The following is a 288,358-nucleotide window of genomic DNA, read 5'->3' as shown; positions in this document are numbered from 1 at the left end:
CTTTAGCCGCGCTTATACCTGGGATAATAGCAGGTGTAAAAGCATTGGGATTGGGTGCACTTGGTGGGGCGGGTTCCGCAGTAGCAGGAGCAGCCGTTAAAAAGATTATAGGAAAAGGATATCGCAAAAAAAAGGGAGGGATATTCCCGTTTCTTCCTCTTCTCACAAGATTGTTGCAGCCGCAACAAGGATCCGGCCTTTACCTAAGACGACCCCCGTACGGATCCGGTCTAAGTCGAGCCTACCAGCCTCAAATTTAGATTTAATAAGTGAAGCAAAAAAAAAGAAAATAAAATTTTTCAGAGGCGTATTTATGCGAGATCAACTACCTAACAAACCAAATCGTACCGAGACAGGAATAATAAATCTCGATGAAAATTCCGGTCCTGGCACTCACTGGGTTGCGTATGCGATTAATCCTCGCGAAATCATTTACTTCGACTCATACGGATTAGCACCACCAAACGAATTTATCAAATATGTGTCAAAACTAAAACTTCCGGTTTGGTATTCAACGCTTCCAACACAAACATTAGCGGATCCACCAATATGTGGCCCGGAGTCAATTAACGTCCTTGATGCAATTTCAAAATCATCCAACCCTTATCGCAAAATTTTATTTGAATATACCGTAGATAAATATCATGGTTGACATTTACGGTAGATCTCTCTTCAGAAAAGAAAAAAGAGAAGTAGTAGGCGACATCGATACATCAAAGTTTGCAACCAAGAGCGATATTAACAATCTTCTATCACTATCAGAAGTTGATCCTGGTGAAGTTGCTGTTTTTCAAAATACCGAAGGGCGATTACAAACTAGCAACATCAAAATAACTGATATAATTAAGCGAGAGGAATATACTCGTCAATCGGATACGGTATTAAAATCTATCGCTGATATTACCGATATCATTGCAGCGTTTCCACCCAAGGACGATCTCGTGAATATAAAACAAAAAAATAATGAATTATCAGCGGCGTTAGTATTACACACCGACGCCCAAGACAAAATAAATAAGCGACTCAACAAACTATTTAGCGATATTAAAAAATTCGACGATGCATCAAGTAAACTTGGAAAAAAACTCGACGAGGATATAAAAAAATTCATCGATATCTCCTCAAATACACACAGCGATCTCATCGATAAAGTAAAATCCATCAACGAGGAAATTACCAAGATAAATATCTCGATGGGTGAGAAACCATCAATCGACGATCTCAGCAAAAAAATCAACGAGGAAATTATTAAACTCGGCGATGTTGTTGTTCCTGAATTTACCAAGGGGATTAACGTGATGCAAGGACAAATAGATGAGAAAATAAAATCCATCAACGATAAAATTAACACAGTACATGAATTGACGCGTCAAAAGTTAGATATATCAACGTACGACGGAGAAATTCGAGATTTAAACACGAAACTTCTTGCTGCAACAGCAAAGATTGACCAATCCGTCGATAAAACTGGTCACGCCACTGACGTAAAGCAATTAGGTAGGGAAATTATCGAAACAACCACAAAAATTAACAATATCAACACAAAAATATCGTCATTGAATATCCCAAGATTGGCGAAATTTTATGTGCCAGATCATTTGATAGACAGAATTATACGATGCAATCTAACATTTGTGTTAACCATAAATAATCTTACCTGGACACCCCAGAATGACACATTTAGCTTTACCGCGCCAATTGCTGGCGTATATCGAGCACATATTATCTCCGATATAAAATTTAAGGTACAACCGGATCAGAATAATAAAATTTATGAATTCTGCCCTGGATTTTTTATTATTTCGTTAAGTGAATATGGCAATCCAACATTCACGCTAGAACCGCCAGATAGAACCACCATGGGACCGGTGAAGTATTTTGCAATTTTCGAATTTTTATCCGAATATAGGCAGTAATTCCGCAATTGTTATCGTAGATTAATAAATGACCGCATCGGATTATCGCTACAATCAGGCGCGATCATGGCAGGATTCGCTAAAAAGTCTTCTCGATAATTATCAGACAAAAATAAAGAAGTATCAACGTAGATTAGTTATTATTGATGTTGCCGTGTATGCAGTATCAGCTGTGGTCGCTGGTGCAGGAATAATTCTATCCGCGGTAACAATGATAGCGCCAATCGTAGCAACAATAATAATCTCGTCAACAACAACAATTGCCGGTGTTTTAAATATCATCGCGAAAAAAATCTCATCGTGCACAAGTGAAAAATTATCTTCGTACAAGAACAAACTTACTAAAATCAATGACGCATACTCGAAGTTATCATCGCTACTTTCTGAGAGTCTCAACGATGGTATTATATCCGATCTAGAATTTTCTTCGATTATCAGTATCTACTCGGAGATTGAACAAATGAATATTAATAATGTCCGAGCTAACCCAGATCGTGACAAACACGACGCCGCCGACAACAACGTTAATATCGTTAAGTTCAACGAAACCAGAGTTTAGCATTAATTTCTCAACACCAATTAACGTTAGCGAAATTGCATTAACACAGTTGCGTGTCTACAACAGCTGGCCTAATGTTAGATCAAAATTATTCGGTAATTTGATGCCAAATAATTCACTTGTTTTTGCAAATAAAAATAAACCCGATGGAACTCCCGATTGGATCGTCGTTGGTATACCAACGGGCAGTTATGAAATTGATCAGCTGAATAATGAGTTTACTACCAGAATATCAAATTTAACCGGCGATGCTACTCCGGGAATAAAAATATCTGCGCATGAACCGACGTTGTCATCGATGATAGAAGTGAAATCACCGTATATTGTTGATATTTACCAATCATCGATTAGAAATATATTAGGTTGGCCCGAGGTTGCACCTCTAGCAGAACCAAAGAAATCGGATGTTATTATTCCAGGTTGGTATGAGGAGGCAATTCCAGAAATACCGGAACCAAAGAAATCGGATTTTACAACCGACGAAGGATGGTATGGAGATATCAAACACAAGCCTTTGATCCACAGCGCCATCAATCTTATGAATAACCACAAATTTAACCTAGTAATGTTCGCTTTCACTTTTATTAACGAAAGAATTCTCTCATGGCTGCCTCTTCCTAAAATCCCCCCAGATGTGAAAATCTTCGACGCTACCAACATTAACAGGATAATAGCCCCCATAGACGGTATCTTGGTAAGAAGAACTCTAGACGAGTTTATTCAAGAACACGAATTACAATTAAATTTATTGCGAGGATCATTTCATGAATGCATCCTAAATAAATCTGGTTCATGTAGCGAAATTATAAAGCACGTGAAAATTTTAAATCAACTTGCGAATGATATTGAATATTATCATGATATGTTTATTCAGGCGATAGTCGACGATATATCAATTGCCGACTATGTTCTCCCTATTAGCAAATTCGAGTTGATCAAGAACTCGGGTGAGAAACAAAAATTCATGAGAATATTTGAATTAACCGAGGAAACGCTACCAAATTTCAAATTTCCTAATTCTGATTTTGATGCGATGAGAAAATCCGTCACTGATACCATTGATGATTTATTTCCGAAATTACATGCCGCATGGACCAAAAAAATACATTCAGAATTGATTCTTAAACACAATAACGATCCTGACAAAGGTGGACGGCACATATCGCCGGGTATCGTTAATATAACGGAAGTTATCGCGATTTATCTTCACGCGGATGTTGTCGAGGGTAGCTATAATGTTGATTCGTCAGTGTCGAATCAAGCGAATCAGGGATTTGTATTGTATTCATTTTCACCTAGCGCATCCCCCGGTTATTTGATAATCAAGGAACCAATGAATCCGTTTTACCTGCGATGTCATAATCGATTATTGACAAGAATAAATTTCAAACTAACGGATCAAAAAGGAAATTTACTTGATATACGAGGAGAAACTGTAAGTATCAATCTTTTGGTGAAATCATAGATTTTTAAATCGCAAGTGAGATTTTCCAAATCTGTCTACGTGGGAAAAATGGGCGAAAAAAATAAATAAAATCCAGGGAAATTTTCAAAATTAATCTTTTTTTTTTGTTTTGTGGAGATATTCAATTATTCTTCATCATTTTCCGAATCAAATATTATTGGTACATAGGAGAATTTAATCCACGAATCAGCATCATAAGAAAACGTTGCGTTGTATTTTCCTTCTGCTACTCGTTTTACTGAATGCGAGTCAATAACGAAATATTTTGCAGCTGCGGACATCGATGTAAACGCGATTTCCTCACCTGTTGTTTGATTCACTGATTTAACAGTCCTCGAATAATTAGGAAATCCACGGTTATTACCAACCCTACAATTTTCACTCTGGGTTACCGCGCGCAGATTGGAAAGTTTATTGTTAAGTTTATTACCGTCAATGTGGTCAATAACAAGTCCGATATCTATTGGTCCGTAATAACACTCGAATATAAATCTATGATTCGAATAACATTCTGTTCTTTCATTTCTTTTATGGACTGTAAATTTGAGATATCCCGAATTACAAATACTACCAACACGTTTCTTTGTTTTGATGTTTCTGACATTACCATCCTCAGATGCTTCGTAACCTTCGATGGTTGGATGCAATCTATACTTGTGTGAGATTTTCATTGTGGGAATCGCTGATTTCATTTCCATATATGATATTCTCTTTGTTTAAATCGTAATTTGCTTTGAAACGATTAATATAATCTTCTTCACAAGATATCACTGACGAGGATCTTTTTTCATAATATCTCCGTAACTCACGATATTTTTTTCCTCCACAGGAGAAACATAATCGAGTCCTTCCTCGAATGCCAACTTGACAAACTAAACATCTCTGTGGTCCTTTGTTACCTCGTCGAATTTCGTATATGTGAGCGCCACAATATTCACCTCTGCAGGATTTATCGCATGATTTTATTGATCCAACTGTTATCCATTTGCATTGCATATTATAATTTAGATATTTGTCTAAAATATAATAATGGATTTATTTGATCTCGATGAGGCAGAATATATCATTCCTGAAGTTGATAGTGCGAAGAAGGAATTTTTTGATGATGGAGCGATTCATGTTTGGTCGACATGGAAAACTAACTTTGTTGATGCTACGATGAATTTGGAGCGAGCGAAAAAGATAATCGAACATATAAAAAACTCACACAAAGAAGAGAGATTTATTTTCGGAATAAAATTTATTGCACAAATGCCCGATGACATTTGGATTATTCGTGATAAACGAGATCCGGTACGCGGCGGTAAGAAAAATGTTGTTCTTGATAAAAATTCGAAACCAGGATTGTTATTAGGGATTGATGGTCCTTATTATGCTAGGGCGTATCCTTCTAGTGCTGTTGTCTATGGAATTTATCGGCTGAATAATAATCCTGATGTGAAAAATCTACCTACGATGAGGGAATCGCCGATAATAAACTGCGTGGCTGAGCGAGTTATCGAGCATATGAAAAACGCTCGTCGTGGATCTGGTCTGACTCAATTGAGATTGAATAAAATTAATTCATGGGCAAAGACAGTTGCTGATGGCGCATCAATCGATGATGTTGCTGCGTTAAGTAAGAAACTTAAATTTCCTATTACGGTTAAAACACTATCGGGAGAAATATTATATTCATCGCCGTATAATTCTCGAGGAACACCAATCGAAATTGTTGATCATAATTCACATGCGTGGAGTCAGTCGGTAATGATATTCCCGCGAGATCGTGTTGTTAAGTTTTATCCCGTGGAATCTGGGAAAGATAGTTCCGATGCAATGTTTAGATATATCAAACTATTAGCCAAGTCCGATCCAATATCGATTTGGTTATTTTCTAGCGAAGAAAGATACGATCAATTTATCTTACCACGCGGAGATATTTACCGAGATGAAATATTACACGAAACAATGAGAAATATCGCGGAGAAGTATTCATCAAATCCAGATCGATTACTGACAAATTGCTTTACTGTTCCGTCTGTTGCTGCTCACGCTGCTAGAGAAAGAAATTCGTGGAAACCTACGAGGAATGAATTTCTTAATGATATTCAACTTAGTTGTATCGAATACGGCCATGGAGGATTATGGAATACCAAGTATTATTTCGAAGATATGATTTCTGTTGATATGAGCGCATGCTATCCTGGAAGTTTCCTTGGATATGGTGATTGTGCAAATTACTTTGCTAAATTTGGCCATCCTACCAACGAAATGACGAGAGTGGCAATTAACGGACCATTACCTGATTTTGTCATGACAGGATTCGCTCATGTTACTTCATTCGAGTTTGCTGAAAATCTGCATAAAATTTGTTATATTTGGTTTGGTCGGCATTTATCTCAGCGAAGATGGGTCCCTACGGTATTGTTGAGATTTATGTTGGATTCGTCGATGTTAATATCGTTGACGGTAAGTGAAGCGATTATATCCTATAGGAAGCAAACCGAGGTGTGGTTGCCGACAGATTGTGAGAACGCGAAAGATATTGGAAGAAAAATAATTGGTAAATTTACTCAAGGAGGATCAGTTGATCATAAACATCGCCACGCTAGGTTATTTATCAATGATGCTGAGATGGATTTTATTATTGCCGATACAGTATCGAGTGGAATATTTTGCAACAGAGAAAATATTATTATTGATGGAACGAAGTTAGGTACAGTGATCACTTATCTCGATGGAGAATCCGCGCAGTATACTCATTTAAGATCATCGATGCTCGCTTATGTGAGTATTAATTTGCTGTCGATGATAAATAAATTTTCTGATATCGCGGTAAGGGTTGCAACGGATTCATTTTATATCGATAAGAAATATCAGTGTAGGTTGGAGAATTTAATCACCAATGGTTCATGGGGAACCTGGAGAATAAAAAACGAAGATATTCTAGATTACTGTGAGGACGCGGATGTGGAAGATTGCGATAAATTTCATAAAGATAAATGCGATGAAGTATCAACAGCAGTATCAGTGTTCGATCCAATTTCACGAAACAAATTCGTTTACCTAAATGGTCCTGGTGGTAGTGGTAAAACAACACGAGCGATAAACTTATTTTCAAAATCTGATATGATCGTGTTGACTCCAACTCACAGACTAGCGCGAGAAATAAAACAGCGTGGCGTTAATTCTTGTACTTATCATAGTTATTTCAAGTACAGCGGTGGATTGTGGGATTCAGCTCGAATGGGAAATAAATATATCAACAAGATTATAATATTTGATGAAATTTGCACGGTAAATTTAGTTGTGTTAAAATTATTCCTGGGTTGGCTAGAAGAAAAAAATACCGCTGTAATAATGTGCGGAGATCACGGCCAACCTGATCCTATTGATGGTGAATCTCCTCACAGGTGGCTTAGAAATTTTGTAGATTATTATGAAGAAATTAACGCTGATTATAGATCTAATGATATTTTACTGACCGAGTTTAAAAAAATGATTCGATTGCAACCTAATAAATTTCAATGTGATGTGATGAGAAAAATAATCGACGAAACTTCGATGGATAATTTTCTAACTTTGTGGCGTCCAGATCATTTGATCGTTGCTAGCAGAAAAATTGTTCGCGATGTTATTCAGGAAATATTATTCAAACTTCATTGTGATAAATTTCCAACATTGCAGGTGCCGTTGTGTTATAGGCCAACTGATACTAGGAAACAAAATATCAATGTTATTTTGCCATGTGGAGAAGAAAAAATATTAATTTTGAATGATATTATTTTCGTTGATATTAATCTTGTCAATGATGCAATAAACGCAGAAAGATCGCCATGGAAACTCGGATACGCAGCAACGATACATTCATCACAGGGATTAACAGTAGATGGCCAGGTCTGGATCGTCGATGATAGAATTTCCTGGTCAAATTTAGTTTATCTAGCAGTTTCTCGAGTAAGAAAATTATCTCAGTTAGGTAGAATTAAATTTCACATAAGTGACGACGGCGGTAATTGAGTATCTCTCGGTATTATTTGTAATTCTTCTTTGGTAAATCCGCGTTGTGGTGCTAGTGAATCTAGAAAATAAATTGCTGGCCTTCCTGATGATCTTGTTACAGCTGATATTTTATGTGTCGTAACGCTCCAAGTTGGATCAGTTGCTCTTTTTCTGCCACCCTCGGCTTCCCCCTCCTTATATAAATATCTTACAATAACACTACCTAGCACAGGCGGAATTGTGGAACTTCGCTTTAGTGGTATATTTGGTTTTGTAATTGCAGTTGCGGGCTTCATTGATATTGTTCGTGTTACTTCGTTATTTAGTGCGTTAATCACGTGAGGTAATCTTGTTACCCAATCGTGAGATCGTTTATCTTGGATAAATTCTCTCGCGTACTGATATCCGAATAATCGTTCTGCAAGAGTTTTATTGAATCTTTCAACGATAGCTTGATTGTGATGAACACCTACAATACCACGACGGATTTTAACATTATTCTTTTTCATCAGTGAAGTAACCGCGCCAAGAAATTCTCGACCTGGATCAACCTGAAGAAGCTTCGGCCATGTTAATGGAGATCGTGAATAAATTTCGCTAAACGCCTTAGCAATCTCTGTTGCTGTTTTATTCGATAACGGTTCCGCTTCCTTGTATCTGCTAGCGATATCAACAACCGTCAACACGTATTTATATGTGACTCCGTCGACGGTATCGTAAGGAAGAAACATAAGATCAGCCTGATGGACTTCATTAGGGACGCTGACAGAGAAACTCGCATATGATATTTTCTTAGGCGGAGGAAGATAAATTTGCCAGACTGCTTGTCTCGATAGCCACGATTCAGCGACAGATTGCTTTACTTTTGCTGCCTTAGCAAGTTTGGCAATTGCTGATTTTCCTCGCCAAAATCCTCGCGGAGAATAATATATTTGCTCCATTATAAATTACCAGCACCTAGTACTAATTTACCTTTCATCGCGCCTTTTATTAACCAAGTTGCCAATTTCTCTTTGAAATTTTTATCAGGAATAGCATCTATTGCGTGAATTAATTTAATATCAGCGAGATGTCTTTGTTGTAAATCTCCGCTGCGATATGCAAGATCGTGATAGTAGCATGCATTATCGATGGCGTTTACTGGATCCTCGCCAGGATTTGGTTGATTATTATCGTTAAGTCTTATATCTAGCCTTGTACCAGGTCCGCAGTAATTATATCCTGGCAGATGCTTTTCTCCGGGATATTTTGCCCAGGGTAATCCTGGAAGACTTTTCATGGAAGCGGCAATGTCTCCACCGGTTCTTCTATTTTTTTTTTAATAAACCTAAATTTGCTTGTCCCACAAACTGAGCATTCACCTCTGATAGCATTTCTGTTGTTGCGCGTAACGACTTCGATTGGATTTAGCGTAGTAGTTCGAGTACGACACTTAACACAATATGAATCCATGTTATTATAATAATATGAATGTAATTGATTTTTCAGCCACGAAAAAACGCGAGCAAGTAAAACATATTGCATCATTACCAAATTCGATTAGAATGATAATCATTGGACCATCTGGTTCTGGAAAAACGCAATTGTTGCTAAATTTGATAATGCGATGGTTAAAATGGGATAAGTTGTATTTGGTTGCGCCATCCGTTGATGATCAGAGATGTTATCAAGTACTTAAGGAATTTAGTGATAATACTGAGGATGGCACGATAGAATTTATAACGGATATCAATGAAGCTCCATCAGTGGAAAATTTAAACGGTGATGTTAATAATCTTGTCGTATTCGATGATGTGATGCTTGATAAGCAAACTAACCCAGCTAGGATATTCTCGCGTGGCCGACATAAGAACACCGATGTGATTTACGTGACACAGCGATATACGCAAATTCCAAAGGTGATTAGAGATAATTGTAATATCTTATCGGTTTTTAATGGAGTCGATACTCACACGCTAAGGAATATTCATCAAACCTGGTGCAACGGCGATATGGATATAAATAAGTTTAAAAATTTCTTCAGTCACGCTCAGGCAACACCGCACGGATTTGTCACGATTAATCTTCATGATCCACGTAGTAGGTATCGTGTTGGTCTTGATCAGATTTACTCATAAAATTGCAACCAGAAATTTGCAATAACAAACAATTTTTACCACCCCCCCCCCAAATTTGTTGGATTTTTTTTATGCCTGAAAATGCAATTTGGGGGGAAATTTTAATGATTATTTTGCGCAGGAGGCGTTATTTCTGCAATCTGAGGCTTCTACGGAGAAATGTTTGGTAGGAGGCTTATAATTATCTGAGCCACCTGGTCTGTAGAACTTCCCTGCTGCTCCCTGTGACTAAGCCTATCGTACCACCCTTAGTGATTTCAACCCAATCATCAGAAGTAGGCCTCGGCCGTGGCAAAGGCTTAAGGCAGTTAAAGTTGATTGGTTAAACTCACCCCTACACCAAAAAAGGCCCTTTTCAGGGCCACCCACTTCTCTCGAAAAGAGATAGCTTTTCAATTTGACAATAACTCAAAAATCAACAAAAAAAAAACAAACCATTTTACCCTTATAGTACATGTCTGTGTATGAGTGCGTGAGTGTAGCTTCTTATTTTAAAATCAAAACTCAAAGACACTTACCTTATATCATTCATGTATTCTTTTATCCATTTTTTACAATCCAATTCACAATTCACCACAGAACACTTTAATTAAAAGTTCATTGATTTCTTCTTTCTCCTTGTTTAGTCTCTCTGTTTTTTGAATTTCTTCACCGTTTTTTTTCCTCATTTTCTTCCCTTCTTCTTTTCTTCTCCTGTTTTTTTTTTTGCCTCTTTTAAATAGAATTGTCTTCTTTCTTCCCCTTCTTCCTCTGAAGAATCCCTCTCTTCTTTCGAAGAATCCCTCTCTTCTTCCGAAGAATCCCTCTCTTCTTCTGAAGAATCCTTCTTTTCTTCTGACTCCTCTTGTTTCTTTTTTGGGCAATCTGGAGACCAATGTCCTTTTTCTTTACAATAATAACAGGTATCTTGACTTTTGTCTTTTTTAGCCCCTGTTGTTTTTCTTTTTTGACGGTCTGGACACTCTGAAGACCAATGCCATTTCTTCTGACAGATATAGCAAGTATCCTGACTCTTATCTCGAAAGGAAGGAGAGTAGTCCGTCGGCTGGTCTGAAGAGAATTTTCTAATGACCCCTCGCAAAGCTCTGACGAAACGTTCCATCTGGGTAGTCTCTTCCATCGTTCTCCTCGGTTTGAGAGTGAAATGAATAGTGAAAGGACAAGACACACACCCTTTTATATACGCTGGTTTGTCATGACTATAAATTAGTCTATGGTGTTTGAACTTGAGTCATTTGACGTTTTGCACTCAAGATGAAACGATCCTATTCATTCGAGAAGAAAGAAGAAGAAGAAAGTAAGAGGCAGAAACGTGATCTATCGCCTCGTACCAGGGCTGAAATCTTAGCACAAATTCATGCCAGTGATTTTGAAGACGACATGAGTGAACCAGAATCCGAACCCTCTAAACCAAGTTCACAACCCTTAGTCAACCCTGAAAAGTACTATTCCATTCGAGAGACGGAAAAGCGCTCCTCTAGAAAATTTAGAACCACGGCTTACACCTACACGGTGAAGTTTAAAGATTTCAAGGCCGACGTACCCTTGGAGAAAGCAGAAGGGTTTATCACCGAGATGTGGGATTCTTTGCTCACCTCACTCAAGCGACAATGTCAAGCCAAAGAAGACGATCGCTTGACACTATCCATAGATCACGACGGTTTGAAATCCCCTGTTTGGATCGAGTTTAGCAGACCCGCAGAACTAACCCCTTCCAAAGTCATGGACAAGATTCAACACGTACAACAATCTAATGACCAGTTTGACATCACCGATGGTAAAGCCACACTGAAAATGGCTCACGTTTCTCCTCCTCAAGGGACTGGACGCAAAAAGATGTTATTGGTGGACGACCTTCGCAACACCAAAACAAGTCTCGTCCGAATTAACAACCCTCAAGACCAGATGTGTTTAGCCCGTGCCATTGTGGTGGGACGAACCTATGCCAACAAGAACGACACGGTAGAATGGAAAAGAACCTGGAAAACTATTCAACAATCCGACCGAGCCAAACAACGAAATGAAGCAGAACTCCTGTTACGACAAGCCGGACTGTCCAAAGACACACCCTGTGGCATTCCTGAGATGCAAAAATTGCAAGATGCCCTAGCTCCACGCTACACCTTGAAAGTGCACCCTCAAGAAATGCGTGGAACTCTGTTGTTTCGAGGCCAAGATTTTAAGGACGGAAAATACATTCATGTCTATTATCACGATGAACATTTCGATACCATTACCAGTATCACTGGATTCCTGGGATACGGTTATTATTGTGAGAAATGTGACTATGGTTATAACAATCGAGAGCAACACAAACATTGTGGATGGAAATGCTCAGGATGTTTGGCCTCTCCACCCTGTCTGAGCGAAGAACCAGTGCCTTGTTCAACTTGTCTGCGCACGTTTGTCAGCCCTACCTGTTACCAACAACACTTGAAAACACAAGGTTCACAGAAGAAATGCGCTTGTCAACTGCTGAGATTGTGCCCTGCGTGTAGACAAGGCATACGTACCAATAGTACCAAGGCACACGTATGTTCAGGAAAGAAAAAATGTCACATTTGTCACCACATCGTGGACTTGGAACACCAATGCTACGTGCAAAAATACCAACCCCCACCAGAGAAAGAGGACGCTCACAAGAAGAAAGGAAATTTCATCTTTTTCGATTTCGAATGCATGCAAGAGACCGGCATTCACATTCCTAATTTCTGCGTGGCTCATCGAGCGTGCGAGAAGTGCATTCAAGAACCTATCTTCAGTCATTGCCCTCACTGCAGCAAGATTCCTGGAGGGCGTGAAAAAATCTTTCGGGGACCGAACACGTTAGCCGATTTTGCCCGATGGGTCTTAGACCCCATCGACAAGACGTGGAGCCAAGAGGACATCGAACGTTACGGAGATTGTCATCGTCATGCCACGGTGATGGCTCACAATTTCTCCGGATACGATGGACAGTTTCTTTTGAGATACTATACGGAACAAGGCACCGAGCGTCCTAAAGTGACTTTGAACGGAGCCAAAATCATTTTCATGCAAGTGGGACAAGTACAGTTTAAAGATTCGATGAGCTATTTGGCCATGCCTTTGAGTCGAATGCCTAAAACGTTTGGAATGACAGAAATGGCTAAAGGGTACTTTCCTCACTTTTTCAATACGGAAGCCAATCAACATGCCGTTCTACCCCATTTACCTGAGGCTCACTATTACGACCCCGACAACATGCGTACCGAAGAATGAGAAGCTTTCTACGCTTGGTACCAAGCTCACGCCTCGGACCCTTTCGACTTTCAGGAAGAAATGCTAAAGTATTGTCGTTCCGACGTGGACATTTTACGGCGTTGCTGTGGAAAATTTCGAGAACTGTTCATGGAACACGGAGGGGTCGATCCTTTGAAAGAAGCTTGCACCATTGCCAAAACGTGTTCCTTAGTGTATCGACAACGATTCATGCCTGAAAACACCGTGGCTGTCATCAGTCCTCAAACGACCCACTTTGTCAAACGTCAATACTCGGTCAAAGCCCTACGCTGGTTACATTACTTGTGCGACAAGGAAGACAAATGGATTCAGCATGCCCGCAACGGAGGAGGCGAAAAGACCATCGGAACGTATTCGGTCGATGGCTGGGACTTAGAAAACCCCAAGATCGTGTACGAGTTTAACGGTTGCTTATTTCATGGATGTCCCGTCTGTTACCCTGACCGTGACACTAAAAATCAGTTTTTACAACGAACCATGGAAGACTTGTACCAGGACACTTGTCAGCGGCGCCTAAAGTTAGAACAGGAAGGATACCAAGTGGTGGAAATGTGGGAACACGAGTACGATCACCGTATGAAAACCGATCCCGAGTTTAAACGCCTCGTGGAAAGTTACCAGTTCATGGACCCGTTGAACCCGAGGGATAGTTTGTACGGAGGAAGGACCAATGCCACCTGTTTGCTGTACCAAGCCGACGAAGAGAAAGGAGAAGAAATCAAATACTTGGACGTGTGTTCGCTGTATCCCTACGTGTGCAAATATTGTCGCTTTCCCGTAGGGCACCCGCAATTGCTGACGGAACACATCGACCTGAAAAACATTCGACAATACGAAGGCTTGATCAAGTGCAAAGTTTTGCCTCCCACGAACCTATACCATCCCGTCTTACCTCACCATTGTCAAGGCAAACTGATGTTTCCCTTGTGCCGTACTTGTGCCGAAACGTGCAACCAGGACCAACCTTGCCATCACAGCCAGGAAGAACGTGCCTTGACGGGAACCTGGGTCAGCATGGAATTGTTCAAAGCTCTGGACATGGGATACCAACTGTTAGAAGTGTACGAAATTTGCCACTTTCCCAAGACACAACAGTACCACAAGGGTGACCCTACTCAGAAAGGCATTTTCGCCGACTACGTGGATGCCTTTTTGAAACTGAAACAAGAAGCCAGCGGCTATCCTTCCTGGTGTCACACTCCCGAAGACCAAATACAATTCAAAGAGAAATACTACGAACAAGAAGGCATCTCTTTAGACCACATCGAAAAAAACGCAGGCAGGCGATCGTTTGCCAAAGTGATGTTAAATTGCTTGTGGGGTAAAATGGCACAACAACCGTGTTTACCCAAGACGGAATATTTGACAGAACCTTCCCGCTACTTCCAGATGATTCACGACAAAACCAAATACATGAAACACGTGGACGTCGTTCGAGAGGATTTGATCTTGGTCAATTACGAAGAAGATCTGGACTTTGTACAAGACGACCCTTTTGGAAATGTCATCATTGCGGCTTACGTGACAGCTCATGCTCGCTTAAAATTGTACGAAGCTTTAGAACTGTTAGAAGAACGCGTCCTGTACTTTGACACGGACAGTTGCATTTACATCCATCACCCGAGTCAACATCACCCTGACATCGAAGGAGACCGTTTAGGAGCCTGGACACACGAGCATCCCGACGACAAGATTCTAAGTTTCGTCAGTGGCGGCCCCAAAAATTACGGCTACGAATACCGGGACAAACAAGGAAAAGTGCACACGACGTGCAAAGTGAAAGGACTGACTCTGAATCATCGTACCAGTCGAGTGGTCAACTTTGGGGTATTGAAAGAAGCCTTGCAATCGGGAGAGGATGGAAACTTTAAAGTGACCACCTATCAACCGAACAAGATTGTACGTTTACCCACTCACCACATCGTCAGTCGACCCTTGGAAAAAGTCTATCAAATTGTATACCAGAAGTGAGTGCGACTTCCCAATCAATTTACGTTGCCGTACGGTCACGTCGGTATTGGTCTGTATATAAAAAGGAACCCTAGGCAAGATCGATAGTTCATTGTTCATTGAAGTAACTTACCATGTCGTTGACGAAGAAGAAACCAGATTGGTTAGGAGTCAAATGTTGGACATCACCGAGACCAGGGTTTTGAGGCTTGGACACAAGAGAGTTATTCAAGGAAAAAAGTTACTTTTCAACCCGTGTTAGTGACGGTGCCAGAAGAACCCGTCACCCAGGACGGGACTGTCGTGGACAGGCCTGAAAGACCCTTTCGGGAGGACACTTGTGTGACCTTACCCCCTACTATAGAACTGGTTAGAACTTTACCCAAAACATGTGGTTGATGTACAGACACTTGTTTTTATTCCACGTTCATGGTTATCATGTGCCTTTTGTTCTTGTACTTAAGCCTTTGGCTTTTATGTATTTTTGTCTTTCGTATTCATGTTTGAAAAAAAAAACATTCAATAAACGTGTTCTGAAAAAGTATATAAACTCTTGTCTTGTTTGTTTTTCGTGTCACAAGTGACATTTCTCACACTATGGCTACCTCTGCTGTCTCTGCTCCCTCTTCCTCTACTGTCAAAGTCATCGACGAACACTTAGATCGTGCCAGTTGGGAGGCTTTGTATCTTCGCCATCCCTTTAACATGCTCATTGCTGGACCTAGCGGTTCAGGCAAAACCGAATTCGTCGAACGTTTGATCGAACATAAACATCATTTGATCGATCGGCCACCTCAACGGATCGTGTGGTGTTACAAAGAATGGCAATCGGCGTACAACCTCTTGCGAGAAAGTCAAGGCGATTCCATCGTGTTTGTGGAAGGCATTCCTAAAGAAGACGACGGCATCGTCTCTGATTCCCGTCAAACCCATTTGGTCATTTTCGACGACATGTTAGGAGAAGACGAAGAAGAAATTAAACTGTGGTTCACGCGCAAAGGGCATCACCGTAATGCCAGTGTCGTTTACATCACCCAAAATTTGTTTCAACAAAGAAAAGCCCATCGCACCATCAGTCTCAATGCGCATTACGTGGTCTTGTTTAAAAGCCCTCGAGATAAATCGCAAGTGCAAGTCTTAGCCAAACAGTTAGGAACGCCTTGGCTGACTCAGGCGTACGACGATGCCACTCAAACGCCACACGCCTATTTACTCGTCGATTTGAAACCTACGACTCCCGAGGATTTGCGATTTCGTACCCACTTGTTTCACCACTGGTGCCAAGACGGAGGGCCTGTCCTGTACACGTCTCCGTCCTCGACTTCATTTCACTCCCCATAAAAAAATCTATAAAAACCTCAGACCCTTTTTCGTCTGTCTCACACAGTGTGAACATGACGTCCCTTCAGTCGCATCTTCCCGTCAAATTGATTCGTGCCTTGTATGGCATCAGTCGAGAAAAAGATCCACAAACACGAGCTCGTGTCTTAGAAGCTAGTCTCAAAGAAGTCTTACGATGGTTCACGGTGACGGCACGTCAATTACTCCAAGGAATCATTCAGATTCCTCATCAAACCAAACGCTTTTTTGATCGAAACAAAGTCGCTTTGGTCCAACTGGCCGATCCCCGCATCGACACTCAAACCAAAAAACAAATCATTTTGAAACCTGGAGGGAGCGGTACTCTAGGAGGGGTCATCATTCGCTCACTCTTAAGATGGGATCCTAATGCCCCCAAAGTTATACCCAAGACAAAAGTCCAACGAAGCCCCAAGAAGAAAAAGAACAGGTCCCCAAGGAGTACTTCTACAGTGGCAGGACCCTCCTCTGACCAGACACCACCACCCCGGAAAAAGAAAAGAAGCCCCCAGAGAAAGAAACAGAGAAAAAGTCCCCAGAAAAAGAAAAGTCCACAGAAAACTAGTCGCAAGAGAGGCACTTCGGCCAGGACGCAACCTTACACTCGCAAACCACGATCTGCCACGGCAGTGACTGCGTCTCCGGCATCCTCACGTTTGTCCACTTCTCCGTTGATGACACCAGGAACTGAAGAGTACTTGGAGACATTGATTACACCAAGAACTTCTCCGTTGATGACCCCCAAAAGAATTTCCCCAGTGGCAGGACCCTCCAATTAAGTGGCAGTGGCTGCTGCTCACAAAGTACCTTCTCCCAAAATCAAAGTCCATGAAAGATCGGGCATGTTACAAAGTTTACTGGATTTGTCCAAGCAAGAACTGGCTCGATTTAGTCCGTTGCGTACCCATGCACGACGTGTCATGCCTGTCCTCAAACTGATACGACGTCAAGACAACCAGTGGCGACGCGTTCCAGTATAAAAAAGGCCTGTGACCAAGTCGGGTATCAGTGGGTTTTTTTTGGTGCTCCTGAAGACTCAAAGATGTCACCCTCCAGAAAACCCCAAGGAAAGAAAAGGAAAGGACTGCCACCACGTTTAGCCAAACATGGGGACATGTTATCTGTCCTGTCCAAAGCTTCTCCACCCCTACGAAAAAAACTCATTCAAACAGCCTCCAAAGAGGTCATCGATACCGTGTGCGAATGTTGTTTGAACGTTTCGAAAGGCACGATCCCTTTGTCCAAACACCAGAAACAATGCTTAAGCAAGCATCGTCACGTTCTTCGCCAAATGGTTCGAAAGAAAATTCCCATTCGTCAAAAAAAGAAGATGTTGGTCCAACGTGGAGGCATTTTGCCTCTCTTGTTAGGTCCCATACTGAAAGGAGTCTTGGGAACCATGTTGGGAGGACTGGTGGGAGCAAGATAAAAAGGCCCTCGGAAGTCCCAAGATCTCAGAATCGACCCCTGACAACCCCATGGAAGGACGAAAACTAGCTTTAGTACCTTACAAACGATGGATGGAATACCATCGGTGGCAAGAACAACGCACCCCGCATTTACCTCCCAATCCCAATTTGAGCGAGATGTCCCAGTTACAACACGAATTGCAGTCCTTGATGGATCGCCAAGATTTGTCCGAAACAGAAAAATCGCAAAAGTACGGTCAACTCTTGCAACGACTGCAACTCTTTCACCAGAAAGCTTTAGACGAAACAGCTCTACCCACTCTGAAAGATTTTAAGACCTTGATGAAAAGTCCAGCACCATCACCAGTACCAGTACCAGTACCAGTACCACCAGTACCAGTGACCAAGACAGAAAAAGGAGAAGAAGAAGGGGAAGGTTTCAAACTCCACCCGAAAAAGTACGCAAGTTAACAACACCACCTACCTCAAGAATTGGATGGATTAAAAAGATGATGGCCACCCCTTCTTCATCACAAGAGAAAAAGAAAGTGAAGACAGAAGTGAAGACAGAAGTGAAACAAGAACCGATATCCCCCGCTCAGACATCCTCCTCTTCGACACCTATTGCCGGTCGCACAAGCAAAGCATTGCAATCCAAGAAAGTACCCCAAGAGAAAAAGAGTAGCATCCTCCAAGAGTGGGTGTCTTATTAACACAAAAAATAAAAATGGAAAAAGTCTTAGCCAGCATTTACTACGATCCCTCCCATCCTGCAGGTTACGCAGGAGTTCAAAAATTGTATCGTGCTGCCAAAACTCGACTGAAAAGTCTCCGTTTACCTCAAGTACAACGATGGTTACAAGAACAAGCTACCTACACTTTACACAAACCCATTCGACGCAAGTTTGCCAGAAGTCGCACCCGAGTGGAAGGCATCGATCATCAATGGCAAGCCGATTTAGCCGATGTCTCTCATTTGGCCAGCTACAATCGTGGCTACAAATATTTGTTTTGTGTCATCGACGTCTTTTCCAAATTTGCCTGGGTCGTACCCTTGACTTCCAAATCGAGCAGCGAGTTAGTGCGAGCCCTGCAACGGGTGTTGAAACAAAGCGGTCGTCACCCTCTTCGATGGCAAACGGACAAAGGCACCGAATTTCTGAACCAAGCTTTCCAAAAAGAATTAAAGAAACGTGACATTCATTTTTTTACCACCGAGAATCCCGAAACCAAAGCCAGCATCGTGGAACGTTTTCAACGCACTTTGAAAGAACGCATGTGGAAATATTTTACGCATCACCACACTCTGAAGTACATCGACATCTTACCGCACCTGGTACAAGCGTACAACCAATCTTACCATCGAAGCATCGGACGTGCCCAGCAAGACGTGACTCCCGACAACGAAGTGCTGGTGTTTGAGCGTCTGTTTGGTACGTCCCCGACGAGGGCTGTCCCCGAGAAAAGTGGAATGTTGGCCGTAGAAGATTGGGTGCGCATTGGCAAAACCAAACGCACTTTCGACAAAGGTTACTTACCTAACTGGACGACCGAACTGTTTCGCGTCAGTAGACGAGTGCATGGCCGTCATCCTGCCGTCTATAAATTGGAAGACATGAACGGAGAAGTGCTCAAAGGAACGTTTTATTTGCCCGAGTTACAACGTGTCACCAAAAAAGAAGACGACGTGTACGGCATCGAAAGCATTCTCGAACGCAGAACCCGTAAAGTGGGCAAACGACGTGTCAAAGAAGTCAAAGTACGTTGGAAAGGATATCCACCCAGTTTTGATTCTTGGATCGACGCTTCGCACGTCATCGACTATAAAAAGAAGTGACCATCATGCCTTTCACACAGCAGACGCAGCTACGTCGACCACTCCTTCTTCCCCTAGTTCTTCTGTGCAAGATTTACAAAAACAACCCTTGTGGGTGTGGTGTGGAGAACGTGTGCCTAAAACGCAAATCGTCTTTTTCTGCCAAATCTTCGTGGTGTATTGTGTCATCGGGGCAGCCATCGCCAATTTGAGTTTGCAACAAGGAGACCAACAATTGTGGACCATTTTATTGAGCAGTTGCATCGGTTACCTGCTTCCTAATCCCTCCCTGAAATTCACCTCGAACGGGAACCACGGGAACCTTGTGTCCAGTGCCAGTGCCAGTCACCACTTCAACCACAATCAGAACCCCATTTTAGACGGAGACACGCCTCTGACGTCCAGTAACCCCTCGGACAGCCACAGAACTCTGGAATTATGAGTCACCAAAACCAATTTTACTTAACCTTACCCAGTGACAGTTCCATGGAGGTATTTCCCCACAACACGTTTTGCTGTTACACGGCCAAATTACCTCAGGCCATCCCCTTAGATCACGAAGCCCATTGGGAAGTGGCTTTGGTAGAAATGATTCACCCTACACAAATCCAAAACATCACCGAAAAACAAAACACTTTTGAGGTCGAAATCCTGAACCAACAATTACAAGAAGCCATGAATGACATCGGGTTTTCAGGGGACACAAGACCATCCAACAATTCACCCTTCAATATCTACACCTTGAAAATTCCGGCAGGGTTTTATTTTAGTGGCCAACATTTGGTGGACACCATTGCTTCCAGGTTCGAGTTAACTTTTGGCAAAGCCCTGAACAGAATCAAAAAAAGTATCACCCTGGAGTACCATAAAGTGGCTCGTCGCTTACTGATGAAATTTCAGGATACCCAAACGATGTCCATCAGTTTTAATCGTGACTTGTTTGATATTTTAGGTGGAGACACAAAAATGGCTCCAAATTTTAAACCAAAGATCAACAGCAATACGGAATTTTACAAGTTTTTTCGATTCCCTGTAGAACTGAACCAAGGACTGAATTTGATGTTTGTGTACTCCGATGTGGTGGAGTACAACGTGGTGGGACACACCTCCGTACCGTTACTGCGTGTCATTCCTTTCAAAGTGGATAGTACCACGACCAGTGACCAGGAAGGTGGAAACACTTACCACGTTCACCGCGAATTTGTACATCCTCACTATTTGCCTGTCAGCAAGTCGTATTTGGACACGATCAACATTGCTATAAAAGGAGATCTGGGACAAAATATTCCATTCACCAAAGGAAAAGTCACGGTGAAACTCCATTTTCTAAAACGGTTCTCTCACGACTCGTAAGTAAGTCATGTATCCAGTGTACCGAGGGGTTGCTCGACAGCGAGGACACGGCTTAGGAGATATGTTAAAATCGGCCTTTTGTTCGGTGGCTCCAGTATTGAAACCGATGGTGACACGCGGATTGTACGCCTTGAAAGATGCGGCACTGACGCAAGGCAAAGAATTTCTCCAAAATGTCATCATCGACAAACAAAACCCTAAAGAAGCCTTCATGAGGGCAGGCAAAAATGTCTTGCTGCAAATGGGCAAAGACATTTTGGGCCGACAAGACACACCTATAAATGCCCTGCACGCTACCGAGTCAGGCATTCAGCAAGGACAAGGCAGAAAGAGACGACGAAGAAAACACCCTTTCACCAGACTTCAAGCGAGAAAGGCCAAGAAAAGAAGAACCGTTCGAGACTTAGACGTTTTCGATTATTGAGAAAGAACAAAAAAATGATGCACCGAGAGTCTTGCGCTTGTTCCAAGTCGGAACTGGATCTGTTTGCCATGCCCCCCACCATGATGACCATGCAAGAATCCCAATGGGTGGAATTTCATCCCGTCTCCTCATTGGCTGATTTCGCTCCCATCGAGTTTGAAATCAAAGGACAGCCCGAAGATTACATCGATCTGAATAGCAGTTACTTGTACCTGAAAGTCAAAATTCTAGATAAGACTGGAGGTCCTATAGACGATGAAGCAGTAGCTCCCGTCAACAATTTCATGCATTCCTTGTTCAGTGGAGTGGACTTGTACTTGAATAACAAACTGGTCAGTAGCAGCATGGATACTTAGCCTTATCGTGCCTACCTGGAAAATCTCTTGACGTACGGAATAGATGCCAAGAACACTCATCTCAATGCCTGTGTGCTATGGGAAGCTGACGAACCTACCAAGTTTGAAAATTTGGAAACTGATGAAAAGAAAGACAACAATGACGGATTTGTAGAACGAAGAAAGAGAATCACGTGAGTCAACACAAGTTTAGAACTGATGGATCGTTTGCATTTGGACATGTGGTTGCAAGAAAAGTATTTGCTGAACGGGGTGGATATCCGTCTGAGACTGAGTCGTAGCAGTGCCGCTTTCCATTTGATGGCTGATAGTGACGGTTACAAAACCAAATTCCTAGAAGCCAGACTCTACGTACGCCGTGTGGAAGTGTTACCTAAAGTGGGAAACGACATCAGTCAGACGTTGAGCAGAACGACCGCTAAGTATCCCATACGACGCGTGGAAGTGAAAACCTTCACCATTCCCAAGGGACAGCGATCCATGATCGAAGATCATCTGTTCCAAGGACAGTTACCCAAACGTTTGATCGTTGGTATCGTCGAGAATACAGCCTTCAACGGAGCTGCCGAAAAAAATCCTTTCTACTTTCAACACTTTGGCGTGTCCAAAATCGAAGTCAGTCGCGATGGCAAGACCTTGTGTATCCGACCTTTCGAACCTGACTTTACCAAGAAGAATTACTTGAGATCGTACTTGTCCCTGTACGAAGCCACCGGACAGTTAGGAACCAATACCAGTCACGGTATTACGTACGAGGATTATGCAGGAGGCTACGCTTTGTGGGCTTTCGATTTCACTCCAGACCAAGGCAGCGACGAGGGACATTTCCACCCTATAAAATCCGGCCAGATTCGTGTGGAAATTCAGTTTAAAGACCGAGACCCTGATGAAACGGTGAACGTCATCCTGTATGCAGAATTCGATAATACCATAGAAATCAACAGTTTGAGAGAAGTCATCCTAGATTACTAGAAACCATGGAAGACTGTTATCCCTCTTTACCTAGTGGAGAAACTTTTAGTGTTGGATTATTGTTAAAAAATGTTAGAGTTGTTGTTGTTTAGTGTTAAGTGATTTTTGAATAAGAAATGGTGTGTTTTGAAAAAATTGTTTGATGTTATATTGTTGGATTATTGTTAAAAATGTTAGAGTTGTTGTTTAGTGTTAAGTGATTTTTGAATAAAAAATGTTGTGTTTTGAAAAAAATGCCTTTGTCTTTTGTTTAGCTATAAGAATGTTGGATTGATGCTCTTTCATTTCATACTATCCCTCTCATGACACTCACTAAACGTTGCGACTCAAAAACCGTGTGGGGGATGTTTTCCTTCACGTCCGCGCTTTGACTTTAAGAACCGGGTTGTTTCCAGTCTAACCATCCATTGTCGACTCATCCTCCTAAGAAGATGTGCTCCAAACTAGCTAAACTCAACGAAGCCTACGTGAATTTGCATAGGGTCAGACACAGTCTGATACCGAAGCCAGAAGAAATAGAGAATGTGAGAATGTTAAAAATCACTGAAGACCTGATAGAAGAGCTCTTCAGAGAAGAAATGAACAGGGAAAAAGAAGAATGGACAGAGAAGTACAGACTTCAGAGACAGCAGCAACAACAACAACAAGAGCAGCAGCAGCAACCTGAAGCTGACAGAGGCTTTGTCGATTGTCGTATCGACACCAAAGAGTTCTTCTTCTCTTTCCGAAGAAGCAGACCTATCGCCAGAAAGTCTATCCTCAGAGGACATCGCATTCTTAGAAACTAAAAAGAATGCCATAGCAAACAAAAAAACAGCCCTTTTCAGGGCTACCCAATACTCTAGAAAAGAAATAACAATCGATTTGCCAATGTGTGTAGGTAGAGTAGTGTGAAAATAAACACTCTTTTTTAAAAAAATGTGATGGTATGTGTTTGTGTGTTTGTGTTTGTAAGTGGTTAAGTAAGTTGGTATGGATAGTAGATTAAAATGATGTCTTTTTTGGTGTTTGAGGTGTATATTTGGAGTTAGATTGGATTGCTTTGCGTATGTGGATAGTCTATTGAAGTGATTTATAAAAAATTTTAAAATAGTGATGGGTAGCATAAAAAAGTGAGTGAGTGTTTGTTTTAGGTCGGCGCGTTGTTTTATGGTCATGATCTAGGTAAGATCAATTTTATGTTTTTAGGGGATGTTTTCGTTCACGTCCGCGCTTTCACTATAAATTGAAACTCGTTCGGCAGTCCAGCTACCCTTGTTGATTGATCAACACCAAAAATGAACACGAGACTGGAGAAACTGTTGGAACTTCATGTGCATCTGGAATATGCCAGGCGCATATTAAATGAACTGACCGCGGAAGCCATTGTGGAGGAGGGAAGGATAAGAGCGGAGGAGGAAAGAAGAAACAAAGAAGAGGGGGAGAGAAGATATAAAGAAGAAGAGGAAAGAAGATACAAAGAGGAGGAGAGAAGATACAAAGAAGAGGAGGAGGAGGAAAAGGAGAGAAGAAGAAGAAATTTCAGAATCCCAGAGAGCGAAAATTGGGATTCTGAAGCGACATATCCTGCCTCTGCTCTCTCCCCCCAAAAGGTAAAAAGTAACTGGGGGATAAGATGTGTATGCGGCGCCAGGCCTGGAAGGTGCCACCATTAACCAGGTGTCCATGAAGTTCCAAACAAAAAAACAGCCCTTTTCAGGGCTACCCAATACTCTAGAAAAGAAATAACCATCAATTTGCCAATGTGTAGGTAGAGTAGTGTGAATATAAACACTAACTCTTTTTTAAGATAGTGTGAGGGTATGTGTTTGTGTGTTGGTGCTTGTAAGAGCTAAGGTATGTTTGTGTGAACAGTAGATTATGGGTTTCTTTATTGTTTCTTAGCGTAGGTGAAGAGTATAGTTAGGGTTCAGTAAGCGCTCACGTACGATTGTGTGGATAGTAGATTATGGATTTTGTTTATTGTTTCTTAGCGTATGTGGAGAGTATAGTTAGGGTTTTGTAAGCGCTCACGTACGATTGTGTGGATAGTAGATTTTGGATTTTGTTTATTGTTTCTTAGCGTATGTGGAGAGTATAGTTTGGGTTTTATTATATGAAATGAAAAAGTAGGGGGATGTTTTCCTTCACGTCCGCGCTTTTCGTATAAGAACCCACAGTATTCGTCGTTCAAACCATTCTGCAAAGAATAAAAAAAGAAGATGGCTTCTAACCAAATGGACAAAATGGAAAAATTGCAAAACGTCCTCGACAATTTAGGAATGATAGAGCAAATGTTGGTTAACCTAAACGAGGATCACTATTCTTATAGTCCCCATCGAGTGAAGATGGAGATAAACAATTTACGAAAAATGAAGGTAATCATCAGTGATCTGTTGAAAGAAATAAAGGAGGAGAAGGAGGATGAAGAGGAAAGGATAAGGATGAGAGCATGGAATGAAAAAATTGAAAAAGAAGAAGAAAATGAAAAGAGGAAGAAAGAAGAGGGGGAAGAGAAGAAGAAAGAAGAGCAGGAGAAAAAAAAGAAAGAAAAGAAGAGAAAGAGTGTTGGAGATAAAATAAGAACTTGCTGGAGAAAAAGAAGAAACTAGAAGCAGAAGAAGAAGAAAACCCAAAGGCCCTTTTCAGGGCCAGCCATATTTCTCGAAAAGAGATAGCCTTTCAATTGCCTACCCCTTTTTTAAAAAAATTTAAAAAAAAAATCCCATGTTCAATTTCCCTTGACGCTATAAAATCCCACCCTGTTTAAATTCCTTTGACGCTAAACCGTCCCACGATTTTTCTCCATGTTAATTTCCCTTGACGCTAGATTGTCCCACGATTTTTCTCCATGTTAATTTTCCATTGACGCTAGAGTGTCCCAGGGGGTTTTGTAATGCTAATTCCCATTGACGCTAGGGTATCCACATTCAATACTTATATTGCCCACCTCAACCCATCGTGTTGTGTAACAGAGTAGCAGTCGAATTACAGCTTCCTTCAAAATCAAGGAGTATCCATCGCCTTTGTGGAAGGCATTCCTCACGACGACGACTGGATCGTGACTGTCACGAGTCAAACATATATGTCATCTTCGACGACATTTTAGAACAAGACCAAGAAGAAGTTAAACATTGTTTTATAAGCAAAGGACATCTTCATAATGCCAGTATCATTAACATTACCCGAAATTTGTTTCGACAAAGTAAAGTCGTGGTCTTGTTTAAAAGCCCTAGAGACAAATCGCAAGTGCCAGTGTTAACTAAGCAGTAAGGAACTCATTGGCTAACTTATGCGTATGACGATGCCACTCCAATACCTCGTGCGAATTGAATCGTCTATTTAAAACTTAGCACACCGATTATTTGCGATTTCGTGCTCATCTCTTTCACGAAGGATGCCAAGAAAATAGGCCTGTCGTTTAATAAAAAGCTCTAACACTTCTTGTCTGTCTTGCAATGTCAACATGACTTTCGTTCATTCTCATCTTCCAGCCAAATTGATTCGTGCCCAGTACGGAATCATTTGCGAGAAAAACCCACAAATGCGTGCCCGTGTCATAGAAGCCAGGTCTCTAAGAAATATTACGTTGGTTTAAGGTGACAGCCCGTCAATTTCTTCAAGGCATTATACACATACCTCATCAAACCAAATGCTTTTTTGACAAATATGAAGTAGACTCGTCGTAACGGGCAGATCCCAGAATCGACACGAAAACCAAAAAAGCAAACAATTCTGAAACTTGGAGCCAGCGATTCTCTTGGAGGTGTCATCATTCGTCCCCTATTAAAACGGAATCCTAATGCCAAGGCAGCCACCAATAAAGACTCTCCCCAAAGAAGTCCAATGAAGAAAATTAAAGCCACGACGAGGTCACATCTTCAGAAAAAAGTCCCAATAAAAAGAAAAGACCCAAGAAAACAGCTTCTACCGGAAGGGAGGCATTGCTGCCCGAAAGCAACTCTACTTCCCCAAAACCACAACCCTCGGTGACGGCGTCTCAGCAGATTCTTCCACGCTGCGGTTGCTCGTGATGCCAGCCAAACCCGATTTGACACGCGTCTTTCCTTATATGATGAAACAATGGAAACCCGTTTTTAAAGGAACGACATCGACCTCTTCTTCTTTAGTGGCGAGTCCTAAAGAGATCGGGAGTGGTACAGAGTTTTCTCTATTTATCTAAACAAGAACTGTCACGACTGAGTCCACTGCAATCCCTCAACGCTGAGTTATGCATATTATGAAGATGATACGGCGTACTGACAATCAGTGACGCCGCATTCCAGTATAAAGATGATCTGTGTCAGACGATTCGCATTAGGTTTTCTTTTGCTCCTGAGAGATAAAAGATGTCACCCAAAAAAATTGCACACCATCGTCAATCTCCTTCCAAAAAAATAACGGAAAAGACAAGGACTGCCTTCTCGTATAGCCAAAGATTGGGACGTGTTGTCGGTACAGTCGAAAGCCCATCCACCCATGAGCAAACAACTAATTCAAACAGCTTCTAAAGTAATCATCAATGTTGTGAGTGAATGTTGTTCAATGTCTTAAAAGGAACGGTACATTTTTCCAAATACCAGAAAGAACAGCTTAGGAAAACATCGAAACTTTCTTCGTCAAATATCTAAAAGAAAATATCCATCAGCAATAGAAACAAATATTGGTGCATCAAGGAAGAATTCTGCCCACTCTGATAGGACCCTTACTTAAAGGAATGGCTGCTCCTCTGTTTGGAGGACTTATTGGACAATTTTTAGGAAGCACCAAGAAACAAGCAGGAGAAAGAAGATTAAAATGACCCCTTTTTCTGGAAAGATCTCCTACGTGTACTGTGGAATCATACGGAAGGGCGAAATCTTACTAGTGGAATTCCATTGCTGGCAAGAACAACGGACCCCACTTTTGCCTTCCAATCCTAATCTGACCGATATGGTACAACACAAATTACGACCGTTGATGAATCGCACCGATTTGTCAAAAACGGAAAAATCGTAACGGTACGTTCAAGTTTTTCAGCTTCTTCAACTCTTTCACCAGAAAGCTTTAGACCAAACAGCTAAACCGACCTTGAAAGGGTTCAAGGCCATAATGAAAAGCCAGTCGCCACTACCACTACCCCGTGACCAAGACAGACTCGGCAATACGGATGCCAGAGGAAGAAAACGCACGAGAAGTCTTTCAAACACCGTCGATTCCAATTCGTGGTAAGAGTACAGCGTCCTTTTTTACCCCTTCCCCCACTCCACACAGAGAAGAATTTCAAGCTCGGGTTAAACATATGATGTTGACCCCTTCTTTGGCAAAACCAAAATAGCAATAAAGGACACTAGAAGCCAAAAAAGAAACCAAGAAAAGAGTGATTCCTCTGCTACCAAAACAGATACTAACCTCGGGTCCTACTCCTATGTTTTGTGTCTTTTACGTCATTTCCAAATTCGCCTGAGTCGTGCCTTTGTCATCGAAAACGAGGTCTGGGTTAGTGCGAGCCTTAAAACTGGTGTTGAAACAAAGCGGTCGTCACCCTCTAGGTTGGCAAACAGACAAAGGCACACACTTTCTGAAACAAGCTTTCCAAAAGGAATTGAAGAAAGAAGATACCCATTTCTTAATGTCAGCATCATTGAACATTTTCAGTGCATTTTACAAGAGCGCATGTGGAAATATGTTACGCATCAACACTTCCTCAAGTACATATACATCATACCAAGCTTAGCCAAAGCTTACAATCAATCTTGCCATCAATGCATCGGATGCGCTCCCGAAGAAGTGATTCCCGACAACGACGTGGCCATGTTTAAGCGACTGTTTTGTACGTCCCGTACTGCCTCCAAGAAAAGGCGAATGATGACGCTGCGGACGAGAGATAGGGTGCTCACTTAAAAACCCAAACGCACCTTCGACAAAGATGATTTACAGAACCGGAAAACTGAATTGTTTTGTGTCACTGGACAGGTGCGTGGAAGCCATCCTCTTGTCCATAAATTAAAACACATGAACGGTGAAGTAAAAAAGGGAACTTTATACATGCCCGAGTTAGAATGAGTGACCAAACGAGAGGACGACATGTACTACACTGAAAGTATTCACGATCGAAGAACCCGTAAAGTAGGCAAACACCGAGTCTAGGAAGTGAAAGTGCGCTGGAAAGGACATCCCCCGAGTTTTAATTATTGTATCGACGCTTCGCAAGTCATCGGCTATTAAATGAAGTGACCATCATGCATTTCAACTCATCAGCAACAGCGACCGCTCCTTCTCAGAGTTCTTCTCTTCGAGATCTACAAAAGCAACCGTGTGTGTGGTGTGGAGAACGTGTGCCTAAAAAGCAAATCGTCTTTTTCTGCCAAATCTCTGTTGTGTATTGTGTCATCGGTGAAGCTATAGCCAAAATGAGATTTCAACAAGGAGACAAACAGTTGTGAACCATTTTACCCAGCTGTTTAATCGGTTATCTTCTACCCAATCCTTCCCTGAATAATTTATGTCATAACAGATGCCTTGCCGACAACGCTAGTAACCCCCAAAACAGAAGAAACAGCAACCTTCCTTTGAAAACTCATTTGACCTCGATTGACTCATCGGAAAGCAGAGCCCTCAAATTATGAATAACACTTTACTTTACCCAATGACAGTTCAATGGCTGCGTTTTTCAACAACACCCTGTACTGTTTCACGGCCGAATTACCTCAGGAAATCCTGTGTGATCATGCAGCGCATTGAGAAGTCGCTTTAGTGGAAATAATTCATCCTACACAAATCATAAACGTCACCGAAAATCAACTCACTCTCGTGGTCTACATCCTGAAAGAACAAGTGTAAGAGCACATGTAAAATTGGTGCGATGGTGTACCAGTTCAAAAGACATTATGCAACCAGTCTTCAATTGTCACCTAAACCATCAGATTTCCTGTGGATTATTGTTTTAACGCTCAACAGTTGGTCTAAGCGGTTGTTTCATTGTTCGAAGAACAGTTGAGCAAAGCCTTGACCAAACATACCAAACATGTCAAGATAGAGTACCATAAGCTTTCTCTCCAACTGGACATGTATTTCGTGGATGACAAAACTGTATCCGTTAAATTTTGTCTGGAATGGTATGGTATTTTGGGTGGAGTCAACACTAAGGGTCCCAAGACAATCATCAAAAGCAACAAGTAATTTTTCAAGTACTTTAAACAACCTTTCTAATTAAACGAAGGAATTAATTTGATATTTGTCTACTCCAATGTGATGTAGTATAACGTGGTGGGAAACAGCCACGCCATTATTGATAATCATTCCTTTCAAAAATGGATTCTGTCACTGCTGCTTGCAAGGAAGATGGAAACACGTAATTCGTTATCCGTGAATTTTTACGTCCTCACTATCTTCATGTTTGTAAGTCTTATGTCGAAAGTGTCAACATTGATATTAAAAAGATCTGGGATAAAATAGTCCATTCTCGAAAGGAAAGGTCACAGTGAAACTTCGTTTTCGAAAACGATATTCGAGCGACTTGTATGTCATGTACCCTGTCTACGATGAGTTTCTCGACAAGGAGGACATGGTTTAAGGAGATATGCTGAAATGCCTTTCAAGTTAAGTGTCCCTATCTTAAAATCGATGGTGACAAGAGGATTGCACGCTTTGAAAGATGTCTCTAAATAATAACTATAAGTCGATCCTAACCCAAAACCGACATGCCCGGCTGCAAAACGTGACAAATTAAACTTGTATCAGATAGTTCATATAAGTCCCCAAATTACAAATTATGAGGTGGTAAAGCCCAAATCATCAGCAACCCCCTACCACCACCACGACCACCACGAGGACAAACTATAATAATTATAGGAACATATTACATGACAAGATTGGTAGAAACATATGTCTATATATATACATGGCAAAACTGGTAAAACTTTGAGAAGCTAGGTCCCCAAAACTACGTCATATAAGGTAGTCACGGCCCAAAAATCATCAGGTCTGGACACACAGTGTCACACAATTTGGAAATTTGGTCAAATTGAACCTCTAAATAGATAGTCATGTCAATAGTAAAACAGTTTTAACTTATCCATTATCAGATCCCTTTCTTGTTTGCGTACCGGACTTAATATAGTGCACAGAGCATCAATATTCTAAATTCTGGCAAGACAACTCATTTTGTTTTCTGGAAAAGGGGTCAAAATTAAATACCTACGGATAAGGAGCACCAGCCGTGGCTTTGTGGTGGTTCCCTAACCCACTTTTCCATTCCTTTCTACGCTAGACATGGCAAATAATTATCGAGTGGTGCTCGCATTAAAGCGCATGAAGGTGTATCTCTTATCTAAATAAACATCCAGCGATGATGGAATAAACCCATCGCGCAAGCCTTATTTAGGCGAAAGCGATGTTATTTCAAAGACGGAAGGCAGTCCGGATAACATGCAGTTCCGGCTTAGATAGCAGCAGACAGGTATCTCAGCAGATAAGACAACCAGAGATTGTACGTTAATTCCGCTCCAAGCCTTGAATTTAATTAAAGGAAAAGATCTCCAAGCAGCAACAGGATGGAACTTGAAGGTCAAAATTAAACGCACCACACTTTTGTTGATCTGGGAAGAAAACGCAAAAAGAAATACCTGGAGAAACGCACACCAAAGAAGACCGGCTTTAAGAAGATCAATGGAGGCACAACAGAGGGGGATATTACAAACCAACGTGATCAACCGAACTCAAACATCGGTCTTAATTCCCTCTCGCCTAAGAGTACTTTACCACGAACGACATTACCTTCAAATAACATAACAACGGAGGTTTGCCTCGGCTCACCAAAATCATTACTTACAACAACAACTACCACAGTGAGCAACCTCACCATATTTGAAAGAGACACCCCAAGGGGGAAAGGTGGAGTCAAAGAGTAAGCAGAAAAAAGAGACGTGAGTTGAGGCAATTAAGGTCACCCAGATACAAAGAGTAACAGCAATGCCAGGGAAAAGAACATTACCAAACATTACACGGGGGTGGGGGGGTTGGGGGTTGGGGGAACTAGTCTCACCCACAACAGCATCAACAACAGCGACAGAATCAGAAATGAATCCATAGCTAATACCACATAACTCTCTACTAGAGACAAAATAGAAGCATACTTTCCTTCAACTACTAAGGTAATTTCATCGACAGCATCAACACCAGCGGCATTCTGTGTATACCACCAAAATGCACATACAATCATTGCCACATAAATTAATCTTTTACATGCCACGACAACAACTTCTTAATAACCACCAGAGTAAAAAAAACTACTGACTGAACTAATGACTGCCTCTATCAAACAACGACTACTCGACAATCTGGGGAAAGAGGAGAAGCCAAGAACAAGAGAGATCAGCCAAAGCTAAAGCCAGACGTGTATTAACGAGCAGATATTGTTAATTACAAATTTGATCAAATTGAAACTTGGATCCTAACTTATCTACACAACGGCCAAGCGGCGACTATCACAAATAATGAAGCCCTAAGAACAATATTAGAAATTCACAGAAAATAATAATAGAAGAGAAGCCTATGTAAAATATTTATGAAGAAATTTGAGGACCGCGACCCCCACCCCAACAACAACAACAAAAAATGAATAAGGACAACAGTTTTACGACTACCCATTCCGAATTGTGTCACTGATGAACAACGAGTTATTCAAATGTCATGGAGAAAAGACTTAAATGATCTAACCTCACCAAACATTGGGATTGTTTGGTGCTGAGAGACTTCATAGCACCGAGAGACTACAAGAACCGTCCAAGAGAACGAATCGTCATTCCAGAAGAAATTCAACAGTTACTTCTACCTGAGGTATAACCTCAGCTCTTTTAGGGCTAATGACCAATGGCCTCTTACTAAGGGATCCCAATTTGGCTTGAAATTCCGACTCGATTACACATTTCAACAAATATTTTCCTTTATCAATCGCTCCATATTTACATCAAACAAACTAAACTATACTGTAAAAAACCAGGTCTCTCATACCTAACCAGATTAAATTTATTCTGTATGCACCCATTTTGCAATTGGCAATAGGGCTATCCCATATACACAACTGGGTGGAATTTGACTTAAGTACACCCTAGGCGTTTCGAAACCGGCCTGTTGATGCTACATCTCTATGCCGATTTCCATTCCTCATTTCCCAGCTCGGAATACAAAAGTGTGCCGATTACCAATCGTGTAGTTCCAAAATCACATGAACAGCGTGTATGCACGGAACTAACATTGCGATTTGAGTGGGGTATTAATCCCACCAGCCGTCTTCATGTGATCCAGACTGTATCATGATGACTATGCAACTGTTATAATTCCCACTCATCTTACGTTCCGTGGGGCTTAATTGTAACGGAATCTGACGCAATTAAAATGCATCATCATCATCATTGGCGACTCGGTCTCGAAAGACCATGCGAATAGCGCCCTTGGGGTGTTGCTTGTCTCTGTTGGCAACGTCTGCTGTGGCTGTGCAGGCCTATACGTGAGTGACAGTCCGTACTGCAGTTGGTGCAGACATACTGGGAAGTCTGCATTACTGTGGTTGCTGTTGCGTTCTTCTTTCTCCTATGTTTCTCTGCCACCAACTGGCCTCTCCTCGCATCAGCGACTGATATGCCATTGTTTACCATCAGTCTCCAGGTGCCTCGGTCCTCAGCCAGCTCTTCCCAGCCATCGGGTGAAATGTTGCATGCCTTCATGTCCCTCTTGCACACATCTTTGAAACGGAGTGAGGGGCGTCCGACTCTTCTCATGCCAGTGGCCAGCTGTCCATATAAGATGTCCTTTGGCAGCCTTCCATCCTCCATGCGTCGGACGTGACCCAGCCATCGAAGGCGGCGTTTAATTAGCAGGGAGTACATGCTGGGGGTTCTTGCACGCTGCAGGATCTCGCTGTGTGGAACACGGTCTTGCCAGCTGATTTTCAGGATGCGTTTTAGGCACCGTATATGGAAGGAGTTGAGCCGGCGTTCATGCCTCATGTAGGTACTCTACGTCTCACTTCCATATAGAAGGGTGCTGAGAACGCAGGCCTGGTAGACTCGGACCTTGGTGTGCTCTGTCAGCGCGTTGTTTTCCCAAACCCTCTTTGTTAATCGAGCCATGATGGTGTTTGCCTTTCCAAGCCTTCTGTCCAGCTCCATATCAATCGAGAGAGTGTTGCTGATGGTTGACCCTAGGAAGGTAAAGTTGTTGACTGCTTCCAGGGTGACACCGTTGATTTTGATTGAAGGGGCAATGGTGGTATCTTGCACGCTGACATTTGTTTTTTCCAAGCTGATTGTGAGACCAAAGTGCGTGCAGGCAACAGCAAAACGGTCTCCCAGTCTCTGGAGGGCTTCCTCGGTGTGGGCCACAAGAGCTGCGTCATCTGCAAAAAGCATCTCCCTGATGAGCACAGCTCTCACTTTGGTCTTTGAGCGCAGTCGTGCCAGGTTGAACAGACTCCCATCAGACCTGGTGTGTAGATATATGCCATCCGTGGACGTGTCGAAGGCGTAGGACAGGAGCAGGGAGAAGAAGATCCCAAAAAGTGTTGGTGCCAGCACGCAGCCCTGCTTCACACCACTGTTAATTGGGAAGGAAGTTGAGGATGATCCATCATACATGACTGTTCCCTTCATATCTGCATGGAAAGAGATTATCATGCTGAGGAGTTTTGGGGGGCAACCGATCTTACTCAGAAGTTCAAAAAGGCCCTTCCTGCTGACCAAGTCAAAGGCCTTGGTGAGGTCGATGAACATCATGTAGAGTGGTTGACCTTGCTCTCTGCTCTTCTCTTGGAGTTGTCGTAGGGAGAAGATCATGTCTGTCGTCGACCTGCCTGCTCTGAAGCCGCACTGTGATTCCGGGTACACACGGTCTGCCAGCAACTGCAGCCTGTTGAGTATGATGCGGGCGTACACTTTACCAACAATACTCAAGAGCGAGATCCCTCTGTAATTATTACAGTCACTGCGGTCGCCCTTGTTTTTGCAAAGGGTCACAATTGTGGCATCACGCATGTCTTGGGGGACTACTCCTTCCTCCCAGCAGCGGCAAAGTAGCTCGTGCAGTGGTTTAATCAATGCTGGTTTTCCACGTTTGATAGCTTCGGGTGGGATGCTGTCACTACCTGGTGCTTTGTTGTTTGGAAGGCAGTCGATTGCTTTGCTGAGCTCCTCTAAGGTTGGCACTTTGTCGAGCTCTTCCATGGTGGGCAGATTCTTTATGCTGCTGAAGGCTGCATCAGTGACTGACGTTTCTCGGGAGTATAGTTCTGAGTAGTGCTCCACCCATCTGGCCATCTGTTGCCCACGGTCTGTGATCTTCTCTCCCGTCAGGGATTTCAGGGGAGCGACCCCTTTCACTGTAGGGCCTAGAGCCTTCTTGATGCCACTGTACATGCCTTGGATGTGTCCGGACTCGGCACTTCGCTGGATCCCTTCACACAGTTGTTGCCAGTACTCGTTTGCACACTGTCTAGCAATGCGTTCGGTGTTACTTCGGGCACTTCTGAGAGCAGCAAGCGTCCGTTCATTAGGGCATTTTTTGTAAGCTATGAAGGCTTTTCGTTTCTCCTCGATTTGTGGTTCCATCCTTGATAGGTGTGCATTGAACCAGTCCTGGCTGGGTCTTTCCTTCTTGCCAAACGTTGACATAGCTGTACTGTAGATGGCACCCTTCATGGCGTTCCACTTGGCTGTAGCGTCATACTCAGGCAGGTCCTGGAGAGCCTTGTTCAGGGCAGACACATACTCCTCCACCTTGGCAGGGACTGACATCTGTGCAGTGTTTATGCGAAGACATCCTTTTGGTTTTGTGCGGTGTAGCACATGTGGCTGTAGTCGCACTCTGCTGCTCACAAGGGCATGGTCGGAGTCACAGTCTGCACTGTGGTAGGTTCTGGTGGAGAGGACGCTGTTAAGGGCAGAGCGCCTGGTGATGACCAAGTCGAGTTGGTGCCAGTGATGAGATCTGGGGTGTTTCCATGACACTTTGTGTTGTGGCTTACACTTGAAGAAGGTGTTTGTGATGCACAGGCCATGGTAGGTGCATAGCTCCAGCAGTCTCTGGCCGTTTTCGTTGGTCTTTCCAGTGCCATGATATCCGAGGCAGGTAGGCCAGGACTCGTGGTCCGCACCTACTCTGGCATTAAAGTCGCCGAGGAGGAATAGTGGTTCATTTTTGGGGCATCCTTTGATCTGTTCGTCCAGCTGCCCATAGAACTGATCCTTCACGTCTTCTGATGACGTGAGGGTTGGGGCGTAGACACTGATGATGTTGACAGGACCTGAAGTAGTGGTGAGGCGGATGGACAAGAGACGCTCAGTGCCCCCTGTTGGAGGTTCAACCGAGGCCAGGAGATTGTTTTTGATGGCAAAGCCCACTCCGTGCTGACGGGGCTCCTCAGGTTCTAGACCCTTCCAGAAGAAGGTGTAGTTTTCCTCTCTGAGGGAGCCACTAGAGGCGAGCCTGGTTTCCTGGAGGGCAGCTATGCTGATATTTAGTCTGGTGAGTTCTCTATCGATGATGGCCGTCTTTCTGGTGTCGTCCACTTCTCTGAGGTCGTCGGAGATGCCTGTACACATGGTGCGCACATTCCAGCTTGCAAATCGAAGAGCTGAAGTCTTCTTTATTGGTTTCTTGTTTCTTTTGTCTGGTGTGGAATTACCGTCTGCTTGTCATGCTGAACAACACACTGAGCTCCAGACACCCACTGGAGCAGGCAGACGATGGCGGGTCAACACCTTATTGACCGGGGGCTGCCCGGCTTGAGGCGGGCGATAGTTGGCCAGTGGGACACGATGATCCCTCCCACCGTCAAAGCTGACCCGTGGCGCCCCTTCCCTACGCCAATCGGGTGGGACTTATAACCCGTAAACTGTCAGCTTCCGTGTTGTTTCCTCACTCAGTAGCGAGACTGGAGTGTCCTCTCCAGGGCGCAAGCCTGGGCGTGGAATATGGAGATCCTGGGCTGCCCAGACGTCAGGATCCCCCTCTCGTCCTTGCTGGTGGGGTCCAAAGGAATGCTGAGCATGACATTTGGCACCAGTTTGGATGCAGGAGCTGCCGGAAGGAGGTCGTAGTCGACCCCCAGCCGCCTTAGGGGCTCCACTCCTGATTTTCTGTCTGGGTTTACTCCCGTAGCCTTTCCTTCTCCCGAAGATATCCACAAGGCAGTGGAGCCATAATCCAATGGATGGGACTTGGTTGGTTTTGAATCAGAGTTTCCTTCTCCTAGATGAACTGCCTGACAAGGCTAACGAGCTTCATCTGCCCGGGTTTGGGGTCAGAGTTTCCCTTCTCTTAGACTGGTTGCCTGCCAAGGCTAATGAGCCCAGTCTGCCCACCCAGTTATACCGCCGGGTACTCGGTCGCGCCACACAGCAGGCTCTGTTAAAAACAGGGGGCACCGCGTGAAGGTGCTGCTGTGGACACAATAGTGTAGGAGAGGCCATATGCAAGTAACCTCCTGCCCCGCAGAGCGAGACAATGGTCCTGCGGCGATCACTACACCTGGGAAGGAGAGGCTATGAGAGACGCTTCACTTTCCTTTGGCAAGCGGGACGTCAGGCCCAGGCCACGCACCCCCCTAAAATGCATACTCTGCATACATTAACGAGTCTGAGGTGTGGCTTTAATACCCTCTTCACACACACACACACACACACACACACACACACATTCGATCAGTTAAGAGGTTCACACTGCGGACATAAACCATAAACTAGTCACTCATGACTCTCCGGCGAAAGCTACTATAATTAAAGCGAAGCAAGAAAGACCGTCTGGCTGAGTCGCGGTGAATCGAGTAACAGGTAACAAGTAACACCGCCATCAATGCAGAGAAGTACAGTAACACGTGGCGACAAACCGAGTAGAATTCCAGCCAACGCTGTAATACCAACACCCAATTTACAGGCACTCCGGGCGTTAAGATAGGCTCTAGCCTCGAGTTGGAGCTGGATTTAGGAGAACAACTCTTTTATTGGTGTGAACAATTAGGAAGACACCACAAATGTAGCTACGGGGACGCGGAAGAACAGAACGAGGAGAAACAGGACAACCAGTACAACAAGCTCCAACATAATCACAAGCTAAAATCACATAAAAGCTTTGAGAAATGAAACATGATATCAAAATCAATTATTTATTTACTGAATATATTGATTTTTCCTATACATATAGATTTTTTTGTTCCAAATTAAATTTTTCAATTCCGTAATTTATTACGAACTGTTGAAAGTAATATAAATGAATGGCAACTAGCCCTGTTATTTTTCTCATTCCGAATAAAAACGAGTTAATAAACAGAGGAACAGTTCTTAGTTCTAGATACTTTTATTGTAATATTGTGGTAATTTTAACTTCAAAATAGTGCTAATCAGATATTAAATATAAAGCTTAAATACATATTTGAATCATGGTATCTATTTGTTAAAATGCTTGTCAACAGGATGCTGAATGCCACATATTTTCACGAAATGTACCCACCGTGTCAGGTAATTCTGCGCGTCGGGTAATATTGCCCAACATAACGTCAGTTCTGTAAACAATGGATCAAGTGTTGTTTTTGGTCGAAAATTCAGTTTGTATCAAGAAAGAACGGCTGTACTTAAATTAAGGTAAGTGACATTCCTAAAGTGTGCAAAAATATCCCAGGATATGTTAGTTAGCTTAATAACTGTTGCCATTTAGTGATTTAGAGGCATTGTTACGTTTAATTTTATAAAATATGCAACAAATTTGACATAGTTCCTAGGTTGAAGTGCTGACAGAGTGAGTACAACGGAAATTGTTTCATTTTCAAAGCCCGACGTATTAACGTTACATCTTTTCAAAGCCATGCGCTGAATAGGCCCACGTATATCGAGTCATGAAAACACAGGGGCAGTATCCCGCTCGTCAAAACTTAGTATTCTTTTGAACAGAATGTTCTGGTGACAATTGCCGCTTTTCCAATGGTAAGTATTGCAGTATTTTATTTTGGCCAATCTGCCAAATTGAGTTTACGTTTTGCGCCAATATTGATGAAAGATACCTTAGATGCGCAGACAAGCCCGACAGCATTGTACTTAAATTTAGAACACATACTTAGTTTCCACTTGTGGATAATATTTTATTTGTTTATTTCGTTATTTCCATATATCGGACTAAAACCAAAATGCTAAATGTAAAATCATTCAGTTTCGTGTCTTATAAACATTATCTCTATATCCATTTAATGTTTTCTTTTATTTTTATTCAGTTTATCTGATCACAGGAGTCTGACGTTTTATCAATAAAGTACGGCGAAATCTCTGACAACATGAAATTACCTTAGCGGTAATATAAATGAACACTTATATTACCGATAAGGTGATGTCATGTTGTCAGAGATTTCGCCGTACTTTATTGATAAAACGTCAGAATCCCTTGATGTGATCTCCGGGCCTAATGTTAAATTTCAAAAGCATATTAGAGTTATCTCCGCCTTTCATGTGCATAGCTACTGACAAGTGACAATAAAACGCAGAGTAAGTGTCGATTTAACGTATCAATTCTGAAGTACGTGTTAATTTAAATAATATTTTGGACTTTCTTTTGTTTACATTATGTGTTATCAGCTAACATAATCAATTTCGTTTGGGAATAATGTTTGTAATTTGGGACTATGGCTTTGACTTTAAATTGTTGAGAAATGGCGACGACGGTTGTTCTAGTTTATGTAATAAGAGGCGAACTAACTACTATTAGAAAGAACAACAAAAAGAAATTGAATAACATTCACAGTTACATTAATAGCCAAGTTCGTCCGCATACACCATCTATTAGATAAAGATGTACTTATTTATGTATTAGTCAAAGCAACTTCCGTTTCATCAGAAAGTTGTTTAATTTTCCTTTTGCATAGTCCTCTTACACGGTTTTACGAAACAACCAAATCCACACCAAATCGCATTTTGTCTGTCGTCTCATCTCTAAATTGCAACGGTACCTCCCCTCCCCCCATTTTTAAAAAGAAAAAATTTAAAACAAATCTTTTTCCACAAATCGAATTATTTTTTTATTGTGCAGTTTTACACAGTTCTGTTGGGTTAAGTCTATTTAGACTGACGAGAAACCTATAAATTGGTATCATATTTGTCAAATTCGGTGGTTGTTTAAGATTGATATGACTTATTTGCCAGTATGGAAGACGTTCGTACAGGCAGGCATGAAGACGTACTTAATAAGATACATATACATATTATATACTGTTGTATAGTTTTAATTATATGCTTTAATTCTTCACTGTTCTATTTCTATACAAAATCAGAGCCACATGTTCAACAAAATATCTATTCTAAGGTAACGCTCAACCTTTCAACAACACGGATTGATATTTTGAGATTAAAGTCGAAAGATTGCACTAGGGTGTGGATTTGGGTGTTTCGTAACACCCCTCTTACATGTAGGACCTCGACACTGATATTTATGTTTTGGGCGTCATAAATAGCATGTGACAGGACTTACATGTAGGACTACCTTTTGCCATGCCTTATCTGTTAAGTACTGTTCTAGAATGTGTAACGTCTGCCAAGATATTTATTATAGGCACGAGTCGAAGCCTTACTGTTTGACTTAGTGGTCCATGTTTTTTCATAGACCATAATGTTAACTTTTGATGAAATGGTGGTCATTCAATGTTTCCATTTTCTGATCACTTTAGCCCAAACTACATTGTTCCAAATGTTCTAGAGTTCAAAGAATGTAGGGACCATAGTTCAAAGGTTCATTGATCAGAGGGTCCATAACTTGGATGGCAGTGGTGCACAAATTTGAAAGCTTGTCAGTTTAAAATTTTGACATTACGGGATCCACTGATTCCAGTAGTCATTGATATGAAAATATATTAAAAAAGAGTTAAGAAGTCAGAAGTTTCTTTGGTGAACCTTTGGAACATTAAATCCATCATTTGGACCAATAAACCTTACCATGAAAACACTTTAAAACATCTGAACTTTGAAGCCACTACACCCCTCATTTGGATTGATGAGCCTTTGAATCATTGAACTTTTAAAACAGTGAACCATTCTTGCAGACCATAGTATCTTCAGACCAATTAATCTTTCGACTATCAGATGTAACCTGGCAAAATAAGCACAAAACAGTCTTCACTCCTACTTTAGCATGCATGTCACACACCACCATAGATAACAATATTAGACGGTCAGTTTGACAAAGATGGAATCAGTCACACAGGTCATGCAGGAGCATTTACTCATTTACTCAAATAAAATATTTATTGCTGTTTCAAACTTTAATACTAAAATATAAACAAAGTCTGTTCAGTCCGGAATGTTGAATGCTCTGCACCTAAAATATCAGAAAAAGTCAAGATGAAAATTATTTATAGTTATGAACTTCCATGGTTGCCAGGTATTAAACTGGGTCAAGAAAATTGGATATCAGGTCTGTAATAACAAATATCAACGTAAGGTAGTAAGAATTTGTTTTCAGCACATGCAGTTTTCATCGTGACATTACAGCACATGACTTTCAATCTGGTTTGTGGTGGATCACACCTTTAAATTGACCTCATTTACAAATATCCACATAGTTTACCATCAATTTTTCCATATTTTTTGTGGAGTTTGAACAATGACCTTAGAAAGGAATATGTATGTATGACAATACAAATAAAGTAAATAATTGACATTTAAAGTTACAGTGTGACCCCACTATAGCGTGCTCATAGGGGTCAAACTAGACTTGAATTTTTGGGAGAAGTGGCTTTTCCATTTGGACATAACAGGGAGAAGTGAGAGCTTAACAAGAGAAGTGGAACTACAGGTGTAAGGTTTGGTTCATAGTTGTATATTCTGACCTAGCTATACATTTATGGTCCAGTTAATTTATGCTTTGACAACCAAGTGTTGAGTTTATTTCTGAGATAAAGCTTCCAAAAAATAGCAGGAAAATAATGGAAGAAAGGTTCTGAGATAATAACCTGCCTTGTCCATAGCTTAAATGACATATTATACATACCTTGTCCCAGTCTGTTATTCTTTGTTCCACCATCTTCAAAATTATGATAAAGATGTAAAATATATGACAATTATAACATAAAAGAAATAATGGCAATTAAGTGTTGAGCAGTTATATGTGTCAGTGATATAGTTTTCGTTAGTGCCTACAAATGTTTCCAAAAGTGGTAACCATCAGTAATTTTTCGTCCATTTTCAAAATGGGAAATTAGGAATTTGAGGGCAGACAAAAGTAAAATTGGTGAGTTATTATTGTTTAACATGCTATTAATTACAAAATATTTACAAAGATATGATTTTTGCCATTGGTGTACTTCAATAGTCAAGGTTACTTTTACATTTTAGATCCTTTGCCTCATTCATGGAAATGCTTTACCTTCAGAAATTATGGAAAATGGATGAAAAACAAGATCATAGCAAACAGCAAATGGTTAGCCTATCATGTGACATGTACCTTACCATAGTTTGACTTTTGAATTAGAACCTGACTAGATACAATGCTGACATGCTGTCTGCTAGGTAACTATTTTCACACTTCAGCAAACAGCTGAACCCTGTGTGCATCAGCCTGTCCACCCTTCCACCAGTCTTTCTGTGACTGACATTGTCATCACTTCTTCCTACACACTGCTTGGAGAATTTATTGAAACTGTGTTATCGTTCCCATGTTGTTTTTTTTACCTGTCTAGCCAAGTTTTGACTGCTGACCTGCTGTGCACCCCTAATCAGGAAAAAAAATCCTTGTTTGTGCACAGCGGCTAAAGGCAATAAAAACTAAGCTCGGAGGCTTACAGTTCATATTGGTTTAAAATATATTACGCAAATTAAACAGTCATGGTTTGTGATCTACTGACTTGAATTGTAAATTCTTTGACAGCAGTTAGTGCAATATAATTTTGAGGTTGAATGCACATCTACAGTGACAAGGATTTAATCTATTTCAGGATGAAATTAATGACAAATGGGACTTAAAATGTATGCAAATACATAATTTTATTTTAATTGGTTAACTTCAAATTTAAATGAAAAGTAATTTAGATAAATAGGAAATTGTATGTCCAAATAAAAATGATGTGGTTCTGTTTACCCAACCAAACATTTATTTTTCCTGATGGCCCTACCTTCTTGTGGGGAAGGGGGGTGGGAGAAGCAAATGAGAGAAGAAAATAAGAAAGGGATGTATCTATGATTGAAGTTAAATTCAGGATGTGAACAATACTTATTTTCTAGCTTATGCTTCATTTAGATCTCTCGGGACCCAAACATTCAAAAGGAAAATTTTATTATGACCTACCTTCTGTAATTCTTTTTTATTATTGACCAGAATCACACTTATATTTTTATTTGGCTTAATAATAGCTGGTAAATAATTAGTGAAAACTGAAGTTACATAAGCGGTAGATCCAAAGTGGAAAATTCTGTATTTCAGCTCAATCCAGGTGAATCCATTGTTAAAAAATGTTGATATTTTCACATGTTCCTTAAGTACTTTATAAAACATTTATTGAAAGGATGTAACTTAACAAGTAAAAGATGATAGTACAATGGGGATGACAAGTTTAAGATGACAAAACTATCATTGCAAATACAATTATATCATTGTCTTTTAGCATTACCAGTGCATTAAAGACTAAGTATTCATTTCTTTGCTCTTTTAAACTGTGTCCATTAGATTTGGAAGGAGTGTTCTCTCTCCATGACTTTCTATCTGTTACACTTGTTGAGTAATCAAGTTTTTACATTGTTGTATGGACCATTATTCGGGTAAACTTCTTAAAAGTTGTTAAGAAAGTGAGTGTTTTGGGAATAGAGTTTTGTAATCGCTTTTCTTTCCACACTGCTTGTAGGATTTTTGAAACCTTGTTGTTTGTATATGGTATATGGCTGACACAGATGTGCAGTAACATTCAGGAAATATACTTGGCTGAGCATTTGTGCCACTGACACTTACTTTCATCTTTGTTGCATAAATGTTCCTTCTATGGCACAAATAGGGTACATAAAAGAGACCCACAAAAATGAAGATTCAAGATTCTTTCATTTGACTTTAGACTGATTAGAGTGTATCCAAAGCTTACTGAATAGAGTACATTCTTCACCAAAGAATCATAAAACAATCACGTCCACTTTCTTGCTGACAGTGACAAATGTATTACTGATTTTGATTAGTCTGGGTACCAGTCTAAAGCGCATGGTTTAGTCTGTGGACCCTTGATTGTGTAAAGAAGAGAAGATTAAAATTTTCAATGAAAACAATGCTGCATTTATTTCCAGAGTAATATACAAAGTTGTAAAAGTGTAGACTCCAATATCCCAAAAAAATATTCTAGAGGGGAATGGTTATTTCTGCATGATGAATAAAAGGTATAAAACTTGCAGAATGTTGTTGTTGTTGTTCTAGGGTTTAACACCATTTTTCAGCACAAGATAGGCTATACATGGCAGCCAGTATAACTGGTGGAGGAAGAACCCTGGGAAACCCAGGGAAGAACCACTGACCCACAAGAAGCTACTGACAGGCTTTCCCACATACCCACGCTAGCCGAGCCATGGACTCGAACCCATGCAGACAGAGGTGAGATGGCAGTGATCCGGAACGGTGAGCGCTTTAGGCCACTCGGCCATGCGGGGTCCCCCTTGCAGAATGTAAAGCATTGTGAACTAAACATGATCTCTCTCTTGTTCTCCAAATTCTGGGGATTTTCCCATGGACAGTTACCTTGCAAACTTTAGCTTGCTTGAGACAAAATTTGAGCTTATCCTGGTATTAGGTAAGTAGACTTGTCATGCCTTGGTTTTATGGACAAAAGGTGATACCTGAGAGTGAGAAACAGATGTTCAGTTTCAGAACTAAATTTTGTATGGACAAAATCACATACCATATTTCAAATACTTGTTTTTAAATGAAGAATTTATTTTATAGATTATAGGGCTATAAACTTTTTCTTGTTAAAATGGTGAGTATGGCAAAAATGAAAAGTTTGGTAATCAGGCTGGTTAGACAGTATCTTGAAGATTTGTCAGTTGTTTACTATAATTCTCTGTGGCACTGTTCATCTATGACCATTTACATATACTGTATATTTCGCAGGAACTTCACATTTTCCCAGTTTTGTAATTAGCCTGATGCTTTGATATAAAGCAGCTTGAATCTGACAAAATTTTCACTGTTAAAACAGAAATCAGAAAACTGAAAAATCATTTAAATGTTTATTGGTATTGAATGGGCAAATTTACTTTTCAGTGGCAGACATTGATGAAGGAGAAAGAACAGAAAGTCTTCCCTCCCACATACTAAAACTTCCAACTGAGGACTGGGAATTGAATGTTTTTCTGGATGATTTAGCTTCCAATATTAAAGATGAGGAACTGGAGAGATTGAAAAATTTTGTGTCCGGTACAAGTTCTAATTCTTCTTGTTTCTTTTTTTTAATTGATGACAAAAACACAATCACAGACTAAGATAGATAGCTACATTGATAAATGAATTAATATGTGGATGGATAATAGAATAAATGCAATGGTTCTCTTCTTGTAAGGCCACTCCATCTGCTGCAGGGAAGTGGCCTTATGAGAGAAGTAGCCTATCTAGAGGGGCATTACATACGTGTGATTAATAACTATATAATAAGTACAAAGGTACAACTGATTTTTATATTATTTAAAATTTCATTTCAAGATCACAGGAGTGCTGTGGAATCATTGTGATAAAATTTGTATCTTTGTTTATAAAAATTATGAATATTCATCAGTTGTGATGCAAAATCACCTTGTCAGTAAAATCTGGGCATAAGAACATATAGCAAGAGGTATAATCTAATTACTTACCCAATTGTATGCATTAATGTTACTTTATCGGCATGTTGGGACAGATGTCATTGTGTTGAATTTAGTAAGCAACAAATGTTTGTGATATTTCTATCTGTAAACATTATGAAACCACTTTAGTTGGTATATTTGATAGTTTTTGCACTAAAATATTGGACACTGGTTGCATTAGAGGGATGTACATCCTAAAGAAGTACTTTTCAACACAAACTCGTTGGATGCCATGGAACTCTGACTGCATAATATAAGTGATTGCTGGTCATAGTGTCCATTCAAGAGGGGGACCACTGTAAAGATATATGAGATAGAAGTATTACTGGATGGATGCTTGAATGAATAGATTGAAAGTAGATATGTTTAACCCCCAACATATAAGCAAACATTGTTTGTTTTCTTTCTTTCTGTTTTTATATAAAATCATAATTTTGGTTTGGAAACACATTGTACAGACCTTGAATTTGAGTATTTTCCAATTAATGCTACAAGAGATTGTCATTGTAAAGAAACTAAATTTGTCCACATGCTCTATTGTTGATAGAGTACAGCACACATGCTATTTCAATTCATCATGCTTTGCAGTGAGGAACTAAATCCCCTCTAAGCTTGCTTCTCAATAATGCTTAGCTGTAGAGTGATAAATACCTACAAATCACTACTGTGCCTTGGTAGGAATGCCACTGGCAAAACCACTGTGGAGGGTCTGATTGACATTTGAACAGTCAATAAGTGACCATTACCCATGGAAAAACTGAGATATCAAGAGTGATTTACAACTGGATAACATTTGAAAAATAAGATGTCTTTGTTTCAACTATATCTTTGGACAAAAGAAATAAATTCACAAGCCTTGTATATTTAATGCTTTTATATTTAGAAAAGGTTCTTTGACTTATATTACAGTAATTGTTGAGCTTCTCTTGAACTACATACCTTTATCTTATTGTTAGAAAGGAAAAGTAATTTTCAGAGATATTGATGCTAAATTCCAAATGTCAACTCCTTTTCTTTGTTTTTTTTTATATTAAAAAATGTATTGTTTTAATTTTAAAGAACATCAACAACAGAAAAATCTGGAATGTGAACCATGTGCTTAGTCCTTGTCTAGTAATGGCAGTCATAAGGCTGAATATGCACAACTTTAATTCATTTCAGACTGCATGTGTACTGTACTGACCATTTAATTTTTGTGATGATAATGTTTTTTCCAGCCAGGATATATTTTTATTTGTTTCGTCATTCAATGAGTTGGTTACAGGTAAAATAAGGAAATGGAATGAGGTATTTGTTACATTACTGACAGCACAAACCATAGGAAGACAATTTGTTTAAATCACCTCTCCTTAAGAAAATTAAAGATGCTTTCCTCTCCCTAATGAAGACTTGACTTCAGCAGATCCTCTATAGAATCAAGGCAGTGACCATTGTCAGCACTGTTATAAGATATTTTCAAGCTTTAACATCCACAATGATGTAAATTTCAGCATGGGAAATGTGTTTCTACCACACCATGCCATCTGACTTGAAGTGTTACATTTATCAGCCCCAGTGAGCAATGGACATTTTGGATAATTTCCATAAATCATCTTGACTCAGCATAATGCTGAAATGAATAATGCAAAAAGTTGAAAAATCATTTATGTTCAGAGGTGTTAATTTCCAACAAATTTAGGGCTGTCTCCATGGATGTATTGTCTCCTATTATTTTCTCATATTTGTAAGGAGGAAATACAAAAATTAAATTTTGTATCAATATCCGTTCCCAACAAGCTAAGCACTCTAAGACAGAAGGCACTTTGCCAATCCAATCAAATTTTTTAGTCCAAGCACAGCCACATATCAATGAAATAAGCACTTTGAACAGAAAAATGTTTAAATGGGCAGAATGGAATCACTGATTGACCAGGAGAGAATTATTGGTGTTATTTTATTATATCAGTGAGGTTCTATAACACTGGTGTGAGACAGATGATACAAAAGTTTGTGAACTGATTATGTTGCTCAAGAAATTTTGAATGACTGCCTTCTGTCATCTGCAGGATCACATGACAAAAATCCAGTACATATTTCTGGTACTGCATATGACAAAATGTCACTCACTGGTGCAAAGGTTGTGATAATTTTGTTCAAGAAATATAGCTCTTCAAGTGCACATCTTGAACTGTGGTGTCACGGCACTGTATGAGAGACCACTGCATTGAATACAGAGTAAAAATAAGGTTCATTTATGGGGGACTACTTTCTACACCTGTGTTGCACACTCATTATATTGAGCTCAGCTTACATCACCGTCACACTGTCATAACATCAGTACATATAATAGTTATCTGGATTGACTGACTGCACTTTCATGCATCTTTAGGTCCCTGCACCTTCAGTCACAATATATGTTGTACAGTTGTGAGAATTTTCACTGTGCCTTCACTTGTGTATCTAATGTTTGAACCTTTAGCCACTGTGACAGTCCTTGTACCTTCTATAATACTTATTGTGGAGTCATAAGTTTAATGATTAGCCTATTCTCTGGAGATAATGTTTTCTATTAAACAGTCATTGCATTTAATGTCATCAACATTAGCCTCAGAATTCTTACATTACAATCTCACTGCTTAACATAATCCTTTGTGCATTTTTTATTTTCAAACTTTTATTTATTGATTCATGCTTTGAATAACCTATTTTTAGAATCTAATCAGATCTGTACATATTATTTGTCAGCTGCCAAATAAAGCTACCCACAAACACATTTGCCATTTTTGTGTCTGTGTAAAGTGGATCCCAAGCCGAATAGATATATTCATGATTAGAATAAGTCTATTCTGTGAAATGATTAGAGTATATAAAATGTTAACATTGATTCTGGCACAATAATGTGCAGCCATTTAAGTGAGTTTTTGCTCTGGATGCCCCAGTTGTTGACAGACCACATTGTAGCATATGCATTCTGGAATACCATTTGCAGTCAAATGTAGATGCAATGTTATCACTGATTTTCTAGATGAGTATAACAAAACATGGTGTAGTCCTTCCAAGTCATTGATTTGTGAATGAACTGAATAGCTGATATAATGCAGGTATGTTTTGTTTATTGCTGAACATACTGAAAAATAGCTCATAAAATTCAACTGGAAGATAATCGCCCATTTAAAAACTGTTTGAATAAGCACATCGCTAATTATATGCATATGTTGATTTTAGTAAAGAAATTCAAATTTTCTCATTGCATATGATAAAGATGCATTTTCTTCTTGTTTAGAGGTATGTATCCACATTTTAAGTCATTTATTAACATTATTATGTAGGTGTATACTTTTTTTTATTAATCAGGAGATGGAGGACTTGGGTTTGGAATTCTTGAAAAAATTGATACTCCACTTGAACTGTTTACCATCTTGAAGAAAAGAATGATTGTTAGCAGGGACAACTTGACCACTCTACAGAGCATGCTTTGGCATCTAAAAAATAAGGAACTTCACAGAAAGGCAGTGGAGTATGCAAGGAATATTGGCAGTGCACTCTACTTCTATGCGCCATCTGAAGAGCCAGGTACAAAATTATTTTACCAGTATTTCTTCCAGTGGAAGAGGAAAAGAAATAATGGTCTTTTAAGCTTGCCTGTACAAAGCATGTATATATGTATAGCCATAATTCATCTCAACAATGCTTTCTTCCAGGTACAGTACAGCTTACGTGTATTTTCGGAACTCCATGCATTGCATTCAGGAGGACTTAATCACTCTATTTTCACTAGACGATAATGCTTCATGACGGAGCAATAAAATACTTACAAATCTCCACCGCGCCTTGGCTGTCACACCAATGGCATCTCCACCGTGGAATGGCTGATCAGCATTATTGATCGACATTTGAACAGCCTTTCAGTGAAGACCCCCCATGGAAAGACTGAGATGTCATGAGTGATTAACAATCAAATGCCATTTCAGCAATCAGTGATCTTTATTTTGATCATGTATATGGGCAACAGAAATTAATTATAAAAGTCTTAAATATTTTGTAAATTTAGAAAACATATGTGCTAATTTGATGAGAGGCCCACATTGTTGTGCATCTTTTGAACAGTGTAAATTTATCCTACTGTTTAAACATGTAAAGTAATCCTCTGAGGTGTGGACAATTACATTCCAGATGGCAGCATCTTCTGTTTAAAAACACAACAAAAAACAAAACACTGAAGTTACCCTTAAATGCAAACCACGTGTTTATTCATTAAGCAGTAATAACCCAGTTACAAGATTGAATGTATGTGTACACAACTGGACTAGTTCAGTTCTAAATGCACATGTAATGTAAGGGACTGGCCATTTAATTTTATGAAGCTAAATTATTTATTTCTGACTGTGGTACTTTTTATTTCATTCATCACAAAACAAGTTTGTTTCAAGTAAAGCAAGGAATGTCATAATGTCCTTTTTAAACCACAAATCAGAATAAGACAGTAGTTTTCAAGCATTTAACCTCCGCACCCCTTTAGAAACCTAAATGATGTCTCCCTGATACAGACTTAGCTTCAGCAGCTGTTCAGCAGAAATCAGGGCAGTGACCATTGCAAGCACTTATAAAATGTTCCCATGAGATGTCAATTTCAGCTTGTGAAAGGTGTGTTTATATCACACGTATGACTTGGGGCATTGCACTTAATAATGTAGCTTTAACTATGGTCCAGTAATTAGCAACAGAAGCTTTACTGATTGACATTTGAATAATGAATGATGACCATCCATGGAAAGACAAAGACATCATGTGTGATGTTCTATCAAATACCATTTCAAGAATCAAGTGATTTTAATTTCATCAAATATATTGGGACAATAAAAGAATAAAAGAAACAAATCTTGTTTGTTATGTATATTCAAGAAGGTTGATCAAATTCTTTTGAAATATGTTTACATTTTTACTTGATTCAAAGAAATCTGAACAACCTTATGCACTGACTTGACGAGAGGCACACCATATTAATCTTATCTTGAACAATGTAAAGTTATCTTACTGTTTAAACATGAAAGGTAATCCTGTAAGGTTTAGATAATTAAATTCCAGTTGACAGCAACTTTTGTTACAGAAACCCCAACAAAAATGAAAGGAAATTCAGATTTTACAAAACCCAGTCATAAGGCTAAATATATGTACTTTTAAATGAAATGGTCAATGGAACATAACCTCATATTACTGTCCATCACACTCATTGCTGTTTTCCGCAATTTGGAGGACATGTCTTGAATTTTTTTTCTTCTCAGAATTGTTTGTTCTGGGTAGGTCTGTTTTATATCCCATATAAGATACACATGTTCAAAATAATATGCTTGAGGTGTGGAGATTTGCATGTCTATAACTGCAGGTGCATCTAGTTAATATTAGGCTGCTTGTACGTAAAATCATGTAACCTTTTGGGGGGAATAAATCTCAATCGCCATAACCAAGATTTCATTCCTCACTGAATTTGTTTCCATTTCTCATTTTCTGTTTTAATCTCATGGTAGCTGAGTGGTCTAAAGCGCTTGCCCTTACCAATTACTTACTCTGATTAAGTTATTGCATTCAGCTCATTAATGCATAGGCTTTTTGCATCAATCTAACTTGAATCATAAAACATCTTCAGTAATACATGCTACCGTATTTGCCAGCCTATAAGTTGATGTGGAGTAAGTCAGATGAGTAAATTTGCAAATTTTGCATCCTTCATCCATATATAAGATGATGCTGAGTATAAGACGAGGCCAGATCAATACCTCGGCTTGGTCTTTTTCACTTTGTTTCTCACAGCATCACGAATTATATCCTATCTGTAGCTCAGTAACCTTTCCAGTCTGGATTAATAAATGTAACTGAAAGCACCTAATTTATTTCACAGGAAGTATTTTAATTGTATTATGTACTTTTAGCTACCTATAATGACACTGACCTGAAAATTTATTGAATTACAGATAGGATAAAATTCACAATGGTGTGTGGAATTAAACTATAATAACTTCTGGTTTCATAAATATTAAAAGTATCAGTGTATGCTATTTCAGGTTTGCCAGAAATAAGGAAATTGCATCATTGTTTCTAAAATGCTTTTTCCACATTTTCATATTTTATGATGGTGGGTTAAGAGATATACGCAGAGAGATGCATATTTATTCCCTCAAATTTTTCTTCTTGCACTCTTGATAGAAATAAAATATGGCCTGATATATATGAGAGAGAGAAAGAGATAGATTCCAGGTCTTTGTGGGTGTTTTTTCATCACCTTATTGCCCCTGTTTAGCTGAAGTTTTTGTCAGAGAGAAACACTTAATACATGAAATAGTAAATATAAACTATGGAAATACATATCATACACCTTCAGGGTTTGAATATTCACAATTGTTATATCCATATAGATTCTATTTACAAGGTTAAATGCCAAGAATGACCATTTCACATGATGTCTAATTTTCTTTGCAAGTATAATGACCTTTCCATTCTAAACAAATAAGATTTGTGTGTTTCCTTCAGGGTTTGAATATTCACAATAGTTATATCCATTTAGACTCCATATACAAGCTTAAATCCCAAGAATGACCATTTCACTTGATGTCTAATTTTCTTTGCAAGTATAACGACCTTTCTATTCCAAACAAATACAGTTATTTTTTTCAAGTGCATGTACTCTTCTGTACTTAGGTGGCAATTGTTTTTTATCTTCGCTTATGTTATCTGTTACTTTAAATTACTGTCAGTCTTATTGGCAAGTTCAAAAGATGTCACCGGTTGAGAAATTTACACGAGTAACACCTGGCTTTTCCTTTCTTTATATGGTACCATATCCATAATACCTATGGTATGCCTTGTTTCCCTATTGGTAGCCTCACTAATCTGATATGGTCTGCCAAATCTTGACCTCAAACGTGTTAATTCTGGAAAACCTGACTACAGCTGTTGCATATTTAGTTAGCATGTACATACCACTACAAAGCTACGTGATTCATTAACAATGGACGTGATAACTAAAACTAGAAGGAATTGCTAATCTAGTGGTATTAATTGATAATGGAGTATGGTACTGCATTTTTGTACATGAGTATAATCATAGTGATCAAGTAAGTGAACGATAAAAGATTATGATACAATTGTAAACACATACATCTCTGTCTCTCTGGCCCTCTTTATCTCTGTCTCTCTCTCTCTCTCATAATGGGGCATAATTTTTATTTGATCATGAGGTGCAGAAGAAAATTGTGATGCACTATCTGTCTCTGTCATGCTTATTCATCTTCTAACTTCTCAGTTCTAACGCACCTGTATAAAATTTAAACAATGTATATTACTAATGCATGCTGCTTTAGCACAATTACACCTGATATAAGTTAATTTTAATACTGACGTTGATGTAATTGTTTAAAATCCTCAGTGTAGAGTCGTATACTTTTTCGTACACGATCTCTTCCCCAAAATGAAATATGCTTTTTCACATATTTTTTTTCATACTTTTGGAGAGATTTTTCCTATATGAAAAATTATGTAACATACAATAAAACGATTTGGATGACAAAATTCATATACAAGTGAATTTGGAGTATAAGATGAAGCTAAGATTTTCTGGTCAAAAAGTATCGTCTTATAGGCCAGCAAATATGGTCAATATCAAAAGAGGTAAAAATAAAAAATATTTCCGTCTCAACTGGCATTATGAAAATTTTGTCTGTTAATCTCATTTCTGAGGAATTTTTTCCTAGAGACATAACACTTGATGATTTAATGTTTTGTTAATACCATACCCTAAAACTATATAGGTCACTTTGATCTACATGTCATGCTCTACTGGCTTTGGTTAGCTTTTCTTAAATTTAGTTTATGACCAAAGTGTTTTATTCTGACACACTATCCTTCCTTGATTCAGGAAGAATGTTAAATGTTACATGTTGACAGGTTCTGTAATCTTCAAAATCAGTTCTCTATGTTGTTTCATGCTTGAGTTACTTTTGATAAATTGCGTTTTAAGTTCATTTCATGAGTACTGTTGAAGTAACTTAGCATCTCTGGATGCATTTCTGTTAGTGCTACACGGCACTCATTCCTGCAACAAAAGAAAGTCACTGACCACGTTTTGCATTTTACTGATGTTTGTGAACTATTTGTTTAGGTCATAGCTACATAATTGTTTCTTATCCTACCTAATAGATCCATGAATGTTGCTGAAAGTGCAAATGTTCCTATTGTTTACACTTTGATTGAAAAGAAAAGAATTTTATGCATTAATTAATTGAGCAATTTATGGTTTTATCAATTGTATACCCAATGCATCAAGTGCCAGTGTAATCAGAAGTGAAGGTCACTTCAATTAGAATTTGTATTTGGCACAAAATTGTATTTATAACAGGCTGCTTGGGACTGCTGAAACTTTGTGGATACAAGCTATATAAACTGACTGCATTCTCTTTCAAACTACTGGTAAATTATCTATTACATTGCACAAAAATGTAGAGACTTCTCTTTGTCATTGAATGAACTTGTGTCCTAATCTTTGGTTGCCTTACGACAGGCTTAAAATTTAACAAAATTTAATTACATCAATAAGACTAGTAGATTGAGAAAGTTATTTGTTCTGCCAAATCTTCACATGGTGTAGCAATAAAACAGTGTTAGACACTTACTGAAGTCAACTAGCTATTTAGCTATTCAGTTCAGTTTTGCCCATCACCCCTGCTGGGGTATAGGTCACCCACAAAAGATTGCCAGAGGCTTCTGTCCTATGCCATCCCCTTTAGCTGACTCCAGGTTTGACCCATCTTAGTGATTTCCACCTCAATGTCACATTGCCAGGTGTTTCTTGGTCATTTCCTTCTCCGCTTACCTTGAGGGTTCCACCTCAATGTCTGTCTGGTAATGTTGGTTAGCTATTGGAATGTTAAAATTATGAAAACTTTTAGTTCAGCAAGAAATTTACCTGCCATGGGTTAGTAGACTACAATTAATTTTAGCCCTGATGCAATACAGAAAATGAAGAAAAATATAATGACTTATGCATAATATGTCTTTTGATATTTTTTTCAGCAAATGGTTACAAGTATGTTAAAGTCCATGTTGAAGGAAGGGATTTCAGCAAGACTCGACGGAGTGATTTAGAAAAATTTAGATTCAATTTGTCAAAACTCCTCATGATCCCAGCACAGTTTGTTATAGTCAGTGGCTTGGAACCAAGTTCTAGCTTTACAATTACCTTAATGATGCCAGAGTACTGTGTCTCATTGTTGGTTGAGATTTTGAGTGGGACTGATATTCCTGAACTTGGAGAGCTTGGAATAGATATGGTCTATATCGATAACAAGAAGTATTCTCTTTCCCGTAAGTAAACTTAAAAATTTGAGAAAGTTATATGCATGGTTCAGTATTAGTTATTGCATGTTCATAGAAATAAGAAATAAATGCAATGCATGCAACTGCATTTGTTTAGTGAACAGTAACAATTAGTTGTAAATATTAAAATAAATAAAGTAGAAATTACTATTAAATGAACACCACACAAAGATGATAACACTGCCATCATCTTTGCGATCCACTGTGGGGCATAATGTATGTCTTGCAGTATTTGTATAAGAAAGAGTCAAAGGTATGGCAGCTATATACAGATTAAACAGGGACAGAGAGTAAGATATTCGTTTATTAATCTTTACAAAATTTGTTTCTTCCTCGGTATTTGAAAGAAAATAAGCAAAGCATACTAGTACATTGCCTTAAGAACCAGGTTTATTTACTTTAGTTGCTTTTTCATTTAATGGATATCATTATAGGTCACCTCATCTTCACTGGCAAGTTGGTCAATCCACTCTGTTCCTTATCAAATTTAGGTAGCAGAAATGTTATCTAGTGCTTCAATATCTGAAAGGATGCAGCTGAAAAGACTGACTCAGTCAGATCCCTTGTTACCTTTAAATGTTGCATACAGATTTTAATTTCAAGTCAGCACCTGTGGACACTGTAGACATTGGTTGATTGAATACCTAACAGTTCATATAATAAATTCTGTCATTGGTTAATTGATTTTGTTTACTTATAATGGGGTACAGACTTTTTCTATCAGTAAGAGGGCAGTTATTCAAAACACTGCTTCTTCTAACCAGAGATGCCAAGGGTTGTTGTGGAACAAAGTGGATATACAACCAATGGCTGGTGAAACATCACACAGGGCATGATATCTCTGATACTTTGTATTGAGACATGCAGATTTAGGGCATTGTAGGCCTTGATGATGTTTTATCTTTTACATCCAAAAACACTGTGAGGTTGCTTAACAGGATTGAGAATCAATTCTAAAAAAAGCAATCAAGATTTTAAATTTGATAAAAGAATTAATTTATGGACAACAGACTTAAAACCAACTCCTATACCTACAGGTACTGAGAGAATCGAAGTTGTCCAATCCCAGGATGAGCACATACAGGCAAAAACATATGAAAGGTTACAATTTGCAGAACAACAGTTAGAGCAGAGGGATATAGAATGCCTCGATTATATTAGAAAGTTAGAAGCAATGAGAACAGAATTGAAGGAGGCACATTTAAATAGACAGAATATACAAGAGTTGATGACTGCCCTATATCAACTGCATGTCTTTCAGAAGTCTACTTTAGAACATACAAATGGCAGTGTGTCATCACTGAAGATTCAGAGTGCTTTGGCTAACTTCAGATTTTCTCTGAAAAAAGTTAAAGACTTTAATTATGACAGAGATGTCATAACGAATCTTATTGAGGCCAATTCTTTCCTTGTTGAAAACCGGGTGCGTGAAGGATTCATAAGTATGGTGAAACACATGATGACAGACATTCAGAAGCTGAAGACCAATATTGCACACCAGCAATACATTATTCAACTGCTACAGTTTGTTTCGAAGAGCACACCAGAAGAAGCACTAATGCTTTTCATGTCACAGCTATGGAATGCTTTTCAGCAGTTAGTTCCTCAAGCAGGTAGAAGTAATCTTTGTATTTAATATTTTGAAAAATAGTATACCGTTTTCATTCATCTAGCTTTTCTTCTTCGTCATTAGTTTACAATTGTCATGATGATGACTATGAAAAATGCTATTGCTGTGGAAATATCAGAAGTTGTTAGTGTATTTTTGCTGTTGTGTATAATAATCTCTTCTCAAAAGTGCTTGTTCCTGTCTTTTACTCAGTACATACCAAACTTTTACAGATTTGGACGTAATTATGTTTGTTTTATCTCCCTTTTATAATGAAAGCCATTGCAGGATATTACTGATTTTAAAAAATATGATTTGTGAATGCTAAGAAAAATATAGTTATCATTAATTGATTGCCAAGTTCCCCCAGTTTACTTTATCAAACATTGACCATGTTTAATTGATAATGCATCAAAATCATGCTGCATTTAAAAAAGAATGGAAATTAAAGGAATTTAAGTAATTAGCAATGCAATATGGTTATTTTGATGAAAGAAAGTAGCAAAGTTTAATTTTCCAATCTTTTATGCATAGCAGCATGTTATTTGTAATCAAAGCTGTAGACATGTATTTTGTTCAGGTTTCAGTATTCCTTTAAGATAATAAAAACACATATTTGCTTATGTTTGGTTTAAATCTGATATTTCTCGTTCACAAAGCCGTCACAGAAGTGACTATGCAAGGAGTGACGTATGTTCCTACACCTGCTACTCTCCAACTTCTTAGAAAATACAGTCATCTTCTGACCAAAAGAGACAAGCAAAAACTGAAGAAATTACATAACTGGACCCGTCAAGAAAACACTGTTGTGGAGAAGAATCCTGCCATATTTTTAGAGATATTGGGATTGAAAGAGTGTCACCGTCTTGGAATGCCAGTAAATTTGTGTATGTATTGATATTTTAGATAGAAACAGAATGTCTCTTCAAAATAAATCTATCAGAGAGAATTTAAAATACTTTGTTACCTGAATATAAACAATATATCAGATATTATTTAAGAAAAGGAATTATTCTAAAAATACTGCCATTAATTATTGTCTATGGTAAATGATTATGCAGGGTGTAGTCACTTACTCAATATTTTTATTTCATTTCTCTTGACCAGTCCATTGAAAGATGAGATCTTTCATTATTTATGATTTGCATGATGTTTCAATTGAATATTGAACCTAATCATTCAGTTTACATTAACATACTTTTAGTACGGATGTTATGTTAGGGGCAGGGTTTGGGGACCAAAGGGGGCCTCAAAATCCAAAGAGTACAAGAAGCATTTTGTGCTCATATACAGCACCCTGGAACCTTGAAAGTAACAAACAACTACATTGATAAACTAGATTTTATATTGTCAATATGTTCTAAAGCTAGATAATCTGATTAAAGCCTGAAAATCAAAATGTCAAAATATGACCACCTGTAAAACACCTAACAAAGATGTATTGGACAAATATGAGTACGTCATCTCGACTGAAAAGATAGGAAAAAGGGCTCAGCAGGAATGGATGAAACGTAAGTGACCATTTCTCTTTCGAATACATTCCCCAATCACATTATGTTGGGAATATTAGCCGTCTACCTTGTGAATCCAACCCTACTAAAAGAAGAAAATTCGTCTTTCCGTGTCTTTATAATAGACAAAGGGCTATAACTCTTGGCCATTAGCTCCCCTTGAAACCATCAGGTGTCGCCAGTTTACCTCTTGGTCATTAGCTTCCCTTGATTAGGTGTCAACAGGTTTTAGCTGTCAGCTGTTGTACAGATCAAACGTTGTACAATTCATCCAACAACAATCCAGCTGTTTTTGTGTTCCTCTGTGCCCATCCAATGTTCATTTTGGGTGTATTATGACGATTTATCAATTATGCCAATTTATCAATCTGCTACAGGTTGTATGCATTATTTTATAATTTCTGCCAATTTTTGAGTGATATGTTACTTTTGGGGATTTTGTCTTATAGGACCACCATCCCACCACACTATTGTTGACCTTGTACAAGGTCATTATGAGTTAGCTTACCTGTGACTTTATTCGCTTATATTATCCATTACGGAGTTATTATTAGCAAAATTCGGAAATGCTGCTTGATAATTAAATTTAGTTTATTCATAGTTCACAGTGCTTTGATATAATTATGCTTTAATTATTACCTAAGCATTATGCATAAGTTTATAACAAGGCTATAGGTTTCTGATCTGACAATTTCACTGCTCTGTTAGCTACAACAGTATTATAGTGACTTAGTAATTTCTGCTTTAGTTTGTGGGTTTTCTTTGTGTCCTTGCAAGCAGAATGTAAATTTAAATGATTTATATGAAACTTCAGAGCATGGAAGTCTACTCTTGTTTCTGTTATGCAGTGTCTATAATATCTAGTTTGTGGAAGTCTTGGCTTTCATTTTAGGTAATCAGTCATATACTGATTTGACAGTTTATGCTAGTAGTTAGTTAGTTACATACTTATTTCCTAATCTACGCTTTGTTTTCTTGTGTTGTTTCAGGAGGAATGTTTACTATATGCATGAAATGCACATTCACAGCAATCCTCATTTTGGCATTAAAGGGAAGGAAAGACAGAATAAATCAAGGAAGACAACCTACGGTTTGTAGTTAGCAATACCGACTCATTGGGGAGTATTCCCTAATTTTAGGTGGCACAGAATGCATTCGGAGCAAGGTCTTTAGGCCTGTAAGTCCAAGTGCATGGAGTTTATGCCGGATCCATTGGATCCAACTCTTAATACTGCTGTATTGTTACTTGCAGTCCAACTTTCACCGACATTACCAACCATCCAGCTGACACTGACTGTCCCAGCATGGGGACCTTTTCGTTGAAATGGTCAAACCAGTTATTTCATACACGGATCTTAGTGATAGATCCATCCATTAACCATGCTGCCGGCATCTTATCTTTCCTATACCGGAGATTTCAGTGAGACATCGGTCTGTTCAGCCAGGCTGGTACCAGTGATTGCCGGACCACCTTACACATCACCAGTATCCAGGATGACCACATGCCATTCACACTGGATCCATTGGTTCTAATGCAGATTGAAACCACACCTAGCTGGCCGTCCTGCTGTTCCAACATGATGACCTTTCCTTCGAATCTAACTATAATTTACAGGGATCTTGGTGACAGATCCACCTGTCCAACCATACCATCAGTGATATGCCCTTTCTATGATGGAGACTTCAGTGAGAGATCTGTCTGTCGAACCAGGCCATTGGAGCAGCTGGTACCGGTGATAACAGGACCGTCTTCTATACCATCAGCTTCCATGCCGACCATTCCACTGCTTGTCCGAAAGGGAGAGCTAACGATGTTTTACTGGTGATGGAATTTAGTCTTTATACCACCTGCTGTATCTTTAGTGCCTCGATGTACAGTGAGTGTGACAGAACTCCTTCAAATCCACCATCCTTCACATGTTACTCAGATCTGAACATGGAACAGACTGATGTTAGCTTTCAACAGCCAGGATTGCTAGGGTCAATAACCAGGGCTGCTGAGGATGTTCTAAGGCAAACAGCTTAGGAACTGCCCCTCCACCTTGCCACTCAACACACACAAGCATTGGGAAGCACTCACTCCCCGTCAGTGTGAAGGGATGTTAAGTAGCTTCAAAACAGTATTTCCTGTCATACATACACCGACATTGATCCCTAAGATGCTATTATACAGTGGTGGTAAGAAACTGATTTTTGAGCTCACTACATCTCTTTTTTCCCTCAGAAGGGGGTAGGCTGACCCAGGTCATTCAGATGGGCATTGGGTTTTGTCCAAGAACAATCCCCTCTCCACTCTTGACGAGTACACTGTCAGATAAGGAGACAGAGGTCTTTCTACAACAGGAGATACAGTCGCACATTGAAAAAGAAACAAAAAAAAAACAACACAAAAAACAGGCAGTGGACCTTGTGCAAAGGCCACAGTCCCCATGGTTCTACTCAAGACTGTTTCTTTTTGGGATAACAAACAGCAGGTTGAGACCCACCATCGACTGGGGTTGCCTCAACCAATAGAATATGGCTGAGAATCAATCCAGAGGTGGTCACATACTTCACACAGAATTGTCTTTCTATGAGTTGGTCTTCACTCAGATTTGTGAACTTTGTGAGTCCGATGATCGACCTCATGGTGAAGAGTTGGAATCACAAGCTACCCACCTTCTTCTCTCCTGTCCCAGACTCAAAAGCTCCCAATCACTTGGTAAGGATCGTGGGCATTTGCTGATACTGAAAAAAATCCAGAATTTACGGGGTCAGAATGGCAAGATGATTCTGATAGCCCCTCTCTGATGGGACAAGTCCTGGGTCACTGATATACTCCTAGCGATAGATATGCCCAAGAAGATTCTGACCAACCTAAATTGTTTCCATCATCCACTGTCATGGGTGGTCCATACATGCCAACCATTACACTTCTTTTCACAAAATTACATCTTATGTGTAAACGTATTCGGATAATGTGTGTTTGGTATATCCCCCCTCCAAAAAAATTAATATTTTGTTTTCATATTTTAATTGACATCCCATTAATCCCACAGACCATATTCTAGACAAGATGGCTTCTGCATAACTACAACATAAGAGTACGCTTGTCTGTAGATTTGCATGCACTTTCCTAACTGTATTATGTTCTATTTACAGCAGCTGCCCTATTTCCAAGAAACATTTTGGTTTCTACTTTCAAACTTTTGACCTCAGTTTTTATTTATAACAGCTATATGGCTTAGTTAGGAGAGAACAGACTGGTTTTCTTATTTTTAATCTTTGCTTGCAGATTCTTTGTTCTAATTCATATCTGGTACAGAACCAGTCTGTAGGTATTTGGTACTAAAAATCAAGTCAGATTTATTCTAATCGATGCATGTGATAGAGCAAAAATATTTTAAAAATAATTTCACAAATGTATTTGAAAAAGACGAAACACTTTTTCAGAGATGAATACATGAATTACATAATACAGCATTCCATTCTAGGGCAGCTACTTGCCCACTGCAGGCTGTGTGGAAAGGATTTTAATATTGGTCATGGTGGTAAAACAAATAAACCTTGAATTAACTCATTATACTACTTCCAGTATTAAGGTAACTTTTTTACAGCAGAACTCAATTGTGGACACAAATTTTATAAATCTAGATTCGTTATTTACTGTGTTCTTAACAGAAACAGACTACCTGTAGCGGTAGAAGACTACGTTGGTCCTTTGTTCAAAAGGCTGTTTCCTGATTCCAAAATTGGAGAAAATACGCATGTGGAAGAACAAATTCGTTGTTTGGTGTTTATCTGAAAATACTTCATTTAAAATTGTTGAAGGCATGAAAATTGGGCTGTTTTGTATTGCCACAGACAGGAGTAGTGATTATGATGAATAAAAGTTATAACCAATCTGTGTAAGAGACTTTGGCAGTGAAAAGAGAAAAGTCAGAGTACTCTTCTTTCATTACCAGATTTAACAGTAGATTCCACTGGATAAAACATTTTTGATTTGCTTGATAATGCATTGAATAAACATAAATTGTCAGAACTGTATTTGGTTTTCAGCTAATAATGCATCAGTGATGACTGTAATTCATAAAGGAGTTGCATTCTATGTTTTGAAAAGTTTCTCCATCAGTGTATGTATCAGGTTGTCCCTGTCATTTGATGCACCTTGTTGCAGGATAGGCTGCCAATAAATTAGAAGGAGAACTCCTGAAGTATCAAGTTGGCATTCTACCAGACAACATACTTTTTGTGGCAAGAGTTGATGTGCAATGGCACCTTATTTCCCAGCTAATAGACCCAATAACTGGAAGACATTAATTTCCTCTTTTTTGTCAGGTTATGAAAGGAATATTGGTTCTTTACCATTCTAATTCTGTGAGAGATTGTTCAGTATTGTTAACAAAAATAAAACAATTCAGATCCAGGCTCAGTAACCTGGCACTGAATGCTCTACTGGTGTGCAAAACATGCATAGCCTCAGCTGGTATAAAGTGTTTTGAAACGCAATATGAGAGTCTGTTGCTTTTTAATGCTAAAAGTGCTACATTTGAAAACTTGAAGCAGTAATTGATGTTAAAAGACCAGAGGGGTAAATAAATCATTTTGTACATATATGCTCCTTGAATTTTATCAAGTTATATGTGGATTACTCTTTTTCTGCTCGGATTACTCTTTTTGTCCACTTGGATTACACTTGTCCTTCCCTGCCTGGTCCGTCCTCTTCTACACGCTTGGCTCTTACCAGGACAGTCTTCTGAGACAATCAATAGAAACATTCAGTTGCAGAGAGAATCTTGAGAAAGAAGACACTCCACTCTGAAGGTTCATTTGGGAAGGTGGCTTGTTTTCAGGGACTGGTGTCATGCTTACAACATCGTCCCTCTGAGTGCCTCAGTCCCTCAATAGCCAACTGTTCTCTGGCACTTGAGGGGAAACATTTGGGAACCAATCGCTACCACCCCATGATATTGGAGACATTCTTAATGGCAAAAGTGTTGGGCAGGATAGAGACCAATTGGATCTTATAGACAATATTGGTCTCAATCAAACAATATCCTCATTTTGTCTCCAAATGTAACTAATTCTGGGTTTTAACATGGCTCAGTTCGAATCCATTTATACCTCTAACCTACACTTCGCTAAAGTCACTATGATGCAGGTCAATTTTCCTGGAGTCAAAAGAGATCATTTTAGAGGGCTTGTGATTCCTTTAGCTTGAAGAAGCTACTCACCAAATAAAGATCATTTCTAGCTAAATAAGTAGAGATACCTGTCGATCCTAAAATTTGGTTACCCTGGTACCTGCTCAAAGGGAAATTGTATTAAATGTGAATCTGAACTGCTTTGTTGTACTGGTTCACACATGCCAACCCCCAACAGAGGTATAAGTGTAATTATTACTAATATAAGTGGAAAAAAAGCATAATCTGAGCATAAAAAGAGTAATGCCTTAATAACAGAAAACTGTATGAAAAACTTATATTTATTTTGTTGCTTGCTTCGATCTGCGGTTTAAATTTTTTTGTCAGAAATCAGCTAAATCCATGTGGAATAATAGTTAGTACAAGAGTATAAACACAAAAGAAATTGATAAATTTTGTATGCATAACATTCATTTAACTAGTCTGCAGTACGTTTCATGAATAGTTATAAAGTCCACATATGATTAATGTCGTATCATCCTCGACCTGTCATGGTTCATGCCCTTAATGATGGTCTGATGCAACATGTTTTTAATTATAAAAAATCCCTCTCCTCAAATATTTTTCAGTCATATAACATCCATGAGTCACATTGATAAAGCCTGTTTATTACAATATCTGGTACCATTTGCTTTTAGTTGACATGCAGCTCTATTCACTTTTCATTATTATTTTTTAAAAAAGGGATATTGATCTTATATCTTAATCATTTTTCTATTGTAATAAATGATCTTTAAATTTAGTAGTATTTTATAACTAGTTCAGATGAAGCAGTCTTAAAATAGTTCTATCTTTCCTAACATTGTACAGTAGGATGTTTTTACTGCCACAACCATTAAATCTGGTTTTACAAGGTGCAATAGTTGCATAAGATATTACCAAGCAAACCAAATATTTACATTTAACTTTTAAAATAGATTTGTATAGCTATTTCTGCAGGTTCTTTTCCAAGGATTCAGTTGTGACTGATTTATTATTATTAGACATGTTGCAGAAGTGGCAGTTTGAATTTCGCAAGCCAAAATAATTCTTAATAAGATGAGTTTTAACATTGTGATGTAGGACCTCAAATTTTTTTTATTGGAAGTAAATCTTTAGAGAAACAAATACTTTTTTTTACGACATTCTTTTGTATATTTTTAGCAATCTATCTGCCACCTGTGTTGGCAGATATTGGCAGAAAAGATCTTGCCAGGAAGTTTCAAGAGGAAAGCAAGACACTAGAAAGTGAACAAGCAAAGTTAAATAGGGAAGCCTCTGCCCAGAAGGTTCCAACACAGGCAGTTCCGACTAACGAGCAGCAGCAAAATCAGCAGCTGAATGAAATGCATACCAAGCTTATGAATATTGAAAAGATGGTTACGGAGCTTAAAGCGCTAAAAGATGAAAGAATCAATCTTTTGCAGGACCCTATGAATGCGTTCAACATGCCAATTTTTGGATCAAAGTTATGGACCACTCTAAAAGAGCAAAGAAAGTCAGAACATGCACAACCATTCACAGATGGTTTATAATCCTTATTAGACTCACCATCCTAGGTCACAAACATGCAGAATCTTTAAGTTTTTTACAATAGTTTATATGTGAGAGTGGCAATAACTGGTTATGGTATATTAAAAAATCAGAGCCACTAAATCCAACGAAATATCAACTATTTCATTGTCTGTGGTGCACTGCATCAATTGCTTGTGGTAAAGTTACAGGAAAGGTTTGTTTCAAATCCAGTGCTGCCATCTTGCAAAACAAAAAAACTATGGTAAGATTTTGCCTTGGGTTCTATAATAATCAGTGTTTTGTTAAAATATATAGAGTATCAAAGACATTTAAAGTAGTTTGTTACATGCTTAATCTGATTTTCTGGCCAGAGTGGCTCATATTTTTTTCAAACATTTAGACCAATTTGTATAATCTGAGTGGACAGAGATTCAGTTCTAATGCAGAAAAACCTAAAGTAATAGAAATGCTTGTGATGTAGGATGGTTGGATAATGTCCCAAGCTTAGGTAATTGTAAATATAGCTTTGTGGATAACAAAGGAAATATGCATGGTTTGTGAGGAGTACTTAATTAATGATTCTCCTTTTAAGACAGAAGTATTTGGTTTTTGTTTTGATATCAGAGCAGTAGTTAGAACTGCTTGCATCACATACTGCTACATGTACTAGAATACTTTTTCAGTTGATCACATTTCGTCAGCATGAAGATGGATATTGTCATCATGCACAAGATCCATTTAAGACTTTCTATACAAAGAATTTTTTAATGTTTATCAGGTGTTGTCTTCAGGATGCTATACCAGTTCTTAAGTATCTCTTTAAAAAAAATGTAATCCATTATCAGAGTTCTCACAGGTCATACAAATGTGCAGTTTTCAAAAACATTGCTACAAGTTAGTGACAGAAACTTGAAATTTTAGTCAAAAGTCAGGAAATGTACTGTCAGTAATGGAAATGTATAAACCACACAAGGAAAAGTATGATGTCAAATTTGATTCAGAGCAAAATATTGTAGGACCATATTTCATATTTGTTTTGGACACTTTGTTTTCATACACCTGAAATTTATTGCCAAAACAGTTTTTCCATACTTAGTAAATGCGGATGGTTTTGAAAAAGTTTTTAACTTAAATTATTTGCAAAATTATGCATTTGTGTCCACACAGTTAGCATCCTATATCTCAATAGTCTTCAAACTTGTTCTTTAGGATTTAGATAGTTTCTCAATACAGTCTATCAGTCACAATGGTGGCCATATTAAAATGCTTGTTATTGCTATTTCTCCTATATGGATGGTTATATTGACATGGAGTTGTCACCAAAAGGCTAATTATGATGTCTAATTGGTCCTAAATGACAATGGTGCCAATCTGATATCCATTATATCTATCACTGCAGCCATGTTGTTAGCCTTGATATCACCACTCCTTCTAAATGGAAAGTCGTTTTGACATGGGTTTTCACCATAAGACTTCATATTTAGTTAGTCCTAAATGAAAATGACTTTCAGTGTGGCAACTTCTTATAACATCAGATTAGTTCTGAATGGAAATGGTACTGGTCTTAACATGGCCACCATGATGGTCTTGTTGAACATTTTGTTACTACTACTCCATGATTAAATCAACTTGTGGTTTTCACATAAAGACCTTACATGATATATGGGACCCCGAGTGGCAGAGTGGTCTAAAGTGCTCACTGTTATGGATCACTGCCATCTCACCTCTGTCTGCATGGGTTGAGTTTCAGGCTCAGCGAATGTGGGTATGTGAGTAAGCTTGCCAGTAGCTTCTCGTGGGTCAGTGTTTCTTCCCAGTGTTTTCCATTGTTCTTCCTCCACCAGTTATACTGGCCACCATGCATAGCCTATCTTTTTGTGCTGAAAACTGGCGTTAAATCCTATATCAACAACAACAACAACATGATATCTAGTGGATGTTAGATGGAAATGGTGCCAATATTACATCCCGTATAACCATCATGACGGCTATCTTAACTATTTTGTTATCACTACTCCATGAATGGGTGGTCATTTTGGTATAGGGTTTTCACTGAAAGACTTTGTTTGATGTTGAGTTGGGTCTCCGTGAAAATGAGATTAATATTTGATCCAATATTGCAACCAGATGGTTTCAAGATTTGGCAGTTGTAAATTAAGAAACATTCTTGTCTTGGATTCATGGATGTTCTTTTCAGCCAGTAGAGCATCAGTTCTTTTCGAAGGACACTTTGTAAGCATGATCATAAGAAAAAGTGAGCTTTTGGAGTGGCACTTTGTCGGTTCTTGCGACATCCATTCACAGATACTATTTGCAGCTTGTCAAAAACAGTTAAACAGAATCTAACCAAATTTGAATTATAGCATCCTGATATTAAGTTCTTTAATATATTAATAAATGATACTGGTCTACTTTCAATATGGCCATATTACTACAAACAGAGAAGGCATTACATTTATTCTCAAAATCCACTTGACTGAGTTGGATTAATTCGACACAAATCTTCATTGCGTGAAATTCTTGCTGATTGTTCAGATGATGCAAATTTGCCATCAAATATTGCAACAGTTTCTAAAGCAAGAAAGCCTTGAAGTGACTTCATAGAAACTGGCCGCCATGTGTAACCTATCATGTGCTGAAAAATGGCATTAAACCCAGCAACAAATCATGCTTGACACTTGCCCACAGCAATGCAGTTGTAAAATGAACATTGACTATGCTGAGAAAAATTCAGCAAGATCTTGAGGAAAAATTGAACATTTTATAGTAACATCTAGTCTCTGGTAAATGCAGAAATGAACTCAAATGACATTTGCATCACCTTCAGATGCTATGCTGAACTAGTCAGAGTGGTAAAGACTGCATTTAGTTAAGGTTATATTTCACTGTCTAATTTTCTTTAAAGACTGAAACGTGTATTTGTTTGTAAATGATGCCCGCATGCTTGTAATTTTGTGAGAGTTTGTTCATAGGCCTTGTTTTCTTTTCTTTTTTTTTCTTCAAATTATATTTTTGGCACCCAGATAGCTTGATAAAATTATTTTGGTTCTGATTTTTTAGAAAAAATGAGCCATAATATTAGTTGAAGAAACGGTATCTTGAGATAAAATTCAAACAAAATATCCAGGTTTGAAAAAAAATCCCAGCCTACCAGCTCCACCCAAATTTAAATGGTAGATCCTTAAGCTGAGCATCCATTTTCTATTTTAAAGTATATTAAGTACTTAAAAGATAGCTAACATTTTATTTTATTTTATTCAGAGTTGAAATTCCACTCATTTTCTAAATGGTTGTTGGAGTAGATACTGATTCACAACAGTACAATGCTACTTTTTGCAAGTGCACACTTAACCCCACCACACGATCCACCTCACCAACAACCCACATGGTACCTCAGAACACACTTCCGAGACTGTCCAAGAAGTTGGCAGGTATGAAGCAGACATTTATTGAAGTTTATGTTTGACAAATTTTGCTTTGTCCATAAAGCATTGATAGTGATGAAAATACATGAAATAGTTCTTGGATCAATTATTTTCATAGCATATACAATCGAAAGCAGTGAAAGAAATTTCAACAGAAAGCATCATTCTGAACAAGTTTACTTTTGAGAATTAAACAAGGAAAAATAACCTCTGATAAGGACTATTTTAGAATTACATGTTTGAGGTTATGCAGAGTTCTTTTCCTTGCAGAAAAAAAGATTAAAACATTTTTTTCTATAATTATTACCTGGGTGTATATATACATTTCAATAAAACAAGTTACAAAATATTATATTTGGGATTAAAATTAATGATATATAATATAAACTGGAGAAAAGTATAATTGCAATTTAATAAGTAACATATTTAAGTTAATACTAATTTGCTAATCTAATTATATTCCTAAGACTAGTTTTTAAACACATGTAGTTATTATTCTCGACGTCTGTGCAGAAGTACCAGGCTTGAATCCAAGACCAAACCAGGTAAGCTACCTTGCTACCTTGTGTCCTTGTGCCACAACAGTTTACTCTGATTGCCCAACAAGAACCATCACCTACTCAGGTGAGCAATATCAAGCACACCTGGACCTCTTAAATGTACACACACATTGCATATTTCATATAAAGGAGTTAATGATAAAGGTGGATTATGGTTGACTCTAGGAGAAGTCTAGCCAAAAAGTTACATTGACAATATTTCTTCCGCAATATACCCACAAGGATCACTTTAAAGATTAATTGAAACATTGGGGAAGGTGCATAATAGGACTTTGCTTTCCTAACATAAAAATTAAGAGAACTCTGTTGACTATGGCTTCTTTATCAACAAGCATGGTTTTATCTTTGGATAAATTTCCTTTGTGTTAAATCGTGTCTAAAAGTGCAATGTGTGTATGTCTGTAATTGACATTATTGTTTCATCAAGGAAACTATGTAATTGGGGAAAATTCCAGGAATTTGGTTTTAATAACCTGTGGGAAACATAATTATTTATCATAAATTATGTTCCAATAACCTGTGAGCACCAAAAGTATAGTAAAGGTACATTCTTTTAGATGCATGCCTGTGGCTATGATCAGAACACAAGCATGTTCTTACAACCTGGTTGGTTTTTATTCTGGAGATCCTTAAGCATATAGCCTATAACAATTTGCATAGTAATATTTTTCCTCAAATTATGCATATTTATATATTTTGGAAATTATAAACTACATAAGTACATCAACAATTGAGATTTCTTGTCCTCCACCTTTTTAATTTTATCTTTTGGTTGATATTTATGAATCTTCTGCTGTTAAAAACAGTCATTGTTACATTCCTTCTTTGTGAGATGCATTTACATTAGACATTGTTATAATTCAGATTGTTTATTTTTATCAGTGTTATAAATGTGTCCCTTTAAAAACTTAATAGTTATAAAAACAGTTTTTAATCTGGTTTGAGGCTAAACATTTTCTACACTACAACTTAAATCAGAAAACAATTTTTTTGTTTTTAAATTGTGTAAAGAAATGTACATATTTCTAAAATTTACAATATTCGTTAGTTATAAAACCTAGGTCAGATAACTAAAGATAGTATTTTACCGATAATTTGGTAGCATGTTAAATATTTAATCCAAAATGAGAGCATCACATTGATGTTCTTAGTAATACAGCATGATGTGTTCTCTTTGACCAACTACACAATGTCCATTATGAAATGTAGCACTAAATGGTGTCAACAAATTTAAGTCATTGTGATCTTTTTTGGAAGACGCCAGTCCTATGTTTTTCATCTGTCAGCCAACATCCATTTTTCTGTAAGCACAAGTTTGCTATCGCTAACATCCCAAACTACTTGGAGGATTGCCTTAAAACTTCGCACACTTTCATCCATAGTCTCGTTGGTCCTAAATGGAAATGGTGCTGCTCAGACATCTTGAACATCCTGTCACTACTTCACAAGATTTTATTATTATATTAACAAGAGATTTTCATCAAATGATTTTTATGATGTCTCATTGGTCATTTATGAAAACAGTGCCAACTGACATACAGTATGTCCATCATAGCAGCCATCTTGAAAATATTCTTATTGCTCCTCCTCCTGATTGGATGGTTCTATCAACATAAGGTTTTCACTAGAAAACTAGAAGACGTTTCATGTTGTCTAGTTGAGCACAAATTGAAATGGGGCCAATCTGACATCCTCTAAGGCCACCATGGCATTCATCTTGAAATTATAGTTATCACTACTTTTGAATTTATTATCATATTATGGTTGGGTTTTCACGAAAAGACATTTTTGATGTCAAGCTGAATCTTGTTATTGCTACAGAATATCAGAGATGGTACTCAGTGCAATTTACAATTTTCTTATCATTGTAATATCAACTCTGTGAAATCAAAGTACCCTGGCATATATTTTTTTTAAAACTCCCATCCCCGGGTACCTTGTACATTTAAATTGAACAGCCCTTAACAGGAAGAAATGATCTTAAATTCCTGGAAATGTCTTATAGCCCAGTAATGCAACAGTCCCTTCAAGATTAATATAATATCATCAAGAATGGCTTAAATGTCTTATGCAGTGTCTTGTTTTGTAACAAACACATGGCAATTAATTATTGTATTGTTGAGATATTACACAGTTGTATGCAGACAAAGCCTAAATGTGCAGAATTACTTTTCGGTATGATTTTCACCTTTTCCTTTCATGTGTGTCGTGCATGATTTCAGATGTACATAAAACTGGAATCTTGCAAAGAGATCAGATTTTCAGTGACTGGTGAAAAGGAGACAAAAATTCCATTTCATATTGAGATTTGATAACCATTATATGCGTTAACATCAATCCAACTATGTTGTAAATATTTACTACTATCATGATATTAGTGAGCTTTGTATACTGATAAGTTTTCTAGAGCTAGTCATGGTTAACATTGTGCAATTGTCTGACATTCTCTCTCTGTCTGTCTCTCTCTCTGTCTCTCCTATCTCTCTTTCTCTCTCTCTCTCATTAGCCACTTTCTGTTAGAAAGGGAGCCTTGGTAAATTGTCATTCTTGTAATCCAAGAGTTGCAGGTTCAGTACCTGACCTGGCTAGGCTTTGTTGGCTGCCTCTGTATTCTTGAGAAAGGCAGTTGGCTCCATTTATTAAGTATGATATACCATTATGTCAGTGTCCTGGGGAAAAGAAAAAAATAATTATCAATTTCCTGTCCCAAGACTTTTTGCACGTAACCTTTTCTGTGTCCCAACACTGATAGACACAAGAATGTCAAGATAAAATCTGCAAAATCATCTGCCTCGGATGCAGGAAGTCCCATGTTCAAACCCCATCCAAGTCATATAAAAGACATACAAATGATACTAGCACCTGCCTCGGTTGGTGCTTAGCATTAAGGGATTAGTGTTAGGACTGGTATGCCTGGTACCAGGATAATGTCACTAGGTGGGACATAATGCTACATGTCTGTGGCATGTTGCCTTAGTGCTAGACATCACTATAAACTGCCACACAGCAGACATCGTAGCAATTTTACTAAAATTGTTTAGGCTACATTAAAAATCTAAATCACGTGCACACATATATTTATTAAAGAATGACAATAATCTAGAATAAAATTCTGGATATAGATCAAAATTCATCCATTTGAGTTTTGTTTTTCAGGTTAACAAAAATGATAGTTTTCCACATATCTATCCACTTTTGAATTTATCAAGCTGGTTGTTGTAGTCTCTCATTTTTATTATTATTGTTTGATTTGCCATTTAGCTGAACATATTTTTGCAAATTGGTAATTCTTTTATATACATGAAACCTAGTGTCATACATGCTGTAATATGACATCCTCAGAAGGTTGTTAAAGGAGAATATGTTCTTTCAAATGGGTCAGCCGTTATCAGTTTCATTTTATTATTCCTTTAATGTGCATATCTTTTAATAAGTTTCTGTGTATGTCTGTATGTCAGTGTCTGTTATGTATGTACCAGCAAATATGTATGTTTTGTTTTAATCAAATCAAGTTTTTCCTGCCCAGTTATCTTGGGAGCAACTTTAATTTATTAATGACAGAATTATGTAGTTGTATTTTCTTGTCACTAAAGATTAGAGAATTTCCTCCATATGGAAGCTGTTAATTAAGGATTATTATATATATATATATATATATATATATATATATATATATATATATATATATATATATATATATATATATATGGTAATATCATAGTAACACAATATCAGTTTCTAGATCACTTTGAGTTGTCAGCATTAGAAAATCTGGATTATTATGAGAGTCATGATCCGAATTTCTGATCTAGCAATCAAAATTAAATTACTTGGATAATATTTTTTTTACATACCTATCAGTTTTCAGAAAATTTAATTTAGTCACTAAACTTGACTCAAATTCAAAAGAAATTGCTTGAAATGTCAACCTTTTTATTATGAACTTCATCCTAAATCTTTAACCAAATTACATTTTGTTGAGCTGAAAATAAGCATCATTTTAGTCTATGAATGAAGCATAAAACAAATCTCATTTCCACTGCAATCACTGTAAATAATATGAATTCAATTTCTTAGACATGGGGATATCAGACTTGTATATATGATTTACACTTATTTATGCAGTTGTCACATTTTGAAAACGGAAGATTTTAACAGCTGAATAATTGTAAAGTTTCTATTCGAAGCCATGCTAAAATCAATGCGAGAACCTCTGATGTGTATTAGGCAGGGGAATGATAGCATTATTTGGACAGTTCTTTTACAATGGGATTGGAGACATTGCTGAACTTGATGGTAAAGATTTGTTACAGAAAATGTTACTTATTTCTTTTTGTATGTCTAGTGAGGCTATAGCATAATTGTTCATGTTTGGTGGGTTGTAACTGGGAAACATCGAGGAAAAAGTTCCAGCTTTTGTTTGAGAGGATGGTGATTAGGAATCAAGAAATGGGATCGTTCTCCTAATTCTAGAAAAGGTTGGCAAATATCTGGCTCATTCTGGAGTAAAAAATTGATAGATATATAATAAATTGCTTTATCATACTTGCATAGAATGCGAAAAGAAATATGAATTGTGTTTTTGAAAAAAGGTGAGGATTGGATTCAGAATGACCTTATTAAAAGTTTGTATGACAAACACAGGCTTTTATAAGATTATTAACATCTGATCAAAATTTAAATGAAGAATAAAAAATTCAGGACTTTGATGTTGACAGAGTAATCAGTGATTTGGAGGCAATGAAAAATGGAGTTCTAAATGACAACAGTTCTCATAAGCTGCAAAGACAAGCAAAACAATAAAAAATTAATTTTCAAAGGATGAATAGGGACAACTGGCTGAAATATTTATGGAAATTGAAAATATCTTTACTCTCGGAATTGTGTTATGCCTTAACTTACTTGATGAGAATGACCATAATTATATGCATGTAATGTACAAATGTTGGATCAGCATTCACAAATTAGTAAATTTTATTTATCAATTTAAAGCATTCTGATTCTTATGACTAATTTTAACATTGAACCATTTTGATTTTTTGTAAGCTCTGATGGGATTTTTGTGTCAGCAAAATTATTTTTGACAATTTTCCTGACACATTATTGCTATACAGAAGTTATCATCATGTCAAGGTGACACTGAATAATTTGAAAATCCGGCACAAAAAAAAACCACTTGTTGTGTCAGCCATGTATAATTTACCATTATACTGGTTCTGACTGGTTTCTGTACTATGGGTTTTCTTTCCTTTTTTTCTTCTTTCTTTTTTTTAAAAATCGGTTACACAATCGTCATAAGGGTAAAGGTTATGCATGGTGATGTATATTAATATTTTACTAGCCATTCAACAACTTGAAAATGCAATGCCGGATTTCATCTGCACAATCAAAGTTTACTCAGGCAAATTAGATGCTTTTTTTCTTCGACACACATTACTGGCTCTTCACTTGGAATACAAGAGGAGCCCGATCAGAAATTTTAAGGGACCCTAGGCATCAGGCTATCGGATCCTTTTAACACTGACTGTCAGTGTGTATGTGACTTCATCGCGTCAGGTGATAAAATGTTATGATTGAGTAGCGGACAGCACAAATCTAATTCTATAACCAAATAAACGTAACAAGAGAATGTTATAACAAAACATTTAGAATACATATTAGTTAGAAATTTTACAAAGGAATTTAAACTCTGAGGTCGTAACAGAAGAAACATTGCATCTAGGAACATAATAAGCCATCTTTACTGTTTTATATATATATATATATATATATATATATATATATATATATATATATATATATATATATATATATATATATATATATATTTGTGACTTAAAACAACCATTGATTTGCATGAGTGTGTTTCATCTTAACTTATTGATCGTGTTATATATCGGTATTTTTTTAAACTGGGGATTTAGAGCACATAATTTAGGTAAACAAAATAACCAGGAGAAAATGGTGAACACAAAATGGATTCATTTATCAAACCAAATGTTCAAACATAATGTTAAAATAGTGGTACCATTAATGAAACTTTCTAAATTGTGACCAAATAACATTTCAATAACCAAAGCACAATTAATCTGTAAATTTTATTGAATTTGGCAGTCTGCCTTTATGAGCTTCAAAAGTTTCATTTTTGTATGTATTTGTTTTTAAAAATGGCAGAAAGCAGCCTGTAACTATCAAATTCATAGAAACTTTTCTTTAACTGTTTCAGGTCCATTTGTTTTGTTATAGATAAAAACCTTTTATAGTCTGACAAAAATTTCTCTCCTAAAAGCATGTGGCTCAAATTTATGATAATATTTGTTTGTGTAGTTTTAATGTATTTTTAATATGTGTTTTATTGTAGGGATAAATGATCATTTTGGGTTATTTATCGAATTGTACACTTTTACCTAATCACTCACAAACTTTCAAAACCATAACCGAGTTCATTGTTAGTAAGTTTCCCACTCTCACATCATAAGGTAATGACCTACAATAACAGCTAGTGAAATGCAATGTCCAAGCAAAAGTGCACTAATTTATGAATCTAGATGGGCTTGCAAAATCTGTATGCATTATTTGGTGGGAAGTGGTGAAGGAGGGGACTTCTGAAGCTAACGAGTAAAGACTGAATTACATTGTTTGAACATCAAATTGGTGATTTTATCTGGGGTTAATATGAAGTCACAGGTTATTTATTATGATTGGAAAACGAATGAGCTGTAGTCCCCTTAATGTATCGATGTGAACAAAATTCCAGATTATTATCACATGGTCATTTACATCCAGTCGCATAGCAGAAAATTTAGTCAAGTCATAACAATTGGAATTATTTCAATCTGGCCAAACTGGCAAGAAGATCCATTGTGACTTTTAGAAATAAGTGAACCTTTCAAGGCATATTGTAAACGAAAAGAATCGTACATACTGGAACATAACCGAAGTAATTATTTATAAAGGTCTTGTTAAGATTTAAATCTTGAACCCGTGGCTAAGGGCTAGAACTAACATATTAATTTATCATTAACGATACTACTCTAGAAAATATACCCAGTTTGTTAAAACAAGATAATGGTAGTGGCATGTTCATTATTATTATTATTATTATTATTATTATTAAATCTAATTGTCATTAGTAGATCAAAAATATTGATATGGAATCTATGTGTGGCTTCACGTATATGTGTATGTTTGGGGAGGGGGATGAGAGGCAGAAATAAAGAGGGTGACAAAGGAATAAAGCTACGTGCATCTTTTCTTCGTGTGCGCGCACACATACGTGTGTGAAGATGAAATGAGGCAGATAGAACATCATGTTGAGACTGTAATGAAGTTTAAAATAAGTGGATATTTTATCTTTGTATTCACATGTTTGTGTTTGTGTGTGTGTATGTGTGTGTAAAGAGAGGAAGATAGAACAATATATTACTCAAGTGTGCCTGAGAAACAAAAAATCAATGCTGTGCACTCAAATTGACTTAAGGTCAAAATAAAACCGGAACAAAAAGGTTTTCATATGTTAAAAGTAAACTTGGTCTGTTTACCAATGTACAAAATCAGTAAATTCTGCTTTTTACTCACAGTATAAATTGAAATTGATTCTTTTTCCTCTTGCAGTTACATAACTTTGAAGGAATCTGATACTAAATTGTGAATAACTGATACATTACTGTATGACACAGAATGATGATAAAGATGTTTAATTGAAGAACCAGGTGTATTTGCTGGGTAAACCGATACTTCAGCCTGGCTCTTCAATGGGTAACCATTATTTTAAACAACGTTTCCATGTATGGATGGATAAATGGGTCTCTCTCTCTCTCTCTCTCTCTCCATTATGTATGTATATGTGTATGTACATTATCATGTGCATTAATTTGCGAACTGTCTTATTTTCTTTTAATTTTCTACTTTCCTATGTACTTTAAATGAATTGAAATGAAAAGAACATCTTCGTAAAACAATGTAATACAAGGATTTTTGTTAATTAATAGATTGGAATGTTAAGTGACTCTTTATTCGTCTTACACACGTTTGTAAATCAGAAAATATACTTTATTTGAAAGCAATCACTCACAATGCCCCACTTTTAAATACAAATATATTTCACCTGAATCTAACATTTAACCAGCTATCTTGCGTGAACAATTACAAAGACGAAGAAACAGATTCTATTGAATGTCGTACTGCATGTCTTTTTGCATTAAAGTTAGACACGATATGTGATTGCAGTATTACCTGCATGAAAGAAGAATGGAAAGATAAACAATCATATGTGCCGAATCAGTTATCTCATTCGCATAAACTCTGATGATACGAATTAGAACAAAGGACGGGGACCTATTTGTTTCACGGTAAGCAGAAAACTACTCATGAGCCTGATATTAAAATACTCACAATAAATTGTATGCATATCTAATGTTGATCTCCTATTATGGTATAGGTAAATCTATGGTATATGACATTGTTTGCGGGTGTATGTGTGTGTGAGATAAACGGATCCTGGAGATTACCAATACTGGACCTATATGTAAAAATAACCTTATTTCATTCAGTAATCACAAACATGCCCATACTCACCCTCCTTGATTTGTCAGCAGCATTTGACACAATAGATCATGATATATTACTTCACTGTCTCCAGCATGTATTTGGCATTCATGATAACAGTGTTACAGTGGTTCAATTCCTACTTGGTCAACAGGACACAATTTGTATCTGGAAATGGAATACACTCCAGCCTAGTTGATATATGTTGTGGTGTTCCACAGGGGTCTGTTCTTGGACCTGTTCTCTTCATTCTATACACTCAGTCACTCTCGACCAAATATACAAATCTGCGTTGGATACCAGAAAGATTACAGTCCTCACCCTCCTTGATTTGTCTGCAGCATTTGACACCATAGACCATGATATATTACTTCACCATCTCCAGCATGTATTTGGCATTCATGATACAGCCTTACTGTGGTTCAAGTCCTACATGGTCAACAGGACACAAATTGTGTCTGCAAATGGAATACACTCCAGCCCAGTTGATCTATGTTGTGGTGTTCCACAGGGGTCTGTTCTTGGACCTGTTCTCTTCATTCTGTACACTCATTCGCTCTCAAGTGTCATAGATCATCATCCAGTGTCTCACCAATTGTATGCTGATGACACCCAAATATACAAATCTGGCCACCCAACTGAAGTTGATGCTACCATCCAAGGTGTCGAGAGGTGCATTTCTGATGTGAAATCATGGATGACATGTAACAAGCTGCAAATGAATGATGATACAACTGAGGCCATTCTGATCACAACACAAAGACTTTCTTATTCACATCCTTTACCTCAAACAATAAATATCAGCAACATCAACATTAAATTCACACAATCAGTACGAAACCTAGGTGTTACTCTGGACAGTACTCTTACATTGCACCAACATGTCATGAACATATGCAAGGCTGCATATCTTGAGCTGAGACGTATCAGCTCAATTCGCAAATATCTTTCAGTTGATGCCACTAAACCACTTGTGTGTTTATTAGTACTTTCAAGACTGGACTATTGTAACTCAATTCTGTCTGGTTCATCCCAGTATCTGCTCCAGAAACTTCAAAAAGTTCAAAACACAGCTGCTCGGATCATACTTAGAGTATCATGATCAGAGCACACCTCCCCGCTGATCTGTACCCTACACTGGCTATCCATTCGATCCAGAATCAAACAAAATTTGTTCTCTGTGCTACGTTTCACTGTCGGACTCTAGTCCAACATACCTATCCGACCTCACCCATGTGTACACACCAGCAAGATACTTACACTCCTCTTCTGACAATCGTATACTCATTAATCCCACTATGAAAACAAAGTCATATGTACAGCGTTCTTTTGCATACCAGGGCCCAGCAACGTGGAATGAATTCCCCACTGAACTCGGACACAACGACACAGTGATCACATTCAAGAGTGCTCTCAAAACTCGCTTATTTCGACTGCAAGAACAAACTTAAGGACCTAATAATGTTTCCTACCTGAAATATTCTTAGCTAGTTTTTTATTTTGTTAATGATTTTCTAATTTCATGTTTGTTTTTGTAATAATATTATTGTTTCTTATCTTATAGGTGTTGTCTAATGTTGTAAAGCACTTAGAGCTTCTAACAATTAGGCGCTGTACAAAGTCCTCATTATTATTATTATTCAGGACAAAAATATATATTTTCGCACTATATCCAGCAATTCTTCTTCTTCTTCTTCTTCTTCTTATTATTATTATTATTATTATTATTATTTGAATTTATTAAATATCAACCGAGTTTTAAGTTCATTCCACTGATCAAACTGATGATAATTCTGACAAATGATACTACAGTGAGTTAATTTTTGGACCTGTTGTATATCAGTCGCTAAAATTTGAGTCCTAAAAGTACTAACACAAGACCACATGAATACCGTACCTATTGAATTCTATTGGTATTCCAAACGAGACGCGATATTGAATATGTTGGAGTGCCTCTAGTTTCGAATATGCTAATGTGCCATTGGCATAGACTGTAATGGTGAGCTAAAGTCTTTTGATATATGACAACAATATAATCGAAAATGTCCTTGTCTGAATTCCCTATAAATCCAAAAAAAATGATCCAGTCCTATAATATTACTAAGCACTCTGCAATTCCAGTGAATAATACTTTGAATAAATAAATCCACCCGAATCAAAAACTGAACACAACAATAGAAATGGTTATGCATCAGATGTTAAGGAAAGAATGAGCAATTCCTTGGTAAACAAGATTATATACCCATCTACTTGACCTAGGTCACAATTGCCATTTTCTGAAAATACTCTGTCACTTAAAGGAATTTTCCATTCTAGTAGTTTGTAAAGTCAGAATCAAGACTATAAATATGTTTACCATTACGAATGATCTGAATATTTAATCCACAATGACAGAGACAAGTTTAGCCATGTATTGTGTTGTTTACAAAATAAATGTCATTGGTTTGGTAAACTATGAAGTAGACTGTGGACAGGATCAAGTACAAACTACAGATATACATAACAGTCATTACAAAAAGCAAACAAACAATAAAATTAAATATGGATAACACACATAACATAGCGTTAACTAACACTAGTTTGTTATGATATATTAATAATTTTGTGCTTTATATTTAGACAACAGTCGGACAGCTTTGGGGTAATTTTTTGTTTGTCTTTCCTATGAACAAAGTAAAGGCAAAACTAATATTAAACAGCCATTACCGTTCTGTCTAAATACAGTATTTTAAAAAAAGTTATATGTATAGGAGTTTGTTTCTACTAACTAAGAGCCATTTATAATGCTTCAGCATTAAACAGAAATCTTTTTCCGAGATAGCGTATCAAATCCTAAGACAAATCCGCTTTCGGATACATGTTTAGCGTGTTGAGATCGATCTTTTGCCCAAGTTTCAATCCCAAGGTAAAAGGTCTGATTAAAGTAATATAGTTTTCTTACCCATCCATCAAACGAGACCGAACACAACCAATTTAATGAAAACTTAACGCATAAAGCTTCAATAATATCAAACATCAAGTATTTGAATGAACATCAGTTAAGTATTGCATTACCTGCACTTGAAGTTAAATTGGTAGGTTTATTGGAATGGTTCTTTTAATATACACTGAAACTTATTTTTCCATCTTTAGTCATAAGCACTACAGTTAGACACAAGATAAATAAATTATTATATGTTCCACCTGTTTTCATACAATTTTATTCATCGTATGTGTTGGCTGTCCTCGTAGCACATATATAAAACACGACAATAATCTCATTTAGATGGTTACGATGCGCGCGCAGTAGGAATATGTTTGAAATTTAAACTTTTGAAAACATTAGCCTAAATCTGAGAACATAAGATAAACTTGTAAAGAATCTGTTTCAAGATCGAGAGAGATTGTAGTGGATATAATGTTGTATTGAGTTATTTTATTCCACCACTCAACGAAATGGACTTGAAAGTTATACCAATCTTTAATTGACATAACCTCTATCCTTTCTAGATGATATATTTTCATGTTACAATTAAATTAAGAGATGCATGTACTGTTTTCAGATTTGCTGACCTATATTTTTGTTGCATTGGCAACACGTGAGCTGAACCGTCGGTATATCTGAAAACAAAAAGATACCGACACATCTTTGAACCATTCCAGAAGTTTCGACTAAGATGACATACAGAAACACACCCAAATTTGTTGCCCAGAACTACTGCGCTAACATTGCACACACTATCATATGTACAATACTCTTGATATCATTCTTAAGCGTGACTGAAATTACACACACACACACACACACACACACACATATATATATATATATATATATATATATATATATATATATATATATATATATATATAGTGCATACGCATAAGAGCAGTCCCATTTGTATTGCAGACCCATACACAATTAGCGTATCCAAATGTAATCGCTCCCCGTGAACCTAGCATACACTTCATGATGTTCGTGCTGGATGACAACTAGGCAAATGTTTTGTATACACTGGTTATGTTTTCCTCTATCTCGACTCCGTTATTGAGTTATGGTTCATGGATTCGTTTGACATCAGTGAAATGAGGTTCTAAGAACGTCTACTTTCGATATTCGTATAGGTCAATTATACAGCAAATTCTAAGTATACCTTGTACAGGTTCTGCATACTTTGAATACCACATTAGTCATGTATATTTGCGTACCAGCATGCAAAAGATTTAATATTATAAAGCACTTCTAAATTGCATAATCAAAGTTCCAAATCAGGTCATGTCACTTATTCGTAGGAAAGATACACAGTTAGCATAAGCTCTGGCTTGGTTTGGTTTGGTTTCGTGTGATGCAACGAAATCAACATGACCGCACATGGAGGCCCCTAACACACCTAATTGGATGTACGTATAATAAGGAACATTACCACAAAGTTTGATAAAATTTTATACCTATGATTTTTTAGATATCTACAAATGGACTTGATCTGGTTGCTATGATGGACAACTGTTTGTTATAGACGAAACAACACAAACTGGTAGAACTTGTCAGAAATGATAATCCCGAAATATTTTGGTCATTGTTTTCAACTTTATCTGATTTGTATCATTTTAGTACATACGTAGCAGTGAGTTGGGGAAACCCCACTGACTGCCTCAGAATTCATGATGTGTGTGAGTTATGGTATAGGGAATAATATTTAACACTGGTACATATTATTATAAAGCACTCAAATAATCTACTGCTTTAGCGCATTTCATATACGTAACATACGAATTAACAACTGAGGCCGTATACACATCAACGCACACATGTTGAATATCATATGTGGACACACACACACACACACATTTATTTATTTATTTAATGTTTATACCAAGTTTCTTAACAAAAAGGGATTCGATGATTCTGAACGTGCATTGAAGCTCTAGAATATTCCCAAATTATCATAAAAATTATCTTTATCATTCCATGAGCTCTTTTCATTTCCTAAATCGTTTGCATATAAAATTTCCATTCAACAAATGCAAGCACATAACGATTGGAATTCAAATTTCAGTATGAGGATTTATCCACAGTGTTGTTTTACGAAAATCTTGCCTGCTCTGCAGCTAACATACACATATTAACCGGTCATGCAAATATGATTGTTTGTTGTTCATTTCGTCTTTCTTTTCGTCTCATGTCAGACCTTCCGTCTCATTAAAGAAAAGAAACTCCCTCTCTCTGAAATGCGTGGTCTTCTATCACCAAATGTCACATTCAGTACAGTCAGTGTCTTGTTTTGTAACTGATCACGTATCATAGCTGGCTGTATGCTGGAGAAACATATTTGTCTTTAAAAGCTGGGCTTTGTATGATTGCTTTTAAATAAAGTATTGTTTCTGATTTATAATTAGCTTGATAATTCATTGAAGAAATGTCACAGCAACATGCACATCCATAACCAGGCTATCCAGTGTTTGAGACAACTAGAGGTGCACTTGTGTTCTGAATCTTTAAAATAACCTGAATTTCTGTAATGCATACGTTATTGGGGATTTTATTGGTTACAAATCATTTAAATAAATAAGGAGGTAGAAACAAATACAGATATATCGATAGCTTAATGCATTAATGAGATACGTAAACATACACATTTAAAAGTCATACAGATTACACGTCAATAGATTGGGTCTACTAAAGACAACTCTTTGCGAAACGGTTTGAAACACCACCACAACTACAAACAACAACAACATCTACTACTAATACTGCTACTAATAATAATAAGTTTATAAATGATAATAATGGTTATAATGCTAAATGTGTTCTGAAAATACCATTGTCGTCTTTTTCACAAACTGGGTGTATTTTTTTAGTACTATTTGCAGACCAAAACGTTTAGGTTTTGATATTTATACGGAATTTTTCTTTCTTTTGGACTTTATGAGGATTATTTGGATTCATTTCATAATAATGTACGTCCCTCTCACATGTTTATCTAAAACATTGGTTAATAAGTTATTTGTTAAGTTTCACGAACTGTGTTTGATCTTTCTGTTACTTAGTTTATGACTATAAAGTCGTAACAGTATGCAACTGCAACTTGTGGATTGGAGCACTACACTCTCATTGGGCTACCAAATATATGGTTATCAGGCTTGACAGTACTTTATTTCTTTCAGACAAGGAAAGACAGTACTCCACTAAACCATTCACTGTGTTATCCATGTCATGCCATGATGTCAATTTTTCTTAAATAGTTCTTAAATAATCTCCTGCGTGCTTGCTGAAGTAGAATCTACCAGATGCACCATCTCGAATGTCCCAATGGATACAGGATATTAGGTAGCTCAGTGGTTACCATGGTGGATTCTTGATATCTAGGTTCGGTTTTGAATACTTACATTGGATCAAACCGGGTCGACGATTGTAGTGCATACATTGGAATAGCCCCTTACTCACGTTGACCTGCCACGATATAACAAAATTGTTTTTCTTTGCTATGAAACATCAAGCGAAACCAAAAGTATTTCAGTTAGATTAGAAAAGGAACTGTCTAATTTTTTGGAGACAATACATTCTTTATATCACGTGGTGATTTTCTATATCTGAGAATATATTCTGTTTAGCACATTGTAATTTTCTTCATCAGAGAATGCATTTTATTTTCAGCAAATGGTAATTTTCTTTATCTGAGAGTACTTTATATTCTGCACATAATAATTTTCCTTATCTGAGGATAATGTTTACGAGCCAATGACATTTTTTGTGTATCTAATAATACACGCTATTCACCAAATGCTATTGTTTTAAAGTAAAACACCGTTGTGCGTTGAAACATAGATTGTATTGTTTCAAAATTAGGCATTCACCGAATAATGAAAGATACGAAAATAAAACCAAATAGATTGTCATGATGCTTCTTCACTCATAAAGTCATATTTTAATTTGATATGTTTATTATTATATGTTTTGTTATCTAAATACCAAATAACCATAAGCACACTGACTGACTTAAAAGATAATAAAATGTTATTGATACGAATTTCTTATTAATTTTCTTTCTTCATCCTCTTGCATATCATTTCACTCGTATAGCTCTATTGTCCTACTTCAAAATAATAAATAGTTATAGGCTGTTTAACTGCTTACTACTTTCTATCTATCTATCTATCTATCTATCTATCTATCTATATATATATATATATATATATATATATATATATATATATATATATATATATATATATATTCCAAATTTGTGCTGCTGTTTTTGAGTACAAAATAACAATTATTAGGATAAAAACTTAGCAGATATAAATATATCTTGAACTATGCTAAATGAAATTGTCAAATTGCATAAAGTTCCTAATTTTTCATTTACAATTAATTTGTTACTTGACGGGTAGAATCAGTTTAACTTAACCAACAAAAGGGATACGTATTGTTACAGATTTGGCACTAAATATCAGATGAGTCAAATGATATTAGAATATTCATCCAGGAATATGATAATGTTTCAGACATACAGTATAGTTATTAGTCACAAATTCTTAATATATTAACGTAAAGAACATATGACGCCTCAGTTTTATAACATCACATCCTGCATCTCGCGTCAAGAAAAGGGATTGTCTACATCGTACTTAAATACTTCATGTGTATTGGTCATATGATAAACTGGTTGTCCCTGCCTTTGCTCAATATAATGAAATCATTCATCATTCATTCAAAAAAAGATGAAACAAAATTGCAATGTTTTGAGTACGTGTTCCATTCATATATATATATATATATATATATATATATATATATATATATATATATATATATATATATATATATATAATTCAACAATTTAAAAGAAAATTATTCCTTCGAGGAAGCGGAGTTCTCGTAGAAGTACGAACTATTTTGTTTGTGCGCTGAGTCGTTTGATCTTTTCCCATTTCTGACAGGTCTGTATCGAACTCGGCCATAGCAATCCTTTAATATTCAATGGCCACCGTGTATAGCTTCGCAATTGTGCTGAGACTAATATCGATATATACGTCTGAGAACAAATCCGAAGACCGGTGTAGTTTAAAGGTCCATTGCAATTCTTATATTATTGTACCGCGAAGTATAACTGCTCGATATGCAAACCTTATTCAGACGCATCGTGCCAGGATGAAACAACCTGGTTACCACACGCATTTCTAACCAATTACCTTTCTTCATTGGTAGAACTGCCATGCAATCATTGAAATATGTTTCTTCGGAATATGTATGTCTCCGGTGAATATTTGTACGCTTCCAGCACGCCTTTCTTGGATATCAGTCTGGTTTCTTATTTCGCCGGTCAGGCTATTGATTGTTCGGTATAACTAAAATAAAATTTTATCACAGTGGATTTGTGGTTGGTTATTAGTTCATCGTTTTAGAAGAATTTCGTGATGTTTTATAACATAGTAGGGCTATTGAATTGCTCGTAATTATCGTTGTATGCGGTGAATCCAAATATTGCTGAGGGCAAAGCCGACGTTGTCAAAAAATGTTTTGATTTCCTTTTCGTCGATGAGATAACGCTGATAACGTACGCTGTTGACCCACGCCATGATGCCAAATACAACCTTGATCAATACTGTTACCGTCATCACGTACAAGTTTTTCCTCGATTTGCATGAAGGGCTCAGATGGAAACAATGTCTTAAAGCGTCGCGCACTTGCAATTCATGTTCATCAAGAACAGAAATTCAGCATGAATAATGCTGATAATCTCAGACGTTTCGATCTCGTAATTTCCATGTACAACGTGAGATCGGCTATATTCTTGAACCAGGTCATGGCAAAACTGTAGTTTTCGCTTCTACATTATCGATTTCTCTCTAAAATATTGTCCGCTTCCAGTTGTCAGATTTGCAATCACTGAATCTTGAATAGTTTGAGACAATTCGACTAAATGTCGTTGAGTAGTTTAATTTACAATTTTATAAACCGGATCAGCACTGTTGCTGGCTATGGGTGTGAAACTGGAGCTTTTGGTGGCACCCGAGTCGCCAATCGCCGTAGACAATCTCAACCAGATTGAACAGCCTGCGGTCCCATATTTTTTGACCGATCCACAACAGCAGTTTTGGTGCTGTGAACGTCGCTCATTGCAACGCTACAACCTTTGGTAATTCCTGGACGATATCGCCTAGTCATAGATGTAATATGTCGGGATAATATGTACGGGTGCGGGAAGTACGCGTACAAACGTCAGTGTGTATATTATATGTCATGTCAATCGCTAGTGAGCATGTGATGTTGGAGTAAATAACTTCAGATCACCCAGAGGCGCATTCGTAGATAATCCGAACAATACTTAAACCTAGCGGCTCGTAGACCCTATACACAGGATGAACCTGAACGAGCAAAGAATTGTATATTTTGAAGCCTTCCAGGTCCATTGGGTACAGTTCTAAGATAATCATTGGCTTCGGTCTTGAGTATAACACATCAAGCAATATCCGGTTGCGTCAAAGAGCTGACAAGGCTCACATAAATGATTTAAATGCGATTACATGAACGGTTATAAAAACAAATAGCGCCATATAGACTGTTCAAGGAAGCGTGAAGGCCAAGATAACTGGTGAGAGCAGTATTACCGCCAATGTATTCGTGCGTGCCCGTAAGAATAAGTGGTGATGATTCGGTGTGGTTTCTAGTGGGGACACACTTACCTTGGTGCAACGATACAAGCCCATATAATGTTACCTCGACCGAACAGATTTGTTTCGCACATGAATTCGCGGCGTTGCCGAAGACATTCAACATACATGTTGTGCTAGAGATCCGTTGACGTCCTTGATTCTTTTTATACCATCTTGTACGCAAATCGAGTACATTGTAGGGCTTAGTCTCACAATTTCTCTATGGGCTTATTAGCGCAATTGTCTTTGAATGTCCCCATGAATAGCGGTTTGTTGTTCTGTTAATTGCCGTTGCACAAAGCTGTAAAATGCGGATGGTCTGGAGGAAGTCCTAATAGAGAATGTATCTGGGCTTTTCTTTAACCACCTGGTAACAGCATTACATGGCATCGTCAAAATTGCTTAAGTTGGTTATCAGTCAAGATGCCCGTTTATAATTTGAAAACATCTACATGCTTATCCAGCAATTATTTTTTGTTGTATAATTTTCACCTCCCAGTAAAGTAAATGACAATTACTTCTATCCTAGATATTATTTCATTGGGATCGTTGTTTTTTCCCTTCATGTAGTGGTTGTCTTTTTCCACATTTGCGTAGGCAAGTCTTCGCCCGCAAACGCATGGCTGGCGAAGCTAAGTATGCGACTTGACACGGATGCTGTATTTAAGGCTTGATCGAGCGCCTGTGCCGCCACAAAATTGCACAATTTGTTCATACTATGTGCACTTTTATCCAATCATATCATTGCTTGTATAATTCAGCTATGGTTTCTCATTTGAATTACGTCACACCCGTCTTTTAAATATTTCCCATTTACTATCATCTTTGTCGTCGTTCATTGCTGCTTACATCAGTTTAATTTTAATGAGTGTAGATTCCATTTATAATCTATATTCTGGATGCATTTTTTAATTCATTTGCCCATTGTAGAAGAAAGGAAATATCTTCACTCTCTTCGCTGTAGGTATCCATGTCCTCGCTAATCAACGACCCAGTCAACGTCGCACACTTCAGTTTTTCTGCACAACATAAATGCAGTGACTTTTCTGGCTTTTGATTGAATTCTTCTCCAAGTTTGTTTTCGCAATCGCTTAAACACGATTCCGCTCTCAATTAATTGTTCCGATCCTCCAGATACGTGTAAAAAGCATTGTAAATTGATCGGGTCTCTTTAATGAATGGACGTAAATCATTCAAGCTAAATAGCTATTGAATAATTTCTATGTGGTAACACATGCGCCATTGGTCTTTCACGCCAATTCCCTTATCAGCTTTCCTTTAAAATAATGTGTTATTAAAACGGTAAAACAATGTATCTTTCGAGGACATTATGTACTCTTTTCCAGTTCTTTAATAGAATATTCTCATACAAAATGAAATGTTTTCAAACTGAGGTTTACTTATCGGTAATATGTCCTTTATAATTAAAGGCATAATGCTATTTTAAGCTGTATGTTACAGCCAGCATTCGTATTTTCATGTATTAATACCGTCCTTCGAGTTTTACGAAGACCATGTCATCACTATCTACATTGCTTATTGAGAGTACTGAGTGGCCACTGAGGCCAATTTGTGCACTGAACTGTCTGTGGCAAACTTAACAGGAGATACCACATTGGTTTTCTTGATAAACAGAGGACACAATGCAGCTGTTATATTTACGTTGCTCAAACTTCTGCACTGCCTCTGCAAGTCTGCTCTGTTCAAGTTATGTAGCTCCAATGTGGATGAAGCTGTACTAGATGGAGCTATCATGTGCGATGTCGCTGTGGGAAGACTCGGGGTCAATGTTGAAGGGTTACAAGTACGACTAAAGGGAAACTTTGAAGCGTTTCTTCAGACCACCCTAATTTCATCAGAATATTGTGGATGCTTGAAATTCCTGCCCGTATGACAATCTCAATGTCTGGGGCCATGACCTGTCGTTTTATCTTCATTAATTTTCTCAGGCAGCTTAAGTGATACATGTTTAGATATCCTGCAAAGCCTGTGCACATCGTCCAGGTTTGGTATGCATTGGGCAAGGTCGGCAACGTGATTACACTTTGGACCTATTGTTTTGTTTGTAGTATAGTTCGATTCGTTTTTTCATCGGTAACCACGTTCAGCTGTTGGTGATCTTAAACTAAGAAGTTTGGATTGCACTTTGAGATTTAAAGGTACGAATAATCTCCATTTCTTAGACTAAACTGCCCTGTACAACATACAAACTTAAGAACCGGTATAATATTATCGATGTTGAAGGCCGACACGTGATCAGTATAGCAGCACTAGGTTCATCAAGGAGGCAATCATGGGGCTTAGCGGCTAGGGGCGATAGTGGGTTTTTATAATTCTTTTTGTTAATTGTTTTTTTTTGTTAAAGACATTTAGTATTTACCTGACGCGGTCAGAAACCCCTCTGTATTGCCACGCTGTTTCACACTCGTGGCATCCGAGTCTGACGATGGGGACGTCATTGGGAATAGATGGAGTAAACTCTAACCAGTAACCAAATTCTAATCCTCCTGTTTTTGCTCCTACGCTCGAAAACATGTTTTTGAGCTCAAAAGTAAAACTCAGTTTCTTTCATGCATAATTACAATCGGCAAAAAAATAGTTTGTCTTACAAATTATTATGTTGCAAACTAGTTCCAAATTTTTCAGTCTATATATATATATATATATATATATATATATATATATATATATATAAAGTTACGCAATTAAAGAACTTCCATTGACTTCGCCACCTGAGCCCTCGTTCTAGGTTCCGTCCCACAGACCCCTCATGTAAGTGCTTGCATAATCCCCTTCCCCATACTGAAGGACATATCTGCCCCTGTATTTAAGTTGATTGTAAATCAATAATCCTTCTCCTTCTTTTTAATTCACCCCTAGCCCTTGATACTTGTAAAACAAACTTTAACGTTCACCACACGGCCAGAATGGCGCATGCGTGCAATTAAACCCCATACATAAATATAGCTATGTAGTATTTACATAATTAAATCCCGTTATAAATTGTGTTGAAAATGTCGTGGGTGTATTACATAAAAAGGAATAAAGATATACTTCTCATAAACTGTATCATTTTAGAAAAAGGAAGGCAGCTGGATGGAATGCAATGGCAATGGCTTATTACTGTTTGTTCCACGCATCACTGAGAATGAAACGTAGCAGGTCATTCCGTACCCAAGTCATTTCGTACCCAAATAATTTGTTTCGTACCTAAAGCGATGCTCGTTTCGTACCCAGTGATATGGTGGTTCCGTACTTAATGGTACGATCGTTTGGTACCCAAAGCTATAGTCGTTTATTGCACAGACATAAGGACAGATATACACACCAATAATTAAATAAAAACGTACATACTTCCAACTGCTATATTTCTCAAACTGACACATGTTTGATTACAGGTATTGACTTGGTGACAATTATTATCTTTGGATAATTTGCACGGAACACGTGTTTGGTTTTTGTACCTGAAACTACACATCGAACTAAAAGATAAAACTAAAATTGTATAAGTAAATATTTCGTACATATTTCAAGCTGATACATATTTCGTTTTAGGTATTGCCTTGGTGACAGTGATTATCTTTGGATACTTCTACGAGAACACATGCTGGAGTATATTAGTTCACACATCTGCGCAAAAAGTATAGCGTTTTTGTTCAAAGCATTTGTTTATCCACGGAAACAAAATATGACATTAAATAAAATGACGAAGCGTTGTAATATAATAAAATTTACAATTTTCATTTCATCAGAATAATAAATATCAAAATTTAAGATTTGACGTTGTTGATTAATCTGTTTCTATGTTTGTTCATTTGTGTTCAACTGATTTCTGTATATTTGTCAACTGATACGGATATCATGAACATGAAAACAGCTACTGCACATTAATGCAAACTGTTTTTCCTAGAAAAGAATACTGTTGAAACGTTGAAGACAAATTCTGTCCAGATTCAAATACAATCGAAAACTGCAAACAATGTTAAATGTGGCAAAGTATATGCTACGCATTACATGCTGAAACAGGGTGGTCTGTTTACGTCAAATTCTTCGATGACGCCATAACTTGTAGACGAGTCGATTGGTTATTAAGGAGTGATCTGCTTTACTATTCGGAAAAAACTCAGTGTAATTGCCTCCTTATGATTTTTTTTTTTTTGCAGTATGAAAACTAATTCTTCCAGAACTAGGACGAACAAGGAAGATTATATGTACACAGTCTAGTCTCTTTCATTAGGTATCAAATGAATGGTTACACTGTATTCCAATATGAATAATGTTTAATCATTCATGCGCGAAACGAATTCGGTATTTGTTCCTACATTTCAAAACTGTTGTGAAAATTAAATAAGAAACAGACGCAGTTGTCATTCATTATGCTTTCTTGAAATAAACTATTATATTACCCGAGTAATGCGCGAATAGGATATATCCAGGGATGGTTGAAAGAGAGGTGTTGGTGGCCTCAACATAGATCATTTAAATAAGAGAAAAACATAGTAAAAGAAAGATTATGTTGAAACACGTACTTTTGCTTCATGGCAGCCACACATATACGGTGACTAATTGAAACTCTTAAATTTTTTTATAACTTTGTTCAGCATTGCAATGGTTGCCAGTATGCTTTATAGAAAGTCGATAATTATTACAAGGATCTATTTATGGAATGAGGGATGTTACTAAATATATATTGCAGGCATTGTGCTACAGTAGTCACAATGGATAATATATTGCAGGAGTGAATAAGCTTGGTTTCGTGAGATAGGTGTACACAGAGATGGCCGTTCGACCCATTGATTATAACCAAGACCAGTCCAATTCTGAAGAAGACGGGCAGGATCATGGATGTTTCGGAGGTATTTTCAAAAGAACGTCTAGAAAGAGAAACGAAGTAGCAAATACAAGACAAGGATGCTCGGTATGAAGTATATGGATTATGTTTTATTTTGATTTGTATCATATGGAGATGTTTATGTTGCTCGGAGCTTACGTTCATTCATTTATAAAGTAAACACAGTGTAGGCTTAGTTTATCGTGTCTATATACAAATCAGCGTCTTTGTGTCAGATGGTTATCGATACTACTTTAGCATTGTCCACTGCAGCATTATAGTCTGCTAAATTTGTATTATTATACCTTAGATTCATGAACAAGTACGTGACAGGAGTAGTTTCATTTTGTCACCAAAAGTACCCAGTATTATAATATCATGTTATAGGTATTTTGGCATATTACCTGGTCTCTAGTTATTAATGTTCATCAAAAATCAATAACGTGTTCATGGTATAGTCGTAGAGTCAGTGACATTTTAACCACGTTTACGCGAGATAGCTACTAAAAGCAAGAGGATGTAAATTTGTGGACGAGTGTTAATATGGGCTGCCAAGTGAGTGAGATATTCCTGAACATGTTATCTCTGGTTCACCTGTTAAACGACATGGGAATAAGCTACACAAGTCGTTAATTTTGCAGTAAGAAGTAGCACCAACACAAAAATATCATGCGATACATCTTACTCTGTAGGACTGCATGCCTTCTTTGAGCATGATATAGGTTTTCATGGGTCGATGGTTCTTCCTGGGTTTTTCCCGAGTAGTTCCTCCACCAGTGTTACTGGCCGCCATGTATAGTCTGTATCTGTAAAATGGAATTAAACCCATAAGAAGAACATGGCATAGAGTCATTTAATCGACTGCAAAATGGTAACATTCAAATATCGCACCTTAGATTGTTGTTGAGAACAAATGACGATCCTTTTCATTCCACGTCGAAAAGTCCATTACCACCAGCATTAATATATAAGGTAAATTACAAATATTTATCCTGTTACGGGTACAATTTCATCGTTCATCTTCAAAAAACCTTCAAGATAACAAGATGAGAAAGACAAAAACAAAAAGCAGAGTAGCTGTTGTAACGTTTTAATTTGTCAGTTTCAATGCAAAAGACAGTGCTGTCCATGTCACGTTTAAGTATTCTCCTACTAGCACTTATACGAATTCTCTTTTTTTTTGTACGTGAAGAGTAGAAAATCCGGTACAAGGGGAATAACTGGCACAATCTTACTGTTTTAACTGGACTAATGCATGTTACAACTCCTTAAAAATAATGTTATTTATTGAGGTTTCTTACACAAAAAGTTAACATACAAGTCTTTAGACATCATTTGATCACATTTCTGTTAAGAGTCCTAAACTTACTTCAAATAAATCTGAATAGAATTTTCAGCCTTATGTGTCTAGAATCAATAATGAGACCAACGAAACTATTCTTTAAAATAGAACATTAAGTTTGGCTAGGACCATAGGCAAAACGATTCACTCAAATTGAATTATTGAACGTTCTTTCTGTCACAAATCAACTTTACCTGGGGCTCCAAGTGGCCGAATGGTCTAAAGCGCTCACCGTTACGGATCACTGCCATCTCACCTCTGTCTTCGTGGGTTCGAGTCTCGTGTTCGGTCAACGTGGGTATGCCAGTAGCTTCTCGTAAGTCGGTGGTTCTTTCCGGGTTTTTTCGGGTTCTTCCTCCACCATTAATACTGCCCGCCATGTATAGCCTATCTTGTACTGAAATAAATGGCGTTAAACTCTACATCAACAACAACACCACCTTTACCTACTCTAATTTAACTCAGCATCACTGTCAGAATTAACATAAATTCACATTTTATGTAATATAGTCTTTCAAATACACAGGTTTCTTTAAAGATGTTCCTCTAGATGTGTGATAGTTCTCTGGAGATCACCATTATTATCTATTGTTGACACCTCATCTTTGGTTCTGATGCATGACTTTCAGTAATGCTCTTAGATGTAATCTTGTTTCCACTATTAGCGTTCTTAGATTGTTGAGATACATGAATTTCTGTTCTCTTGGTCATGTTTCAGACTGCAAATGTCTATCTTGAGTTCGCAATTCCTCGGATGTTTACCTGTCTGTCCTGATTATCAGGGTCTATGAAATGAAATGGTCATTTGTAGCTCCCTTCAATACACGGCTTGCACTATTTACTATGTTTGTCACTGGTTTTTACCTTAAGATCTCCAGTTAGCAATGGTTTTTGTTCCTTTGCATCCTATTGTAGTATTTTCATTCCTGCATTTTGTGACCAACAACGTAGATCTGGTGCCATCTGCGACTGTGACCTTGGCATTTAGATTTTTGTTACATTAGCAGTAAAGTTCTTGTACGCGTGTATAACATGGGTTATGCATGTAACGAATGCAATCCATCTGTTGGTTATTGCCGAATCCAGTAGCTAGAGGTATAGATCTGATCTGGACTTCACTTCCATGTCTTTAATCTCTTCACTCTTTCACTGCGTTCTTCACTCTTCCGTTTAATTGAGGGAGAGCTAGTTTTGTGTTTGATCTCATAAGTTTTTGAAAACTCTGAAAACTCTTTTCCTCCGAATGGTGGTTCTTTATTGGCTACAGGTTCCTCAGGTATTCCATACCAGGACATGTGAGATTTTATTTTTAGGATGACCTCTTTGGCTACCTTATTATACATTTTGTCTACCTAAAATATATTTAAATAATAAACCACTGTGACGAGATGTGCTTTGTTGTCAAAATCACATAGACCTACACTTATCTTTCTCCATGGCGTTTGAGGCATATAGTGAATTGTGAATATGCATTTCATGTTTCGCATTTTGCAATATAGTTTTCTATTTCACGATATATTTTTGGCCAATATATAGCTTCTCTGACCTTTTTTCGACAATTTTGTATTCCTTTTGGGACTAGAGTGCAGTCTTTCCAATATCGAACATTTTAGTCTAGCTATGATAAGTACACGGTAACGTTTGAAAATCAAGTGTTACGTTTAGGCTCTTAATAAACGCAACAAAAAAAGAGTGAAGCCAAAATTGCAAAATTTAACAAACAATTTTTTTCCCAGAAAGACAAAGGTAAAAATGGAAAACAGAACTTCCGGTTTTAAGAATAAAATCCATTAATAATCCAAGAATTAAAAATTAGAAGTCCTCGTAAAAATATGTTCTAATCAATTTGAGTTCGAGTCCCGACGGAAAATCCAAAATAGAAGACTATGATGTATGCTATAGACAGTGTAGTACTGATGTGTCTACAGTTCTTTGTCGTACCACTGAAAATAATATTCCGGTAATTGACTTCCAAAAAAAATTTCAATAAATGTCTTTGTCCAAGATTTATGTAAGAGCACTCAAATATTCTCCAGGGAAAAGAATTACTCTATTAGAATCCAAATAATTTTAAGAAAAATTAAAATGTAACTCCAACTGGTCACAACAGAAGAAAAGAACCACCATATTGACATCGAAGTGTTTAAAAGCCCAACTGAGATTATTTCTCAAAACCTCGGTATTAAACCTGACTACTGCGCAATTCTGGTAAAACCAGAATTTTAAAACAGAGACTATTACAAGCAAAAAAGGCACGTGCATCTAGTACAGCATCAACTCCACTCTGCAAATCACACATTGAGTCAGCTTTTACATACAAAGTTATAATTTTAGATGTTTACAGAAAAACAGTCAGGTCAAACTAATGTCTGATAAATGTCAAATTCCAGTAAACAAAATTACATTACTATAATATCTAATGGAATAAAAATAAATTAAAACTGCCAATGAAACAATTAAATTAAATCAATATAAATTAAATCAAATATACATAACACAGGTAATTATGTAATGCCTGTTCCACGGAGGGACGCACAGACTTTATCACAATATCCATCCATTTCTTGACTGCGTCATAACCCGTGCTGAGATAATTAAAAAAGAACGATTGAAAAAGTAATATATTGTTAATTTTGTACCTTACAAATGAAGTTTTAATCCTGCTCCTTGACATCGATAATAGATTTGTTTCTTTTTATTTGAAGGAAGACACAGTATGCTTGAAACAGAACTGTAACATCAATTTGATCATAATATTATTGTAACATTTTTTTCTGCATCTACTGTCATTGAATACAAATAATTGGTTTATTGTACTTCCCATCAAAAATGCATTCTAAAAATGTCACGAGTGCACACTGCAAACATTCCGGTTTTCTTAGACAAAATTAATATCATTTGTCTAATTCTTTAGCCCATTCATTTAACAATCTATTCACATGTAAATATTTAGGTTACCTAATTTGTTACATGTATCAAATGAATAATAATCACGCTGGTTAACGGTGATCTAGTTAAAATGTAATGTACCTGTGATGCAGAGAACAAGTTGGATGCCATAGTATTTATTCTTTTCACACCTTGTTTGTAGGTTTTAATGACACTAATATCACATTACTGGCTCTTTCATGCCGAACAAATGGAAGCTATATTACTTTCTTACGAACACACCGAGGAACTTATCCTTGACAAGACTGGGTGTGTATGGATTACGAGTCCAACTTTCCACCAAGTGAGCTGCCGCGACTCCCCTTCTTTAAATGTAAAAGCCTTATTGCCATATTGATTGTTGGTGATAGATGGGACAAATCATTCTACACTCATAGTTCATAGTCGCTTGTTGTAAACTTTCACTTGAAACATCTCTCTTTCGTGTTGAAAAAATGATTACGAATTTGCAGGAAAATCGATAATTATTGCTTCATTGCGAGCATATTATGCCTCATATAGATATAAACTTTATAGTTTATATAAAGTAAGTATTTCTGTATCAGAGATGTTGCTAATGATAGTCTCAAGATTTCATCATGCTTCATTTTGAATGAAAACGGAACAGTGTTAAGAAGCATGCAAAAAGCAGAAAGACATTACAATACACATGCATATACGCATATACAATATGTTTTGGCATAACTGAATGAATAAATCCTCAGGATTCTTGTTGCAGAATATGCATGCAGCTTTTCCGTGTCATTTTTTGCAATCTCTTATGCAAACATGCTGAGATAAAGCTTGGACAAGTTTCTAAATATGTTAGATACTATACCGGCAATTGAAAAAATTAAAACCTTTGAGCGCGTAGGCGGAAGTACACTGACAGTATTAGATACTTCCAGGTCCAAGTAATTTCAACGATGGATAGACTTGATATAAAATGGTCTTTCATATATATGGCGGCGGGATGAACAGAAAGAGACGGAGATGAATTTTTGGTGAGATGTTATTGATGTGGGGTTATCGCCATTTTTAAGCCCATATACTACATGTATAGCGGCCATAATATATGGTGGATAACTAAGCCTCGGTGTTCATTTTACATCCTGGTAAGACACAAATGTTCGTAAAGAAGGTAGGAACATAAATTTGGCAACAAATTTATCATCATACTCATTTTGCACCAAGAGCTAGAAGGAGTTTTCGCGAAAGCATTTACCAGCGATGATAACAAATCCTGACACATACTTTAGAAAAATCCTGCATAATTTAACCACAAATTAGAGAAAAATTTGTTTAAGAAAGTCTTTTATTCGAATGCTTACAAGTACCTCGCGTCACAAAAATAAAATTGGTGTATACTGTCAGCGGAAATTTTATTTTATCGTAAATACCATTTTATCAGTATGGATATGCGTTATCGATGATGAAGTTCGTTCTAATTATGACATTTGATGGACAGACAATGAGTAGAAAACAACCTGTTTTCTGTAATCATTTCAGTTACTTATGAATCTTCATCGCCTCCGTTTCTACCTTCAACAAAGCATTCCCACTCAAGAAAGCAGACCTCAAGAACAGTTGAAGCAACTGGAAGATGATTGTCAAGACACTTTTAAGGATGACAGCTTTCCAATGGATAAAATATATTCTTGTTATTATTTTTCTAAGTAAAAGTAACATCGCTTCTCTTTTGACATTCGAATCAGTCTTTAATCCTGCAGATCAATACCTTATGCATTAAAGCTAAATAAACTAAGAACAAATTACTGGCGCCAGCAGCTTTTTCAAATGTCTTAACGTTCTGCATAGTGTATCTGATAATAGTTTCTAAATGAAATGAACTTACAAATATTTCTTGCGATCTTATTTACGAAACAGAATATAACAGTACAATTATTAGCGGTCAAACGATTTATTTTACTGCTAGTGCCAAACATATAAATAATGAACTTTCATTCAAGGCAACGTTTAATACGTTGTGAATATTTAAATAAACTGTAATTTATTAACTCAGATCAGATGTTATCGGGATTTAATATTTTGAGAAACCATTGTTAATCATTTGCAAAACAAATGCATGCAATTAATCAAAATTTGGTCAATGAAGTACCAATTAACGTCCTGTGTAGAATAAAAGAGTCTAAATATAATACTAATTTTCCAACAGTCGTGGTATACATGTTAGATAATATCTTCATATCATCTAATTTACTCTTATTAAGAATGGCCACGGCAAAAAGATCTGGAGGAACCTGTGAAAGTGAGATGTGCGGTCGTGATTCCTTTGTTTATAAGATGTACTGGGATTGCAAAATGGTAATCTCTCTCTCTCTCTCTCTCTCATATATATATATATATATATATATATATATATATATATATATATATATATATATATATATATATATATATATATATATTTGTCAACCATAGCCCTTTGTATGTTATCTATTCGAACTGAGAATATGTCTTCCTCTTCTCACACAAGTACTAGCAGATGTTTTATTCAAGAAGTGGTAATTAGTATTCAGTGCTTTTATAAGATAAACGTTACTGTCTGCTTTGCTGTCAATCAGGGTCGAATAAACAATACATTCACGAATTACAATAAAATCTGCAGCATAAGCTCGACAACGTAAGATCTGCGAAATGTTGTTTTTTAAAGTGAAGACATGAGAAGTTAATAGTTAAAGAATTTTCAAAGATCTAACTGCTTGAAGTCAGTATTAGATTACACACATCCTCCTAATAAAACCCAAAGTAAATATTCATATTTTCCTCTCTGAAAATGTATATTAAAAATAATTCCAAATACTTGTAATTTGTTATATAAAATGCCTTATCTTTTTTGAAAATATAGCCATTTTGTAAAGTTGTTTCTTTATTTGCGAATGAAAAGTATATGCATCATAAATAAAGCTTTGACGTTCGCAGCTATGTAAAACATACTGGAGGTAATTAAAACTATTCATATACAGTCATTGCAGTTTATACTCTCATTTCCAAACTATTTTAAATACGAAAAACAAGGATATATAAAAGTACACAAAACTTAGTCATTTCATTGATCAATTTATAATTTCAAACGTGATCGTCTCCAAAGGTCCACTAGCGTTCTCATCTTATTTGTGTTACAAAAGATATTGAATCTGTCGATGCAGAAATCTAGACTAATTACTGTCCGTTTCCGGTTCCTAAAGCGGTCTCTTGTCAGTCAAAACAGTGTTATTTGCATCCAATATGTGCAATATCTGGTTTTAATATTTCTATTTAAGACGTTTTGAATAAAATAAAACAGTGTAACTCTTACAAACATTTCTTCAAGCAGAAGTAATTCCCAAAGCTGCGTCAATTTATGGAATTTGTTTGGAGTTTATAGTACATCTGTTGTCGTATTGGAATTATAATCACCTCGCAAATATGGCAACAGTGTTATCAACTAAAGTCAGATATGGTTTGAAACTTGCTAAAAGCTGGCAACGTTGTAGACCAATGGCAATGATCTGGTTATAAATTAAAAATTGATGAACGAAATGACTAAGGTTTGTGTTTCTTTTATCCTTAATGTCTTTAGTTTTTACAATTAATAGGAGTTACATTCTGTCAAGGGTTGGTGGGTAGATGAATATTATAACTGTTCTTAGTATAAGTGAATTTATATTTATAATGTCCGAACTTCGGAAAACAATCGGGCAACCCAACGATGATATTCATGCTAGTGTAAAGAAATAATACAATAAATATTTGCTTATCTGGTTTGTGAACGTTAAAACAATTATCTTTCAATTTATTTTTGTTTTTCTTGCATTTCCATTTTATGTTTAACCAATGTTTTGTATTGCATTCATGACAAATAATAAGCATCTGAGCAATAATCGCCTTGAAATTAAAATATATAGGAAATCCTATAATTACACAAAATTTGTCAAACATTATTAACATCTACTTACTTTTTCAGACCTATGCAATGAAACAACGAACAAGAGGGAAAGCTCTTATCATCAACAACCAGCATTTCTCTGCAAGAAGATTATCGGGGCATGAGAATTGTGTTTATTTACCAGATAGAATGGGTTCTGAAAAAGACAGAGACAGACTTTCCGAATTATTTGAACAACTCCATTTCTTGGTAGAGATTCACAACGATTTAACAGCAGAGGTATGATAAAACTTCAATTTATTTATACAAGGTTGATTTTAAAATAACCTTTCAAACTTTGTTTACCAGAACACGAGTATTGACACATTGAACACGCACAATGCTTATCTCACGTGTGCATATTTATAACTTAATGTTTAAAACAATGTGCGTCTCACTTTTTAGTCACAGAAGCATTGCTATCGGATATTGTCTTTTTTTTGTGATAGATGTATTGTTATTGGTAGCTTTGTATCCTCATTTAAAGACGTGTGTCATAAATTCGTTATATGAATTCCTTTCTCTTGTAGGTTTTTCTAAGCCAAGCTATTCTTAAGATCTATTATTGTATTATTTTCAAGTGATTTTAGGTAGTAATTGAACAAATACTCTCTGCACGGATAATACATAATCTAAATGAGTATAGTTTCCTTTTTCTTTTAAGCTAATAATTTTGTATTTATATTTAAGAATAATTCATAGCTTATGTTGATATCTTAGGGATACAAATATAATATTTACATTTTCGTAGCTTTAGGTCCCCATGAAGTTCAACATAAATGGAATTTAGAATTTTGTAGCTTTGTATCCTTTTATTTTCAAATGCATTAATCTACTATGTATTATACTGGTATGGATTTCTTTTTATTTTAAGGAGATGTTACATGTCCTGGCAACCGAGTCAAAAAACAGGAATCATGACAAGGCCGATTGCTTCATCCTCACTATTCTAAGCCATGGCTCGGAGCATGGAATATACGGAGTTGATGGCAATTGTCTATCCCTTGAGGAAAACATTAAGCCTTTCTTCAAAGCAGACCAATGTCCATTCCTTGCAGGCAAGCCTAAGCTCTTTTTCATCCAAGCATGCCAAGGAGGTACCTAATACAACCTTAATTTTATTTTATCTGTGTTTATTCTTGTCAAGTCAAATCATAGATTATTGAAACAAATTAACTTCTGTAGAATGAGGTCTCACATCGTCGAGCATTTTGTTTAATAAAAATGTCTTCTTGGTTCTAAGTTGATCTAAAACTATATCTTTGTTTCCAAAGGCATCAACATGCTATGGCATGTCTTGGCTGGTGCGTTGCTGTATATAATGTCGGTTAGGAACACAACTTTCAAAGCACAAAACTAGAAAAGCCCTAGCGTCTAAACGGCCTGTTCAGGAGTAATGCGTGTGGATGAACTAACCATAGGTAGTTATTAATAGTGATTATTCACATATTTCTCAGTTCGTGTATAATCTAGAAACACACTCATTCCAGAACACACGCAGTCATAGTCATTTTTGCTAACCTTTCACACTCGGCTGTCAGTGACCTCTACCTTCATTACTTACATGTTTTTATTCATAGTTGTGATTCTTTGAGCTTTTCATTTCACTTTCGTAGATGTAGAATTATAGTACGTTAGGTTTGTATTATAATTGAATCACCTACTTTTATTTTCTTTACTTGCTGTGTAGAAAAGCTCACTTATATCCCATCATATTACTGTGTATGAATTTTTCAGGCCTTGTAGTTAAACGTGTTTTGTCATGTAATTGTTCCATTCTGATCGCCCAAGGAAGGCTTGCCTAACCTGAAACAACAGGAAGCCTATACATACATACATACATACATACACACACACACACACACACACACACACACACACACACACATACATACATACATACATACAATCATACATATGCAGTGACCAGGCCAACGACCTGGACTTTAATCTAAACCAGATTTCCCAGCAGCTGCTGAGCACAGAAAGGCAAACCAACATATGTATATGAAAAGAGAGAAAACCAATAAGTTCTGCCAACAAACTGTTTATTTTCGTATAAAACAAAAGTGAAAATATGGAAAAGAACTTACTGTGTTTTAAATTAAAACCCGAGTAGTCCTAAAAGTACTAATAAAAGTTGAACGCTAAATAGTATTCCAAATGAATTACAGCGTTGAATGTGATTATGTTCCAGTAGTCTCAAATGTGATAATGTGTCAACAGTCTTGATGTGAAACAATATATAATAAAAAAATCATTGAATGAATCTACATTAATCCCGGGATATCAATTTAGTCCAAGAAGTATGTGAGGACCTTGTAATGCCTGTGAATAATTTGAATAAATAAATCCTGTAACAGAACAATAAGACAGATTCCCTTTCGGGTGGTAAGGTGAAAATGAGTAATTATGAAGAAAACAACTTGTATATCCCTCTACCAGATCAAGGCTGTAATTACCATTTTCTGAAAATAGTCTGTCATCTTAACTGAAAAGTTGTTTCTTGAATCTTGTAAGGCCAGAATCAAGGCTATATATATATCTCAAACTGAAATAAACATGTGCACATTTATAATTATCTTAATATATATAATGATCCCCATATATTAGTTACGTTTTATGTTGTTCGCAGTATAACTGTCTCTACTCTGGTAGGCTCATAGAATTGTTCATCATAAATATAAAAAGTAAGCACATACTACAAATTATATATATATATATATATATATATATATATATATATATATATATATATAGATACACACATATCGGTAATGCAAGCAATACCGAAATCTTTAAATGATATTCTGTAGTCAGTCCTGTTCGAAATTATATTCTTCCATTTCTGTTTCTTTTTCAGGTACATATGACATTGGAGTGAGCATTCCTTATGAAGAAGACAGTTCCATCAATGAATCACGAACTACAGAATCAATTACTGCTACACATCTGCCTTTAACTGACGCGACTGTTTGTGATCCTGCAGGAAAAATTCGAAAGGTGCCCACTTTGGCGGATATGTTTGTTGCATCATCCTCTACAAAAGGTATAAATGTAATACTGAAATATTAAAATAATTTTAAAGATGTAACTGAAACACACAAACATATATATATATATATATATATATATATATATATATATATATATATATATATATATATATATATATATATATATATAGATAGATAGATATGTAGATAGATGGCCTTCATATGAGCGAGCTTTGCTAGGTTTTGATCAGTTAACCAATAAGTAGTACATTGATATTATGATGGTTGATCTATAGGCTGAGTGATGTTTTAATGATTAATTTTGTTGAATTAGTTTTTTACCTAGCTCATGTATGGTATTTACTTACGTGCTATGCATACTGTTACCTTGTATTTATTCTTATCTTCAAACAGCTTAGCAAAATAGGCGGTTACTTTTTTTCAGGCTTTGTATCCTTTCGACATGAAAACTTGGGGTCTTGGTTTATTCAAACAATCGTTTATGTATTCCAACGGTACGCTCATGAAAAAGATATAGGCCAGTTGCTTGTCATGGTAAGTAATGCTTATTATTTACATGTGGTCATCTAGTTTATGTTGCACATTCATATCAATATACAGCTACCACGGCAAATACAGCTTTATCCTGACTCAGATCACAATGGTGATGATCTGACTCAGTGATATTCAATGAAATAATAGTTTCATATGTTCCGTTTGGATTATTTGAAAATTAATCAAAATCTTGTTCTTGTTCTTAACGATTTTATATAAACATCAGATCTCAGCTTATCAAATGCTTCTACAGCATTTTCAAAATCAACATTCATCGTTGAAGAAAATTGAAATGTCTTAAATATATGTTCACTTCATTTCAAAATTTGGTTTTATATATTTCATAGTAATTGTTTTATATTAACCTTTCTTGGTTGCTTGTTGAACATACTCAATGGAATTGCAACTGACTTTACCTCCTTTTTACTCGCCCTACATAGAAGTGCTTCAGTTGAAAATATATACTCTACCTATGTTTCCTCTTCTATTATTTATTTCTTTCCGAACTTATAATGATGCATCATTATTTGCAAAGACTTTGATAAGCTTGTTTCATTAAAACCTTGGTACATGCCATTCTCTTGCATTTATTAAGACCAAACCCTTTGGTAAAATTGCTATTCATTTGTTTTAAAGGCTTGAATCTATAAATAGATTTGTTTCATTTATTAAAATAGGGTCTTTCTTAAAGGTACTGATTGAAATTGTGTCTTTATTAATTACTGTAAATTGTTCTTTACTTTTTTCTTTACTTGCTAATGCACATTTCACTTAAGCACCTCATGCATTAAGTTAACTGATAACATACTCATTTAGCAATGTATCTATGGATCTATAAGTTCGTTTTTCATGTACCAGCAGTGTTCAGCATACTGATTTTGCAGCCACAAGGGTACGTGTTCAGATGCCGGTCAGTCTTTTTATCAATTGTATTGCAGTGAAAACAAAACTCTAGAGCCAACTAAAAACATTTATTTTGAGAGTTTTTGGGCTCATTGAGTATATTGTAATGATTAAGGAGAAAATGAATGTTCAAATCCTAATTCAGTGTCAAGAAGATTTATGTGTACGTGCTTTTAAGGCTTCGTTGTATAGTATGATTTATTTTTCTATCCTGTAAATAAACATTTGTGTCTTCTGCTTTAGGTCCAAAATTTAGTTGCAAAGGCAAGAGGATTGAACGAATCAACACAAACTGAATTCATGCAAGCAGCGAGTACCTCATCCACGCTGACTAAGAATTTCTTTTTTTTTCCAGGGGTATTTGAAAGTAATATATCATGACATCAGAAACATATCTTTGCATGTATTGAGCCACGCAATAAAAATATTTTTCCTCATCCATATCTCTGAGTTTATATTCACATGATAGGAAATAGTCCCATTCCAGATGCTTGACCATTAAAAAAAATCAAGACTAATCAGAGAAGAATTCGGTTAAAAGAAACATTACAATAGCAAAGTACATCTCGGTCAATGTATGATGCTTACGTAGTACCAGTTTATGCCAAAAGTAATGAAATATTTTAGCAGCAGTTCCGGACCGAGATCCCTATATATTTACCATACATGTGAATACATGGTGCAGACATATGAACATTTAATTGTACAAGTATCGAGATAAACTAATGATAGGTGTTTACTCCTTAATATGATTTAAGACACGCACACTCACAAAATATTAAAAAATTGCATGCCTTTTGTTTATATTTGTATTTGTTTATTTTTTCCTGCAGTATGTCCAAGTTCGGCGTCTGTTTTTGTGTGCTGTGTTATCTCTTTTTATATCTTTATTGATGTCATCTTCATTCTGCCATGTTTAGGTACTTATAACTTTCCATCTTAAATGCATTCAGTACCAGATTTCATGTCATTGGCTTAATTGTATGATATTGTTCTTTTCCTTGTTCTTTTCATAATATAACCCCATGCTATTATATAGCCTATTGGGCTGTTATCAAGTCAGCCATTTTATAACCTTACACACTAATTGAATTCTCTCATGCTTTGCGTGTAGACATAGGTTACTGCATTTATATGGGAAAATATGAATGAGTTTTCCTGACGGAAATACTACACGACCTTGGGAGTGAAGCATATCAATCCGACAAAACGAGTTCGTATTTTCCCATACAAATGCGGTAACCTTTTTTATGATATGCTCATTTTTGTTTAACTACCTAAGGCTTAATAATAAACGACTTTACAAGAAACAGTGCATTTGATTTATGCTTTATTCCAAAATAAATTCACAACCGTAGAACAGGGACAATTGCAAAGCAGCTGGCGTGTGAGAGCCCTTTTCATCGGCTGAAATAAAGCTTCTTTGTCATTGTGGCTTATCATCTCTGATGCTCTTGCTTTTCTTCCAAAAACCAGCTTTCTTCGGTTGCATTTTTTAGAATTTAGTGTTCCGATTGATTTCTGAACTGGACGTTCTCTAAGAGGGACGGGGTACCCTTTACCTTTAAGACGCCTTTCTATACTGTTTCTTATAGAAACTAAAGAACATGGTTCATATTCAGAACCATTGGCTCTGTGAATCGTTATAAACATCTCGACTAAATACGTGTTTAAATGATACGGTATGATATTTTCAATGCAGCGTGTCTCACGCTTGTGATCATACAGCCACATTTCTGATATCACGTTCAGTTGCCTGCTTTACTGAAGGTCTTTTGTGATTCTATGAATTCATCCACATTGTCAATTTTTGCATCTCTACTTTCAAATGGCTCAGACAGTTGGTTTACTTTATCCACAGACAAAAACAATAAATCAAACGTTCTGGCGTCTGCAACCATTGTTTGTTTATAATAGAAAGTAATTCCTTTATCCACGTGAATGCAATATGTGTATTTTCACGCGAGTTCAGTATCGGGTAATATTGCACGACAATGCAACGTTAATGGAGAAGAAAATGAGTATATAATAATAAATGATTAGAAAACCTTGTAATTAAGTGCGATTAATCTTGTTGGATACAGACTGGTGTACAAACCTAGTTATAATTGTAAAAGTCTCATACATAAGTTCTGATGAGATGATTTAACATGTGACAAGCAGCTTCACTTGTGCACATCACTGCATTATTACTTGATATAATTCTTGTACACCATGGCTCTAGTCATTATATTTTCAGCTGATCTGTTGGATGGGGAATCGTAGGACACAGTGCAGTTTTGTATATCCTGTTTTCTGTTGTCGGTGGTGACCTTGGCTCATAGGATGATAGTGCTTTTATTGTGGTATCGGCTCATAGTTTGGAGATCAACTTGTTTGCAGCGAATAAAGAAGTTCTTGGGGGATCCTTCCGCAGACTGAAGAGGGCAGGCCATAAATGATGGCTCATTGACCACCTTACCTTTCTTAAATAATGATTCAATATGACTAAACATCAAATCAATATATTCAGTATATCATAATTGTGAAAGAAACTTTATTCTTTTCTTTCTAACAAATTACATGTTTTGATCACGCTTGGAGACAGAACCATACGCTATTCACGTTATGTAAATGCCATACTTTGATGTTCTTGGCAGTAGCTGCAACATTACCCAAATGTTTGTTTGAATTCTAAACAATAAGCAAAGATCGTTACAAATCCATATAACAATCATATTTGTTTATCGGTTCCATGCGTTGATTCCTGTTGATTACTATTTTAAGTTACATGTTCTGATTTGTTCCAGTTAGGAAAGGTATCATTTCCTTATATCATTTGTTTAACTTGGTGCACATCATTTTGTTAAACCCATTGTTGGATTTCATACACATGAGATTGGTGAGAGATTCATTCATTTTTAAAGCACTTTTTAAATAAACATCCGTTTCACAAAACTGTTTTCAGTGTCTTCGCTATAATCTGTTACCAACCTGGATAAGCATTACTTTCAATCTTCTTTAAAGCTGCTAAGTAGGATCGAATTAAATTATTATTAACTTACTTGTAAGCCGCCATTAGCCGCATCAACCCTGTTTAGAACATTATATAAACAAAGACGGCACAAATGGATGTGTGTGTGTATTATCCCAATGTGATGCGTTCTTGAAATAAGATCAAAATAATTATATAAAATTAAAGAGCAAATAATTATCTCTCTTTGTCTATGAAAATCTATGTTATTGAGGGTGAAATATTCTACTATCCTTGGACCCACGTGTCTTCTGTTTTGGGAGGCTACAACCTGTGTCCTAGACAGATATTAGTATTTCACTGACTATATGATGTATTATTATTCGTGTCTTTTTTATAATGTAATACACGCTATCTCACAGTGAAACGAAAGACATTTATGCAAAGGATCTCTCGTTCGAATAGAGTGTGTGCACATGTATTACCTCTCATTATCCTGCACGTGTTTCTTCGTTGGACTAAAATACACGTGTTGACATTTTTCAGCAAGTAAATATATAAATAAAGGAGAATATATTTACCACATTTATCCTGAAAAAAAAGATTTTTAAATCCCTAGATTAAGTGTTTAGCTATTCAAGACAAGTCTTAAATTTTACAAGATTCTTTCTCCCCCAATAGTCATTATCTATTCACTTTGTTACTGTTTCATTCTACCTGGTCATTTTTAATACAATACAGATGACAACAAAGACTGATGTCTATATAATATAAATAGGGATGGGAAAATATGATAAATGGAGCGTAATAATGGCAACTTAATGTTGGATCTTTAGAGAACACCATTGAGTTGAGTAGTGGTGTATGTGTGGAAAGTAGACTGTCTGTTATATTTGAGATATAATTAGCTTTTTTAAAATGGAACACATGTTGAAATGCTGTCTTAAATAGGGTCAAAAGTTTGAATTTAGGTCATCTTCAAAAACTCCAATATTTTCTAACCTCGTACATTAAGACATGTAACTGAAAATAAATTATTACTGGGAAAAATAATGACACATTTTACTCGTGCATGTTTTAGCATTTACTGTCCAGTGATTTGCATGTCAGAAGCATAGCATAATTATGTGGTTGAGATTCTCTCTACATAATGAAATAGCTCCCAAGATTATTTTTGTATTTTCTATTATTTTCTAATATTTGCTATATAAGGGGCAAAACTACTTAGTTTTATATGATGCATTATATATATGTACGAAGCCTCATAAGTTCAAAATATCTCACCATGTTTGACATATTCATTTCTTGGAAGGTCAAATAACACTACACTGGCTATTTGAACAAGAAATGGTTCCAGAAGTACAATCGAAGATAAACGGTGCATGCACATTCATTTCCAAAATAAGTTCTACATATCGTCATTCTGGGCTTCATCAAAAAAGAATATGAAAAAAGTAACAATATCAGTGCCCAGTATTGAATCGGAGAATTTCAAATCATAGAGAAGGTGGCATACATATTTCATTGTCTGGATCTTATTTATCTTCAAATGCGATGCACTGGCATCGAACTGCTTCTATATTTAATAGCGGAAATCTAATTTTCTATATCCGTTATTCAAGTGGTTCGAGCATCGCCAACTTCAGTGCTTCAATAAATTATTTACATGTTTTTGTGCACATAATTGTGTAGTATTTTAGTTAGGTTCGCTATTTACATTTAAGGATATAATCAACGTAAAGTCAGTTCTACCTTTTCTATCCCTTTTTAATATTTGCTGAGATGCAATACATATCCATATGTAGACTTCCGTTTTATTGAATTAATGAACGTAATTTACTTATTGTGGTGAAATCTTATTTAAAAAGACAATAAACGATTTTTATTATTTTCGTCTCTGCTGAGAATATAATTTTGATGTTTTAGTTGTTTGCCAAATACTGAACCTGTTTAAAATGAAACAGTCCGGTTGAGTGAGCAAACAGATGCTGGTCAGTAGACTAAGATTAGACTTAGATATTTAAAGTTAAGCCATGATTGTCAGCAAACCTGTGATGACTTTCATGGGACTGTGGTTCTAATCCAAGTAATTCTACCAATACACCTATACTCAGCATGTTGTTAGAGTAACCCTTGCTGTTCCAAGTGAATGATGCGTGTAAACAACCAGCCGTAATAAATACATATAAAAATGATTATAACAAAGAACTTTTAACTTTTCAATTTTACAACTACAATAGGCCAGGGTTCTTACTTATGTAATTCCATTTGTGGTTATGATCCAGTTCATTATGCCAATTCACCTATACTCTGCATATGGTTAATATAAGGGTAGCCCTGGTCGTTCCAAACGTATAGTGTAACATATAGTATAAAAGTAATAATAAAAATAAGTTTTTTTATCTTTCCTTAATTTAGCAAATATGCTGCTTATTTAATTCCTATTTATTGAAATATTTTACATATGTCGCACAATTCTCATGCTATTTCAATATTTTTGGCAGGTCGAGGTTCATATAATAACATTTTTCTCCATATGACTCCATTGCATATATTTACGCACCCTCTTATAGTTCTCTGAATCGTCTTCAATCTGGTTCGTGTATATTACAATAAATCATTAAACATTTAATACTGTATGTTGTTGGAATACTTATTTAGAGGAGAATTAGCATTTATGGGCCACCAGATGAGTGTGTCCGTTATGCATGAATGCCTATATCTACAACTAAGTTCCAGCAATTTGGAGGAATGTGCACAAAGTAAAGAGATTATGGAGGTAGGTGCGTGCATACAGATTCATATGTGCCGAAACTCTTGGACTGGTTCTATTCGTCTCATTCGGTACAGTTATCATCAAAGATAATACTCTTTCTTCTGTCCGACTCACTCATTATATATATATATATATATATATATATATATATATATATATATATATATATATCTGTGTGTGTGTGTGTGTGACTGTGTGTGAGTGTGTGTTATTTTAGGTTACTGGATGAATAGATTCAGATTTATAAAGTATGACTAATTTAAAATCATGTATTCAATTTTTAAAAGTAAAATATATCTGCCATGAATCCTCACATACTTCATGTCACGCACGTCAGCTTGGCCTAACGTGCTACAATGAATTCGAAGGAGATACAATGTGCTTTAGTAAATTACTTTAAACTTTTTGTAGGCTCTTAACTGCAATTAATCACATGGTGCATGTTTTTCAAATGAGCAATTTAAATATGCAGTGGCGTGAATGCTATCATACTATATTATAAGAAACATGGGCTATTTGTTTCAAAGAAAGTAGTTCATGAGTAGCCTTTAAAACTAAGATCATTTGTTTTAATAACATCGCTCTGATGTTTGAATATAACAAGACGTCCATGTTCTCCAAGTATTGCTCATTTGCCATACATTGACCTGAACGGAAAAACGTTATTCTATTACAATAAGCAATAAGGCAGGTGCCTTGGGTCAGACTCATATCAGACAAATTCGCTCCTATTTTGCTGCCATAGAAGCCAAATCGTTGCTAGGAGAGACATCCTGGACACCATAATGGTACAGTACATCGCAAGCAACATTTGCATTACGTGTGGTCATACTTTGCTCAGTAATTATTTGCCTTTTTGCTGTGGAAGCGACACCACTGCTAAACGTTTGGTAAATTAAATCTTAATAGGAATACTACAAAGGGTACATGATAATCATGTATCATGACCATTTTCCATTTTCCTCGTAATGACCTTGACCTTACATGAATTAGCCTGACGTTTGCACGAGAAGGCGTGGACTTTAATAAATTTTCCTCAACATATATATAGGGGTTAAAAAGTGACAATCTTATTAAGGAAAATAGCTGCTGACCTGCATTATCTTTTGTTGCAATCTTGAGCTTGTAGCCAGAAATATGGACACGAATACCCGAGAAAATCTCAAGACAAGATATATAATTTTCCTTGCCATTAAGTTAAACATAGGGGATCGTATCTTTGGTACGTGACACAACATCTAGTCATGACATACGAATTGTAGATAATGTATAAAAATATATAAATAGTGGTTTCCAGTAAGAGTGAATGTGTCCTTTACTGTAATCTTCAACTTGAATCCTGGGAGGTGGATATGGTATTTAACACATCGTACAGGAAAGCTATATATGTGGTCAAAGTTACTTTAAAATGTCTTCATTGTTTCAAATGTTCCATTCTGGACAATGATACAATTAACAAACTAATTCTTTCCCTGAAGGGGTTTTGACTAGGATACATAACATAGCAAGTATACATGATACATATGTGGCGCGACCATTATACTATGAGCAATTATACAAACCATACAATTACATTGGTGGTGACCTTAGCGTTGAGACTGGGGATGTGGTTCAAACATTTGTTAGCAGATTATCATGGAGGGTTTGCTTTTCATAAAACATTTAGTCATCAGGCTAAATATTACACTCGTGATACCAGGACGAGACACTAAAATAAACAGATCTGAAAATGATGAATCTGTGTTCTTTCAAGTCAAGTATCAAGGCCAGTTCTGAAAAGTTTAAACATTTCTGACTTGTCATTACCTTGAGTTATGTGTGTAGTCCAGGTCCAAACTTGCAAATCACGTACCAGCTAATGTCGTTAATATACATGATACGACCATAGGCTAATACAGGTCAGCATACTGCTCACCAGCAGTGACTAACACCATGATCTGGCTTTAATATCCACAGGGGTGCTAGAAACATGATTAATTTACTTTCATAATTATTCTTTGCTGTGTAGTGCAGAATGGAAGGACAGGTTAGTCCTTGGAAATATAAAACAACTTTCTGATCTAATTGCGAAACGTCAACTGCAGCTCAAATATATGTATATATGAGACAATTTCAATGAATGAATATTTTACCATTTCAGAACACACATTTCTCACAAAATTAGCGTTCGAGAGCTTAATTTCCCTGCCTGAATTTGCATTGAAAAGAAAATAACACATTTTTGGAAAACTGCATAATTCTAGAAAAATCTCCATGTCTATTGATTCTGATCAAACTGCGAACACGTCAACTGCAGCTTAAATATGTGTATATATGATACCATTTCAGTGAATGAATATTTTAACATTTCACACAAAATTAGCGTTCGAGAGCACAATTTCCCAAGCTGAATTTACAATGAAAGAAAAAAAAAACACATGTATGGAAAACTGCATAAATCTATTTTATGATTATTGTCAATAACATAACTGACAGTGAATTTATTGTTTTAATTCCTGTAAGCATTGTCTGTCTGAAGTAGATTCACGTAAGCACAAAAGAAGTGATAAAAAACAAGGTTTTACATGCATATGTGATTTTTAAAATAAATATTAGCATTATTAGTCATCATTTTTATACTGACCTATTTATAAGTCCAAGGTCAGCTAACCAAGGACTTATATATAGGCCAATGAGAAGACATATGATTAATAAGAATTATATTCATTAACAATACAAAAATCACAACATTGATTCAATCTGATCAACCCATAGCATACTGTATGGAAAAAGCCATAGTATGGACGTGCAATTACCAACAGTAATACAGGTGTGCAATCAGTTAATCAAAGACACCGTCTATTCACCATATAAATGAATCACTATCTACAACATCAAATGCATTCAAACGATGTGCTAAAAATAGATTCCTCTGTTACCAATGTCTTGAACTAAACCGCTGAGTTTAAAGGATTTAATTAATGAGAATTTGCATATCGAATCACACTAAAAATAATATAATGATGACAATCTTTCAAATAAAAGCCACTGAAAGATGGAACGACATACCTTAACTGAATGTTATACAATATTTTTCTCTTCAAAAATTAACAAAGGTCGTACAGCACAGTTATCCTGATTCTTGTATCAGTTCAGTTAGAGTCCTATACAAGTCGGATAAATTGAATTATTAGTGTTATGCTAACATTGGTTATTTAAGAACCAGCGATACAAAATGAATCACCTTCTATACTAGTTGCGCTGTCCTTGGTAAAATTGTACACTTAGATACGAAACAGTATGGAACTGAATGCGTATAAAACTGCTTATTATTATGATCTACGAAGCATAACTATTGATGATCTATAATATTAAAGGGGAAATTGGCTAATGTATATTATTAAGAACAAGAGACAAAATCATGACAAATAGATAATAGTTTGTGTGCAATGGTTTGTTGATCATTCTGAATTTTTTATCGGCACTTTCAAGACATTATTGGACACATAATGCCAGGAAGTAGTCGACCCTGGCTGGAATGGCCGGATTCCAAACTGCAAACGTTAGGACTACCCGTCTAGCACTCTAACATGGTACCTTGTCTCTAACGTCGTAATTAAATATTAATTAGTGTTGCTTGCTTGCAATGCTCAAACTGCACACTGACCTTATTTAATTACTATTTTTAAACAAATGACTATGTATTGTCTAGCTCATGTTCAGAGTCCTGGATATGTGTTATCTATCTCAGAGGATAATTGTGAAGGATATAAGATATTATTATATAGTGATCCATTTTTTAAGAATTGTACAATAACTAATATAACGACATGGCGCACACTCTGAATGTTCACGTATGTGAAAATGTATAGCAGTATACATGTCTTCACTTGATTTAACCTTATGAAAGGGTAAGAAATGTAGTTATGAGGATTCTAATAATTAGGAAACGTGTTCTCGACCGTCTTGTTCATTATTCAAGAGAGCATGTTAATGTTCTAGGATCTAAGTATGCACTGTCAATTTCATATTGTTTGTTGTACACATTCTCATGGACTTAACACAAATCACGAGTCTAAAAGTCAAATGAAAATGAACATTTATATGATGACAATAGATCACTCTTATCCGAAGTACAGATAAAGCCATTTCTTTCAGAACCATGAATATTGATACTCACTAATTTTAAATAAATTAATTCAGAGTAATATGCTTTATTTTCTATGTGCAGGCGTCATCATGATAAAAAAGGTTCAAGTAATGAATGGGAATGCCCTCCCTCTGTTTGTCCCTTCAAGAAGGACGAAGCCTTAGAGCCCCAAACTGGCATATTCATGGGGTTAATGAGATCTTTTAAGAGATCGGGACATTCAACTCTCCTATCTTCGAGTTCCTTGATCATCTTTTCCACGTTTTGCAGCCTGGTATTCATTTCATCTAGCTGATGACTTTGTTGCTGTTCATTAAATGTCCTACTCTGTGGTTGAGCACCATGGGCTGTGGCTTCATTACTTTGTCTTCTTTTTTCATTCTCCAGTCTTCTAATGTCCTCCATATATTTCTTAGCAAGGTCTTTTTGGTGGATCTCCTCCAACAATGGTGGTAGGTACTTTGCTAAAGAACAAAACAAATATATATATATATATATATATATATATATATATATATATATATATATATATATATAGATAGATAGATAGATAGATATATATATAATATAATTTTACTTTGGTGCACGACTAGTTTTAAAAGCAGACTTAATAATAAACCTGTTTGCAAGTTTGCAAGTTGGGGTACTTAATGAGCACATTCGAGGACCCGGAATTCATTCGGAACGCTATTCTGGACTCTTTAAATAATATATTTAGGATTATTGTGCATATAATTCACAATGATGTAAGGTCCTCTTAAGTTCTTCATTTTTTAACTTAGAGAATTATGTTATTTGTTAGGTTTTATGCAAATTGTTTCTTTAGCTTCTTTCTGTTATTTAGTGTAAGACCATTGAGGCGTAACAGGATTGCAACATCATTAAAGTTTTTCGTTGAAGATAAAAGTAAAAACTAGATCACATGATTTTTCTTTATCCACCTTATTGTTTCCATGATGACTGAATAAATTCAAGTTCATGCACAATCTTGAAAACATGATGTCAGTTTATTTTAAGTTTAGACACGCGTTTATCGGTCCCCAAGAAGAATATCCGGGAATTCCAAATATAAACATTTCTTTTTTTAGCTGATTAGTGTTGAAACATCTAATATTCTTGGGCGGCATGAAAGATTGTCAAATTAGCCGCCATATTGAATGTAAAAGCAGTACAATTTTCTTTAATGACCAGCTAGACATCAGTATAAGTTGTAGTGGCAGCTATACTGAATGCACGATTAGCACCATTTTTGTTCAGTAATAAATATTTCAATATTGTCATATTGTGGTCATGATAGATGTCAGATCGGAATTATTTTATTTTGGAGCAATTTTACACCATAAGAAGTATTCTGTTGACATTGCAAGAATTCAGCATGGCTGCGATAGTCGAGATACTAGATCTCAGATAGGTATCCTTTTTATTTAAAAGTAAGTAGACATCACAAAATGTATTTTCGAAGAAATAAACAATGTCAAAGTATGCGTAAAGATAAAAAGCATATATGTTGGCTGCCCAAAAGTCATGTTTGATGTGTGGATGGCATTATTTTCATTCTGAACCAACCTGATCTCGTAAGATGTATTTTAGTGTAAAAATGTTGACATGCTATCCATTTAGGATGAATGAATAACACGATTTTCAAAATGGCTGTTATGTCTGAGCCGCAGAATTTAAATGTAAGGCTAAATATTCATCATTATAAACCTTTCTGTTCAATCCCGGTGTTGATATTACCATCTTTTCAGGAGAAGAAGCGATAATACAATTTCAAGAAAGCGGCTCCCGCAACCATAATGTATGAATAAACGGTAACACTGGGTAAGATCTATTTGTAGATAGAACCCTTTGAGAATAATTGCAAACCAGAGTATATCTCTGCATAATCCTTTGTCAATCACTGGAGTGTGACAACGTTTATATCTCCTATCAAAGTAATATTGTGCTGCTTCTAGCAATTCATTTATGGTATTCACGGAATAAGTACTGCATTTGTTGCAAGAAAGGCATGGTTGGCATGTTTGCCATTTCGAACTTGTGTCGAGGACAATTTACTTCACAACGTTACCAAATATTTTGTATGCAGATAATGGCCACACATAAAAAATTGTTCCAAAATTCGTTTTTTAAGCCTCTAAACCAAATTGACCAAGATTCTTAAAGAAAGATCTTTATTCAAAATATTCACATTAATGACAGAACTTGCGTATCACTCAGAAATATGGTTTTGTCTCACATACATAGATGATATACAAATGATAGCGTTATCAAATGTTAAGTATATAGAGCTTAGAGCCAAACTATAATTTATCTATATCTGCGGAAAATACCTGAATTATCTGGATATGATATGAAAATATATTATATCTTTAATATCACCCTCAGAATACCAGAATTTTGAATATCAATACGTCGATACGTCACATTTTACAAGACAATGATGTTTTAACGGTAAGTCTAAATAGATAAACATTCCATACAGTGTATATGCCATCTATTATTCCTTATTAAAGCCATGCTGCGGAAAGCAAAATTAGGAGCAAGGGCATCAAGGGCCATAACCACCTAAAATTATAAGAACACTCTAAACCAAACGCATTAAATATACTCCTTAAAATGATAACGTAATTTAAATGCATTCAATGTACTCCTTAAAATGATAACGTAAATCAAACGCATTCAATGTACTACTTAAATGATAACGTAAATTAAACGCATTTAATGTACTCCTTAAAATGGTAACGTAAATTAAACACATTCAATGTACTCCTTAAAATGATAGCGTAAATTAAATGCATTCAATGTACTCCCTAATATGATAAGGTAAATTAAATGCATTAAATGTATCCTTAAAAAGATAACGTAAATTAAATGCATTCAATGTACTCCTAAAAATGATAACGTAAATTAAATACATTCAATGTACTCATTAAAATGATAACGTAAATTAAACGCATTCAATGTACTCCATAAAATGATAAAGTAAATTAAACGCATTCAATGTACTCCTTAAAATGATACGTAAATCAAACGCATTCAATGTACTCCTTAAAATGATAACGTAAATTAAATGCATTCAATGTACTCCTTAAAATGATAACGTGAATTAAACACATTCAATGTACTCCTAAAAATGATAATGTAAATTAAATACATTCAATGTACTCCTTAAAATGATAACGTAAATTAAACGCATTCAATGTACTCCATAAAATGATAACGTGAATTAAACGCATTCAATGTACTCCTAAAAATGATAACGTAAATTAAATACATTCAATGTACTCCTTAAAATGATAACGTAAATTAAACGCATTCAGTGTACTCCATAAAATGATAACGTGAATTAAACGCATTCAATGTACTCCTTAAAATGATAACGTAAATCAAACGCATTCAATGTACTCCTAAAAATGATAACGTAGATCACTTGAAATTCAACGCATTCAATGTCTCATCGATGTAATTCTGCAAGCCCAATTTGGGTGAAAACCAACGAAGTTCATTAAAGTTATGCCGTGGAAGTCACAAGGATGGGAAAGCAGTTCAAAGTTCCACTAAAGTATGGAATACTTGAAAGCAAACTCAAGGACTGTACCGTCATATGCCACAATTTGGTTGCAATTCATCAAGTGGTTGTGAAGTTATCTTGCAGAATCCAAGTAACCAAGATGCGCAACTGAAGAAACCATAACTCTTTTCAATGAAACTAAATTCATATAGGAAACATGTGCGTGGTTCAGACAATGTTACCTTAATATCATCTCAGAATATGTTGACTGGTTCTTGAGCTATGTGAACATATAAAATGTATTGTCAAGGAGCATAATTCTATCCAAAGTGGTGCTGATATTTCACCATCTAACAAAGAAAAGGCGCATCTAATTATTCAGATAGTGTACAAAAAAGATTATACCAGAACATCATGAACTGTTTCTGAGCAATTTTGTTTACAATGATCAGCTGTAGAAGAGATTTAATATGATGGAGAGGAAAAACAAAATATCAATAACTTTGTCAAAGATGGATCTGAAAATATAAAGCCTTGTAAAGGCATCTTAATGTAATTCCATATGTCATTCCTGAGTATTTGAGGGTCACAAAACTATCCTATTTGCAATCAATATCCCATGCGAAGATATAAAGTTAATGTTCAAATGTCATAACTTTATCAAAAACTGGAATTAACGAAACAAGATTAATAAAAAGCACATCTATTCCACTAAGAGACACGTTTCACGCAAATTTCACCAATATATGTTAAATGTTTAATGATCAATGCTTGGTATACTGATATGTTATAATGGAAAGGTAATGTTCACGGAACAAAGGCAATAACTCCATCTAAATTTGCAAATATCAGGCAATTCACTTATCACAATGGCGTCCAGTTATGTGTGCAAATTACAGAGCTATGATGTCTATTTAAAGCGTAAAAAGGAATGACAGATGTAGCGATGAACTGACGGAAGTGTGAATACTATAGTGCTCCGCATTTTCATGATGAATCCTAATATTATCAGACGACTGCTCAGGCATCTGAACATCACAGAAGTTTAGAAATAACTATCGGCATATTTGAGAAAAAGTTAAATCATTTAATGAAACGTAGTGTTACACGCAAGGGGTCTCACTACCTTGCGAATAAAATACTACTTGCGTACGTCTGAATTGAAAGTCCATATTTCCTCTATTTCCCCTCAGGAAACAGTCGTTGCTACTTGCAAGGTTCTTAAACGCACGAATACTACAAATAAGTTTCCGTCAATTGCCTTATGGCCACACATCACAAAACTCTAGTTTCTCGTTTCATTTTGTTTTTTCTTATTAGCTAGTCTTCAGAACATGAATATTAGTACTTCACGCTATGCAAGACGAAACACGACCCAAACTAATCGATACTTCGTCGAAGTAAACTGCCGGAAATGCTTCGGTTCAAATAGATGTCTAACAGGCAAAAATGCAGGCTGAACTGTTTGCGACAACGAAAACGTGGGTAGAGAGATTGCAGTTCCTTCTGGTGAACGAATCTCTACTAGCACCCAAAATGAGCTCAGAACCACGGCGCTCTTAATAGACGCTGCAACATCTATCATCGCCACCAGACCGTGCTAGCTGATGGTGCATCCTCACATATGCATCACCACTAGTATACATTTCCTACACTGACAGAAAACCGTTCACGAGCATAAGGCAGAGTATGTTCTCCACACAAAACATTTTTCATACATAGATAAGGGACATATTAAGCTCAGAAACAGACTGGAAGGATACAGTCTGAGGGTGGGTTAGAGTATGATTTCGATAATAGATGGTTGTTCTACTTCCTACAAGCGAGTGAGAATTTATTTTGTCAGCTGAAATGCATTTTCAGTTATAAAGGAGGTCACTAAAAGCTCATAATATCTCACACGGTGAATAACAATGATAAAAATGACTTTGTGACGATATCTTTTGCATTCTGGAGTCATGAATATACACTTTTCTGTATTGGATTGATAAATAACTGTATGACGGACTGCGCTAACTTACTCCCATATACAAACTTTCTCTCGCCTGTTCAAACAAAGCACAATCGGAGCAACCTTTGTGTCTTCGTGCTGTTGAATCGTTGGGTTACGAACATTGTTTTCTAATGGGTGATATTGAGAAAGTTGCAGGGATAACTCATTTAGTTCCGTGCACTGCAGCTGGTATACATGATATAATTATGTTATTGGATTATAATATTAGCATGTGAAGGCAGATGTCTTTCATTAGTAAGCTGACTGGTCTCCATCATGTGCAGTATTAACTTCCAGAAGCATCGGTCAGAAGCCATTGTTTGGCTTTGAACAAGACTTATTTAAATTACAATTGGTTTATGAAGTTCCAAAGTGCCGACCTTAAGTTGGGATTGTTTAATCTTTTATTTATGGTTGTTTGGTAGAAATTTCCGCAGTTAACAGGTATTGTCACGTGGATATCTCTGCTCCAAAATAGATGTTATATTGTCTCCTGGCTTGTCATGTGAGAACTGACGTCCTAAAATTCAAATTAAGACGTCAAAGGTTTATTTTCCCCAGAATGTTTGCAAATATTACACAAAATACCATCCGTCTTAGTGTCCCTTTGTAACCATTTGTAATGTAAGAGACAAGGTTTTGAAACTTTGCAGCCAAGATTGATTTCTTCTTTAGCGGTTCGTATGACATCGTTTAATAACAATTTTTCCTACTTTTGCAAGAAACTCAAGTGTCCTTCACCTTTTTCATTCTATCATTTACTTTGCACATTCGCTCGTGCACTGACTTGAACATGACAATAATCAGTAATTTTCCGCTAAGTCATGCTGAACTATAATCTCACCTTCTTGAAATGTATACAAATTAGCGCATGCGCAAATATTGGCAAAACATTATTTTCAGAACCTCTCTAGTATACGCTTTTCTCCGTTATAAATAATTAGTGGGATTTCCGAGCACCCTTACTAACAAACACCTAAGAAACTTTGGAATGGACAGAGGCATTTTGATAAAATAAGTACCTCTGTTTCTTAATTCGCGTTTATATTCATATGTATTCATTTTATCATAACAGTTAAATAAAAATTGAAACTGTTCAGAGTGCATATACGTGCAACTTTGTTCTCAGATTCCTAAAATATCTGCATCATTTGCGCACTCATACCCTAGCAGCGTCTCAGTTTGTGATTTCAGGTTTGGTCCTTAAAATTATAAAAACAGGTCAAAACAGAAATAAGACGGAATTCGAGTTATAGTACGACTCGTCTAACATTTAAGTTTGACAAATGAAATGCTTACCTAGATTGATCGAACCTCCAACGCGCTGGCACTCTTTTAATACCAACATTTCTAAAAAGATGTCAGGATTTTTTTCCACGTGACCAATTTCTTCACGGGACCAGTTATGGAACTTGCGCAGAATTTGCTTCTCCTTCTTGTTCAAAAGATGGCTGTATTTTCGGAGTATTTGAACTGCTTCACCTGGGATATTCACTGGGATATTCACGCTGATTACTTTGAAAAAGAAAATTAAGTTGATGCATTTCTTTCATGGTAGCACACACATTTAATTGACGACGCAATAAAATTGCGATAACAAAACCAGATACGGAATTGATACTACAAATGAAGGTAAAGATAAACAACTGATTGAAATTAGATGGATTGGAAATAAAACATTGGTACACACCTTTCGTGTTTATCTACCTCTCACAATTAGAGATTAATGTTGTAGTGCCTTTTCCAGGCAAAATCGATACACATGTGTACGTTTTTAAAAAATCACGTCTTTGCATACATGTTAAATCCATAATGTAAATGCACAGTCGTTAGAGACTGATTTTTAGTTGATAACACAGTAGACGTCTGTTTAAATTTGATAGTTTCCACTCAATATAATTTGTAATGTTATTCTTCCAAAAACAATCCATCCGCCTCTAGATATCACATTCACTTTTCAGACTATGAAAATGCTTATACTATGGTTTATATATTATTTTCTTAGGTTGTAATTTTTGTTTACATTTTAGTATATAAACCAATCTTGTCCACGGAAATTTTGTTCAGGACACTGACGTTCATACACCCATCATAGTAAATGGTTAATAATAACAAAGATGATAATGATGATTTTGATGATGATGATGATGACGATGACTCTAGTGCTACTAATATCAATACTACTACGACTACTGCTGCTGCTACTACTACTACTACTACTACTAATGATGATACTTATATTACCTGCTTGAAATGAAAATTGTTGAAATATTTTCCATAGGTGTGACAATAAAATCATGACTGAGTCCTGGGGATTACTCCTCGAAACAAACTGGAGAAGTTGAATAGTGTGTTGCTGGGACGTTAGGACAGCCTTCTGCTGTTCGATGTCTGTCATCATATGTTTTATGAGACTAATAAATGCCGCACGCACCCGGATGTCAACAAGGTAGGAATTGGCCTGCAGTAGATTCATTATGACATCTGTGTCATAGTTCAAATCTTTTACTTTTCTCAAAGAAAATCTCAAGTTCGCCAAAGCACTCTGAATCTTCAGTGATGCCACTTCCCCATTTATAGGATCCAGAGTATCTTTTTGAAATACGTGTTGTTGACATAAGACATCCATCCAGTCATTGTTCTGTTTATTAGAACCTGCCTGCTTTAGTTTCTGTCTGCTCGCTTCTAACTCCCTACTCAGCTTGAGACATTCTATGTCTCTCTGCTCAAGTTGTTGTTCCGCGAATTGTAATCTTGCGAATGTTTTTGCTAATTTCTGCTCCTCTGGAGACTGCAGAACTTCAAATTCTTCAGCTCCTAAAGTATATGTTTTAAAACAATATAATGAACGAGTATGTAAATATATTAAAAATCACTAACGCTGCTGTTTTCAGTAGCCATATTGGCTCAGTTGGTAGAGCGTCACATTCTTAATACAAGTATCGTTGTTTCGATACCCACCAAGGTCATCTTGGTTGGATGACTCAACTGTGTCCTTGAGAGAAGCACTTGGCTCCCATTTCCTCATAATGTTACATTAAAAAATGTGTTGAAAGTGTCATTTATCAATCGACTAACTACCAAGTAACCAATCAGGCAACGATAATTTTACACGCAAGCTTCTGTCATATTTATTTAGTCATTAATATGAATAAACGCTTAAATAAAAACTCAGTCCCAATCAGTGCTAGTCTGTAAACGTCAAATCAGGATTATGTCATCTAGTGTTCTCTTTCTCTGTGTGTGAATGTGGATGACATCACGACAATAACATTTACTTAAAGGATTGGATTATATTTGCAAAGTGTAAACAGTTTCAACATAAAAAGGAAATTTTACTGCGACACAAGTAAAATGATGCAGTGCCACATTTTGAACGATTTTTTCTATGTTCAAGAAATGAATCAGTAAATACCATTTTTATTTAAGTTTCCTTGCTTCTTGATATACATATTTCCCATTCTAATTTTCTTTCTTGCTTCGCTAGCAACACTCCTAAAAAGGTGATGCAATAGATAATGGAACTTGTAATAAATCACGTAAATGCTTTGGTTTTCTACTCAAGTTATATGCAGAACTTCAATCGTCTTCTTTGTTTTCTTCTTATTCGTTTCCACCTCTAAATGAATAATAAACTGATAATGCTGCATGATTTAATTACTTTATCTAGAACATAGACACGCCTGATATCTTGTATTGCCTTCCTTACGAGAAGCTACTAAATTAAGTTCATATCATGAACATCTCTTGTACTCACCAGAAAGGGAAATCTTCTTGTCGTCGATATAGACAGTATCTATTCCAAGCTCTGTAAGGTCATGAATATTTGTCTTGCTTAACAGTTCAACAAGCAGAGAGACGTAATACTCTGGCATCATAAAGGTAATGATAAAACTCGAGCTCGGTTCCAAGCCACTAATCAAGACAAACTGTGGTGGAATCATGATGACTTGGGACACGGTGGTTCTAAGTTGTTCTAAATCCCTCCGTTTAATCTTGCTGAAGTCCCTTCCTTGAACGTGGAATTTGACATACTTGTAACCATTTTCTTAAAGGTAAAGGAAATGTGATAAGAAAACATACACATATTTAATTTGTTTATTTTCTACAATTTAAGGAAACCATGTTCAAGTTAATCATGCAACTGTGTAATTTGGGGATCGTTTTTTTTATTATACGGATTCATTGTACGTGACCGCTATGAAAGTCAGGCATGGTATGATCTCCTATCTTGCCTAGAAAATTTTAATATGCGACAAAATACAGGCTGATTCCATAGATCACAATAAATAGTTATACTTTGCACAATATAAATTCCCATTTTCTTAACAAGTCCTTGTAAAATCATGTTTGTCTCAAAAGTATTATGTGTACGAGATCGCGAAATGTATTCATATTTGGCGGTCCGCTGTAATTGTCTATTAATGCCCTTTTCACAAAACTATCATTTACTGCCCATATGAGTCGGATAAACGTAAAAGACATTTAAGATTCAGTTTGTGTAAATGGTTTTATTCTAAACTAAATGAATTAGCAGTCTACCTGCTGATCCTGATAAACGGCCTAGGAGCCAGCAACCATACAAAAAGTGATCTTTGAGGTATGACAAACATCGTACAGGTGCGTTTCGAATCATTTTTTTTTACTTAAGATCATTAAATGTTTAAGATTAAGTAAGCTCTATTTCCAACTCCAATGCATCTGTAAAAAAAAGGTTACCTCAAAGGTGCAAAAATTTACTAATTTAATTAAATGTGTTTAAAATACACCCAATTACATCCCAGAAAAACAAACATCATTATTTATTTGGTTACAAAAGGAGATGAAGCAATAGGAGGGAGTTGGCTTAATGAAATCTGAAGCACACCCCCTCCCCCCACCCCCAACAACAACAACTTAGATCACCCATTTGTTTGGCTGAATAAATATTGATCCAACGCTGTTGAAAAAGAGTCTGGTTCAGCCGGTCAGTCGTCTGTGGTCGGACGGGGTAGCGAGTCAACAGTTGATGTCGAGAGGTTTTGGAGAAAGAGAAACCTTGTTTCTTAGTCTCTTTATTAACTTACCCCTATATGTATTGTGTCTACCTGGGAATTTGATTGAAGTCAAAACAGTTGCTGGGTAGTATTAGGATTCTTGTTTCTTTGCCAACGATTACCACTCGTTTGTGGCTGAGACAAATTGGGCCTGAAGGTGTGAGCATTAGGCATGGCTACTTGCTTGAGCAGTTCCTGTGTTGAAAGCCTTTTCACTTCCCTTACCCTACTGCCAAATAATAACAGAGTTCCAAAGAATGTGTCATGGAGTGCCAACGTCAGTGATGATGGCGACGTGATCTTTACGGTACGAAATGCATACCACAAAAAATTTGGATCTCGACCCATCCCAACGTTTTTTCCATCTGCGAGTTGAGTTTACCACCAATCTCAACATCGTCCGTTTCCATAATGTACGCATGTTGCATATAACAGTCATTTGGTTCTTGTAACTCCAGGGCATGCTCCTTGCGGTAGTAGATTTGATTCCGCTCTGCCGACTTTTCTTGCACCCTTTGAAAAGACCATGCTGACCAAGTGGTGCGCCATTTCTAGTAGTCTTGATAGCGATGTCAGTATCACGACTGAAGTAGAATTATACCTACGTCAGTGGTGTAACAAATGACTCATGGGACGGATCCATGTATAAAAGCCCCATGAAGATTTCATCTTTTGAAATTAGAGCGATCTCTGAGAGTCTCGTTTTCGAATGTAACATTTCTATCCAAAACACAATAAAAGCTGTTGACTGGCATTCACACATTTCTTCAGATTGTATCCATAAGATTTAGCTTTGGAGCGACAAGATTTGAATCTTATGTCTGGTGCCCAAATGATACCAGACCCAAGTGACACCACACAATCTACTAATGGACAGTAGTGTGGCGCTTTCGCTATATTTGTACGTAAAAGTCATCCGCAAGAACAGTTCAATAATTACTTGATATTCGACTATGCTGGTGTCAAGTTAGGAGAGTGGACTTTCCTTCATATAAGAATATAGGGTATCCAATAATTCTTTCCTTGAAGGATGCCCTTGGTAGAAGTATGATGATTCCCTTCTCATATTACCTGTTCTTCTAACATTTATGTGTTCATGAAATGCATTCAAAGAAGAGAACACATTTATTTAGTAAACTTATGTTTCAGGGAATATACTCACCAGACCTCATTACGATAAAACCCTCCTCAACTCCCGAAAATGTGTGCATCCTATTCGATGTGTCGCCCAGCTTAAAATGTCCCCATCTAACAAAGCGGGTTAATGGACAAGAGTTTCCTCCCTTTGTCCATATGATTAATATATACTATGTAGGAATATGATAATACTTTGTCTTGAACAGCCCAAACAAATGTAGCTCAGGAGACGTGCAATACTTTTGTATAGGTGGCTGGATATACTTAATTCGAACCCCTTTACACTGTGTTATTGGTTGCTCGGAAGCTAATACAACCAATTCAATTTCCAAAGATTGTAAGGTTATTCATACTGCATATACATTGATGGCTAAACCGTGCATCCATTGCATGGTTTATCCTAGCTTAAACTTAAAAACGACAAAACTGATATGACCCATTGTTGGTGCTCACTATTAATAGACTAGTGGCAAGACAGTTTAGATTCCCGCCTCCCATATCCTAAAAGTAACCTATCTGTAAGCCCTTCCAGTAAAGTTAGCATTTGAAATTCTGTTAATTATTCTTGTAAGGATTTGCTAGATTTGCACCACAGAAAATACCCACTTGTATGTGAAGAATAGTCATTAGCTTTCTAGAACTAAATGACGGACAAAATGATGTCATAATTACGAGTCTAACAGTATGAACCAGTGAGCAAAACTACAAAATTGTCCGTCAGTTTATTTGAGACTTATCTACTGGCAAAGATGTTATCGTTTTTTCCATTACGCAGATAATTGCTCAGTATCTCAAAAAGGAAGTACCTGTACTCATATCTCTTGCATTATAAAAACGGTAGGTAATATTAATTTGTACCTGGCTTGTCAGATGGGGCATAGAAAAATAGCGTATTGCCAACGTTCCTCGCATACTCCACAGCTTTTGTATGAAGTTCTTTGTTTTTTAGGTGCCACAGCATACCCTGTAGAAAGATCAAGTTGTCCTTGCTGACAATCATTCTTTTCTTCAGGATTTTAAACAGTTCAAGTGGAGTGTCAATCTGCTCGAGAATTCCTAAGCCGAGACCTCCATCCCCTGATTAATGTAAGAATAATGATAAGTAGTGTAAATAAATGATTTCTAAAACCTGGAAACATTCTTTTCAGAAAGATTGCAATGTACATGTTTAAAATACCGTATCGAAATGATTACATGTAGCTAATTCTTTTCCCAAATCAACATATACAAGTTTTGACCCAATCTGTCGTGGACGCTGCATAAGAAATAAAGATACATCGGCTATAGTAATTACACTTTAGTGATTACCTTCAATATTTTCGTCCATTTCGGAACCAAAGTTTGACATTTGAAGGAAAATATTTTTACACTTTAGTGATTACCTTCAATATTTTCGTCCATTTCGGAACCAACGTTTGACATTTGAAGAAAAATATTTTTATAAAGATTCATAAACATAACCATTTCATTTAGGTCAAATAGGATTACTCGGCACGGCTTAAATAACATTTCAGTTTTAATATATGCTGATGTCTGCATGTTACTTAGATCAATAAGATCCCTGCAAAAATTGATCTTTTGCACTATATATATAATGCTTATGAGTATTACTTTTATTCCGATTGAATTTTTTTCAGCTGGATGCCATCTAAAGTAAATTGTAAAACAGGCATATAAAACTAAACCCGTATGAAAAAGGCCAAGAGATGCGAACTGTAGGAACACAGCATTGATAAAGTCAAAAGTTCATGAAAAACCGTTATATTAATAAATTCTGAACTTTGTGATGATTGTATTCTTTCATATGTAGTACCCCATGTAATATCCAAGGAGGGAAGAGGCTGGGTAATCCGTAGTACAGTTTTCAGAATGAAATAAAGGCCGTTTAACAATTTAAATCACACGAAGTTATGTGGTCCAACTCATAACTTTCATAGACGTTACGGGTACCCTCACGTCATATTGTAAATAAACTATTATAGTCCATAAGTGTGATACTTTTATAAAATTGTAGAGATATTTTCAGACATGGTGTGACTAAAATATGCAGATTTTTCACTAATAAGCTTTTCTTTAATATATTTCGCTAATATATGTTGTATGCAGTGTCCATAAAAGTTTGGATCAACCGTCATATATTGGTTTGTGTTTGTTTAATTACTTAATCATATAAGCATTTTATTACCTATTATTTTCATAGAAAATATCAATTTCTCCATTGATTCTTTCTTCATTCTATATATCTAGATATTCATCCATTCATCCTTTCATCCATCGCTCTATCCATATATAACCATCCATTCATAGATCTATCTCGTTGACTCGCAATCTGCAGTCTAACGACAACTCTTGAATTTAAAAAGAAATTACTAGTATACCAGACACATAATTTTTCAGTCTCTCTAATTCATCGTCGCTGATATTGTCGGCCAAATCATCCAGAAAAACGTTGAATCCCCAGTCCTCTGATGGAAGTTTTAGCACATGAGAAGGAAGGCATTCTGTTCTGTCTCCTTCATCAGTGTCTGCCACTACAACATAAAGGTTCCCAGATGTAATATGTAATTTTGTATGATTTTTTACTTTTGTATCAATCATGTTTAAAAGGTAAACACAAGAGCAAAGAACACTCTATGCTGAACATTTGCTAGGGCTGTAGTCTTTCAAAACAGAATATTATTTCAAGACACTTTACTTAAATATTCACAGAGAGAGAGGTGTTGGATAGTGATATCTGACCGTCTCAAAAATCGTAGAATTTATGCTGAAGCAAGTACATGCAGTCGAGCAGATTACGATCGATAGCGCAAATCGTTTGTTTAGTTTGGGAAAAATAAAACCTAAATATCTGTTATTGCATCTGTTATTGAATATGTGGGATTCAACTTGAAATCATTGCTATTTTTCCATATCATTGCTCATTTCAACAATGCATTTAATTCAGTTTAATTCCGAATAATTAAGAAACTTCCGCTGTTAATTGCTGGATTATATCTGGGTCTGTAAAACAGACGCCTCAAGTCATAGGATTTATTTTAATATAAATGACACATTCCAAAACCGAAACAAACACATTCGTTTGCTTATAATTCTCATCATTATTTTCGTGTCGACAACGGCAACGGCTTTCATTCCTGTAGAACATCTGCTAAATTAGTCTCTTTTAGGGAAAGACCATTTATTCATTAAGGGGAAAAGGGGGGGGGGGGGGGACAAGGCCACTCTCGGAAAAGCTTGAACGCAACTGTCTTGCTCTGATAATGTTGGTGACTAAATGCTTACTCTGTTCAAGACATATATTTTAATGAAATAATATAACAATCCCTGTCAGAAAGAAAACATAGTTCTCGTATCCTCCCCCCATGTTTTAATGGTCGCACCATTAAGTAGGCCCTATGTGGATGAATCCGGCTGGCTCTATTGAACATTTTGAACCTCCGGAATATATGTAGCTGTTGTTGCCAGCGTGTAACGCCATTACTGCTTCCGGACTAAGCAAGTAATTAGAATTTCAGCATTAATTCGGTGTTTTCTGTTCTTTTCTTTATTATAAATAACAGTTGTTGTCATTTGGAATTTAACTATCCTTATCCCAGAGGATTAGTGTTTTTGTAACAATATGATAAATTTATGCTGTTCGAGTGAAGCCGAAATGCGTGCCTCTCGTCAGATCAATAATTTTGTTCAGATTTCTTTCAATAAAAATCGTAAAATTCCTGGAAATGTCACATATCTGCTTTCCATTGATGATGATGTAAAATGTTGGGGCTACATTGTTTAGATGTAGGGGATACATTGTTTAGATTTAATCGGGAATCCATACTAATGTTAATACTGGCAATAACTGCAAACAGAGATACTGCAAAAGAAGCCAGAAAACCTTTTCGAAGAACATATGCACTGCATATACAAGACTATTCTGAGATGATTCTTTTTTATTATTCAAATATATAATCGACATAAAGATGAAAGATTCTTTAGCTGATATCCTTCAGATGATATCCGATTGTAAATTGCCTTTGACATCTCAATTTGTCCATGGGTGATCTTCATGCATTTACTATTCAACGTCAGTCAGTAATGTCCGCCTCAATGGAGGAGTTGCAAGGACCTTCCTACAGAGGAGCCTTAGTGACTTGTAGAAATGAACCCCTCCGTTCCGTGCTATTGCGGAGAGAGCATTATGGGAGATAGAGGATTATGTACCCCACTGTGACGCGTCGAGAAACGACGAATTGCTTGTGAGCTGTACTGTATCTTAAATTCAAGGCAACATATGGGAAAAATAACAATTGAATTTCCTCGTGTTACATCAATATGCATAAACAAAAATATACGTCATCAACGGGTCGATGATATAAGCTCTTCTACATTAGCAAAACTGACATCTTATCCATCGATAATACTGCTTGAAATTGGATATATCTGGTTGGCTTCAGCGTGAAAGGCCATGTTAGATCAAACTTCGAAGAAAATCTATTCCTCAGTCCCGCAATATTTAGTTAAGAAGGTATATGCACAAGAAATGAGGAATTCTTACAACAGGGAACCAAGGGTGAAAATAAAGCGTAGTGGATCCCAACCGTGATTTGTGACGATACACATCATCATCAATTGCGTAATTCTATTGTACACAGCAGCTGGAAAATAAGTATATAACACAAAATGTATAAAAAGTCAGTAAATAAAGAAACATTGATCTCAAGGGCCTATTTTGCCTATTTTGCAATGGGGGAGAAGTTCTGTTCAAGACACATTGAGCACCGAGTGATTTTACATAAAGCAGTATTAACTAGCGTTTTACAAAATGTTAATTTGATTTCCAATATTGATCAATTAGAATCTAAAAGGCGAATGCTTTAAATGAGTTAAATTATTCTATACACTGTGCATGCAAAAGTTATTTGCAATTTTCATCCTGAAAATGATCTATAATGTACATGTCTGCCTCAAAATATATTGCATCATTTTACTACAAGCCGAACCTTATCAGTCTAAAATAAAATAAATTCAATCTTTTTTAGACATATCTTAAGAAAAAGTAAATACATGTGTACAAACTTAGTCAACAAAATTCACTCCAAATTTTCTCAGATCTCTGTTATTCCATCCATTAATTTCATATTTTCTTGTATTGTTTGCTCTATCTGGCAATACCACCCTGGTCGATCATCTCCTAGATAACGATAACCAAAGCACCATAATTTGTGGTGATTACACATCATATCCCACCCTGTGACATTTTTAAATAATGTCTATTGAAAACAATTAGATTATGTTCATCAAGCACTGCATTAATAGTTTCCTTTAAACATCGGCATTTCCACTGCATTATTGTGGCAGACATTTTTAGAAGTGATGAAAGGACCGGACTTCTGAGAGTTTTAATGGTGCTGATAAAGAGGGGTCCCGAATGTCTACACCCTCTAGTTTAGAGGTGTATGACTAAATATTTGCAAACAACCCCATTTAAACACTTTAAAAAAAATTTAAAAAAATATAACATCGGACGCGTTAACTGTTCAGTCTTAACGTTATAGCAGCATTCGTTCGACTTTGTGTCCATGTACTTTAAAAGATCATGTATGTTCTTTCTTAAACAATTTGAATTTTTGTACAGCTGACCTTTCCAATAATTGCTGCTTCAAAGGCAATCTGTATACATGACACACATTTTTAGTGTTGCATTGCCTGCTTCGACGTGTATGTACATATCATTGTGTTATATATGAAACTTTAAATAGAAAAAGCTCGTGCTTATCAAGCTGCTTCCCAATATTTATAAGTGTTATATCAGTGCCAGTTAAAGATAGTACACATGTATGGCTTGTCATGGACGAAATAGAGTCAGTCATAGACAAATAATATCTATATAAGAACTGATCCGGTGGCCTAAGTGGTTAGAGCGTCCGCCTAGAATGCGGGATGTTGCGGGTTCGAACTCCGGACGAGACATACCAAAGACTTGTAAAAATGATACTAGCAGCTACCTCGATTGGCGCTCAGCATTCAGCTGCTATTGTTACTGGTCGGCCTGGTGCCAGGATAATGCGACTGGGTGGGACATGATGCTAAATGTCTCCGGCATGATTCCCCAGTGCTACAAATCACTATAATTTATAGTATAAACTGCGACACCGAAGACATCGTAGCGATACGACTGAAACATTGTTAAAGCTACGTTAAAACTCCAAATCACACAAACACACACACACACAGACAGACTGACACACTATGTCTACAGAAGATGTAAAGTTATTTTAAATTATCGGCAAATGTCGATGGAACTGATTAATAATGTACAAGTGAAAACGCATTACCACATATGTGAACTGAATTCGTTTTATGTAGGGCATTAGAATTACTACGGTATCAAAAGCACATTATTAGGAGTACGGCATGGCTTAGCACAAACAAAAATTAAACTTTCAGTACATTAGCAACAACATTGTTACGGCGGAACTATATAGGTGTTGAATATGATTCAAATATTCATTAAGAATTTTCAACAAAAAAAAAAAAAAAAAAAAAAAAAAAAAAAACAGGGATCAAATGTGCTGTTACAAAATTAAAGCATGCTTGCAGTAACAGCTGCCCGGATATTGACACCCTAACCCACTATACCGCTAGGCTGAGATAGTTTGTTGCAACTTATTAATATTATCAACTCTTTTCTTGCTGTTATTCGTTTTTAACTTATATGAACTTTACACTCTCAAACATTATTCATTTTTGAAATTCCGAATAGACAAGAGAGAATAATAATTCATTAGTGTGTATTTTCAGTATTCGAAGTATCGAGATTCCTCCTTGTAGGTAGATACGGCTGTACATGTTCAACTGGTAACTTGATATTATGTACCCATGTTTTTGAGATAACATTAAGAGGCCCCCGTAGGAATTTTTTTTACGTGAAATGTTTATACTCTACCTTCGACAGGAGAATTAAAGTTCACCATACAACAACTCTGGTTAATATTATTATTAAGGAAATCGTATCATCATCAGTTGAAATTAACAATGCCGAAATAAAAACAGCACATACTATTATGGTATATAAAAATAGAATCCTCCCCCCCCCCTCGCCATTTCACCTCTAAACATGTTTTGGCCTGCATCCGTGAATTGTAATAGCTGACCACAACACATCTAGCAGCAGAGGAGGTGAACAGACCGTTTGCTATAGCTAGATCATCATTTTTGAAACAATTAAGGCTTCCTACGAAAATGTAAATATCAGGTCAATAACGTCCAACTGAAGCCTCTAACTTACCGAGAGTTTCTCTAACTGTGTTCTTTTTTTTTTGGTTACTTTATCATTGTCGTTAGTGTTTTTTTTTTTTTTTAAAGTATGCCCGTTTGTTTACCCACCGTAACGCTTCATTTAGGTGGCACCTCCTCTTCTGCTGTAATTAAATCAGTCTCTCATCCAAATATTTTATATAGACCTGCACGATATCGTGATCGAGGATCATGTAAATGTATTGTTATAAATCCGTGTGGGTTGACTGCTCTCGAAAAGAAATATTTTAAATTTAATCATATCCATAACTCCGCTACACCAAGTCTAGTGAATATTTCGCAGAGTATGTGTGTCAACTCCGTTAAATACAACTAAACTATTACAGTTATCTCTGATCACTTTTGGTATCTGTGTATATCGCTGAGTAACTTAAATCATGTCTGTGTTTTGTGTCATCCTCTGGAAAATATTCTAGCTGGATTTGATTGTTTGTCCATCATCACATCATCATAAACTACGAGATTATTAATAAATCCATCTAGGTCATCTACAGATGGGGCTTCATCAATATCGGTGATAAATTCAATAAAATCATTGCTGTCCTCGTCCAACAATTTTGCATTTTCATTAAAATCGTTAAGCACTTCGTAGCATCGCTGATCATAAACTGATGGAGCTACTAAATACAACTTATCCCATTTGATACATCTCTTTATCAAATTAAGTAGCAATTGTGCTTTACCAGACCCAGATGGACCTATGGTAATTGCTCTGATCCAATTTGGTAGAGCTGGATGATGTTTTACTGGTTCTTGCTTTCGTGTCGCTGAGAAATCAGTTACGTTCATATGATTATAATATGGCTCTATATTGTGTTCGATGCAGATCATCCACCCTCACAAGTGGATTAACAACGATAATGACAAAAAACAAAAATAAAATGCACATACAGGCAAGTGTATGAAATGTGGCACAAAATTATAAATATATTTCCCTGACACAGTCAGGTGGTGATATCGCCGCTTCGCTAGGAAATTACCAGCAGCTCTATGGGCTAAATACCCTGGAGAAAAACATCTTCCTGGATATAATAATTGCGGTCCTGGAACTAGACTTAATATTCGACTTGATAAATAAGATCAGCCAACACCTGGCGATTATCCAATAAATGAAATTGATAAAGAGTGTCGTGTTTATTATGTAGCTTATAAAAGTAAAGATATTCAACAACGGCATATTGCAGATGTGAAGTTGATTCATCAGAGAATCGTTAGCTGATTTGGCCTGCTGAACTCCTTCATAGATTTTTTTTTTCTTAACCAACAAAATATGAGATACGACAGTTTTGTCAAATTTGAAAGGTATATAATACTAAGATTATTAAATGTCCTCATCTACAAGATCTAGGAAATTTAGTGCAGCCAAATCAGCTGTATCTAGACAGTCAACTGCTAGTTCAGCCAAATCAGCTGTATCTGGGCCGTCAACAGCTAGTTCAGCCAAATCAGCTGTATATGGGCCGTCAACAGCTAGTGTAGCCAAATCAGCTGTATCTGGGCCGTCAATGGAATCCTATACTGCTAGGTTAGCAAGGGAATAACTAGATGCAACAAATAAATGTCTTCCTGTTCGTGATTCTGTCAAACAGAAACTACAGAACCGCCAGTAGCTTCAGGATGAAAGAAATGAACAGACCAGAATAATTGCAGAGGCATTTAAACGTGCGATGTACGGAGATAATTAATTTTTGTATTGAATAATATCCCAATACAAAAGTATTTCTCCTATCCGCGTATCGTGTATATTAAAATTAGTTAGTTTTTGTTTATAAATTGTATCTGTCTTAATCTAATGGTAGTAAGATATTATCGTTGGCATCTCTGCGGCTTTTTTTTTGTGTGTGTGTTATTACACTAATACCTCCTCGAATACCTCTTTCAATAAAATTATATATACCAGGGTCTGTTATCAAATTAATCTGAATCTTTGAAAACTTCATTAACGCGTCCCATGAAAGACCCGGAGCTGAGAAATACCACGGAAGCTTTCAAAGATATCACTGAGTAACAACACATCGGTTAACAATAAATCGTGGTAGTCAGCAAAAGATTTACAATCAAATTCTTGCCAGACGCGCTATGCTTGACCAATTTGAGGTTTCTATTGTCGTTGGTGAGCATATCCTATTTGTCTGTAAAAGTGGGGAAAGTCGCATAATCATATATAATAAATGATTTTGCGAGTTTCCGCAGTCGCAAAATAATCACAAAACACACACCGACCTGACTTTTCAAAACAACCAGCGCTAGGTAATATAACTGTAAGATATTTATATGAACGTGGTGAACTTGAAGGTGGTAGAAAAAGAGCAACCAAGGTAAATCTGGAAGATAATTTACTTTAATAATCCTGTAAAAACTCCTCAACTAGCGATCGATATCTGCTTCTACCGCAATCGGTACAAAGTTGAAATTTTCCACGAACCCATTTCTTACACTTAAAGCTTGGTTTAGGACCAGCAGATTTTAATGCTCTATGTGCTTCACAGAACTCACTATAACAGCTTTTATTACAAGATTTATTTGATCCTTGCAGGAGCCATTTGCATTTGTTTGTAGCAGGTTGAGCTGGCAGGATTATATAATACCTAATTATAGTTTTAATTAGATATATTCCTATTAGAGATTAAAGATAATAATAATGAATCAAAACCATTTTTAGAAATCATATAACGCAACAAAATAATCATATTTGTGATATTCTTTGTGAGATTATTCCAGCTGTTTGTCCGTTGAACGATGAAGTCGTTGAATATATTTATACTAAATCTTCAAATAACAAATTAGATGATAATAAAGATGACTTTATTACTTGTATTGTACTAAATACCGATGATATAAATACGGTGTTTGAAAATACACTTGATAATGAATTACGTGATATAGCTACGTTCGATTGGTTTCATTTACGTGAATATTCTTCACGATATGTTGATTCACTTGACAAAGCAATTTATTTCGATAATAAACACGAAGCAGTAGATAATCTCATGAAATGTGATTATTACTACAAGGAATAATAATACAACATTTGAATAAATTTTATGTTTTTCTTGTTCTGATGATTTTAATTTTATTTCTAATGAATTTATTGGACAATCGTCAGTCACTGAAATTATTCCAACGAACAGGAAAAGATATCCCGTGTTTGAGCTTGATACAAAATACAAATACGAAACGAGGATATATTCTTACAAAGAGACCGAAATAAAACCTAGCGATGAAAAAATAAGGACTGACAACATTATTGATGATTTCTCGAGATTATCTGATTGTACCCCCGATAAAGTATTTTTGTTTGAGACAAAAAAAACGATATCACGTATTATGTAAATCAACACCTTATCTGCTGAAAGGCATAAGCAACTAAGCAACTAAGCAACAAAGACGCTGATAAGAAAAATCCCGAATAGCAAGTTGATAGACAAACTAGAGTTTATAGCATAAAAATTTCCGGTACAAGATCATACAAATCCGGCAAAACAAGTTTATGTGAAACTCTTATTTTACACAGTAATACATTTTCCACATCTGAGTTACTTGTTTGTCCAACATCGGTCCATGAAAAAACTTTTAAAAATAACAACAATAAAACCGGGAATGATTAAAATATTGATTGTGATCAGATTTCACAAGATGACATACAAATAATATCTTACTCGTTGACAGGTCAGCCCGGCCAATTAATGAATAATATATCATCCAGCGGAAACCGACTCACTGTATCACGACGACCAGGTCACCATTGCCACATTTGTGAGCATCGACATGGATATAATGATTTTTATGATCGTATCGAGGATAAATGTGATAATTGTCTCAACTGTATTTATTTAGATTGGTATGTTCTAATATGTCCAAGAAAACCCGGTCAACGAATAACAGTTTCTCGTGACATCGATGAAGAGATTAAGACATGTTTTAACGGAGAGTCGAATAATACAGCGATATCACATGTCCTTGATAATCTGCCAGAACATCAATGGAATCCAGATTTCATCACATACAAGATGAGAGCTAATTATCAGCGACAAGATTATCCTGGATATTTTTCAAAGAGAATTGCTAATTATTTGTATTATGCAGCACCAGCACATGAGAAAGGCCCAGGATATCGAGTAATATATGAAGAAGACTATATCGATGGAACCGCATGTGGTGTGGGCAAATCTGAGGCTGCATGGAACTCTTTGAGTCCCAATCAATCCGTTGTTGCGGTTAGTTATATAAAAACTTTTACTGAGAAAATTAAATCAGATTATAATATAGCATCATGCTCTGATATCACCTGTGATATAATCTTTAAACCTGGCGACCGGAGAAGAGTTATAGTTCAATGGGAATCGTTACATCGAATAAGGCAATCACTGACGTGCTGATCGTCGATGAGTGGCACGGAATTCGAAGACAACATTTTTTATCAGTAAAATTTAGCCACTAGCAATGAAATAAATTCGCGGGGTTATTAGCGTGTTGTAAAAGATTAATAGTTCTTGACGCAGACGCAGATAATGATGATTTCATGCTGTTTCTTGACGTAATGAAAAGATCAACGATGAAGTTTGTCATCAACGATCGTAAACCAGATCATGGTAAAAAAAAATCATCGTGGAAAATTCTCACCAGGATAATTTTACACATCTGCTAAAACAACTTAAATCAGGAAACCGTGTAGCTTTGTTTACTCATGACAAATCCAACACGAATTATTCCGTGGAAAGTCTTGCAAAACAGTTACAACATAGAGGATATCGTGTGAGATATTATCATGGAGATAACGATCGAGAGCAAAAGAAATTAGACTTCTCCGACATAAATCAGGCGTATGATAACATCGGCGCGGTTATATTAAACCACACAATTGAGGCTGGAATTTGCATAATCGACGCTATATTCAAACATATGTGTTTTTTGAAAAAACTAGGATCAGTCAAATCGACAAAACAAGCACTACATATATTCAGACGTGTCAATGAAACCCATTATTCATCAGTAACAAGAAAACGCGATAAATTACCCAAGACTAGTGCAGAAATAATAAAACATCATCAATGATCGTGAAAAACTTCTTAATGAAAAAACGAAATTGTTTAGGACGCCAAATTTAGGTGAGATAAATGCTCCATACGATTTGCATATATCGGCAATATCATCTATGAGAATAATTATAAGATGTATTTTACTCCGAGATTAATCTCAATGATGAGAGATTGGTTTTGAAATAATATAAATCTCCGCAGATGAGTATGAGACGTGGTTGAAGAAAAAGAAAATAAAGATTCCAAGTCCTGAGGAACTTAAAAACAATATCGACGTCGATGAGATTTTAAAAACAAACATTGGTGATCGAATAAAGAACTCAAATGTCGCGATAAAACATGACGAAAAAACAAACCTGATTTATTATAAATTTGACCCCAACGAAACATTAACGCCGTATGCTGAAAAGAAAATACCACAATAATCAATTTCAGTGCAAGGTTGGAAAATTACCACCCGATGAAACTGAAACACTATAGAAGAAATCCAATCAATTAAGACGCATTCAATGAGTGATCGTCGAAAAGGTCTATAACGGCCGCACCATCGATGCTACATGTTCCGGTCAGATAGGCCTATAATCAGCCCCCGCGAAATGATCAACACGATCAGAGATTTTGTGACGATGTTTTAAAACTGCCCGATATAGTTCAGGATAAAAATGTTAATGAAGAATTATTCACGATATCCAGAGAAGATCTCAAAAATCGCATCAACTATAACGACGTGATGAAAAGTCAGACAAGCATATTTCCTGAAACGAGATTAGACTCACAAAATATAACAACTAAAAAAATCGTAGAAAAGATCAAATCGATATACAAGGAATTCGAAGCAACTTTAACGTCAAACGATAATAAACATACCGATAGAGGCGATTACACATTGATATATCGTGTCTGGCAAAAATCGGATCGTATTGATGATAAACCATGGATAAATATGAAAACCGACTTTCGAGGATTTTATGGTGGAAGTGATATAACGGCGATTGATAATCATTCCCCGATGCTGAAATTTCACATATGTAGCGTCACCAAATGGTTTAGTGTATTCGATAAACAAAATATGCTATGATGACAATTCTACGTGGTTAAATACAATGGTTATTTTATCATTTTAAGGTCTCTATCGTTGGGTGGAAACATGTCATATTTGTCTGTAGAGGTGGTGAAAGTCGCATAATCATATATATATATATAATGATTCTAAGAGTTGCCCCAGACAATGTATATGAGGTGTTTTTGTGTTTTAATCACAGATTATCATAGCACCCATAACTAATTCAAATACTATGTAATTCAAGCAAATAAATTAAAAACAAGTATAATATATGTCGATGACTGAAACTATCATGAGAGAAAAACCTATCCCGGGTTGTACATTTTCTCTGGAAAAAATAATGATCTAATAAAGCTCACAAATGCAATCTATCAGATATTTGTCACGGGATGAACTAGCACGAAAACGATTACAGAATAAATTTTCTCTGATAAAACAATTAAAAATCTAACAGCATATTTTGGTCATGTTTGTTTACCGGCGCCATTATGAAACAGTTATTTCATCGATCTGAGACTTCTATCGTTGGTGGCGAAAGTATACAATTATCTATAATGCTATTAATTTGTATAATTTAGCCAGTCATGAGTGTGTTGATATTGATCAGGCCTCAAAGTGAAAAAATATATCATTATGCGTTTACCAATTTCTTTTCTTCTTCTACATAATTAATATATCACCGCTTTTTTCGGCGATGATTACCTAAGAAATTGTTAGGTAGTACCCTGATTACTTAATCATCGCCGACGAAAGCGGTAATCTATTATAATGTAGAAAACAAATATTTGTGAGGTCAGGGCTGATATAACCTGGCTGCAATTACTTTCAGGTTTTGTTTCACCCGAGCGTCGGTATATTCTTAGATATAATAATCGAACACGCCGACGTGTCTGAATTCCTTGTCCACAGTAATTTCGGCCAGTTTCGCAAATGTGCATCTTTGCTTCAAAATAAGATCACAATATCAACTTTGGACGTTTGCAGTTTTCCATTATAATGATGAACAGTCATAAGCTATTCCGTGTAGACCCAATATCGACCCTGAATGTAAACTTGGTCAAATCGGCTTTGGTCTGAAATCTGGTCAAATCCAAATCAGCCCGGCGTCAATTAGCTGCGCGTCTGTAAATGTCAACATGCATTTCGTATTCAAATGTAGCCTCTAAGTGATAATGCAATATGAACCAGCGCTTCTAGCGAGTGTATACATTGCTTCACCAACAGGATGTCTACATACTGGGCCGTCTATTCGCGTTTGCTATCCATTAATTAGAATCACCTAGCACATTAGTCATAATTTGTGATTCACAATTTGTGATTCACAAATTATAGATACTGTGTTAGTTGATTCTAATGAATGATTATGAGTGATCCAAACTGAAATTTCTGACATAGCGGGGTGGGTGGGTGAAGTGCTTTTATTACCTGAAGTACACATTTTCGTGAAAACGGGACTTTGTCGTGAATCATGCGATGATAATGATATTTAGAATGTAAAAATAAATATTAACATTGTTTATTCCTTCTCAAATTGTAGCCTGAACTGTAGAAAATATAAGGAAACATAACGAAGGCGGATAATGTGAACAGATGTTTGAGAAGAAGAAAAAAAGAATTAAGATAAATAAGAGTAAGCTGACATTTTATATTGCGTGTAATGGATTGATTACCTTCTATGTATATCAACTTGTCAATAATATACATAAGATAAGATTTACATGTGAAAACAAGCTTTTTTAAACAAAATTCTCATCCTTTTCAGGTGATACTGTAAAGCTAATAAAGACATTATGTCATATCATTTATTGCACTACTTAATTACGGCTATGGAAAGAAGACTGTCTACTCAGTGGATAGTCCGCCTAAACAAACCGTTGACATTTTGGTGTATCCTTCCTGACCATAATAGCTTGACGTAATTAATAACAAATGTATTAAGTCTTATTTTTTGCTAGCTTTTGTATCAACTGGTAATCAAGTGGTAATTATATCCTTCACATCAAAACAAACGTACTACATTTCTAAGTTATACTCTGGCCAATGAAGCTCTAGAAGTATTATTTCGTTGATTTCAGACAACATAGTATAAACTGAACAGTGATTGTTCACCCGCACATTTCAAATATCAAAACACCATCAAATCGGTATAAAGCAGTTTCATACGCTTTTAAATTAGGGTGACCTTAAGAGATAAGTGAACACTACGTTGGCATGTCTGCCTAATCTCCCATAACGGAATGTCTAAATACACGAATTTTGTCATGTACAGTGAGCCTGGTCTATCTTTTATTTACTTTTTTTAGTTAATTTCAAATTGTCTTAATTGTGATACTGAAAATATATGTATTTAGTGTTTCGGTGTTATTGCTCCACCATGGGGGTTGGAGGGAGCAGCATTCAGAATTTAAAATGATATATTGTATGTACTGAAAATGGTAAATACAAATATGTCACCAGAAATTATGGATTTAATCGAAAAAGTTAAATGTACTAACAACTAAAGTAGCATTGTCTAAAAGAGACCTTAAATTGTTTTCCTGTAGTAAATAGTCATGGTACATACATTTACAATGATTATACAGACTGTAGTTTCATCAGAGTCATATAACTAAATGTAACTCCATCCCAACCCCAACCCTCTCTCTCTCTCTCTCTCTCTCTCTCTCTCTGTATGAAGACTCCTTATATTGTATGGTATAATTTTGAAAACAGTGATTGCTCTTGATTGGGTAGGCAGAGTAGATCCAGTTAATGCCTGATATTGACCCCTATCATAAACATGACAATAAATCTGCTTATGTAGCGTGTCACTTGGGGCACTAGTAAACTAACTACTCAAACAACACACGGCCATATACCTAACCCTGCAGATTTGTTCAGTAATGACACACAACCAATTTTGTAAGGAAGGATAACTCAAACATTCAACGGTTAATATAGGCCGATCATTCACCGTCGTTTCTAATTATATATGCCTGTATGTATGAATGTATGTATGTGTGCGTGAAACGGATTTAACGACACATCAGCACATTCCTCAGTATAGTAAGTTTATGTATACCAAACAACTATTTTCAAGCTATTAAGGCAAGAAGGAAAAATCCTTCAAATACTTCACGTACGGTACCATTTTTAGAAATGTCAACTACAGTATTTGAAAAGGCCAATCATATGCTCAGCTGGAATAAATAACGGGAGGCACCTCAGGGCAAACAAAATGCCCAATGTGTCCACGCTTACAATATTGGAGCGCACATCGGGCCCATTGGGGAGGGGATGATATACCTTAAAGTCAAAATACAAAGATAAAACAAAGTTTTCTAAATTTATACCTTATAAAATAGTAAAGAAACAATATAATCCTTCAGTTGCAACCAGAAATACACAAGATTATTTTAAGGATTTTAGCAGAATTTAGTTAAAAATGGGTGTAACATTTCATTAATAAATAATAATAAATGCATTTCTGATTGAATCCGAAAAGAAACTTACTGCATTTATTGGTTTACTTTTATATATATATATATATATATATATATATATATATATATATATATATATATATATATATATATATATATATATATATATATATATAATAATAATAATAATAATAATAATAATAATAATAATAATAATCAGGACTTTGTATAGCGCCTAATCTTTAGAAGCTCTAAGCACTTTACAACTGTAGAAAACACCTATAAGATAAGAAACATAATAATATTATTACAAAAACAAACAACATGAAATTAGGAAAACATTTTTAAAAAAATAAAAAACATGCTGAGAATATTTCAGGTAGGATACATTATTAGGTCTTTAAGTTTGCTCTTGCTGTCGAAATAAGTGAGTTTTGAGCGCCCTCTTGAATGTGATCACTGTGTCTTTGTGTCTAAGTTCAGTGGGCAATTCATTCCATGTTGCTGGGCCCTGGTATGCAAAAGAACGCTGTCCATATGAGTTTGTTTCATACTTGGAATAATGAGTATACGATTGTCAGAAGAGGAGCGTAAGTATCTTGCTGGTGTGTACACATGAGTGAGGTCGGATAGGTATGTTGGACTAGAGTCCGACAGTGAAATGTAGCACAGAGAACAAATTGTTGTGTTTGATTCTGGATCGAATATATAGCCAGTGTAGGGTACAGAGCAGCGGGGAGGTGTGCCCTGATCGGGGTACTCAAGTATGATCCGAGCAGCTGTATTTTGAACTTTTTGAAGTTTCTGGAGTAGATATTGAGATGAACCAAGCAGAATTGAGTTACAATAGTCCAGTCTTGAAAGTACTAATGAACACACACACACACACACACACACACATATATATATATATATATATATATATATATATATATATATATATATATATATATATATATATATATATATATATATATATAATTTTAGGAAAGTATGTATCAGAATGACATCAACGCACGTTTCGTTTTGAAAACTATTTTTACTAGCAGGAATTAACACTGAAGTACCAACATGATTTACACTGACACTTATGATACCGATAAAGCGAAAGTTGCTGTTGACAATGCTTTGTTCTCAGATAATATATCAACATCCTTTGGATTTTATTCTCCAGTGGATATTGTTATTAACGTCATTATGAATACATTGAACGATCTTGTTTCTAATACTTAGTCATTTATTACACAGGACATAACCACGTTGTTGAAGACTGTTTGTGCCGCCATTACGCCTCTACCAAGTCAAAGCCAAAGAAAACAAAATTTGCCACAAAATGAATGACTTCTTTCCACTGGCAAGATGTAATGTTTAAACAAAAAATCTGACAATATTTAAATCGTTACATACGTTAGAATTAAGATAAAATTACTTACTCTACAACGAATCCGCCTTTCTTTTGAAAGAAGAAAGGCTATGTACAGTGCAGGTCAGAAATATGTTCGTGTCACGTGCCTCGATACTGTCTAGACTATATAGTATCCGGGTTATGCTAATTTTAGATCTTGATTGTATAATGAAAGATGACGTAACCTATAAAAAAAATACAGCTTCGTTCGACACGGGAGATAATAAGCTATACTACTTTATCACAGCATTGCGGATTACCGCCCATAGCTGTCGACGTTGATTCAAACACCGCTATGCTATAAACCATAATAATAATTACCCTGTCAGAAAATGTTTTGGGGTTTAGGCAGTGTATTTATAGAAAACATTTTCCAAAATATCATATGACTCTGTATACCAAGACTTGTAAATATAGAAGTATTTCTTTTTCATTTCAGTCATTATTGAGCCACAGTAAACACTACTTAAGGCAAGAGAGAGAGAGAGAGAGAGAGAGAGAGAGAGAGAGAGAGCAATTAAAATTTGTATTGCACTTCACATACCAATATGTAAGAATATAGAACATAGTTTAGTACATTTTTATTATTATTTTGCTTTAGCAAATTTTATTACGTCTGGCACGACTGGCCTTATGAATGGAAATGTTTAAACCATTTCATATGAGAGAGAGAGAGAGAGAGCATTCTAACTGAATGTTAAATTAAATTGCATTGCGATGGGCTTTTTCATCTTGTGCAATGTAGCTGTTTATATTGATTGTTCAGTATTGAGAATTCAGTCATATTCCGTGAAACAAGTACCAATGACTGTAACTAAATTGCACGAGACCTAAAAATAGGGATATTTTTGGTTTACGTAAACTATATAGCTTAAGGGTGTCTTTTTTAGACAGCAAGAAGAATTTTAAAATCTCTCTCTCTCTCTCTCTCTCTCTCTCTCTCTCTTGCGCTCGCGCTTATGATTTTATGAAAGGTACAAACAACAGAAATATAAATTATTAATTCTTTTTAAATACTATAGAACTACTGAGGCATATTTTGACGTGTTTTCTTGTATTTCATTTGCATTGAAAATTTACGCTTTTACGGATAATCGACAAAAACGAACGTGAAGCTTTATGCAAATTGAACTTTTCTTTCCAAAGATTTAACTGCATTAATATATCTTAAACACTTTGGAAAGCAAATAAAGCCTTCGCATATCCACAGTCGTATGAATCCACATAGCTGACTTTTGTTTTGAATTCATTTCATTTTGCACATTTATAGGACTAAATTTTCTCCAAGGTTCTAAGTACAGCAAACCCTTTAAAGAATCATGATTATATCTATATCAGAACCTTGAAAATATGTCAGTCCCATGTAAATGTTTTTCCAATTTCAAAGTCAGGAATTATACTTACGATGCCAATATGAAAAATCGCATGCAGCTCCAAAGATATAATAATTGCATATTGTTTGGGGGTTCGGGGCTTTTATTTTGCCCTGTGGGGCAGGGCGGAGGGAGAATGGATCGTTTGAAAGCAGATATATTTATAGCATATATATTGGCAACATCTCCATTGTGTTTGAACTATATGGTGGCATTCTTTTCATATGTAAATAAAGATGCTTACATGGTGAGTATATACCAAAGGAGCCGTTTTCATCATCATCAGATAGAGAAGTCAGGTTTGAGCTTCTGTATAGACCCTTAATATGGTCTTTAAAGCTTGGATAAGGCCCCTGAAATTAAAATTACAATTGGGTTATATATATATATATATATATATATATATATATATATATATATATATATATATATATATATATATATATATATATATATATATATATATATATATATATCGGCTTATTGCATTCAACAACCCCTGCTTCCTGTATGATCTTATAACCGAAAATAATTAAGGATATAGAAACTGCACAAAACCTATTCGTTTCATTCATTAATTTCTAATTTCTAACATGATTTTTGCAGGGAAGAATCCACGCTAAGACTATCATCGTGTTCACGTTTCCAACCAAAATTAAGTTTTCATGCTAAACAATTAGCATGCACACTGTCCATTTTCCGGTTCCATTTAAGTTGAATATGTGTGGGTCCTAGCACTACACGTGCACATAAGCCAAACGCTTTGCCATTTTCATCCAATATTTGAAATGTCTAGTGCAAATATTTCTCCAAACAAATGCAACAAATAAACAGGGCAAGCAATTTAACTCTTAAAGATAAGGAAATTTACGGAATTATTCGGAGCTTCTAGAAGACAATGAACTACATCATTCCTGTTGACTAAAATAATATGGACTCGTCCTCGTAAATATGGACGCCCTATGGTTTTTAACGCAAACAACATGACTGTGATTGGGATCACCTGGTGACAATCAGGTTAGAACGTATAAATTAATGAATAAAATGTCTACGTTTTATGTATTGCTGTTAGTACTGAGGCTTTTCATTTTTAAAATCTGTAGAGAGTGGGTACAAACTGTCGGGTGTAATATTATCTGCTCTGCTGCGACGAGGAATTATTACCCGTCTTCGCTGCATTCATGGTTTTCTATTTATTATGAAAATTTACTTTATGAATCAGAACAAACTCATGTAAAATATAAACCGTTTATGGGAATGACGAAGAAATGAAACAGTATAAGGCCAAACAGTAGGATAGTAGTTGTATGGTACTATCTTGAGGGCTGAGCGCCTGGTGAGGACCAAAGATGGACAAGTTACTCCCGAAGGAGCACGACGTGCCCATCCACCTGTGGCTCCAAGTAGCTGTAGCATGCGCAGCGGCCACACCACGGGCAACGGCTTCGACTGGCTGGCAAAACCAGGTAGAGGGTAGCCGAAGGGCCTCAAAAAACCCTCGGTGACTTTGGAGCTTGTCTATCCTTGCATGCAAAGCCAGTTTCGGCAGACTGGGCGGAAAAGATCACCTGAGTCATCCAACGGCCACGAAGACGAATCTGCAAACGTTCTGTGGAGAGCGCAGGGTATGACAAGGCACGGAAGACGTCAATACCATCCAATGCAGCCGAAGTAGTCCCCAGCCGTGACGAATCTTCGTAGCACTGAGTTCTAACTACCAAGGCAGAGAGAGTGAGGCTGTCTCTGTGTAAAGGCTGTTTCGCTTTAATCTCCTTCACGCACAGGTTATGTTGTGCACCTATCATTCATCCTCGTCATCACACTCATTGTTCCTTACCTGCACCTACCAAAGTCCTACGGCGAAGGGCGACTGGCGACGCAACAGGTGGAGATGACCACTGGGAATTGTAGTCAGAGACCTGCACGTAGGCGGCCCTTGGACAAGTGGTCGTTTTGCTCTGCATCCAGGGCAGCAGAACAGTTAGGCAGCATCCACGGGCGACTGAGCAGACCGTTTCAGGACGGCGCTGCTCACTCTGAATAAGGAGAGGCCTAGAAAAGGTGGCCTAAAAAAGCTTCCCCTAAAATATCTGGCCAGCATGCCGCGGCTGGCAAGATCATCCATATCCGCGGTCGAAATAATCAAAGAAAAAAACTTATTATTGGAGCATGGAACATCCGTACTCTCATGGACAAAGAGAACGTAGGAGGACCACACAGGAGAACAGATCTAGTTGCTAAGGAGCTTTCACGCTACAATATTGACATTGCAGCCTTGAGTGAAACCAGGTTCGCAGAGAAGGATTCTCTTATTGAGCTAGCAAGCGGCTACACATTCTTCTGGAAAGGAAAAGCCCAAAATGAGGATAGGATCCATGGAGTCGGCCTGGCTATCAAATCATGTCTTCTGAAGCAGCTTCCGGAAATGCCTGTTGGTATCAATGAGAGGCTAATGAAATTGTGAATACCTATCGGCCACAAACGCCATGCAACAACCATTAGTGCTTACGCCCCTACCCTATCGAGTCCAGCAGAAGCCATCGAGCAGTTCTATACCGACCTCAGCTCTGTACTTAGCTCAGTTCCAGCTGACGACAAGATCATACTACTGGGGGACTTCAACGCCGTGTTGGCTGTGATTATGGTCGATGGAAAGGTGTGCTTGGCAAACACGGTGTCGGCAGAATGAACAACAACGGCCTGCTCCTACTCAGCAAATGCGCAGAATTTAACCTCCTAATCACAAACTCAATGTTCAGAATGGCGAACAAACACAAGAACACCTGGATGCACACCAGATCTCGCCAATGTCACTTAATCGACTATGTAATAGTCCTCCAGCGTGATGCCAAGGATGTCCTAATTACCAAGGCCATGCGAGGAGCAGAATGCTGGACAGACCACAGACTTGTCCGAACTACCCTACAGCTGCACATTGCCCCTCATCACCTAAGACGTCCTAAACTTGTGCGCACATCCTTCAACGTTGTCAAACTTCAGCAGCCTTTCACCAAGCTCAGTTTCCAGAAAAGACTAGATGACAAGCTGTCAATAAACAGACCGATATGTGGAAATGCCTCCGAAAAATGGAACAAGCTCAGGGACACGATAAGAGAAACAGCTATGGCGACCCTGGGCCCAAAGAAGCGAATTCATCAGGACTGGTTCGACGAGAACAAAGATGCCATTTAAGATCTGCTTGCCAGAAAGAACAAAGCATTCATGGACTGGCAGAATGACACAAACTCCATCAACAAAAAAGACCGCTTCAAATTCTATCAAGCTGAGGCTCAGAGGGAAATCCGCAAGATGCATGACCATTGGTGGGAAAAGAAAGCTGATGAAGTGCAAAGCTATGCTGACACTAACAACTCCAAAGAGTTCTATAACGCCATCAGGTCAATCTTCAGCCACGCAAAGTCCAGCTCTGCGCCCTTGCTCGGTGCAAATGGCATTACACTAATAAAGGACAAGAATGGCATTAAGGAAAGATGGAAAGAACACTTTAGTCAGCTCCTAAACATGACCTCATCGGTCAGCCAATCTGTTCTTGATCAAATACCTCAGCAGCCAACACACGACCAACTGGATATTCCACCAACGATGGAGGAGTTGAGGAGGGCCATTAAACAAATTAACTGTGGCAGGGCACCTGGAAAGGATGGTATCCTAGCGGATGTGTACAGAGCTCTCAGTGAACAGACTCTGGAGGCATTCCACGATGTGCTAATCAGCATCTGGACGGAAGAAGAGATGACAAACGACCTCAGGGACGCATCAATCATGACCGTCTATAAAAATATAGGCACACGTGTGGACTGCAGTAACTACAGAGGCATCTCCCTGCTGTCCATAGCTGGCAGAATACTTGCTCGCATCATCCTCAACAGGCTTATTGCGGCAGTGTCAGAAGATAACCTCCCCGAGTCTCAGTGTGGTTTTCGCCCAGACCGCAGCACCGTTGACATGATCTTCGCAGTGAGACAAGTCCAAGAGAAGTGCCTTGAGCAGAACATGAATCTGTATGCTGTCTTCGTGGACCTGACAAAGGCTTTTGATACAGTCAACAAAGACGCACTGTGGGTTGTACTCAAGAAACTTGGTTGTCATCACAAGTTTACCAACCTCATTCGGCTCCTCCACGTTGACATGACTGGAGAGATTCTCTCAGACGGTGAACCCTCTGAGAAATTCCCAATATATAATGGTGTCAAACAGGGCTGTGTACTTGCTCCGATACTCTTCATCCTCTTCTTCGCACAGGTACTGTTCCATGCCATCCTTGACCTTGACATGAACATCTACATTAGGTATCGCCTGGATGGATCAGTGTTTGATCTCCGTCGCCTAGCTGCAAAAACAAAGACGCTAGAAAGACTCATCATTGAAGCACTCTTTGCAGATGATTGTGTCCTCATGGCCCATAAAGAGACTCACCTACAGGCAATCATGGACAGATTCTCTGAAGCCTCCAACTTATTTGGACTCACAATCAGCCTAGGAAAGACAGAAGTCCTCTTCCAGCCCGCCCCAACCACTGTCCCCTCACAACCCTATGTCACCATTGGCGACACGCAGCTGAAGAATGTGGACAATTTCAAATACCTTGGCAGCACAATATCTAGTGACGGCTCCCTGGACAAAGAAATTACTATGAGGATCCAAAAAGCCAGTCAAGCACTCGGACGCCTTCGAACCAAGGTTTTGCAGCACAAGGACATACGCCTGTCAACAAAGATGAAAGTGTACAATGCAGTTGTCCTCACGTCTCTCTTGTATGGCTGTGAAACGTGGACACTCTACTGAAGATATATCAGTCAGTTGGAACAATTCCACCAGCGCTCCCTGAGATACATTATGCGGATCAAGTGGCAGGACCGAATCACCAACCAGGAAGTCCTTGACAGAGCCAACACAACAAGCATCGAAGCCAAACTAATCCAGGCCCAGCTTCGTTTAACTGGCCATGTCATCCGCATGGATCAAAGCAGAATCCCAAAGCAGTTGTTCTATGGCGAGCTAGCCCAGGGAAACCTAAACCAAGGCCGCCCTCATAAGAGGTACAAACACAACCCCAAGATGAACATCAAATGGACAGACCTCCAACCCCGCCAGCTCGAGCTCGCTGCCTTAGACAGAAGCCATTGGCGAGCGCTGACCAGAAAAGCCTGTTCCACCTTTGAGGATGACCGCCGCCAGCCTCTTGCTGCAACTCGGGAGAGACCTCAGAGAACTGTATCACAAATACCACCAACCACCGGTGTCTCATGCCCCACCTGCTACCGCCTGTGTGCATCGGAATTTGGACTCAGGAGCCACATGCGCGTCCACCGTTGAATGAGATCGCACAACTTGTCTTCCTCGACTCGAGAGACTACCATTATGTTATGGGACTATCTTGGGACATGAGACCGATACATCAGTCCCCATACAGATGATGATGATGATAATTCTGGTGGTGATGATGATCATGAAGATATGTCTACGATGGTGATATCATAGTTATCATAACTACAGCCATGATTCTTAAATGATGATGATGATGACTGGCATTCTGGTTAAATGCATGATTCTTATTATTATTTTCTTTTCTGTATATCATGATTTGTACTTTACCATTTTCATTATTATTATTGTTATTATTATTATTATTATTATTATTATTATTATTATTATTATTATTATTATTATCTTACTAATAGAGTAGAGATATACCACTTGTATTGGCCCCACTAATACAGCCAGTAATATTAACACTAACAGTAACAATATGTTTTATCATTGTAATTATGGATAATATGCAAATGATGATATCATCATTTTAGTTTTGAAAGTCGAAATATAGTAGATGATGATGATGATTGTTTTTCTTGTTTTATACTGTTGATGATTTCTTATTCTTATTCTTATTATTATTATTATCCTCCATCTTTCTATTTTACCATTTACACTTGAAAGAATTATCATTATTACTGTTACTAAGATTTTTTCTTTCTTTCTCCCACTCTTTCTTCATGATTCCATGTGCCTTAAATACTGCCAATAATAATAATAATAATAATAATAATAATAATAATAATAATAATAATAATGATGATAATAATAATAATAATAATAGTAATGATAATAATAATAATAATAATAATAATAATAATAATAATAATGATAATAATAATAGCACATACCTTAACATATATAAAAATACATAACTTTATATCAAGACGTGGAAAATGCAGAAGCTGATGACTGCAAGCATGTTGAATGGAGAAAAGATGGATATATTATAACAATGAAAACTTTCTTTTCTGTTGGTTTATCAGAATTCGTTAAGTTGCATTAGTAACTGAATAAATATCAGCACAGGAACAGCTATTTAGTGCAGGGTTATTGAGAGTAAACTGACTTTTCCCGAGACACACAATGACTTTAAATCCACAGTAGTCTAAGAATGATTTCAACCCACAATCTCCACTAATTATGAGAGCAAGACCCCATATACAGTGACTTTTACTGTCACGTGAATTGAATGGTGTATAATGGTACATAGGCACAAACGTGAATGTTTTTTCTTTCTTCTGTGCAAAAACAAAGTGAAGCGGCCAAGATCTACAGAAGGACACAAATTTGCACTAGTTTGAATAGGTTTTAAACTAACAACTCTCCATTTGTTTCAAGTATAGCACACATACAACATATATAGTTCTTTTGAGTGTAAGCAGATATAATGGTGTTTAGTGGTACATCAGCACAATACAGACTATCCCGTGCCAAGCATTTGGCGTAAACATGCTCTCTCACTGAGACACGCAACACAACAATGGAAGACACACACCACTAGAACTGTAGATACCTTTATGCAGGACAGTTATTACGTAAATAAATTGAAAGAATGATTGATCAATTATCGATCAACAACTCTGGTGGTATTCACAGTAAATATGTAAATACTGAGGCAGTTTGTTCAACAAACGCATGCTGAACAGCAACATTTTACATGGTTCTGTAAGGTGCATATATTTGTTTATGGTCTCTGACCATGAAGACTCATCCATATCAGAAAGGAGGAAGTGCTGTACAAGTTGCGTGCAATAACAATCTTTTAAATGGAACATGCTTTTCATGGTCTGGTCACAATTTTGGAGGGAGCGAAAGTAAACATAACTGACAGCCAACCCCCATTTACCATCTCAGACACATTGTCTTGCTTCATTTTATTTCCCCAGTGAACGATCCCGTCTGTATCAGAAATATGAATTCCCTTACCAAAAGCCAACGTAGTAATGACAACCTCAGTACGAATGGTATCCTTGGGAAACTTTTCCAAACTTCTGCCCATGGAAGGTTTATCTGTTTTATTGGCAACTTATTTATCGTCTCCCTCACATTCTCTGGCAGTCATTTCAGGAGATTAACACGGTTCTCCACACATGTTTCCATATGAGGGAAGATGTATGACATGTTAAAAGTTTGTATGGGTAACTAAGTTGACATATTGTAATGACATGTTATTGTATCCTTTTCGTTTTTATATTTATTGAACATCGGACATGCAAAAATATCTTCCTGTATGAGACGAGTTGTCTCTTTTCTAATTGAATTATCAATTGACATTTACAAGTAGACATATACATATATGTCTTTTTCTCACCCATGCGACAGAGAAATCTACTTGTTTTGCTAACCTTACTTTTCTTGTCTCAGTCTAGTCATCTCATACCATTCGTCTCAGTCAAGGTGTCCACGTGCTCAGAACTACTTTAAAAAAACGAAACCCTTGTTGTCTTCTGCTGTGCCTGACGTAGTTGTACTAAAATCAAACAACAAAAACAACAGCAACACATATATAACAAAAACATAGTAACTTAAGTTAAATCCATCTTTGAGAACACACCATACAAAAACAATTCGAGACAGACAAAGACAAACACATATGATGTCGAACTTTTTGGTATTGTGCTTGTTCGTTCTACACAGCGTGGTCAATTTCATCCTATATGCAGGAGTAGCTCAATACATTTTAAATCAGGGTCATTAAATGTAGCTAAAGCTACCTGACTAGTTTTAAATATTTCGTGTGAAACAAATGATATACTGTTAGCTACATTTAATGACGCTGACCTGAAAATAACTGTGCTACAGATAAAATAAAATTCTCAATGCTGTGTGAAATGAAAAATATAAGAGAAAACACTTATCCATGGATATATACTATAGACTATACACTTCATAGCCTCCCTACTCTCTGAACAATTACGGAAAACTTAGTAACAGCCAGAAAAGTGTTATATAAAACATGCTTTTTATAATTTTGTTAAGCATCTCCACTGTGCCCCGGTTGAATCAAAGATATATCTACAATATTTAATGACAAATAATACACTTACCAGCCAGAAGGAATAATTTATCCGTCAGCACATTAATCCATAAGCAAATTTCACTGTAGCACTTGCCATATTTCCAGGACAGAAAAATAAATGTTTAAAGAATCCGTGAACTTGAAAGTTTAGCGTATGGTTATCAGCTGGAGTCCGTTTTTGGAGGGTCTGTTATACACGGGGGTAATTTTACAATCAATATATAGGACAATACAAGTATGTCACACACAGTTGCACCTCCTCCAAAGAAAAGAATAGTTATATACGTAAGTGACACAGATCTCTAATTACCCATGATTAATGTAAAGAAAATGTTACGCTTTGTTATAGCTTGTACTAAGTATAATTACAGTAGAGCTGAGTAGCCAATATCGTATAACTTTTCAAAATTGGAACTGATGAAAATAAAACAGTTTCTTGTAATAACTATTTATTATGTATTGTCAATTTCATATGACATCCATATATTAAATGTGATGATGCCTCATTATTATGCGACGTTTTATGTTGTTATTTTTCTTTGCTCACGCGAATAACTGTGTACTTCGGACGCAACAGTCACACCACAGCCCTCATTAACATATTTATATTATTACGCCGCATGTAAACATTGGATGTGAGCGCTAGTGCAGAATTCTTTACTTTAAAGGAAAATATTGGGTTAGAAAATTAATCTACGGTGGGGTTTGGACCAAGACAAGGAAATCCCAGTCGCGGGTTTATATTATATGTCTCCCCACTCGGGCAAACCCTTGACTGGGATTTCCTTGTCTCGGCCCAATCCCCAACATAGATTCTATATATCTTTAGTCTGCTAGAAAAAATTTGTTAGGCACGTTCCATCAAAAAGAATGTAAAATTAATCAATAAGATATCAATGCTTATCTTTGTTGCAGATTATGTACATTTGTAGAACGTTTCTTCCGTTATTCATTAAAATAAAAAATTGCTAATTAGATCATTATATATATTGAAAAAGCAAATAAATGTTAGGAATATTTGATTTTGGCAGACTTTAAATTCCTTGTTACCTATGCATTGACAAATGCCCGTTATGATTCTGTCTATAAGCAGCTGGGTTTGAGAGTACCCAGCCGACGAATCCAATAAACTTCTTTCGATTTCCTATTTTCTGTGCTCCATTTTGAGTTATGGAAGATCCCAATCAGGATTTGATCATTGAAAAATGGCCTAGAGAAGAGCAACGTTGAACCACTGGGCTCCGTTACACTTTATTGATTTGCCAGCCTGATCTATGGGGATTCATTCTAATGTTTCAATACTGCGCTTCCTCAAGATATTGAGAACTGCATACCTTGAGTGTGATGAGGTACATCGCCCATAACGTTGTAAATAGTCAGCGTATTGGTTTTTATTCTTTGACTTGAATGTATTGACTACTTGAATATAAAAGTCAAGTTTATAGGTTACATGTGTAAAGTACTCAGTGACGTAAGTAGTAGTTTATGGTTTTATTAAACAAAGGAAGACAATTTCTCAAAATGAGCATGAATGTATGGATGTATGTATGTATGTACGTATGTATGTATGTATGTATGTATGTATGTATGTATGTATGTATGTATGTATGTATGTATGTATGTATGTATGTATGTATGTATGTATGTCTGTATGCATGTATGTATGCATGCATGTATGCATGCATGAATGTATGCATGCATGCATATATGTATGTATGTATGCATGCATGTATGTATGTATGTATGAATGTATGTATCAATGTATGTACGTATGTATGTATGTATGTATGTATGTATGCATGCATGCATGCATGCATGCATGCATGTATGTATGCATGTATGTATGTATGTATGTATGTATGTATGTATGTATGTATGTATGTATGTATGTATGTATGTATGAATGTATGTATATATGTATGTATGTATGCATGTATGTATGTATGTATGTATGTATGTATGTATGTATGTATGTATGTATGGTCGGATGGATGTATACTAGCCTGCACCTATACATACATTTGTGCGAGATAATGTTTGCGAACTGTCGGTAGTATTAAATGCCATGTTAACTGGAATTAAAATGTTCTTAGTAAAATCTTACTACTAAAACAATGCAATACAAAAGAAAGTATAATATCAACACAAAAGAAAGTATAAAAAATGGTCAACAAGTATTAGTTGCCTGACTTGGTCTTATGTAAGGGACCAACACAATCTACCATTATTATACTAAATGGTTCGTCAAATGCAGGTACAAGTTTGAGACGAGCCTTAGTTATCTTATGGTTGTGTTTGCCTACCTTTTAGAAAGGGGGAAAAGAACTACAGTCTTTCATAACATCACTTGTATATATGTATGTAGGTATGTAGGTAGGTATTTAGGTAGGTAGGTAGGTATGCCAATAAAAATAATTCGAGATCTTGTGATAAGTCTTATTGACTCCTAAATGACCAGATAAGGAAGTTTCATGTGTTCGACTAAGAATATCCTGTGATACTTGTGTGGTTTCGGTTTCGCTAATAGACCTTTGAAACAAACATGAGATCTCATTATATTGTTTCTGGTTGACAACGAATGATTATCATTTGTCACCGTGATTGGAATAAAGAGAATTAGCAGTAAAGAGAGGATCACTGTGATTAATAATTCTTGATTGGTCAATAGTAGGAGCAAAAGTGACCTCAAAAAGATTATTTAATAAATGTGTCAACCAAATGAATAATTTCCTTATTAACATCATTGTCAAGAGCTCTTTTTAAAATAGCTCTGGCAACTGCACAAGAAGGGTATAAACAGGGGATCTCAATTTCAACAGGATCAACATTTTAATCCAAGCAAGGCTAGGCAGTTACAAGTACATTAACCACAACCTTTTCTACAGCTAGGTCATTGCCTAGTGATAAATGATACCATCAATGGGTAAAGAAATCACTGCTCCGACATTCACGGGTTCTAAGACTAAACCTGATGTCAAATTTAAACAATGGAAAGAATATTAATAAAGCACGCTGTACTCTCTGAATTAAGCCCCTTGCATTATGAAAACATTTCTCTGACAAAGGCGAAATACCGGATAATAAAATACTTTGTGAAGCTCATGTGTCCCTAATATTTTAATAGGGATAGGCTTAGAAGAATCACCAATAAGTGATATATAACCTTTTGATACGAATGGTTCATAACTATCCATGATAAAACTAGACTGGAGTTTGTTTGATTCAACCAATGTAGTGCTTTCAAGACAGAACCGTGACTTTTACCTCTTAGAAATAAGGCCATTTAGAATAGATCTGTCTTTATTATGCTGCTTATTCGTCAGCCTGTAGCAATGAGTAATAACATGCACTTTCTGATCACAATAAGTGCACGTAGACGAAATAAGGATTTCTGACCAGTCTTATCAAAAGTTTGATTCTTGAACATTGTGCCTGATTGAAAGTTGGCTGTACTCGTATAAGACGGACATGATTATTTTTACCAAGAAAAGTGGCGGGAAGATGACTTTGACAAAAGAAAATTTGTATGTCAAGGAATAATGATTACATGTACGAGCGATATTTTCCAATGTTTCCACCTTTTGCTCATCAAGTGAGGTTTAACGTACCATGGACGCGATTATTGAACTCTTCAGTCAATAAGAGATGTCTGAGGTTATAGTAACCTTGATCAACCTTTTTGGCTGAGCACGCCTATAAAATACTTGTTCTTTTTCCCTTGCAAATTTGACACAGGTTTGTCCAGTTTCTCTTTTACAGTTCCTAAACCTCTGTCGATCTGTCTCAGGTACCAACTCATAACCCTTCAAGATACGTTTCTTAATTACCATATAATCAGCACTTTCTTGTACTGAAAATGAAGTGTAGACTTCACGATATTTGCCAATAAGTACACTTTGCAACAACAACGTCCAATACTCTATTGGCCGTTTGAAGTTTCCAGCAAATTTCTCAGAATGAGAAAGTATTGATCTACCTCTGTGGGTTGGTTTTTAAAAGGGGGTACTAACCTATTATTTCTGGTAACATCAGAACCAGAACTTGTATGTAAAGAGGGCAGGGCTGTGCTCCACCTGCCAGTTCTAATTGTTTGAATCTCTCTCTCTCTCTCTGTATTTGTATTTCCGTATATTCCTCTTTTATATATTTCTATCTCGTCTTTCTCTATTTGCAGTTGTATTTACCTCTGTTTTTGCCGCTTTCTGAATTTGCCATTCCATCATTTCTTCTGGAAGCTGAACTTATGACATTTCAAATGGTTTTTTAAACACAATTCCTTTAATGTCTTACCAACACCAGAGAAAAACTCTCTAAACAAACCCAAAGCGCTGTTATCAAAACAATTGCTCTCCACCATATCCTGGAGCAAAATATTTTTTATTTCTTGTTTGACCAAAGATGTTTTTTCCTTCCGTAATATCATAATCTCTGCCAAGCTCAATCAAGTCGTCCTTGTACAAAGACTCTAACCCTTCATGGGTAGGATCTGAAACAACGTTCACTTGAGTAGAAGGAATTGTGATTGATTGTTGGATGCGCTAATGATTTCTTAAATGTGTGAAATTAAAATCTTTACCAGGGACAATGAAAATTTCAAAACAAAATCAATTGAAAGTGCAAAAGACAATGTTTAATTTCTCGGATACATTTTAAAGAAATTCAGATCTCGGACGAGGCCTCAATTTCTAATACGTCTCTAGGATCTCAATCTAAGTAACAGAAAAACAAAACCTACACGTTTCGTAAAGTTCAACATTGTAATCTCGAAAACAGAAACTTCACTAGTAAAATGATGCCTGTACTTTGACAATATCATGGACTGGTAATAAAACTACTGTGGACATTTTTTAACATAGTAAGCATTAGTAGAGTGGATCATAAGTGTACACCTTGAAATTATATAAAAATATAGAGGGGATATATTAAAAGGGAGATAAATTGGTGAGAATATTAATTTATATGATTTCATGATTTACATTAGAAAGCATAAAATTCATGCTCAGCTCCTTTTAACTGATTTCAAGAAAAAGTATTAAATCTAGTTGCATGGTTGCTCATGGTTACTAATTAATTTTCTTTTAATTTTGATGAATATCTTTATTTTGTGTGCGGAGATATTGGCTGATAACAAATAAAACATTAATATTAAAGGAATGAACGTTGATGTTGGAACTTATTTTAATTCAAAAATATGCAAATTCGCTCACTTTTGATAGCTTATAAAAGTCTTTGAAATCTTCTACTTAGTATCAATATTGTACATTTCCAGGTCTTTGTATGTAATTTTCTTAAACAAACGTTTCTGGTTTTGGAAGCAGAACAGGCAGTAACTTTATTTTCTCGTGATTTAAAGTTTTCCACTATTTTAGAAAATATTATAATTCTTAGCTAGCTATCCCAACACAATTACAAAAATGAGGAATTTACCATCAGAATGAAAGAATAACGTTCTTTTATATTAAGACTATATGGTCTTAAAGTAAAGCGAAAACCAACAAATTTAGTAACATTCAACAAATAATTTATTTCCCTTCAATATAAAGTGAAAAGATAAAGAACTTACAGTATTGTGAAATACATCCCCAAAACTCCTGAAAGTTATATCATAAATCAAAAGGTATAGTGTTCCAAATGAATTACAGTGGTGTTCTGAATAGATTCCATTCTTGATGGGGCATCGGGTGGCCGAGTGGTCTCATGCGCTAGCCTTTACTGATCACTGCCATCTCACCCCTCTCCACGTGTGTTCGAGTCAAAGGCTTGACCAATGAGGATATGTGAGAAAGCTGCCAACAGTTTCTCGTGGGTCGGTGGTTCTTACTGAGGCTTTCCCGGGGTTCTTCCTCCACCAGTTATACTGGCCGCCATGTATAGCTTATCTTGCTCTTAAAAGTTCGTTAAACCCAACACAACAACATCAATCTTGAATGTGCTGATGTGCCAATAGTTTTAAATGTATTCATGTGCCATCAGTCTTGCTGTATTGCAATGATATAATCAAAAATGTGTTTGAATCAATTCACAATAATATAATATTTTAGTCCAAATGTCAATAGGCACTTTGTAATTCTAATGAATAATTTAAATAAATAAATACTCTCAAATTATAACGGAACACAACTAAAAGACTGATTCCACTAGACAGATGTCAAAACAGGAATGAAGAAGTTTGACGTAAACAACTTTTATACGAAGTGTCATCTGACTCACGACACAATAAAGTTCCATCAAATTAGTAAACATGTATATGTCTGTTTGCTTAAAGGAAAGTACCTGGCTCAGATCAGGTAGACTTTGGTTTTTCCAAGGGGAAATCCAATGTCCTGAACTCAGATCCAAGTAAACATATTTACAATTATCATCTTAAAGTAATTATCTACAATCATGGACAAAACGTAGCTAGGTAATATGATGTTTACAAATTATCATAAAATATAAAATCATGGACAAAAGTTAAACACAAAATATAGACATACATAAAACTTACACCGTTTGGAAAGATAGTTCTGAAACTTGCAGTCTCAACATTTTCTCACCTTTAGTTAACTTAACAAATTCAGCAGAACAGGTACCTAATGAACTAAGTATACTCTTTACAAACCTACTTTAAAACAAACAACATCGAAAATGAAACGGACTTGTTTAAATAAAGATTTTATGAAGGGCGTTCAAAGATGACAAAAGCTGTGTTTGGGGGGTGTTTCTTGCACATTACTTAAATTTACATAACATATCAATTTATCAGTTAATTCTAATGTTTCAAAAATATATTACAACTTTCAGTTCCAAAAATTGTTTATTTGTTTTTCGAGCAGAGATGGAATGGTGTATAATAAAATCTTAATCCAGTCTGCATAGCTGTGTTTGGCGCTATTTCAGAATTACATGAATCAGTCCCTGCATATTCATCAGGATATTTTACAAAAATCTATACAGGTTACTCTTAGCATAATAATAGACTGTAAGAGTTGTTGTAGTTGAATATGGTTTCAAAATTGCATCCTCGCTGTTAATGACTTCATTAACAGAAAATGATTCCTGAATGTTCTGACAATACCAGAGTGGATTATTCCTTAGAACTAACGTACTACATTTTCAATGCATATCATCAGCTGAAATGTATTTTAAAAAGAAATTAAAACTTCATTTAGGAGTGAAGTTTGCAGATACCTGTTATAAATGTTTTGGCACACATTATTATGAAAAATAAAAAAAATTATATCCGTTGTGTCAAATTGATTGTAAAACATTTTTAAATGGCATATTAGAATGAATCAAGAACAAATGCAGTCAAACCAACGACTTATTATTATCAGAGAGAATATATTATAGTATTGAAAACCAAAGAGAGCCTTTCATATAATATGATAAATATAACTATTCTCTCAAAAGAAAATGTATTTCTTATGAAAATATTACAAAGATTGGTATATATCTGTCGTATTTTAAAAAGACATTACGAATTTCATTTCAATATCGGAAACCATACAATTCAGAGAGAAAATGAGAATGGGAAACGCTTTATAGTAGATGGTTATTATGGAAGCAACTGACTGAATAGTCTAATGTTCAAAATATATGTTATTACGTGAAGAAGAAACATCTCAATTTTCATTTGAGAGATCTATTTATTCATTACCTTTTACTCAATGTAGCACATGGTTATGTCTGCAGATGTTTGTGTAACTGTTACAGGTTCAAGCCCAGTTGTATCATATTGGAATCTATACGAGTAGCAAGTATGTGTGTTTCTTTTATATGCATATGCATACACACATTTTTTGTGGGGTCTTTTTTGTTTTGTTTTTTTGTTTGCTTTATACATTTCATCAATAATTAGAGCCCATACATTTTTAATTGGCTTAAACGTAATCAGCATTTATGAAAACATGTATAAAATGGTGAAGATGCGCACGATGAATTAACAGAAAATGTGTGGTTCTACATTTATTAAACTAATATGACCCAAATCGTAGCACACACTGCAATATATGCAAAATTATATATGGTATGATACATCAAACACTGTCACCTGTAAACTGTACATTCATTATCAACCTCGTATGAATATATGTATGTACACGATGATTCAAAGGGACTAGTCTTGGCATCATTATCATTTTTGTGCTAAATAAGCAGAAAACCACATCAAATAATATATGAAAAAACATAAAAAAGTAGCTAATTGCATAATTTGTGAGCAGTGTTTAGGTAGAAAAATTTCTATCTTGACCTGCTCACCTGGAGTCGATCTGGAGATAAGATTCCTGACTTTTGTCCTGGTCAGACCCACCTGAAGCTCCTCACATTTGTTTTCTAATTTTCGAATATCATGTGTGCATTCATCTCTTGCTTTTGAACGTATTAAAGAGCGTGTTTGAACTGAAACATCTGTACAAGGTTCCGATTCCCAAGATTTCTCCATAGAAGACTTTTGAGAGGCAAAGTCATTCTGGGTTCGAAATGTAGGTATTTCAATATATTTATTTTCGGCATGTCCTTCGCTCACTTTTTGCGTACCCTTTTCGGCTTTATCGAGTAATCTATTGAGCTCTATCACGTCTTTTTCCCTTTGTTCTAGCCATGTTTCAGCTCTTTTCAGCCGTTCCAAAAGCTCTTCACGATCTTCAAGCTTACCTCGAACGTTGCCTAGAATATTGTCATTGCTAGCTTTCCCTAGTAACGAAACAATAACGTTCGTGATATTTGCATTCAAATATTTTGAAGATTTTCGTAATTAAATATTATTTCTAAAATGCATGATTCCGCGATTTTGTTTTACATGAACAGGAACAACAGAGAACAGGTTCAAATTTAACTGGAAGACATAAGTATTAAGAATAGTTTAGTAATCATTCGTGTGCATTTGATGTGTTCATATTTTATATTCTGAAAAGGATATATCATCCTATTTAGTTTTGTTACTTTGTGGAGAAAACTTTTTTTACATAAATGCTTACATGGTATCTTAGTCGATCTGGGGAATTGGTTGCTTTTGAAAGCAACGTTATTATAAATGGAGGTTATGCCATAAGGATATTATCGTTTATGGAGTCCATTGGGGTGGTAAGTTGTAGTGAGTTCTGGTTCAGAGAATGCCCAGGATCTATTACTTTATATGAATACACCAACGGCAACTGTTAACTGATAATCTTTGTATAGACGTGTAGCTCACGTCATGCATGGAAACGAATGTGCAATGCGTTCGTGTTTCATCACTTCTAATTAAGGCTGACGTTTATGATTATAGAAATGAATCATAAAATGGCAGAAAGAGGATTACTCTAAAGACGATAGTAATCTATTAATTTCATAAGATAATATCTTGCATTATTATGGGCATTACAACTGAATTAGAAATATTTCTTCAGTATTGTCTTACCTAGCAAAGGATAAAGTTTTCCATCATAATATATTTTATCGATTCCGACGTCAAGCAACTGTGGGGTGCAATAATCTACAACCATTTCAATGAGCAATGATGCGTAGTAATCTGGCATCATGAATGTGATGATCACACTTGAAGAAGGCTCCAAACCACTAACGAGAACAAACTCAGGCGGGACCAAAAGTAGTTCAGCTACAGATGTGCGTATATACTCCAATTTGCGTCGGTCAAAGTTGATCGATTCGTTACTCTCAACGTGAAACCTGACGTACCTATAGCCATTCTCTGAAAAATAAACATATATGAGACATTTATCATATTTATCATATTTTTACGCAAATTTTACTTTGATTAAAAATTCCTTAAAGGTAAGATCTTTGTTTATTAGAGAAGACTCAGTTGCTCAGGGGTTAGCGTGCCGGATTTGCGATCAGAATGATATATGGTTGAATCAATAAAAAATTAGGCCAGGTCGGTCACCGCGAAGTGTCTCTGGGGAATGACAATTTACCCCAATTACCTCTGCTTGATATAACTTATCTTGTGTTGATGTGCCATTCTTCACCATATAGACTAACCCTATTTATTAAACCTTGTTGATTTGACCATATTTCCGATTTCTTTATTACTCTTTACCACAACCTGATGTTTATTGCTCACATTCACTACTGCACTTTTATTAGAAACACATTTATTCTTATACACATGATCTGCTGTTTGATACAACTGTTCATTCCGTATGTCCACATCACACCAAGAGTCGAACTACTTAGGTGTCTTCTTTAAAAGAAGCAGTGAATCGAAGTTTTCAAAAGTCCAGTTCATTGTGAATCTTATTCATATAGTAAACCTAAACATATTTAGATAACATATAACTATGGTAGGCAATAAATACAAAACCTATTTCCTTTTCATTTGTACTAGGTGGCAGGATATAACTTATTTGATACGCTCATGAATATGTCCCGGTCTGATGGCATAGACGTTTCTCTCCCATGAGACAGAGAAATCTAGCTGTTTGCTAAGCTTGCATTTCTTATCTCAGTCTAGTCATCTCAGACCAGTCACCTCAGTCAAGATGTCCTCGCGCTAAGAACTACTTTTTAAAAAAGAAAACCTTGTTGTCTTCTGCCGTGCCTGAAGTAGTTGTTCTAAAAACAAACAATAACAACAACAAATATATAACAAAAAGCATAGTAACTTAAGGTCAAACGATATTTGAGAACACACCATACAAAACATTTCGAGAGAGACACACACGCACACGATGTCGAGCTATTTTGTATTTTCCTAGTTAGTTTCGCACAGCACTTTATCCTATATGCAGGTCTAACTCAGTACATTTTCAGGTCATCGTCATTAAATGTAGATAAAGCAACCTAACTAGTTTTAAAAACTTCGTGTGAAACAAATTATATACTTTTAGCTACATTTAATGATGCAGGCCTGAAACTTGACTGTGATACAGCTAGGATACACTTTTCAATGCTGTGTGGATTTCACTATGGCAGAAAACACTGATCCATGCACATAGAATAGGCCTATACACTTCATAGCCTCGTGGAGAGACAAATAATATAACCCTTGACTGGAATTTCCTTGTCTTGGTCCAAAATCCCAACAAAGATTATATTAATCATGGGACACTCAGGCTACTTTTGTTAAACATTTCTTCTACTTTTGTTAAGCATTTCCATTGCGCCCCAAACATATACCTACAATTTTTAATGACAAATAATGCACTTACCAGCCAGAAGGAATCATTTATCCGTCCACACATTACTTATTAAGCAAATTTTCCTGTAGTACTTGCCATATCTCCAAAATAGAAAAATACAGTTTCAAAGAGACCATGAACTTGAACGTTCAGCACATGGTTATAATATAGGGTCCGTATTTGGAGGGTCTTTCATACACGGGGGGAATTTTACAATCAATATTAGTAACCACATACGTATGTCACAAAGAGATTCACCACCTCAAAAGAATAGGAGAGTTATATAAGATAATGACACAAATCTCTAATTACCCATGAATAATCGAATGCAACATGTTACACTTCGTTACAGCTTGTACCAAGTATAACTACAGTAGATATGTGTACCCATTATAGTTTCATTACTTACAATATAACATTTCAAAACGGCAACCGATGAGAATGAAACATTTTCTTCTAATAAATATTAAGTATATATTGTTAATTTCATATAACATCCATATATTAAATGTGACAAGACCTCATTACTATGCGACGTTTTATGTTGTTATCTTTCTTTGCTCACGCGTATAAACTGTGTACTTCGAATGCAGCGGTCACACCACATTCCTCATTAACATATTCATAACAATGAGCTGCATGTTAACATTTACATGTGACCTATTTTACACCAGTAAAGAGTTCTTTTTACTTTAAAGGAATATATTGGGTGAGAAAAAAAAACTACGTTGGGGTTTGGACCGAGACAAGGAAATCCCAGTCACCGGGTTACATTATATGTCTCCGCACTCGGCAAGCCTCGTGGGGAGATTAATAATGTAACCCCTTGACTGGGATTTCCTTGTCTCGGTCCAAACCCCAACGTAGTTCTATATATCCCTGCGCCATATCAAAGTCGTTCTTTCAGCCATCTCAGAAAAAACCACATTTGCAGTTATATATATATATATATATATATATATATATATATATATATATATATATATATATATATATATATATATATATATATATATATATATATATATTTATAAATTTACACACACACACACACACACACACATATATATATATATATATATATATATATAAACACATATACATAGAGAGAGAGACAAGATAACACATTTATACAAGTTGTTGAGTACCGAGTACAAATTTGAATATACTATTACTGCCTTTTAGCTTTGCGTGTTTAGAAACAGTACACTTTAAAAGATAAGAGATGATATGGAGAGACATGTTTTTTTTTAATTGAATATATATATATATATATATATATATATATATATATATATATATATATATATATATATATATATATATATATAATACCTGGTTCAGGAGAGGGGGCATAAAAGTAGGTCACATTCCCGAAGTTTCTTGCATGCTCTACACACTTTTTGTGAAGATCCTGTCTTTTCAAATGCCATAGCATCGCTTGGAGGTATATCATATTATCCCTGGTGAGAATATTCCGTCTTCTTAGAATCGTGAAAAATTCAAGTGCTGTTTCTATTTTTTCAAGCGTTCCATAACCTATACCATTTTCACCTGGAAAATTATGTTTACAGATACATTATTATAATGATTTCATCAAGTTGTGTCGAAAATGTTAAATATTACACCAATTACGACGATTGTGTCGCATGCACATATGGCCTTCGTAAAAGACTAGACCAACATGTCTACAATAATTGTAAGGAAACTGTACAAAGTCTGAATACAAGAGACTGATACTTATTTATTTTGAATGTACAAAGATGTATTCATCAAACATTTCTTTTTGAAAGAGTAGCTACTGTATATTATGCATTTATATCACGAAGCTTTATGCACTTTTGAATTAGAAAACTGTACAAAGGGTTCGAGTTTCTTTGGAAGAGAATACAGATTTCGCTTTTGTTGAAATGGTTATTTTACGGTTATATATTATGAAACAGAAGCATCCATCTTTTATTTGATATTTCTCTTAAAGATCACGCAGCGTCAGTTGGAATGACTAGTAGAAATTTATCAGTTCCTGACCTGCCTCAGGACTTCCTCTATTCTTCCTCCCAAAAAACAGTGACCCGATCAGGGTCTTCCGAAAAAGGAAGGTATGATAAGGTTGAAAAGACATGGATCGTACACATGCTACACGTCGTATCAAGAGTAGATTGGCCGAACCCGTCAATGCATTGGCTATGGTATGGTCAGCAGCCCTGGTCATTGACAATAACAAACCTGGCTTTCTCCTCCCAAGCGTGGTTTTTGCTGGTGTCTGCAACCATATCTCAAACCAGTTCTGACAGGCGTGGAGCAGATTTGTCCGTCCTATAAAAACAGACTCGCATACATATGAACAGCTTGTACGTCCTTGTCAAGTACCAGGATGTCAGTTCTGAAGGTGCCAGTCGCCTTAAGTCCGTCTCTCCCTCCTCATCGAGATCTTCCGATTCTTTAGAGTAGCGGTAAGGGTAAAGGCCATTTTGAAGTAGCCAAGACCCTAAACTTTTCATAGACGGCGGCTTGAAGCTAAAGATCAATCCGTTCCATGAGCAAGAAAAATGGTCGATTTGAAGGAGTTCAGTCGCACTCACTCTGTCGAGGCCCACCTGGATCTCCTTGTAGCACTAGAAAAGACATACCCGGCAGTTTGAGGACTCAGTTCCATCCCTACGAAGACCTCACAGACCCTCACTTGTGGACAAGCAATAAATATACGGAAGTCCAGCACCGCCGGTTGGTTTGCCCAGCGAATGTTCGGCCTGGAATCTGATGGTATAATAGACGATCCGGCTATTACCGGTACCGGCAGCTCCAAAGACCTGGTTGGATAGATATAATTCTTATTGAAATCTCCGTCATAGAAAAGACATGTCGCCAACAGTACGGATTTGATCGGATGGAGGGATCTGTCACTAAGATCCCCGAAAATCATAGTTGGCTGGACCAATTCGACGAAAAGGTCCCCATGTTTGAACGGCTGGACGGGGGGCGACGGTGCAGTTTCAATACGCATTACAGCAAATGAATCCGTTGTGAATGGCGTGTGGTCAACCCGGATGCTGTCGGTATATAAGACGAACCGGCATTCACCGTTAGCGGCCGCGCCAAAGGCCTGGCTGAATGGACAGATTTCTCATAAAAATCTACGGTATAGTAGTGATAAGATGCCGACGGTGTGGCTAGACGGACGGATCTGTGACTAAGATCCCTGTATAAACTGTTGGCTGGACCATTTCAACGACAACGTGCCTATGCTGGGACGTCTGGACTGCCGGTGTTGGCTGGATGGTTGGCGATATCGGGACGGCCGCTAACGGCACGCCATTATTAAGAGTTGGATCCAACGGTATCTAAATGAATCCCCTGCGCCATGATTTACAGGCTCGAAGCTCATGCTCGGATTTGCGGGAGGACTTACTCCTCGTGGGCTGCCTATTATTGGGGAATATACCCCAATGAATCGGTATCGCCAACAACGAAACATCGGTTGTCTTCCTTGATTTATCCCATCTTTCCTTCCCTTCAATGCCAAAAGACGATTGCTTTGAACGTGCGTTTCATGTGTATAATAAACATTTCTCCTGAAACGACACAGGACGAGAAAACAAAACATAGATTAGCTAATTAGTTTGTAACTAACTAGCTACTAGCATAAATTGGCAAATCCGTATATGGCTAATTAGACAAAAAGGAAGCCCATATTTTTTATCAGAAACGGTATATACATACATACATATATATATATATATATATATATATATATATATATATATATATATATATATATATATATATATGAGTCATTGTAATCTTCTGTGCACTGAAGTTGCATATAAGCCATTTAAATTGAGATTCTGCTGAAACGACACAAAAACACGAGCTAAAGCAGAAACTAGTGACGTACTGAAATTACTAAGTAGCTCAAGCACTGTCGTAACTAGTAGCTAACAGAGCAGGAAAGTACCATATCAGAAACCTATTGCCCTTATGTGAACATATGCACAATGCATAGTTAATAATTAAACCATAATTCTATCAAACCAGCATGAAGCATGAATAAACTAAGCATTAATATCAAACACCACTTCAAAATTTCGATAAGGAGAGCTCCATAACGGACTGATAAGTAAACAAAGTCAAAGGTTCGCTAACCCATACTGATCTAGCATAAGGTCAACGATAGCGTGATGGGACGGTGGTCATAAAAGACGACATCCCGAAAGCTGACAAAAGCACTCAAAAGTTGGGAGAAATTGTAAAATAAAGCATGCAAATTAAAGTAGATCCATAAATCCGCGCAATTAATCAAAAATAAACATTGGATGGGCCCATATGAACTTAAAAAAGGCTGGGCTGTCGGAGAATATATTTTATGTCGTGTGGTCTGTCCAATAGCGAAGCTAAAACTTAGCGACACCTGGCGGTGCCAATGGGATGTAATGGGCAAGAGTTATTTTCTTTCGTCTATTGATATAGACAGGCAAAGGAGATTTTTCTTCTTTTAGTAGGTCTGGATTCACAAGGTTGTCTGAGCGTTATGTGATTCGCGAACGTATTCGAAAGAGAAACAAATATCCTTCTTCACTGGAAATCCCAGTTTGCAAGATGATGCCATCCTCATGTGTGTACATACATACATCCATCCATCCATACATACATACATACATACACACACTCACTCACGCACGCACACACGTACGTACGTACGTGTGTATGTATGCATGTATGTATGTATGTATGTATGTATGTATGCGACTTTCTCCGTTATATATTCGCACATGAGAAAAATGAAATTATCGGTGAAATATGGTTTCACTTTTTTTTCATTCCTATAGTTTCATATGTGAAGTTACAATATTCATCGTTTTGCTATTAAACACTTGATTAGAATGTATACAAAAGGAACACTTGCAGGAGCAAAAATGGGCCTTTCACAAGGTAGAACAATAAACAAATAGAAACAGGATTTTCTCTTCAACATACAAATGATGTTTTTGACCATACTTTATTCGTTACTGTTCACTTTGGCTGGTACCCAGCCTAAATTGGCAAGGCAAAAAGTATATAATATTGACTAATAAAATGTGTGTCACCCGAGGAAATAGTCCGCTTACAAATGCATTACACTTCTGGTGATCATGAGATTGCAAAGAACATGCATTTTCCATCTTAGTGAAAATATAAAATCTCTGTACTTTTTCCCTTGATGAACCATGGCCATTTGTGTGGTTCCCTGCTTTTTTAACGACTTCCTACTCACTTCCCCTAACGACTAACTAATCTTTGAGTAATTTCTCTTTGGCTGAGTGCACGATATATGTTGCGACAGAATATACCAATAATGGTCCATGTTCCGATTGTCACCTCGTCTCCTTCTGCCGCGGTATTTTGCTACATGGAAAAGTAGCTTCCAATAAAGATCACAATTGCAACAAATTACATTCGAAATTGTTTTCTTTTCTAAACAACCTGCAATCAAATAATTGCTCATCCGTTTCCGTTAAGCCGTAGAAAAAAAGCCTCCGCTGCAATTTTAAATACACAGAAAAGTTTGATTAGTTTGGATGAGTCGCCTCAAGCGGAGTTCTCTCGATGTTTTATCACAGAAAAGGGGAGATAGTGTTCCAGCTGTTACTTTCGCTGCTATATTGTGCCATGGAACAAAAGAATACAGTTCTCATCTGTGGGAAATTACATTCGAGGGTTTGTCTCCTATTGCAAAGAAAAGGCCCAACGAATTTTATGCATAACAACCGATGTGTTGCATTAGTCAGATGTGCTTTTGCTCGGATAGGCAAAAATAGTTAACAATAATGTCCTAAATGTGGTCTACTGAAACAGATTATTTCTTTATCTTGACAGATTATATCATCCCAAACCTATCGATTTCTCAAATTAATGCTATTTTTTATGATTAATGAAAATAATATTCTATGCATTTCCTTAGCACTAGACTTTTAGGATGAAATTATGTACATCCCTTCTGCTTCAATGAGTGCTAAGACGTAATAATACAATAATTACAATAAAGTTAGATAGCTTCTTTAAAAATGAAACCCCCAGAAATATGGCAGGATCTTAATGCTACATCATTATGTAAAACTATCATATTAATCCTTAGAGGGATAAACTTTCTTTTATTGTTGAGCTACTTCTTTCGTGCCATTAGTATTATTTGTTTGCGACCACTAAGACATGAAAATATTTACCTATAAAATAAAGTTTAAGTCTCTTAAGTTCTTCATTGGTGATTTCAGTCGCCAGTACATCTAGAAAAACATTGAATCCCCAATCCCTGGGACGACATTCCAAAGAATCCATCAGCGAAGACTCTGTTCTTGATGCCTCATATGAAGCAGTAGCTGTAAATTAGAGAGCACATTTAATCACAACGTAATTTTGTTCCATGGATGCAGATATAGACTAATAAATACATGTATGCATAGACTGATGGACGCTGATGCAAACGTCAAGGACATTTTGAAATCCTGCTTAATTCGATTATTTCATATGTATGTATGTATGTATGTATGTATGTATGTATGTATGTACCTACGTAAGTACGTACGTACCTACGTATGTATGTCTGTATGCATGCATGCATGTATGTATGTATGTATGTATGTATGTATGTATGTATGTATGTATGTATGTACGTATGTATGTATGTATGTATTATTATTATTTGAATAATCAAACTTCTGGCTATATGATACCAAACATGTGTCCCAATAATATAGTTAAGTTGCACACACACACACACACACACACACACACACACACAAAGAGCTCGAGTTACCGTGCGGAAAAGATATTGGCAGCATATAGAGAACAGGCAATGTCATAGCATATGATGTGTGGCGAAGAAAAAAAAAAAAAAATATATATATATATATATATATATATATATATATATATATATATATATATATATATATATATATATATATATATATATATATATATATATATATTTATTTATTTATTTGCAATGGCTTCCTTAACATTGAGAGATAAAGAAAGAAAGATTTATTTTTTAAACAACTGCACTTGAACGTTGGAATATATAGGTATACTTTCCCAACGACGGTTCAACATGAATGCTTTTAATATGCATACCTTGAGTGGACCTGTTTATATTAACTGTTCTTGAAGTCACTGTGTCCCTTCCTGTTGGCTCATTTGCTATGATACTTAAAGGTGAAAATTTGCTTGGGGTATTTGTTGGTTCTACTAATTTTGTTTTTGATGGTGTTAACGGTGATGGTGGTGGTGGTGATGGGTCGAGCGACCTTGCACAAGTTGGCTTTATTGTCGCACTTATGATCACCGCATCGATGGTGTTCCTCGATGAAGAATCTGCGGAAGCACTGGCTACAGAAATCGTTTCTGAGGTTGCTGACTCTTCTGCTGCGATGCTTGTAGATAGAGATGTGCTTGAATTTTTTGATGGTTCTACTGCTGTTGGTGATGGTATCGGTGGCGGTTCAAAATGCATTGTAAAACCGGTACTAGTTGGCTGTACCGTCGCACTGGTCATGATACTAATCGTCAGTGAAGGATCTGTGGGATTGCTACCTGCGGCCATCGTTATTGTGCTTGTTTGGTCTTCTGGTGTGGTGCTGTTAAATAAATATGTGCCTGTAGTAGTTTCTGGATTTGTTTCGATTGTTTGAGTATCAAAAGGTATTGTAAAACTGGTACTACTTGGTTGCACTGTTGAACTTATAGATGACGTCTGGATGCTGCTCGTTAATGATGAGTCAGTAGGAATACTACATGATGCCATCTTCTCTGCGGTTGACGACGTAGTGGTTGTGTTGGTTGTTGCCATTAAAGCTCTAAAAGGTTTTCCACGCTTTCCTGCATGCAAGAGGAAATGATGACTTAAAATTATTTTTAATTGTTTGTTTCTTTTACATCGCTCTCGAGAAAAAAATATATATAATAATAATATTCACACACATACACACACACTCGCCGTGTTTGTGACCGTTAATTGCATTTTTTGGGGGTACATTTTTAAATTATTTGTCTCTCGCTTTCTTCAGAAACAAGGTAATACTTAAGAAACAAAGACCATGCTTTCATGTGATTATAGTTACTTATGCTTTCATTTCTGTTGGCAACTTATTGGCATTTGTTCGGGAGGAGTCATTTATCCTAGTACATTAGTTTTACAGTCTTACCCAACGTATCGTGAACTACTTCAATATGAACAGTTTATCTGTAACTGCAACTTTATATCTCGTATGGGCTGGTTTAATGTTGTTACGATAATGTAGTTTTAAACCCGGTAACAGAAAATAGCGAAAGCAACAAGTTTTGTAATGTATTTCCCTAGAATACAATGTAAAACTTTAAAAGCAACTTACAGTATTATGAATTAAGTCCCAAATAGTCCTAAAAGTTCTTTCACAAATCCAAACCTTTGGAGTGTTCCGAATAAATGTCCAATCTTGAATATATTGATGTGGCAGTAACTTCGAATGTGCTAATACGCTAACAATCTTAATCCAAATAATCCAAAATGCCCTTGAATTACTTCAGAATAATTCCAAAATAGTGATTTCGTTCTAAATACCAATGAGCACTTTGTAGGTCCAATAAATAATTTAAATAGATTAGGTCCTCTCAACAGAATACAACTAAAGCTGATTCCATGGAGACCGATATTAAGATATGGAGTAAGTAAACTAGCTCAGTATAAAAACTAAGACGCACAGAGGGGAAGGGACATTTTCCCATCAAATTCATCAGCAAGCTCAGTACTAGAATCATACAACGTCACAAGGCCACAAAACATGTTTACCTAGAAGTGATAATTGTCTTAATATATAATCTACACTCATAGACAAGAATTATGTATGTAACATGTCGTTTAGAAAAAAGACAGCAGTCAGGTAGGCCCAAAGCCCTACCCTCATTTATGGGCAAAGGCCAATAACACAATACAAATTAGATGTACATAATAATGTACACACAAAAATCACAAGTATAATGTGTATAGTTCATTTCAATGTCCATACATTTGTAGAGAAACTAAACGTTTTGTTCAACATGCATATACATTTATATAATTTACTGTTAAGAATCAATGCATGATATTATAAGGGTGCTGCATCTACTGAGTGTATCATTCACTGTAAGCACGAGTTATAAACGATTTTTTCATTCGAAATACCGAATTGATGTAGTAAGAAAGACGTCTTATAAATAAAATATATTATTACGACTCACGAGGGATACACATTTTTCTACAGACTGATAGAGATCATAATTTTCATGAAAGTATTCTTAAACGGTCGTAATCTGGACATACACAAATGAAATCGAATTCATCTTCTACCAAACAAACATAAATTCTTTTCCGTTAAAAGTCAAAGTTCCTATTATATCTCTCAATCATACAATGCCTACCTCCCTCTATTTTTAGCGTGGGCGTTAAGCACCTGAATTTAGCAAGTAGCTTCTTAAATAAATATGATAACACACACACACACACACACACACACACACACACGCACACACACACACACACACACATATATATATATCCGCTTATAATTCAGTTGTATGAATCCTATAATAGACACGTGTATGTGACATGTTAATATCGCTTGCCAGTTTTGGAACGCCAACTCTTCAATTATTTGCTAAAATAGATAAAGCAAATGGTTGTCTTCCCCAGCATCTTGATTTAGTCAGACATACTCAAAACCGAAGCAAAATAACACATCAATATGGTAGCCCAGCTGTCACTGTTGGCTTCATCTAATCTCTTCAACATTAAATAGCAAAGGCGTGGGTAGCAAGTTAAATTCATTTTTGAAACCTTCCCTCAGTATGTAATATATCGTAATAAAAATATGACGCACAAAGCGGATATCTTCCGCATATCCATAACATAACCGCATTATTGGTAGTTAAGGAACACCTCAATACTGTTTACAAAAGTTGTATTGACCAATTTCACAATCTCTACTAAATTCATACGCCCAGTTTCTGACCCACGTAAAGCAATTGATGTTATCACAGAATCAAACATTTTAAAAACATCGTCTGCACTAAAACAACCAAATCGTTTTGATAATTCAGAATCATTGTAGTTGCTTTCTTCCCTGAGCTGCTAGTTCTGCTTTGATTTGGGGTGAAATATAGACCCTAAACTTGCAATAAGGCACATGTTCAATACGTCTTTCCTTGAAGAAATGAAACCTCCTTCTGCCTAAGATATCCCGTTTCTGAAACAATGATCTGAGTTTTGTCGAGAGTGACCATCATACTAGTTTCATCACAGACACGTTCGTTATACATACGTACATATATCTATCTATCTATCTATCTATCTATCTATCTATCTATCTATCTATATATATATATATATATATATATATATATATATATATATATATATATATATATGTATGTATGTATATATACACCACATACATTATATATAACATGGCTTCTAAAGCGTTGTATTGAAGCAATTTGATATAGCAAACTAATACTATTAGTATATCAAATTGTGATCCGTCTATGGAGCAATAATACATATATGTATATAATCGTTCCTGTAACTGTGTGCTGTTGATTCTAGGCCTATAGATCAATGATGAATTTCTACTTGTTGAGCATTAGTGACCTATGAAAATAATAATAAAAAGTATTAATAATCCCCCTTTTTTAATGAATTTAAAATAGTACTCAATTTCATCGCAATCTTTTCTGCTTTCCGTTCCCCCTCCTTTTTCATGCATAAGGGAAGAAATACGCAGATATCTGGAGAGAGAGAAAATACGAATTTGGGCTGGATGAAAACCTTGAAACTGAACTTACACCAAGTAGCCTATAAAAATATGATTCGTCTTAAAGGTATGTGAGCACTTTCCTTGGGATTTACCCACAGTGTTTATACAATCAATGATACAAAAATGCTATAGCCTGTCGACATTTTGCGGTACATTTCACGGTTACTTGGTACACATACTGTGATGTATTCAATATTTGTTATTGTTGATGTTTTTTAAACCTATTATAATGTTCTAAAAATCTATTATTATTATTTAAATATGAAAATGTCCAAAGGCTTCCCCCACCCTCTCTCTCTCTCTCTCTCTCCCCCCCCCACCCCACCCATCATAGCGAGATACGGGTGAAAATCCTTGAAAAAGGGAGCGTAGGGGAATTTCGCCTGCGTAATACGGCGATGACTCTGGACATGTGAATTGAAATATAAACTGAAAAAAGAAAACAATCATCTGATCAATATGCAAAGGTGATTGTAAAAGCCACACTATTGTAGCGGACACACTCGGGAGGGATATGATGAGTTCATTCACTCGGACAATACACAATTGCCTGTAGTCAATCTTAACTCCGTTCAAAGGGCAAATTTGTAAGAGATATAAACAAAATATATCTACAGTATGTACGCTGTATCAATGATATACCACTCGTATATATGTTTCATTGATACAGCTTACATGCGTGAGTGTCTTTCATGTTAAGTATTTAACCTTTGAACTTTATCATGCTTGTTTGCAAAATGATCAACTCACTGTCGATTTAATTCTCCGCGTAGTTATATCGAAACTGCGCCACTTAATATCCAAGACGGGGGCAGGAGGGGGGGGGGCAAATTGTTGATATTTATCTACCCAGGGTTATTGTACTTTGTAGTCCGCATGTTGAGTGTACATAGCAAACGTGTCACTCGTTTTCTGCTTTAACCATATACTAACAACTTATTTTCGTGCATATCTTTTTCTTTTACATGTAATGTTTTGGTGAGCTTATTGCTAATGGGGAATTTAGAATTTTCAATAAAATTAAATTTTATAATTCACTGGAGTGAGTCATTGCGCTCAGTAAACATCAATAGCATTATGATCAAGAAATTTGATCCGTTATTTGTTCACTTAGTTGAACAAACTGGCTGTCGGATGACTCTTGTGCGTCAGCTGTACACTGCAGATGTTTACATTTGTTCTTGTTTTTTTCCATGCTATTTATTACAAACGCTCTTCTGATCCCAGAGCTTACTGTAGTCGCAGAGTATATTTGATCTGCTTTTATTGTGTAGTGTCTGGACTGTAGACCGTGAGATGGTTCTCAATTAAAGAAATTCTCCTAATACATGCATTGAACCCTTTACTTCTTGTATAGTATCAAACTGCACTTCACTAATAAGTTTGCACGAGGGATCTAAGTTTTCAAGTCTGTAATATTTCCTATATACTAGCCGACAATATACGTAATTACATACATACATCCATCCAAACATCCATCCATACATACATACATACGTGCGTGCGTGCGTGCGTGCATGCATGCATACGTACGTACGTACGTACATACATACATACATACATACTCAAATACATATTGTTATGCATATCTATATTTTTGTGACTAATGGTACATGATATTATCTAATTTGCATTATTTTTATTCCTGGCTACAAACTGTACAGAATATCTTTAATTAATTTTGCCTATGTGACCTGAATCTGTTAAATAGAGGATCTCAAATAGTAACGATTTAATATTGAATTTATTAAACGAGTTGAATAATGTTCAGCTTTTGCGAGCCTTGGCCAGCAAAAGCTTGACATTATTTAACGAGTTTCATAAATTTAATATTAAATCATTACCCATTTGAGATTCTTTCTATGACATAGTTTTATTTCAGTAGAAATTATTTAGATAGAAAAAAGAACGAATAATTTCGTTCATTCTGACCGCCGCTATACCTTTCATTTGTTGTGCGTAAAAAATAGTCCCAAACAAAGTTGAAATAGTAAAAGTATATTATACATTTTTGATAACTATAAATCAGAGAATAAGCGTCCATCCAAATAAACAGAACATTTTACAAACATTTGTCAACACAAAATGTTCAATGCGTGTGATGTCGCATTGTTCGATACGGTGCACAGTACCGGTTTGAGTTGTCCTAGACAACACTGTGACAGTGTGTGTGTGTGTGTGTGTGTGTGTGTGTGTGTGATTTTGTTGTTTAACGTAGCTTAAAAAAAATTAAGTCATATCGCTACGATGTCTGCAGTATGGCAGTTTATAGTGATGTTTAGCACTGGGGCATAATGCCGCAGACATGTAGCATGATATCCCACCCAGTCACATTAATCTGACACCAGGCCAATCAGTATATCTACGCTCGATGGAAATCGGATTCGTGTCATTACTACTCCTCCTCCTACTACTACTACGTTGACGATGATGATGACATGTTGATGATGATGACGATTTTTATTATTATTTCACTGTGATGAAATGAAAAGAACACTTTTCCAATAGCGTGTATTTAACAATGCTGATATCAACCATTTGGCTATAATATATTTTTAACTTTGCAAAATAATAGCCTTATGTCCTAAAAGGATAAGTCTATTGTAAAATATCAATAGTACCAGTGATAACCACCTCTCTCTCTCTCTCTCTCTTTGTCTGTCTGTCTGTCTCTCTCTCTCTCTCTTTCAGTGCAAATATAAATCTTCTCACATTTTTAATCTCTGAACATTTTCTCTTTAGGTCTGACACTTCATAGAAGTTTATATTTCACTTATATCAATACCCTTAAAATGTAAGCAGGAAAGGTGCTTCTGATGTATTATGTATAAATTGAATGAAACGAGATATAACCACATGATAAATGAATTAATTCGTCCCTAATTTATATTTTTATGAGTCTGTAACATATTTATTTCCCTTACTGTCTTAAAACAATATGTTTAATGGTAATATATATATATATATATATATATATATATATATATATATATATATATATATATATATATATATATATATATATATATAAGAGTGAAAAGTAATAATTGCTAATTCGATCCATGGCCGCCATGTTTACATAATAAAACGAGTATGCCAGTTGACGAATATATCGTCACATTAAATTTATATTTTATTTGAGTAACCTCTGCTCTGCTAATGTTCTTTTAACAGTCACATTTTGACAAAACAAATAATTCAATCATTCATCTCAACGAACGAGAATCATGATGGTGCTGGCACATTATTGTTAACACTGGAGTGGTGGTCGGTGGGGTATCCAAGTGGTTGAATACGCTAGCCTTTACAGATCACTGACATCTCACATGCGTTTTTGCTTGGCCGATGTGGGTAGATGAGAAAACTGGTCAGTGTATTCTAGTGTGTAGGTGGTTCTTCTCGGGGTTTTCCCGGGTTCTTCCTCCGCCAGATATACCGGTCAACATGTATAACATAATATGTGCTGAAAAAATGGCGTTGACCCACAATAACAAAACATAAAATTGTATTGCAAGCCACAAGTCAACAAAGACTGCTGCGCTTTCCTGGGAAGGGAACGATAAGCAAGATAGTTATGATGCCACTTACGTGTTAATCAATGGGATTTGTTGTAGTTATTTAGAATTGCAGTTAAATATTGAGATACAAATCGGTACTTACGCTCTTTGAAAGTCTTCTTCGTGTCAATAGTTTATTCCGAATGAGGCGGATACATGCTTTTTGATGTCGCGTAACACAAAAGCAAACCATATAATATGCTAATCTTTTATATGGTGTAAAATATACTGGTCGTTACACGATACTGTCTTGAACTTTCTGAGTGTGATGTCAAAGTCTGAACTGTTGTTCAAGACGTGCTAAAGGGGAGACAAACTAGACTAAATCTTTCTTGTATAAGTGACCTACATAGATATCGAAAGAATGCTTTTGTTCGAATCTCCATTGAGTGATTGCTAAGGAAGTCGTGACACTCGACTTACGAACGGAGATAAAATATAAAGGAGGCATAACTGTAGGGGGAAAATCGCCTTATTTTATGTCCAGCATAATACAATTCCCAGTTTCCTCTGACCTTTCCCACTCCATGTTAGTTAACTTGACATGTATGTTGTGGTATGGAGTCACAACCCATTGCCTACCGCTCACTGAAAGCATAGAGCAGCCTGTTAGTGGGCCTAGCAAACCTAAACGATCTCACGTCCAGGTATACATGCACGAAATCGATCAATGTGATAGTCACGTGATACCAACAAAAACATCATAGGCACGTACTGAGACATGTGTGCTCTGAAAAATCTAGTTTTCTCCAGGATTCTACAACAAACGACAGGTTTCTGCTCATTGTTCGCGGAATAAATATATTGAGGAGTATGCGTCCATTCGTTTTGTTACAAACTTTATTTGACTTTCATTTAATATTCTCAAAACATTGGGATGAATTACGTTGTTGATATCATGTGACTTTTGGACCTGTAATATCACGAACATGTAGCTTGATAGATTGGTGTAATCTTATTACTAGTAATGCAGTGGAGATCGCATATTAATTTTCAGCGGATTAATACAACGAACTTTATATTCTCTCGGCATCTGAGAAAATAAAGCATATTTCAATCAATTTCATGCAGGTGCTGTTCCAGGCAAAGTCGTTGAAGTTCGCTCGGCACAGAATTTATGTTCTATCGGTTCCTCTCACAAAATCGCCAATGGAACGAAATTTGCATTAGTATGCCAATCATATTTTATGTAGATTAAAACCTTTAGGATGGAATTAATGTCATGTTTATAGTGTGGTTGATATCAGTATGGAAACTCATGTCATGAGTATATGGAATGAAAAAGGGAAGCACCTATATTAGTCACTTAGCTCGTATCCAAATTTTGCAATGTGTATGGCTGAATACGAGACAATATATTTAACAGAAAATAATGAAATGTACAATTCTAATATAATTGCGAATTTCTTAAATCGGGCCAGTCTGGATATAAGAATACTTATTTTGATATTATTGCATGAAGTAGAAGCATGACTTTAATTGAATATTGCATTAGAAACTAAATAATTTTTGTTCGCATTTGATGCATTAGTACGGACTAGTGTATCATATTAATCAGGCTTTTGAAATGGGAAGTAAAAAGTGCAATCAAACAATCAATCGCAACTCTGCATTCTATATAGAACATATACAAAAGCTGTTTAGATAGTTTGGGGAACAAAGTATTGGATAAAGATTTGCTTAGTGTCGAAGCACTATAAAACTATCCTAATGAGTACTAATGAGTACTAAGAATCTTATAAGGTAATGTCTGATAATATAATATTGAGCAGAACATCACTTACTCTTTTGTTGCTTTGCCTTTATTTGTTTTACAGTGAATCGCAAGTGGTTGAGTATTATGCTATGTTAAAATAAGACCCAAACCGACCTCTGTGTATGCATGAAACATAACAGTTATGCATATCATCAAAATATATTGTTTACGAACGTTCTATTATATTTCTGCTTTATCACCCGCCTGTATAAACTAGTGGATAACCTTGCAGCAAACAACAATCATCCATTCAATATCACTCGTCGATACCTTGGATCACTGATGATGGAACATTCGATTTACTCATGTGCAAAGGAATTTCGACCTAATTGTACATAAGCTATTGGAAAATGTTTGCCGAAACGCAATTACTATCGATGGGGGAATTATATTCGCCGTTATCTTGCAAAGGTACTTCCGCCAACGACTAGGTATATGCAAACAATATTAAGTCCCCGTTTGGTTGTCAAAACCTTGGCGACTATTTGAGAAGAGATGTGCTTCTGCTCGCCTATATATTTGAGACTATCTATGATATTGCCTGCACATTAGTCTTCGTCGCTGGGAATCGCCTGGGATGCGCTACATTCGTAAACCAAAGTGGAGTTGGATGTGCTCACCGATATTAACCAGCATATGTTTGTTGAAAGAGGAATCGATTTCAATCAGCTGATGGATGATAATGGCAAGCGACTGTTACGATAGAATTAAGTCCGTAAGAGTTAAATCATATGTCACGAAGCCAACAACTTTTATACGAATGGGTAATGGTGCAGCCCATGCCTGCTGGTGGGTTCGAATGGACTGACTCATCACAAACATTACATGTGTGTGAAATATTTCCGAGAGTGGAGAGTGGCGAGAAAAAAATCGCACACGCAGCAAACCTGATCAGGTCAAAGAAACATCGAATGGGTGTGTATCGGGTGGATAACGTTGCACCAATGTGTGTTCGTCAACGTTTCATACCAAACGATGGCTATTCACCGACATAATTACTACTTAGGCATACGCGCACCATGGGAATACAAAATCAACTTATGATTGATGCAGGAATGACTTGCAATTCTTTAACTGCTGAAACGCGATAAACGCTTTGTTGCTCGTTCTCACACGAACGCAAGATGATAAAATGTTGCTGTCCCGGAAAATCAGTTCGACCCGAGACTGTAAATGAATAAATGGACCAGGTCAATATTACGACGTTGACCGATTTCTAACTCACCCGATGCATGCAGATACCGAAGCAAAATGTTTCCGAGATAGTATAATACAGTTGGTTGGGAAATCATTTCGTACGTAAAGGTGACAGTCTTCAGCCTGAGCAGCCTGAGCAGGTTTTAATGCAGTTGTGCGTGTGACTTCATACTTCAGCGGTGTTATGGCTGATGGAAGTCGTGTTACCCACTCAAGATATTACTTTACGATTCAAGACCTCCTTAGCAAACCTTGCGCTATAGATGCCTATTAATCGTTGCGCCAATGTACAGGTTAATCTTTCCAGAACGGCTTAGTCGCGATGTATGATAACATGTCAAACACGATCAAGCACCTTATATTTAATTAACAACACATCAACGGCTCGAAACAATTCTTTAACTAGATCGAAGTCTTAAAGCCGCGGCCATGTTAGAGATAAACGTGCATAAATATTTTTAGCGCATCTGCGACACTTGCTGGATCATTAGTCGAAAGCTGCTCCGCTTCCATGCATTTGTTATCAACATCTAAAATGTTTAAAATGTGTCGCCGTACCAGATTATGTGAAGAAATAACAGATCAACCTGGTGAACGTTTGTACGTATTCCCACATCAAACCATCTACAGAATTTTTTTCTTGATGCTGGTAGGTAAACTTGCCACACCGCTTATTTTGCCAACCATGAAAGAGATTCCATAGGTGACTTTTCCCCCTTACAATCAACTCGATGACTGTAAAATAATGCAGCCAGTTTTGTTTTTATCCATGTTTGTTCATTATACAAATATGTGTTACTTCCAATGAAAAACCCTGCATTTATACATCATTTTTTGATCAAACTAGGGATTATTTCTCCAAGAGTAGCTGAAGGTTCAGAGCTTTCACGAAATCGCGTGCACGATTATCGTTTGATGCCTTTTAAGCAGGATCATGTCTGTAGCATGCAGCATCGATGCAATTTATAGAGGCTTTACCGGGTTTTAGTTGCGTTGGTACGGATTCGCTTAGAAAATACAAGATTAGGAGCGGTTCAACTGATTCGATATTGACTGCGACAATTAGTGACTCAGTCACCGCCTGTTGAACCAAAGAAAATTATACTTCCAGCAATAGCAACAACGCCCGCTGCGGTTAGAAAACTCATACATAAAGCTGCAGAACAACGTCTAGCTGATTCGATACTTGCAAATGCAATAATGAGAAGCGGATTGAGGTTGTGGGCTAGGCGTGAGTGATAAAGAGGCATTGGACAAACTTGCCTTTGAATGTAAATCAAATGATGTTCAGTATTATTAGCGCCCGATTAAGGAACCTAATCAAACATATAGAACATAATTATATATTAATGACACGTGTCGGTATTTTCTCCGGCGTGAAGCTTTCTTAGAAATTGATGGATAAACTTGTAAAAACCATCACCGCCAATATCAATTACGACCACTCTGAAATGATTGGATTTAGTAACAATGGCATCATGGGATTTTTAAGCAGCATACTCCATTTCTTCGAGGGAAAGGAAATCGAAGCATGATGGTGTAATGTTGACTTTGCAACGACTTTTCTAGTACTCTCCAGATACAGTGATGACATCGCAAGATCCGCTTGCCCAGCAGTGATGCTTCACAAGGATCCAAACGAAAATACTGATGATATCAAGTATTCACAGCGTCAGTTTGATTGAGGCTTATTTAAAAAATATCTGCTCACGCACAATTGCTTTTGATGAAAGACCTGGGGGTGGCTTCGAACGTGTGCAAGTAAAATCCGAACTTAAAACATTGGATTAGCGACGCGTCGACGAAAACTTCATAAAACCTTGTTATTGTTTCCTTGGTTGATTCCCCTCAGTCATATATTCGGGTTTAATAGAACTGTTTGCAAGGCATTTTCAGTGACAAACAGTTACATTATCCACAGAGCCCAGCGAATGTAATGCAAATTGACGTGTTGGTGGTGTTGCTCATGGCACAGTATTATTGTCAAAATTGACATCTTGGGTGCCTGTGCTAAGTCTTTCAATTTTGCAGCAATGTATTTATTGTAGTTTATCAGTTCTGGATGCAGATCATCTCTGTTATTTCACATTGAACAATACAGGTTCAATATAAAGCAATGCTGAGTAGTTTGCCTGGCAAATAACTACCCATAAAGGTATCAGAGCACCATAACGTGTATTCATAACATTTAAAGACTTAATTCGAGATAGTCAGGAACAGCTCATTACTAAAACAATTGATAATTTAGGAATGTTTGAAGTTTCATTGCGGTTAATAAATCATCGGGAACCCATTTCAAAAATTGTTCTCGTCTTTTTTATCAATCGTGTTGCACATGCAAATCGCAAACTGTTATCGTTCAAGAACCGAGCGCATTACGTTGACACAGATCTGCAAAGTTAACAAAACGACTTCACTGGGTTGAATAGAATGTTTTACCTTTTTGGGAATGCATGGAACTAGTTAAATTGTCTTTGACAGACATGGATTTTCACGCACGTGTTACTTATCCGCCAACTCGCAGCAATTACAGTGATTCTCTCTGATAAGATGCTGATGTTGGATGGATTAGCTGGCCGAAAGAGGGTTATTGACGCGCCAGTGCAAAACTAGTAACATTTTCCAAGGCTAATAATTAAAAGTCCCACGTTTTCAAATATATTTTATCACGAGGTTAATCCAAGCCCTCGCCTAAAGCAGCATGCAGAAATATGGAGCGCAATCCAAAACGATTGAGGGGTCACATTGAAACTTTCTCCGGAAGGGCAGCTGACTCAAAATAAATATGATCATTTTAATGTGGCCTCGGCATATTTTTATATTTTGAGTCGTACGGGCTTGTAGCACCACTTGAAGTTCTTGATTTTGTACAGGTATCTTTGTCATTCGTCCAAGTCGTCTGCAAATGTGTTCTATACTCTGTAGCTGCAGACGTGTGGATATCTTGATTTTAGAGCGTTGACTGCACATCGGGTGTTCAGCAACACCTTGTGCAGTTTGTTATTTTACCTTTTCACTTAGAGAGTAAACTTAGTATATATATATATATATATATATATATATATATATATATATATATATATATATATATATATATATATATATATATATATATATATTTGTGTGTGTGTGTGTGTGTGTGTGTGTGTGTGTGTGTGTGTGTGTGTAAATCTTACCTCCATTTGCTTGATCCACTACACAGTCCGAGACTTAAACGTTGTCTTGCTGAATTTAGAACTTACCCTTCAGGAAACCTCTATTATGAGGAAAAAGAACCGTCGCTCAACCTCGGTTGAACGCGTTTGTCGTTTAAGTATAGTAGCAAACTGTTCTTTACTTCATCTATTTCAGAATATGATATACACTTTAGGCCCTGCTACCAAACTTTTACGCTCACCTTCATTCCACGTTTTGTCATACGCATTCTGCCCTCAGTTAATAACAGCAAAAGTCGGTGTTGCAATACTGCAATAGTCAGTGTTCAAACATTACCACCTTGGTTGATAACACTTGTAAAACTTATACATGTTTTATGTGATGTTTCCCAATTCACAAAGTTTTCAACAATACTTTCCTTTTTCGCACTAAATTCAGTGAAATAAGATCCTTCTGTCGTAACCATACGTGACTGTATAAAGACGATTCGAACGACTGGGACAAAGTTGGATCTGCCATTGCAACACCATGGTACCATCTCAATCCGGTTAACGGATGAATCAGAACTATCAGCCATACAAATCGTTGTTAACCACATTAAATCCTCTCGTAACTCAACTTTAGTCATTATTTGTGACAATCTTTCCATATTTATAGCCATCCAAAATCTAAATACTAACATGGCCTGAATAACTGTATATTGCAGAAACCTGATGTGTTTATATATAATTTTGGTAAAGTTTTCTGTATTTTGGATGCCTAGTTATATTATTACGGGAAATCAAACGGCACATAATACAAACAAAAATGTCTTGCAGCCACAGAATTCCGGTTAGAAAATTGCATATACTAGCAAAAAAAAATTAGAATCAAAACTTCTCAAAGAAGCTTACGAATATCAAATCCCACTATTGGAGAGTGTCGATCACGTGTCGGAAACCCATACCCAAATTAAAGCATGAAGGGTGAACATGGAGTCGATTGCATACCATGCCAGTGTCCACTGACAATAGGACACATTGTTTTCAATTGTCGACTATCACTCTGTGCTTTTGTATTATTTTTATGTCAGCTTCATGAATAAACTATGATTACGTACCACCCCAGAAAATATTGGACTGTTTGATGGCATTTTTTTAAAAAGTGACCATATGTCTTATTGTTGTTGTTCTGGGTTTAAGGCCATTTCTCAGGATACGAGCGACTGTACATAGCAGGCAATATAACAAATGATAGCGAAAAGCGGGGAAAACCCCGGTAAGAACCAAGAACTCACGGGAAGCTACTGGCGGCTTTCTCACATGCCTATATTTCACCGAACCCGAGACCATACGTTTTGAAGATTTTATATGTGTAACATTTATCTTTTATTGCATTAAAATTTTCACCTTTATGACTTAACTTTTATCATGTTGTGCCTGACGTTTATATTTAGTTGGGAGTGTTTATCTTTCTACAATTTTGTGCAATTCATTCGTACATTTCTCAAAATTTACCTTCAGATGATACCATATAGCCAGTATTGTGCTAATATACAATAAAATGCCACTACAAACACTCATGCATTTATTCTTACGCAGTCTGGACGATTTCATCGCTGGTGAGGTTGTAATAGCAGTTCTCTTTATATTTGTCCTTTATTTCTTTACTTATCTCAAAATACCATAAAACTGAAATCAGCATCATCAGTGTAAATCACACCTGAAGTATATGGTATACACATACTACATGGCAGAAATATATAATACAAACGGCCGTTGACATGTTTTCACTATCTGTGCCCATTCTTCATAATTTGCATTAAAACTAAATATGTCGAAATCTATGCAAACCAATGAAGTCGAGTGGCAACATAATTTACCTTATAATTCATTTTGGTCTTTCTTTTATAGCATGATTAGGATTATCTATAAAGCAAAGTTCTAAATAAAATGCCCAACAATTATTGAATTAAAAAAAAATTAAGCTACACGAATACATCTGATAAGAATGCTCTGTCGTATTGAGATAAATTAAATCCATATTTATAAAGAGGCGAGCATTTTCGCCCTAATTACAAATAGTATGGTATATGTAAAAGGATCAAGAACAGTCGTGCCAAATTTATTGGTATATCATTATAGGGGATCTTAAAGTTTCTTGAAATCCCCAAAGAAAGATACGCAAACATTCGTGAAAATTGCGACAAGAAAAACGTTTTGATCTCTGTCTAAAAGTGAAGTGTGTGTCCGTGTATTGTGTGTGTGTGTGTGTGTGTGTGTGTGTGTCTCATATTCCGAAATCTCCCAATGCGAATCTGAATGACTGTCAGCTGTATGATAGTTCTACTAGTACGTTATCCTTCACTGGACCAATCTGTCGACTGAGGTTTGTGGCTCCCAACTGTACAACTTGTATTTACATTATGAATCTACCTGTCCACAGTACCATAAACTAACTTGCCTGTATCCAGTCTTGTATTTTAAGGACCCTGTGACAACTATCAGTTGGGATACTGCAGAAGATGTTGATAAACCAAATGTTCTTTCTCTTTCAACGGATTGTACGCTTTTGAATTATGCATATACAAATATTTACTAGGCACATGTGCATGCGAATACACACGGTTGTGCATATCAATAAAAGATGTCCTACCTTTTGACCTGTCCTAACTATCCGACATTTGAAACGCTATATGTACATCTGAAAGACATCTCTGTTCAAAATCGAGTTCAAACACACAAAACAAATATATGTAAGGGTAGATTTATTTCTGCTCACGTTTGAGGCACAAACTTAATTTATAGATTAAGTCTGGACAGAGATGGACAACTCCAGATAATGGGTACAAACGCAAACAACTAATAAACGTCATTGCTTCTTTGAGGTGCATCAAACAACAGGTTCAGTACCTCATTGTAAGGACTAAATTGTAATATTTTTTGCTAAGCCACTTTGAGCATACATAACATCGGGAAAATGGGAAACATACTCTGTTTGACCCCATGGAATGCATTGGTAAGCCACCCCACTAAACTATTCGAAAGTTAAAATGTACACATATATGATATGTAAGGAAAAAGAGTTAATATCCACCAGACCAAATAAATAATGATATCCCCTATCCTGATTCCTAGGCAAATTTTTGAATGGGCCTAAATCGTGAGAAAGAAGGAAAGCAAATGTCATATATACCAGGGCAATATCTGCTTCGACGAAAGATAAATTACCTTCAGGAAGCAAGCTGACCAAGTTGACAACTACTGGATTAAAACGATGAAAGCATTTCCTTCATAAGCTAATAGGAATGAAACTTACGAGGTACGAGTGAATTACGAATACAATGGAAGTGAAAATTCCAATATACAGGACACAGAAACAAAGATACATTGTTTACACCAAATGGATTGGAACTTAGTCTTCACGAAATGGGTCATGTTTATGTTGGGTAATCAGGTTGAATGACGCTTAATAGTTGGGTTAAACAAAATCTTACCGTCCTTACTTTTCCCAATTTATCATGTATTTTACGTTTGAATTTATTAAGAAACGTTTCAATTTGTCAAATTGTTGGCAAATTTTCATTTTAACATTTTTGAACATTTTGTTGGCACCATATAAAAACAATTGTGCTAAGGTTATGCTAAATTATAATACTGTTACGTATATCTGGTTTAATTCATATTAAATTTAATTAAATATTTTGTCAGTTTTAATTTTTTTATTCTATTATATGCTATTATAGTATAAATTTATTCACTGGAGATAATATGTTTCCAGAAAATCAGTTGACCTGAATCATTCTTTCGTAAACACCAGGTGTTTATCCAATTCCTGACCTTATTTCAGAATTTGTAGCAACTTTTGTAAACACGTTTTATTTTATTCTAAACTGATTGTTTTTTGTCAAGGTCATTTTTTGGCGTACGCGACATAAATACGATCACTTGACCCCCTTTCGATTTCGCAATTCCGGTTTTTCCGTTACTGCGCATTTGCTGGTTTTAATAGAGATGCACAGAGAGAGTTTTCTCAGTTTTGGGCTTTTTACCCTGATGTCAAGTTATTTTGCTGTAGCCTGGTTTTAGTTATAATTTTCTTCAGATCAGTTGGATTTCAAAACGATTAATTCTTTTTTCTTTGGAAATGTTTTGAGGAGTGCTCACACAGAAGTTTTGGAAAGACATTGCTTACAAATTTAACTTACATTTCCAACACAGGAGTGACATTATTTGTATTTCTGCAAGGAACTGTTGACAAGCACAGTTCTGACTACAACATACATCATCGTCATCCATCTTGGATTTTCCATCATGATTCGAACTTGATATTATTAGAACATTTATTACAAGGACTTTTGCAATTCAATTCTTGGATTATTCTTGGATTTTTTTCGGATCTAATTCTTGGAACCGTAAGTTATTTCTTTTTTTATTTATACAGAATTTTTCCAGGGAAATAAATTATTTATTAAATATTTATTTATTTAAATTAAACTTTTACTGCTTTAGTCACGGTAGACGAGTTAGACTTTGAGAAGGATTTAGAGGAAGGTTTTTGGCCAAATTTTGTATGGGCAAGAGAATGGTATGAGGATTATGGTGATAAGGACACCAAGCAGCACTGGCGTAAACAAATAAAGGAGCAGTAAGTCTCATACATATATTATGGTCAATTACTTTATAGTCATTGCAATACTTGTGTTGAAAATCTATTATTTGTTAAGTCAACAAATGTCTAGTCATACATTTCGTCTGATGACATGGAACGTAAATGGAGTCATGTATGGGTCACCTTACTTGTATTCTTTGCTAAATGAGGTAGATATTGCTGTGCTAACTTAGCATTGGCTTCTCCCGGAGCAACCCAATTTCCTAGACATTATACATCGAGAGTTTAAATCGTTCTCACGCTCTGACAATAGGCTAACAGTAAATTTTGAAGAAAGGCTAAGACATACGGGGTTCGGGGAAATAGCAATCCTTTACAGAAAGTCACTCCACGTTAATCCATTGTCGAGAGCTGGTAGTGACAGAGTTTTAGAGATTGAGGTAAAATGTAACGATAGACTTAAATATTTTTTATTCTGGGCACTTTTGACATCAACTAATTTTTCTATTGCAAGTTACTCCGAAACAATAGAAGAACTAATGGATCAGTTTCATATTTTCTGCAAAGAAGACATTCCCATACTCGCCGGAGACTTCAATGGTCAGTTAAGTTCACTGTTTAGCTCCAAAACAAATTTTCTAACATTAAGCGCTAGAGGCTCTATTCTATTACTCTGCCTTTTTCCACTCCTGTTTTTTATATTTGTTTAGTTTTGCTAATATGTTATGTAAGAACGAATAACCGGGAACCTCGAGGTGACGGCCTAATATAGTCTCTGCAAACAGAACTAGCAAAATGTATCAAACCTGTATCGGATGATAGCTACTTAATATTGTTAAGTTGAATGTTTATCGTATAATTCAGTTCAATTAATATTTGGTCGTCACTTTAAAAGCAGACACACAAGAGAGACTTATAACATTTGCAAATACTATGACTTCCCCTGTCTGACAATGCATGGATTCAAATCTCGTGGGCTATTTTTTTTGTAAGGTCAGAAGATACAAAAAAAATCACACGACACCACAAATTATTAGTAGCTGTACCGATTGTGAACGAACAATGATTCGCTAGATGTGGCGTTCATGTTGCGAAGCAGTGATGAGAGTAGTATAGTAGACTTTTCGTATATACTGGATAATGTCGCTTCATTAATGAAATCGACTACGCCTTAATTGTTATGAGACATCTATAACACTATGCCTCTGTTGTTATACATGATGAAACCACAGCGGAATGAACAATCAATAAAGTACCTATTTAGTTTCAGTGAATATAAATATGTATGTTAGCTTAAATATATGGTGCAGTTTGGAGAACGTGTCAATTTTATAAAAAAATTATACCAATTAATAAAATAACGAAAGCATTTACGGAGAACAAAACAAAATGAAAATAAAAAGTATGGGGGCTCAATACTTGTAGTAGAGTCAGTTATTGGAAATAGCTAAATTTGGCATGAATCTGCAATCATTCCTATATCTCAAAGGATTGCAGAAAGTTTGCGAATTATTCAAAATGAAGTTCCTATAGTAGAAAGAGGTCATTTGATATTTGACAACGCTAAGGTTTTTTTAAGAAGCATGGCGTACGCATTGGATGTTTTCACATCAGTTTAGATGAACGAAAAAGAACGGTACATGTTTCTTAAGAACACGATCGTTTAGTTGAATCTTCCAAGTATCTTAGGGGTCACTTTGGGACGTAATTCTTAAGTGGAATAGTCATGTCAACAAGACGAAATCAACGGCCCATAGTAAGCCTTTCTCTGAAGAACCTTTCAACACTATCCACAGAAGACTAAGTCTGCCAGTTTAACATGTAGCGCGACCAGTAATAAAATAAACAGCATCATAACTGGATGCGCTAACAACCATCAACATAGGTAAACCTGAAGACAGTGAAGTCATAGCATGACGCTTGAGTCTACTGAGGTGCACGAGATCCATAGTCAGTAACGAAAATAGTGCGCCCAGACTTATTACAAGAATGTTCAGCAAGGCCAAAGATCACTCTCATTCATTAAAATAATGTATAATAACGTCGTCATAACATCATATTATTACATCATACTAAGAAAAGTACGACCAGAGGCCATGTTAGCAGCACGTACAGCTACATGCTATTGCAGAAATGACTTGTATTATCTCAAGATGATTTGAAAAATGATACAAACGAAGTCTTCAATTTACGCCTCAGGAAAATAGGACGAAGTTTTCTTCACGGGACCTAAACGTGTCGAGGTTGAAGTTTCGGCAAAGTAGAGGTGCTCCTGTCTGAAAAATGTTTCGACACTGGGTGAGTCTAAATTGCTTGCATACGACCATAACAGTATCATTTTTTATTTAATCCAAGACTGAACACAATCTTGCAAAGGCTATATCTAAAGGCAAAAATCTAAGAGTTATCTTGTGGACTTGACAAACTCAGATAACACTTCTTGTGTCAACATTTCCGTTCCTTTGAGGTCGAGAGTACAGTGAAATCTCCACACTGTTTTGTTCTTTAGATTGATGTACGTTTACTAATTAACAATCACTTTGCCTATCTGACTGCAGCATTTCTCTCTAGTTTTCGTGATGTACCTAATGGGGAAGAGATATAGCTCACTCAGTACTCCTCGGATCAGGTAATCCGATATTTACCATTTCAGTATCAGCCCAGACAGCCCGGGCTTGCTACATCGGTACATCCATTGAAAATACTGTATTATAGTTTAAAATTATAATTAACCTGGCCATTTTATCTTTCCTCCACCAGACCACCTTTCTTGTAATATTAACAGCGTTAAACTTATGTATTTCGTTTACTTCACTAAACGTACTTAGAAGACACATTTATCCATCAATATTCTTCATATGCGACCCAAATCAATCATCATATACTAATCTCTCTCTCTCTCCCTATGTTTATTTTCCAAGTGGTAGATATTCTATTTTTGAATTCATAATTGATTGAAGGTGATATGAAATGTTTAGAATATATGCATGAAAAACAATTTTAAAGTGCCGTTATCCTGAAAATGGAATGTTAGCTGCAGCCTACGACATTCCATATGTTGAAAAAATGTTTTTCACACATGAAACTATTCCAGTTTTCTTTTTATCTTTACAGTCGATCCACGCGTGATAGGTCTAAAAGCATACATAATCCAAATGGCTTTAAATTAAATAGGGTTTGTTGCACTTCCGTAATGATGTTTTTTATTTGTTGCTAACATGGTATCATTGGTGTTAAAGGGCAGAAGTATATACTCTAAGTACACATGAATATACCGTAATAATTCCTTATATGCCTAAATGTTCAACATATTTGTGGCATTAATTAGTGTAATTCAAAATAACATTTTCTTCTTTACCCTTCATCCTTTCACTTTTGAAACTGTGCCTCAACCTCACGTCGATTTTAATGGTATCAAAACAAAAATGTGCGCTGAACATGCATGCTTTTAAATTGCAAAACTGCCCAAAATGCCTCAAGATATGATTCGTGCAAACGCTTTGGAACTGCGAACGAATTTGAGCGATTTTCTGGACTGAATTTACTCGAAGTAACACAATTTCAGCTTGCACAGCCACAAATAAATTAACAATAACTCTGATAAATAGAAATATTATCAGTTTTAAAAAGACAGACAGTTCGTTCCAGTCACGAAATCATAGTACGAACAGAACAGAAAATATAATTTATTAAGAATTAATCTATAGAGTTTTTCATCCATTCGTGTGAAGAAACATATCGGCAACATACAAATATATATATGAAGTAAAGACAAATATATAACACGTAATAAGTGAGTCATCTCGCAATAAAGCATCTCAATAACACATTGAATAGCTGTTCGGAAGTCCAGTAGCAGAAGACCTCTCTTTTCTGGCCACGCATTTCGTGGCAAAACACTTACTGCAATTATCCAGAACAGCTACTGGAGTTCCTAAACAGGGCAAAAATAGAATTCTTACTGGATAGAAGATGTGAAACAAGCCTGGGGTATTTCATTATTACCTGTTTCTAAACTAATAAAACATAATGTATGAGAGTAAGTATTCGCTTTATATTCTGGGATGTTATCATTACAGCTCCAGCTCCTAATAGTAACAGTATTTAATTCACCTGCTTCATACTCAAAACAAATTGACAAATGTTCTATTAAACAGAAGAATTACGTTATGTTATCAAATGGTAGCATGGGTCGCCTTTTTCAAGATTTAAAAAATTTCGATCATTTCTAATTTACTTTCAAACTTCATCTTTACCATTTTTCTCCAAATCCACCGAAAATGCTATGCCCAGTAATGACACTTCAGTCAACCACAGTAATTCTTTCCTATGATGAAACTTTTCTGTACTGTATGTACTACTTGCTTCCCTTCCAAACTGCTCTTGATTTGACAATATTCAGTGTCAGTCCTGACATCCTTGTAAAGACGTTTAATACTGAGGACTCCAGAGATTCAAGAGTCATCAAACACTGAAGCATATTCCTCTCCAAACATCAAAGATTATGTTTCCTATAGTCAAATACCTATTACATTTGTATTATTCATAAATAGTTTTAACAATAATTCGTACACATAACAAGAAGCGATACGAACATCAGCTAGATTTGATCCTGGAATTAAAAGTAATACGTTTGAAATAATCCAAATATTAGAGTCATAGTCAAATACAATTTTGTAAATTCAACTTATTATTTGGCGTTTATTGTTTATCTCGTTTGTCTTTGTTCCGTAATTTTGTTTTTCGCAGATACTTTATGACAGTCAAAAGCACTTGGCTAATTAAGGGTTATTGGTCATGTACAATTCAGCATTGATGAATGGGGCATGGTACTCTCTTTGTGACGAAATGGCTATCCATTATGGTGATAATGATGTCCTATTTCTTTCAATTAAGTAGCCCGAAACATTTAGTAGTGAGTGTGAACGAAATATAATAAATTTTAAAAAATGGGTCCACATATCAGCAAGGAGAAACTGGTTTTGTATAACACTGGAAAAAATTAACATGAACTGTTTATTTCTGTACATACTGTTTGTAAATAAAACATATTTTTCCGGTCTGAACAACTATAACAGTAGTTCCTAAACAACGGTAGGGTGGCCATAAATGAAACCAACGGGACAGTTGTACATGTGTTTTGGAAATAATAATAATAATAATAATAATAATAATGATAATGATAACACTAAGATGATGATGATGAAAATCAATTATAAGAAGAAGATTTTAAGTGAAAAGCATTTTGGTGATCCCCAAATGAAGAGTTTGGAATTTTTTCACATATTTTCACATTTTCTGTACATTCTTTACAAATATCTTTACTACCAAAATTTACTTTTCTAAACTGTATTAAGTATTGAGACTATTTATTAAATTTCTGACCATATTTTTGGAATCCTATTAATGGGTTCAAAGCAAAACGTAAGACTTTTGATTAATATGTCATCATTATTTAGTTCACAGGCCATATTATGCTGCCTCAACCTATCCTGTTTTCCGAACCACCTCGCGTATTTGCGAACGACCACGTGGTACATCGATAAAACTTAATTTACCCGATGTTCAAATGTCGCATAGAAAGCAAAATCAATGACTATTGATCAAAAGTACTAAAAAGTACTGAAAATGGTCAATAAATCACGACTAATATGTACATAATTAATTGTAACAAACGTATAAAATCTTCCCATTTGTGTGACCAGTTCAACACGTTCTAGAATGCTCTGCATAAAAACATATGCATGTCATATTCACCGTCAGTATTGCGCTGTACACATTTTAAAATTCACGATTGAGACAATCGTAACACCCAACTGAGCAAACGAATTGCCTTCTCCTAAAGTATGTAACAGCTCATACATTTTACCTGATCAGTTTGAAATTTTGTTAACTTTTGTCTTTTTCTTAATTTTAACCACAATCCTGCTTTTTCACGGGGATGGGGTGTTCTCAAACACTGGTGAAAATACATGTCACAACCGCAACAGTTTTGATACTTAGAAGCAACTTCAATATATGTTCCATTTATGCATGCGATATCGTGATGTTTGTTACATGTACTGTAAGCAAGGCTTAATGGCTGTACAAAATATAACCCCCATTGCACCTTGCTTAGTAAAACGATAACTACCATAAGTCAGTTAAATACTGTTTCATTATCGTGATCTATTGCGAGTAAAATATAATATCAAATTATCTCTCTTAGCTCTTACAAATATCTTTTATCTATTTATCTTTTCTTTATATTCATGATCTTTATGAGATATCAGACTATGTCACTTGTCCACCCTGTATGAAACATTTAGACGATGAGCCCAAGGCCGCAAGCTTTGCATCGTTATGACTCTGGAAGATATAGATTGAACCTCAAAACAAGAATATGATAAACAAAACAGAACAAGTCACTTTTCAGTTCTCAAGTGGGTATAACATCATTGACCTGCTCAACTGGATTCAGGTTGTGCGTATGATTCCTGACTTTACTCTCGGTCAGTTCCAACTGCAACTCTTATGTCGAATATGTTTGCATTTGACTATTGTATTTAACGAAAGCGCTCCATCTGAATGGATCATTCTGTCCTCGGCGTAATGTTTTGATTCATTAGCTTTCTCCTTGGACGAATCTAAAAAGGCAAAGTCACGCAGGGTTTGCAATGTAAGTATTTGGCAAATTCGCATTCGGCTTTTTCTTTCTTCACCTTTTGTAGATCCAACTCAGCTTTATCTAGTAATCTACTGAGCTCTATCACGTCTTTTTCTCTTTGTTCTAGCCATGTCTCAGCTCTTTTCAGCCGTTCCAAAAGCTCTTCACGGTTTTCAAGTTTTCCCCGCAAATTGCCTTGAATACATTCATTGCTAGTTTTCCTTAATAAAGAAACAATAATATTCATGATATTTGCATTAACATATTTAAGGACTTTCATAATAATGATTTCTAAAAAGCATGACTCCGTGATTTTATTACACACCAACAGGAACGACAGAGAACAAGTTAAAAATAGATTGGAAGGCATTTGATACGTTCATATTTTCGGCGACGTGGTGGACTGAAATCAATGAATATTTTTGGATGTTTTGCTATAAGGCTCTATGTTAAGAGTTTGTCTACATACATACATACATACATACATACATTGACACATAAGTTAAATGATCGAATAACTGATTGATTCATTTGTTTAATCGGAACATGAACAAGAAGTACATACAAATAAATGATGTAATAGAAAGCATATCGTTTACTAATTTCAGCATCTTACATTCGTTGAAACATTTCCATTGAAATCAAATTAACCACTCAGGCGGTAATTTGTAGTAATTTCTGGTATAGATAAAGACCTATAGAAATCCACCAACAACAGCTGGATGACTGATATTCTATTCGCAAACATTTGGCTGATATTGATCATAGAAGCGAATGTGTGATGTGCCGGTGTTTCTACTCCACTAATGAGGTCTGGTTCTAAACACTGGAAATATGAATGATACAATGGCAAAATGATAATTATAAAAAAATTGATACAGCAATGATGGTAATCTATTAAACAGCTTGTATTATTACAGGCATCACTGAATAGTTATTTTTAATATTTTCCTACCTTTCAGATGGTACAGTGTCCCATCATAATATATTTTGTCGATTCCGACGTCAAGCAGCTGTGGAATACGATAATCCACAACCATTTCAATGAGCAATGACGCGTAGTACTCTGGCATCATGAATGTGATGATCAAACTTGAGGAAGGCTCCAAACCACTAACGAGAACAAACTCAGGCGGGACCAAAAGTAATTCAGCTAGAGTTGTACGTACATTCTCCAACTGGCATCGGTCAAATGCATTGAATTCGTTACTCACCACGTGAAACCTGACGTATCTATATCCGTTCTCTAAAATATAGTATGACATATTCAAAAACATTTAGTTTTCTTATGTTTATATATTTTTCAGTACATTTTAAAGGTAAGATTCCATTCTTTACAAAAAATTATCCTCTATTACTTTAATTTACTAATGATTAATTTACTATATGTTGACTTTTGAAACAGTGCGCTTTAAAAGACTTTTATATGTGATGAAAAATATAGATACAAAACCTGGTTCTGGAGACGGGGTATAAAAGTAGGCCGCATTCCCGAAGTTTCTTGCATACTCGACACACTTTCTATGAAGATCCTGTCTTTTCAAATGCCATAGCATCACTTGGAGAACTATTATATTATCCCTGGTGAGAATATTCCGTTTTCTCAGAGCAGTGAAAAATTCAAGTGCTGTTTCTATTTTTTCAAGTGTTCCATAGCCAATACCATTCTCGCCTGCAAAGGTAAGTTTACAGATGCTATTATATTGATTGCACCAAGAGAACCTGATGTATTGAAGGTATGACAATAATGACACTGACAATGATAGAGAAATAGCAGAGCCTACTGACAAGAATATACAAAGATGTCTACAAAGACTGCCTGAAACTGTACAAATCTGAATAAAAGGCAATGGTATTTATTATATATTTGCATGGAAATTCTAATACAACAAATACGTGTTCTTTGTCAAAGAGAACTATATAAACTTTTATGTACTTATATCACAAATTTACCTGCAGTTGTAATTTAAAAGATCAGAGAAATGGACAATCTTTCTTCTGCAAAATATTTATCTTTTCTTTTATTGATATGTGTCTTACTTGTGCTGAAATAATTTTTTTATAGTCAGATACTCCGAAACGGAGGCACCTTTCTTTTACGTCATATTTCTCTTCAGCATATTGATGGACTTATCTAGAATGATAAGTAAGAATTTATCATAATTAAATTATTGTATAAAGTATATACAATACAAATAACCCTTTCTAACGTTACAATCAAAATATATTATTCTCTTTAAGTGCATTCGCTTGGGGCATCCTTAAAATAAGAGTTTCATAAAACTCCTAATGACAGTCTTAATGTCAAGGCATATATGACTCGAACAGTTAGCTATATTTTCACAGCATGGTTCAGAAGGTATGAACATCTCCAGTGTGGGATAATTTTTTGTTGGATGCTAATTCAATGAAAGACCTCATTCTAAGATAATTTAAAACAGTTACTTATGTTTAACTGAATCATATTTTCTGATTTGATACACAATGTATGTTCTTCTTCCATACATGGATTAAACGTTTCGTTCTTTTACTCTAGCTTTTACCCTTTAACTATACCCGTATTTAGCTACACGTGATATAATGAAACGAGAATAGTCTTCGTGACCTAAAATAAACAAGGATTGCGGTGAGTAGTCTGCTCGCTATTTCCTGAAAATCGTCCTGCATATCCGTCCGTAGCGACGGGGTAGTCATTGCAAGAATTAGAATTAATCACACTTATATAACGCATTTCTACACGCTAAAAGGCGAAGACCCACCAGAGTACGTTTCTTGCAATGAACCATTCACTGTTAAGCACTTTATGTTCGATCTCTAACCTACGCGCGATCAGTACTACAATGTGCACGACATGAAGGAAATGTTTGATACAATAAACGTATCTTGTATTTTAAAATTCCTGAATGAAGTAAACATTGATTCTAAGATATAACTATTTATGCTCACATGTTGAATATTTTTAAGCAATGTATATACAGTCGTTCATACTCAATACGTTTTCATCTAAACCTTCATTGACACACACCATTTACATTGCCTGTTGATCGGGAAGCATTCTATATTACACTCACCATCTCGTCGTTTTGCTTTTAAATGTTAGAGTTTATTACCGCTGGTCGATAAGAAACCTTTTATCAACTGTTGTTAATGCACATATAACCTTTTCTATGGCGCTAAATAGCCTAACAGTGCTGGTGCGCCGTAAAACTAAAATAAATAAATCAATTAATCCTGAGAATTATCCTGTCAGTATTCTGCACTTCATAGTTCCGCGCGTGAGATCATTAACATTAGCAGAGACAGTAAACTGCATGATCAGCACATGCGATTAAACCATTTGCAAACAATCTAAGGCAAGTCAATTGTCCGTCATTAGATTTGTAGGAAATAGGTAAACGATGCAGCAACACATACTGATGCAGACGTATATGTAGTTTGTTTGGAATGATGGTTACTCTGCTTCATATGAAACCCAATGAGACCACCGTGAGGTATACATAGCATTATCCCAATTTATCAGACTTTGTTAGAGAGTGTAACAGAATCGGTGATATAATTCTTTCCAATGAGTTTGACCTTTCGGTTGCAATAATGTTTAAGTAATGACTGATTTTGCAGAAATTGAAATTCAACACAATATACAATCTCTTGCGATGTCTCAGAAGAAAAGGAACAAGAACAATGATGCACAATGACTGTTTCGTAAGCTAACAATATCGAAACATCCTTATCCAGTACTATGTTACATGGCTTTGGTTCAAGAACTGGTGTATCTTGTAAACAGTCGAAATATTACTCCTTGTATATGACTCCAGTTTTATTTCAAATAATGCGTTGAAATTCTTTGGCTTCTTAAAGGTTATTTCTAGTTTCATATGTGCGAGAGCTATAACATACATTCACAAATTCTCGTTAATCTTCGCTGTAAAGCATTGATCTTCTCAAGCTAGGACCCTTTCCTTACATTCCTGCTTTACAGATACAACATGCAATTAAAAGACACATGACACTCTAAACCAATACAGCACCTGTCCTCCCAGTCTCCTTGGTCTGTCGTTAGGACTGAATAATGGATGCAACATTCTTGTCCTGGGAACTTATTTATAAAAGAGTGCAGTTTATATAACGTATTTAACCTTGCATTTGAGGGTTTTGCCATGTTTTCCCTTTCTGTATACACTCACAAAATATAGTGTAGAGCCCATTGTATATATTATATCATGACACACAATTAGTTAAAAATAAACACCCTCAATCACAACATAAACCATGGTGAGAGAAGGTGACTGATATTGTATGATAATGGACACATACTCGTAAATACACACCCACGCAGCTAATAATCCCATATTGTTACTTTATAATAAAGTACAGGAAATGTCGTTCATATTTTATTCCAATGCGTTAGACTAATTTCTGGCGATATTGTTAAACAGAGAGACTGAATCAGTATAATAACATTCAGACGATATATTCCTAATTGGTAGATGACACGTTTCTAAGTGACTTTCAATTGCTATTCTAGACTTTTCGCATATATTTTGTTTTTGAATAATAAAAACTTTAAAAACCAAAAATTGAGAATTAGTCTTAATGGATATTGTTCACTAATTTCTCGAGGTTGCCCCACCCCCGACCATCCCTCTCATACAATAACCAATTTTATTCCGATTCTAGATATTAATTATTTTTTATTTCCTGTATCGTTTGATATATTGTAATAGTTTTTTCAATAAATGATGCTTTAATATATATATATATATATATATATATATATATATATATATATATATATATATATATATATATATATATATATATATATATATATCCTGTGTAAAGATGGAAAACAAAAACAGGCTACCTGCGTATCATTTTAAAAAGTAGATACGGAATTTGGGGAGATTCGTCCAGTTCAAAACAAAGATTTATATATAAAGATTAAGGTGGCGTTGCTTTAAAAAGAAACAACCCCCAAAAATATCTTAATTTCTACAATATTTTCGTTTTTAAAAATATAATAATATATAAATTAAGAAACTTGTTGTCACTTTAAAAATATAATCGTAATTTTTATCTACAGCATTTTGGAGGTGACGCTTGGCAAACTGCGACATAATTTGCTTGTGAAGCAAGACATACATAAATGCAGAAATAAGAAAAGTCTTGCTGCTTGGTATTGTTTTTGAGATTGTTATCGTTGCAGCATATTTCACCATCAGATTTCAAGCAAAGACTGAATGTTAGTTTTCTTTCTTTTGGTTTCATGTATTTTGTGACGTTACGAAACATCCATGTACAACTGATGCTAAACCATTCACCATGATCGATATAGGTCGTAAAATATGTTAGTATTTTGACACCTCATTATTGCATCGATTGGAATATTTAGTTTATACACACCCAACCAGAGTAACATTCAAAGTGGTGAAAAATCTATGAGATTCACGAATCGTACTGGATATTTCGTGTGGACAAATCTGCCTTGTCTACTTGATGTATAAAAACCACTAGGACTGAAGAAATGGGGATATATTGGAATCATTGGGTACAGATTGTCAAAGCCTTCGCTTGACCTGCCAATCAATTATAAAATTATAATAACAATTTCCAGATTTTCTCACTTCTGAAAAAAAAAAACAATATCTAAAGACTGCAATATGATGTCGCGGGTAGGGTTTCGCCATTTTCAAAGTATGGATATTTGTTTGCCTTAATACCGTACCTATAACATACACTTTGTCCCACCATATTTAGTTTCAAATGGCTGTTATTTGTTTGTGTCTATGTGTATTACACATCACACGATAGCATACCCAATGTCCTCTATACATTAGCTTGCAAGTGTTGGCGTTTAACTACATACATTGGGCTATGTCTGCTATGATAACTTTGGTTCCCATATACATTACTTTTCAAGTGTTGGTGCTTATTTTTAGGATATAATACACTATCATGCCACTAACCTGTTTATGCATTAGTTTGAAAATGTGGGTATACGGAAGTGTGTGTGTGTGTCTGTGTGTGTGTTAGTCATCAGATCATATCATACCACTTGCTCCTTTGCCATGGGATTGTAAGAATGTTAGTTACTATATCCTACAATACTTCTTGCTCACCTAATCATTCGGCTGTATGAGTGTGTGTTGCATTCTGATTATAAGTGTTCGTTTGTCCTCATACTATATCCTAACTCGTGTTTTCAATGAACTATTTCGTACGTGCATGTACGTCTTGTTCAAGCAATGGTGTTAGACATCATTTTATATCAAACACTTATCCCTCTCCACACGAGGTATGCTAGTAAGATTGGTTTTTTTGTGCGTTTCACTCATCTTGCCAAAGTATGTCCCTTGACATCCAAAAAGTAGCTTGTAAGAACAGGTGTTTTGGTGTTTGTTTGAAGTTTGTGCGCCATTATACTATATATGAAAAGAACAAGACATCTACTGCAAATTTATACGTTATGACTATTTTGACAAAGTGTATCAATACTACCGTTTTATTCCTCAGTAGCTTAGTCGAAAAGCAGACTAAGATATAATTGAATCTTTATCTGGTATGAGATTTTTTTAAAATTTTGTTTTAAAACATTATGATCTGAGTTCGAATTATATTTTGTAAATAATTCTCGTACGTAAAATGCAAAAACAAATCTTCCTGTTTTATATACAAGTGGAGGATTATTCTTTAAAGTTTAAATGTTGCAAACGTAATTTTGATAATAAAACGTTTTGGCGACATGTCCAAATATTGAACACAAATAAATATCAATTGAATGCTTAGGAATATTCGTTCTATAAAAATCTGTCAACAAGAAAATATGAAGCTGTGTTTTTAAGTCTTTGACGAATCTATTTATCTCTGTAAAATTTATCAACTTTCAGTAGCTGGTTATCAAAGTTGGCGAACACATATCATCTCATCTTATAGAACAATTCTACAAGTAACACGTGAGCAGAAAACATGTCCCTATTATATCCAAAACATCCTTAGTTGGTAATAGTGGGTGCTGAGTGGAAAACATGTGCTTTAGATATCCTACAAAACTACCTCAATGTTGACAATTTACCTGGCAAGTGTGTGAGTTTTGGATTATATGTAAGTGAGTTAGTGCTAGGTGTGCAAGAGTTAGAGTATATATATATATATATATATATATATATATATATATATATATATATATATATATATATATATATATATATATATATGGAAAGAAGTACATGTCTCCTTCACTCGCTTGTACAAATTAATGATATACTAGGACGTCAATGCTGTATTATCACGTGAACTATCATGTTCTCTATTTGAAGGATAATCTCTCTATTAATGTCGAACTACTTCCTTTGTGGTGTTAGTATTTTAGCGACCTCTAAGGGATGCAAATATTTACCTATTACATAGTGTTTTAGTCGCTTAAGATCTTCGATGGTGATTTCAGCCGCCAGTTCATCTAGAAAAGCATTGAATCCCAAATCCTTAGGACAGTTCTTCAACAAATCTATCAGTGAAGATCCTCGTGGTGAAGGTTGCGATGGCTCGAAAGAACGTGTAACACGCGTACTAGTTGGCAGTACTACAGCACTGGTGATCACTGTATCGATGACGTTGGAAAATGATGGTTGTTCAGCAGTACAAGCTGCCTCAGTGGTATCTGTTTTTGGCGACTCTTCTGAAGGCATGCTAGAAGGCACCGATGTATTTTGGATCATTTCGGGCTCTATTGTTGCTGCCAGTTGTGGTGACTGTGATGGAAGTGGTGTTGATTCGCAAAACATGTTTAACCCGGTACTAGTTGGCTGCACGGTTTCACATAAGGTGGATATCTTTATGCTGTTCGTTAATGAAGAATCTGTGGGAATACTTGAAGCCGCCATCGTTTCGACAGTTGTTAAATTAGTGTTAGTGCTGGTTGCTGCCGTGGTAGCTTTTGTGAGTTACCAATGTTCTCCTGCGAACAAACAAACACAATGATTTAAAATAATAGCAATATCACTATTTGATCAAATTTTTAAAAGAATTGTATTCCTACAACTAATTCTATCAATTGTTTTTTCTCGCCATGTAGAACAATTTAAAACATGATTATATTCTGCATTGCATGTGTCTATACATGCCTTGGCTCAATTATCTGCCTGCCTGTTTGAAGAAATTTAACATTTTGTGTTAGTTTGTCTTTAAGCGTTCAGTCAAGTATGTGTTACTTTAAAGAAATACAATAAATAACACCAGAAATATTGAATTAGTTTTAAACATTGTTAAAGAATGTTACAGCAGAACTCTTCAGGCATTTATATCTGTCGAACTATTTACCCGGTAATATAATCTGTTGTATCCTGATATTCCATCTACATCAATGCTCTATGTGTTTAACAGATTCAAGAGAAAAAGCGAAACACTTACCGCTTTTAGTTCTTTTACGTTCATACAATTTATTATGTTGTTATTCGATTCAGGCAAATCCATAGGTTAACCGTGAGTGATTGATACATATGTGCAATGCTAATTATTTAATCCAATTAAACGATGATTGGGCACTTCTTTCACTTATTTGCTATCCAAACGTAGCATGTAAAATGTCAAATAAATTTTCAATAATAGTATCATTTCATATATGTTTAATGTAGATAGAAACCTGGCTTTGTAGCGTTAATGTATATACTGTACTCACTCAGTGATGGGTTGTTTTATGTCTTATAGTTACGTCATTAAGCACGTTACACACCCGAATGAATTAAATTATCTACGTATAATCATCGGATATTCCTCCTGTTGGTCTGTGAAATAAGCCCTATGCATCCTCACTGTATGTCGTAAAAGCAGACTGAGTGGAGGCAACCAGTTGACCGTGGTTCCGACTCATGTCGATTGAGACGATTCTAGAATGTCAGCAAACGGGAGAATCACGAGTTTCTACCGGACGCAACAAACACACTACTTTGGCCTTTACTTCTTACTAGACGAGTGGTCAGAATTAGCGCTGTAGCGACACATCGGCGTGTCACGCTTATCCCCTAGGAAGTCTTTTTAACTTGCTTTCTAACCGTCACTTTACCTTTTTTCCTCATGGATGTATCTTGATACCTCTGTTGCCCTTAGAGTTCCATTATTTTCCCTTCTCACTGACTTCCTAGAAGGCGGCGGATTAACGGATCACTGTGGATGTATCTTTAATTGCTGAATATACCACCTGTGTATCAGGGGCACTTGACAAGTCTAACCTTGTTGGACTATATGACGGGTTGGGAAGAATGGGTGATGATTGTGTAACAGAACATAATGGAAAGTGAAAACAAAATAGCTTGAAAAAAATTAAAATCAAAACCTTTGTCCAAATCAGTCGATGAGCCATGCGGCTTGGATACATTCTCGCGCTCCGTGGTCCTCCAGTCTAAAGATGCTTCAGAAATCGCTGTCTCACCATCGCCATTTATAGTCTAAAAGACGATACTTCTTCTAACAGGTGCGCCTAAAAGTGTAAGCAACATATAATTGGGTTGCTTTTTTGTGGCACGTCAAGCAGACGAAAATATCAGGCAAAGTAACAGGTTCCGTCATTTACCAGTAACCTCATTCGCTTTCTTGTCACTGAATTCATCCAAAGACGTGATTCGCTGACGCGGATTTACGAGAGTCAGAGACACTGCAATCACTGAAGGCAAGAAGAACTAAGTTGTCACTGCCACCCGTGGAATCCGTTCAAATCGTTAAGGAAATATGCAGGGCTCTAACACCATCATCGATACCTTCAGCACATCAACACTACCCAAGGTAGTAAAAGTTGAACTTTTGCCATTCATCATTGAGATATACATACGAAATCCACTTTGATGTTTTGGTTATCAGAAGCACGGTCAAAACGATGACAAATGCTCCAAAATTCATGATTGTGGCCGATGATGCGACTCTTCACATCGGGAACCCGAGTGTAAAGACACCCCACACTGCATCAGCTGAGGTAAACATCACAAATCCAAATCAAAAGACTGCGAAACCTGTAAACGGAGAAGTGCATTCAAATGATGAAATACACCTCAAATATTCCCTTTCCAGAGAACAGAAGGATAGTAAAATATACTACCTCCCTACGTAGCAATACCTTGCAACTATAGTAAAGACCAACCCGAAGATAACAAAGGATCCCTACACAGACAACATTTAATAATGCCCCCAAAACAAAGTACAAAATGAGACTGAGCCTTACGAGGCAGCACAAGTGGTCTTGCTACTCTATCAAGCTACATACGTTAGGCGACTTTGATGACGTGAAAGAAACTGCAGCGTGTCTTCGAGGCGGCTTCAGATCTACAAACAAATCAGTTCATCCCCGTACTTCCTCCTAATGAATATGAATGTAAACGTGCTCCTTCGTGAAAGGTCTAAATCAATTATTATACCATTTCTAATTTCAATTCATAATGAAGACTACTTACAATCAACTGCAACGATTATCTTCTGATTTTAACTGAACATGATGTTTCGATGTTTTGCTTGCAGTAAACCAAACCTTTTCTTTTTGAAAGATACGGACAACATTGCTTTTAAAACTTAAACCTTTTTTAACACCTCTCATAATGATTAGCTTGTGAATAGTAGGGATCCTCGTTCATCGAGTCATTACATTATGTTCCATTTATATATCATCAAAACCCAAGTTACTACCAAATCAATTAGACAACGCCAATCAACAGCTGTCAGTCCTGTTTGTTCTACTCGAGGATTTCAAAGTCCACGCATACTATGGGGACCAAAGTTAAGAACAGGACAAAAAGATTGAAGATTTTGTTTCCAGACAGCAGTTTTTGTTCTTCTTCGTTGATGTTGGATTATGATTGGAAGGTCGATAATGAACGTCATAGCAGTGACTACTTTCCAATCGCTTTTATGAGCATTACCTCTACCATCGACTAGCCAAATCCATGCTGGAAATTAAAGAAGGCTGACTGGACCACGTATAAAATACTTTACAATACAAGAGTTAAGAGAGATATCCTTTTAAGCCTCAATGTTCTTGTTTAACATTTTACATCTATTGTATTAGAGATTACAGAAAAGTCCATTCCAATCAACCCACCCAACTCTAAAAGAAGCAAAAACACAATGTACCAATGAATCCTGAACAGAACCCATTAGACAACGTCGAGAAGCATTGTGAAAAGTTGATAATGGTCAGAAGCCCGACAATTTAGTGGATATTGCATATTCCAGGCTTAACATCGCCTCAAAATTTAAAAAAAATGTAAGAAAGCATAATGATTAAACTATTACTACTTTACAATCTTGCTCCACAATCAAGAAAGCATGTGGCACGATCCGCAAAATAAGTGGTAGGGGAACCAAGCACTCATTCAGACATTTTAAATTAAAAAAATAAAAATATCAACTCCAAACATGACAAGCAAATGTGCTTTGTGATAGTGTTTTTAAAACATCAAAGATCATTTAATTATTCAGCAGATTTTTGAAGGCTGACAAGTCAAAAAGAGAAGATACATTTGAAATTCACATGAAATAATTTCCTCAGTTATAATCAACCGTTTTGAACGTATGGGTGCAATAAATAAGGTGCATATACATCTCTCGGGCCGGGCGAAATACGATAATAATTTTGAAATATCTACCTGAACCCTCATTAATCGCTCTTTTAGAAATGTTCGATGTCTTTTGGACAACAGGTACAGTGCCAACAGCTTAGAAAGCGGTTACGGTAATACCTGTTCCCAAACCAGCTAAGGATGTCACAGATCTTACCAACAGCCGTCTCGTTACTTTGGCGAGCTGTTTTATACAAAACGATGAAGGAATGATCAATGCATAGCTTGTTTGGTATTTGGATACAAATAATTTATTATCCCATTTCAAATATTGCTTCCGATATGGCTGCAATACTCACTTTATGTCAAACATTTGTCAAATAAGGAATTGAAGGTACGAGTGGACTCCACCCTCTCTGATAAATATGAAGAACATCTAAGGATGCCACAGGGTAATATTTTATGTCACGCTTTTGAACATAAAACTTAAAAAAATTACTAAGTATGTGGCTCCTGGTTGATACTTTCCTAACATATTATGCATCGAAACACGTGCATACAATAGAAAGACAATTTAAACGAAATATAAATAAGATTCCAATATAGGACACTCGCTGCGATTTCAAATTCTCAAAACAAAAAAGGAATGTACGAATTTCTGTCAGCAAAGAAGACAACATGATGATTCTAAACTATTTGGATGGAACACTTATACCAGATGTTGAGAAAACAAAGGACATTCTCATCAAACATACCGACAGGTGTACCTCTCACAATATCGTATGTTGAATTTCCAGCCATATCGGTTGTTATGTATATGTAATTTAATTATTTGTTTGTTAGTTTAAATTTTTTTAATTCCATTACATGCTATTATAAGTTAACTTTGTCTGCTGGATTTGACATTTTCTTAGAAATTCAGTTCCGTTCTGTTTGACCTGACTGTATCTAGTTGCTGATCTTGATTCAGAACCAGTAATGGTTCTGGTAGACAACTTTATTTTCTTAATTATTCTTTCCCAGAGTAAGAACACTTGATTTCAGTTAAAGCCGTATTGGGAGTACGTGATCTTAGGTAGGAATAAAAGCTTCCATTTTGTTCTGGGAGGGTGACCATGTGACCCTTATATGGGTATCTGTTTTGCGTCTAAAATTAGTGTATAACTATTTTATGCATATACTTTTTGTTGCAACCAGTTTGAGTTGAAATTTTATTTTATGGAATACAAGTGATTCTTTACCGTAGAAATATATATGTTACCATACATAAATTTTGGGCACAAAAATTCATTGAAATTTATTCAGAATTCAAACCTGGGTTAATTTGACACAACAGCACTTTGAAGGTTGCAACAGACATCATTTTGGATGTCATCGGGATTCGAGTTCAGATTCATTTAGGACTTTTTAATAATTGAACTTCTTTTTTTCATTTTACCTTGTTTTTTTAGGGAAATAAGTTATTTGTTAACATTTATAAAGCTTGCTGTTTTCACTCTTTCCTGTTATGTTTTGTAAGAGCCTAGACTCATAACAAGAAAACTGGACTCTCGTCCTTGGGATATATGAATTTTAGCTAAAATATTTCAGAACACTTTATTTTTTGAAATTTAAATTCCCTTAGTTTCAGACTTTTTTAAATAACAAGCATTATTTTAAAATTAATTTTTTTTTCGTGAAATCAACAGGCTTTTTTTTTACAATATCATCAAAAGTAGATTTTGATATCTTCCCAGGAGACGTTGTACACATTGAAAATGGAAGTACATATAAAAAACGTTGGACTTAGATATAAGACAGGTTCAGTTCAGATAGAAAAGATACAAATGGAAAGAGAGAGGGAAGTTAGGAAAATCCAATTTGAGAAAGAAAAACAAAATAGGACAATGCAAATGCAAAGAGAAAATGAAAAAGGGAATTTTAAATTAAATTAAAAGAATTAGAGCTGGCAAGAGAAAAACACTCCCCTACTTATAATGTTGTAAGAAATATCATATTAGTGCCCCTTTTAGAGAAAAAGAAGTAGACAAATATTTTTCTCGTTTTGAAAATCTCCTGAAAATTTGAAATGGCCAATGACTATGATCTGATTAAGGAATGCATCTTAAAGGGTTATGAGTTAGTCCCTGAGGCTTATCGGCAAAAATTCAGGAACTATCAAAAAGAAGCTGGACAAACTGATGTCCAATTTGAGAGAAAAAGATCAGTTATTTGAAAGATGGTGCTTAGCCCAAAAGTTGAACAAGATTACGAAAGTCTTAAACAACTTATATTACTTGAAGAGTTCAAAAACTGTGTACATAGTGACATTAAATCTTATCTTGACGAGCATCAGATAGAAACTTTGGAAAATGCTACTCGTGCTGCTGATGAGTATTCTTTAACTCATACAAATTTCTTTTGTAAATAAGACTTCTACTCAACAGTCTTTTGGCAGAAAAGTATTTCAGCCTAATACAAGTCCTTCTAAGACTCAAACTGGCAAAACGTCTAAAAATCTCTTGCTGTTTATGAGTAAGTTGATCATTATGAAAGTCTCAGACTAATTGCATTTTTTGAAGAGTTCAAGAATTGTGTCCATCGTGACATTAAGATTTATTTTGATGCGCATAAAGTCGAAACCTTGGAAAATATTGCTCGTGCCGCTGATGAGTATTCCTTAGCTCATAAATTTTCTTTTGTAGGCAAGACTTCCACCGAGCAGACTTCTGGTAAAAAGGTATTTAAGCATAATGCAAGCCCTTCTAAATCTCAGTCTGGAACATCTTTTAGAAATCAAGCCTCTGATAGGCTTGATAAAAATATCCTTGTCTCTTCCTCCTACAAATTCAAACATAATCATCAGAATGAAGACTGACATATTCTGATTGTTCTTATTGCTAAGAGGTCATGGTCACGGTCATGTATTTAAATCAATACATTTCTTGGGCCTAACAAAATCCAGTCTCATTTTATTATGGATAATTATAAACCATTCATATCGAACTGTTCTATATCACTATTGTGTGATTCAGCCAATCCCATCCTATTAAAATTGTAAGGGACAAAGGAGCTTCGCAGAGTCTTTTATTATCAGGCACTTTGCCTTTTCCTGAGGAGCCTTCTTCTAATGAGAATGTTCCTATTCAGGGAGTAGAGTGTGGCTTTGTTAATGATCCTCTCCATTGTGTAAAGTTGTCATCAGACATAGTCTCAGGACCCGTGACAATCGGAATTGTGCATACTTTACCCGTTGAGGGCAATCATTTTTTACTTGACAATGACCTAACTGGAGATAAGGCTGTGGTGAATCCATTTGTAACTGACAAGCCTTGCTTGGATCAGAAAGTCGATCCTGTTGAAAAAGAATTCCCTGATTTAAACCCTGCTGGTGACGAGTGATCAGTGAACTATCAAATTGTAGTTCCAAAATCTTACAGACAGGAAATACTTAGTCTGGCCCATGAAACTCCTTTGGCTGGTCATTTTGGGATTAACAAGACTTATTAAAAGATCTTGACTCACTATTATTGGCCAAAATTTAAAAGTGATGTTTCCAAATATTGCAGAACTTGTCATACTTGTCAAATGGTATGAAACCTCAATCAAAACATACCTAAGGCTCATCTGCAACCTATTCCTGCATTTGACGAACCATTTAGCGGAATAATGGTCGATTGTGTTGGTCCCTTACCTAAGACCAAGTCAGGTAACCAATACTTGCTGACCATAATGTGTGCGACAACGCGATTCCAAGAGGCAATTCCTTTGAGGAATATTAAATCTTAAACAATAGTAAAAGCTTTGATAAAGTTTGTTTACTCGATTTGGCCTTCAGAAGTCTTTCCAATCTGGTCAAGGGTAAAATTTTATGTCTGGAAATTTCCAGGAAGTTATGTACGAATTAGACATCCAACAATTTAAGTCTTCTGCTTATCACCCTGAGAACCAAGGGGCTTTAGAAAGATTTAATCAAACTTTGAAAAATATGATTCGGTCATATTGTTTTGATACGGGTAAAGATTGGAGTGAAGGCATTCGTTTACTATTGTTTGCAGTTAGGGAGTCAGTTCAACAATCTTTAGGATTCAGTCCCTGTGAGCTAGTTTTGGGACACACTGTGCGTGGACCATTGAAGTTGTTGAAAGATGATCTTCTTTCTAATGAAGATAGCGAAATCAGTCTTCTTGATTATATTTCTCACTTTAATATAAATTGTCAAAGGCTTGTGAGGTTGCAAGGGCTAATCTGCACTCTACTCAGTCAAAAATGAAATTAAGTTATGATAAAATACAAAGGAAAGTAGTTTTCAGCCAGGTGATAGAGTTCTGGCTCTCTTGCCCATACCACACAATCATCTTCACGCCAGGTATCATGGTCCTTACACAGTTTAAAAAAGGGAATGATTTAAATTACAGAATAATTACTCCTGTGAGGCAAAAGCAGAAACAACTTTGCCACATAAATATGTTAAAGGAGTATATTGAGAGAGATAGCCAGGTTAAACATGCAATTAATTAAGTTGTATCTGTCCCACTTATTGAGGATTTAAGTGAAGGAATGCAATCGAACACTAAAGATTTTGGAGCTACAAATCTTTGGAATTCAGAAATTATGAAAAATCTGGACCAGAAACTTTCACATTTGCAGTAACAAGAAAGGGATGAACTTAAGCAGTTATTATTTGAATATGAGCACTTATTTCCAAATGTTTCTACAAGAACAAAAGAAAATTGTCTTGACGTTGAAATTGTAAATTCCAAACGTTAGAAATAACATCCGCAAAGGATAAATCCTCTCAAAAAGGAATGCTAGAAAAACAAATTCAGTATTTGCTGGAAAACGATTCCATAGAGCCTAGTAAAAGTGACTGTAGTTTACCATGTATACTTGTTCCGACACCAGAGAAAACGTTCCGCATGTACACGGATTATAGAAAAGTGAACAGTGTGACTAAAAGAGATTCATTTCCATTACCCATAATCAATGACTACATTGATAAAATTGGGAATGCAAAGCAAGTCACCATATTTGACTTTCTAAAAAAATTGTCAAATTGCACTAACGGAAAGAGCAAAGGAAATTTCGGCATTCGTGACTCCATATAGATAAAAGGTGATGCTGTTTGGGATGAAAGGATCTCCAAGTATTTTTCAACGTTTAATGAACATGATTATCTCTGTTCAAGATAATTGTGATGCTTACATAGATGATGTCATCATCCACAACGTCACTTGGAAAGAGCATTTAGCAGCAATTAGGAATTTTATTAACAGACTCACTTATGCCATTTTGACAATTAATTTATCCAACAGTGAGCTTTTCCGTGCTTGTGTAACTTTTAGGACATATCGTGGGACATGGACAAGTTAATCCTATAGATGCTAAGGTCAAGTCTGTCTCTGAATTCCCTGTGCCTATCAGTAAAAAGGAACTGATGCGATTTTTAGTTATGGCTGGATACTATTGGAAACTTTGTTCTAATGTTTTCATAATTTCTGAATCCTTGACAAACTTACTGAGCAAAAGATCATGTTTCTTTGGATTGAAAAATGTCAGGAGGCTTTTGTTAAGTTAAAAGCCATACTTAATAGTGCACCAGTTCTTACAGCTCCAAAATTCAGCCAATCATTTAAATTGTTCGTTCATGCAAGTGATGCTGGAGTTGGAGCAGTATTGATTCAAGAAGATAAAAGTGGTGCTGACCATCCAGTGTGCTATTTTTCTAAGAAATTAAATAAGCACCAAAGAAATTAATCAACAATCGAAGAAGGAATGTTTGGCTTTGATATTATCATTGCAACATTTTGAAGTTTTATTAATTCAGCTCCTTTTCCGACTATTGTGTTTAGTGATCACAACCCCTTTACTTTCATCGACAAGATGAGAAACATACAAAAAATCAGAGATTATTAAGGTAGAGTTTGTTGTTACAGGAATATAATATTTACATCAGGATCATCAGGGGAAAAGAAAATTTAATAGCAGATGCACTTTCCCGTTTATAGAAATAGCATTTCATGTACACTTTGTAGAATTCATAAGAGTTCTTATGTTACTATTGTTTTAAACCTCATATATAATTAATCTATTGATTCATATATTTGATTTAATTTATATTTGATTTAAGTTGTGATTGACTTGATTTGATTGTTTGTGGCTTTTTGAGACTTTTTATTTTCTTTACATGTCAATGTAATATAATTTTGTTTACTAGGAATATCTATTTTAAAGAAAATTCAGTTCGTGGTTATAGCGTATGATGTGAGTTGGAAGTTGGATACCAAATTTTGTTATATTTACAGTTTCTCACCACCGCTGGATAGAGTGAATTTAATCTGCTTTCTATATTATTTTGTTTTGTTTTGGTTTCTTGGGGGCTGGAGGGAGCTGTTTCGTTTTCTTGCAAGTTCGATGGACTAGCTGCAATCAACTCTTTTCTAGTTTCCCAACGGTGTTATCTGCTCTGGGCGATCAGATTAGCTTAAATGTCGAACCCTGTTTGTACTGGTTGTACGTGTATGTAAAGGGTTACTGAAAGATGCAACATAACTGTGTAGAAAAATAGAAGTGTGTTTCTTTGGTATGAAGTAACGGATTGGCCATGTTATCCATAGTGATGCCAAGCGTTCTTATGTTTATGCATCTCTGCATGAGCATGGTATTTCATTTCAAGGAGTCCCGTTGCTCCTTTTGGTTCTCTAAATCATAATGAACTTGTTAATGGCATCTTGACAGTGTAAAATTTATGGTAAAGAAATTACATTACCGTTACTTATGAACACTTTCCTAAATCCCGGTCATACTTCACAATGAAATAAGTTGTAATTACCGACCGTAATATCCAGCGAGATAACACTAAGACAATAATTCGAATTTCCTTTTTAAATGCCGATGTTTAATATTTTAGAGAGTTGTTTCAGACACTACTTAACATAGTCACGTGACTTACTATGGATCACAATTTGAGTGCCGCAATTGCATAGGGCTAATCGAGACAAGGATGATTTTTGCTTAATTACTATATTATTACTGTCCCACAATTAGACCAACAGTCTCCACTAAACGTGTATAAATAGAACTGCAACTTCTACTGCACTGATGATATACATACCATTCCTCAATCCCAATCATGCTTCACAGTGAAATAAGTTGTAATTACCCGACTGTAATATCCAGCGAGACACCAAGACAATATATTATTATATTCAATGCAAATTTCCTTTTCAAATGACGATGTTTAATATCTTAGAGAGTTGTTTCAGACAATACGTAACATAATCATGTGACTTGCTATGGATCCAATTTTGAGTGGCACACTTGCATAGGGCTAATCTGAACAAGGGTAATTATTAAAATACAATATTATTACTGTCCCACTATTGGAACAACAGTCTCCACTAAACGTGTACAAATAGAACTGTAGCTCCTACTGCATTGACGCTATTCCTACCAGTATTGTATCCAAAGTTTTTGAAGACAAAACAAATGGAGATTGTAACCCATCTGCACCCTTACTTCTATTCTATAGCCACTCAAAATATTAGCTTGCATTGTGTACGTGGTTCATTTTGTTAAAGAAGTGCTAACAGTAAATCAAATAACTTAGAGGTGTCAATAATGCGTACCATATTATTGTTTAACGTCGTGCCTGAGCAATACAAATTATCAAATAATGGATGCCATACTTAACAATGAATATAAGTAGATGAAGTGTTGCTTACAAATGAAGTATATGTATATCAAAAAGATCTTTCGTTTACATTCATAAATGTTATCGGACAACCCATCTTGTGAGGAAATTAAATAGCATACAATGTACTCTGCTGTGGTGCACTTCTTCACACTTTCACACACGCTCATACTAAAATTCAGCTTGCTATTATCCATAGAGTACGGTAAACACCAAAATACATTTAAGAACATTTAACTCAATCGATCTTTCTTCCTTGTAACAGCATTCAATTTTTACAAATGAGCTCGGACTCACTCTTTGGAATGCACGAGAAAAGGATTATTTTCAAATGAACTATAAAATATACACTATGTATACTGCGTAATAAATTTGAATATAATACTTCATTTTCTCCAAACCTTTGGAGAGATGTTTTGAAGTAGGGAAGAATATTACAAAGATAAATTTCATAAACAGAGGTATTTTTGAACATAAGGACAAGAACTTCAAGCTAGACAGGGTAAACCAATATATTTGTTGAAACTAAACGTTGTTAACGCGTGCTATATGATGATGGCACAAGCACGTTTAAATCACGGAATGGCATTCTGTTAAAAAGAAAAATTTGAATGTTTTAAAAAAGTTTATATATAAATATTCCGCAAACGCTAAATTGAACCAGAAGTATTTACCATCATATTTAAGTATGGCTGCATTAATATCATTAACGCGCCTCTGTTTGGATAATGATATCGATATTTGTGCATAATTATTTGTGAATTTCATGGCCCTCTAATCAAGGAAGCACACTTCTTTATGCCCACAGATTCTCTCTCTCTCTCTCTCTCTCTCTCTCTCTCTCTCTCTCATAGTATTTATAAAACAAGATGATCTATGCTTTTGAACACCTCGTGTTGCAAAGATTTAAGGGTATAATAATCTTGTCAAACATGAAGACTAATTTTGTATTAGACATATTTTAAATCTTCGCCTACGCAATTAACACACATGTTCAGTAGCGTTGATACCGTGAAATGGGTGTGGGGTTGGTTATCGCTAATGTTGCGCACTATCTACATTAAAATGGAAGTTTCGCACCAGTTTAGTTACAATCAATCATCAAGTTGGCCTTTTTCCTGGTAACCAACACTACAAGGACGTGAAAGATCGTAAGTAGAATTGTCGGTTCTTATCTCTCACGATAGATAGATTACGTAATTCTGTGCGCAGGTCAAAACTTTATCGTTAATTTTAAATGTCGCATTACCTGTCTCATAGCTTGGTCACAAGGAAGGTATGCCAACCTGTGGCTGATAAAGCTTCATGAATTGTAACATTACACAAGTAATTGTTTCGTTATATTTTATTGATCCAGCTTAGTGCCTCCTTAATGTTCCACGTCAAACATTAATCAGAGTGGCTCGTTTGTCTGATAGGATAGAGACACAAAATGAGCCTTATGCTATTTGTGGTTCTAAAGATTATTATGTAACATTTGTTCCACTGATTCACGATATAAAATCTTCTGATATTCAATTTATGACATTATCAGTTATTGCGACCCTATGCTGTCAAAATGAATATACAAAGAATACTTACGGTAAAGATAGTGTTGCTGTCTTTCTTATCTTCTTGTGTGATCACCTTTATAGAGGAAGAAACGAATTACTGTACATAAAGATCTCCAGTACGAGACGACATTGCTGCCTGAACCAGAAATCGTAACTGTGATCTAACATCATTCTACGCGCTTTAAAACTAGACAGGTTTATAAAGTAAGGGACAAGGAAGACGAAACAAATCGCATGACTCGACTTAGATTCACATCGTTTAAAGGCTTGCGTCTTTTGTCAGATAGTGTGTGTGAGTGTATATGTGGAAGGGTGTTGCTAGCAAAGGAATGGAAAGAAAAATATTTTGAAAAGAATGTCGTTCACTTTCATGAACAAAGGGACAAACAATACTATTTACGATTAAGAAGGTAATCAGTCATTTCAGCCAACAATATTAAACAATGTTTCAAAGTCAAAGAGGTTTTTCTTAATGGCTGTCTTATTTATGACAAGGAGTTTAAACAGTTTCATGTTTACATGTAAGTTAAATGTTTTCTTTGTGGGTTGCTATGGTTTATTTCTGACATTCGTTTACAAATTAAAACCTTAGTTTATGCAACTTTTTGACCGAAAAAATAATACAAATACATAATGTCATTTTGCATTTAGTGTATAGTTTATGGATATTCAGTATTAATGAGAAAATCATAACAAAGATGAAAACTTTGCATATCCTCTTTGATATTTTTCTTATCACACGGATTCCATGCAAAACATCACAAACAAAACTTTGTCGGATATTGAACCAAACCATTTTTCTATTTGTAACACACAACATATGAAAAGCAAACTGGAGACGGGGCAAAAATATGTTCTTTTCATTGAATAGCTATATAATTTTGCCATAAAGTTGTAGCTGTATTTTCCAAAGGCTGGTTAATAAGTAGTGACTCCAAAACAAACATCAGCTGACAGTGCTAGTCATAGATAACCTTTATGTCAGTAACGAAAGGGAAAATTATAGATAATATCCATTCTCTGTAAATCTCCCAATCAAACAGGTAATTAACTCGCGTGGCTCTAAATCTGAATTCTGACCAACGCTGTGCTAATTTGCTGATACTATCCAGTGTTGCACTATAAACGCTACCATGGGTTTCCATCTCCACCAAAGTTTGATTCTGTCCGACCTCCTGGGAGAGGTTGATGTCAAGAAAAATCAACAAGAGACATTTCTGTATTTTGTGGATGTCTGTCCACGTCTATGCTAGCGCTAGCAATGACCACAGTCGGTAAACGTGATACATTCTGTCGGATATCATTGAATATCCATTTTGAAATATGTATCCGACGATATATATATATATCTTTTATCAATGCGTACATTTATCTTTAAAATCGGTTGGTCATAACAGTTGTATAAGTAGCAATCATTTTTCAAGCTTTTAACACTGATATGAACGTTCAGACGTTCAGACTGATATTAGAGTAATATAAGAGGCCACTAATGCCATTTATGGGAACTAACATAGACGGGACACTATAAGAAATGTAACATGGATGGGACGGTATGAGGCCATATCTGAATGTAACATCGGAATTTATGATACGCATGCAAATTTAACATTATGAATGGAGTTATATCTCTCTTTAGGAGTTAACATTACTGGGCCGTTACAATTCTTTATGAAAATTAAGCATTACAGGGATATATTTGTCCCTACGGGAACCCTAAGGGAATTTAACATGGACGTAATGATGTGGGGAATTTAACATTAGCCGTTCATCGTTCCGTGTTTCATTTGTTTTGTGCATATCACTCAGAATACGTAGTTCACGTGATGTAGAAAGTAGTATTTCTCCAAATAACAATCACTCAGGTAATTTGTATCCACCAATCAGAAGACAGCATGGCGTGTGACGTTAATCTCTGGAGATTTACGTCAGTGCCATCTCGACGGTCAATAATTAGAAAGTGTAAATACAGCTTTATATTACAGCACAGAGCAGTAGCAGAGATATATACCGTACCCAATTGTTAAAAGTCCACAGAGAGAAACCCGGCTCGAGCATGTTCAATAGTGCCATCTGTAATGTTAAATTTCCATACGACCCCATAATGGCCCGTCATGTTAAATTTCCATTAGACTCCATACCTTTCAATTCCCAAGAGTCCTCATAGTGACCCAAAATGTTGTGTTAGATTCTGATATGGCCCCAAATCGGCCCTAAAACTTAGATGCTAATTACCCGTACACAAAAAGAAAGAAAGAAAAAACAAGCGTTAATATTTTATTCCCGTATAACCACATAAGGTTTCCAGACCGCTTATGTTAACACCTGTTAGGGAATGTTATTTCCCGTAGGGTCTTATACTGTTCCTAAAACGATAATGTTAACTTCGGGCAGGAACTTTTATTGGCGCAGCAATGTTAATTTCAGTAGGGCCTCATACCCCCCCCAACCCCCTTAACATTAAATTACTATGAGAGCTATACAATCTCAGTAATGTTAATTCAAAAAGGACTATAAAATTCTAGAACTATTAATTCCCATATGGTGTCATAGTGTCATCTTTGATGCAATATCCCCATGTGGCTATATTATCGTTCATAATATTAAATTCCTATATGATTTGATTCTGTTCCATCGACACTACATTTCCTTATGACCCTATAAAGATCTAATCTTATTTTCTCGTAGGGCTTCATACTTGCCCAATAATGTCGATTCTCGTAGGACCCCATACTGTCATCTGTAATGTTTAATTACCATAGAGAGTCATTGTGTCGTCTGTAACGTTATATTCCCATAAAGGGGCAAGTACCGCTAATATCCAATGTCCATATGGCCTCATAACGCCGCATCCATGTTAAATTTGTGTAGGGCCTTCACGTTACTTCCCGAAATGACCAAAGTTTGGACCGAAATAAATCGAATAGTATTCGTGTTAATTTCAAAATATTTAGGCAGTATTTCGCCACAAACATATTAGTAATAAAACTTACAGACGAACAATCCGATAAACCGATATCTCCAATTTTTTATTATTTTTTGGATCACCTGTCATTGACATTCAACTTATTTTGTATAGGAGTAATACTTTCATGCCAAAATTGAGAACTATACAATTCTCAGAGATTGTGTATCAAATGATCATCTCCCGGATTATATACATTGCATATTTTACTTTCTAATTGCTCTATATTTCCTTTGTATTGTTTGAAAATATTCTGTGTAAGCATTATTATTGCAATATTGCAAGTGCTGGGTTATTTCAGCTTTGAATCTCTAAAATGCGAACCCCACTCCATCCCTTTTGTAGTCCTCAAACGTTATATTCTTTATATAGTAATTTCGTATTAGATAATATCGATACTGATATACTTTTTAATATAGAAAGAATCAAAATATAATTTTGTTTCAAATGTAGTTTTATTTCTGCAACAAATTCCTCTAATCACTCGAATCAATCCACGGTATATCAAATAATACGTTTGATTCCATTTTTGCTGTTACTGCTTTCACAATTACATATAATTATTTTCTTATTAAACATATAGTGTATTAAGCTGAATGACGAGGTATTTCTAAAGAAAGCTGCATACTTGATAAGTATAGCCTCGTTTGCGTTAGTAAAACTTGTTCTTCTCTGTAACATGTTCACATAATTACGTAGATATTGCGACTAATATATCTGCAAGTGTAGTTATATTGTGGAAACATGTCACTGAGAAAAAATAAGTCTAATTTTTTTTAATCATGTCTATGTGATCATGTCAACACAGTACAAATGGAAACTCGTCATCATGGCATAAAATACATATGTTACAAGATAAGCGGGTTGTGTTCGGATTTATAACAGAACGCTTTTGATCGTAAAAAAAAATACAATGTTTATTGATGAATGACTTAAATGAAAAAAAGAATTATGATTAATACGTGCTTGCATAAGATATTGGATACATTAACACGATGCGCACGAACCTAACAATGTAACATAAATGTGAATGCAAGTAAATGACCTTACGCAGTAAAAGGACAAAGGTTAAATCATTCACAGCAATTTCACACAAAGAGAATATGTTTTACTCAAATAGTAAAAATGATTCACCGTACTTTCACACGACGAAACGAATGATGTGTTTTACTCAAATGGTAAAAATTATGTACTTTCTCATATAGTAAAATGTATTCACTCAAATAGTGAAAAATGAAGTACTTTACTCAAATAGTAAAATGATGAAACGATGGGACCGATATCATGCAAAATATCTTTACACTCCCAAAACACTGGGTATAACAAACACCAAATTTAGCCCACGGCTAAAAGAATACATGTATGGAGTTACATAAAACAGTCCGTCACCAGAATACTTGACTACCAGTCACACTGATTAATTCAGCAATCAGCATTACAGGAAGTCACCGACCACCATTCAATTCCTTGGTCAATAAAGCACTCAGCGTCCACCAACCGGCCAGTAACGCCCGATCACCTGCTACTCAACCAGCAACAGCACTGTTCAATCAGCTCTACGGCTGCTATTGTCAGCTTTACAGCTGCTATGGTCAACTTCTATGGTCAGCTCAAAAGCTGGTATCTCGTCAACTCTGATCAGCTTAAAATAAATCTAATACCGTGTACTAAGAATGACACGGGCATATACGCTAACAGGCAATGACATTATATACGATAAACTATACTAATTACATCATCGGAACAACATTACAAAGCAATAAACAGGTTCAGAAGTGAATCTACCTGTGTCTTATAAGAATCCTATGGTACTAAACATTTCTTAATACAATGCAACTTTATTGCTAATATAAATCTCCTGTTGTGTCACATATAAGAAGAGAACATATTTGCATTATACTACTCAAGCCGGAGCTACATAGAAAATATACGAAAAATAAATGTGGTAGTACGATAGCCATAACTTATAACATACATAAGAAATTAATAAATAACTCACATACCTCTACAGCTGAAGATGTGCAAGTCCTTAAGTAAACAGCCCACTGACAAGACATTCCGTAACGTAAAGATTTAGTCCTAACGTGAGGCATTTATACACAGACAATGTAGCCCTGCATCTTCTGTGTGCTTGATGAATCGGTTTTTCCCATCGAAAGAACTTCGCACGTGCGGCATAGGAAGAACCGAACTCAATGTTTCGAAACATTGTACAGTATACATTAATCACCCTCCACAAGAAACGAAACCCGAATACACGTATTTAACAAATAAAAGAATTTATACAATTCGGTGTCAGATGGAATAAAATTTCCTTCTGCGGATGGATTGCAATAACAAAGGACCGTTACGCTAGAATTAACAACCCTAATGTGAACGCATTCGACCCCGCTGTTCTAAACAGTTAAATCATATATCACGACGCGAACAACTTATATATGAATGGGCAATGGTGCAGACCATGCCTGCTGGTGGGTTTGAATGCACGCATGGATGTGTATCAGGTGGTATTGTTGCACTAAGGTGTGTTTGTCAGCGTTTCATACCAAACGATGAATATTCACCGACTGAATTGATCCTTATTCTCATGGACGCCATGAAAATACAAATCAACTTATGATTGATGCGTTAGCGCATGAAAATCGACATTGGAGGGATCTCTGTAACCGCGAAAGCGACTTGCGATTCTTCAACAGCTGAAACGCGGTAAACTCTTTGCTGTTCGTTCGCTATCGGACGCCAGATGATAAAGTGTTGCTATCCCGGAAAATCAGTGGGACCCGAGATTGTAAATGTAGTAATCGACCACTTTCGAACTCATTCGATTCATTCAGATACCGAAGCAAATTGTTTCCAGATAGTGTAATGCTGGTGGTTGAGAAATCATTTTGTAGGTAATGGTGACAATCTTCAGCCGAATCGCCACAGCAGGTTAAATCGCAGTTGTGGTTGTGATGTCATATTTCAGCGGTGCTATGACTGATGGAAGTCGTGTTATCCATTCAAATGATTACTCTGCGATCTAAGACCTCTTTAACAAATCTTGGGCTACAGATGCCCTATTAATCATTGAGCGAATGTACGTTTTAACTTGTCCGCAATGGCGTAGTCGCGATGTATGATGACATGCCGAACACGATCAAACACCTTATATTTCGTCAACAACGCATCAACGCTCGAAGAAATTCTTTACCTGTATAGACATCTAACAGCCGTGGCAATGTTAGCGATGAACGTGCATAAATACTCTAAAGTGCATATGGGACACTTGCTGAATCTTTAGTCGACAAACAGCTGCTCCGCTTATTAGTATTTGATGTCAACATCTAAAATGTTTAACGCGTGTCATCGTAACAGATTATGTGAATGAAATAACATATCAGCCTGCTGAACGTTTGTATGTATTATCACATCAAACCGTCTACGGGAAATCATTCTTGGCGCTGCTAGGTAAACTTGCCAAAAGCTTGTTTCGCCAACCATGATAGAGACAACACGTGGGTGAATTTTGTCGCGCTTGCTAACGTTCCAACGCCTGCTTCACCCGTACAATAAATTTGATGAATGTAATATCTGAGGTCAGTTTGTTATCCATGTTTGTTCATTATAGGAATATATTTTACCTGCAATGTAAAACTTAGAATTCATACATCCTTATCTGATACATCCAGGGATTATTTCTCCAAGTGCAGCTGAGGAATCAGAGCTTCACGAAATCGCGTGCACAAAAATCGTTTGATGCCTTATAAGTAGGATCATGTCTGCAACATGCACCATCGATGCGATTTATAGGTGATTTACCGGGTTTCGGTTGCGTTTTAGAATCAGGTTATATATCCAGTCTTGTACAAAGATTACATCAAATGTATCTATGTCCCAGAGAGAGTCAAAGATGCTTTTCAAAAGATATTTGCTCCATGATATCCACTGTAGCTTTGCTAACGTAGCATCGACATTTCCTCAGGCGATCCTTTTGTAAAAACGTGAATTGATTTGCTACACACCGAACACAATTTCGAGTGATTGCAGTTGAGCAACTATGTTCTTGAACTTGGGTTGAATTTGCAGTACGAGATGCCATACAGCACTGCACATAATGCAAATGCATGATTCGCATTCAACATGGCATCACGAAAAAGAGAAAACTCATTGTTCACTTCTTGGTGCTTGAAAAGCGCAGAATATCCAAGCAAGAGGATACGTTTCCAAATTCAGTTCAAGCGATAATGATTGGCCCATTTGGATCCGGGAAAACCCAATCGTTATTGAATATAATTAAAAAATTGTTATCATGGGATCGCCTTTAAGTGATTGCGCCGTCCCCGGGTGATCAAACATGCTATGATGTACTCAGGGCTTTTACATAATCACTTGTATCATTGTCGAGAAGCAAACATCATACTACTTATTCGTATTCCACACTCAATGACGCTCCTACAATTGACGACCATGATTTGAAGGAGAATCGTATCGTGTACGACGATGTGATGCTTGGACACTAATAGAACTCCACGACAAAACACATTTTGGTAATCTGGGACAACTGAAACCTGTTGATGATATTTCGTGGCATTGAAGTTTATGGTCTCGCAAACATTCATTGGATCTAGTGTGTCACGACTATTTCTGGGATAAATTGTGAATCATATTTGCCCGTGTTACCAAGGACATTTACAGTTTCCACGCCATTAATTTGACCAGAGCTTCCTGGGAAAATATCGAGCCAGTTTGAACACAAACGTGTCTCGTGCAGCAATGGTAAAAGCAATAATCAACAAATACAATGAAGAAGACCGCCAGCTATGTTATAGCAAAAGCTGCTGATCGACTTCGCAAAGAAACTCATGATCAACTGGGCCTTCCTCGCGAACTCATGGTAACATGTAAACGTATCAAAGATTTATTCTAGTCGCGACAATTCTCACAGGAAGACAAGAGAGAGCTTCATTCAAACGTTTGCACCATTGATCAAACTAACAAAAGAGATTTTAGTAAAGACTCTGGAAACGGTGGAACAAGCAAGGAGAGTCAATGCCTTGATGAAGGGAACAGAAAAATAATCTGGTTCAATTAAGACTGCGTCAGCACAATTAGCATTAATACAGAAACAGTTTGCGGAAAGTAGAAGAGTCATGTTTGCGAGTTCCACAAGAGCACCCATCCGATAGCATATTAAAACTAACCCAGCCAGGTTAAAAAAAAATAACCAACCAACACGGCCGATTATCTTTCACAATGCCGTGGAATGCTCAACAAACGTACCTAATACTAATGAATATTTAAGAAAGCTTATGCTAAAATCTCATCTGCTAACGAATACGAGCCAATATTACCTCAATAAACACTGAGCCAAGTGGGTATTCCGGGAGTAGACTTTACTCGCTTAAATTAATAAAAAAAGAGAGAATAAAAACCCGATAATACTATTGTTACATATATTTAATGTAATTATTTGTACGTTAGTTTTAAATGTTTTATTCCATTACATGCTATTGTAATATAGCATTGTTTGCTGGATTTGAAATTGTCCAGAATTGATTGTTTTAAAAACAAATTATTTCATTCATATAAACAGCTAATAAATGAAACATTTTTTGTATCTGTGCTGACCTTGTTCCAAAATGAGTGACAAGTTTGGTAAATAATATTTTTATATATTTTATATCTGTCTCAGAGTAAGAATCATTAAGTTGAGTCAAAGTCATACCTGGACAACGTGATAATTATCATGTAACAAACGTCTTTTTCTCTATAAGGATGAACTCTTGACCCCAATCCGGGAATCTGTGTTGCGTTTTAATTAGTCTTATAACTGATGTTATGATAAGAATTATATCAGCCGTACCTTAACACTTGAGACGTCAAATTATTTTATGTTGTCTCCAGATTGGGGCTGAATTTTATTTTTCTTCAAATTATTGAATTTAAGTGATCGCTTCTCCTGGAAATACTAAAAATTCTCTGATAATTCCTGGACAAAGACATTTATCAAAATTTATACTGAATTCAAAAACTGGAATAATATTTTCCGTGATTCAACAATATACTGTTGACACATCTGCACTTCGTAGGTTATTACAGATATCATCTCCTTCCATTTTGTATTTTCATCGTGATTTGAACTGTGATTCACTTAGAACTTTTCATTAATAGCACTTGTGTTTTAATTCTTGGATTACAATTTGGATTTAATTCGCAATGCCGTAAGTTCTTTTTTCGGATTTGTTACTTTCTAGTCCAGGAAAATCAACTATTTGTTAAATTTTGACATATAAGTATTTTGATGTCAGCTTCATGAAGTACCACCCCAAACAATATTGGACTGTATGATGGAATTAGGGTTTATGTTGTTAAAAAAATGTTACCATGTTTTGTTGTTGTTGTATGGGTTTAAGGCCATTCCTTAGCGAAAGAGCGACTGTACATGGCAAGCAATATAACAGGTGAAGACGATAAAGGGGTGGGGGGAACCCCGGTAAGAACCAAGAACTCACGGGAAGCTACTGGCGGCTTCTCACGTACCTACATCTGAACGAACCCGAGACTTTACGTTTTGAAACTTTTATATGTGTAACATTTATCTTTTATTGTATTACAATTTTACAGAAGTTTGGCACCTTTATGACAAACGGTTTATATTGTTGTAACTGACGTTTATATTTAGTTGAGAGGGTTTATCTTTTTTCTTTAGTTTTGTGCACTTCATTCGTACATTTCTCAAACTACACCTTTCGATGGCGCCATATAGCCAGTATGTTGTTAATGTACGTAAAATGCCACTATATGCATGCATAAATTTCTTCTTGCGCCGTCTTGACCATTTCATCGTTGGTTAGGTTGTAAAGCACTTCTCTTTATATTTGTTCTTTATTTCTTTATTTATCTCAAAACTGCATGGCAGATAAATGTCATACTCTTAGATATCGGCTATAACTGAAGAATTAAAGAAGTTGTACTTAATTATTTTATATGGCCACTATTTGCTAGTCGAATCAACAACTCTGAATAACTTGAAATGATTCCAGGTATTTAAATTATTTTATTGTGAAATATCTTAAGAGTCTTGGTCTGACTTTTTGCAGTTAGTGGACCAATCAAAAACTATGGCGTGCATATCTCTACAAGACAAATATATTCCTAGGATAACGTGATGTTAGCATGACCTTCATTCACTAATGCGTGGCGTACTTTGGCCGAATTGGCTGTTGACATGAACTTGGCAATAACCTTGATTTATGAATGGATAAAGTAAATGCGTGTAGTTTTAATATGGTCCAGGCCAGTCACTGAATTAAGAATTAACTAAATGTCATTAATTCAAATGATTCAAATGAAACTATATTATAAAATAATATATCATACAGACGTCCGTAACAACATATACGAAGACTAAAAAGGTTCATGTTATAAAGATGGACGACAAAAAAAAGTTTTCATTTATGAAATAAAACTGAAATCTGCATCATCAATGTAAACCACACGTGAAATGTATGCTATACAAATAATGGATGACGGAAATGTATAAAACAAATGGTCTTGACATTATGTCATAGTGTGTGCCCTTTATTCATAATTTGAATTAAAAACTAAATATATCACAATGCATGCAATCAAATGAAATCGACTGGCAACATAATCTACTCCATAATTCCTTTTGGTCTTCGTTTTATCGCATGAGTAGGATTCTCTCTGGAGAAAGGTCTAAATAAAACGTTCAACAATTATTAAATCTAAATATTTTAAGCTACACAAATGCGTTTGATAAAGATGTTCTGCCATTATAGTGGGTCACAAAAGTGTCATTCAGAATACTCGACAAAATGACATGCAACACTATTTTATTTCCCATGGTAAGATATATTTCCTCGTTTCAACCAAACTGTAAAAAAGATACCATTAATTCAAAATACAAACAGTAATTCAGCAAAATTGCAAATATGAAAATACTTTAACTTTGAAATCATGTTTTATTCCACTGTAACACCTCCTAGAAAATTTCATGTCAATATCTAAACGGCAACCATCGACATTAGTAGGGTCTCAGCCTTCAGCAGTGTGTGTATTTTTTTTATGTATTACTGCATGACAAGTTGGATTACATATACGCGACATTTTAAAAATGGATATTTGACTTTGACGTCTGCAGTGATTTAGTATTGGCACAAGTGTGGAAAAACATCGATCACTGTTGACTCACTTCTCATGATATAACAATAGAAGTGTCCATTAGTGTTGAGAAAATGTTTTGTTTTCTCATTTGCATTAAACATGGAAATAATAATTTTCATAAACAATTATTTGCAATATATGCTGCAGCGAAATGTGACTTTCATAGGATAACTATTACCACAGAAGGTTTGCAGAAGAAGAAAAAAACGTCAAGGAATGAAATGAATAAAATTCTTGTTTTTTTATCTTTAATTAAACAAAGATTGATAAATTGGACATTTTAAAGATCAATATTACAGGATGGACCAACATATGTAAACATCAGACTCCAGGAACGTTCGACTGTCATAAAAGACCGTAACACAAATGCAAGGTGCAGGCTTTGATCCAGCGAGAATTTCAAAGTTGTCTGGTTTTGATACTCAATACATCAACTGATCGATTATAGCACCAGGCAGCACAAACGTTTGTTCGCAAATACATGTTTTGTCCATCAATGTGCATATAAATATAAGAATAACACTTGAAAAGGTATCATTATTCTTAACATATTGGCTCTTCTAACTGCAAAGCTGTACAGAACTAAAATTTATATATATATATATATATATATATATATATATATATATATATATATATATATATATATACAAAAATACGTTAGTTATAGGGCATTACTTTTTAGAAGTAAGGACATGCATTTCTCATGTAACAATATAATCTAACATGGAAGATTATTACGTTGCCTAAGATTTGAAGAAGCACTTTTCTCTTTGAACGACCGGAGAAAGCATCATATTAAGAGTACCACGATATGGAAATAAATCTTCTCTTTTTATTTTAATTAAATGTATTTGTCATGAAAATGTAGAAGGTTTTATCTTGTTTGTACAAGTTTTGACAAAAAAAGGAACAGCTTATTTAAACAGAAAATAGAAGCAATAATACTAAGACCAGGCCCGACAAAAGCGTGCACGAAAAGAGCGCCGAAAAAAAAGAGCTTAAACAATACTGTGTTTAAGAAAATAGGATATTATGAAAAACATGTAACAAGTTACAATTGTAATTTTCTTTGCACTTTATTCTTCTCAGTTTATGTCGATGCGTTCAAGTATTCATATATGCTACACTCTTTGGCGCCTATTTGTCGGAGAAAAATTGATTGAGCTCTTGTGTCGGCGCTTTATTGTCTTGCGCCATATCGACATTATATTTATCCGCACGCCTGTGTTTACAACATAACCGAAATTTATAATAATGAGAGACTTTCAGTTTCTGGATTAAAACATTGTGCTAGAATGTTTCTTATTTCGGTAATGTTGCCCACCTAGTTCATCTCCTTCATAAGCTAATGCAGTGAAATAAAAGGCCTTTTCTTGAATTTCTGAGAATTCTTTTCAGCCAGTAAAATCCAGCCCCTTCGAGACATTCTTGTTATTGTTTACCATTACCAAAATCCCTTTGCAAGTTTCAAAAAAGAGTTCGAGAAAACTGTATTTTACATGATTAACATTTCAAACAATTTCAACTTCATTACAAAAGTCTACATCAGAAAACCGTAAACGAGATTATGCCTATTTTCTTGCACATCCTTTCGATTTCCTGTGTCCTTGTCTTATTAACATCCGAATCCTGAAGTGAGACAATACTATTAAGAGACTCACCATTTAATTTGTTTTGAAATCATGGTGTGGTTGGAATTTAACATCCTTTTTGTCTTTTATCTCAAGATATTTTTTATCGAATAGTCTTGATATAATTCTGTCTCCTCTTAGTCAGAACAAGAGTATTTTTTCACGCTATTGATAGGCTGACATTTTCTCAAACTCCTCCTCTTCCCTTTTGTCCTCCCCCCCCCCCCGCCGTAATCTACCTGTACTGCCGATGTTTTAAACACAGACTAGGACATCTCACATGATTGTGTAGCTCTTGGTAAACCTATATTCCTGTAATGCCAGAAGATGTACAAAATGATTGCTTTTAATTCCAACATAATTGTATTTCCATTCAAAGACATGACTTAATCACAAATCCAAATGCCGAAACAATCTTGTTGTATAATGATCCATATCAGTGGAATCTTTATAAGAAGGTCCATCGAGTTTAACATCATCAAATGGCAAGTCTTTGCTTGTGCTCAGATGTCAGCATTACAGGTTGAGTTTTATAAAAGTATTTTTGAACTTGGGATTCAGCTGATAGAAAAGGAAATGTGTTGAAAATTTAAATATATGAGATATTCTCTAATCTAATCCTCCCCATTTAGTTGCTTGACTATATCGTTTGTTAGTCAAACATATCCGCTGTTGGTTATAGCGTACGATGTGAGTTGGAATTTGGATGCCAAATTTTGTTATATTTACAGTTTCTCACCACCGCTGGATAGAGGGAATTAAATCTACTTTCTAGATGACTTTGTTATGTTTTGGTTTCTTGGGGGTTGAAGGGGGCTGCTTCTTTTTCTTGTAAGTTCGATAGTCCAGCTGCAAGCAACTCTTGTCTAGTTTCCCAACAGCGATACCTGCTCTGGGCGATGAGACTAGTTTAAATGTCGAACCCTGTTTATACTGGCTGTATGTGTACGTAAAGGGTTACTGAAAAAAGATGCAACATAAGTGTGTAGAAAAAATAGAAGTGTGTTTCTTTGGTATGAAATGTCGTGCTAGCCATATTATCCATAGTGATGCCAAGCGCTCTTATGTTTTTGCATCTCTGCATGAGCATGCTATTTCATTTTAAGGAGTCCCGTTGCTCCTTTTGGTTCTCTAAATCATAATCAACTTGTTAGTGGCATCTTGACAGTATAAAGTTTATGGTAAAGAAATTACATTACCGTTACTTATGAACAGTTTCCTAAATCCCACTCATACTTCACAAAGAAATAAGTTGTAATTACCGATTGTAATATTCAGTGTGATGACACCAAGACAATATATTACTATAGTCGAAGATAAATTTCCCTTTAAAATGCAGATGTTTAATATTTTAGAGAGTTGTTTCAGACACTACGTAACATAGTCACGTGACTTGCTATGCATCCAATTTTGAGTGCCGCAGTTGCATAGGGCTAATCGGGACAATGATGATTATTGCTTAAATTACAATATTATTACTGTCGCACTATTGGAACAACAGTCTCCACTAAGCGTATATAAATATAACTGCAGCTTCTACTGCTTCTACAGCATTGATGCTATTCATACCAATATTGTATGAAACGTTTTAGGCGACAATACAAAAGGAAAATTTAAGCAATCTGCAATCTTACTTGCTTTCAAAATATTAGCTTTCATTGTGCACGTAGCTCAGTTTGTTGGAGAAATGCGAACGGTAAATCAGAACACATAGAGGCGTCATTAATACGTTCCATTTTATTGATTAACGTCGTGCCTGAACAATGCACATTTATCAAATAATAGATGCCATACTTAACAATATATATAAATAGATTATTGCTGCTAACAAATGAAGTAGATCAAAAAGATCTTTCGTTTACATTCATATATGTTATCAGACAACCTATCTTGTGAGGACATTACATAGCATACAATGTACTCTACTATAGTTTATTTCTTCACACATACACACACGCTCATACTCAAATTCAGCTTGTTATTATTCATAGAGTACTGTCAACACCAAAATACATTTAAGAACATTTACTTCATTCAATATTTCTTCCAGTTTAACAGCATTCAGTTTTTAAAAATGAGCTCGGACGGTCTCTTTGGAAAACAAGGGGAAAGGATTATTTTCAAATGGACTATAAACTTTACACTATGCCTACTGCTTAATAAATTTGAATATAGTACTATATTTTCTCCAAACCTTTGGAGAGATGTTTTGAAGTACAAAGATTAATTTCATAAACAGAGGTTTTTTTGAACAGAAGTACAAGAACTTCAAGCTAGACAAGGTAAGCCAATATATTTCTTGAAACTAAACGTTGTTAACGCGTATTACATGACGGTGGCACAACCACGTTTAAATCACGGAATGGCATTGTGTTAATAAGAAAAATTTGAATGCTTTAAAGTTTATATATAAATATTCCGCAAACTCTAAATTGAACCAGAAGGATTTTCCATCATATTTAAGTGTGGCTGCATTAATATCATTAATGCGCCTATGTCTGGATAATGATATCATATTTGTGCATAATTATTTGTGAATTTCATGGCCCTCTAATCAAGGAAGCACACTTTTTTATGCCCACAGATTCTCTCTCTCTCTCTCTCTCTCTCTCTCTCTCTCATAGTATTTATAAAACAAGATGGTCTATGCTTTTGAACACCTCGTGTTGCAAAGATTTAAGGGTATAATAATCATGTCAAACATGAAGACTAATTTTGTATTAGACATATTTTAAATCTTCGTCTACGCAATTAACACACATGTTCAGTAGCGTTGATACCGTGAAATGGGTGTGGGGTTGGTTATCGCTAATGTTGCGCACTATCTACATTAAAATGGAGGTTTCGCACCAGTTTAGCTACGATCATTCATCAAGTTGGCCGTCTTCCTGGTAACCAACACTACAAGGACATGAAAGATCGTAGGTAGAATTGTCGGTTCTTATCTATCACGACAGATAGATTACGCAATTCTGTTCACAGGTCAAAACTTTATCGTTACTTTTAAATGTCGCATTACCTGTCTCATAGCTTGGTCACAAGGAAGGTATGTCAACCTGTGGCTGATAAAGCTTCATGAATTGTTACATTACACAAGTAATTGTTTCGTTATATTTTATTGATCCAGCTTAGTGCCTCCTTAATGTTCCACGTCAAACATTAATCAGAGTGGCTTGTTTGTCTGATAGGATAGAGACACAAAATGAGCCTTATGCTATTTGTGGTTCTAATGATTATTATGTAACATTTGTTCCACTGATTCACGATATAAAATCTTCTGATGTTCAATTTATGACATTATTAGTTATTGCAACCATATGCTGTCAAAATCAATATACAAAGAATACTTACGGTAAGGATAGGGTTGCTGTCTTTCTTATCTTCTTGTATGATCACATTTATAGAGGAAGAAACGAATTACTACTGTACATAAAGATCACCAGTACGAGACGACATTGCTGCCTGAACCAGAAATCGTAACTGTGATCTAACATCATTCTACTCGCTTTAAAACTAGACAGGATTATAAAGTAAGCGACAAGGAAGGCGAAACAAATCGCATGACTCGACATAGATTCACATCGTTTAAAGGCTTGCGTCTTTTGTCAGATAGGGTGTGTGAGTGTATATGTGGTGGGGTGTTGCTAGCAAAGGAATGGAAAGAAAAATATTTTGAAAAGAACGTCGTTCACTTCCGTGAACAAAGGGACAAACAACACTATTTACGATTAATAAGGTAACTCATAATCAGTCATTTCAGCCAACAAAAAGCTCAAATGTATTAAATATAAATCATTACCAATTTAAGATCTTCTATATCGTATAAGATAGTGTTTATGAGTAATACATATAAGGTCTTTTCATAAATGGAATAAAAGTAGGTGATGCTATAATAGTTCACTTTTGATAGAGAAAGGAAGTATTGATGAGAAACAAACACTTTCTTTTCAAATTTGCTGAAGCAGAAATATTTTCGTATTAAAGCGCAAATACAAATTTTCTTTCTTGCGACCCAATAATGAATATACAAAATAATCCATGGGCAAAAATGTTAAGACTTCCAAGACTCTTGTGCAATATGTAAAGCTGTTAATTGAAGAAGAAAAAAAACAGAAACAAATACCGATTATAACTTAAACACTTTTACAATAGTGCATTGTTTTGATAAGACTGCATACACTAGAATTTTACAATAGTGCATTGTTTTGATAAGACTGCATACACTAGAATTTTACAATAGTGCATTGTTTTGATAAGACTGCATACACTAGAATTTTACAATAGTGCATTGTTTTGATAAGACTGCATACACTAGAATTTTACAATAGTGCATTGTTTTGATAAGACTGCATACACTAGAATTTTACAATAGTGCATTGTTTTGATAAGACTGCATACACTAGAATTTTACAATAGTGCATTGTTTTGATAAGACTGCATACACTAGAATTTTACAATAGTGCATTGTTTTGATAAGACTGCATACACTAGAATTTTACAATAGTGCATTGTTTTGATAAGACTGCATACACTAGAATTTTACAATAGTGCATTGTTTTGATAAGACTGCATACACTAGAATTCGTTTCTGTCGATATTAAAAAGGGATAACTACTGATGACACCCATTATCTTGCTGATTGGGAACTTTTCGTTTCATGTACTTAACCTTTGACTTCGATCATATCTTTCTGTAAAATGATCACCTTACTATTTATATCTTTCATCGTGTTGTTATATTTAAACTGTACCAGTTTATTTCCGATAGGGGATGCTTATCTACTCAATGATTGTACTTTGTACTACGAATATTGACAACACAGAGGCCTTGTCACGAGGCGTTGTACATTAGACACAAAACAAAAGTTGATTTACATTTCATATTTTTTATTTTTATTTTACATGAAGCTTCTTATCGATCTTATTGCATTACGCGATTCTTGTGCATCAACTGCACAATGCACATTTCTCGCACTTATTGTTTGCTTGCCTTGTTATATACGCTTTCCTAATCTCGGAGTTTATTTAGGTCACAGAGTATATTTTATCTGATTTTCATCACTGTGGCCGGTCTATAGACTGTGAGATAATTCTCATTTTGTATATAAAGAAGTTCTCCCAATACAAAAGAATGTTACCGTAGACTTATTGTATACTAATCATGCGCATCAGCAACATTGTAATAATTTCTGTACACTAGCAGACAACATACATACATACATACATACACCGGAAAGAGACAAAATGAGTTACAGCTGAGCATTTACCAAAGCTTCTGAAGCTTTTGACCAAAAGGAGAGAAAAGAATATATAAATATATATATATATATATATATATATATATATATATATATATATATATATATATATATATATATATATATATATATATATATATATATATATATCTATAGAGAGAGAGAGAGAGAGAGAGAGAGAGAGAGAGAATGGACATTTGTTTCTTGAACAAATGTTTTTCCCGATCTTCTTTCTTGCTTTTTACACTGATATGAAAGTTTGGACTGATATTAGCGTAGCACAAGAGGCCACTAATGCCATTTATGGAAAATGACAGTGGTGGGACACTATAAGAAACAACTGAAATGTAAAATGGATGGGACGGTACGCGGCCATATTTGAATGTAACATCGGAATTTATTACCTATATGAAAATTTAACATTATGAAAGGTACTATATATCTCTTTATGAGTTAAAAATACTGGGCCATATGGAAATTAAACATTACGGGGATATTTTGGGCCCTGCGGGAATTACCATTGTTTGACTACTATGGAACCCTAACAGACTTTAACATGGAGGTAATGCTATGCGGTTCTGTGGAAATTTAAAATTAGCTGTCCATGACCCCTGTGTTAATTTAACATTGCTGATGAAATTTGGAGCCCAATATAAATGTATCATTAGTAATGACCATAAAGCAACATACCAGAATTTAGCATTTCGGGTGTCACTATGGTTTCATATCGGAGTTAACTTGATTGATCCATTTAGTAAACCTTTTTGGGAATTCAACTTTATAAGGCGATATGGCGATATAAGCAAATTTATTATTACTGTGCCACTATGTGTCCACCTAGAATTTAACATAATTGGCTTAGGGTCGATATGGAGCCCTAAGATATTTAAGATTAGTAAGATACCATGGGGCCTATGTGAACCTAACATGATTGATTTTGGAGCCGTTATGGAATCCTACGAAAATTTAAAGTTATGGAGGGGGGAGCATGTTATTTATGAATCACTCATATTTACATATAATCTAATGCTCACACACTTACAAGGAAATTGAAATGGAAGCGAAAGGACATTGTGATGCGCTTTTGCATACAAACACACAAACTATGACACACATATGCAAGCATAAAGATAGATGTTGCAGATAATGATAAGTATTATTTTCTATATACCTGAGGTGCACCTGAAAGGACTTTGGTTGAGTGGGGTGAGTTAAGAAATGCTAATTAAACAGTTATTGCTGACTTTGCGTCTTGATTTTAAATTTCTTAATATCTGCCCAATATCCCATTACTCATTTTAGACACTCTTGCTTTTCAATGTTGAGTCTATTCACAACTACTGCTGAGTATGTTCATCATTTGACCACTCGAGTAACGACTGCATACATATGGCAATCTGAGTTAAATCGTATGGTATAGATGTTAGTTGAAGTCCTGACGCTAACATCTTGAAAGGACTATATTGAATAAGGGTCATTTTCTGTCCCCGTTCCATATGTCCTTATATTATGTATAATGTACATATGAGGTGGTTAACATTTATTTCTGACATCATTTTTGTGTTCACGTGGCCGTTCCCATGGTTACAAGGTGTCAAAACACTATCAGAAAAGGCATGAAAAGCAGTCATCTTTTCCATTTGCTTCTCATAGATACTGCTTTTCCGTGAGCTATTCACTCAGTTTCAAATTTGCAATATGCATTTTTATTATTTTAGAGGTTATAAAACTGTATATATATCAAGTTTAGTTTCTAAAACTATTCCAAAATGACCCATCATAGAAAAAAATAGAATATCGAACTTATACGTCAACTGAAAACTGTTTCTAAAATACGTTGACAAAAAGGTACTTAATCATACAATACAAAAACTGTTCCTCAATAACATATTGTTTAATATTATTGAATGATGTCTAATATTATTGAATTATTTAAATGATTGTTTGATATTATTGAATATGACGGTAAAGGAGGCGTTAACAGCGGCCTGTATGTTCACTTCTTCGCCGAATATATGGGTTTCTTACCTTCACTGGAAATGACAAGTGTTCTTTATGTATTTATGTACTTGTATCCTTATGTTTTTATGGCCATGTAACACATACACTACTGTGTTTCTATTTTTCGAAGAAAAAAATCAATAAATTGTCTCCCACACACCTTGAGGTAGTCTATAGTCAAACTGGAATCTAGTTATAAACTATATATTCATCCGTAAAGATATAATATGGACATTAATAAGAAAGAAAAGAAAAATAAACTATTGGTTCAGCACTTTTAATGAACTTTGAAAATGTGAAATATGTTTTAGAAGTGATGGTATTAGAGAATACAAGAAAGAAACAGACTATATGTTATGTACTCTAGACCTTTTGCGTCTATTTTTAAACCAGCGCGGGAATACTGCATTATACTGACTACATGCAGTTGTCTGTGAAATGAGAGGATGTACACGTTTATAAAGAACATAGGGAAACAAAACGATTTTATTATTCGTTTTGCAAATGCTATTTACCAGCACTTAGAGTAGGCAAAAAATGGTGATTTACATCGTGCAAGATTCAGGGATTCATAGAATGAATGCAACTTTAAAGAATTTTTAGGAACAAGTTTGCACATAAACTTCGATGAAAAACGAGTCAAAGTAAGTATTTTCTACCTTTTCATCGTTTAAAATAACTATATACGACTATACTCTCTCTCACTCTCTCTCTCCTCCACCTCCTCCTATGCACATGTATGCCTATATTCAATTCTTTGTAGACTCAAAACTAGGGCCCTCGATGGGGGCAATGAAGACATTCAAAAACATATAGAAAGATTTTAACGAATAAAATAATGTTATATGAGTATGTGTTCATATATACCATTAAAGTAAAGCTAGTTGCATTATTACATTGACTTTTATAAGCTGACAACTGTTTCGAAGGCAAATTTTGTGCCTAAATATTGTAAGTACTATATATACATGTAGGCTGACCTGTTTCTCCATATTCCTACGCAAAAATATTGCGAATATCTCGCCGTAGGGCTTTCTATATAATTGGAGGTTCAGGTACGTGTTAAAAAGAAATATATGCAAGCAAGAGACGACGAAACATCTGATAAAAGAAATGCACTCACTAAACACATATTACCTAACGGTAGCAGTTAACCAAAACTAATAGCAAATCCGTTGCCATGGTTACAGGGTGTCAAAACACTATAAAAAAGACATGAAAAGTAGTCATCTTTTCCATTTACTTCTCATAGATACTGCTTTGACAAGAATTATTCACTCACTTTTAAATTTTGCAATATGCATTTTTATTATTTTTGGGTTATAAAGCTCTGTAAATAAAATTTTATTTCTAAAACTATTCCATATGGATTTATCGTCGACAAACACACACACACACACACACACACACACACACACACACACACACACATATATATATATATATATATATATATATATATATATATATATATATATATATATATATATATATATAAAGATACTTGACCATAAAATAATAACAAATGTTCCAATATGAAATATTGATTAACATTATTGAACGATGTTTAATGTTATTGATTTATTTCAATTATTGTTTAATATTATTGAATGCTATGACTATATTTAGGCATTAACAGGGACCAATATGTTCGCTTCTTCACCGAATATATTGGTTTGTTACCGTCACTGGAAATGACAAGTGTTCTTTGGGTATTTTTAACCTTATACTTTCATGGCAATATAACACACACACACACACACACACACACACACACACACGTGTTTCAATCTATGGCAGAAACATATATAAATACCTTGACTTCCATACCCCTTGATGTAGCCTCTATTTAATATATGATTCGTTTATGAACTATATACTTGTCTGCATATTAATGCGAATGCCAAGCAATATTTAATATCCCTTACACCAACACTTTTGTAATATTTGCAAACTTTTGTAAAATATGAATGGTAATGAGTAAATGAACCACCCCCACCCACCCCAAAAATGCATCTTATTCTTATGTTTTAGCTGTGAAATCTATAATGGCGAGAACATTATTAATATACCAATAAAGTACAATAGTCAATTTTAAATGAAATGCACTGAATAAATAATTTGTATCTAACGTTAGTAGTTAAACACAATTAATCGCAAATCCTGATGCTTGTAACATCCACATCAGTCCAACCACAATATTACCTAGTAAGAGTGATATACACCTGGTATCATAACGTTGAGATGAGTAACTGTTTCTGTACTTGCCATTTAACCTTTGACCCCTCATAGAGACACACAGTAACACTATTTCCAGTGCTTATTATACGGGCAACACATCAAACTTTGATGTAGTCAGCTACACCTTTGCCATTTTCTATAGACCAAACCTGCCATGACTGCACATTCATCAGAGACAAAAAGTAATGAAAAACAAACTAGTCAGTAAAACACAAACATAAAAAGTCACAATAATTGAAGTGCATATCTTAAAAATATCTTATAATCCTTTGAATGTGGAATGTATTATCATTCTCGCTTTCTCATTATCACCCACATGACATGTCATAATAATATAAACATCTTGATATGGATGACAATTCAAATTATAAAAAAATATTTTTACACACACACACACACACACACACACACACATATATATATATAAACGGAACCAGATGATTATTGATGAAGGTAGTGGTCGCGGTGTAGCAATCACTCCTCAATTGATTTCCCGTTCTTATTTTCACATTCTGGAATAAATGATGTTTCCTTAAGATGACAAGTTAGTGATTTTCTCTTTGTCAACTGATCATTTTCTCATCTTTTGCAGCCTAGAAACCATATGACACTTGACACGTGTACACAACACCCTACAACCCGAGCACCAACCTTGCGGGTACAGTACCATCCTTTGATGGAATCCGTGTACTCGTTAGGCTTGTATTGGATCCACAGTGAATGTGTTTTATATCTGGCGTGGCGAGACTGGATTTTTGCATGCAACAGACCTGGAAAATCCATGCATACCATATTATCATAAAGCCCCTTATCTGTTAGATGTTCATTTGTATAGCTTGGAGCCTGTTTGACTTGATAAATGCCCATAGTGATGTAACGCAGGTAATCAAATGAGAGCCTGGGGAAATCAGTCAGTTCATCAGTGGATGCACCCATCTTAAAGTAGATTCTGCGCTTATTCAGCAAGTTGTTCTCTTGAACCAGGATTTGAACACTGTTCGGTTCCTTTGCTTTTTCAATCATCCTTCTTGCAGTCTCAGCAGTTGATGAATCCATGTTGGCCAGGGGTGGTCGAAATTTATATATTAATGCACAGATATTTCTAAGGAAGTCACCTCTATGAGGAACAAGTGTATTTGGCACTACTTTGTCAAAAAACTTCCACATTTCACTCCTGCATTAACGCTCTCTATTATCCATCGTGCTTTTGTGACCAGTCTTGAAGTGTTGACGTCTTCTGTTGAATGCTGCTTCTGTCATTTATGTAGAAAAACTGGCATTTCAACTTTAAATCCATGTTCCTGTAAGAAATCGACAGAGTCGCGGAACCCCCTGTCTACAACAAAAACATCACCCTCCTATAACCAATTTGTAATGTCTTCAGCATTTGTTCTTACAATGTGCTTAGTTATGCTTGCATCGTTGCTATAATGATCAGCTAAATATGGGCCTAGAACAGTTAAAATATAACCATCAATTCCCACAACCATCATTGGCTTAACTAATGGTCGATTTTTTATGTAAACTGTATGAACGTCATTGGAAGTTATATATATATATATATATATATATATACACCATCAAGGAAAAGGACTGCTTGTTGCTTCCGTGATTAAATATCTCCCTTGCAGTAGGAGTAGTGTGGACAGATGAGAATGCTTCATGTGTGATGTGTTGAAAACCCAGGTGTTTACCAATAAAGTAAACCATAAGGGACTCTCGCACTGTTTTAATTATTCGTTGCACTTGTGATGTCGTAAAAAGGGAAAATGGGGATAAAATGGTGTTTGGAAAGCCTACCGGCAGCTTTGTTAGAAAAATACTAGGCATGTCATCGGAGATCTACCATGTTTATTACGCAGTGTATTCAAGAAAGAAGTTACTTCCAAGAATTGATCCCTTTTCAAGCTAGTAAGATGGAAATAGTCATCATCAAACAGGGAAGAAGGAACATCAAAGTTAAAATATTACTTTGTTTTAATTAACTCACGCACATTTTGTAAAATTGAGGTAATATCTTTTCTTGGAAAGTCTTTAAACTTTTTTGTTGCACTGATAGATTGTAATGCTTCATTACTAAAGTATGAACTTTCCAAATGAAATTTGCAACATCTACTATATGAATTTATAAATATACCACACTCTACAAAAGACTGGGTAATGGCACAGATTGGGACATTAACAAGATGATTTCGATGCCCATGTGGTCTTTTACATACAACACAACGTCTGTGTGATCTTGGTGTTGATGGAATTTGAAGTTGAATTGTTTGTGGGCTTTTAAAGGCAGCACTTGAAGTAGTTGGTAGCTGAAAATCTGGATCATGGTGTGGACTTGGTGAATTTGTGACTGACAGATTTCTGTAATATTTACTACGGCAACTAGAGCAAACAACATCATCTTGTGTTACAGGCCTTTGCAATAATTCCTCTGCATGCTTTTCTAGAATGCCTGTAAGTACTTTTGTTCTAGCTGATGGTTTTACCCTTTTGTAGCGCCAGGAACATTGATATGCTTTAGGCATTTCAGATATTTGTAGAAATTAATTGAACATTTTGTACTTCTAAATCACTTTGTTCTGAATATATTTTATGCTGTATATGTTTTAAGGTTAGTAAGTACCCACCCTCATTGTTTATTTCCCGTACAAAAATCGGTACGTGGGCTACATTTTGCTATAATTTTACTATTGCTGCTATTATTTATCTTTACTAGGAGTAGTATTAGTGTTATTACTTATATTCAAGCAAGTTCTACTTTGAATAAAAGATTTTCACCTGTAAATTTGATGGCATTATAGTTTTTTGTTTTATTATACCTGATTAGTAAGTTTAGAAAGTTTTGACGTGCTCTTTTAATGAAATAAAGAAATTATGTCATTACAATAAATATGCAGTAATTAGATAAGCAGATTGAACTGATAGGTTTTTGGCGTAGAAGTAAAGCAAATAATAATTTCAGTTACTAAATCATAATTACTTGGCTTCCATCGCGACTGTGGACATTGTTCCCACTGTTTGGAAACAGTTTAAAATTTTAGCAATTTTTAAAAACATCATTAGTGTAGCAAGCACGTTAAAAATTTTTATGTCATTCTTCAAAAGATTATTCTTGATATGGACGAGTGCATCGGAAAATGTGATAAAAATTCAGTATGAAAAAATTTAATATAAATGTACTAGTTTCAGATTTTCTTGCTGATAGAGCATTTTACAATTGTAAAGAGGACAATGTAAGTTCCTACGATTTTATTCTTATTTGTAAGAAACATACCGAATAAATACAGATACTAATGCATTGCTTAAACATATTATGAATCCCTGTAGGTACAAATGTATAGATGTTTGGATCAGCAGAGCTATAAATGATCTAAGACTCGCATTTTTGAAATCTTCCAGACGTATATTAAAAATACTAACATATTTGAATATTTGTCTAAAGCAAGTTACCTAGTGGCATGATCTATTTCCAGCACCCACCACCAACCTACTTTGTAATACCCTACCAATTATACTCTTTTCACTGCTTTAGATTATTTGTTATACACTTATTTTGTATTGCTTTTTCATTTTCAATGAAAGTTTCTATATTAATTTGTATTAATGTCCTGTGTTTTGGATCCACGCATAGGTAGATACACGTACTGTTAGTCATTGCCACTTCTCAGGTATCTACTTGTGTATTTGTGGCAGGGCGCTTGCCAAGTTGTGAGAACTTTTAGCCCGACCCTATGCATTGTAATTATGGAAATAAAATATGTTTAAAACCAACTAGTGGCCTCTACAAGGGAATGTGTGTCAAAACAAGAAACACAGAATATAATTTTCATCTTTGTAAAAGTTTCCATTTGGATAGACCATTTCTAAGATGTAAGAGGCATTTTCCGACGTACCACAAAAATACTAATTTAGCCAAATATTTACGTTACGGTCTATGGAAAGTGAATTAACTGCCTGTGCCCATATGCCAGGGTCAACAATTTATCATACGACCCCAAAACAAATACACCACTTATATAGCATTAATCAGGAGAAAAAATATTAGACTAAATATAGCTAATTATTTAGTTGTTGTTGCGTGTTAAGCGTCCTTTATCAGCACATGATTGGTTATGCATGGCGGCCAATATATCTGCTGGAGGAATAACCCCAAAACCCCGGGAAGAACTACTGACCCTCGGTAAGCTACAGACAAGCTCTCTCCTTACAAGTGTTCTGGATTCCACTCCTTGTGTATTGTTATTTTTGAAAGCGTTTTTATTTCTTGGTTGAAATTCTTATAGCTGTGCTTTGTCTATGTGCATGGTCTGTTTCACCACCCTTATTGTATTTTCGATGGAAGATGCACCCCTTGTACCATTTTTAACAAGGAATTCGTGCATGTAGAAAAAGACACTATATTTGTTCTCTTTCACTATTTATATGATGCTAGACCCTGATTGTATTTCATAGCCCTTATATGTTTGTATGTTGGATCCGATGTCTTTCCAGCTGATGTTTATTTGCTGGAATCTTTCTATTGAAACTGCAATTGGGATTTCGGTTAGTATTCCTGAGATCATATGTGTGGTTTTTTCATTTCTTTTAAATAGTTTACATGTTGTTGCTGAAGGCTCTACTATCTGTACTATGGTGTCGTTAATGCGCATGAGAATATATGGAAGAAGTGGCTTCTCTCCCTTAGGGTATACTATATATATATATATATATATATATATATATATATATATATATATATATATATATATATATATATATATATAAAGATTACAAATTATATGGCCAACACCAGTCCTTTCAAGTGCACTGGATCCAGCAAGGAATCGCGTGTGACAGGAATTGATTAGGATGCATACAATAAACTGACAACTTACAGTGCAAAAGTAGATTATAAATAGCCTAAGCTCTTTCGATTCTACCTAGACCACGATCCAACACTGGATTATGCAAAAACCATCACCGATATTAGTGACGAGGCATACAAAATTGGGCACATAGACCAGCAAGCAAAAGCTTATTTAAGTACGGACAACCCTAGGGCAGGTAGATTTTATCTTCAAACATCCACAAACAAGGAAACCCGGCCAGACCTATAATCTCTGGTAATGGGCATCCCACATAAAGGATATCAGAATATTTGGATCATCTCATGAGACCACATGTCCATAAGTTACCATCATATCTTATGGACACGACATATACCTCATAAAAAGCAAAGTAAACGAACCATTACTGCTAGATACAATGCTTGTTTCCTTATTCGTCACATCTCTCTATACTAACATACCGCACAACGAATGGATACTGGTGTGTAGGGAAGCACGGGAGACAATCAACCTACTCACATTCTAGTCAAATTCCTGGAGCTTGTCCTAAAACTCAATAAATTTGAATTCAATGAAGCAAACTACCTCCAAATCAATGGAACCGCAATGAGTACAAAAATGTCCACTTCGTATGATAATATTTATATTGGAAAACTGGGGGGGAGGGTCAACTTTTAGCAGCGGTGGAACTTACACCATACGAGTGGATACGCTTCATCGATGATATAGAAATAAAGTGGCGACATGGAATAGAAAATCGGAATAATTTCATATCAACGGCAAACAACTTCCAACATTATAAAATTCATGGTACAAGTCCACAAGGTTTTCCCTGGACAGATCAACCAGATTGGTAGAAAACATCCTCCAAATAGACATTTAGAAGTTTGAAGAAAAAAAAAAGATGTTTAAACCAAGAAGACTATAAAAAGACAGCAACGCACACATACAATCCTCAGCTTTTGCAGCTAGCACATTTTCATTTCAATAATTATTTAAAATTGCTTATTAGTCACCCAATAACGTATACTTACTACTAAAACAATGAACCATCTTGGATATAATTTGCGGTTACACAAATTTACACACCAAAAAACAGATAGCAATATGGCTCATCGATTTCTAGCTCAACATAAAAAATTGTCAGTATCAGCATCAGCATCAAGCTGAAGACAACTAGTTGAAATATCAAAACTTTCAAGCTTTCATTCCTGTGGAAATAGTCATGTAAAATTTTGTATCCTTAACACTTTTGTTTTCCGCTTGTTTTGCATGCGTTTTGTATTTGTCTTTAAAAAAGACTCATTTAGAGTTGAATATTCCTTCTTGTAGATATTGCTCAGCGCTTTTATCTCATTAATAATCCCTCTAATTTGCAGCTCTTTTAAGGTTTCTGCTAGTGTGTGTTATTCCTCGGATGGGATTGCCGAGCGGTCACTTCATTGTGTTCCTGCACGTCGTTGGGACACAAGCGTTTACCCCCCTCCCCTTGGTCTCTTTCACTCTTTCATAGATGTTTTCAAACAATGTTCCAAAACTGGCATTTTCTAGAGTATTTGCGCAAAAAAATTTTTTTTTTAAATCTGTTGAAATAGTTGTTCAATAATATTGATGCTTACGTGGTATCGATAAAATATTTCTCATTACATCTACTTTCAGTCCGTGCAGGACGTATTTTGAATTCACATCATTTTTGTACTCACTGTTCATGATGTTCTGGTTGTTTACATTCCAATATTTTTATCTAGGTATTTATTCCAACTCCTACCCAATTATAAGGTATGATTTGGAGAAAGAAATTATTCATATTATTGTATTGTTCTTTTCCAGTAGAATTACGAGCGAATATCATTTGTACTAGAATAGGAGTTATACGTTTATGGTCCAGGTGCTGGATGCATTATCATTTATCACTTCAGAGGTCAATCTGAATATATATATATATATATATATATATATATATATATATATATATATATATATATATATATATATAGTGCAGAAAACAGATGTGACTCATAAAAAGATAGATATATGCATAATTATTTTTATGAAGCAAAACTAGTTTTAAGCCGTTGATATCCCTCAAGCACGTCAACAAATATAACTCCCGAATCGGCTTTTGAATGTACCAGTGCATCCAGCTTTTCTTCGAGATTTCTGATGGAAAATGCAATCTCGTCTAGTCTCCTTAGAACCGGTTGTTCATCAAGATGATCCTCACTCTTTGTATCTATTGGCTGTTTCAATGTTCGGCTATTCAACCTTTTCTCCCCTCTCTGTTTCACATCCAAATCTGTCAGTTTTGTGCGGACTTCGGTAGCGAGATCATCTCGTTTTATTCCCTCGAGAAGTAAGATGACATACATTCCTAAATGAATATATAAGGATAATCAGTCTGATTATTTGAAATGTTATTAAATAAAGATACACCTTATTGTCATATACAGTAAACGTTTTGGATTCCACGATGATTTGCTGATGCCGCTGACTCGCTCTACACTTACACGATTTCTTTACCATGTTTATTACGAATTCTAATAAGTCAATGTTTCGGTTAGGAAAAAACAAATTTTTAGTACTGACAAAACATGATATGTAAAATTCGTCAGCACTTCGTATACGAAAGTTTGTATCATCAAGTTAAATTAGCGGCGCAGCAATGCCTGAATATTAAAACCTGATTTCCAATTATAAATAAATCAAAGACCAATTGGTATTGGTTTACGAATACGAGTAAGTGAAAGATGTGTCGATTCATGCAAACTACAATTTAAATGTCTTAGAACATTGTCGCTTAGTTTTCTTTCTACTAAATCTGTGATAAGTGAGAAAAATATACATGGATTAACATAGCCACTTTGTCATTTGCAATTTGTTACCATTAAATCAGTATTTTTTTTAATTTGTTTGCAAAGTGTACTTTTTTACCTTAGAATTTAAGAAATACTTTAATATATTTTTCTCTCTTTCTCGTTGAATGCCCACTTTTTACTCAACGTCTATATAGAATACATGTATTACACATCAGTTATATAATTTTTATTAATAAAATTAAACATATATGTTTAAGACTAACTACGTTCAAGCTTATCAAAATCCAACATGTAAGCGATGCAATTTTCTATAAATTCGTACGAATAAAGCAACATCAAGATATATTAAAAGTTAATAATAACATATCTAAAATGTAAGCTAAGTAGATTCTTTGTAAGTACCGTTACACTGTCTAGTATAAGCAGAAAGTTTTAAGAATTTGCATAATAAGAAGCGTTATCTTGAACAGAATCACAACAGTCCCATCAGTTAATAGGCTTGAGATTCATCGGGAGGTTTATGACCTAACATGCATCCACCTAATTTTTTTTAGTTTTAAAATTCATAAACATAAACACAGATACAAATGGCATTGAATTAAAATTGTTGTATCCGAAGGAAAGTAGAAATTGCAAATTTCCATCCATCGAAGTTAAATTTCTAGTTTCAAGTAACGCTCTGTTCAAGTTTACTTCTTAACATCTAATGTTACTCATGGCCATTTCAAGCTAGTATCATTGATTAACATCATCGGGAGTAATGTATCGGACATAGCTAGATAAATGTGCAGTATCTTCCGTATGCTCATTTGCAACCCTCTGATTTTGAACAAGGTGATCCAACACACTGCTGGTTTTTTTTTCTAATACACTAAACATACATACCAACATCTATCAGTTTCTGCCGACGCATTATTTCCTTTTCCACCATCATTTCCAGGAAAACACTTCCATTCTCATTCAGCAGAGTGTCTTCGTCAGATGACCATGCAAACGTGGACTTTAGTTTCTTTTTATCTTCATCTGTCAGTTTGTTGCTGATGTCACTCAAAATTTGCGAAATTTCATCTCCCAATTTTGTCCGGACTAATAAAAACACAAAGACAAATCAATCATAACTACAGTTAGCAATAGGGATAGTGAGATCAAGATTTCGATACTGCTTTTTGAAAAAATATCTGGCCAACTAAAAATGATGTCATAACCCAGAATGACTTATAGTTGAGCAGAAGGACGGCAATAAAATAGCTAGTTGCTCAGGTTCTGTTTTCTGATGCCACCAGACAGTATAGGTGAGATTTCATTATCCATAATATACCTGTTTAAATCAACCTTAATCGATATGAAAAATAGACTAAGGCGAAAGGCATGACTGTTGGGGTACGATATGACTAGCGAATGAAAGTTCCATTAATAGGAGTACCGTACTATTGAGAACTTCGAATGAGTTGTTTTTATCCCTTTGTATATATATATATATATATATATATATATATATATATATATATATATATATATATATGTGTGTGTGTGTGTGTGTGCGTGTGTGTGTGTGTGTGTGTGTGTGTATATATATATATATATATATATATATATATATATATATATATATATATATATATAGTTCATGTATATAATTCAGTGAATCTAGTTTAAGTTATTAATATTAGTTATTTACAGTGCATATAACAAAATATATCTAATAGCGATTAACAGTAACGTAAATAAGGTTTTGATTTAATAATTTTATTATGTTTGAAATAACAGCTGTTAGATTCAACCACTTTTCTTCCCCTGTGAAGGGTACCAAGGTAGTTCAGTTCGGAGAGCGTTGGACTGGTAATCCATGGTTCTAAGGTTTGATACACGCCCGGACCAGCGCAGGTCCGGTACCTATGTGTTTATTTGGAAAAGGCCATTAGTTACCATTTAATGTTGGCTTAATATAGCCACAATGGTGATAAAATGTCGTTAAGACAAACAAATCAAATCACTCCGAGTCTGTTATAATATGACGTATTAGATACTTATTTCATGCATACGTAATCGAACGGAAACACAGAAGACTATACGTCAACTGTTTTGCCAAATAAGCTCCCACCCACTGCTGTCTAAAATTCCTGGCTAACACACACACACACAGACATATATATATATATATATATATATATATATATATATATATATATATATATATATATATATATATATATATGGATTCGTGCGTTTTGATTTTGTGTATCACAACTTGTTTTTATATACGCTGCATTTCCGTTGAGTGACTCATACTACTCTTGATTGGTTTTCTTATTTTCGTGCGATATCAAAGAGTTGCTGTAAATGGTCAGGTTTCAGAATGACGAGAGGTCATTTCTGAGGCATATCAGTGGTCTTTTTTGTGGCTGAAATTTAATTTCAATATGTACGTTTAGTTTTAGAGTCTTTCATGTGCTGATGACGCAACGTTTTACAAATCAGATAAGCAATAGAGAGTTTCAAAAGAAGTATACGATTTGTGTCTGAATAAATGTGAAGAAAAATGTGCTATACCAATTTAACAAAACAAATATAATATTTCCTTTAGTTATTTGATTGGGCAAAAATATCAAAGCTTTATGAAAAATATAGGTGAATTACGTACAAGTACCCTCAGATTTAATATCCATGTTAAGGCCAAAATATCCAAATCAAATGTAAAGTTTGTGTTTCGTCGAGGACGTTTGCGATACATACCTACTTTGTTACTACCTTTAATACGATGCAGACCTAAATTATGTTGTGAAATGTGGTTCTCTCACAAATCAGATTTGACCCATCAAATTGAAACCTTTCAACAAAAGCTTTGGAAATGCATGGGTACTAAATCAGGTTAGGAATTTACCAGTAACCTCTGCAGTTATGTGACCAAATGTGCAGACATTTAAATTTACCACCATAGAGAGTAGGAGAAATGTTATTGACGTTTTGTTGTTAAATATATACACAGTCCTTGTTTATTATGCTTATCATCGAATAATGTTTCAAGAAAGTTTAAACACAAAACTTTTTATCTGCACCTGTAAAACAGTATTTAAATAAATCAGAAAGTAATTTTAACTCATTTAGAAACAAACAACACATTTAGTATGACTAACAATGTTGCACGTTTAAAATGTTATATGAACAAAAACATTGTTAATTGAATGTGTTAAAATAACGTAATACGTAGTAATAACTCCACCTTAAACACACACACACACACACACACACATATGATTTTTCATGTCGAATAATTTGTGGAATGCCAATAACTATTTTAAAACAATGTGAAAGACGTTTCAGTTATTCTTCTCGTCTTTGTTTTAAAAGACATTCGGAACTTACTAGGCTAGTTCTAGGAGGAATCGTAAAATGAACTTTTACATAATTAAGTACGTGACTCATAGTTGTTCGTAAACCAATTTTTTTTTGAGTTAATAATATTTAATGACTTACTTGCAATTGTTCCAGATCCTGGCTGTAATGCTTTCCACAATTGTACGAGCATCAGAAAGATGCTTTCGCTCTTTGTAAGACGCTGGCCTTTCAATAGGGAAAATGTCATAAATACATAAACAATCTGTTGTAAGGCCAGTTGTAAGTTTACGTTTCTAAGCTTCAGTTCATATTCTTCCTTCGTTTTGACGGCTACAAAGTTAGAGTAGGCTTCTAGGAGATCGGTAATAACATCTATGTCATACTCGAGTGCCCTAATCTTCCTGAGACAGAAAGTAAATTTTGTTAAGGCATTTGTCAGCAACAGGTTTATTGGCCTACTATTTCCGTTTTGAGTTTTGTATTGCTGCGCCATTCCAGTATCATGCAGAGTCTTCCTTGTTGCTTCCAGTTCTCTTGTCAGATGTAGAACTTCTATTTCTGTTTGTTCCAATAGAGCCTCCGTCTTCTTGAGTTTTTCATATTCTCTTACAATGTTTCGTTGATCAGTGGTTTCAATCATTTCAACGTCTTCGAGTCCTGCAAAATAGTTAACGGTGCTTGATTACATTTATGAATATCTCTGCTTTTAATATACTTCTAGTTTGATAAGCATTGCTTATTACTATACTTCAATCATTATACTCGGCCATTAAATCAACAGCAGTGTACGCTATGAACCTCGTCGTCTTAGCCGTCGCATGATATTTACTTGCATGAAATTGTTATAATTTTTAGCCCACACGGCTCATATTAAAAAGGTGTTGTAGAATCATCTACTGAGCCACATTCAGCAGTACATTTTGTTATTTTGTGGTTGGTTTTTAGGACGTATTATTTAGACATCAATGTAGAACCTATCTACATCATTCAGGAATTTTTGAACGTATGCATAGATAGATTATAACTGAAACGTCTGTCATCTTTAATTGGTCATCCATAATGTATGCTATCAAGGTATTAACGTAAACGGTTGGTAAATCAGTTTTGGAGCAATTTTGTTAAAGATCATCCACAACCTGAAGTTGCAGTGAAATTAAAAAGACAACACGGTATTCAGTAAGTTACATCACCTTTTACCCATGTCCAATTTTAACAACTCCACTAAAATTTACTAGTTTTCTCTCATTTTAGGACGTAATATAATTTAGCATATTTTCATATCATATAAATACTTTTTAGGAAAACTATGCTCTCCTGAAGTAATGTATACACACTTTGTTTTTGTAATAATTCCATGCTCTATATTAACTACGCATAGATATGTTTCATGTAACCATTCTGGAATGATGCAGTATCACACATAATTTAACGGCCACTTATACATTTAGAAAAAGAATGTTTCAGGTACGATATTGCATGCATATCAAACAGATAAATGTCTACAGTATCGCTCAATGTCAACAATATGGTGTGCATTCTTGAGTATACAAATAGAACTGACATTACATGGAACAGCTGAATGCAATATACTGAATCCCTTCCATGTAATTGACATACCGTGTAGATTGAAGGTTTCACCCTTAATATGGACTGAATCAATGCCCAGTTCCAACAACTCCGATATACTGTTTTCCTTCAACAGCTCAACGAAAATTTCTGCATGAAAAGCTGGAATCATTATGGTGACCAGCAGACTTGACGAAGGCTCCAAGCCACATATAAACACAAATTCTGGTGGGACAGCCAGTCTGTTAGATACTAAAGTTCTAAGTCTTTCCAGTCCTTCTCTTTTGTATTGACTCAAATCCTTTCCTTCAACATGAAACACTGCGTATACGTATCCATTGGCTACGAAAAGATAAACAAATTCAAAAGTAATGTAATGTACTATCATGTATTACCAATAAATATATACTACTAAAGGAAGGCGCTTGCTTTTTTATTATTTTTATTAGTAGAGTAATTATCTAAATTTATGTTCTTATCGTAAACAAATATGAATTATTGGATACAGACTTATCTCATATTATCTCTCGCAATTTTGCACCAAATAGAGACATATGCGAACAGTTATACAACATCAATACGATCTGAGGGCATGCCATATAAAAATATCATATCCGTTTTCTTGGACATAAAACAAGTGAAATATGTTTGAGTTTCTTCGCCATGACAAGATTTTGTAGCAGCATGATTCTTCTGGCCAAATCGGTAATACTTCTTCTGTCTTAGTTTACAAAATCATTTAGATTATTTTTAAAATATATTGGTGTAACGGGTTGTCATTTAATATCCAGTTAAAATAGACATATAAAGGGTTACTGACATGTATAAGTTCTCGTATCAAAGGTGACCATGCTGACGGAGATACGAATCTCTTTCTCTTAACTATGCACCAATTCTGTTCTTGACGATTACATATTTTAAAATTTTACTCAGCACAAGAGCATTACTAAAGCCCCAAGTCTAAGGTTGTTCCCTTAGCATTGTAAGTTATAAGTAATATAAAGGAGATCTGAGCAAATATATATTATATGACCATGATTGAGGATTTACAATGATGTTTAGCTATTTTATGTCATTTTGCAAAATCTTTATCGCGTACATACAATTTAGTATTAAATTTATCTTATTTAATTATACTAGGTACTTTAACAAATTTGTCATATGAACCTTTCTCAAAATATCTGAAGATTAGCAAGAATATACTTCCCATATTTATTAATCACACACTATCTGTTTTGTTACTGGGTGTCAAAGGGCTTTGTGTTTTAATTAATAGCCCATGTGAAATCCAAACGTTGTTGTGTTAAATTGGGTTCAATATTCTTTAAAACTTCAATTTCATGATTCCGATTTAAAGCATTCTATTCCAATTACAAAACATTAATTGGTACAATTACGAACAGCGGCAAAAAAATGCAATTTATAATTCTAATTTAATTTACTTTGTGTGCCTAACCAATTATATAGAAGGCTTCAATACGTTTGGCATTGAGAGAGTAAAGATACATCATGTATTCTGCAAAGGAAAATAGATAATTTATTTCCACATATGAATCTAAAATAGACAAGGCGGTGATGACCTTATAATCATGCTAAATAATTCCAATTTTTTTATAAATTAAACGGATTTTCTGCAATATGATTGGATATAAAAGGCACGTGATACTGATCTGGAATTTTTTACACATCAATAAATTCTGGGACTAATGTCGGTTTTTGTGCTGTTTGCAATATAAATAAACATTGAAGACACGTAACTGAAATGATTGTTTCAACTTTTAACATTTTTATTCAGCAAATAAATATAAATTATACCCGTTTTTATACTTCTTCAAATATTCTTTGAAATGCATAATTTACAATTTGGCGTTCTTCTGCTACATAGTCGCGCAAAATGGTCGATTACGGTTATTTTTCATTACAATTTTCTGCGGAAATTTTTGCACAATTAGATCACCAGGAGTTGAAAGAAATAATAGCAGCAATTAAAGCAGATGTAGATGGATTCGAATATAATGTGATGGATGTTACAAACGCTGAAAATGAAACAGAACAACAAGATTGATCAATTCCATCACACAGCACCCCATGACCTCAGTGACCCTAGCCACACACAACAACAACAATAATAGCGTGGGAACTGAGCCAGTCAATTTTTTGAGGCCGCAGAGGGATATAAACCAAGAGTCGACAAATTATATGTGGAGGACTTAAAAGCTACTGAAATAAATCAATACTCAGAGGCTACTAAACGAAACACAAAATGGGGTATTGGCGTTTTCAGTGGTAAATTTTTTATTTTTTTATTCTACTTTTGTTTGTTTATTTAAAAGCGTGTGTAGATGTTGGTGGTTTAGTGAAAATGACCATTTACACAAAACTAAAAACAAATATTTATGAGACCATTATTCAAAGACTGATTAAAGTTTTTAAATAGTACAGCTACAATCTCCAAAAATGTGACTTAAAACCATGAACAATGTATATAATGATCCATAAAGGTGATTGTTTTGCTTAAAATATGTTTTTTTAATGTGTAGTCATTAATTCCTTCCAGCACTCCATCACTCAACTATGCAACCAAACAAAACACATGGCCGGTTTTGCGAGCAATTCTAAATTTAACAACTACACATTTAATTTCAGATTAGATAACTGAAAGCATCTTGCTAAGTATTAACGCTGATGAAAAAGATATAAAATGGTATTCCTGTATAGGACATACTATAATAAAAAAGAATGCTATTTTTTATATTAAAAGAAATTGCCTGACCCCACGGGTAGCCATTGTCTAAGATGTAAAGTATGAAGTAGCTGAATAGACGTAACTGTGACAGTAGTTACATTTCATTTGACATTAGATCCCTGAACTGGTCTTCACAAATATTAACGTTGTTGAGAATGATATAAAATGTTATTTCTGTGTAAAATTTATTTAATTGTTACCTTTATGTTAGTAAGGGATATCATCATTTAGTTCAAATTTCCATGTTGTTCATTGATAAAATACATTATGATTTATGGTATGATTGGAAATGTAATTTAGTCCACTGGTTCATTCCGTATCAGCTGTCCGTATCAGTTGTTATTATATAAGGTCATGATGGGTTCTTCCTCTACCAGTTATACTTTCCGCCATGCATAGCCTATCTTGTGCTGAAAAATAGCGTTAAGCCCTAGAACAACAACAACAACAACAATAAGGTTATGGTCATCTGACGTAGCAGACGGGACTGACTAACACTGAACAAGAATATTGTAAATGAACTAAATGTGTTGAAAATCATCGGTAGCCATTGCAAAAGATGTAAAGTTTGAAGTTTCTGAATAAACATAACTGTGACAATAGTCAATATGTTCGTGTGATTCTGTATAGGTTATGTATTATGGGGCGATGTGAAGCGGCGAATGAAAGGAAAGTACGCACTACTTAAATTGGAATGCATTGTTGATAGAATAAGTTGATTTGACGAAGCAAGGACGAATTTGGAATTATAAGGATCAAATGATCATGGTTGGATATTTATCGATGTGTAAATTTTACCTAACCACTCATAAAGTTAACATAAAGTCCTTTGGACTTTAATTACTTTGTAAGTGATTAGGTAAAATGTACACATCAATAAATACCCAGCCATGATCATTTAATTCTATAATAAATGATATAATGTTACTGTGGCATAGCTGATCAAGATCTATGCAAATTGCATTACGTTGTCGACATATTCTGTATAAACGTCAGCATCAGCTGCGTTGGATTTACATTTAAAGCCGCAGCTTTTGCTGTAGAAACGTGCTATGTCGTACAAAATGTTCTTGTGATTTTATATCAGTTAGTCTTCACACAAAGAGAGAGAGAGGGGGAGAGGGAGGGAGGGAGAGAGAGAGAATTCTGTGAATATAATTATTTTTGTGCAGCAACAATGTCCATAAAACCACCATACCTCCAATAAAACAAAAATAAATTATTTTAAATGCAACTGATTTGATATACCTCAATGAACAAATTGTGTATTAGTTCGACCTTGCTCCCCACCCAAAATTCATATGGTATATACCTGGTTCAGGTGACGGTTGGTAAAAATAAAGTGTATCCGTTTCTGTTTTGGCATATTCAACACATTTTTTGAGAAGATCTTGCCTTCCCAAATGCCACAACATAGCCTGCAAGTGAAGTATATTGTCTCTTGTAAGCATCAGCCGTCCTTCCAGATATCGGAAAAAGTCCCTAGGTGTCTTGATTTCTTCATATAATCTCCTGCCGATGCCACCTGGACCTTAATAATAATAATAATAATATTAATAATGATAATAATAATAATAATAATAATAAGAAGAAGAAGAAGAAGAAGAAGAAGAAGAACTATACAACATGATTGATAATAATAATTATAGCTTGGTAGTAGCAATTTTCTTCCCATATGAAGGTAAGAGTTAAACAATTATTTGAAGACATTTAGAGTTGGATTGTATCTAATAACTTAACTAGTGCTAGAAAAATAATACAAGTGAACATTCAAACATGTACAGATAAATTAGCAAAGTTATTTCTATTATAATTCCTTTAAAGGTATGTACATGAACAAGGCAATTTCAACAGTCCCCCGGTGTTGTTGTGTTTTTTATTCCTCTACCAGCTTTAGAAAAAGATCTAAAACGCTGTGTGATATTGGGAATCATATCAGTTTAATCAACATGTGAGACTTAAATGGGTATAGCAATCCAGTAGATGCAATATGGAGTGGATGAAATATCAAAATGAACATAGCGGGACCTTGGATGTAAATTATAAGCTTTACCAAAGTTCTAGAAAAAGCATGTGACCACTACTATAAATTCTTAAGACGTGTCAGGCAATTGCATAAGATATTAGGACGAGATGAACATCTCTAGATTTTACCTTCAAAAACAATGAGACGTTCATAAAGAATGTAAATGGTAAAAAAAATGAACTTTTAAATCTTGATAAGAAAAGAATAAACCTTCCATAAAATCTATGAAAGTTAAATGAAACATTTTACAACGATTTTACCATAAGAAATATATTCGTGGGATTGACAGCAATGATAAAAACATTTTAATCTAGATTTATAGGATCAACGTGTAACAAACCAATTAACTGTAGACATAATTGAAAACAGGAACAATTTCCCTCTTCCGTGATGTGGTATTTATTTATACATCTTTTTCTTCTTTTAATAATTTACAATACTTTCTCTTTTTACTATTTGTTCCTTTTCAGTTTTTACACTTTTTGTTTTTCCTTTTAACAGTCTATCTTCTGAGCGTAAAACATGAAGAATAAATAACAAATGAAACTAAGACAAAGACAAAAGCAAACAAAACGGAACAGATTGATGTATGCAATCACTGGACTTTCCTTGTCTACAGGCGTGAATTGAGCATAAAATGTAAATGTGTATACCTTTTCTCTTAGGTTTGTTATACCTACAGACAATAATTACGAATGAATATCTCAGTGCTGTTGTTGATTCGAGACTTTATGCAATTAGTTTGTCATTTTCTTGCTTTGATTGATAGCTTGACTTATTTAGTGGTTGATTGATTTGTTTATTTTGTGGTAGAAGCTAAATTCCACAAACAGTAGACAAACTATTCCCCACACCACCGTTCTCCTCCCTTTTCCGTCCCCTCCTCCGACAAAAAAACAAACGTTTATAAAAATTTCAGTAATATATCTATGAGATGGGCTGATGACAATTAGCTTCAACGATCAATGTTATAACTGTTTATGAACGTAAATAAACACGCAAGCGCAAATGTAGTCAGAGAGACATCTTCTGCTAATTGCTGTGAATTCACTACAGTTTGTGAGACACGCGTTTTGTTGATTTGTGGCTGTTAAAAGCATGAATTAAAACACTTATCGAACAAATATTAATCTACAGAAGCAATGAATCATTCATTAATCACAAATTCAGATAACTATAAAAAATGTCTATTTCGCATTAGTATAAAATGATATCCTAGGAAAAAAATGAATTCAAGCTGCTTCCTATGAATGTCAAGGCCAAATCGATAAAAGTTACTGTTTGATATCAAAGCATACTTATTCCAGCTTTGACATTTTGTAAGTTAGTGTGGAGAAATTGGACTTTGAGTGTTCGGATTAATTTCATCGCACGTATTATTTAGTTAGCTACAATAATTACTATAAAACTGTGTTGATGTACACAACGTATTACTACATTTTTGTTTACTTCCATAACCTGGTATTGTACTAATGACACGCTTATTCTAAGTTATTTCGTTTTTAGGAGCGAGACTCTTCGACTTCTCTGTGTATACCACACTTATTTTTCATCAAATAAATTGTCTTGTACTACTCATTTTCATGACATACACATCCGGCTTTAACACACCCAGGTAGAACAGAAATTAATTGATGCATGTGTCAGAGGGATTTGTATTTGTAAGGTGATTTACATCGAATATATTTCAGTATTATTATGTCATGTCTGCGAAACCGAAGGTTTGAAATCTGAAAATTTATAATAGTTAATTTAGGTATGTTAAAAATATTGCATTAGGAATATATCATATTGCTTTGTTGAAAATGAGAATTGGCATAATTTTCAATTATTGAACTAGCAAATATGTACAAAAGACGTAATCTCTTTATGTTAGTTTCATTGTTCTTGTTCATATTAGAGTGGCGATATGTAAGTAAACCCTTTTTTACCAGATTCAAAATCTTTCAGTCTTAATAGTTCCCCATCGTCGAGATTATTCCCTACTGTATCAAGAAGAAGGTTGAAACGCCAGTTCTCAGGCAGGTCCATCAAAAGGTGTGAGGGTAAGTCTTTAAATCTCTCACCACCACTGGCCACTGAAAAATAGTATTCCTTTTACGCAATGAACATATTTTGCCATCTTCTGCACATACTACAGTAGTCAAACTATTAAGAGTTTCAATAAATATTTCCTTCTACTTAAGTGTCCAACAGAAAATACTGACAAGAAAATGAACGCGAGCTTTCCATTACATCGAGCTAAATATGTATTACCGTTATTAATATTATAAACATCATTAGCAGTAGTAGAAGTGTTCAGACTTTCATATAATTAACAAATCAGTTGTTTTGTAAATCTCTTAGACAAATTATATAAATTCTAAATTGTTGTTTAATGAAGCAAAACGAATTAAAAGCGTGTATAGTATTACAGCAACTGAGAACTGTATACGGATATCTTTATACATGTAGTTCATATGATAAAGATGGACTACATAATCATGACATATAATTAAAATTTGCTTCATCAGCATACATTAAACACAACGTAAATGTTCTGTAAGTAATAGATGGCCGAAAGCAGTGGTTGAAATTGATGTGGTAGCATTACGTCACGTTGATTGTCGTTTCTTAATAATTCGCCTACAGACCTCAACATATCGACATCTTTATATTACAGACTACTGGATTCAGTCTGCCCCCATTCTATTTACTGTTCGTTTTATCGCCTGATTGGAATTCTCCATGGAACAAAGTCTAAATAAATTATATAAGAATCATCAAAATTAAACATGTAAATTTAGACTCTTACTTTTGATACGGATCTTCCGTAGTGACGAGGTAGCATCAATTCAAGTTTTGTGTTCTTAAGAAAGAAGCATTATCCTCATCAACTCTTGTGCCCCGATTCGAGAGAAGGAATGTCTGGAATAATAGGACGAATACATAGAGACATCGATTTTCTTCTCGTGGACACTCCGTATGAACAATTTAATCCGTTAGTGTATTGACAAGAAATGTATTTATTTATTTCGGTACATTTGAACATGGTAAAATCTTCCCCTTATCGCAGAATGATTGCATACAGGAAATAAATAACTACTATTCAAATAAAAGATATATATATATATATATATATATATATATATATATATATATATATATATATATATATATATATCACCATAGCCGCTTAAAAATCATGAAAAAATTTCCGAAGAAAGATACACCTCTTTAGTCACAGTGTTACCCGTAATAATACACGAACACATTAAGAACATACTTTTGTTTTCTTCTGCCAATACAACTGTATACAGTAGACGTAAACAAACTAAAATTAATTCTAGGAAAGGGGTGATTCAGAAACACAGAAAAGATGCCTTTGTGGAAGAATATCAAAACTGTTGTAAAGCATGAAAATTATCAGGCTGTTTTGCAAATGAGAAAGTTGTATTACACTTCAAACACCTAAAAGTAAAGGTCTAGTATTACACTTTAAACACCCATAAGAAAAGGTCTTGTCATTTTTTAAGCATCCAGCAGATGCATTTGTGGGGTCTCAATCTTCAGTAATTTATATTTCTCATAGATCACACTTCATGTAAAATGTATTAAATATATAGAGGTATAAACTCAAGCCATTTAATGAGCACTGTGGGAGAAGACTAGTCCAACACTTCATTTCATGAAATACTCCTTTTGTTAAATTATTTGTTCATATATAAAGAGAACATACAGAGGCAAATCAGACGAAGCTTTTTTTTTTGAGTGGTGACCCTAATTATCGAATTGAATATACTTATCAGTTGGATGAGGCATCTCATAACGTAATCTTTATACCGGAACAGAAAGAGACAAATTATTTACGCGGCAAAACTGTTTATTGTTAAGCCTGCAACATTTAGAATTACTAATGTAAACGGAGTTTTTCACTATTTCCTTTATTCCTTTGGTCGATCAATTGTCAAAGTTGAATACATTTTACTACCTTAAAGCAATGCAAATACGTAAATTCTATTAAAAAAATTAAAGTGTATTGTTAAAACTTTATATCTGTTGGCTGTGTACTCATCGCTGACCGTCATAATTATTTAATTATTTAATTATATTATTCGAACCAAAACGGACATATTTCAGTAATAGTGAAAGTGGTAAAAAGGGGTAATGTTGTACTTGGGTCTTTATTATTTGCTTACAAAATCAGCTTCAAGTGAAATGTTATACAAGTACAGAAGCAGTTTGATGTAAATATTTTAAGAGGCTTTCATCAATTCCTTCATGAACAAAAATGAGAATATTATCATACGAATAGGCTTATATTAAATTCAGGATAATAATAGAATCACATGTTATACTTACGCCTCTCTAAGGAATATAATCTTTTAACAATTGGGATATAATGCAGTAGTAAATTAGGGTACAAAAAGGGAAATTTAATTGCATAATTTAATATGACTCAGGAATGCACATTTTAGTAAGCTGTATGATATAACATTTATTACTGATCTCGTGAAAAAGTTACATGTACAGGTCTGACGTCATTTTGTGGACGATTACATAATAATATACACGGAAAATCTGTTAGTATGTAGGACGCATTACTGTCTAACCTCTCTTGGAGAAAACTTTAAACCTTTCATTAATATATATTTTAATTAAAACATGACAGATGTTAGCACAAAAAAGAGACTCTGAAACACGATAGTAGCAGTTCATAATGTTGAAAAACATATAAAAGAAAATCAAAAATATGAAACGCTCTTTACCGGAAATTCAATAAATATGTTAAAAAGTCTAAAGTTGTGTAAATAAGTAAAGAAATATCCCCAACATATTTTTTTGTCAGAAATATAACCTTGTTTATGCACACGCTAGAATCAACGCTTTTAACATGAAAGTGTCACGGAATTGTATAAATTATTTTATTTATTAAATACATGTACTCGGGTTTCGTTTTTTTTTTGTGTACAACGATACCCGATGGTGATTTATGTATATTGCGTTGTATTTCGAAATAGTGAGTTCGGTTCATCCTATGCCGCACGTGCGAAATGCTTTCGATGGGAAGATCCGAATGCCTTCAGTGCACATTCGATATCTGTGTATAAATACCTCACCGTAGGTAAAACTCTTTACATTATGGATAGTCTTGTCAGTCAGCGGTCTACTATATGGACTTGCATGTCTTCAGCTGTAGAGGTATGTAAGTTTATTAATTTATTGTGCATGAAATATAACTATTGTACTACCACGTTTATTTTTGTATGTTTGCTATGTAGCTTTGGTTTACGCAGTATAATGCACGTATTTCTATTATTGTTTGCGACTTAGCAAGGGATTTATACTAGTAATATAAAACTACATTTTTAAGAAATGTTTAGTATAGTAGGATTCTCATCAAGCAGGGTTAGGTTTACTTCTGAACCTGTTGTTGTGTAATTATTGTACCGGTAATGTAATCCGTATAACTTACCGTGTATAACGTCATTACGTTATTATGCCCGTGTCATATATTGTACACGGTATTGGATATATTTTCAGCTGTTCGGAGTGTGTAGAGCTGTGTATAGCTGTCTGGAGTGTCCTGAGGATCTAGTGTGTCTAGAGTGACCAAAGCTTTCAAAGGTACCAGTGATCGGGGTCGACGTGGTGCAAGCTGTAAAGCCAACCACAGGAATTAACCGTAGCAGCCGTGAAGCTGAACTGTAGCAGCCGTGGAGCTGAAATAAATTGTGCTGATGACGGAGTGTATCTCCTGACATATAATCACTTAGCCGTTGGCTAATTTTGGGGTTCGTAAAACCCATTGTATTATTCGGGACTGTAAAGATAAGTTGTACATATGTCCCTTTTTATGACAATAATTTCACTACCTGAGTGAATTCATTTTACCACATGAATAAAATTTTACATTGTTTACTAGCTGAGTAAACTATATCCCATCTTTTTCATTGTGAAATCGTTGTGAACCATTCACCCCTTGTATTTGTATTTTGTAAAGTAATTTATTTGTATTTTTCATTAAGTCTGTGCGTTCTTATGTTAATTAAATCCAATATTTGGATTATATATGCAAGCACATATTCATAATTAGTTGCTCATTCAAATCATTCATTATTAAACATTGTATTTATATCATCGTAAAAAGTGTTTTGTTGTGAATCTGGAAATCCTACCCGGTTTATCTTGTTAACCCGGTTATCTTGTTACAAATAGTGTCAGAAGTGAGATCATTTCTTATACGGAACACTAATATTGTTTCATTATACTTGTATACTCTTTTGTATGTTTAAGACGCTCTTGACAAGACAGTAAGGTTGAGTAGACACATAACATTACTTTATTTTTTTTGTATACATTTCATGCTTTTGTTGCCTTTCGAGAACGAAAGTACGGTTTGTTGAAATAGTAATTACTCATTTTGCATAATACTGCACTTTAAGTTGTTCACACCGAACTTTTGAAATGTCATCAATGAGAAAACTTGTAGAACTGGGGAAACAGTTTGGCTATGAGGGGGAGTCCCTTAGAAATTTCGTTCGTGAAGAACAGGCTCTTGAAGAACAGGCATGGGATAGGGACCAAAGGTTAAAGGAGAGGGAAATAAAAAGGGAGAAACAAAGATAGAAAGGGACTCCAAGAAGGAGTTGATAGAATTAGAAAAACAGGCCGAAAAGGAAAGGATAATATGGGAAAGGGAAACTGAGAGGTAGAAGATAGAATTAGAGATGGGGAAGATAGAGCTAGAAAAACAAGCAGAGAGGGAGAAGATATATTTGCTTAAAGAAGTAGAAGATCGGAAGTTAGAAATGGAAAAACAAGTAAGGTTAGAAGCTTTAGGGATAGAGGATAGAAATAGGGAGAGGGAGCATCAAAGAAATTCTGAGCTATTACAAACTAAAAGAGAGGGGGAGTATGATGCTAAAGTGAGAGGTCCGAAATTGCCCCCATTTGAAGACTATACAGATAACGTGGATAGTTATCTGAACAGGTTCGAAAGGTACGCCAAGGTGCAAAAATGGAAGAAAGATTGGTCGCTTCATCTTAGCGCGTTGTTGGCAGGTAAAGCGTTAGACGTGTATTCGCGTTTATCCGCGGCCAATTCGCTGAATTACCTTGCGTTGAAAGATGCACGTCTGAAAAAATTACGAGCTAACCGAGCAGGGTTTCAGGACACACGGTACTAATTCAACTCCAATAGTAAACATATGGAAACACCATCATATTCAAAATTCAATAATTTAAAATTTCTGGGTGCTGATGATGAGATCTATAATTCTCCATGCACATCTAACCTTGGTACAAACTCATGTGTGGAGAACACCATATGACCCGCAGCATTTTGTTTACATACATGTGCATGAAACACGTGTTATTGATTTTGCACCAAATGAATCAGGTGCTACTTTCATTATTGAGTACTCCTCAGTCAAGCCTGTAAGAATGCTAAAATTGCATCAGTAATTTGTCAATAATTTTTTACATTACATATAGGATAAGCATTCAAAAGAGATTTTTCCTAAAATTTTAATTTTCATTATTAACCAATTATGGACCACCAAACTCGTAAATACTCTATTATTTCTTCACCCATTTCTAGACTGGTTCACAGTTCTTCCGTATAATTAGTACCGTGTGTCCTATAACCAGATTTAATTTTTTTTAGAAAAAGTTGTATTTTACTCATTGATATTGGAGCATAATTGTAAGAAAGAACCACCCCAAAATCTTAATAAAAAGGTGTAAAAGCCAAAGAAAAGTTCCATAAGCTTTATTATACTGAATAATTAAATAACAGAGTGCTACTTTTTAGTATAAAACTATGGGGAAGGGTAAGGAAGCAAAGAATAGACAGAGTAATTTTTTAAGCCTGGTAATGTTCCACACAACAAGGGGGAAAATGTGCATCAACCCAAAAGACACAACAACATGAGGTCTGTTACATAAGGACAACAATAGAGAAATTTGAAAAAGCTATCCAAATTTCCTATAATGCTGACATTGATGTTGGAGACAGATAGTGTATTACAAACTGTTGCGGCTCATCCTATTAAGTAAAGTGGAGGTAGAGAAATGTGTGAAAAACTTTGCGATGCCAGACAAGTCCATGTCTCTATGCAATATGCAGACACTGATAAAACTTATCACTGCATAAACTACTTGTTAAATTTAAGTAATAGAATTGAATTGCATATTAAAGTTGTCTAATACATAAATCTATACCTACATTTACCCAAAACTCATAAAAAGTTAAGAAAAAGTCTCAAAATCATTACTGTGGCTACTTAACACTATAAGCAGTGCTAAATTACTTTTTAATATAAAGCTCAATAAAATGCATAAATTATTGAACAAAAGAGAAACAAAGCAAACCTTGCAATCAACTACAGTCAAAGGGGAGGTAATACACATTGATTTGGCAAACCAAATAGCAAGCTCTAATTTACAGCTAAATGATTCCTTACTATTACTTGATAGTAAGTGCAGAGCAATGTTGGTTTTATAAATAGATTTTGTTTCGAATATGAAACCATTTTTCTGACATGAAGCTTGTTTTCATCTATTCACAACAACATATCTGGTGAACAAAACACATATTGCTTAGTGCACACAGGAAAAAATGCTGAGATGTGAAAATGTGTTCTGAGAGCACCAGTTCCAACACCCTGATTATAAAGGTTTTCTATCATGAGACTTGGTACATGAAGAAAAAAGAGGTCTGGTGTGGTGGGAAAGAGCAATATGTTCACCATGCAATTATGCATCAAGAATGTTTCAACTATATGAAAAGATGCCGAAGAGAGGATGGGGAAGAAAAACTGCCTGTGTACATAATGCAATACAGATAGGACTTTTGCAGACTTATATTGGGAATGAAGGGTTGAAGACTATTATTTTAAGTGAAATTGTCCCTCCCTGCTCCCTCAACAAAAGGGATGCAGAAAAGTTCCAGTACTGTATGCCAAAAAATGTAATGTACCAATATGAGAAACATGCTGAACATAGAATAGGTGTCAAGGAGTTTAATTCTATGATAAGAAATAAGACAGATATAATTGATAATCAATGTGACTCGACATATAATAATGCAATTTACAGGTTGAGGCAATGCAGCATGTGCAGTTTTGTGCACAGTCCTTGATTTTTACAATGTTCTCTGCTTTGATCTGCTGAGCGTGTCTCTAAAGTTAAATGATCAGCATTGATACATAAGTGATTGTGACATAAGTGGCTTACATATAAAATCTTCCCCCACCCCCTTTTGGGGAATTGTTGCATGCGTTAAATGGTATTTAACCATATATGCCAATATGTGGGCACCATCATATGAAATTCTGCCATCAGGCCATACTATGCTCATTTCCCCATGGCCTGAGCAATCTACTGCCACTGTCTAGTGTATAAAACCATCCCCATCTGTCTTTTGTATAAATTTTTTCTCCAAAATCACATGCAAACCATGACAAAAAGACTCCATTATCATTGTCATATGCAAAAACCACCAAAATGATACTCTGGATGCACATGGAAACAACAAGTTCCTATTATAGTATAGATCGCATATAGGACACACGGTACAAATTCAACTCCAATAGTAAACATATGGAAACACCATCATATTCAAAATTCAATAATTTAAAATTTCTGGGTGCTGATGATGAGACCTATAATTCTCCATGCACATCTAACCTTGGTGCAAGCTTATGTGTGGATAATACCATATGACCCGCAGCAATTTGTTTACATACATGTGCATAAAACACGTGTTATTGATTCTACACCAAACGAATCAGGTGCTACTTTCGTTATTGAGTACTCCTCAGTCAAGCCTGTAAAAATGCTAAAACTGCATCAGTAGAAATGTGTCTATATTTTTTTATACATTACATATAGGATAAGCTCTCAAAAGATATTTTGCCTAAAATTTTAATTTTCATTATTAACCAATTATGGACCACCAAACCCGTAAATACTCTATTATTTCTTCACCCATTTCTAGACTGGTTCACAGTTCTTCCTTTTAATTAGTACCGTGGTTCCTTGACAATACGTTTAAGTTTAGCAAGCCCGAGAGAGGCGAGACATTCACTCAGTTTCGTCAGTAGGACGTGCAATTATTTGCAGCGATGGGTGGAATGTGGTAAAGTCGTTAAGATATTTGAGTTAAGATATTTGAGGGTCTTATCGATTTCTTGCTTCGAGACCAACTATTAACGACTTGTGGCAAGGAGTTATATTTGTTCTTGAGGAGAAAAGTCCTTCACGAATATTTGACATGGTCACACAGGCGGATTTATTCGCTGAAGCTCGGGAAGGTTCACAGAATGTGGGAATCGGATCAATGACCAGAAACCCAGGGAACCGGGAAAACCTGGTAAGGATAACCAGGAAATGCATAAGGACAATGTTTCACTTGCAAGGAGTGGGGTCATATCTCCCCCTATTGTCCTAAGCGAAAGGACCAGTCAAGAGAGTCGCGGTAGCCATTGAAGGCAGACGGTCGGTGGATAGAAAACTCGATGTTTCGCAGCAAGCTAAGCGGGAAGCGGTGTACAAGCCAGTGTTGCGTGCAGATATCGGTCGTGATGCGATCCAATCGATCGGCATGTGTATTTTCCCCGAGGCCCGGGTACCGACGGCAAATGTCACTGTCAAAGGACAAGAAGTGACTGTTTTGCGAGAGAGAAAGATGGAGAGGGAGAGAGAGAATTCGAATGAAAGTATAATATTAAACTGCATTCTGTACTTTATGTCGGTATAAGTTACAGTTCAAGTCAATAATATATCCAAAATGAGGTTGTCATGTGCTACATTCTGTTATCATTATTTAAGATATGTTTAGGTCTTACAATAAGCAGGAAGTGGATGACATAATGTGCTTATTTAAAAGAAGAAACATGTAATGATGTATTCAGAATGTAATCTGTGTTATTTTTAAATATTTGAATCCTGAAGAAAGAATTAACCTAAAGCCACGCAAAACTTTTTCTGTAATATTGACCTAACATAACATCGTTTTATGAGAACTTTCTACATGACACATATATGACATAAACGTTTAAAACAGAAGTAAACGGATAAGGTAAAACGTGTCAATCAATATAGCATTGCAAAGGAAATTTAGTATTCAAACCAGAATCAGAATGATTGGCATGAATCTATTACAATGCAAACCTACATTACAATTTAAGGTAGGAATTCCATTACACTTTGCTAATGTATCCAACCTCATTGAGTATCTCTGACGTATTCTAAGAAAAGTATAAACGCAATGCCATGAGTCGCAGTATCTGTTATACGCAAATTATTTTCACATTAATCTATCCTGGTTATAAATATTCCAGTTTGAACCATATATATTAATTTGAATGCAAGCTGTGTGTTCACATGACGTCGAACCTATATATTCAAGGGAGTTGGTTACGTGTCGATAACAAGTATCTATCAAAACCACATCCCTTGATAGCCAATAGGGCTTGATACAATGTACCGGGTAAAATTCTTGTTGATCTTCAACGTATTCTGCCAAGTGAAGTAATAATAATTCAACTTAGCCTTTCAAAAACTTTGTTTTTCGATGGAAGTTGTGTCCCTTTCTCATTTGCTAAGAAGTTTTATATGACTCTTTCAATCAAAATCTAACTTGCAAGGTAACTATGTAGACACTTTAACTAGGCTAGCTGTCTGATCCCTGTAACAAGAAAACATGAGAATACCATATACATTTATCTATGAGATTTGTTATTAATACCAATTAAATATTGACAAACATAGTTTCACAAAGACTCATTTTGAGCTACTCTTTCCTAGGGCTTGATTTTAAGATAGTTTGCGAACACATAATAAATGTGTTCCAGTTTGAATTGAAAATCTTATCAGGTTTCCTGTAAATGTATTTATGTATGTATAGTATTCAACAGTATGCCTGATTTGATTTCAACAATGTCTTTGTCTCCACACCTATGTAGCTATCAAAGATCTATGTTAAGTTCAAGATATAAAATTATCGATTATTCAAACAGAATACAAATCGATGTTTTCGAGGGCTTTCAAAACTAATATTTGTTCATTCGTAACAGGATCGGTTATCAATTTCGAGAAATAGATGTGAACAATTTATTGGTAGAACGTAGGCTCTATATTTATATATTTAGCAGGCGGTAGAGCACCCAAGTAAAAGGCAGTTATTACACAGAATATCTTCCCGAAATTCAAAAACGCTAACGCACACACACACACACATTTATATATATATATATGTGTGTGTGTGTGTGTGTGTGTGTGTGATTCTTCTTAGGATCAAGGAATCTAGAAACAAATCAAGTGTAATGAAGAGTGGACGATTGTGTATAAAATTAAACTTTTAATGCGCCCATCAGGAATTCGAAATTTACAGGCAATTTGCGTCTACCAATTATACATTTTACTACCCATCATTACCAAATGTGTTTGGTTAAAACGAAAATAAACCAGAAAGAAAGAAAATTCCCAAATTATGGAAATAGATGCATACGGTGAAATTATTATCTGTTTATTGTCGAATATAAAAATATTGGTACTTACATGTAGCAATGAATGTTGACTCTGTTAGAACATATTTGATGTTAACTTCCTATTTGACTAGTTTGTAACGCAAAACGTTTGAACTTTAAAACTCAAGCAAACGTTGCCCTCTTTCAAAATTGATTATTGTGACTTAACGTAATCTGTCAAAAGGCGAATCAAAGCTGTTTTGCCAGTTGAACAAATATATGCAAGCAAACAAAAAGGTCACGACGTTTTCATTTATACCACGGAAGCATGCATTATAAAGGACAATAAATTGTACATCTGAAACTTGATCATACTGTACGTGTTTCCCATTTGTCATTGATTCACCATGCCAATAAAGAAAACACCCGAAAGCAGATTTCCGTGCTCTCCACAGAAGAAAATCTTAAAAGGAAGTGAAACACAGATGAACGTGACACCATTTTTATAGCGACTACAGATCAACATTTCGACGTATTGAGTTTTAATAACCTTTTTAATTCGCTGAAGTAAATTTTGAAATGCGGCATGAATGAATACAAAAGGAAAGGCTACATCAGAACTACTTTTATCAGTTTGAATGAAATATGTTACAGTTCATCACCATACAGAAAAATAGCAATTGTTTCGAAAATAAATTGCTCAGTTTCAGATAACGATTCATTTTAGGTAGCGAAAATATCACAATGATTTCCCTGTGATCAGGGTCTCCCAAAAGGAGCCTGTGGTATCTTGACTGAAATACATGCGAAGAAAAGAAAACATCTTAAGTGCACAATATTACTGAGATTTATATCATTTTATAACACTGATGATTTTGTATAAGTTTGATATATTCCATGTTTATTAATAATAACGTAATAAACATAACTAGTCTGTATTCTGAGCTTTTAAACAGACTTTGTTTGATGCCAGTATTTTGTCATTGCAAAATATATCCCCATGGAATAGTTTTCAGTATTTACTATTGCATTGTGATATCAATAGGTCTTCTGAAACGACTTAAACATGTAATGTCAATTAATATCAAACAAATTTCAGACTTTGGGTGATATCTTCTAAAACAAATATTTTCATTTATTCTTTCAATATAGGAAGGTCAAGTTAACTTTGAATAATTCAATGCAATATATGCCTTTCAGCCGATAAAAAGAAATCATTTATTATATAATGCTGTTTCTCGACAAATATGTTTTCCTACAGAATTTATCCGAGATAAGAAAAGAAAATTCATGTATTATTTCAAACAACAGGGTCAGATGTAGAATTTATATAAATCAAAGATAATAGACAATATATCCCTAAATATAACTTTCATCAAGTATAATGGATTATCTGAAATATATATTTCACTAAGGTGATGAACACATTCAAAATAAAGTAATATTTCAGTTCGGAATGAAACAGGTCAAATTGTACTTTAAAGACATCGCTTCATTATATATAGTGACCTACTGCCAAGAAAGCCTTTCTACAATTTGTTTTCTTGTGTTAATGCTGTTTTTGGAAACAGAAATAGGCTTATAAAATATTAATCGTAATTATGTAAAGAAATTGTTGTTGTTAATATCACCCCGAACGTAAATGTACCAGTTGCTGCTATTTTTACAGTATGGGTGTTTGTATGTGTGTACTGAATCACATTCACATTCACGTTATTCAACGTCAAAATTAAATTTACAATATACACAAGTTTTCCTTTAAAATATATGGCAAGGTGTAACCCTCATTGACACGTGTCTCAGAAAACTATAATCTTGGTAATGTTTTATTTTCCTGTCACTTCAACTTATAGTTGTAGTTGTAACGGTAGAGAGAGCGGAAGTCGTTGTTTGCACAGTTAGATCACTAACTGATAATATCATCTTGATATTGTTATACTGTCTAGGTAAGCCAGTAGGTAACACCACATATATGACTTATTCAAATATTCTATAATACTCAGGTATAAATAATGACATGTATGTATATATATATATATATATATATATATATATATATATATATATATATATATATATATATATATATCTGCGTGGGTGTGTATAGCAAGAGCAAGTTTCAACAAAAACAGTTCCAACGTCCACTTCAGAATATATGATTCGGAGCAATGAGTGCACGTTACGATTGTACTGTGTAGCTAGGGAGAAGTTAACAAACACAACAGCCCTTCCCGATAATGACTAAGCCATGCAATGTATTGAGGCTATATATTACGTGTAAACCAAGGGGAAAATTATTTCTTAAAACTCGATTCAGTAAGCATACGTTTGTTGTAATTATGTTTCGTTTCAATAATTTCTTTTCAACCAAGATGACACATAATCCCTTTCGTCATTTGTCACAAAAGGTGTGCAAAACTCAATGCTAATTTTATATATTTCTTCTAAACTGGCTCATGAAACCATTGTGAACACTCTAATATTATTTATGAAATATATGTAGAATAAATCTTTTTACTATTACTCAAGCACACAAGCTTTGTCTGTTGTCTACGATCAGCACATGATTTACCAGCTAATAAGAGTTGTATTATACAATTGGCCACCTACAATATTCAAAGAGGGCTTTTCTAAAAAGAATTCATAATTTATTATCGGCGATATCGTGAAAATTCGACATCATATGTTGGGGAATTTGTTTTAAGAAAAACGAAAGTCGTCTTACTCGTGTTGGTCCGTAATATTTTATATACCATTAAACGTTAACATCTACGCAATGTGGTGTTATATATATATATATATATATATATATATATATATATATATATATATATATATATATATATATATATATATATCATTGATGAGTTCTCAATAATGTTTTAATCTCATTAAGTATATGTATGTCGTGCAGATACTGTCAAATATGTGTATGTTTGTTATATATGTATATGTTGTTTATCCATTTTACATGGTACTGATGAATGCTGTTAAGTCTGTACACATTTAATAGCGCATGCGCTATTAACGGTAATATCATCCAGCTTGCAAAGTGAAACTTATGTGTGAACTGAAAATGACCCATCTATAGACCCTTCGTGTCATCATACAATTAAGCTACGGGTTATGAAAATAAACTTCACAGTTACAGTTGGCTAATACCCCTTGTACAGAAAATATGCAGGGTCAAAGGGCATTCCAGTTATACTCGGGTCTTCATTTTGATATGGCTTAGAAAATGTATGAATCTCAAATTAAACCGTTTTTATAATAATGGTGTCCATGACATTTTGCAAATGTTTTAAACAGATACTATTTCAGCTCATCAGGAAAAAAATAGGAAATATTTAAAACATGTTTGAGATATCTGCCTCTACACGTATATAAAAGTGACATTTGAATGCTGGGCCTTATGTTTGATAACATGGGTGTGTTATATATTTTAGCTCCTGTTAACTAAACTTTAATATTCTACATTTAGTGGAATAAAGTTATCTGTTTGCTTAATCTTATATACTTACAAAACTATTACATTCGTGTGGAATATAAATTGGAAGCGAGTTTTCAGTAAGATTTCTCTCTCTCTCTCTCTCTCTCTCTCCAAAATGACATTGAAGGTAATCAGTTTCAATCATTTTGAAACACCGTCTATTATCTTGGCACAAAAAGAGATCTAATATGGCTAAGGTTATATTTTGACAATTATTTTTTTCTTGTTAATAAGCAACAATAATGAAAGTGCGAAAGTTTCTAAATGTACGCAAAACAAGTATTCTTCGCTGACTCTATCCGTCTTTCGTGGCTATATTTTTGTCAGCTTATTAGAGATATTCGTTCCATGAAGTATGCATTGCATTGGGCAGATTGTATACCTGACAAAAGACACCTAAGGGTAATAATGCCATGCCTTCAAAGGGGAAATAAAACATTTATGTAGCCAGGCTTTTTGCATGCGGTCGCGCGAATGTCTGTGAAGTGGCATCAATAAAAGCAGATTTTAACTTAACAACTGTATACATACCTTTGTTTATTATTAACACGATTGATTTAGTGTATTAATTCAGTATAAAGAAACAAACGTTGACTACAACATATTTTTGTAGTAAGCTCAGTGATGCGTTGACCATTAGGACTGTATATGAAATGTACCTTTCCAATGGGTGCCCTGTCCCTATATCTTGAAAATTACAAATTTTCTGAGCCAACTGGAGCACAACTTGGGAGGAATATTTCATAAGGTATGACATAACGAAGTTGCACTTTAACAGCTTTCTTGATAGGCTCTCGACCCCGACTATGTTTCCCGTCTTTTTCACAAATATTCCGCCAAACATGATCAAGTTATTTCAGGAATTGTTTTTCAAACAGTTTTACCACAAATGTTGTTTTTTTTTCCTTCCATAGCAACCATTGGACTTTCAAAGCAACCGAATAAATTTTGTAATAATCTTCATTATGATATGTCCTATCAACGATGTACGTTTAAGTGCTCCACATTCGGTCGTGAAAGTGATGTCAGGTACGCTTGGATCACTTCTATGACTTCTCTTTCACATTCAGATTGCAGCTATACATACCCAACCAACACAAAATCAGGTAAATGAGCAGATTGTTTAAAGAAAATAAATACAGGTCAACCTTAAGAATCAGTATAAAACCATACTATAATTATCCGCGTGGTCATTTCCTAACGGTTGTAACCGCACCCTGCCGTTAGATAGCAATTATATAGAGAAATGTGTGTTGTTGCAATAAATATTCTATATAATTTTTCTTTTTCTAATCGATGCAGGTCAAAAGATAACTCTAATACTTACACCTTTGGATATGAAAGGGTTGATTTTGGGTACTCTTAAATTCCCAGGGAATACGAAAATGCAGTTAAAACTAGATTGAGTACGTTTTTGCTGTATGGTGTTACTCACACACAGATTGTTGTCTCCTAAATAAGGCTCGTAAAGTTTAAATTGCTATTCATTCCTATAGGAATCCTTGCGTAACAATTATTACATAAAACATCTTCTAAACATCAATACAAAACAAATATATAATGTACTATTAATGTATATCTTTATTTAGGATATAATCACATCAGAATGTACATGTTTTCATGTACCACTTAAGTTTATAAACAATCTCATCAGACACTAATATGCGTTCCGACTACTATTGTATGCTAACAATTTAAAACAATACAAAGATATCATTTTAAAAAAAATTCTAGATATGTTTATGTGCGTGTGTTTATTTACTACTGATATGTGTATCTTCTCAATAGACACGTTACAGTCCAAATTTTAAATTGTCTAAACAGGAAAGACGTTTGTTTTCAAATATATGTCCAACAAATACATCGCAACTTTGAAGCAGGGTGCTTTAATCAGTCAAGATAATAGATAAAAGAAAGATACATTTTACTGAAAAGGAAACATAAAATAGGTTGTGCAACGTTTTACATATTTAAAACATATAATTAGCAATACGTTTTTCAAGCCCTTTCTAATCACGTGCTAATAATCTGTCTAACAAAACAACATCTTAAATGGTTAAAGATAGTATGCAGGATAGTACACACAAAGACAACAACATAAAAACTCCAAGCGTGGTGTAGATGGTACCCTATAGGGTGCTTACTTATGAAACATATACCGAATGATGAACAAATAGACAGTTAATAAGGATAGCCACAAAGAATAATGATTTGATAACTAGATATCACAAAAGTCAGTCATGGTAACCAATAACGCCGCTTCGATATTCAGTACTATTTAAGTTAAGAAATATATTTTTTAAACGTTGATTCTTTATTTCATGACATTCTTACTACTGCTACTACTATTACGTATTATTATTGTTACTACTACTAATAGTAGTAGTAGTCACTGTTGATGCTGCTGTCGTACTTTAACTACGAAAAAGTAATAATCGTGCAAGTGATCTTTTCTGACATTTCATACTTTGGATAATTTTATATTTTGTTCTGCCTCTGAGACATGACATAAATTTATATTTAACTTTTACCCTTACTATTGAATGTGCTAACTGTGCAATTATTTCAAATAAATTAAATGAGCTGGAAATGTAGGAATAAACAATGTGAATGACAAGGATCAGCACCATGTGATACATAAATAAACTTATATATATATATATATATATATGATGAACTCTGGTCAGTTTGTTGAATATCTATATTGTTTAGTCAAACAATGATGTATTCCTTGCCATGTTTTGTGACGAGTAGGTTTACACATCGCTGTACAGACACATGGAACTTGGATATAGTGACATTAATATTGGATAACAGTTCTATTACCCAAATAAATTACAAATGGAATTCATATTGTCAGTACGCCTCATGTTTACATTACCCAGTGTTGAAAGATGAGGAGAACTAAACATCTCAGCAAATGTTTCAATTATACATTTAAGTAAACTCCTAAATTTCTTAGAACAAAGTCCAGAATGTCGGGTCCAGAGTATGCTGTTCACTAAGTTTAACTCTTAGCAGAGTTTTAGCTGACGGCTTTTGTTTGACCTAAAACAACATATATTAACCCACCGGCCTATGGTAGCTTCCCGTAAGTCGGTGAAACTTCCTCATCCAAATGTACTGGTAGCCACGTAAAGCCTATCATATGGCTATAAGTGGCATTTAACTCCAAGAAAACCAAAACAAATACAAGTGTATTATAAGTACAGACACCGTCGCTTTTCAGGTGAAATGTTTCATAAGTAATATGGTAGGGTGGAAACGTGTCCAATAAGCGAATTTGTTGTAAAATTATGTACTTACCCTCGGTGATATTCCGCTTCATGTTAACAGATTATCCAGAACGAGGCTGACATATGCTCGTTATGTCGCGTAACGCGATACGCAGCCAAACCAAATGGTATGCTAATTTTATATTTCTCCTGCAAATTAGTCATATGATATTATCTTAAGCTTTCATAATGCGATTTAGAAGTGTTTCATATAGTCAATACATCTGCGTAATATTACGCCGATACGTAGACGTAAGATCTGCAAAAGGCTTACAACCTAGACTATGATTTTAAAATTTTAAAATTTAATCGACCTACATGAATATCGAAAGTAGGCTTTTCTTCGAATCTCCCTTCATTGATTACAAAAGTACGCTTGAAATACAACAAACTATAGGGATCAAATATAAAAGAAACACAAATGTTGGGGAACAATTGGGAAACTCCTATATTACGTATATATATATATATATATATATATATATATATATATATATATATATATATATATATATATAATTTAGTTTACCCCTAAGCATGTTTTTAAAAGTGAATTTAGGAGTATGTATGCTGTTGGCGGTATTATTTATGAGCCGCACATTTGAGAGTTTTTCGGCATATTTAAAACTATGCCAGACAATCAAAATATATCTAAAAAAAATTAAAATCTATAGTGTTCGGTTTACAATAAACATTTATGTCCAAAATTAAACAATATATGCACAAGATTTTTTAATTGGTAGAACGCCATAATTTCGGTTAATATAATTCATGTTGAAAGAGTCGGGATCTTTGATACATTACTCTACTCATAGCAACCAACCATAACACTTTCGTTTTGAGAAATGTTTATAAAGTGTTTCAGATGGTTGATGGTTATTATATTTTTATATACTGACGTATTTCAGTAGTCATATATTTTACCGGTTTCTCTCACAAAATTGCCAAAGAAACAAAATATGTGAAAATATGTCAATCTAGATAAAAAATATAACTCTGAAATCAGAATACATCTATCTCATGATTTATTTACAACATGAACATATGCTACATTTTAAAACATGTCAATGAATCATTGGTCTGTTATAACTTAATTTCTTTCAACTATAAAAAAGGAATCTTAATATAATTCCATTTCATATAACTTCCTTATATATAAATCTTTACAAGCGCTTACTATGTTATATAAAGGACTATAGTGAAAAAGGGCCATTTTCTGCCCCCTTTCCAATTTTCTTCATATTATGTATACTTTATGTATGAGATGTCTAACATTTATTTGTGACAACATTTATGTGTTCACGTGCCAGTTGCCAATTTATCAAGAAAGACATGAACAGTATTCGTATGTTCCGTTTACTTATCATGCATATATTTTACCAAGAACTATTCATTCAATTTAAAATTACAATATGTAGTTTTATAGTTGTGGTGGTTATCAAGCTGTGTAAATAAGGTTTAGTTTCCAGAACTAAGCCCAAATGGTCCTTATAAGGCGTAAAGAAATAAACATTACTTACAATTTAGTTGCAAACTGTGCTAAGTTCCATTGTCAACAAATGCACTAGATCATGAAATCAAAGACTGATCCTATATGAAATATTAATTAATATTGTTAAATGGCAATATATATATATATGCAATTAGATCTAAGTATGATGAGGCACCTGCTAACTATAAAGGAGATGCACAGAATAAACATATAGTATCAAACAGTAGTAGCTTATCAGAACTAATAGCAAATCCTCATGCGAGAAACTACCCACAACATAACCATTGGGTCATATATTCCCGCTGTCAGTAATGTTTGGAAGAGCAACTGTTACTATAATTGCCATATTGAGTATTTAACCTTTAAACTCTCCAAGGGGCACTCGTGGAGGGGAGGGGGTTGATGGCCAAGAACTATATAGTAACACTCTTTCCAATGTTTACTGTATGAGCAACACATCACTTGGAACTTTAATGTAGTCAGCTACACCTATTTAGAATTTGTAGAAATTCAAGAGCATATTAAGGATACGGCTATTTGTATTCATTTTAATTTGGTTTTATCATTCTACTCTTATCTTATAATCTCAAACATTACATGCCATCCATAATAATAGAAAATTCGTCACGTGGATGACGATACAAATTGGAAAAAATCTTCAAATATCATATATACATAAAAGGAGATAGATCACTACTGGTACCGATAAAGTTTGCTGCGTATAAATCAGTCTTCAGTTGTCATATTCAGGTTCTGGTATAGATGATGTATCTTTAAGATGACAAGTTAGCGATGTTTTATTTGCTAACTCATCGTTTAGCCATGTTTTGCAGCCAGTGAACCATAGGATACTAGATATATGAGCACACCATCTAGCAATCCGTGCACCTACCATGCAGGCACAGAACCAACCTTTGATCTAGTCAGTGAAATCCTTTGGCTTTTCTAGGATCTACAGTTGATGAATTTTAGTTTTGTAGTGCAGAGAATAGAGTTTTACATGTGGCAGACTTGGAACGTTGACTTTGCCATAACCTCATAGCGCCCCTCGTCTCTGAGATGTGCATTGGTACAGTTTATATTCTGTTTAACTTGTGATGTTGTTAGAACAGTTAGATGAAACATTGTGGATAAAATTATGTTTGGAAGTCCCATCGGCAGGTTGTTAGAAAAACATCCACGTATGTTGATGGAGATACGCTAGGTATATTACTCAGCGTATTCAGGAAAGAGGACACTCCCTGGAATTTACCCTTTTTCAACTCAGTGAAGTGGAAATAGCCATCATCAGACAAGGAAGAAGGAACATCAAAGTTAAGGTATGATTTTGTTCTAATTAGATCATGCAGAGTTTGCAAAAGTGATGCAATATCAGCAATATATATTGCATTGTTAGATTTGACTGCTTCCTTAACTAGGTATGAGCTTTCCAAACTGAATTTTCAATTTCTACTATATGAATTTATTTTAAAACAATACCACACTTTGCAAAGAACTTGGTAGTAGCACAGATTGAGGCATTAACAACATGATATTGATACGAGTATGGTCTTTTACATACAACACAATGGCTTTGAGATCTTGAGGTCAATGGAATGTGATGCCGAATTGATCGATTTGTACTTTTTATGACAGCATTTGAAGTGTTCGGTAGCCCGACATATTGATCGTCCTTGTGACTGGATGAACCTGGGACTGACAGTGTTCTGCAATATTTTCTACAATAACTGGAGCAAATAGCGTTAGCTTGTGTTACAGGCCTTTCCAGTAATTGTTCAGTGTACTTTTGCAGAGCTCCTGTAAGTACTGTTCTAGCTTCTAGCTGTGCCCTCCTCAATCACCAGAAACATTATTATGTGATGGCCAACTACGGACACCAAATAGTGTATAATGTATCTGTTAACAAAACTGAAAGAAGCGAGTAGCAATGTGTCACTCTTGTAAAGTTGGAGGAGGAACAGCTTATGATTTATGTGTTATCAATCTGTATCTTCATGTTTAGTTCACATATACTTAATTTACTTTTAGACCATTCACCAAACTATCAAATCTTTCATAAAGTATTGCATTACATCTGTAAGTGGAGTCTTTTTCATATTTTCGAAACTATTCACGTTGACTTGATGGTCATATTTAGACTATAATAAGGCTCAACTCCTGTGATTTTCACCCAGTCAAACGATTATTCTAGGGATGGAACATGAAACGGGTTTTATGAATAATATTTACAAAGAAATAACCCTGCTTATGATGTATCAGTTATTATATTTATTGTTTAATGTAACAAATTCTAGAGGCATGATTTATGCCGCATCACAGGAGCCAGAATCTGTACTTCAGAATCACTTCGGTCTGAATATTTCATGCCTAATGTTTTATCGTATGTAAGAGATCCATGTTTGTCTCCCCTAGAAACAATTAGGTAGGCAGGAACTATTTTAATAGTACTCCTACTGTTATTATTATTATTATTATTATTTTTAGTAGAGCATATGTAAACATGTTTAAAAGATTTTCAGCTCAGTATGCTATATCATTATATTTCTGGTAACAATTTTTGTTATATAACTTATTGGTAAGTGCATAAAGGGATGCGAGAAGCATGTAAGTAAATAAAGAAAAAAATAAAATTTACATTCATATGCAGTATTTAGATTAAACCGATTTGTTCTTTGGTGAGCGTGAGTAGAAGTAACGCAAATAGACTTTTTTTATTGAAAAACAACGGTTCCTACTGATTGTAAATAAAATTGTGTGCTTTTCAATTTACAGTATATTTTCGGAAAAATCATTCACTTAGTATGTTAAAATGTATACGTTAGCCCCAAAAGTCTTTTCTTGTATGTGGATGAGTGAAAATTTAACTGTTACAAAACAAATATTAAAAACTTGATTGTAAATAAAAAATGTACAAAAGTTATGCTATATAATTATGGAAGAATAATTTCATCACAACACTGATTTCACTACCATCATTTTCTGATGCAAAGATATTTATCCACTCTCATCTATATTTCTTTTAGATATTATACCATACTGATAGAAATGTTACCTTCCGTGAAATAAACTGAATTGCAGATAAATTATGCTCATAATTCTGAATTAAATCGACCTTTATTCGTTTGTAATATTTTTCATTTTTTCTGAATGTTGTGAAAACAGAGCAGTTAATAAAACTTAGTTTCAAACCTGCCAATGAATAGTTCTGTATATTACAAAGATTTACTGCATAACAAAAAATGATTTATTGTTGAATTCGCACCGGTTCGACTATGTAGCTCGTGGAGTGGCACACAACTTACACTTTTAGTACACCTACCTAGTACTTGTTTTTAATATTAAAATTTGAGTTGCACTTGTGACATGATTTCTAAAGATTAAGACACATTATATAATAATGTATTTTAATCTTCTTTAGAAAATATAGAATTATTTTGTAATTCCTGAATTAAGGAAACGAATTTTATTATATGTTTAGGGTTATCAAACTTTAAATATGCAAAGTAAATGACACTTAGTAGTACACTTGGGACAACTGGAATGTAATGTATGTCACAATTATGTATTAGTTCTGTTGTAGTAGTTTCATTTTGAGGTTATCATACATTTGGTTTTCACTTCAAGATTGTTATTATAAAAAAAGTTGGTCAGATTTGGTACACATCTTCATACGCTCAAGATGTGGACCAAATTCAGCTTGGAATGCACATTAATATTTGCTGACAGCTACTGATGACAAATTGTTATTAATACCATAAGCCGCCACGTACCCTGTTCTTACTTCCGGTTCTACGTGTCTATTCAGTGTAATTGCTTATTTTATTTAAGGGAATATTCATGTCATGGGGATATTTGTCCAGGGGGCAATTGAACTGGGTTGATTGAACAAGGGGAGACTGATCGCGGGGGGGGGGGGGGGTTAACTGACGAGGAAACGGTTGTCCTGCCACCATAGTAATATGAGTATATTGAATGAAAATGGGATTCTCCGAAGTCCTTTAACTCGTGTCATATTGTAATATGTATGGCTGAAGAGGAGAACATATGTTTAGCTGAAAATAAAATAAACAGTTCTAATAAAACTGAGAATGTCCCCTTGAGTCGAGAAAGTCTGGATAACGCACTCTGAATTTAATTGAAAGTTTGCATTTGAAATTTGTTCAGGCAATCCATAGCAGCTCCTTATACCATATACAGTATCCGAAAGTTGTCGGATTAGGGTGGAGATCGACAAGTGGATACATATTTATGTATTGTCAAAGCATTATAAAATATCATTATGAGTGCTAAAATAGTATAAAGTAATTTATGATAATATTGAACAGAACATCACTAACTGTTCTCGATAATTTGCCTTTATGTTTTCTACTGGTCTGACATAGTGGAGTAGGCCGCTATACTTCTGCAGGAGATACATATAACACCTAAACCGACCTCTGGCTTACCATTAAAACTACAACTGGGAAATTATGAATAGCATCAACAAGTCATGTTGCTGAACGTCCCATTATTTCTTTAATTTATATCTTTCCTTATGGAATATATATGTATATATATATATATATATATATATATATATATATATATATATATATATATATATATATGCATACACAATTACCTTCACATAATCTAGATTCTTGTATAGAATACAACAATAAAGAAAATACCTCATCGTGGTGAGAAGCTTTCAATCACCATACATCCAGTAATATCCCTGAGTGGCATTTAGAACAGGCTTACTGATATATTTCAAAGCTTTCTACACTCCATGATGTTACCCTTCCGTGACAAATCCATGTCGAGACTACCCTCGTTGGTGCCCATAACCAAAGTTCCTATACTACATGTCACAGTCAGACAAAAGCACTGCCTTCGCTGCCAGCCACGTTTTATTTATTGCACTATACTGCGGAATATATTATAAATAGGAGAAAATATTTTATTTATGATGCTATTTTTATGTCAAATTATATTATTATTGATCATGAATATGAGTTTGAGTCGTTTGGTTTAACGCCATTTTTCAGCACACGATAGGCTATGCGTGGCGGCCAGTATTAATGGTGGAGGAAGAACCCTGGAAAACCCCGGGAAGAACCACCGACCTACGAGAAGCTGCTGGCAAGCTTTCTCACATGCCCACATTGGCGATCATGAATATACTCTACAATATATTGCACAGAGTGAATGGGAATATTGTGTCTACAATAAATTTCGTTGCGAGTTTGTGAGAATATATTATGTTAGAGAAATATCGCAGCAGATAATATATTAAATAGCAAATATTTTCAGATTGATGCGTATAGTCCTTTGAAAGAATTATGAGAATTTTCAAGTCAGGGTAACGATTACCCGAACAATAGAGTCTGTAACATACCATAAAAGATTCAGTCATTGCTGTGGTTAAATGTGTCACGCATATTTGTCAAAGGGCTTCAAAAGATGTACATTTTCGAATTTCAGGAACATCTTTTTTAATTAATAGGCCTAGGAATTATCCCGGAGCAGTAACAATGCAAATTTGATCAAGCTTATGATGAAAACCCCCTGAAAAGTCATTATATGATATTGTGCAAGAAAATATGAAATCTAATAAATATATTGAATTAATTAGTGAATAGAGTAGCAATAGTAAAGATCATCAAGGATAAATTAATTAGAGAGAGAATTTTAAAAATATAGTATAACAATGAAATACATAATCACCTACCATGAGAAGAAAAAATGGTATACATCGAGCTAGAAGCAAAACAGCATTTTAAATGTGATACATTCAATAAAGATATTTTTAACCTATTTAGCAAGGGTCATCAAGAAGAGCTTGTTTATTTAGCAGGACCTGATGTTGGATAACAAATCACCTCTTTATGTGGATATAAGTTTGGTACAGTTCATGATTGACACTTTAAAGCTATCGTCTAGATCAGTGCTGCCCAACCTTTTTGACACCATGGACCACTGAAAAATGTTTTTCTTGAAGCCGAGGACCGTAGCAGAAAGCTGAAAGAAACGACTATATAGCTGCTCGAGCTCTGGCGGGCCATTTAAAATCAGCATGCGGCCCGCAGCCACGGGTTGAACAGCACTGGTCTAGATTATGAAATGTTTACTTCTATACCAAAGTATATATAAACAATAAGGAGAAGACAGACTAAAGCAATTGAAAAAATTCAAGTAAAGACTACAAGAATTAAAATGGTGTTTTGGCGCAATGTAAAGTTGGATGCTGGGAAATGAACTCAGGCAGTACATGTCATAGGGAATACTGTGAATTCTATTTCCTAGCGTTAGGTGTTGTTGATTGTACTCGACCATGCTTTAAATGTTTTACTGACGTGGATTGTTTTGATAAACCTACTCCTCACATATTAATAGAGCAATAGTCAGTATAGTATTTATTTATCGTATGTGATTATTATAGTGGATGAAGTCATTTAACCGCATTAATAAAGAATCTGCCTGGTATACGGGTAATACTACGTAACAAAGCCGACACGGGTCCTTCCAAAATGTTCATAGATATAAAACCACTATCATTGGTAGGTAAAGCTGACATATGAATATACGCGTGTTGACAAACCCTTGTATAATCTGAAATATACTTTCTGTTAGAAACCAATTATAAATAGATAGTTGGGACCACCCTGTAAAACCTATGCTAATTCGACGTCAGCATAGAATCATTGCATTAGCAAGCGACGACGATCAGTGGCAGAATGCACGGCCATATATGAAAACACCCTGGTATTGTTTATACAAAGATGAAGTGAAGTTCACCGGTTGCATTCCCCGTAGATTTTGCTACACCAACATCAATTTAAACAAGGAGAGAAAACTCTACTTATAATTAACAATGGCTCAATTGTTCGAGTAGAGGATTTTGGATAAAGACGGGACTATCGTTTCAAATGTATTCAGTGGCGGAATCAGCGTGGTTTTATATGGCCTCAAGAACGAACAATACCCGGAAATTTAAATATTCCCCAAAAATACATCTTCTATGATTGTATGACAGTTATAACAGTGAAAATGAGACACACTGGTTCGAAGTCCATATGTGTTTTGCAGCTGTAGACGACCAGCAAACGGAATCTCCGCCGCGACTGATGTAAACATCTGTGTTGCTGGAATGACAATAACAGTACCTGTCGTAGCCATGCCACTGGGAATTGACTTGGGGAAATAACGATTGCAACCGGGTCTGGGCGGTCTAGTAAAATAATCTCTTTTGGTCTGCATTCAAGAACACAGTTTTATTCAAAATTTATCACGGCGGCACTTAGTAGCTTAAATGATTAGGATTGCTGAATTTGACACCGTTTTGGCGGAAAAGGAAAGCCACCGGAAACACCCTAGAATGAAAGAACCGATGCCTTTGCAACCAAAAACAGGTGATAGATTTACAGGCAGTGAAAACTGTATGTCAGTGTATATCGATTTGCCTACCAGTGCATTTGCCTCACTGCATAACCAGGTATATAAACTTCATTTACGGGAGGATCACAACTTATTCGTGCAAATCATGCACTCGCATGTGATTGAATGGTAAAATCATGGAATATAAAAGGCTTCGGTCTATATTAGAACGCGCTGTCCAAATCCCTCATAATGATAATACTCATGGTGTTACCCAAATCATCTTGTTTATTGAACTAATTTACTGATATGATATTATTTCCTCTCAGGAGAAATTAATTTATCGACAGCTTATAACGACGGGTATTTAACACTACGTTGTAGGATATATTAGGTCATGTTGACAACGTCATGAATGTTTACATGAGCCCTAATGGAATAATGCAAGTAGATGTTTCATAAATATTCCCATGCACTCCTTAAGAATAATGTATGGATTACCATGTCGTTCCCTAATCCACATGTAACATGTGTCGCATTCCCTTTCCATGAAATATACCTTAGGATAAATATCAAGGTCTAAATTTTTGAAAACTGTTTTTAGTGTTTATTTTGTAAGCATTTGAGGTAACAATATCCATTTTTACATAATCAGAGTTATAGAAGTTCCATTTCTTACCGCTAAGAAAATGTGATAGAAAAGCCAGAAATGTTTGTTTTATGCACCTGTAAATAACGAGCCAGCTATTTCAATTTTGCTATTGGTAACACACACAAATAAAAATACCAGCGAATCGAAGCTAGGTCTGTTCTCAAATATCAGACATATTAAGGGAGAAACTGAAGTTGAACTACAAGATCTGACTCAAAAGCAAGCAAGGCTGGACTGAGACACGATTGGTAGACTTTACGTACTGCCTAATATATAACCTACTCATATTCAGCTTTTGTTTTACTTCCTTTGAATTAAGAACTGCTGTGGAACAAGACAACTACACCATATTTACTGCTCTACAATTATAACGGGGCAAGTTAAAGGAATTCGACCATGCGGCTTTAAGAACTGAATTAAGTTCTTTGAATAAAGAACTGCTATGTAATAGGACAGCTCCACGATATTTACCGCTCTACAATTATAACTGGGCAAAGTTAGAGGACTTATACCATGCAGATTTACGAATATATTTATATTGCGTCATTTCGTTTTCAGAAAATTTAAATTGTATTGAAGATTATAAAATATGGTCTGATGCTACTCTGATCGAAATTAAAAAAACATGAAACTAACTTCACATCTTGTTTGATAATATTTTCACTGTTAAATCACATACACAAAAGATAATTAGAGAAACCTAACCTGCAGCTTTCGTCTTCGTACTAAGGACTTCGTCAGCGAATGTTAATAGATTGTCCCAGATACCAGGCTGGTTGTAACGCGCCCAGTGCCTGCTCAGTGTCGGTGTTTGTGCATTGATGTATGTAGATTCTTTAATTCAAAAACCCCACCCCCGCTCAAACCGCACTTGTTCTCCATCTAAGATTGCTACTGAGTCCCAAGATACAGTATGGCCAGGTCAACCATTGTGTTCTTAAATTAATGTAAATGTTTGACCGTACCGGACCATAAGTCAGATGCCAGATCACTCAAAGGATAAATCTGATAAACATTATATTTGTGGACCTCTCTTTCATATTAAGTGTGAAGGATGGGGTAAAAGTCAATGCCATCACGACTGTACAAGGAAGATGAAAAGGCCAGGAAACGAAATTGGAACCCCTTATTGGGCGCCGTAGTGGACAAAAGCTAGTCCAAGGAGAACAATACAGTTGAAATTTTGATATCATATGTAGAGAATTCTAATTTCACGTGTTGAATCAAATTTCTTTTTCCTTAAAGTTCCAATATCTATATCGAGATTTTAAATTGTATATGTTGTAACTGTACAGCTGAGGTTGAACTTTCTATTTTCTATTCAGCTGTATCGTTTGTGTATTCAACAATGAGGCGTCATTACATTTTATTCATTTACAGCTTGAATGTTATCATTCATGGTTCGAAAATTGCTTTGAACGTTTCTAGATGTTGCTTTCATGAAAAGAACCGATTTATTTGTAATATGGAAGATTCCCGGTAATTGATTTAATGAGTGACAATACAATGCAGTATCTACTTATATTAGTTATCTTACTATTCTTTATTGAAGAAATTGTAACCAGTGAGCTACATGACTACTTTAGCTGCAGGGGGACTGAACAAACCTTTTGGGGGCGTTTTTAAGGGTCTCTTTTTAAAACCAAACTTTCTACCAAAATGGCAGCGAAAAATATTTTTGACAAGAGTTAAAATAAGATCCAAAATGCCCACCTGCGCTAACTATGGAATCTCGTACAGCTAAACTAGCTCGAGAACGACTAGAGGCAATTAAGAAATATCTCCCAGTTGGTGATTCTATCAAACAGCAGCTACATCAGCAGCTCAGTCAGCGCCAGCCCCGAAAGTTAAAACTAATATAATAGATAAATGTATTGCGGATGGTATTAGAGATATCAGGGATAAAGACTAAATACTTGCTATTGCTGCGTTTGGATACCGTTGTAGAGATAAAACACCAGAATATGTTTACATTCTAAAATCTGCCGATTGGGTCGAAAAGGTAACTCGCGTTGCTTTTAATATTTAGCAAATAAAACCTTGGGCAGATATTAACAATTTTGGAATCTTTAACCAAGCTGTGGAGGAAGTTGACGAAGAGCAGGACAGGAAAAGTGAGGGAAACGCAAAGGAAGAAATGAAAAGTAAACATAAAAAAGCAGCCGAAAAAGCAGAAAATCAGACGTAAAAGCTAGATTTGGAATAAGTATGAAAGAAGAAGCTGTGTCAAAGACGCTTCAGAAGCGCTCTCAGGAACCACAACCTGACTTGCATCACGAAACGCAACCAGAAGAAAAAAACGTAGACGTATTAACCCATCGTGGTAGTAAAAAGCAAGACGATAATGTAATCGCTGAATCAAATGTGATTCATGATAAACATTGACCCAATAACTCCCTTGGTGATGTTGATCGACCATAAATTCTGATTGGTGGAAGATGAGCCGGCAATAATTT

At 35.6% G+C, this 288,358-nt stretch overlaps 6 protein-coding genes across 11 annotated transcripts; 2 read left to right on the top strand and 4 right to left on the bottom strand.

The window, feature by feature from the left end:
• Window positions 1-39,376: 39,376 nt before the first annotated feature.
• LOC149786626 (uncharacterized) lies at window positions 39,377-77,280 on the top strand. Its single transcript, XM_089977140.1, has 7 exons — window positions 39,377-39,425; window positions 45,163-45,315; window positions 49,071-49,289; window positions 54,780-55,070; window positions 56,120-56,695; window positions 57,351-57,578; window positions 64,529-77,280. Coding segments are annotated over exons 1-7 (1,839 nt in total). The 5' UTR covers window positions 39,377-39,424; the 3' UTR covers window positions 64,900-77,280.
• A 21,104-nt stretch (window positions 77,281-98,384) lies between these two features.
• LOC149786625 (caspase-9-like) lies at window positions 98,385-107,392 on the top strand. The gene is made up of 7 exons (XM_089975955.1): window positions 98,385-98,473; window positions 100,116-100,316; window positions 100,951-101,173; window positions 102,940-103,125; window positions 103,518-103,627; window positions 104,774-104,897; window positions 106,770-107,392. The coding sequence occupies exons 1-7, from the start codon at window positions 98,423-98,425 to the stop codon at window positions 106,793-106,795; spliced, it is 921 nt and encodes a 306-aa protein (XP_089832081.1). The 5' UTR covers window positions 98,385-98,422; the 3' UTR covers window positions 106,796-107,392.
• A 5,289-nt stretch (window positions 107,393-112,681) lies between these two features.
• On the bottom strand, window positions 112,682-144,414 carry LOC149786624 (uncharacterized). Its single transcript, XM_089977139.1, has 7 exons — window positions 144,325-144,414; window positions 128,444-128,596; window positions 126,924-127,142; window positions 123,650-123,940; window positions 122,137-122,709; window positions 121,192-121,407; window positions 112,682-114,852 (listed from the first exon to the last, which is right to left on the bottom strand). Coding segments are annotated over exons 1-7 (1,830 nt in total). The 5' UTR covers window positions 144,326-144,414; the 3' UTR covers window positions 112,682-114,475.
• A 14,219-nt stretch (window positions 144,415-158,633) lies between these two features.
• Window positions 158,634-180,127, bottom strand: LOC149786623 (uncharacterized). 3 transcript variants are annotated; one of them, XM_089977136.1, is made up of 6 exons: window positions 179,596-180,127; window positions 172,241-172,984; window positions 171,331-171,483; window positions 166,466-166,684; window positions 163,408-163,698; window positions 158,634-162,701 (listed from the first exon to the last, which is right to left on the bottom strand). In XM_089977136.1, exons 2-6 carry the CDS (start codon window positions 172,953-172,955, stop codon window positions 162,142-162,144), a joined length of 1,938 nt encoding a protein of 645 aa, XP_089833262.1. In that variant the 5' UTR covers window positions 172,956-172,984; window positions 179,596-180,127; the 3' UTR covers window positions 158,634-162,141. The 3 variants fall into 3 exon arrangements, with proteins under 3 accessions (XP_089833262.1, XP_089833263.1, XP_089833264.1); XM_089977137.1 differs by having other exon boundaries at window positions 179,964-180,127; XM_089977138.1 differs by lacking the exon at window positions 166,466-166,684.
• A 13,734-nt stretch (window positions 180,128-193,861) lies between these two features.
• On the bottom strand, window positions 193,862-233,833 carry LOC149786622 (uncharacterized). 3 transcript variants are annotated; one of them, XM_089978232.1, is made up of 6 exons: window positions 233,716-233,833; window positions 217,628-217,672; window positions 204,234-204,791; window positions 198,291-198,509; window positions 197,793-198,083; window positions 193,862-197,058 (listed from the first exon to the last, which is right to left on the bottom strand). In XM_089978232.1, exons 3-6 carry the CDS (start codon window positions 204,715-204,717, stop codon window positions 196,982-196,984), a joined length of 1,071 nt encoding a protein of 356 aa, XP_089834358.1. In that variant the 5' UTR covers window positions 204,718-204,791; window positions 217,628-217,672; window positions 233,716-233,833; the 3' UTR covers window positions 193,862-196,981. The 3 variants fall into 3 exon arrangements, with proteins under 3 accessions (XP_089834358.1, XP_089834359.1, XP_089834357.1); XM_089978233.1 differs by lacking the exon at window positions 217,628-217,672 and having other exon boundaries at window positions 233,716-233,813; XM_089978231.1 differs by lacking the exon at window positions 233,716-233,833 and having other exon boundaries at window positions 217,628-217,779.
• A 4,050-nt stretch (window positions 233,834-237,883) lies between these two features.
• On the bottom strand, window positions 237,884-276,703 carry LOC149786621 (uncharacterized). 2 transcript variants are annotated; one of them, XM_089977135.1, is made up of 9 exons: window positions 276,431-276,703; window positions 262,635-262,881; window positions 259,974-260,086; window positions 259,111-259,257; window positions 256,466-256,684; window positions 252,459-252,749; window positions 250,980-251,498; window positions 248,391-248,591; window positions 237,884-247,060 (listed from the first exon to the last, which is right to left on the bottom strand). In XM_089977135.1, coding segments are annotated over exons 3-9 (1,701 nt in total). In that variant the 5' UTR covers window positions 259,975-260,086; window positions 262,635-262,881; window positions 276,431-276,703; the 3' UTR covers window positions 237,884-246,737. The 2 variants fall into 2 exon arrangements, with proteins under 2 accessions (XP_089833261.1, XP_089833260.1); XM_089977134.1 differs by lacking the exon at window positions 262,635-262,881.
• Window positions 276,704-288,358: the final 11,655 nt, after the last annotated feature.

The sequence above is a fragment of the Sinohyriopsis cumingii genome, chromosome 12 (genome assembly GCF_028554795.1).
Source record: "Sinohyriopsis cumingii isolate HCF-2022 chromosome 12, ASM2855479v2, whole genome shotgun sequence".
NCBI classification, from domain to species: Eukaryota; Metazoa; Mollusca; class Bivalvia; order Unionida; family Unionidae; genus Sinohyriopsis; species Sinohyriopsis cumingii.
Note: the sequence above shows the minus strand (reverse complement) of the source record. Positions and strands in the feature narration are given on the sequence as shown.

Bases quoted from the DNA above. Each gene is read 5' to 3' on its own strand.
- LOC149786626 (XM_089977140.1), top strand. The intron at 45,316-49,070 runs GTACAAGTTCTA...TTTATTAATCAG, and splicing joins ATTGAAAAATTTTGTGTCCG to GAGATGGAGGACTTGGGTTT. The intron at 56,696-57,350 runs GTAGAAGTAATC...TCGTTCACAAAG, and splicing joins GCAGTTAGTTCCTCAAGCAG to CCGTCACAGAAGTGACTATG.
- LOC149786625 (XM_089975955.1), top strand. From the start codon at position 98,423: ATGTGCGGTCGTGATTCCTTTGTTTATAAGATGTACTGGGATTGCAAA. The intron at 100,317-100,950 runs GTATGATAAAAC...TTTTATTTTAAG, and splicing joins ACAACGATTTAACAGCAGAG to GAGATGTTACATGTCCTGGC. The intron at 103,628-104,773 runs GTAAGTAATGCT...CTTCTGCTTTAG, and splicing joins TAGGCCAGTTGCTTGTCATG to GTCCAAAATTTAGTTGCAAA.
- LOC149786624 (XM_089977139.1), bottom strand. The intron at 122,710-123,649 runs GTGAGTACAAGA...CATATACTTTAG, and splicing joins CAAGAAGATTTCCCTTTCTG to GAGCTGAAGAATTTGAAGTT. The intron at 114,853-121,191 runs GTAAGCATTTCA...TTTGTTCTTTAG, and splicing joins TGGAGGTTCGATCAATCTAG to CAAAGTACCTACCACCATTG.
- LOC149786623 (XM_089977136.1), bottom strand. From the start codon at position 172,955: ATGGCAACAACCAACACAACCACTACGTCGTCAACCGCAGAGAAGATG. The intron at 171,484-172,240 runs GTATGCATATTA...TCTAATTTACAG, and splicing joins TATAAACAGGTCCACTCAAG to CTACTGCTTCATATGAGGCA. The intron at 163,699-166,465 runs GTATTATATATA...TTTATTTTTCAG, and splicing joins TGCCCCCTCTCCTGAACCAG to AGAATGGCTATAGGTACGTC.
- LOC149786622 (XM_089978232.1), bottom strand. From the start codon at position 204,717: ATGGCGGCTTCAAGTATTCCCACAGATTCTTCATTAACGAACAGCATA. The intron at 198,084-198,290 runs GTTTTGTATCTA...ACTATATTTTAG, and splicing joins TACCCCGTCTCCAGAACCAG to AGAACGGATATAGATACGTC. The intron at 197,059-197,792 runs GTAGGAAAATAT...TTCTTTATTAAG, and splicing joins GACACTGTACCATCTGAAAG to GAAAACTAGCAATGAATGTA.
- LOC149786621 (XM_089977135.1), bottom strand. The intron at 256,685-259,110 runs GTAAAAAAGGGT...ATTATTATTAAG, and splicing joins ACTGAAAGATTTTGAATCTG to GTCCAGGTGGCATCGGCAGG. The intron at 252,750-256,465 runs GTATATACCATA...ATCTTTTCGTAG, and splicing joins CCAACCGTCACCTGAACCAG to CCAATGGATACGTATACGCA.